Consider the following 288,358-nt stretch of genomic DNA (forward strand, 5'->3'; position numbering starts at 1 on the left):
TGGCAGCTGGGCTTTGCAGAAAGTCCAAGAATTGCTGCTTGCATATTTGTAAGACTACTATCAACTTGTTAATATTGCATTATTTAATTTAAAATAGCAAATTAAGCAAAAAAAACTTTTCAAGAGAGAACTTCTCAGATAAAAGGCTTTAGTGGTACCAGAGGCTCAGAAAAGAGAAATCACATTCTGCCTTTTTATTCTATTTTTAAGGAAATACAGAATGATTGCATGGGCTAAAGACAGATGCTGGTAAACATTTCTGCTGGCAGCCCAGACTTGTCATGAAAGCACCAGTTTTGTTTTACCACTTCTGACCAAAGCATATTTTTCTTAAAACGTCTGCATTGAAAAGTTTATTCCAGGTTGAGAAAGGGAAAGAGAAAAGGTCCTTTTAAAAAGAGGTCCTTTCTCTTGTGTGATGTCTGAGGATAGCTACAGATTATTAAGTATTGAGATTATTAAGTATTTTATGTTTTGTGTTACAGAAATTAAAATCCTTTAAGAAGTAAATTCAGGCATTTTGCTGGAAACAAACTTCCTGACCTGCAAGTTAATGCCAGTTCTGCAGGTAGAGTTCTCAGAGTGATAAACATTTCTGGCACACTTACTGAGGCTGATCTGCCATTCACCCAGGGTCCCCTCCGGAGACCGAGAAGCAGACAGCAGCCTTTCCCTAAAGCCCCATGAGGTGAGGTCTATCCTGTATGCAGACAGCCCTAAAAATGAGTCCTAAATTGCCAACATATCTACTAAAACTTCTATTCCCTCCCCTGGACCAGAAGCAAAACTGCCCCTCTTAGCATCCTGGAAAGCTCATCTGTGAGCAGAACATTCAGACTTCTCTTTTAAAGCATAGAGACTTAAAAATACTGCACAAAGAGATGAATACTCAGTAAATGTGCCATAACTTATAAAAGGAGCAGAAATAAGTCCATGTCTCCCATAAATATGGGAGAAAAAGACATTCTGTTTGTCTCATTCAAAAATAACTCTTCAGAAGTTAGAAAACAAACATTAAATATAGAAAATGTATCATATGTAAGATTAACACCTGCAGGTGGTTTTAAGGATGTGGTTACTCTGTTTCTAGCTTCCACGAACTCAGGAGCTGTGTGAATGCAAGGCTCTAAGTCTTGGTGGAAACAAAGGGGCAAATCCCTCCTCTTGAGTCTCAGATGACCAACCCCAGACCCAGTTCTAAGCCTTGTTCTGGCCTTTTCCTACAAGTGAGGCCCAGCCTACGGGGTTTTATGCTCAGGAATGCCGTTACACAACAAATGTTGAAGTATTCATCGCAGCATATTTGGAAATCCCATTTTAAATTTATGCTGGGAGAACATTAGCAGTAAGGTTGCTTGGAAAGCTGGTACCCATTCTCTGCTCTGAGAACACCGTGCCCTACAGATGCAGTCAATTGTGCTGAAGGAGAAGAGACTTGATCAATTACATTTAAAGTTTTTGGGTTGTCAATTATGTTTGAAAGTTTTTAAAGTTGATAGAAGAAAACAATAATATTGTTTCTAGAAAGTGGAATAAGGTCATAATTTGCTTGTGGGTATTCTACAAACAGGAAAGAGGGCACATTTACTTAACAAAAGATTCACCATGAATTAGACACCAAATATAGACAAAAATAAAGTTCATTAACACAGCCATGACTCAGCCCTCATGGTTTCAGCTGTTGCTTTCTCTTTGAAGTGGCATTTTATTAACAAAAATCAATAAGAAGGTATTAGTTGCTTTCTTATTATCTCTATGACCTGTGCAATATCCTCTGCTGAGATAGAGGACCCAGGGTAAGGAAGAAGAACCCCAAATGTAGGCTCCAGAATTTCAGTGCACAAAGGCGAGGCAGGGATGCAAATTAACTAAAAATTATTCTTACACTAAAAAGGCATCTAAAAATAATAGTGGACAAATAGTGTCCTTTAGACAGTGCTCCAGAAGGCGTAACAGGATTCCTAGAGAATTATTGGAACTCTGGATAGATCACTGTGTCTCTTAGATGCTCAATAGAAGCAATTATTAAAGATTATTAATGTTCCAGTTATAATAATTACGTCCTTTCCAAGCAGATCACTCCAACCCCCTTCACTGATATCTCTTTAGGCCTAGCTCTGGAATAAACCAGGTTGTTACTGGGATGAATTTGTGGTGTGGATTGCTTTGGAAAGAGCACTATGAAATAACTGGGGAGATATTTTTATCTGCACACTGCGGGCTTGGGGCTGGCCCAGAATTCCAACTGCTGGACATTATCTTGCACAATTATGGACACAAGATTAGCTCTTGGTGCATTTCTGTGCTCAGGATTTATAGAAGACGTGTTTTCATTAAAAATGGCTGAGTGGTAAGATGGAGACAAAGACAGTGAAGGTGAACAAAAAGACCTGTATATTTATAAAAAGGCTGGGCATAAATATGGTGTTGGTAGAGGGTTTCAGCTGTTTTATGTCTCAGCAACAGTTTAGACAATAACATTCATATCACAGAATGGTGTAGATAATATCTGCAATAAAACCGTGTCTTTTATGTTCACGAGCAGACAAAGCCGGGGAAGCGCATTGATAAATGAAACGGAACCTCTGCATTTCGTTGTGGAGGAGCTCCCTCTAGCTTATAGCATTAACCCCGTGTCTGTAAATCATATTTGCTCAAACTCCTACCTCCATTTTCAGGGTAGAAAAGGCTTCTGATTCTGTATTCTTGGAAGCATTTATGACATTTATAATTCGTCTGAAAAAAAAAAGCCCCAAAAGCTGAGCTGCTAGCTGAACGGCATTAACAACAATGATGACTGTAAATTCCAGAGTTTTTAAAAAAGCAGTATCGAGAAAAAATTCGTGATGTCAGGGGATGCAATTGTCATAAGCACTTTTCTGCCTCTTCCAACTTTATTCTCTTTTATTTTCCCACATAGAAATATACATATATATCTTCACCCACTTGGTTGAGACAACTAGCCATTTTAAAATGGCAGTGAGAAAGCTAGGGACATTTTGCTAGGTAAATTTATTTGTTAAATGAATAAAAGTGCATTAAATAACAAATTAGTCAAAAGAATCCCAATTTATCCAAAAATAGTCTGTTCACCTTTATTTATTGATAAGAACAAATCATAAAAAGTAATTAAGGAGTATCTTAGTCCGATTAAGGTATCACCATCACTTCTTTTGTGCAGAGTAGTTTCTTTTAGTTGCAGATTCCACACATGTTCCTCTCTTTAGGATTCATCTGTTTCTCAAGGCTGAATTAATGGGTGTAAATACTAACTACACCTTAAAAAAAAAGTGTAGTGAATGGTCCATTATAGAAACATTGTTTTGCTGAAATGCTAATTTCTGTAGATTAAGAAGACATTTCTGAAGAACAATATCCAAAATCTGATATGAAGCCTAAATAACTGCTGAAATGATAAGCAGGCAGAGCTACAGGAGAAGAGTTAATTAAAAATCTCCAAGGCAACTTATATTCCTTTGTCACAAAAGAAAGGCTATGCTGCTGATAGGTACCTGGAAACTGAAAAATCACCAGCTGCTGTAGCTAAGCAGAGAGTAGAAAAGGATTTGCTGGTTAGCAAAGTCACATATATTCTGCATTTTAAATGCATTTGGCCACATCGCTTCATAAATATTGCTCCCTGGGTTTTCTATTTAACTTCAAAACTACTTATCCTAAGCTCCTTTACGCACCAAAAAATTAGGTTCACTCATGTTAACATTGCCAACAAAGAACTGGCATATTACAGACTTTGAAGAATCTGATTCAATAAGAATAAATATTAAATTCTTATTGAACACTGAAATAAAATAGATGCTGAACCTACCTTGTTTGGGATTCAAAAGCCTAATGAAAAACAAAGCTGTAATACTCTTTAGGGCTGAAACTGTGTCTGTATTATTATTGCTGCCTCACCACCCCAATAAATTAATATATGAGATTAGTTTTATTTTTTAAAATTAAATATGCTATTTAGATGTGTTAGTGCGCTGAGATTTAGGAACTGAATGCTCTGAAAACTCTTCAATCAGTATGCCAATTTATCTGCTAAACTGCAGCACTGATAAGAGATAAAAGTTTAAAAAATGTTATTTGCTGCAGTTTTACTCTTTATTAGCTAATGGGAAGTAATCCTCCACAGAAACTGCTGTAATTCAAATTACATTTCGATGTATCCTAAACAGATGAGTGAAAAAAGAAAAATACTGCTTTAAAGGGAAGAATATCCCACTTTGTTCCATCATTTCTTGTTGTAAATGTCATAATTAAGAAAACACAAATTAGATTAAAATGTTGCCTGATAAATGCAGTGTAATTTAGGATGAGTTTTACAGGTAGAACTCCATAATCACAGCTTATGAATGATGGAAAATTAAAAGAAATAAGTCTTTTAAAAAACATTTTTTCTGTAGCAGGCAGTGTGGGTGCTCCTGTTTGGAGTTTCAGCATGACAAGGAACTGAGACAAAATTCCTTGATTTACTGTCTTCACGTTATATAAAGAATTCTTGGTCTTGAACGACTCCGTGTCAAAATTGCACATCCAGTTTTGTGGACTTTTTGACTTAGTTACTTTCCTGTTACACGCTGAAATCAGTCTCTGTCATCAAAGTGTGGAGGAGGTTAACAGCGCAAGAGTCTGATGCTCGCCATCCCTCAGAATTTAGGGGAATTTTCTAATTTCAAAGCATTTAGTCCGCATGTGATCTAACAAGATTCTTTTCACCTTCTTGTTTTAAAATGTGTCACACAATTTAAACTTAGAAACAAGTGCAGCTTGCTATGGAGGTCAGTAATCACAATTTCTTTTGAAATGGGTATGATACATCTCATCATCCTAAGTACCAACAGATTTGAGAGTCATGCACAGGAAGAACCGAGAGGCTCTTTTTATTAAACATATGATTAATAAACTTGTGTTCCCTAAATCAGGCTCAATACAGAGTATTTCCAGCAGATTTGTAACTGTTGGCCCCTTTCTTAATGATCTGTATAAAACAGAAATTGCTCTAATGATTTCAAGAATGAAAACTGGTTAATTGAAGGGGTTTTTTTTCATAAAAGATAACTATAATTATACACTGCAATACTTTAAAAGGTCAAAAACAGAATACAGAAGTTCGCACAAAAATGGGTGAAATGACACTGTGTCAGTACTGTAAGGTACAGTGCCTTGCTTACATGAAAATACCTTATTTTTGAATGATCACTGCTCTGAAAATGCTTTGTAGTTGATTAGTCAAAAAAAATTATTTATTTTGTAGCACATGTAGAGAGAGATGTTATACACATGCTCACATCCTGCTTGGGTTTGCTGTGAGCTTAGAGTAATCAACACATCGGAAAATTAGAAGAAAAACATGACAAAAATAGATAAAATGCTGCAGTGGCAATCAGTTGGCTTAGACTGGAACAATTTGGCACAAACATAGTGTGTTTATTTTTTAATCCTTTTCAGTAAACATTTTCAGACGACATAAACCAGTATTTTTTTTATTTAAAGGCTTGCCCTGTAGTTATGCACACAAGTGACTTTATGTACAAAATATAAGACATAATTGTGAAAATCCTTTCAAATTTATATTTTAAAATAAAATTGTTCTTACCCAATTGAATATTATAATTTTATTCTGTGGGTTCCTTGTAAGGATTTCCTGTTATCTTAAAAATTCTGTTAAGACTCAACCTGCAACTTTCTGCTTCTTCTGGACTATTATTTCATCACTAAAACTATGGTGCTCCTGTGACTGAGAAATCTATAGGGAAATTCTCTTTTTCTCTACTTGCTATATTTTCCCTACTTGCTACAATAATTTTGAAGCTTCCAAAATGAATTTCTAAACTGTACATAACCCTGAAATATTTTCCCAGGAGATGACACAAATCAGGGCAAGACAGTACCTCTGAGGAGAGAGAACATGCACACATACATCCCATCAAGTATATTATTCATGCATCCACAGACACAGGAAGCCTCTGTATAAACAAGAGTGTGGAGAAGCAGGGAGATAAAAAATAAAAAAAAACCAAAAGAGACTGCAAGAGCCAGCAGGAAAGGCAGAAAGACAATGCCACTGCTTCCCAGGGCTCCAGGATGGGTCATCACAAGTGTCATTATATATCACCTACTGCACAGAGATAGGGTGCTTTGCAAATGAAGACGACAGCTAACATGAATTTTAAATTAGCTCCACAAATAATTTCCCTTACTCCTGAGTTTTGAGCTGTTTGCCACAGGTAAATATAAATGGCCAGCTCAAGCAGGACCCATGGTGGCTCCTGTTCCTGGGCTGCCTCCCCAGCCCCAGAGAACAGATGCAGGGGGGTCCTGGGAGGGGGGCTGTGCCTTCTCCTGTTTTCATCAATTACATGAAAATCATGAGTGTAGCAGCAATAGTTTTATTTCTTGGGCTTCTCTAACTCCTATGTACATTGGGAGATAAATTGTTTGAACTATTTGTTTCCATTTTTTTAGTTGATAAGTGCTACCAATTTTTATTTAAAACATATTTTTAAATATGTAAGAGCTAGAAAGGTCTATAGCAGATAGTGGATAGCACAAGGGGGAAGGAGACCCACAATGATACAGTGATACTGGGATATTTCACTGACTGATTTCTGGACAGCACTCTATTTGTGTGTGTTTTCCTTTTGTGTTTCATGGTGACTAATAGGGTTCCTTTTTTCTCATTCTAAATTTTCTCTTTGGAATTAGACATTCAGCTTCTGCATTTTAACATTCAACAGCATTTTTCAAGTTGGAGTATTCATAGAAGCATTCTTAAAAAACAGGCATCAAAACTCTATCCCATGCCTTAAATCAGAGACCCTCTTTTCTGCTCACAAATGTTGATGTCTTCTGTAGAAATGCATTTTTATGCCATGTGCAGATATCACATTCAGCAAAACTAGTACTGCCCCAGATTACAAAACTCATATCACTGACAGCTGAGTCTTTGTTCTTGGCTGGGTTCTTGTCCCACTTCATTCTTTGCTCACTGAATTTTCCTCTACCCCAACCAGGTTAAATCCTGCCCCTTCCCATACTCTGCGGCTCACCCCGCAGTCTCTGAAAGCTTTTGGGGCCAGTTTGTCCAGCTGCAGTCTGTCACTTGTTTATCCATGCAGCTCAGGACTGCCTGGGATGGCGCTGGGTGAGCAGAGCGAGCTGCCAATACACCTGGGCCAGCACAGATCAGAAGCACTAGAGAGGGGCTGCCAGGATGAGCAGGGAAAGCAGCCATGCAAGGGTTCTTATTTGCACATGCACTTACATCCCAACCTTAACAGATTGAAGCAGTAATAGGCAGGTTATAGATATCTGAGCAATAAATTTCTTTGCAAACATTTGCCTTAAGGAGAAGAGACTGATTTTTCTTGCATCCTCAGAAACAGGATCTGTTGCTCCACAAAACTGTATTTGAGCTTGTGAGAAAGAGGCTTAGTTTAAAATGGGATTATTAACAGGCAGATCCAACTTTAGAAAAATTGTTGATTTACACAATTACTACAGGATGTAAGAAAAAGTAATGCAGAGTGCACTGACCTGTAGTTGTACTTGGGTTGAAGATCTCAGCAGATGAAGGCCAGCTCCTCAAGGCAGCTAGTGTAAAATAACTTGCCTCAACTGTTCTTGATTAACTCCTATTTGAAGGCACAAAGGCATCTTTTTCCTAGTCAACTAGCAGGCAGTAAAAAAAAAATTGAATAAGCTAATGGAGAAACATGGGGGGGGGGGGGGGGAAGCGTCCTTAGAAGGAGCTCCTCTTATGTGGGGAATGTGAAGTGCATTACTTTTTGTGCATTAATTTTCCAATGTAATTTAGCAAAAGGAAGAGGTAAAAGTTGTCCTCAAACTTAGTGTGGCAACTCTCCCAGAACATCAGCAGGCTGAGCAGGCTGGATCCCTTGGGCTGGTGCTGCCCCACGTGCAGGCAACAGCAGGAAGAGCCAGAGAGCACTGGGAGCACTCACATCCCAGCTGCATCTCAGCCCTGTCTGTAGAGATGCAGCCTCAAAAGCAGAGGTTTGCTGTGACCTCTGAGGGTTATGACAAGCTTAGCAACTGTGATCTGCCTCCCAGCAGTGCGCCCCAGTGCCACTCTGGACGGGCTAACAGGCTGCAGTGCATGAGCAAAGGAATCTCTCTTTTCTTTCCCTAAGTCCATCTGCAACCCTCAGTCTGAGGCTGAGACACAGGTGTGATAACAGTGTCACTGAAAGATTTCTGGGAGCAAGGTAAGGACTGTCATTTCCCGAATGCCACTGCCTTTCAGAAGAGTTTATATATAGCAAGCATAGTATCATCTCTTTGGGGGTTTTTTGTTTTGTTATTGAATTGCACATGAGCTAACAACTGAAATGTAAATTAATTTATGCTGCAAATTTGGCTTTGGAGTATCAGCAAGACAAGGAACTGTACGCAGGCCCCCTACACCTCGAACGTGACAGACAACATTTTGCAAAGGCCAATGTGCTGGCCAGTCTTGTCCTGGGATCCCTGTGCAGTCTGCACCCGTGTCTACAAGCATCTCAATGCGTTTTGACTCCCCACCCCCACTGACATTACACCAGATTTTGGGGTTGTCTTTCCCAGTAACTTGGACCCGGGCGACTGAGGGCAAAAACGGCACAGGGATAGCTTGTGCGACAATTTGTCCTTTGGGAAGAAACAGGGGTGGGTGGAAACAGTGCAGCCTGAGAACGAATTGCTCAGGATCTGATGCTGTCATTCCTGGAGCAATTTCAAGCTCATGTGGTGTGTGTTTGGTGTCCCCAGTGACGATGTACTTACAACAAATTCGGTGCCAAGTACCTTTCTGATCTGGGTTGACAGAGACAAAATGCCAGTCCGTGTCTTTGAGGTGGAGTGATTCTGTCAGCTGCAACCTGTAAGGCTCATTGACAGAAAGAAGACGTGGTTAACATAGGTTCACTTAAACCATAACAAAGGTTATTTTGTTGCATGTTTAACAGTGGACCAGCAGACGTGGTCTTTGAAGCATCTGCTTCACTTACAGAAACAGTAACATTACCGCGAGTTTGGTTTGTTTTGGTTCCCTTATTCCCTTGGCCTGCTCTTTTTGTGTCTGCACACCTGGCAGGCTGGCGCTCCCCTTTCAGTATTTTTGTTGTTGTAGACCCCCTGGGAGTGCTTGTTCTCCTCCCCTGCCATTTCTGAACTCATCAAATTGCTTTTTCAGGGGGCACTGGTTACTCCAATGCCCAAGGCTGTGGCAAAGCAGGCATGGCTTTGTGGGGTCCACCATTGCTGGTCGTCGCTGCTGCCCAGGGTGCTGCTGTGCCGAGGGAATGGGCGCAGGGCTGGCAACGCCGACATGCTGAGGTGGTCTTGGCAGCAGCCTTGGCCTGGTGTCTTCAGCCACACTCATCAGAGGCACTTTCCTGTTACAAAGTAGAAGCATATCTTTTAGTGTAGGGGGAGGTTCTAGAGGGAGACTCAAAATTGCCGCTCGACACTGTTCATTTGCATTTGTAAATGCCATTTCCTCTAAAACCTCTTCTCTTGCATTCTCTTTTTAAACTTGGATTTCAATAGCTCTAGTTAACCTTTCTACAAATTTCAGAAAAGGCTCTGATGGTAGCTGCTTGATCTTACTATAAGGTTCAAATGGACCCTCAGGTTGGAGGGAAAAGAATGCTTTTTCAGCTGCTTCCTTTACTTTCTCGAGTGTTTCTACAGGAATTACGGTAGCTTGGATTGAGGGTGACGACCATTGGCCTTCGCCGGAGAGATGCTCAATGGTAATTGGCATGCCATTAGCACCTTTCGCTGTGTTCGGATCAGCATGCAAGCCTGGGAGAGCCTCTTTTAGCAGTTGTTTCCATGCTAATTCCCATAATTTGAATTCTGTAGAGGTCATGAGACACGAAAAAAGCTGTTTTAAATCATGTGGGACTACTACAGTCCTACTCAGTTCAGAATTTAAAAGGCCACAGAAATATGGACTGCGTGGGCCATACTCTCGGTGAGATTTACAGACCTCTTTAATCAATTGTCATCCAAAAGAGCTCCAGTTAGCAGTTGGGGCTGCTCCTCCTTGTGCTGCAGGCTGATATGAAACAGGAGCGAATGACAGAGTGGGACCCTGTGTTGGGTCTGCTGTTCCCTGCTCCATATCCTTTGAATCGGAAACGTTGGGATAATCGATACAGCAGTGGGGACAAGCAGTGGGCGTACCCCCACCGTGGGAACCTGAGGAGGGGGCGGGGACACAATGGGCACAGTGGGCGGAGACAGGGGGCTGGCAAGGGGCGGAGATACTGTGGGAACAGGGGGCGGGGACACCTGGTGACGTCACCTCGGCAGACGCCCCCTGGGAGGAGTAGAGGGGCGGAGCTGAGGGTACAGCAGGTAAGGGTGGGAGAGGGAAGGTGTCACGAGGAACAGGAGGAGAGGGCGATGGGAAAGGAATTTTGGGATGCTTAAGGGGATCTTGGGAAGAAGAAGATGACCAGGTTTGGGATAGTGCCACATGGCATCCTCCATCTTGTGGACCCCCTAGGCACTGGGGGCCATTTTGGGCATTGCTGCTCTCTGAAAAGCTAACACGTGCTCTGGGTTTCAGCGCAGGGCACACAGGGTTTTGGGAAAGGTTCCACACAGTCTGGCCAGGATGTTGTGGACAACGGAACTGAGGCATTTTAAAGTGCTCAGGGAGTCAACTTCCCAGTGCATGAGCAGGATTTGCTCTCTTTAAAATACCAAGTTTTGGGGTAAGAGGTTTAGGGCTGGAAGGGGGAGAAACAGGGAAAGCAGAGGTACATGGCTTGATATTTGGCTTTTTCTCCAATTCCCCTTGTTTGAGCAAAGCTGTTCGAACTTGTAAACTCCAGAACACAGATTTAGCTGAAGATGTGTTCCCAGACTGTCCCAAGGTTATCAATTCATGCCCTGCTTTATCCCAAAATTGAATATTGTGGACTTCTTCAGGAGAAATTTGTGGGAAGTGTAGAAAAAGCCACCTTATAAACTGTTTCAATTTTCCTTTAGAGAACTTTACATTTCCACAGACTAAAATTCCAACAATATGATAATACACTCCTTTTTGTGCTGTGCTTAACTTCGAGCCCATTTTAGATGTAAAAGGCACAGTACAAACTCCTGCCAACCGAAAACAAAGCTAAATCAGCTACCGATTCCAAAAAAAAACACGGATAAGAAACAATGACGAGCAGACGACAGCCTTTCACAATGCAGCTGCTTTTACGGCTTTCGAAACTGCCGCTGGCAGCAGCAGGGAGTCAGGACCCGCCCCACCACGCTGAGAGCGAGCAGCCCCTCCCCGCCGCGCTGCCCAGCCGGGGCGAGGGGCCGGGAGAGCTCTCCGCTCCTCCGAGCCAGCGCCGCCAGTTCCAAGAGCAGCAAAGCAGTGCCACCGTGAGCTAAAGCCTAGAACGCAATCGCTCCCGCTCCACAGGGCTGCGCAGCTTAATGTGCAAGAGCGAAAAAGAACAGAACTCATGGCAGAGACTGTTAGTGGAGCTTCTACCTCCCCTAAGGAGCAGAAACACTCACCAAAATCGAAGCTGTTGCTAGATGGTCTGGCAGGATAAGTCTCTTCACCCCACGGGCAGGAGGGGCTCCCCTATTCTCTTCTGGAAAATTTGCTCACCAGAAAGGAGCAGCACTTTCCAGAGATGCAGAGCAGTCCGTGAGACTTCTTGTGGGTTCAGTCCCAAAGTCTCTGCTGAGAGCAATGCAGTCAAAGCTCTTCCAGTGGATGCTCAGCTGCCTTAAAGCTTTTCCGAGGCTCTGAGATGACTTCTTGGGGCTGCAGATTCGATCAGCCTCTCGTTGGGCGCCAAATATAGGAACATGATCCCAATATTAGTAGGTGGAACATGCCTGGACTCTTCTGGCCCTTGCTGCTTGACCAGAGGCAGCAGCTGTGGTGTTCATACAGCTTTACTTTTCCTTAGGGAAATAATCACCATTCAGCTGCTTTTAGAGAAATACGTGGGATTTGGTGAGGTGCTTTAATGTTCAGCCATCAGGATGCAAAGCAGGGGGTGCCCCCTCCCACACCCCAGGCACACCTGACTCCCTGGCCCTGCTCAGGGGAAGCAGCCATGGTGCCCACATGGTGCCCAGCGTGTGGCTGGGCTCCACCTCTGCTGTGCCCACCACCAATCTAACCTAACTGATCAGGGCACTTCTCCATTAAAAATATCCTGAAGTATGAAGTTCAAAATAACTGTGTTGTTATTGGAAATAACAGGATGTTTATTAATGAGTGAATGATGATACTAATAAATTTTGATATATATAATCATTAAATAATTTGCCAGCACATTCTAAATGAAATTTCCTAAAAAATGCAATGAACTGAGCTGGAAAGAGTAGAAAGTGTATTGAATCTCTCTTTCCCTTGCAGTTCTGCTTAAGCAGAGTGATGAATCAGAAAAAGACACAATTTAAAGACCCTCATGGCCTGGTCTGTGCCTTACATGCCATAAAGGACTGTTGGCCAGCACTGGAAGGTGTTGCAGCTTTTCAGAAGGATGAGAATTCATTGATACAACCTTAAAGTCATACCTCAATCCTAATTTCTGAAGAATAAAGTCAAGAAGAACCAGTATAAATTCAGAGGCACTTTAGTGTGACTGAAGCCAAGAGAAACTGATGTGTGATTTAAAGAGCTCATAAAAGCAGACAACTGGCTTTAGAGTCTATGGAAAGCAATAAAGCAGTTAAAAATTCTCCCAGTTGCAATGCCTATAGATTTCCTTATCTTAAATTCTTTGGCTAAGCCCCTGGAGCAAATTGCAGGGGACGTGATGGGAGTTTTGTCTTTCAGCCTGGGGCTCCGGGGCAGCTCCCAGCCCCTCTTCCTGACCCCCTCGGCACACAGTGGCTCCCCTATAGGGGAGCTTGTCTTGGCGGCAGTGTCTAGACATTCCCAGCTACTATCCTTCCTGACAGTCTCATGCCAGTGGTAATTTAAAAATTGTTTGGGATAGGCTGTGCCTCATAGACACAGGGAGCCAGTAATAACCCCCAGTTCAGTGACCCTGGTCGGATCATCAAACAGACGGAACAGGCAGGCGCAGTTCAGCGTTGGGTCAGGAATCATGACCTCCCCTGACCTTTTTTGTAGATTTAAAATTGTTTTGAGAAAGAGAAGAATAAAAAAAGATACAACTCCAGGCAATTCTGGAAAGCAGTCCAGCTTCCTGTACTGTACACATGCATATAAGTAACATGTTTAAACAGATGCAGCTCTGGCAGGCCTGAAAAATTAGGATTTAGGTACTTTGTGCATTTTTTTTCTAATAGAGTGCACATTGCTTCTATTTACTTTGAAATCTTTGAAGTTAAAAGAAACTGTATGAAAATATTATCTTCACTACATTTACTAGCAAAGGCAAAAAAGAAAAGCAGGTAAATTTATTTTTAGAAAATTACAAATAAATAAGCAAAAAAAAAAAATCACTCTATGTGGGATTTTTCAGATGTGTTACAGAAAATTGTCTGGTGTATCAGCATTGTGTACCAGATGAAAAATATTAACACTGAGATTACTAGACAAATTACCTTGTAAGAGTTATATGCATACAAACATAGGCTGGTTGGTTTTCAAAGGTTTCCTTTGTGTGCATAGTATTTGCAGTCACAACCAATAAAACAAAATATACTGGCACTCTCTTTGTGGTTTTGGTTTTGGAATTGCATAATGGTGACTAATATTTTCTCAAAACCTACTTTATAGTGTTTACTTAGCAGAATTTTCATGCACTGTACCTGGAAATTATGAAATGTACTTTGTGTGCTTCCAAAGGGTTGTGAAGGCTTAGGAAGAGGTTTACCAGTTTATGGAAAGAGAGCAGAAACTATTTCTCCTCTCTAGGCTTTCCTATGGGATGGTACAGATCAGAAACACGTCAGCCAGAAGAGGGAAGGGAAGAGTAAAGTTACGGGAGCTCTCAAAGAAACATAAAAATATCAAGTGGGAAAATGAACTGCAAGCCCCAAAATGGCATAGGATTTTACAGGGGCAAACTCAGTTTAACAACACCAAGGACATCAATGTTTTTGCTGTTTTACAAAAGAAAAACATGTAAATTTCTGTTACATCAGTCACTGGAGAAAAGCAAATGGGAGAAGAAGGTGATTCCAGTAACTTGCCTTTTCTAGCACACTATCTGCCATGGGCCTGACTCTGCTCAGTCTTCATGATGCAGAGCTCACTCAGCAAAAACCTTTGCTATCACTTTTTAGTCAGTAATGGCAATTTAAAACAGTAGTTGTATGGTTTCTCTCCACCCTGTTTAAAGTATCCCAGCTCCAGCCTTACCCTTTGGTACCAGAGTATGTGCTCATTAGGATGTGCAATGACAGTAAACCAACCCAAGCTCACAACTCACATTGACTGAACATAGCAAAAAGTTCTGGTTCCCAGGGACTCCTGGAAGCTGCAAATTATTAAAGATTACCTGAAATTATTGTTCTCTATGCACCCAAAGATAAAGTCATGCTATTTCAGAAAAGCAGCACAGGAACAGCGCACCCCAGAATGGGCTACAAAGGGGCTTTCCTGTCTTGAGACCTGAAGATACTGTCATGCTGAAATAGGAGTAAGAGGAGAAGGCAACAGAATTCTAAAGGCTAAAGTGATCATGGAATTGTGTCAGGGGACTTACACGGGGCCCGTGTCAAGCTGCAGCCCATGGGATAGCCAGCACTTTTCCATAAAAGGTACAGAAATCTGAAAACCATCAGTAAAAGAGGAACATTAGTTTTGAGTGAGATACCTCCAAATATGAGGCCGCAGCACCACGCACTCAACAGGGTTTGCAGGGGAGTGGGAAGTACCTACGGCTGCACACAGAGAAACATCATCCAGAGCAAGAGGAGCAGCAGTGCTGGGGCAGGGGCTGGCTGGGGACACAGCCCAGCACAGGACACACCAGCCCCACACACCCCCAGACATCTCTCCCTGTCTCTCTGGGTTTACATCTCTTGTGTTATGCTGGAAGTTTTCCCCTGTGGCTGCATCAGTACCTGATTGAAATACAGATGCTGTTAGTCTTTAGAGCACCCAAACAATAAGAGTTATGACGGCTCTGGAATCTACAGTGCTACTGGTGCTAATAATTAGTTACTGTAATTTAAATAAGATATTAGTAGAGTAAATAATTAAATCTGCATGAAAAAATCCATCAGGAGACCAAGCAACAAAAAGAAAATCGCTTCTAAAACTTAACATCAAATTGATTCAATTTTAAGGCCTGAATTTCTGCTTCCCATGGGGGCTGGTATGGGACAGTGAGGGTAGAGCCAGCTAGATGCTATTGTGTTTCTATGACAACAGGGGGGTTTCAAGTAGCCTCTGCCATTCCCTATGATTGTTAAAATCACTACACAGTGTATAAAGTGGCCAAGAGAAGCAACAGCCAATAAATGCAGAAAATCCTTAAATCAAAGAGACACAGAAATAAGAGATGGAAACAACCTGTTAGGCCATCTTGTTCATTCCCTGAGGCCCTAAGCAGTATTATTAACAGTCTCAAGAACCTTGAAAACCTCTAAAAATTCCATCCAAGACACATGTAAAAACTTACTGAAAGAGAGAGCAATATTTCAGGACGATATAAAAAATCTTTCTAATCTGCTTTCAGTAGGTGTGTACACACTGTACTGAGCATGCTGAGATATCGGGTTCTCCAGCATTTGAGAAATGGGATGCAGGGGAGAGGTTTCATGGCATTATTCACCATAACACAAGTACTTTTGCCAAAGATAAAACATCCTATAAAAACATCCTGACAGCTATATCCCTCCACATTCTCCCCTCCTTGCCACGGAACAGATTTCTGTACCCTAAAAACAGAAGAATTATTTTGAAGAACCTGCCTATCCATTTCAGATGGTGGTTCCAGGTGTCCCATTGTTAAGCTGCAGAATAAACTTAAAAGAGAAAGAAGATATTTTAGATAAGCAATTTTGTGACAGGTGTAGCCCCCATCCTTTTCTTTTGCAGTGAGAGTGAAGAGAGGGATTAGACTGAGTCAAAATTGGTGAGACTCTTGTCAGGACAACAGAAAGAATGCCCACACATACCAAAGCATCCTGGGTGTCAGACTCTGCAAAAGCACACATATTCCACTCTAAAAAAAAAAAAAAATTAAAATAAAAATTCATATGTATTATTCAGATGATACAAGACTGGAGAAATGTACCTAGTCTTGTTCTCAGTATTGCAAAGCACTTTAAGACATGCTGGTGGAAGCCAGTACCCTCCCACCCAGAGTGTTTTATGCCTACCATCCCAAATAATTGCTCTTACACAAAACTGTGCTGCTCCAGAGTAATTCACTAAAGCAAAAAGCATTAATATAGGTTTGCTTAGGTTAAAGGAAGATGTATCTTTTCCATAGGGATTATATGTTGTCTTCAGGCAGAGCTATGCCTACAGGTATGATTTCAGCAGCAGCACAGACATATCCTGAAGGAATATAGAAATATCTGGGAATACAGACATATCCAAAGGACTGCTACCTTCACCTTGGCATTGGATTATTGCTGTGCTACGTAACACAGTGACCCAGGCAACTGCAGTTTGTCTATAGCTACATATCTGCTGTTAAGGGGCATATGTCACCAAAAGTTTGAGAAGAGGCTAAATATTGGGAAGATGAAGCAAGGGCAGGACTGTACCTCCTTCCCATGCTTACCTGTCAATCCCAGCCTGTCCTGAACTGCTAGAGCTCAGTGACAACCCAGAGCAGTACCAGGCTCATGACATTTTCCAGTGGTCTACACCTCTCCAATCTTGCCTCAGATACATCCCTTTCTTTCCTAGCCTGACAAAGGCTAGCAAGGAAAAAGCAACTCATCTCTGGAGCAGGAGCTGCCAAGAGAGTTCTTCTGTAGCTGCTGATCCAAGCTATTTTAATCTGTCAGCAATTAGGTGAGGAGGAGGAGTAATGCTCAGCAGCTGACACAGAAGTGCTGGTATCTTTGCACATGCTTTATTTTCTTGCAACCATCTATTGATAACACTTGGGCTCTCAAGAAAAGAAGACATCTTGTCTCATATTTTTATATCCATGTTTTATCCCATCTGCTGTTCTTTCCAAGTGTGAGACCCAGATTATGTTAATATTCAGGACAATTTCCTCTTTTGATAAAGATATGTGGACTTTGAAGCTAGCATGGCCTGGGATCCCATTACCAGGCTAGTTGCATTCCCAGTGGAAATGGGTCTCATTTTGTTTACAGATAAAAAATAAAAAAGTGGTATCATCTCTTATCCCAAGGGCATTGTTTACATTAATTTATCAACTGCTTCCAAGGAGCAACAGAGTTCAAGAGCATTACAAAACAGTGAGAACCCATCCTGGATGGAGTTACTGAAAGAATTACAGCTGACACTAAGAACTCCTTGAAATGTCTTAAGGGGAACTGCAGACAATGGGCTGTATTATTTAGCAGAATAAAGGTGATACAGGGGATGCTTGAGACTAAGAAGGCAGTGTCAGTGAGTCTACCACAAGCATCAGCTCTGGTTATACTAGCAGGAATCCCAAACCAAGGAAAGGAGATGTTAAAGTCAAAGAAAGCCATTCTGCTGAAACCTCAGCAATTTTTTATTCTTTCTTCTCCAACATGTAGCCACATACTAGACTGACAGACATACTGTTTGCTTACTGTTTTATCAATACCTTCCTTCTAATCATTAGTCCAAAAGATGAAAAAGCATTTGAGTTAATAAATAAAATCACAACACATTTCTGGTATTTCACAGGCAGAAAATGAGAATATTTGCTGGACATTTTTCTCTAGAGTCCTTAAAACTAGCTAAAGACACCAAGCGTAGGATGCAAAAGGTAAATGAAAATGTTTAGTTCAGGTTCTGATGTTGATTTACTATTGGGATACTTCACAACTCTCCCATTCCAAGCAGAGGTGGTGAAATTCCTTTCCAAGACAGATTCAATATTTTCTTGACAAGTATCAAGTGGAGGCAGCACTCTGTTATCAATAGTGCTGAATGAATCTCCTGTCTGTAATTAGCTAATAAAGCATAAGAGTCTTATGCTCTGTTAGTGGGAGAGCTTTATTGCATTGTGGGTAGCAACAGTAGGCAGAGTTTTCCCATTTCACACATACTTGTAGCTCTTGGCTTGATATTTCTGCACTTGGCCAGTTTGTGGAGCACTATATGAAATTTAGTCAGATGAGTTTTTTTACTGCCACTGTATCAGGGTAGTTCTCAGCCTCTTGAGAAAATCTACAGAGAGCAATAAAACCAGATTGTCCAACCAAGCTCAGTAATTGGGTCAAAGCACTATTAGGGGGTTCAAAATAATTTTCCACTCAATGCTTTTTATGAGTAGTTGCTCTCTGCACCAAAGGGCAGCGTGTGCCTCCCTGCACCTTTCTGAGGCTGGAGAGTGCAGGCCCTTCCCCAGGAGCTGCTCAAGTCCTTGTTTCCTGCACAGCCCCACTACCCTGTGCTGGTCCTGCTTTGGGAGAACCCAGGGGTTTTCAGAAAAGTGAGAAGATATTTTACTCCCCCTTCTTATTGACACAATTATTTGACTGGGCCATCCTGCTGAGATCAATCTCTCCGTTACTGGGATGGGGTATCTATTCAATGCTTAGTTTCGTGGAACAGAGCTGGGCTGACTGCTCAGATCTGTGCCGCTGTTGTGGTGCTGGCTACCCCCTGCCATACCCACAGAAATCCTTCCAGATTCAGAGCACACGTTCTGGCATGCCATCTGATCCAAATTAAAGCTGGTCTGCACTGGGTTCCTAGCTCAGCACTGAATTCCAGCTGCGGTAAGCCACTAACGCTGTTACACCTAGTCTCTAACTTGAATGCATTTTACATTTCAATATATTATGTCTGAACGTTAAAAATGTCCACAAGAGGTGGACTTTTCCTGTTTCATCACCTGCAGTGCAGTCAGCCTACAGAAAGTCAAGGTTTTATGCAAATTGTCTTCTCTGCTGTCTAGCTGAGAAAGCAGAATCCCAGCCAGAGGGCTGAGTGCCACAGACATGGGACTTGTCTGCCACCAGGGACAGAGCCATCCAGTGATGCTGCTGAGGTCCACTGGGCCGTGTCCTGGGTTGGGGTCCACCTCCAACCCACCAGGATGTAGTTGTTCATAAGTCAAAGACAGCAGCTTACGGAGGCTTTTTGAATTGTGAAAAAGTTGAAAACACTGAGGAAACACCTGGCTTGGCTGATTTACAGGTGCGAACTGATTGCCAATGTGGCTTTAGAAGCAGATTCCACACGCCAGTAGATGCACTTGGTCTGACAGCTTCATGTTAGATTTTAATAACCTAATAACGTGGGTGCTGCTCCACAGGAAGCTCCAGACACCAAGTCTAGGTAAGACAAAGTTACACTGACACACAGGTGTTAAACTCCCAGGTGAATCTGTGGGCAGTGTGTCAGCCTTCTCCAGTGCTTCCCTCTCCCTGCTGCCCAGAGCACACAGCCTGTGGTGCACATTGGCTCCTGTAAGAATAGCTTCACAAGAAGCCTGCAATGCCAGATGAAATTAGGATGGAAAGACAATCTGTACGTGGACAGCTTTTCATTCAGGTCAAAAAAATATTAATGAGAAAGGAAGTTTGAAAACAAGGTCAAGAGGGACAAGAGAAACATATGCTCATCTTAACAGAAGCCAAGACCAACTTCAGCTTACAAATTCAGAACTTATCTTGGATTAGAATTGGTTTTAGCATAGGAAAACAATGAACTTAAGAGAACACAAACTGGCTGTTAATTGCACCACGCTTATTTTCAATTTTCCTTTCAGTTGTCCCCTGTGCCCTCAGTTAGTAGAAACCTGGTATTCTAGGCAAGGAAAATATCTGTTGAGTTGAATTTCTCCCCATCCACAGTGAGGAACTCTGGCTCCAGTTAGATCTGAAGCTGAACAGCTAAGAGTAATACTGACAGCAAATTCAGAGCCCTAATGTCCCCAGAACACTTCTTGTCTCACCTAGCATCAGGGTGGATTCACAGTGAACCTCCTGCAAGAAAAGGTGTATTAGGTATTCCAGGAAACCCTGAGATAGATGGAACAAGTGGCACACAGGAACATGACATTTAGTTTTTGTAAGTTCATAGTGGCTTGTTAAAATATCCCTGTAGACTTAGAAGTCAGATAGCATAAGGAGTGAATGTATTTTTGAGAAAATGTGATTTAAGTTAGAAATGTGGCAGGTGGCAAGAAGTAGCAAAGGCCAACTGCTTGCAAGGGGTGGGGACAAAGTGTGACAGCATGACTGGCAGTAAAGGGACCTCTTTAGCTATAGCCTGTCCTGGAGTATCTGAACAAGGTGGGCAGAACAGGAAAAGCCCAGGGATGGCAGCCGACATCAGCAAAGAGCCCAGATCATCCAGCAAGTCTGTGGCAGTGAGGGAGGCCCAGGGTCAAGACACAAAGTCAATCCACAGCTCAGGGTCAGGTCCAGCACAGGTAACTAGTGCCAGAGACATGCTTTCATCTGCATCTGCAAATTTCCTAGCACAAGATACTTTCCAAATTAGTTACATTAATTTTAAGAAACTAAAAAAGGGTAGGAAAGTCACCCCCAAAATGAACAGGTTTATTTCAAAAAATTAAACACAGCATAAATAAATAAATAATAAAGAATAAACAAAACATATGGTGACCATCCTGCACTCAGTCTTCATCCCCCTCCCCAGTCAGGGTGGAGGTCAGGAGAATGGCTGGCATAAACTGCATGTAAAATGCTGAGGGGCTGGCCAGATCTTGCAAATCTTGGAGGGATGAGTACAATGAATGATGACATCGCAGAGAGAATCCTTCTTCCCACTTCTCCTCACCTGTGCCCTGTGGGTACCAGCTTTTCCAGAGCTGGAGGGAGATAAAATGGCTCTCTTGCAGCACGAGGACCTCACATAGTGCTGTAGTTCAGTGCAGTGCTAAGCCCGCTGGGCACACGGCTGACCAGCCCCAGACAAACCCTTCTCAGCCTCCGGACTACCCTGACACAGACCATCTGCAGCATCACTTGTGCAAAAACAGGAGGAGCAAGTACTCCCTCCCTGTGCAGCCCCCTGACAGAGCCCAGGCAAAGCTCCTGGATCTGCTGACTGAAGAGGTGTGAGGTCAAGCACAGGAGCTGCCCATCCAGCCAGATACCTTCTCCAATAACCTGCTCAGTGGAGAAAGCACCCAGGTCCAATGCCAGCTCATTTGAGTTTGCAGGTGATTTGATCTGTATTTCAAAAAGAAATTACAGCTGTTTTGTTCCTTCACTCCAGCTGAATGCTGCAGATGTGCAGTACTTTATGCTCAGCAGATGTGCAGAAGGGAAAATAATTTTCCATGACAGCAAGGCCAGAAGAACTACAGAAACTCTCTCCTCCCAAGCAGCTCACCATTAGGACTGAACAGTCTCAGAAGAGGAGAGCCAGCATGGTGGGTAATTCACTGAGAGGGGGCGTACATGGCAGTGGCAGCAGCAGCTGCTGCTTCTGCTTGTCCCGAGCCGAGACTCACACTGTTGATGCACATTTTACAAGAGCAATATTAGGGGTAGAGAGAGTGATATAAGGTAAGAAACAAGGGGGTTAGGACAAGGGTTTTTTTTCTGTAATTGTAAGTAAGCAACTTATAAAAATAATAGCAATTTTGAATGTTTCAAGAGATTAAATCAAAGCCATAAAATTTAAATAATGAAAATGGAGTTGTTTAAATTTTACTATAAAAGCTATAATGAAATTGCTGCAATGGGTAGCTTTTGTGGAATGTCTGCAAATTATTTGCATTGATCTGCTAATAATAGGATATGGAATGCTTTTCATCACCAGAGAAACTATAGTTATTAGTCAGCCTTAAGGTTGTTGGTTCAGTTCATTATTCTCAATTATGCTAATGGAAAAGCTGGTGTGGAGAAATGAGGCTGTTGATTTTCCTCCAGTTGCTGGAACCCAGGAGCACTAGGTACCTCCCCAGGTCTTTGCTCTTACCAGCTGGTTTTGTTCAGCTGGTCAGAATGTCCTGGACCCATGAACAGGAAATATGGATGTTTGTTTTTTAAAAAAAGTAAAATATGTTCTAAAGCTAGGCAACCACAATCACCCTTAGCAGGACCCCCACCTCACCTGCTGTTCTTATAAGCTATACTGTGGAGCTTATCTAGGAAACAGCTGAAATGAAAATATCTAAGTCAGGGAACATTTGTTTTCCTAAAATCTTCCCTGTTTGCAGGCAAAATTCTTTCAGTGGAATAAGATGTTCACATGCTGTTGTGGAGCCAGGAATAAATGAGCACTCAGGCAGGTAGTCAGCAGCTCCGAACTTCCTTCACTGTTGGTCACTAGGAAAGGTTCAGGATGTGGCTCCTTTGCCTTGTGCCATGAGCTAAGGACACAGCAAACAGTGACAGGTGACTATACATGGCATACAAAAAGACATCACCTTGAATTCTGTGAGTCACTTGCAACTAGACAGATTATGTCATGAGCTGGATTCGCTCTACTGAATAATAGCCATGTCCTTTCACCACTGGGCAAGGGGCAGACAACAACATAATTAAAAATAGTCAATAAAAAATACAGGCAAATAAGTAATTTTATAGTGTTGCATTTCTATCAGCAGGTTACAAGGCAAGGCACTTCAGGATTTAAAACAGGTCAGAAAAAATGACAAAACCCAAAATAATGCAGAGAGAAATACATAAGCTTAGGCAGTGATGCAGAAAGAAGCATGCTGTGGTGTGTAAAGTGTCTCTCTTTGTATCAGAGATACCTCTGGGCCCCTACAAGTGGCACAAACTGCAGTGAGAATGGTTAGGGGTGAGATGGCACCCATGGGACAAAGGCTGCAGTGAAGGTAGATAACAGACCCAACTGAACTGGAAGAAACTGCTCTCCTCTACCAAGTGTTTCAATTGCCAAAATCTCTTTTGAGATTGAAAGAGCATTTGTGTGTGTGTGTGTGTGTGTATACACACATATATACACTTAATGTATTCCCACATTAGAACTTAATCTTCCGCTGCAGTTTCCTTCTTAGAGCTGTTCCTATTTGCATAACTAAAATGAGGACAGTACAGTCTTTTGTGCGTTTTTTTTTTTTTTTTTTTTTACTCAAGACAGGGGCACCACCTAACGGCCATCGGATCCCCGGCGTTTCTTCCCTGCAGCTGGCAAGTCCTCCCAGCTGAAACTACAGCTAGCAGAGAAGAAATCCAACTGTCCAGCTGAGTTACCAATTACTGCTCCTGAAAACTGGCAGGACTGATCAGGGCACCTTGCATTCCACATATGTGCACACCCACACGCTCTCAGCCTGCATGCACAACTGATCTTCAGAAAGAAAATAAAGCCTCCCTGAGTGGCGAGACCCTGATGGCACCTGGCGCAAAGCAGGGATGGCTCTGACTCTAAGGGCTGGGCTGGCACAGCAGCTCCAGAGCAGTAATCCCGAGGTCCGATAGCTCTCCATCCTAAACACTTTCAGCCCTTTTCTTTTGTGGTTGGGCACCTGAAACACCCTTCAGCGGCATGCACTCTTCCCTTCAGCTTTAGATGAACCACTGGTTTATAGCATGCTCATGGGAAATTCAGAGATTACTCATTTTCTATGGACATTGGCAAGGCACAATTCAATTCTTGCAGGTTTGCCAGCTTGCTATACACACCTAGACAGGAAAGTTTGTCCCAATTTAAAGTGCCTTTTAGGAACTACAGAGAAACTTATGCAACTAACCTAACAATTACATCAGTAAAATCACATGACAAAAAGGGCACCATGAAAGACTTTGGGACACCCTTTGGGACTTGGGAAGGAACATGCTTTCTGAATAATTTCTCACAATAACTCATAAAAACTTTTAAAAAGTAATACTCCTTCTCCTTATGCTAATAGGGCAAGTCTAACTCCAGGCAAACTTTGAATTTGGGAAATGTCACCTGTTAAGCTGGGGGGAATTCTTCACCTGTACCAAAATGCTTCTTACGCAATGGTCTTTTGCCATCCATGTGCCTAGACATGCTTCAGCTTATCAACTTTGCATAGTCATCATTCTCCAATTAACTTGAGTTGTGGACAGCTTCTATCAGGATCACTAACTCCTGCATGACCCTCTCTGAAAGTTTGGTCATTTTCTAAAAATTTCAGTGGCTTTCTAAAAAGCAATCCCCCCCATCAATCTCACTTATTTAGCATGATATGCTAAGGAAGCACTTTCATTTTAACATAGTCTGAAATTCATAACAAAACTTTTCATTTTATTTTTCTTATAAATATGACAAATACTATTTAATCTCTGAGTATTACATAAAAAGAGGTGGGAAGTTTCTGTGGCTTCCTTCTTTGTTTTCAGAGATCTACTTGTCAACCAAAAGTAAAAAAAAATGCCACAATTATTCCAGCAAGCAAGGGCTTCTGGAGTATGGAGCTAGTGCCAGAGATACTGCCACTAAGCGTGTCCAAGCTGCTTGCTTTGTCACAAAACCTCCTTAATAGCCAGATGAAGATAATTACCACCCAAGCTGATGAAAGTACAGTGTATCTCTTCTACCTTTTGAAAATTGCCTGGCTTTGTTTGTTAGATTTGGCAAACAGAGACCTAACCTGATTTTAGCCTTAATAAAGTAACGGTGTGGGCAACTTCCTATCTTTTTGGAAAAGGATATGAGGAATCTTGACTGATATGACCTTCACTATAGTGCTTTTTTAATAGCTTTATATCACAAAATCAGTTTGGACATAATTAATTGTTTTCACTGCCAACAGGATGTAAAATCTGCATGTGTCGTACATGCACCACAGCAGCAGGCAATGCTCTGCACTGCTGCAGGAATCAGCTCAGGTTAGGTCACAGCAGGTCAGTAAATAATCTGTAAAGCACTGAATAATTCAAAGGGTAATTTGGTGGTCAATGAATGTCAGACCCTTGTAATTCCATAAATCATCTCTGCAAATAATCAATAACTTCCATTAAACAATGAATTTTACAGTTTCTTCATTGCCTGTCAGTCCCACATGAGTATGAATTTGAGGCAGGTAATTGTATATGCTCCAATAATTTTGATGATTTGCATAATAAGAAAGCCAAGCTGAGTATATTCACTCACATTGGGGAAAATATGCAACAGTGTCCTACCCAAAGATAATACAGATGGTAGGACACCATCTCATGAACACAGAGGCTCCCAGACTTTGAGATTGCTGTAGCCAGGTTCATTTGTAACACTTTGTTCGACATAAGCTTCGTTTTTATTTCCCGATTTGCTTTGAAAAAAAAGGAGAACCTTAAAATCATGAACTGCCCGACTTCTATGGACTATACAATGGGTTCTGTCAGCTACTTAAGAGAACTGAATCCGAATTTTAAAAGTATTTCCATCTAAATGTACTAACCTTATTTTGACTTCCTATGAAGATTTTTCTGAGCATATCTAATAATATGTAACAGTATCTTTTAACTAATCTTCCCTATATTGGTCCTTTAACCTTTTGAAGTGATCATGTTCTTTTTCTGTGCTTTATTCCAAGTAAATTTGTTTCCAACAAGTAACTGCAAGGCCAGGGATATTGACGTACAGACAAGGAATGGGCAAACCATGAAAAGAAAAGCTTAGTGACATCATTTCCACCTAAAGCAGAATGAGGGCGTCAGCCTCAGTGTCCCCGGTGGCCCAGAACAAAGCACAGGTCCTTTCAGTCCCAGAGTCAACAGCTCTGCTGGGCAGTTGCACCTGGGTAAGGCAGACCTAACATGCCTGAAGTAGAGTTCCCCCACCCCAGAAACACTGGCTGTCTCCCTGAGCAGCACAAAGTAAATTCATGGGCAATAATGATCCTTTTTTCTGAGGCTTGTTAATAGACTCCACAAAGCATGGCAGACAGTTATGGGTTCTTTTTTGTGGCGCTGATTTTATGTTCCCATTGCTATTATAAAACATTGAAATCTAGAGGAAACTAATATATTCATTTATTTAACCTAGAAAACTGATGAGCAGATTACCCAAGGTTACTGTACCTGCTTCAAAGATTAAACATCATTTAGAAGTCAAAGGGCAAGTATTTATCGGCTGCAATGTATTTAATTCAGAGCCTTGAGCAGGATTAAATTTCTCATGGGTATTTGTGCTAATTTCAAAGGCTAGACTGACAGACAGTGTCTGAAAACAAAATTAAAGAGGGATGGATTTAAATAGAATGTTTTTCTTTCCAGAATCCAAAGTGGCCTTATTTTTCAGTTGCTGGACTGCAAAATACTTCCACGTCCTTGGAGGATCAAGGGCTATCAAAACAGACAAAAGGAAGATCTGTGATTTAGTGGCATCACAGTTCACATGGTTTATATTTCTACTAAGCTCCCGGTGCTGTTTCACAGACCATGTGGCTTGGGATTGCTTTCAGACACAAAACTATGCACGGAAGTACAGATTTAGATACAACCTAAGATACATCCACAGATATTTGGTGCTTCTGAACAATCTGTATTGAATCAAACCTGCTTATATTAAAGTATTAAATACATGTTGTCTTTAGAAATTTTCAAAGGCATCTTTGGGAAGTTGTTATGTAGAAAATGTAAGTAATTGCTTTAGACCAAAAGGACACTATGCCATCTGAACAAACAGAGCCTGCAGAGTATCTTTTAGAGTGAAGGACTATTTCACTTGTAATTACTACAGCAGCAGCATTGGATCTTATTACTCTAGCACATGCTGTCAACAAAACATATTTTTCAGTTCGTTCTTGATTAAAATAACCATTTTTGCATTTATTCAGTTATCACAATTCACTCTGAGGAAAAAAAAAAAAGAGAGAACAGTCTGAGATAACTCAGGGAGCAGGAGAAAGTGGAGAGTATCTCTTGAATCCTGAGAAAGTGCTGAATTTTTTACCTGAGAGGATCCCTAGGGTGAGCTGGAATTCTCAGCAGCTGCGTCATGTAAAAGTTGCTGTGCCATGTTGCAGGTTCACCCTGGCAGCAACTCAGCCCACACAGACATTCACTCACACCTCTCCCCCAGTGTGGGATGGGGAACATAAGAGAATTGAGAGGGCAAAAGTAAGAAGACTTGTGAGTTGAGATAGAGACACTTTAACAGTAAAGCAAAAGCTTTGTGTGCAAGCAAAGCAAAAGAAGAAATTAATTCAAGACTCCTACGGGGAGGCAGGTGTTCAGCCATCACCAGGATGGGAGGGCTCCGGCGCATGCGACAAGGGCTCGGGAAGACGAGAACCACCACCCCCACATCCTCTCCTTCCTCTCTCTTCCCCAAGTTTCCGTTGCTGTGCATGATGTGCCATGCTGTGGGATACCCATCACTGGCCAGCTGGGGTCAGCTGTCCTGGCTGTGTCCTCTCCCCACCTCTGGTGACCCCAGCCCCTTGTCGCTGGGTTGGAATAAACTGTGCTCACCAATAACTGCAGACTGCTTGGTCACACACTCAGATCACTGCACCATACCAGCTACTTGGAAGAAAAGTAAGGTTATCCCAGTCAAAACCAGTAAAATGAAGTACCTATGAAATTTGTTGGCCAACCAAATGCAGTCATAGTGAATTCTAGGAGAAAAAAAGCATTTGTAAGAGAAAAGAAAAAGCATTTTGAAATTAACTAACCTCCTTCTTGAGAACCTGCAGCGAACAAGAAGATCCAGCTTTCAGCCTTGCAATGGGCATCTGAGAGGGAAGCATTAAAAAATCTTTGGCTGGATTTGAAGATTTCTTCTAGGGAACTATAATCAGAGCTGTGGGCGCTGATTGTAAATCAATGACCAGTGAAAGGATTTGGCTTGGAACATGAACTGTAGCAACTTATTAATTCTGTAAGCCCCTGAGCCAGTGTCATGACTACTATGAGCACTCGAGGGTTTCCATTCTGTTAGGAGTCAGGCTCACCCAGCTCTATTTGCAGTGTCACTTGCCAGAAAAGGCAGAGCTCATGGATGTGTGCATCACTGGCACAGGTATCCTGCCCAATGCACTCTTTCAGGTCATGCCACTTCCACAAGTTCATTGCACAACCTCTGACCTGATCCACTGCCAAAATCCTGGTCAGAGGGAGCTTTTTCATTTTTCCTTACGGTACTCATCACCTACAGAGACAACTCTGCAGGAGTAGGTCACCCAGCATGTATAGCAAACATTGCTCCAGCACTTTGGGCCTTTTCCATGAGTCTTTTGTCTAGACTGTGAGCTCCTTGGAGCCCATACCCTCAGTAGAAGCAGAGGAGACTAGATTCAGACATTGGAGTTACTCTGATTTTAGTTCCATTGCCAAAAAAAAAAAAATTGCTTTGGTGCTTTTCAGTCCCTTGCAAATTTCAGAATTCCCAAATCTGGGAGACAAACAGTTTAAAAGGCAGAAAACATTTAGTTTTGCACAAGAGCTGCTAAAAGTGAGTGATTTGTCAAAACCAAAGAGCAGATCTGTGCTGATGCTGATTCCTCCTTCTGAGCAGCTCTGCTTATAGCTGCAGAATTTAACATGCCTTGTAGGATGCCCGACCGCCCTAATCACATTTGAACTCTACCAGCACCCTCCTTGATCTGCCTTCTGCCCTCTGCAGGGCACTGCTGGCTGTCACAAGGCTTTGTCATGCATAGCCACACACCTGCAACCTGCACAAAGACAAAGCAACAGCAAATGGAATTCTCAGTGCAAAACAAGAAGTAGGACTCTTGGAGAAATAGGCAATTGCAGGGTTGCTTTACAGTACCTGCAGCGTCCCTGTTCCTCGTTCCCTGGCCATGGTGTCAGCCACCCAAGAGAATCCTCTGCTGTGCTCCATACTAGCACCTCTGAAATGATGTGTCTGGAGAGCTGCATGCTGGTTCAGATCACTCCAAAGCCCCCTTAGTGGTTAGTGCTGTGGGACATTAGTTCTGGATGACTAATTATTTGGTTTAAAAACAGGTCTTTTGTTTCTTGGACTATAAAGACAACATGACCACTTTCTGTACTTTTGACCCCCGGGAAAGAAAAGCCACAGATAATAGAATTAAACCCTCATTTCACTTGAGATAATATTTGTATTAGCTCCCTTAGTAAAATGTCATGTACACTGCCAAGTCTGCAGGTTATCACTTCCATAGCTGGAGTGTTTGGAGACAGGGCTTGGAAATAGGGGCTATTTGGGGGAAAGCTCTGAGAATTATAAGACCTGTAACTGTAGAACCTTTTTCCTACTCGGTCTGACATTTCCTTCAGGACTTGAGCTCAGACAAAATAACAGTTAGGATATTTTTTATTGGCCCAACACTGAAACATTATATAAGGTTTCAAGGCCACACCGATGATTTTTACCCTTTTTTTTAAGGCTCTCTGTAGACTTTGCAGGGAAAAGAATCAACACATTCAACTGTGATTTCAATTGTGCTCATCTTTCAAGGGATTATTTTAAAATTTTAAGCATGAAGGAAGAGTACAAGTTCTTCCCATCAGAACTCAGAGCTTTTTCCTTATAATTCTGAAATCAAAGCAAAAATAATAAAGCTTCTGGGCCAAATATTAGTTTGAGACATTTCATTCCATTCCAGGGAAGAAATGACCACTCCCTCCCTTTTCCTGCTGCAGTCATGTTATGTTTGGATGCCCAAACAGTTTCAGGTAAGATTAGATTTTTCCATACCATGGGAGCTAATTCTTCCACTGCCTTCTCCTTTCCCCAGTATGTTATCTTTTTTGCTTTGTAAATGGCAGTACACATTCTGAAAAAGAAACCATTGGTAAAGAGGCAATTTCAACCTCTGACACAAGCAGCATGCTGAGCAAGTTGGGTGATCAGGTAACACAGAGGTTTTTAGATTGGCTTGTAATGAGGAAATGAAGATTTCCTCATTACGGGTTGAAGATCTTAAGATCTTGAGAAAGTACAAGCCCATTCATTAAATATGCCTGTATCATCAGCACTTCTTTGCTGCAGAACACCACTCCAACCTTTCCCATGGAGGAATCTAAACTATCAGTTCTCTACACTTTTCAGGGTGCACACGTTCATTCAGTCAATATACCACAGTGCAATATTTTCCTTAATTCACAGCTCCCAATTGTTTTTCCTTTCATTTTATTTCCATGCTGGAGTTGTAGAGGTAAAGGACAGGCCTGGTGTGTCTTCACACACAAAGCTGGTTTTTGCGGGCAGGGTAGGGAGAACTGCTGAAGCTAGTAGAAGGAAAACAAGAGAGAAAGAAAATATTTTCTCTGCTTTGTGCTGTATGCTTTGGTGTCTGGTTCCAGAATAGTCAGTCGACAGTGACAATTTGATTCCCCATACGATGCCACAAGTGAGACCTGACACAGTGTGCAGGTGGTGTTTAACCAGGGCATATGCATATACTGACCTCTTTCATTCTGCGTCCCCTTCACAAGTCAGTGTCTGCTGTGAGCTGCTCTAGAATGTCTGTTTGAAGCACTTGTCCAAAACCACTGAGAAAGCTGACCCTTAAATAAGCTCTAGGAATGGAATGGACAAGGGTGTGAGGGAGAAAATCTGCAGAAGACAACTAAAGCAACCTATATTGCGATGACCTTTTTGCACAATTCTGGCATTGGAACAACATGAAAAATATTGGAAATAAACAGATCCTGAAGTAATTCCTCTTAGGTCCTCTTTATGCTCCTGACAATGGCCAGTCCAGCAATACCAGCCAAACAGAATCATGACCTGGCACAGCGGAGCTGGGCCTTGTCACTCATGGTCACAACCTGAAGCACACCCCAAACGTGAACTACTCTGCAATCACCTCCACAGGAGACAGACACTCGTCAGTCAGGACAGGAACAGCCCCAGCTGTCAGGCAGTGAGAGCTGGAGCCTTTACTCATCACTGCTCCAGAATGCCTGTGCTTCCAAGGGTCCTGTGGACTGTGTCCCCAAAATATTTTTTCCATTGATTTGATGCACATATGTGTGTGTATGAGTACAGGTGAACAGACACACACATAAATTTGTCTGGTGTTATCTCAGGAATTTGGATAGATGTTTACCAGAATAATAGGCTGTGTACCACTTCAAACCTGGCACACAGCCCACCTCTGCACCCCAAAAGCAGGCGCTAGATAGAGGAGTCTATGGTCTGCAAGGACAACTATACAATAACACCAATTTTAAGGACATAAGACTTCTGTGGCTACTTTGTATACAGTGTGCTATAATAACAAATACAACATTAAAGGAAAAGCATAAGGATCCTTTGAACAGAAGTCTTCAAAATAAGTTAAAAAACCCTATAAAACTTTCCACAATAGTTTAAACAGATTATTTTTAAAATAACACTATTATTAAAGCCTTTAAAATTCCATATGAGAAGGATTATTCAGCCAAAATCCCAGAGAGCACTTGTAGATAATTTCTAGTTGTCTTACTGTTCAAGCAGAGTTTTCCCCAAGAATTTCCACTACTCATCCTCTGTTTCCAAAAGAAAAATGTATGAATGATTGGTCTTCAGGGTTTTTTGTATTCCAAATACTTAATATTGAGCAATACACAGGATCCAGAAAAAAAGAAATCTTTCACGTATCCTTTTTCAGCTTTAAAAATGCTGCAGAGGATACAAACACTATTTCTTCTCTTTAGCAGGTCACTTATAATAGACAAGCTGCTTGTGATGCATTCCATGCTGGGACCAGCTATAAGCCATGCATCTGCTGAATTTAGGAATAAAGAGCTGGTCCATAAAATGTGGAATCAGAGGAGTGGCCTCAGGGGCATAATGGTGCATTACTGCTGTGAGATCAGAGTGTTTCACTGAAAGATATATATTGTTACAGGAAAAGGGGTTCCATGGTTTTTGATTCTGTCATTATTTATTGTTGCCATTGCTCATTTTCTGCGATGCTGGATCACATGGCAGGGAGAACTGCAGAGTGCTCTGCAGCTTGCACTAGAGCTCACGTTATTTGCCATGACAAAGGAATTTTTTCTTATTAGAATAAGTTGTGTGCAAGCACTTTAAAGCTACTGTTCACCTAAGCACTAAAAACATTAAGTCTAGGAATAGCAAGACTCCTTTACTTCCTAAGAAGGTCAGAGATAGGCATTACTCCTTACTAGCTTGATGAAGACAATCAGGATGAAGAGAGAAGAAGGATAAGGAGGACCATGACTGATCTTCCAAAACAGACAACCTCATTTAACATTACTCTCAGACACAGTTCCAGCTCTCAGCACTTTTTGATATCAACAAAGGGCAAATATCCGTTCTGCTTTGCTCAGACCTTAATTAATAGAAGTCCCCAGGCCCTGGGAGGAGCTTCTTACCAGCCGGCCAGTATCAGACTTAATTATTTACTAGATACACCTGGCTACTGTGACATTTATAAAGCAAAAGCCAGTGACTAAATGTGGATACATTTTCTAGCCTTTTCCTTCTGTATGTTGTTCTCAACAGTGTAACTCATAAGTGTATTGCTCCTTAGGTTTGCTGGATTAAAAAAATACTAATTTAAAGTTGCTTGAGTTAATTATTAATTGAACTAGGCTCATTAGTCATTTAAGTCCAGGAAGAGAAATGTGTCTCTTTAGAATCAGGTGTCTGTATACATTCCTACAGCTGGATGTGCAGATTTCTGAATGCTATTTGGTAGTTCCCAGGCTCTTGGAACTGCTGTGGTACCTGCCTGCTCTGAGGCTGCTCTGATAGGCTGTTCCTGCTTAATAACTTCATAGATACAAGTAGCCTTGTCCAAAAAGACCGAGCAGGGCTGAGTGACAAGCAGGGATGGGTTCCACGTGTTGGGAGCTGTCACTTTCACTAGGTAAATCAATACCATGTTTCCCTTGTTATCTTATGGGAGGACAGAGTATGTTAGCATGGGACTCTGCCTCGGCTCCTGCCATACTGCAGCTTCATAAACCTCTGCCCTGCAGTGCTGTCTGTCACCTGTTGGAAAGGCTGTGGCTGGCTTGAAGATGCTCATCTAGAACTTGCTTGGGTATTTTTTTTCTGGATAAAATGCAGACAGTGGCTGCATGCACACTGGAGAGTCAAGGGTGGACCTTACTGCTGGTAAGTGGTCCCTGTGGGTTCCAGTTGGCTGATGACTGATAAGACCAATCTCACCTGAAGCTGATATCACTAGAAGCACCATGAACTTTGCTCGACCTCTGCTATTTTTTGGCTTCTCAGAACGTCCACTGATGGGTCAAGGTGGGATTTCTGAGTATGAATTCATAGTTTGTGCCACTGCCCAGAGATAATTTTGGGAGTTACAAACTATGCCAGAAAAAAACCGACAGGAAATATACAGAATAGGATTACTAGATAATAGCTAAATCTAAGACACTGGTTTCTTTAGTCCTTTTTCAAGCACCAGCTGAATACTCTCAATTTAAATGTTTCTATCAGGGGAGACCCTGCCACTCCTACCCTGTATCCCAAGTCCTTAGAAGAGAGAGGTGTTAGTACAATTTCTTCTCAAACTTTTACATAGATTCAGTTGCATTCATTTATGTTTCCTAAACCCTAGCAAAGCTAGGGTCACTGCAGAAAAAGGTGCCTGACCAGGATGGTGTCTCTGGAGGCACTGAGCCTGCAAATCGGGCAGCAGTGGCAGTACTGTCACCTGCTGTCATCACTGCACACCTGCACTACTGCCCCACAGGTGGGCACGGGGTGTAGCCCTTCACCCTCTCCAGGCACTGAGTGCTGCCAGGAGCAACAGCAGACAGGCAGGTGGATCTGCAGCCTGTGTGAAATGCCCAGTACCGTGCATATGGGATGCTTCTGCGCTACACATCTGGTTTGTAAAGATGATGCATTGATTGTAGAAAGCCTTGCCACTGTCACACAAGGTGTTTTTTATTTATTCTGAGCAGTTCTTGGCATCTACAAATGGAGTTTCTACGTAAGATGTCAAAATGAACTTCATCTCTTAATCCCAGATCAAGGAAGGGCGTCCAGAAGATTAATCTAGGAATTTTCTCTGTAGGGCTGCTCCTGGAGAGCTCCAAAACAGACCCAGAGACCCTAGTTTGCTCTGATTGTTTAGGTCTCACATTTTTATTTTGGGCCAGGCTGTTGGGAACAAGTGTTTAAAACATCTTGAATGTGGCCTGTACTGACCCTTTCCATCCCCTGTCCGTCTGCCTCTGTAGAAGGGGGACTCAGCATCATCCTCCCACTGAGGACAGAGATTTCAGACTGAAAATTATTGTTAGAGACTGTGTGAAGGTTAGAGGCTAAATGGGAATTTGTTTTTTATAAAAGAGTTTCTCCTGCACTACTTGTCAAATGCTGACCTCAGGGTCCTATGTTTCCCACATTAGACTGATGATCTCATATATTCTGATAAATGTGGTATCTATTCTGCTAGATATGGCATATTCATATTTCTTTTGAGTTGCATTTACCTTACATTCCTGCTGGAGAAACAACAGCTGAGATTTTTGTACTGCACTGGAATTTGTTGTGTGTTTTTTGGTAAAAGTTTGTGAACCTCATTTGAAGGTATTGGGGTTTTCCCCAAAACAAATACGGATGCCTGAATATACTGCAAGATATTTCACTGTGGCCATGCATTAATATTCTGACAAGGTAACAGGTTGGTCAATGCCTTTAATACAAATGCCATATGAGAGGAGGTAAAACTTAAAAATGGCATATATATGCTTGATATTAAGCCAGAACCTCAGCAAACTGGTCAGAAAATGTAAGTACAGCAGGATGTAATTCAGAGAAGAGGTCTGTACAGCTGCAGACTCACCCATGGGCACATATCAGATCAGCCAGCCCTAATCCACTCCAAAAATCAGTGCTGAAATGGCCAAGTCCCTTCTGGACTTAGAACAAAGAAATTAATTGCAGAAAGAGTACTACATCCATTTTGCAAGGATGAGTACTAGGCTATGGGTATTTATACCTTTTTGTAAAAAACTTTCTTGAGATGGTTATTCTCCTGAACAGCCAAAGCAGCCATCCTTCAGACAATGGAATTTGAAACTCCAGAAACAGTTCAGGATCAATCCCCTGTTCATATACAACCTTTATTTATTTTAAAGCTGGGTTTGGGGGGAATTGGTTTTGATTTGGGTTTGGGTTTTGTTGGTATTTTTTGTTTTGTTGTTTTTTTTTTTTTTAACTTGAATTTTACAGCACTACAAGGAAAAAAAACCTCACTATTGATCCTTTAAGGTTAAGAACTCGGTGCACTTAAATTATTCTAACCCAGAAAGTTTGAAATTTATAGTCCCTCTTGAACCTTTCTGCCTCACCAGCTTCCTTGGGAGGACCCTACTACAGGCTGCACGCCAACTGCAGTAAAATTTAAAGAGGTGAGAGAGAAACTTCCCAGAAAATATAAACATTTCATGGAAATGAAATAAGTCTTCTCTTATAGGAACTCACCTCAGCAAGCTTTAGATAAATGAAAAGGTATTCAGAATTTTAAGTGGATGAAAAGTGTGGTGGTTTAGATACATTTGTTTATGAGCAATGCAGAAGTGCAGATTGTCCTGGGAGGGTCTGGGGGCCATCAGCCCCCCTGTCCCGGGGTCAGTGGCGGCCGGGGTGGGAGTTGGTTTGTCCTTCCCTCCAGGCCCACGGCAGCCCCGCTCCCCTCTGCTCCCCAGGGACATCCCCTGCCCCCAGTCCAGCCCACGACATCCACACACCCTGAGCAGGAGGGAAACATGCCTGAGTTCAGAGATGGGAAACTTGGAAAAACAGCAGCAAGCAAGGCACGGGAATGCATTCTGCTCTCGTGCTCGAGATCTCTGCTGACACAACACAGAAGGAAGGGTCACATGGCTGTGGGGAGAAATAAAGTGTGAGCACTAGGAGGGCTGTAAATTCCTCAGCTCCACTTGCTGGGCACTGGCTCCAGAGGCTTACTCCTCCTGCAGCCTTCTGTGACCCACATTTCCTCAGAAATCTCAACACATCTGTGGAGGGTCTCAGAAGCTGCTGGGAAAATGACATGATTTTCCCAGCAAGAGTGGATTTTTCAGAGGGAAACTTTTTTGGCTGGGCAGATGTTGGAAAATTCAGATCCAGCGGTGGTTTGGAAACACCAAGGGACTGATGCCCACACAGTGCTGCTCTCTGCGAAGGTCCTTGTCATGACCTCAGGAGAGGCCTGCCAGGCAGACCTAATGTGGCTTTTCTTGCCATTCCTCTCACAAGGCCATGCACTGAACCAACAGCGACTTCAGCAGAGACCACGGGTGAACACTGCAGAGACACAAGCTCACGCTGATCCTATGTTAACGATGGAAAATAAAAACATGGAAAACATCACAAAGCCTGGCATTTCCACATGCTCTCACTGATTGGAATGGTTCTGAGGTCAGGATTTCCTTTCCCAGTTCTTTCTCCAGAAATGTGTAAACTTAATTCATTTAGAAACATAAGCCCATGCAGTATTTGTCCATAAGAAATATTTCTGTATTTGGCTCAAATTTTTCTAATGACTTCTTATTTTTTCTGTTTACATAGCAGTCAACCCCAGACAAACCCTTGCTAAGCAATTGAAAGCTGGCTTCATATTAACTGACATTACCAAGGGTTTTCATAAAATTCTTTTTAAATTAGTTTTAAGAGATAATAAGAAGCCAGCTTGAAGAAAGTTGTCAAAACATATATATGGTAAGGGGACAATGTCAGCCTTCTGCATGATAATTTGGGAAATGACCCTAGGGAGATTCATCACAGGCCAGAAATCTGCATTTTAGCCTTTTAGCCAAAAGCTCTATCTTTCTAGTCAGCTATTGGCATTTTGACAGGGCATGGAGCGGAATTTCTTTAGAAGTGGAGTTGGGGATACTGCAAGAAAATTCAGTAGTTTAGTGGCAAAAGTTTTCACACCAATGTCTTTGAAATGGTAGCACTGGTGTTGTATGTCTGCTCTTTCAGAAAAGTTTTATTGTCCAAAATTTATTTTAGATATTTTATGTGTGAAGATGAAACTCAAGCAAGGACGTCATTCTTTAGCCAGAAGGGGACAGGGTATGGACAGAGGAGTTTGCAATGCCCCCATGTCCTCTCTGTCCTTCTTACTTTAAAATGTAAGTCCTCATTGAAGTCAGAGTTTGGGGCCCTCACCCTGCCCTGCGTGCGAGCCTTGCTGGGCTCGCTGCTCCTGGTCGTGTAGCTGCAGTGTCCTGGAGGCGTGCTTGGAGGAGGCAGAAGGATGGCAGCAATTGCAGTTTCACTCTTCTCTGTGACATATTACATCCAGAAGAGAAAATATTGCCTTGTAGGGAGCATAAATCAGGGGCTGCTTTCAGCTTTTAAAGTGACGTAAAGTTTGTATGAATATAATTATAGCCTCTGATGCAAATAAAACAAGATGTGACAGATAAGGAAGGCTGCCACATCTAAGCTAATGTTATAAAACTTCAGTAAGTGACTAGCAGTTGGCAAGATGTTCAAAGAAGGTATTACTCTCCCTGACACTGATATGGTGTCTAAGATATCTCTTTTTAAAGCTTTTAGTTGAATTTTATATGCTTTTAAAAAAGTGATTAGTTAAGATTGCCTTGAGCTCCATCCTTTAAGCCAAATTTATTGATTCCAAAGTACCAAATAATATTCTTTGGTCATCGAAAACAAAAGTATGCTCTCTGTGTGTTTGTTTCTTGGCAGTGATGTTGCATTTTCATATGGCAAACATATATTCTATTTTCCAAATTCAGACTAATTGAGGTTATTACCCAATGTCTCTCTGAAGCCAGTCTTACCTTATCTGTCTGAAAGACTGTATCACTCCACATATGCCACAGACTAACACATACACACAGACATATGTGTTCATACCCAGCAGCAATGAAGAGTTCAGCTCCTCCACACCCAAACAGCTCCCTACAGGGACTCTAAGACAAGAGCAGCTGTCCTGATTTGCATTTACTTTTGTATTTTTTAACAGATTGCTTTCCGTATGTGTGTAGCAAAGGAGTGTTTAAATACTTAGGCAATGCTCTCTATAAGGTGTGCAGGTTTCATAAGTAGATGTAATAACACACACATGCTCACACACACACACACACACATATATATATATATATATATATATACATATACATATATATGTTCCAGGTAAAGGTTGGACCAGGTACAGAATATCTGGAGGACTGTCCTGTTAGGAATTTGCAAGATTTAGGGATTCTCTATAAGAAGTTACACAACTCTTCCCCATTTGACTGCTCAGATACTCACCAAGTAATCAATCACCATAACTCCTCACAAAGATAACATTCTGAGCAAGAGTAAATTACAGAGATGAAATCTTTAAGGGAGTATTTAAACAAACTATAATTACAAAAGTTCACTCTCTATGACACTTTCAACTCCTTATCACAAAGTCTTCTACAATTTGTTACCTTAACTACAAGTTGCCAAATTTCTCTGATCTGACCTCTAAAATGATCAGAAATAAGAATGCCTGAAACAGATTCTATGTTTTTCAAAGCCAAACACTATAAGGGTCATAATAATGACTGCCATAGTGGGATGCATCATTGTCATAGAGGTTTGCACCAATGCCTTCCATTGCTTTTACTTCAATACATATTAATTTTGTTGGCACACTTTTCCCCCCTGCAAATAGAGCCTGGTGCTGACTATACTGGTCTTCAGTATTTTCTCTGTGCCCCTCTGTGACAGCCTCTTTTTGGTGGCAGGTGACATTTACATCTCAGGTTTATCTCATGTGAATCTATCTTGGAAAGGTTACTTGTAAGCACAGCTACTCCTGGCCAAGCAATGCCCTCCGCAAGCTCAGAGCAACACAGAACAAAGAACCAGGTTTTGCTCCCTGTGTAGGGGCATTTTTAACTTTCATTCTGGGATAAGCATTCTGTGGTGAGCTAATTCCACAAGGAAGCCTTCCTTCTGTCACCAGTATGCAGCAATTCCTGCAGATCTAAAGCAGTTCTTTCCATACAGCGTCTGGCACATATTTCAGTGTCAGTTCTACTCTAGAAAATCTCTCTGACCTGTGAGAATGAGATCTCAGATCTACACAGGACAAGGAGGACTCAGTGGCCCACAAAGATGCTGGGATGAGTCACCCCAGAAGGGAATGAGAGTCTGGTACCACTCAGTGTAAATGTCAGCTTTTGTGCTGTCAGAGAAGAAGAGGATAGCTATAAATCTCCGATAAGAAAAAACTAGAACCTTAGACCCAAAGAGTCAGCAGGCAGCCACAGGTTTGAGGTTTCTGGTGGTCCATTGCCTTTACCAGTGTTAAACCCAAAGCCAAACCCAGAGGACAGGTGTCTTGCCTTAGGCTGCAGAGCAGAGTGGATGTAAAAAAGGACAGGGACACAAATAGCTTGCACAGGCTAACAGGCTGCTCTAAATCTCAGGTGTAACAGGAGCTGCATTGTTAACTATTTGTCTTCCTTAGGTCATTGCAGCAAAGGCAAGGGGAACACTACCATATGAAAAATAGAGTACATGACGTAAGAGCTGGTCATATTAGGCCCTGTTGTTCAGCTTTATCTCTCACTATTGCAGGCCATTTACTCTTCACCTTCAGCGGTTTTGAGAGCCTTCAAATCACAGCTGCATTCTCTCTGAGCAATATGACTTTCACCAAGGCATTTGCTGTTTTGAGTGTAATAGAGGTTTGCAAAATGCCCTGTTTTCAACCGCACTGAATGAGACTCCTGAGTAACCTAACGTTGGCCAGTGCCAAAGAGCAGGTAACCTTCCTCACTGCCAGCTCAACATCACTCTCCCTGACTCAGCACCAACTCCACTCTGAGACGTTCTCACAGCTCTCCTGAAGGATTTAGAGTCAGAGTGACAATGGCAGCCGATCCCAGCTTTGGGCAAAGTAAAACAAGGAGATCCAACAGCCATAGCACAGCAGCTGGCAGCAATTCGCCCCATTGATGCTGCCATGGCAGAAGCTCTGGGCCAGTGCTGGGAGGGCAGTGCAGCAGCTGGGGTTCACACTATTCAGTGAACAGTTAATACAATCAATTACTTTCTAAGAATGTCTAATGAATCACTGGGCCATTAACCTGAACAGTCACAATGTACATTCCCAACATCAGTTTTGCTTGAATAATCCCCAAGGGAATAATTAGAAGTGCATCACTTGGAAGAATGCATTGTATGTAATGCATTACTGGATCCTAATAAATACAGTGACTCCTCAGCATACTGTCAGGGATTTAGACAGAAGTCAGTAGATGGAGGAAGAAGAGGTCAAGAGAGAGAGCATGATGTGAATAATGCCTTGTTATGAGTTTAGAGAATTTGTGTATCTCTTTTTTTGGCATCAAGATTAAAGATACGAAGCAGAGAAGGAAGGAAGTTACATAAATGGTCATATTCATTCTTGACATGTGATTTAATTTATTTAATTAATTATTTATAATTAATTTATTTAATGTAGACCCTGGTGTCTGCATAACCCAAACTTCAGTTACAATACTTAAGTTCCTTCCTAGCTGCAGTTAATTCCATCCTTAAAGTAACCTAAGCAAAGCTAGAGCTAGCTGACTAATTCACATAGGAGATACTCCAGGAAGAAATTATGCATGAGAAATGCATAATTTGCATGAGAGACAAATTACTCTGCCTCTGTCCAGGACAGGACCTGAACACTACCTCAAAAGCGTTCAATACACCTTTGTGCCATGCCACAAAGCACAGAACTTTCATCCTCTATGCAATGTTTTAAAAATCATCTAGCCCCCCCACACCTTCAATTACTACAGAAATTACAATTAGGTGTTTGGGGAGTACATGGCATGCAAGGAAAACATGACCAGCTTCTGCAGGTATGGATAGATATGCTCTTTCCCAAAGGACACTAGCCATGAACAACACAGACATGACCTATAGACAGAGCAGGATTGTGTCTTTGTCTGCTACATTTTCCCACCCTCATAAGTTACTATTGGTATTAATATTTGTTTAGTTCAATATTAAGGCCCAAGCTGAGCACTGCAACAGCCTGTGTCCCTACACAATAAGAGCTGGTAGGCACAGTAGGATAGAGCTATGACCCTAGGAGTAGGTTATTGCAAAATTAAGCTAAGCTAGCTTCTCAAAACATCCCTTGGGTAGAAAAGCTCCCTTTACACACCTAAGACTATGAGAGGACATAAATAATTAATTGTCCTGTATCTTTCTTACTGAAGAAAAGATTTCAGGTAATGCAAGTGTAAAAACACAGATATATATCCACCATCCACATTTTTTTCCTCATAAGGAGGAAGAGTATATTAAGTGACCTTCCTCTCCAATAGGATAAGAAATCTAATGCCAGCTTAGGAAACTTAAAGTTATTAGTAGTTACATAATGCTGGCAACTTATTTTACACCAGACATCTATGAAAAAAAAGTCATAAAAATGCAATTAAATGTCTGAACTGTTGCTATTTTGGAAATTAAAGCAACACACGCTGTCCTTGCTACAGCTTATATTACTTACTTATGACTTCTGCAGTTATTTTCACCAGTTTAACCATGCTTCTTTTCCATAAATGTCTGCTGTAAATAGGTCCTTTGGGAACCTTGAAAATAACAAGATCTGTAATAAAAAAATTAATAACACTGAGAGAAAACTCAGGTTGGAAAGGCATTTTTAGAGCATATTAAAGGGTCTATTTAAAAAAAAAATACTTGCAGAGAAATACCAAATACCCCAGTGCACTGTAGCAGGTAGATCTGAACTGTCACTGCTGAGAAGTAAAAGAAGGGGCACCAAGCTTTCAAGAGATTCAACTTTATGGCTGCTGGAAATACTACTAGGCTCTCCAAAGTAGCATTAAAGAATAAAATACCATTGCGAGTGAACAATATCAACAGTCATGTTTACATTATTTCTACATATCAATTCTTCTTGTGCATGAAAAGTTCTAAGGCAGCACTCCCCAATTCAATTCACAAAGAAGAAGGTAGAATATAGATTCATTTACAGTTATGAATATTCCAATTGGGAAGTATAAGCTAAGGGAGAAAAGATAATTATATCAACACATCACAGAGTATTGCTAACAAGTAGCATGCTGAATCCTGAGCTTCTATGGTTTCATAAGATAAGAGTTTGGTGTTTCTTGTTGCACAAAATTTGTCACACCTTTGTATAATTGGGACATTGGTGTTGTATATAGTAAGGCTACAAAGAGTTCTAAAGACTAGGCAGAAGAGCCTTTCCTGTCCTCAGCTGCATTTGCTCTTACATTATGAGCAAGGATAAATGTGAGTGTGATTTTCTGTGGACTTTTTTTATTTCTCATTATTACATTCTCTCTTTTTCATCTCTTCTCTCAACAAAACCAAGTTATTTACAGTAAAATTGAACACTCTTTGTTGCCTGCCTATGGACTCACTGATATTTTCATTGTATCATTTTAAGAATGAGAGAGTAGCCCATGAGCTTAGATTTCAGTAATGTAATTCTAACAATTTGTAGTAAGTTTGTCCAATTTTTATGAACTACTTTTCTTTGACTAAAGGTTGCAGTTTGTCTGCAGAATTTGCTCTCCCAAACTGTTTCTTCTCCTTGCTAAAATATGTTTTCACTCCTCTCTAAGACTGAGGGCACCCAAACATCCTACATCCACAGTGTCTGCACTTCCATAGATTTTACTTTGCAGTGACTCCACATGTGAATGCCAGCAACTCCTGGTGAGCATTCCAAGAGTGCAACCCCAGTTTGAACACCACTAGCCTTTGCTGTGCTTTTACATCTCTTTCCTTCACTGTAAGCCTTCTGTCACCACCAGCACCAATGCCAAAGGCACCTTATCACCAAAGTAATCTTTTCTCAAAACGTATGTCAGTAGAGTACTTCAAAGCTACACTTACTGTAAAAGTCATGCTTGATCCCAGATATACTACTAAGCTACATTTATTTTAAAATTCATACTTGATCCTAGATAATGTCTCGTAGTATATTCACATGTGTTTGTTCCAAATTGTCTTTTTAGATCAGTTGCTCTGTCGTGTTTTCTCCGGCAATCTGACAACATCCACTGACCAGCAGGAACACAGCAATAAGTCATTAGCGGTTTTATGAATTGTAGCTAAGAGCCATCAGTTCAGCTAAGAAGTAAATAGCCTTTACCAGCCTCATAAAGTCACCTGTAGCATATGCTCTGCCCAGTGCAAATAGCTGAGGGAAACATCACAGTTCCAAGCCATTGTCACAGCACAGGGCTGGGGTACCAGCTGGTGATGACTGCAATGTGACAGCTAGCATGTACCTATGACAGCAGCTACCCTGAGTGTTGAACAAATGCTGGAGGACACAACAGGGCCATTTCAGTAGAATGCTAGGGATCAGCAATAAATTGTAACATGACCACTCTTCAGTCTTATGATAAGGCAGGCTAGCTAGAATTGTGTTCTGCTAAACATACCTTTCTTCACTGTGACACCAGCAATGAGCCTCCAAAGGTAAACTACACAGGGCAGTTGCCTCACAACAGGCAACAGTGACCCGACTCCATGTTCTGTGAAAAAGCAAGGAGAGTTACAGATCCGATTCTTGAACTGTCCCCATCCACCATCCTTAAGCAAGATTTAATAAGGACACTTTTTTTTCAAGCTTACTGGATGATTCATTCCTGTAAAAACATTTCCAATTCAGTAACAGTCTGTACAGAAAAAAAGTTCTGTTGTATGGCTAAAACAATAGCCAGACAGTAAAACATTTTTCTAGCTACACTGTGGCAGAAGTCCTATTGTACTACTAGATAGGACTATAGAGTCCTATCTCTGTAGTTTTACCCTAGGTGAAAGGCTTGTTAAAGGGACTACATGACTGCCTTTTCTACCACAGTCCTGTCCATTGCCTGTGCATTCTGCACTGAGATCTGAGGGTACAGGTCCTCCCAGTGCTTTGGGATTGTACTAGGCTGGTTCTTTATCACCACTTCTTTTTGAATATACCTACTGTCAGTGCTGACAAATATGTAAGTCTGCCTTCAAACAATAACTGGAAATATTACTGGGATTAGCTTGCATGTCAGTGTCACTATCCAGTCACTTAACAATCACTCAAAGAAATGATATAAAATATCACTTTTTTACAAAGATGAATAATAGAGTGTTTGTCAGTCACTTCTAGGCTGACTAAGCCCCTTTGACTTGCTGAAACTAGAGTCTTTTTTTTTTCTAAACCTCACGAGAAAATGTTGACAAAACAGGCAATTTTCTGTAATTTCTCTGCAAGCTTCTGTCAGCACAAGAGGCAGCCAGAGCCTGCTCATTTCAGATAACACCACAGGGTAACCTTTGACATCCACCCCCTCGCTGCCATCAGAGGCTCCTCTAAGTGCAACAGTTGTGTCTTTCAGGTTGCAGGATGCAGACCCACAATTTGGGCTCTTGTTCATTGAAGGCAGCCTTTGTTTCCCAGCTGACTAAGAAGCTCTTATAAAAGGGATAAGAAATGTAGTTAATAGCTTGAGAGTGGCCTAATCATCGGCTGCTATTACCCCTCCAATATTAGGGAGGATGACAGACCTATCAATAACAGAGCCCCAGGTGAGGTACAGCAGCTGATAAGGTGAACTTTGGCTTGATCTTTGCTCTGCAGAGCACAGCACTTATTTGAAAGAGAAGCCAGAACCTATTTTTTTTTCTTCATATTGTGCTAAAATCATTCAGCTGAGCAGCTTCTGTTATGTTTTTCTGTCTTAAACCACAGTGATTTGACCAATGTAACTTATAAGCAGAGATGAAAACTGAAGAACTCCCCTCTCAGATCATGGAAGCTAGAGAGATGCACTTGGGTGATGTGTCCACTCATGTGAAAGTAAAAGGAGGCAAAATGAGAAAGCAGGTCTCCACATACTCTTCGTCTTTACACACGTGTGGTGCAGCCTCGTGCGTGCACAGATTTGCACGTGCCCACGTCGTACGCATACCGGTTTCCAAGCGGTTTAGCTTTCCTTGAGTAAACAACATGCAAAAGCTAAACATGCAGAAAATACATTATAACATCATTTTATGGTCACAGCAAGTTAAAGCACAGGCAGAAACTACACACTAGAGCAACTGGATACACTCTTGCTTGGAAACAAGACTACCAAGTTACTTTTAGTACCACATAGTCTCAGGAGTTACCAGCACTTCCCTAAGAGAGGAGGGACTGGGAGGTATGGGAGAAGAAAGATGAAGATCCAAAGTTGATGAGAGGACTAGGAAGACAGGGCAGAGAGTGGATATGATATTTCACTGACCTCTCCATCAGTTGCATTCTCTGCTTTAAGTCTGGAAAGGAAATGAGAACAGGCCCTTGTCACCACAGGCTTAGCTCCATCACTCTGGAAATGTGAATCCTTCCACTGCCTGCATTGTGCTGGGTCTGGGGCTGTAAGCAACTGGTGCTCGAGCAGCTAGTACTGGGACTAACTCACCTTCCATCATGACATTTAGAGAAAATGCAAACCACAGAGTCCTCAGCAGGCAGCTGCAGACTCCCACTATGTTGCACTGAATGGAGGTTAGTATTTAGAAGAGATCACAGCTAAGCAGACTTTCTTCATTGTCAAACTATGTTTAGTTTGGTGGGTTTTTAAAAATCTGTTTAATCCTTTTCTTTTGAAATAAGGGAACTTTTAATATAGCCAAAGTGGATACTGCTTTTAAACAGATCCAGTTTTTCGAGAATGTTTTTTTTTATCAAGTATTTAACCAGAGTTTTGTTACTAATGCTGGACTTACAGTAGCTAAAGCCAATATAATACTTTCCTGAAGTATTGCTCAGAACTACTTAAGCTAATATTTCCAAAGCCAGAATTCTTTAAAAAGCTATGGGCACACTCTCAAATGGCTCAGAGCCATGTACTTCAGAGTCTGACACTGAAGTGGTTTTTTTTCCTAGGCAAGTTCATAAACTATTGTGGCAAATCTTGCATCGCCTTCTCTGACAGCAGCCTTCTTCTGAGCATAGTCCTGGCACTCTGAAAAGCATTAGAAGTTACAATCCCAACACTTATGAGAGAATGCAGTGAGCAGATTAGGATCTAAACCCAAGGAAACATTAGCCCAGAAGAAATAATCTCTGTGAATTCTAGCAGCATGCAGAGGTGAAGGAACCTCCCTGGCTATGCTCGGGGGCCTTCCATGATCTCCTGGCTCAGAGGATTAGGCAGCTCCTTGCACAGAGATTACTTGACCCTGCAAACACTAACGTGGTCTGGGAGCACAGAGGGGAGCCGCTTTGGTCTGAATGTCACTGTGGTTCTGGAGGTTCAGCCTGGTCACAGCCAGGGCCTGGGGCAGGCAGCACCACGTCCACAACACCTGTGGCCCCCTTTTGGCAGAGCTGGCTCCCACCATGGGGCAATGGCCACCACTCTGCTCCACCCTGGGCTGAGACCCTGGTGGGCCAGGCTGGCTCTGCCCACCTGCCTGCAGCAGGATGGCCTCGTCCCTTGAGAGCCTCAGTGGGCCAGCAGCCACGCCATGGCCATGGGCTGGCAGGACAGCAACAAGGCCTAGACACAGGTTCTGGTTCTCTAGAACGAGCGAGAACCTGGCCAATCTGGCTGTGCTTTTTACATGCACTTCCACCAGCATGCAGCTGGGTAGCTGCCATATCTTGTCAAGACCAGGATATGCACTTGGAACATCTTTCTTTGCCTGCTAAACTCTCTCTGTTCTCTGTGTGTCAGGGTCGATGTCTCCATTGTGCCATAGCAATGCAATGCCATTGGTTACATTAACCATCCTCCGCCGAGAAATGACAATCCAGCATATCTCCAAATTAGCCTTTTTATTGAAATCAATAAAGGAGAAATCACATGGCACTAAACTATTTGGTGGGAGCTTTGTTACAAACTCATTACTGGAAAAACCTTTTAAGAGACCTTTAACCACAACCATTGATTCCATCACAGCAAGGGTGATCTATGGAGTTAATCAGCTGAGTCACAGCAGAAAGCCCTGGCTGTGTGCTGTCCTGCCTGAGACTCAGCCACATGTCGACAAAAACTCTTTATGTGCAGTAGAGTTGTAGCCTCACAAAAGCAAGACTGACACCACCACCAATCCCCAAACAGACTGATTTTAAAGGCAGTAGTTCACATTCCAGAAAAAAAAACCAAAACAAAAAACTAAAATTATGCAATTTCAGTGTCAAACTGGCTGGCAACCCTCACTTTGGCCTCTGAAACAATTTAGTCTTGGGGGATGACCTGCTTTCCCCAGCACCAGGCCTGGGGCTGCTGCAGGTTTTGGACCCACACACCCTTTGCTAGGGTGCCCAGCTGGCTCCTTGGCCCTGCCCATTAGTTCATTCACACAGCCATACAGAACCTGCCCTGCATGAGCAGATCACAGCATACCCTCAAGTCTGAGCAGTTCTCCAGAGATATGCTTTTAGGAATAGAGCAGATGTTTAAGAGGATCCACTCACAGAGTCAATTTTTGCAGGGCTGACCCTTTCTGACCCTTTTTGACCTTATACCAGTGACATGCTCAAAGTTGTAGCCCTTCATTTTTGGATAACTCTCATACCTGTACATGTGAGGAAAGGTTAACATGGCTTCTTTTCCTCAGTAACTACACATTCAAGCTCCATTTGAGTTCCTTTTTCATTGAGGTTGCTGAAAGAATAGACAGGACCAGTACATACACAGAGCCCTATGTCTTGTTCCTGGCCTTGTGACAGATTTTTGACAGTAAAACACTTTGAATCAGATTGCTTCACAAGAAAGAATGAATTGAATTTTTGCAGGTATCCAGTATCTAAGAGCTTTAAAGAGCCAGCTTCTGATAACAAATGATTCCTGCAGGAGTCTGGTTTCAGTTTATTCCAAAATAGGTGTCTACTTGCAGTCATTGGCATCAAGCTGCTTCTTGAAATTACCAGGATCTAGCCTATGATGCCAAATAATTTTTTACCCTTTTTTTGTCCAAGATGCTTCCAGAAAGATATCTCCTCATAAGTGCCTGTGCAGTTAAAAAAAACAAAACAGGACCAAAAGAAATTCAGATGGAATGCAAACACATTGTGTAAAGAAATATCTGAGAATAAGGCACTTTTTTTGAGACACATGGCACAAATTTTTCTTTTTACCTCTCAGAAAACCTCTATAAGAACCACCACAATTTAGCACTAAATTTTGAAGTGCTTCCAGCTACATCTGCACTTTCCATGCAGTGCCTCGAGCAGGGTGGGATAGAACAGCCCACATGCCCAGCACTTCAACGTGCCTGTCCCACGGGACTGCTCAGTGCTGGCTCTGCTACCTGCCTTAAACAGGCTCTGTCCATCACTAGTGATGGGCAGGGCAACCTTGTACGGCCAAAGCACCCACCTCGACTTCAGAGACCCATCTTCCCCCTAGCTGCTCTATTAAAGCTGAGCTAAAATGTTTTTCTGCTTTATAGATTTTTCTCAATGAATTTTCCCATACAGGCACTAACTTCTTTTTACAGAATTTTGTGATGATACTCAAATTCATCCTAAGGAGTGTTTATTCTGTTTACTCAAATGAAGCCAGACTGTTTCCCCTGGGAGCTTTCTGCAGGTTTCTCCCTGGGATGAAATTAACTATTTTTACATGAAAACATAATTAATTTAAAGTTCAATGGCCTTTACAAACAAAATTTGGATTAAAAGATCAGTAAAGATTTTCAACACTCAAGATAGGAACAAGTTTATGACTCACAGGCAGGTCTTATTATGACTGAGGGGCTTTTCATGTTCTGGTAAAAGAAAATCCTGCTTCCAGGCTGTTCCATACCTTATTGTGACTGAGATGCCACAGTCTTCTGGTAGCAACAGAAACAGTCCCTTACTCATATGTCTTGAGATGAGAAGATGATTTTTTTTTCTCAGCCATCTGTGTGCAATACTGCTTCTTCTGTAATTTTTCTCCTTTCATATCCCCTTGCATTCAAAACTTTCAGTAAGATTATTATTTCTTCTTGACTGTCTGTTCTGGAATGTTATTAATTTAACAGTTTGATTCTGAACATCTTCGGTTCCCAGTGATCAAAGTTTCAAGGAGTTGGGTCAAAGCTGCATCAGAACTTTTAACTGTGAAGTGCTTTGGGACCCTCCAGAATAAGAGCAGATGGACCGTGCTTGGTAGTATCAGATCCTGCGTGTCCTTGCCACATGTAAAACTACTAAACTTATTATAGAAACTACGTTTTCTTCCTACTTTTTTCTTGAATTGTTAAACTGACCCTGTTGCTCAACATCAGTATTTGGCAAATAGGAGGTCAAATAATTTTTCAAGAGTTTCATTTCACCCCTGAAAGTATGTGACAAAAAACTAGGCATATATTGATCCAATATTCTCTCAGATATCTGGGAAATTTGGGAGAGACACAGTGGATCCCAAGACTGGAAACACAGCCAACAGAAGCATACTGTGAATCTTGTTGAGAAGCTCCTAAACTACACATTTTACTTAAAAATTACATCCCAATTTTCAGGTTCAAGGACAGTGGCTTCTCTGGAGACAGTGTGGGCATGTCACGCTTTGATCCCTCAGTAAGTTCAGAGGAAAGGCGATAAAAGGCAAGGAAAGCACTTTATTCAATAGCCAAGTCCACCCTATTCTCTTTGTATTTCAGAGTCTTCTCCGCCCCATTTCAAAGTGGAAGAAAGGAGATACTGCTTTAAAGTGCGCAGACTCTGATTTAATACTGGAACAGACTCATGCACCTATCATGAGAGATATATAAATGCAAAGCTTACAATAGTGCACACAGTGCACTGTAATGCAGTCTGTGTTCAGATATAAATATAATAGATTTTTTTTTAAATACAAATAAGGAGAAACATACAGATACTCTGTATTCCAAAATTCTAAATTTTGGTCATTGCTTGTTTTTTTATGATCGAGCCAATATCCAGCAAAATTAGATTTAGTGTCCTTGCTTCTTATGAAATTACACAGAGGCTGCTGCTTTATTCCTCTCCAGGACAGTAAAAAGCAATAAAATTCTTGCAGATTTTGACAGCAGGCAATTCAATAAAAGGCTATGTATATTTTATAAGTACAATAAAAACAAGTCTATAGCTGGATCATAAATGGAGGTTTGTTTCGTTGGTTTGTTTTCTGCACGCATCAATGTTGGGGTCTATTTTCAACACAGGATGGTCTTCACAGCACACAGCTGTCCCTTTTTGGGGAGAAGCAGAATGAAATTTATATTTTTATAATGTATTATTTAAGCTTTGCTCAAGGGACTTTGCAATGTGTCTCTGTTTAAAATTTAAAGGTGTTTGGAACTGAATACTTTTCTGTTCTTGATGAGTGCTATAAAATTTTACAATTCTTTTTGTTACATTTTAAAGTGTATCTGTCTTATCATTGTGGCATTCCCTTTTTTATGAGCAAACAATAAATATTTGATACACACATCATTATTTCCTAGGCTTCCATTAATGCTCACTGGTTTTTTAATTCTTCAATAATATAATGGGGAGATCAATAGATTGTTGTATTTCTGAGCAGTAGTGCTACAATGCATTTAGAGACAGTGTCTGTCTGTTGAAATATAAAATTTTATACAAATGTAAAACCAAAACTAACAACATACAAATGACCCCCCCTACATAATCACAGATGTATCAGTTTTTTCTTCTCACTTAGAGAAAGAAATTTTAAAACTCTGAAGAAGCTGATTAAAGAAAAAATACCCTTCCTATTTGTCTCTGAGACAAGTTCTCCAGCACTGAAAATCAGCAAAGGGTTTATCTGAGCAGGGTCTGTGGCATCGAGCCTCAAGTCTTCTGGAGCAGGAAACTTTCCTGTATAACTACACAGAATCCACAAGTACTGGTTTGCCCTTCTGAGTAGTTTGGTAGTTAAAGTCTGACTCATACGGCAAATTATAACCAGTGTCATTTTACTAGATGTACCAAGAATACAAACTTTCAGAATACATGAACATTATAGGACAGACCTAAAGACAGTTTTTTCACCCTCAGTGTGAAGCTAAAGAGCTGTTATCCTCATAAAATTGTAGAATCTTATCATGCAAGAATTATAGAGACCTTTTGTTAACAAAGACAAGGTGATGAAGACTATCTCCATCTCAAAATCCAAACAAGTATGCTTTGGAGAGACACCTGTGTCAGCCTATCAAATCTCAAGAAAAAAAATCCCTTTTAGTTCACTTATTAGAACACTGTATTTCTTGCTATAACAGAAAAGCTATGAAACCCACTGCCTTAAAAATAAATTATTTAAATTAATCACATCAGGGAATACAGAGGAGTTAAAAAACATGCTGTAATAAGAAAAGCATTCAAGGGAGAAAAAATAGTCTCTAAGCTTAGCTGAATGATCATTCATGAATTTGACCCAAACTTCCATAACCTCAGGAAAAAGTAAAGCATACAAACATTAGTTACTTAATGCTGTTTTCATTTGCTTCCTTTGTAAAACATAAATTTTGATTTAACAAACTAGCCTTGACTCTGCAGCCCTGCTCCTGCAGCCAGTGTTATCACATGAAGACTGCAGAACTGATCACATGAAGGAAATCCAAAGTGTTTTTCATGCCACACTCATGTTTAGTGCTTTGGTTAGCTGTGTGCTATTTCATCTCTCAAAACTTCCTTGCCCTACTGCTTATCATTCTTATGTAGTGGTTTATTTGGTCATGTACTCTCATAATGCCTGTAAGAGACAACTACATAATTGTGTTATGTTAAACATCATCCTTCTCTTTTCTCATTTCTGTATTACAGTTTTTATTAGACTTCCAGTCCTATTAATGTAGGAAAGATATGTACTTAATATGTGAATGCGCACTACCAGAGTTGAAAATACAGGCAGACACCAAATTCTGTTCAGATATAGTACTTGCTAAAGTGGGGATGACGTCTGTCTAGGAGAACTCCTTCAGCTTCCATGAAACAGCTTGCTCTCCCTCCTACCCCAGGGGTTTAGCACGTTCTCTTGCTCCAGTTCAGCCACAGGAAACCTCTATGGCTTTCACTCAAGTGAGATTTTCAGGGGCACGAGCTGAGAGCTGGGACGGCTCTGCCCCACAGAGCCTTGTGCTCCGGTTCTGAGAGCTCTGCCGAGGCTGCTGCCGCTGCCAGGGTGTGCGCGGGGCTCTGCCCAGGTGTGCGCGGAGCCGGCGCGCACAGAGCCAGCTCGGGCTGCATCGGCGGCTGCCAACCGACCGGGAAGGCCGATCCAGATGAAGTCTGTGTGATGCATTTAAAAACTGAGATATTGTCGTCCGTTTTCTTTAAAAAATATTAAAGATGAAGCATAATTAATACTAATTTTTTATCAGTTTATTTGGGACATTTTCCCGCAGAAAGGGGCGGATTTCGGGTCCGGCAGGCAGGGCCGGCCCTCTGTGGGGAGCGGCGCCCTCTGCGGGCCGCAGCGGGGCGGGACCGAGCCCGAGCGGTGCAAGGGTTCCGACACGGGTGTGTTGGCTCCGTGCCCGTTGGAACGGCTTGGCGGTGGGACAAATCCCGTGCCCCAGCACACCAGGGATCTGTGCGGAACACGCGGGCCGCGCCAGCGCCCGGCGAGGACGGCGGGCTTCATTTGTACTGTCTGTGGTCCCCTTCTAGCAGTGCTCACAGCAGCGCTGAGAGTATTGCCCTGGGGAGCAGCTGCGGCGCAAAGGGACAAGACAGGACAGGACGGGACAGCACAGCTCGGCCCAGGGGGTTTTGGGGTGCGAACCGTTCCTACTGAGCGCTCCGGTCAAAACCATCCACTCCCAAACGGAGCCAGCAGGGGGCACCGCCACCGCCCCGGGTAAGAGCTCCCGCGGGTGGGGAGCGGAAGAGCTTGGCGAGCGTCACGTGACCGGGACGCGGAAGTGCCTGCAGGAAGGGGGGCAGCTGCTTCCGGTGCGGGCCGGAGAGGGCGCGGGCAGGGCCGGGCCGGGGCCACACCGACAGCGTCCCGCTATGAGAGAGACGCCGCGACCCGCAGGTGAGACGCTGCCGCTCGTGGACCCCGGGCGGCCGTGCTGCCGTGCTGCCGCTGGCCCCGGTCCGCGAGTCCGCGCTGGAGCGGGGCGGCGCGCGAGGCCTTCCCACGCCCCGCGGCCGCAGGTCCCGCGCTCTGTAGGGCCGGGTCGGTGTCCCCGGTGCGACCGGGACCGGGGTCCGCTCCGGCCGGAGCCTATTGGCGGGTCCGCGCGGCCGCGGGAGGCGCTGTGGCCTGTCTGGTCCCGCGGCCGGAGCGGCTCCCGGCCGGGCCCCGCCGGTGCGGCCGCGGCAGCATCGCGGGGGCGCTGGGAGGGTGAGAGATCAAGGTCTGCGGGCCTGCGCGTGGAGAGGGCAAGGAGCTCCCTGCTAGCACTTGTTAGGAGTAATGGTATCCTAAAGCAAAGTAAATGTGACTTGTATGTTCTACTCAATGCTCCAACCTGGAGATTGCTTTTTAAATTATTGTTAATTGAAGTAGGAAGACTTTGTTCTGTACGAGTTTGGAGTAAAACTGCAAAACAAAACAGATTGTAGAAGGAGGGAGTGAAACTCCTTTCAAAAACCGGTTTGCTTGACTTGTATGGCTTTGCTAATGGAAAATATGTCGCTTACATTTTGTCTGCATGACAACTTAAAATACAAAAAAGTTTGCTATCATCTGGAAGTGTTTTTGTGGTGACATGCTGACTCCCTGCTGAAAGATGGCAGTTTAGATTATCAGTAGTTGTGTATGAATTCTGCAGGCATCTGTTTTTAAACTTCAGTTGAACATCTTCTGAAGGCTTATTTTTTGTAGGCAGATATTGAAAAATAGAATCTTAAATCTGAGAATATTCTGAAGGGGTGTAAGGAACTGCATCTGTATAAGAAAATCTGATTGTTTCAAAAAATGGATGTAAAATACACAAGGTATAAGATAACTTGCAATACTTGAATAATTATGTCAAATTGTTTTAAGCAAAGTGGTAAGAAAAATTAACAATTGAACTGGCAGGTGCAGTATTCCATTGCTCAGTGGAAAAGTATTGGTAGCTGATTCAGTTCTGAAGAGGGTTGGTGCTTTGAGGAAAAGAACCTGAGGAGCACTGAAGACAGTAAATTTAAAGGTGGTCTTCTGCAATTATGTGGGTGGCAACTTCATGGACCTTGACCACTGAAACCACCTCCTGCTCCATGGCTCAGGAATCCCATAGCACTCAATTTACACATTATCAGATAGAAAAATTGCACAAGTTTAACTTACTCAAGCAGTTAATGTTGGTTTTTCATAGTGGCATTTAAACTTCTGCCATTTCAAATTACAATAACATGCAAATTTATCTCAAATTCAATTTAAAATTTCAAGTATGCATTTGAAAAAGTTGTATTACTGCTAAAAGGGCTGTTAATCTTTTTGTAAGACATCTGGATTATGTGAGAATACAGATGTGAAAATCTGGGAGCTCTTAGCTGGGATTCTGTCATGTAATTATTATGTTGTTACAAATACACAAGGAACAAGCAGGAAAAGTTCTGTGTGGCAAAGGTATCAATTTCTTGATTGACCTTTTAAATTCTGTATGATTTCTCTAAAAGGAACATTATAATCCTAGCCCTAACCCAAATATCTCAATAAGCTTGGAATTAAAAACTGTACAAGCTGTTGCTGTTCCACCTTTCAGTTAGTGAAACAATAGGGAAATACGTGAGAAGGGTCATAAACCTTACTCTTAGTCAGGTTCTGCCTGTGCTTCCAGTGTCATCCTGTGAGTTGATACAGTTGCTTTTGAAAAATTAATCTTAAGTGAAATATTTCATGAGTAAAATCAGTGTTTGTTGGTGGACAAATGAGATGATTTTGTTGGCATTTGAAATATAAAATCTTTCATATGCTGGTACAAACTGTGGGACATCCTGGAGTTAGAACTCTGCTGTATAATTCCATGAAATAACAGCTTCATTAGCCTAAACTCATGTTTGAAATGCTTAGTCTATCCCAATTGGATAGTTGGCTGTTTGTAGCTCCTGCTGTAGGAGTCCTCTTGAGGTGAGTCCTCTTGAAGAGAAGAAACACAACAAAATATTCTGGCATAGCAATTTATGGCCTTAGTACAGCTTTCAGAAGAGAGAAGTGAGATGACTTGAGAGAATACAACAGTGGCAAAAGGTTGAGTTCCATGTGAGTCTGTTAAGAAAAAAGAAAAAAAAGTAGAAGAAAATGGAAAGGTCAGTACTTGACCAAGCAGAATTTCTAATTTTATTTCTTATTTTTATTTTATATTTTCTTCTTACAGCACAACACTAAATTTGTAATGAAATGGAGTCTGGGTCAAGCTCCTTTCTAGTGGAATTTCCAGATTTTTCTAGCACCATTTTGCAGAAGTTAAATCAACAGCGCCAGCAAGGACAATTATGTGATGTGTCCATTGTGGTTCAGGGCCATCTCTTCAGAGCCCATAAAGCTGTTCTTGCAGCTAGTTCACCTTATTTCTGTGATCAGGTTCTCCTGAAAAACAGCAGACGAATAGTCCTGCCTGATGTGATGAATCCCAGAGTATTTGAAAACATTCTTCTGTCTACCTACACAGGCCGGCTGGTAATGCCTGCGCCAGAAATTGTTAGTTATCTGACAGCAGCAAGTTTCCTTCAGATGTGGCACGTAGTGGATAAGTGCACGGAAGTGCTTGAGGGAAACCCAACAGTTCTGTGTCAGAAGATGAATCATGGCAGTGACCATCAGTCCCCAAGCAGTAGTAGCTACAATGGCCTTGTTGAAACCTTTGAACTTGGCTCTGGAGGACAGACAGAATTCCACAAAGTGCAGGAACTAAGAGACGGCGAAAACGAAGAAGAGAGCTCTAAAGATGAACTGCCGTGTCAGCTGACAGAACACGAGTACCTTCCCAGTAATTCTTCAACAGAACATGATAGACTTAGCACTGGAATGACCAGTCAGGATGGGGAAGAGGGAACTAGCGATAGTGCAGAGTACCAGTATAGCAGGCCAATGTATAGCAAACCCAGTATCATGTCTCACAAGCGATGGATCCATGTGAAACCAGAAAGGTTTGAACAAGACTGTGAAGGCGTTGATAACCCTTATGATGAACACCAAGTTTCTGAATCCATGAATACCATCCAGGCAGATCACTCAATCCAGTCTTCAGGTGTTGAAGATTTTCACATAGGTGACAAAAAGATGGAAGCAGAATTTGATGAACAGGCAGATGAAAGTAATTATGATGAACAAGTTGACTTCTATGGCTCGTCTATGGAAGAATTTTCCAGTGAAAGGGCAGATGGAAATTTAAGTGCTCACAGACAGGATCTTATGATGGCAGCAGGCTATGGTGAAAGCATTGATATGGCTGCTGGGATTAAAGAAGAAACGTCTCTCACTGGATTCTCCCATGCCGATAAGCTCTATCCTTGTCAGTGTGGAAAAAGCTTTACACACAAAAGTCAGAGAGATCGGCATATGAGTATGCACCTTGGTCTTCGACCTTATGGATGTGGTGTCTGTGGTAAGAAATTCAAAATGAAACACCATCTTGTAGGCCATATGAAAATTCATACAGGCATAAAACCGTATGAGTGTAACATCTGTGGGAAAAGATTTATGTGGCGGGACAGTTTTCATCGGCATGTGACCTCTTGTACCAAGTCCTATCAGGCTTCGAAAGCTGAGCAGAGTACTACTGAGATGAACTAAGACATTAATGCTTACGTTTGTTTAGTAAAGTAAGAAAAATAAACTAATTATGCAAATAATGTCTGGTACTTGCTATTGTATGTTCTCAAAACAAAAGTTTTAATAAGTGTGCTGGTATAAACAGATCAAATGTATTTTGCTTCCTGCAATATTACTTCAGGTGTTTATTGTGGGAAGTGTATGTGGTTAATCTGAAATGTGCCTGCAAAATAAGGTCTGAGATTGATTGTAATCACAGCAGTATTTAGAAGCCATCTTGTATTTCCAAGTCCTCTAAATTCACAGTAAAACTCAGCTCTAAATTGACAAAAATCCTGGAAATACTTAGATGAACGAGAAATTCAGGTAGTACTCCTTAATGGAAAAGAAAACTAAGATGACCAAACTGGCTTATACGATTCACATTTAAATGAAGAAAAAATAAAGAGAATTCCACCTCAAGCTGAAGCATCATTAGGTAGTGTGCATCATTCAGTAGCCTTTGTTGTATTGCTTTATGAAAGGCAGTGGTAAAGGTGGTTTAGATTTCAGTTATACATCTTCTTTTTTTTAAATTTATCTTCAGTAAAATAAATGTCTAATTTTGTGCTGATTTCTGTTTAGCATCTGTAATGCACTTACAGTTTTCACTATATAGACTTAATATATACTGAAGTATTCTTTCTATTTGCTCTTCTAGGGTCTAATGCTGTACTTGACTTCATTAGATTTTAATTACTATGTTGTGAGAGCTTCTAGAAGTGTGTGTAATAAGTATGTCTTATTAAAAAATAAGACACCAACTAAAGTAAAATGTAACATTTGGAACTTAGTCAAAATAAGCAAATATTTAAAGTGTAAATTTCTGTTCAAATTTTTGTGGCTTACTACAGTAGCAAGTACCAAACTCTGGATTCATGAACTGACTTGTTATCGGTACAAAAACTTCTGTGAGAACTTTTATCTAGTTTTAGAAACCTGCTTTAGGAAAATTACAGTCATTGATAGGTATTTATACTTTTAATTCTTTACTATTTGAATAGTATATAATACTGATTCTTGGTACTGAACTACTGTGACTGATGATCACAAGCAGAGTTGTTTGCTTCCTCAAAGTTGCTTGTGGAAAAAAGTAGGAAGTATGTGATTTGGATCTTCTAATGGTACTGCAGAACATGGTACCATGCTTATGTCTGAAGCTGGTATTTTTGCTGGGAGTGGCACTTGTTCTATGTTAAGATAAGGATCTGTGTGTGAGGCTTTCATTCATGGAGATAGATGGAAGAATGTGTATAGTTCTAAGGGATGCTGCCAGCTCTGCAGATTGAGTAAAGGCATCAGTTGTAAAAGGTGACAACAGGATTTTGGGGTTGAAAGCCTAATGCAGTCCAATGCAAAAGCAATTGCTTCTTAGTAAGCAAAAGCTTCTTTGTAGCTTACTGAAATATGACAAGGAAAGAACATACATAGAATACAATAGGAAGAGGTGATAACCAAGTACAGTGCTGTCCACATGGGGAAAAAGTTAACCAGCATTAAAGACCTAAGCCTGTCTGACCCCAATTTCTGTATTGGGCACTGCTGTGTGCAGGATAATGTACTGAACAGATGACCCTGTATGGTGAAGCAAAACCACACCAAGATTATTACACTTCAGATTCTTTTTTGAACTCCCAGTTACAAATTGTCTTAAGATACAACTGAACTGTATCCTGAAAGTGAATGTCTGCTGCAAGCTGAGGGTTTTCCACTCAGTGAGCTGTAATTACTGTAATTTCTTTACTGGCATTCTACTTAAAAACTTTTTTTTAAGAGGCTCTTAATTAATAATCTTCTAATGATTCAAATATTTTTTCATATGGAATTTTGTTGAAACAGATGTTCCCAAGTACAATGAACCCATTGCTGGCAATGGGCATGACTAATCAGCACCACAGAGTTCCTGTTCTTAGCACTTAATTGAACTCTACAAATACCATGGTGGCCATGTTTAACCTTTGTGATCAAGGTACTGAAACAGGGATTTTGCTCACTAACACTGTAACCTGCTTAATGTATAGCACTTTGTATTTAAACAAAACAAAACCAAAAAAAAAAAGGAAAAAAAAAAAAAAAAAGAAAACCACAAAAAAGAACCCCAAAAAACAAATAAAAAACCCCCCAAAACAAAAGCAACTAAAAAACCAAACCATAATACTTAATAAGTATGTTTTTTAAACTTAGAGATTATATTCCCTCTATGGTTTGTTTACACACTGCTAACACTGTCCTTTTTAATACTAAAAATACTATAATGCTTGCCTGTTTACATGAGGGTAGAGGAGAGGGTTCTCGCACTCGGTGGCCCTGTTTTTCCATTCTCCAAGGCCTTACCACATACATGGTGTCATTTCTGCAAGTACCATCATCACATTTGAAGGAAGGCATTAGAATCATAGAATGGTTTGGGTTGGAAGGAGACTTTGAAGGTCACCGACTTCCAACCCTCCTGCCATAGGCATGGACACCTTCAACTAGGCCAGGTTGCTCAGAGCCCCATCCAACCTGGCCTTGAACATGTCCAGCGTGTTTATTCTCATACTCATTTCAAGAATGATCTTGTATATTACATTGGTTCTCAGCCCCTTTCCAATTGTCACTTTAATTTTGCATTAAAAGGTTAAGGGTACCTCTTCCCGTTTAACCATAAAGAAGGCTGGACGGAAACACCAGTCTGAAAACTGTGGTCAAAAAAAACAAAAATGTTGAACACAGACCATACTACAGAGCTGCCAGCAAAACTGTTTCTTTTACCAGCTTGGAATGACTTTTATATGGGATATTTCAAGGTTTAATGTTACTTCTATTTGCAGTTAGATTACTTTGAAATAAAGCTTTAAAATTAAATGTACTGCGAGCGACACTTTAAAGATTTTATAACAGGTTCAGTAGATCATATTATAGAACCATGTCCTTTTTTAATGACTTAGCATGAATAGTAGCTTTTTAGTATTTGCCTCTTGCTGTTTTACCCCATATTATGGCATTGTCTTGAAAGTCCAGCAAATGTTGCTCCACAGATTTTTGTAGCACTTGGCTTTCTGCTGTTGATTTACATGAAACCAGTTGATTGCAGGAAAATACTGATCTGAGTGTCCTGAGATCAGGTTGAGAGGATTGATGATTCAAGGACAGCTTGAGATACATGTCTAAAATCCTTACTTTTGCATGTCACACGTGAAACAGTTGTCTTGTGGTGTTTTTCTTGAACTCGGTTTATTGCCCTTTGTCCAACTTCTAATCACCAATTCAGGTACTGGGTGGGGGGGAGGTGGGAATCACTTAAATCATCTTTCTCAGGCTTAGCTTAAGTCCTTAGGTCTAACACCTCTTCTCCCTGCCTTTGTATTCTCAGTTTCCCTTGCTTTCACCAAGAGTTGTATTCAGTTCCTGCCATTTCCTTTAGTAAGGTGACACGTCACAGAGGAGGTTGGGGTCATATGCACACTTCCTTGTCTGATGCTTTGCATTTCTTAGTGGGGGTCCTCTGGTGCTTTGGCCTGGTCCGTGTCACTATTCATGGTGACACTGGGCCACAGTCCCTTCAGAGATGTGTCTGTTCCAGCTTGGTTCTTCTGTGGAACTCAGTTATTTCAGAGGTGTACCTGCTCTGGCAGGGCTTAGCTGTAGGCCAAAGTCATCTTAGAAGTGAGTCTCCTCAGGCAGGGAGTGTGTCCTTCTGTGAGTGTGTCTATACATGTTCTCAGTGACTTCTTCAGGTGTTTTCCCAAGAGCAGCTCTTCAGTTTCTCTACCTGTACCCAGGAGTATCTTCTCCATGTGTCTCCCTGCACTTCTTGCTAGCAGCTGCCACTCTTCCTTAAGTATATTTAAGCAGAATCATTATGTGCACCTCTGGTTGAGATTTTGGCTTGCATCCATTTTTTGTGCACACTGAACTTCTTTTGATTAGTGCGGGGCCGCCTGCAAAACGCTAGCCATGTGTCACCCCTGCAGTCCCTGCCACTGGTGGCCAGTGCAGTTGAACATAGCAAGCCAAGATATACAGATGCAGCTTCTGTCAAGCTTCTGATCTTTGCTAATGGAGTGGTCTTGTTCAAGGTATGGAAAATTATTTCTTATTTGTGGGGAGGAGGGAAGCAATCCATATATATATATATATATATATATATAATATGACTGCATATGTATATGATGAATTTCATTAATCTTTCCATATGCCTCATTACCTTTGATGATGTGGCTGTTGGCTGTAGTAAAGTGAGTGTCTTCTGAAAACCAGAAATATTGTATACCCAGGTGGCTTTCAGACTTTCCTGCTGCTTCAAAGCCATTGTCCTGGCAGTGGTAAGAAGACTTAATGATACTACAGCTAAGTTCCTTTTCATTCCATTTTGTAACTATGATGTTAATTACCATGGAATCTGTGTAACTGCCATTCTGAAAAATTCAACTGTTAGCAGGGTTAAAATCTGCTTAGGTGCATATTGAACCCTTTTGAGAGAGAAAGTTCCTATTTCACACACCAGTGTTGGTTTGCAGAGTGCTTTTTTGTTGTTTCATTTTTTAAACTTTCCTTGTTAGTTTTATGGGTGAGGAGATAGACCCTAGAAGATATTGTCAGTACAGTTTTTGGTCATAGCTTTTTTCATCTGAGGTGTGTCTAAGCTTGAGAAACTCTCCCGTATCATAAGCAAGGCAGATGATCAAAGGCTGATGTGTTGAGTGTTCCAGTATTATTGATCGTGAAAGAATGGAGGCATATCAGGGTTTGTAATCTCAATACTTTTGCCTGGGTGCCGGCAAGATGACTGTCTCTGAATTATGAGAGCCTACAGCAGTACATTCCGTGTTTTGCTATAACAGAATTAGGACCTTTCTCAAAGCAACAAAGGAAAGTTAGGGGGTTTTTTGTCTTTTAAATGCTTCATTGGGTAGCTTGGCTTCTTTAGCTATTAGCTGTAAACTGTCAGTGGCCTAGGGGAAGATGCTGGAAAAGAAGATGGTATATTTTTAATGTGATTAAATTGCAAGTTCTGATTTTTGCTTGAAGCCTGTGTCTGTCGATTGCTGCTCCTTTTTTTTATTCATGGGATTCCATATTTCTTTCGGAAATGTAACTGTTTATGCAAGTCAAGTGAATCTTCCTTAATGAGCTCTAAGTTTTTATTCTAAACAAGTCATTTATAATAGTAAATTTGCATATCTTGATATTTTGTGAGATGTTATGCCTGTATTGCAGAGGTTGGATAGTTTTGTCTATAAATATTGCTGTCCTAATTGTACAGCATGGATTTAATTTAATTTTACTGTTCAATATTTTCTTCTTATAGAAGAGTCCCATGCCCCTTTTTTTCTATAACATGTTTTAATAAATGTTATCTGTCAACTTTGTAAATGTTTTCTTAAGCTTGAATGAAAGGAATGCATGTCTAGTACTAGTATTTAATATTTCACTTTGCCAAAATAAGTGCTCAAAATACAAATTCCAAAAGTTGTTGATATATAACTTTATTAAATATATTAAAAAGTGTATCTAGTAATGTGTCTTCTTGAAATAATGATAACATGTCAGCCTAGTCTAAGAAAACATTAAACTAAGACCTAATTTTTATGACACAGTAAGTTTGATGAATTTGTGGAATTAGACCCATTTGTTTGCTGCTTTAGGTAATTGGCTTCCATGCTAGTTCAAATTTGTCAAACAGGTTTTGCTGTAACTGTTTTTTTACAGAATGGTGATCTCTGAAGTTACAATAGAGAATGTACATGCTGATAGGAAAATTCCAGAACACTCACTTCATAGTAGCAGCAACCACATGTCCGAAAGGCCTCTTGGTACAGTTGAAGTAGGTACAGATAACACAGATTTTTTTTTTCTTGTCTAAGTATGAAGGAAATTTCATGCTGTGAAAAGTACTAAAGATTAAGTTCCCCTTACCTTCCTGTGAGGCTTCTTTCTCTCCTTGACTAAATTTAGGTACTTATACTGAACACTTGATTTTGTTCAGCCTCCATCTGCTCAGTCCTTGCGGAACTGTCCCAGCCGCTGCTTACTACATAAGCAAAAAATGAGCTCGCTCTCATTGAAAGCATGTTCAGTCAATACCCGGAGAAGTCAATATTTATGTAACACACTCAGTCTTCAGCAAATTCAAATGGAATATGGTACAAGAAAATTAATTTTCTATTTTGGTTACACTTACTGAACACGGAATAATGAGCCCAATGTTTTCTGCCCGTTCAGAATTAGTTGTTTGAGTGCTTTTTCTCTGAGTGAACAAATACAGTTTGTGTTTGTGTCCTTTAACTCTGTTATTTGTGTCCTGGCCAGGATGCTTCCCAGACCACTGCTTTATTTGATCAGCATTCCATGCCTAATGTATGAAGATTCTGTTCTGTGTCTTAAAGGGAGAGAAAGACATACCTCCAGAAGACAGAATGTGGTGTCTGGTTAGACCGGGTGGATATCGCAGCAGGACCTACTGGCACCAGTCACTCTGACTGTTTTCAAGTAGTACATGATAACCAGTACATGAGCTGTCTGGTTCATAAACTGAATCGTTGCACTACCTGACCTACAAGCAAATGCAGGATAAGACAAAAAAAAGTTAGCACATGCTTGCTGAAGTGATTTCTGTGAGTTACAAGGCCAGTATAACACAGGTGAACGTCTTAATTCTTTGCTCAATAAAGGTGTCAGTTAACAGCTGGAGTGGGGGATGTCCTCCCCCAAAAGCTCCCTCGCTGTATCTGCGATTGCCCATCGGGGTATGGCTCTGGGTTCTCGTCTGGAGCCGCACACCGTGAGAGTTCTCGGAAGAGCTCTGCCCACGTAGGCCCGGCTCCAGCCAATGCTCAAAGCCTTCTGCCTTCGTGAGGAGTCGCGCTGCGAGGGCGGCTCCGCCCTACTCCGGCGGGGGGGCGCGCCCGGGCTCCGCGCCGAGAGCGGGGCGGGTTCCCGAGCGGCCCGGGGGCACCGCCCGCTGCCGGGGCGTCGCCAGGAAGCGGAACGGCCGCCAGCGGAATCAGTTCCGGGTGCGAGTGGCTGTGGGAGCGGGCGGGAAGCGGCGCTGGGAGCGGGCCGGGCCGGCCGGGTTCCGCCATGTGAGAGCTCCAGACAGCCCCAGGTGAGCGGCGCGCGAGGGGCGCTCGGCCCCGGGGCGGCGCGGCGCTCCCCATGGGACAGGCCGTGCTCGGGAGGGGTCCCGGCGCCTGACAGGCCCCGCGGGGGCGGCGACCGCGGCCCGGCGGGCCGTGGCTCGGTTCGGCTGCCTGGAGCGGAGGCAGCGGCTTCGTCGAGGCGGCCTTCGCCCGGCCGTGCCTCGGTAGGAGCTGTCGCGTAACCCGAGTCGGTGGTTCTGGTGCAGCTTTGGCGTGCGGGGAGGGAGGGCGGACGCGCCCGTGTCGGGGTCTGCTGTTAACCCGAGCGGGGCGTAAAATCCCCGGCACGGCGGACTGGAGAGGAACGAACTTGGCCCCGTTCGGGGAGGTGTTCATTGCCAGGAGCTGGGGGACTTTTCAGCTGCTGCTGTTCCATCAGAGAAGGTGGAAGTTCTAGTGAAACCCCAATCTCCGTAATGCAAAGGTCTTTCTAAATCCCGGCAGGCGTGCACAGCTTGTAGAGTTGGAATTGGCTTAGAGTGAATCAGAGTTGAGAGTTAATTTGGAACAAGCCAGAACAGTCTCAGAAACATTAAAGTGGGTAAGCCTGGTTTCCAAGGGAAAACAAAGTGCGATAGGATTAGCTGCACTGCAGTTGTTACGTGTTGCAGAATACTCAACATCTGGATCAGAATGTGCTTGTGTTTCATTGCCTGTCCAGGGACAGCTCCAAACAGTTCCACCTGTCCCGAGTAGTGTGCTGGGAAAATACCACGAAAATGCGTTCTTTGCAGCTTGTAAAGCTACTGCAAAAAATGTTGCTGATATCTAGAGAACATAGTCATTGCATTACTTAAAAGAAACATCGGAGCCAAAAAGTCAACAATTTGATGAAGAATGGCTACTGTTAAAAAAACAAACAAACAAAACCCTGCCAAAAACAAAAAAGAAAGTGGACAGATTAAAATGCACAATAGTGATGAAGTATTATCTTGGTAGTAAATAAAATTGTAATATCAGGACGTTCAAGAGCTCTCTTCCCACTTTGTGAAAGTTTCAGCTGTGTATATATCCTCACTTTCAAAATACAGGCTGGAGTGCTTTTATAATGGAAGTGGCATCTCAAAGTTGTCAGGTATTTGGAAAATGTGGCTATTTAGCATTACATAATGGGGATAGTGTGAAATTTGTGCACAAAATAAAAGCTTTGATCATTACTTTTAAGATCTTGTTGATTTGAAGTGTATGTATCATCAACATGCCCCTTTGTTTTGTTTATCTGGCAGAATACATTTGTTGATACTGGAATCATAGACACATAGAATAGTTTTATTTAGAAGGCACCTTTTGATCTTGGCTTATCTCCAGTTTGCCTCCTGGTAACTTTTTTGCATTCAGAAATAGATGTGTGCCTGCAACTACTTTTGTGGCAATTTGATTTCTAGAGTCAAGATTTAGAGATTATTTCTATTGAGGTTTCTAATTCTTACATGAAACTATTTTTATGCATTGATAGGTGTTTCGTTTTTTTCTTTTCAATCACTTCCACACAGGCAAGCAGTTCGAGGAAGACAGTTAAGAGAATGAGGGATGAAAGTGTCACTTGGACTTCATATCTGCTTTCTGTGGATATTTGCTCAAATAAGAGGGTCCTTTTTTTTTATAAAATCCTAAATATGCAGTTCCAACAATATCTGCTGCACCATGCTGACCACTGAGAATGAGTTTGCAGCGTTGCTTGGTACTGGCATGTGTGTATGTATACATGTCCACGTGTGTACATACATCTAAATAAATTGATTTTATTTTGATGCTGAAATCATCCACTCTTTAAAGTGATTTTCTGTACACGTGTTGTGAATCTTGGTGAGGTAAAAATAAATACTTTAAAATTTTTGTTAGACAAATGTCTGAATTAATAAAGCTTTACTGAACTGAGTGTCAAGGGTTACTCCCTTGACTGCTTTGCTCCCCAGGCAGTTAGTGAGGTTGTGTCCCACAGCACTGCCAGAGACCTCACCTGCCAGGCAGGAGCTTTGCTTATGGTTTCATTGCAGGTGTTCAGTACTTTGGGTAGAACATGGCCTGTCTGGCTGCAGAGAAGGAATAATGACTCTCACTGGACGTTCTGTTATCTACAGATGCAAGAATGTAAGAGCTAAGTTTTCTAGTAACTACAGTTCAGCCTGTATTAACTGGCTTGTGTTTCTGAGGAAGTGGGCATTTCCTGCATTTTTAGGAGGTAAAGTAATAAAGTTTTAAATTGTTGTGTAGTTGTCACCTAACAGATTTTGTATTGTAGTCCAAACCAGACACGAAGCAGACTGACTTTCAAGGCTGTTTTCCAATTAATAATATGCCTTATGCACCTTTTGTGTGTGCTTTCCTACAGATAATTTGGGCAAACTGCTTCTATCTTCTTTAATTCCAATGGGCATTTTGGAGGAAGTGATGAATTAATGCAAAAACCAATTCTACATATTTGAATAGTGCTGCTTGTATTATTAGAAATTTGTTGTACTTCAGTTGTTGGGAGATTATGTGGGTTTGTTACCCTCGTTTAGTTTTGGAGTTTTTTATTGGCTGCAAAATTAAACGTTTTAGAAGTTTTTTATCAGTGAGGTAGCTTACCCTGCTTTGGGGATGGAGTTTCAGTACAGCAGCAATGCTGTGTGGCGTGTTATTTAAGGCCATCCAAGAGCACTATATGTTGACTTTTAAGGGATAATTAGTATTTCACTGTTATGAGAAGTATAAACTGGTAGAATGTTCTATGATCAGTCGCTCCCCTATTTTCAAAGGTTATTTCAAGAGTGTCTTGGAGACCCCCCCTAGCCTTGACATACTTGATGGCAGTTTTCCTGTGATACAGCTAGCGTTAATTAGTGTGGCTTTTGTAAATCTGAAGAGTGATGCAAAGGCATCACTGAAAAGAGTAAGACTGATGAAGACTTTTGCCCAAAAGCTTCCATGATCATAGCTGATAAGGTAACATTCCTAGGTTAAAATTCTCTTGAATGATATTTGCAGTGATGTCCTGAGTTCTCACACAGATGGTGCAAATACTAGGTCCTACACAATGCAAGGGAGGAGTGCACTGATTTATACAAATACCTGCTTATTTTCTTGCCCTCTCTCTGTATTCTGAGCAGTTATGTATGGAGGGAATATCACAGAATCATTTAAATTGAAAAGACGTCCAAGATCATCGAGTCCGGTCTTTAACTGATCACCGCATTGTCAACCAGACCAGAGCACTGAGTGCCACATCCAGTCATTTCTTTAACACTTCCAGGGATGGTGACTCCACCACCTCCCTGGGCAGCCTGTTCCAATGCTTAACAACCCTTTCAGTGAAGAAATTCTTCCCAATTTCCAACCTGAATCTCCCTTCCTGCAGGTTGAGGCTGTTTCCTCTTGTCCTGCTGCTTGTTGCTGGGTAGAGGCATTTTTGGCATCATAGAGTACTTTGTTTTGGTTTTGTCTTAACTTTCATTATGACCCTCCTGGCTTTTCTATGCATTTCTGTTCTCAGATGTGCTACAACAGTAATGGTTTGTAATGTGGGTTTTTTTCCCAAGGATTCGTTGTTGCTGATTTAAGAAAATGCAAGGGATCTTTTCTCACACCTTAGTGTGAGTTAAAATGAGTATAATTTGTGTCATTCACCTGTCTGTGGGAACGGTGAATCATACTTCAGTGAGTGAAGGAAATTAAACAGGTGCAGACTTAGAAGCAGAAACTAATACTATGTTGGCAGACACACAGCTTCGTGTTATAGTTATATGATGCTTCTCCGCTGCTACTGTATGATGTCAGTAAAATTAAATACCTAATGTGGTTTGTCAACATCTATTCTTGTTTTTTAAATTAAATAAGCGTTTTCATAGAACATAATTTTTAAAGGAAATTTCTTTTGAAATCTAATAAGAAATTTTATCCCTCTCATGTTCAGAGGTACTTCAATGAACACTTTTCTTTGAAGACATAGGCCAGCAATCCACTACTACTAAAGCCATTTTGTGGGCTATATTTGCTGTATAAAACCCTGATGAATAAATGTAGTGCAGATGCAAAGAGAATTTATATGATTCTTTGGGGTGTGACTGCATCATCTGCTACAAAATAGACATGAGGCTCAACAGAGAGCCCTTCTAGGACTTAGTGAACCTGGTGTGCATTTTTGGCCTGTGCCTTCAGCCAGTTTCTTGGATACATAATAGCTATGAAAACCTTAAACACTTTGACCTACTTTTGAGGAAAGGTTAAGAGAGGACCTAATTGTAGACAGGTCCAGACTCAAATTTTGCAGGGCTATGCCCTAACTTTACACTAACTCCCAGGCAGGGATGAAAGCTAAAGCAAGATGAAATGCATTACTTTTTAACAATGAGTGTACCTGGCACTGCTGTGACTTTACAAAATCACAGAGTATTCTCAGTTGAAGGGACCCAAAAGGATAATTGAATCCAGCTCAAGTTGTCTTAGTTCTCACTACCCCCAAATGCTCAAGTTTATATATTGCAAATAAAACTGTCATAATTCTGAGCTATTGTTCTATATGACTGTACTGAGCCTAAATAACACAGGTTCCCTCTGCACCTGCTGAGATACTGTGGAAGGTACCGAATGGGACTTCTGACTGAGCATGATTTCTTTTTCTTCTTCACCTGTGCTAATTCTGTAAGGAATGTTATGTGTATAAGTTTCATTATGACTGTCTGGTTAACTGCAGAGATTTTTTTTTCTTCAGAGCATACAGTGGGTGTGTCCAAAGTTCTTTTGTGTTTTAAAGTACCTTCTTGCTTCAGTTTAATGCTGTATGCCTGACCCCAAAAGAGAAGAGGTTAGGGAGATGTTTCACCTTGAAGGAAGCTGTTAAAAAGCTTGGGGGGGTTCTCATTAGCCTTTTCAAACTGTAGTGATCTTCCCAGATTCTTTCAGAAATGTTTCAGCCATAAATACTATTGTCTTGAAAGTGCTACTGCTCTGCCAGCACTGATGAATAATTGAGTATTGTTATGGTACAGTACCCTGCTGAACATTATTTTGGTTAATGTTACTAGAATTTTATCATGGAACTGCTAAGTTGATCCTATACAGAAATAAAATAAAACCTTCTTGTGTATGGGAATATAATCTATGGATTACTTTTATTTTCTAGATAGTGACATTAGGGACTTTTGTAAATAAATAAGATCATTTTTCTTCTGGCTCTTATTCACCAATAAAACATGGCAAGTGATGCCTGCTTCTCTGATGTGTGATGCCCAGATTTCCCCCCCAGGTCTTGCTTTCCCAAATTGATATGAGGAAGTTGGGATGCTCTGGTACTAACCCTGCCAAAATTACTGCAGCCTCAATGCTGTCCCTGCTAGGGGGAGGGAGGCCTGCTCCAGAATGGGGTTTCCATTGGTAACTGGTCACTTCTCCTCTAGCTGGAGATTTAAGGTTGTGGCTGAAATTGGAAGAAGGGTTCCCTTCTGTCCACTGCTGCTGTATTTCAAAAGTCTTGTCCTTTAACCCCAGCTTTCCACAGATGATTTCAAGGTTACAGGAAGCATGTATCTGCAAAGGAAGGAACTAAGGTGGAAAAGTACTCGAAAGAGTATGCTGGAGCTTGCTCTCTTTGTTTTTTAAGAGCAGCTGGGTATAGAATCTTGTTGTGCACTGCCTTTTGACAGTGTGTACTTGACCTGTTTGCTTGCTCTCAAAGCTACACTGTATGTTCCCTTGATCCCTCTTGCAGGGCTTTTACTGCTTTTCTGCTACACTGATGAACAGACTTACAGACTTTGACTCCATCATCCTCTCCACTCATGGCCAGAATGTGCTGTTTACTCCTAGCATCTTAAGCAAAATAAGCTTCTTTGTTTCCCAAAAGAAAGATGAAACAACTCTGAGAACAAGGATGTAGAGTTACTTCCAGATACATATATGCATATGGAGATAATAGGGTGTTCTAATAGTCATGATAGGCAAGGATCACAGTGGATTCCCATCTCCTTGGTGTCTTTCTGGTTCTCATGCTTTCTCTGGTATGTGTTTGCAGTCCATTTTCAATGCGTGGCCGCATCCCAGGGACCCTGAATTCATCTAGAGATTCTATGATGAAAAGAACATAATTTCTTTTCCCTCTATCATAAGCCATAAAATGTCCATCTTCTCTCTTCTCAGGTGCCTATCCTTAATTCATTCCTTCTGTCTGAACCAGTGCTAGTGGTGACAATTTATGTTTTAGTATTTTCTCCAGGAGTAAGTTATTCTCCATTTTGCTGGGTAAGAGCCCTTAGGGAAGTATGGGACAAGGAGGAACTCCACTGTCTATTTGTGACAAACCTTCTGTACATCCTAGACTAGAATGCCAAATTATTGCTGCTGGAGGCTGGTCTTTTGGTCTCTACAGAGTTCCTGACTCAGGTAATTTGTCTATTCGTGTCACTTCTACTCAACACAAACTCTTCCTCAATTTGTCAGAGAAGCTTAATCAGGAATGGCTGATGTTGCATCTGTGCATAGCTAATAAGCCCCACAAATTAAAGGTTCCATATGTTGGGTTTCTAAGAAGCTTGTGCTGCCCTGTCAGGCACAAGTGAAGGTGACAGATTGTGATGGTGCATTCCCTCCTCCCTGGTGATTCCTTAAGTGACCTTAAAACACTCATTCGTAACACAGACATGTATCCAACTGCTGAAACTCCTGTCTTCCGTGTGGGACTGGGATAGTTATTCTCTGCACAACAGGCAGGGCTGCTCAGAAAAGCAAAGTTAATCTTGCCATGTAACTACACCACAGCTGGGATAGGTTATGTGTTGTGCTGTTTGATTTTTTACTTACATCAGCGCAAAACTCTGAATTGTTTTGTAGCTTTGCTTGCTGAATAAAAGAACTGTCCTGCCAAAGCCACCTCTGAAGAGATTGCTATAGTCATATCACTTCTGGTAGCCATCTTGCAGTCCTTATTTCCCACCTCAGATGTAAGAACCTAGAAAATGTCTTTTTTCTCACTTATACATCTCAGCCAAAAAACTCAAATGAAGTCCCATTTACCCATTTTAATGGGTAATGACACTGGTAAGTTAGAGAACATATTTAGCAAGTCTGATAACTTGATTTTGAATGTTCTGTGAGAGTTTTTGCCAGTTTTCTAAGTCAAACATAATGTCAAGACAGGAAGCTGGCTTTCTTGTGTCTGCTGAAAAGAAGTTCTGTTTTTGAAGGTTGTGAATGTTAGTTTTATGTGAGGGTTAGCTGATAGAGCTCCAGTGCTTCCTTTTAGGATTTTAATCTTATTTCTTGTCAATTTTCTTTTTAGAAACCTGAATTTTCATAATTTGATTTAAATTGTTCCTGTGTCCCATTACAGCATGTAACATAATAGAAAAAAAAATCTGCTAGTATATTGTGATACATTGGATATGCTTCCTGCATCTGAAGTCAATGGATGATGTTGAGATCTGTTTGTTCAATTGGAAAAGCAGGTATGGTGGCAATATTATGTCTTTAGACTTCTGCATTAATAAGAACTAGAATAGCAATAAAAGTCTGAGCGTTCTTGGGCGCTTGATTAGTGTCCAGTCTTGGAAATGTAGGGTAATGTTGCAGATCAACATTCTCAGGCTGATAGTGTGTGGGTATGCTTTTTACAATAGTAATCTGTGAAAAGTACTTTTCTTTAGCTTTTGTTTGGAGCCCTATACATCTCTTTAAGGCCTCTTTGAATGTCATTTTCCTCTGTTTAAGTACCCATGGCTTTTAAGTTAGGTTAAAATTTGAATGTCAAATTATTCTAGCTTGGAGATGACTGCTGTGTCAGATGAGCTTCAAAGTTCACACCATGGTTTGAAAAAAAAAAAACAAACTAAAATTACAAGAGAAATTTTTTTTGAAAAATTTGAAGTCCATGGGTGGCTCAAACATTTTTCTTTCAAATCTTTCAGATTAAGACTGTACTTTTTTATTATATGGAGTATTTATGCTAAATGTTTTGTTGTAATGCACCTTTAACAGATCAGTGGGGTGATGTGACTTAAACACTTGCAAGCATTTATTTTTGAAATGGAAAACTCCATATTCATTCTCTGTTTTAAATCTTCTCATTTTTCTTTCAGATTACTCTTTACATCTGTAGAAATGGACAGCAGCAGTTTCATTCAGTTTGATGTGCCGGAGTACAGCAACACTGTTCTGAGCCAGTTAAACGAACTCCGCTTGCAAGGGAAACTCTGTGACATAATCGTGCACATCCAGGGTCAGCCGTTCCGTGCCCATAAAGCTGTCTTAGCCGCCAGTTCTCCGTATTTCCGCGACCATTCAGCATTAAGCACCATGAGTGGCCTATCCATATCAGTTATTAAAAACCCCAATGTTTTTGAACAGTTGCTTTCTTTTTGTTACACTGGAAGGATGTCCTTGCAACTGAAGGACGTTGTCAGTTTTCTGACTGCAGCTAGCTTCCTACAGATGCAGTGTGTCATTGACAAGTGCACACAGATACTGGAGAGTATTCATTCAAAGATCAGTGTTGGTGATGTTGATTCTGTTACTGTTGGTGCCGAAGAAAATTCAGAGAATCGTAATGGCGTTAAAGACAGCAGCTACTTTGCCAACCCTATTGAGATATCTCCTCCCTATTGCTCTCAGGTGCGACAGTCAACAGCAGGCAGCGACCTTCGGATGGAAACTACTCCAGGCAAAACTCTTCGTAGTCGTCTGCAAGAAGAAGGGCATTCAGACAGAGGGAGCAGCGGTAGTATCTCTGAATATGAGGTTCAGATTGAAGGTGATCATGACCAAGGAGACCTGATAGTAAGGGAAAGTCAGATTGCAGAGGTGAAAGTTAAAATGGAAAAGTCTGACAGACCAAGCTGCTCTGATAGCTCTTCCCTTGGTGATGATGGATATCACACTGAAATGGTGGATGGAGAGCAGGTGGTCGCAGTAAACGTTGGTTCCTATGGGTCTGTCTTACAACATGTTTATTCATTTACTCATGCCTCATCACAGGCAACAGGTGTGTCAGAAACCTTTGGAAGCATGAGCAATACAAGTCCTTCAAGGTCAATGCTGAGCTGTTTCAGAGGAGGTCGTGCACGCCAAAAACGAGCACCTACAGGTCACTTGCATAGCGATGTCCAGGGCTTGGTGCAAGGGGCTGACAGTGAATCCATGGTGAGTAATCCAGGATATGAAAATAGTCCACGGGAAAGAAATGCAAGAGGTCATTGGTATCCATACAATGAGAGGCTAATTTGTATTTACTGTGGCAAGTCTTTCAACCAGAAAGGGAGCCTTGACCGACACATGCGATTGCACATGGGAATAACTCCTTTTGTGTGCAAGTTTTGTGGAAAGAAATATACCCGTAAGGACCAACTTGAGTATCATATTCGTGGTCACACAGATGACAAACCCTTTCGCTGTGAGATCTGTGGAAAATGTTTTCCTTTCCAGGGTACACTAAACCAGCACTTGCGAAAAAATCACCCGGGGCTTACAGAAGTGAGAAACAGGGTTGAGTCTCCAGACAGAACAGAAGCGTTTGTGGAACAGAAAGTAGATAACGATGCTTCAGCTTCTGAAGCCATGGATTCTAGTATGGAAATTCATGCAATGTCTAACACATCTGATTAAAATCTTATATCTAAGTGAAACACAGACAAGCACATTACTTATGTATTTTTAAAGTATTTTTATTCTTTTAGTAATCTTCAGTACAAGTGTAACAGCCTTTTCATTTTCCTGACCTTCTGGAAATCAGTTAGAAATGGTTTCTGGAGAAGACTTCAGAAGTATTCTTTGTTTTTGAAGGAGGCTGATTTGTTTGGGGTTTGTTTTTTTGTATTTGAAGACACTCAAAATATAAAGACAGTGTACTGGGGAAAGGCTAGGAAGAGTCTGGTGAAGTGTCCCTGCTGATTGATCTGGTGAGACGCAAATGCCAGTGGAGAAAGATATTAGAATAACATTGGCAGCTCTGCTGAATGTTCAAAGAAGCTGTAATTTCCTTTATTTCTTAAATCCTGTTGCTGGTAATGAGTTACACAGCAGTTGGGAGAGAGAATATTACAGCTTTGATTCCTCTCCTGTCACAATGAAATCTGTTCACTCTTACTAACTGGTTTTGGTAGTGAGACTGTTTATATATATAAATTTGCTTTATATATATAAAATGCTTTCACTTTCCCTTTTCTGTGTCAAGGCTAATACCATATGCCACTCTATCAACCGTTAGGACTCCTCTCTGCTTAGGGTTTAGAACTTCGGACTTTGGGAGGATGGTTTTGGTTTTAAACAAATGTTGTTTGGTTTTCATTTTATTAAACTATTACTTTGTGTGCAAAAGTGAGCAAAGTGAATTACCTTGTTTTAATAGCTTTGCTTTATAACATATGTAAACCAAATGCCATAAATCTATTAACTATGGTTAAATTGTTGAAAGGTTTTGTTAGTTGTCTAGAATGCAAGCTGGACAACCTGTGGTGCTGACCTTTTTATATATATAGAGATAGATATATCTATATATATATAGATATACACATATATATATATCTATATATTAAAAAAAAATATTAGCAAACCTAAAAGTAGCATTGTGGTCTAAAATGGGTTTTTACTGGCCTCAGAATCTACCTTCATTTTGTACTGTAGAACCGTACCAGGTAATTAAACTTAACTTCATCACTCTTCATGGTTGGTTAAAACATGAGAGAGATGTAGTTTAAATCACAGTATTTCCGAGCAGTATTTTAATAGGTCTCTTCACAGAGAGCTGCTTTCAGGTGCACGTTGGCTTCCTACTTAAATTTCCGGGTGATATGCCAGCACTTGGAATTTGTACTTTTTTTGTATAGAAAAACAAATACTTTATGGGAATTTTGAGCAATATGTTATTTCATGTGTGAGTATCACAGAGTTGCTATGGCTTCTCTGTTTTTTCAGTGGTTTTTTTCTCTATAAAGAAGCTACCAACAACTTTAAAAACACTCTAAATCTTTTTTGTTTCACCAAATACGTGTTTTTAATATGGTGCTAACTTCATTATTTAGGTCAGTATAATATATAACATGTGAAACATAATGGTCAAGGGAAAAAAATCCCCAAAAGCAGACAAACAAAAGCTCCCCTACACAAACCAACTTCCCTAAGATCCCAACTAAACAGAAAAAAAAAAAGGAAAAAAAAAGAGGAAAAAAAAAAAAAAAGAAAAAAACCCAATACCACAAAAAACCAATGGCTTAAAAGACCTCAAAAGCACGGGCTGGCAAACACTACTGTTTAACATTCTACCTGATGAACAGAATTAATTATTAAACTAATCACATCCTTCTTTAGAATGCAGGTTTTATATTATTGGGTCTTATGTTGTTTAGCTGATACTGAAAATCCATTTGTGAACGTGCTGTTACTCCCAAAAATTAGAAAATAAAAGTGCATTTCTAAATTATTGGAAAGAAAAAGGTAGGTTTGCTATCTTGTAAAACTTTTTGGCCTCTGTGAAGCTGGGACATAATTGTGCAGCGGCTTTATTAAATACACTAGTTCTTCATATTGTGCCACACTGCAATAAGAATTAATCTCTCAAACATGGATTTACAGTATAACCTCCAACTGCTCCATTGGAGTAGTTTCAGTCAAATTAAGTACATCATTTGCCTCTTTGTCCTAAAACTGCCTAAATAAAGAGGCAGGGGGTGGGGAGATGCTTCTCTCCTTGAAGCAACAACAGAAATTTTGTTTCCAGTGAGGGAAGGGATAGTCTGTGTCTAAAGGCAGGTAGTCTGTATGTTTACTCACCTAAAAACATGGTGTTTCTGATACAGTTTTTTCCTTGAGTGTTTGTTTTAAGTAATTAAATGCAAAAAGTGTGTTTTGGTAAATTAAGTTTGAGACATGCAAAATCCAAGAAATGTATAGTTATTCTTAACCCTTTATCTTGAACCTGTGCTGTGGTGCCTTTGGTGTGAATTTTTCCCTGGAAGGATGACTTGAGGATAGCAGGATATGGGTACAAATTTATATTTCTTGAATTTCTGTGTCACAATCTTAGCATTATTTAAATCTAGTTCTTTGTATTTGTAAATGTATTAAAATGGTTTGAGTTTACCAAAGAGTGACTTATCCAAAATTGTCTCAGACAAAAGCAAACAAGAAAACAACATCATGTTGATTGTACAGGTTCAGGTTCATTGTACCAGACTGTTAAGGGGCAGGAGATGATCCGTGTTTCTACAAGCCGTGGTCCAGCAGTGTGCCAGTCCCTGCGCGCGGGCAGCGCTCTTGCCTCCAAGCCATAGTCCAGCCCTGCGGTGCAGCAGCGCGCCCGGCTCTGCCAACGCCGCCGGCACCCCTGGCAGCAGCACTGCCACTGTGCCTTGTCACGCAGCGGGGTGCCCGGATAACGCTGGCGCAGACACCGGGCACGGCCACTGAGCACGAGGCCCTTACGTGAGCAAAGGGTGCCAACACTGTGCCGTGTCTCGTGTCTGTGCGGTTCTTAGCACAGGGCTGTTACACATTTCATTTACAATAAATGCAGAAGTCAATAGAATATGTGAAGAAATATTTGACAGCAAAATAAGTAATGAAATTATACAGGCTGGTTCATAATTGAGTCTCTTCTTAATCTACCTTTTTAATTCTAGACAAATGTGAAAACAGTGACAGTGTCCTTTCCTCTAGATGCTTAACCTATTCTGACAAACTGTGAAAATAAAGGATTTTATACCTTTACTAATGTTTCTTGTTTAAAACTATTATTTTAGTTTTCTTTATCAGTTATCTCCCATATTACTTTTTTTAAACTTGTAAATATGTTTAGAAAATAGCTTTGTAAATACTTACAAGTGTATTAAAAGTTCAGTTTGGTCACTAAGGCCTCAAGATTGGCTCTGCTTTTTGAGTGTGAAATCTTTCTGTAGCATAAAGGATACTGTCAGTTCACTGTCAGCAGGGTAGACTGTAGGCCTAAATTGAGAGTTTTAATGCAGTCTTCCCCAGCATAAATTCATGTTTTATGCTGAAGCCTTTGGTTTACTTCGGACAAAACAATGAGGCCTCATAATGTTTAGGCTGAATTATGGGAAGAACAACAGGAATAAAATCAAGGGCTGGGAAAATACTGAATAAGCTTTACCTTTAAATATATATATATATTATTTTAATTTTTGTATTAGTTTACTGTGATTCTTTTATTGTCATTTTTCTAAACAGGTTTTACATGAAACCATTGAAAGGGACTCAAATATGCAACACCTAATCTATTTTCCAAGGGAATTTTACCCTTGAATGGTGCTTTTTGACTGGTCAGGGTTATTTATTAAATTTTATATTTGAAAGTATTTGGGGAATTATGTAAATTCTTTATATGAATCTCTTTATTTCATGAATTGTAAATTTCATAATACTCAGTGATCAAATTGGAAGTTTAGTAAAGTCATTCAAAATGTTCAAACTTTTTAATCCGTGTGCATTTTACATATGTTTTATCAAGTGCCAGAATACTTGTATTTAATATTGTAGATTTAATACTACTTGCACATCCCTGTGGCAGCATTAACTTAAGTTATGCAAGTTTACATTAAAAAAAAACAAAACCGAAACAAATAAGTAAGCCTGGGACATGTGTTCCTGTATTTCTTCAGGGGATGTGAAGCCACGTATCACTGACTGAGCAGGTTTGCTTCCTGCTCCTGTAGCTCACTCCTGCTATGGCAGATGCAGAACTGCTGAATCCCCTTCCCACAGGCCGGGGATTCAGCCTTTGAACTCAGCCTGAGAAGCTCTGGTTGTAGATCTGGTTAGAGGTAGAGCTCTTGCACGATTTTAACAGTGTTTGTTTCTGACTGAAAATTTGTATTTTAAAATAAATTTTATTTGTATGGTTATTTTTCAAGATAAATAATTGAACAGTTTGAATGACTTGACTTGGTGTCATTATCTTGCAATATAAACCGGGAACCTCACACCTCCGCACTTCATCGCCACGTGAAGTAAATGAAGCTAGCTAAGCTGATGCTGTAAGAATTAGTAACTTGCCATTAAGGATTATTTTACAGCATGACCTTTAAAATATTTATTCAGATGATATTTTACTCTTGTATTCACTTTGTTTTTAGATTTGTGACATGAATATTTCTGTGCTGCTTTATTTTGTTCTGATTAATTTGTTTCTTGCTTGTAAATTGCCTTTTTTATGGTATAAAGTCAATCGGAATTGCTGTTTGTAAATTAAAATGCTTCTAGAGCAAATCTGTGGTCTCAGTGTCTACATTTAGGTATTTAATTACTGGGAGTTTGCATTTTAGATGCTATTACTGAACTGTTACAAGAAGCATTTTAATACTGATCTACCGACTAGAAATCAAGTCATTAGAAACAACTACTCTTTCTCTGTTTTGCCAGCATGAATTGCTTCGTTCTGAACAGATGATCATTTGGCTGTGTACTCCAAAACCTCATCCAACTTTCAGAGCAAAACAAAAAATCCAGCCAGGTGGTGGCAATCCATCCATGCCATTCCAAGGCTGGTCTGTTGAGGAGGGACACCCTGCTTCGTTCCTTCAGCAGCATTTACGTTTTATGTTCTGCTGCCGACATCAGTAGGGGTGATGCTGCTCCCAGCAAGTGTAGGTACACTCCTGCTCACCCTCGACGTTGAATTTAACAGGAGCATCCCCCCTACAGTGCAGCTGTAGGCCATGGTTATCTTGCCTGGCAGTGGGATTTGGCGGGACTGGAGCTGCATGGGTTAGTCCCTGAGTCCCTGTTGGTGTCAGAGTATTCCAGCAATACCTCCCTTCAAATCCCCTTCTTATAAAGGTCTGAAACTTCAAGTAATGCAGAATGGGGTAAACAAGACCTGACTCTTAGGCGTGGGATAAACATACTCTTGCACTGGTATCCAGGCCACTGAGATGATCAGGTGTCTGGAGCATCTCTGCTATGGAGCCAGACTGGGAGAGCTGGGGCTGCTCATCTGGGGAAGAGAAGGGTCTGGGGAGACCTCAGAGCCCCTTCCAGCATCTAAAGGGGCTCCAGGAGAGCTGGAGAGGGACTTTTAGCAAGGGTCTGGAGTGCTTCCCACTGCCAGAGGGCAGGCTTTGATGGGATATTGGGAAGGAATTGTTCCCTGGGAGGGTGGCGAGGCCCTGGCACAGGGTGCCCAGAGCAGCTGGGGCAGCCCCATCCCTGTAGTGACCAAGGCCAGGTTGGACCAGGCTTGGAGCAACCTGCTCCAGTGGAAGGTGTCTCTGCCCATGGCAGGGACGTGGAATGAGATAAGCTTTTAAATCCCTTCCCTAAATCATTCTGATTCTGTGAGTGTTCTGAAATAGCTGAATTTCTCTCATCGTAGCTGGCACATCTGAATTCAGCATCAAGGGAAAAGCAGACCCAGAGATTGGATACTTGTTTAAAAAGTGCTACAAAATACCACTTTCAGCAGAAGACAAAGATTTTGTGAAAAAGTTTTGTTAAGGTGGCTACAGGAAAAACTTGGTTTAGGTTAAAAAGAACCAGTTTTGTTCACCTGATCTTTGTGTACATGCAGACGCAGGCCCCATTGCTTAACTTTTCATAATGCAGTCTTCTTGAAAACAGGTTGAGGGAAAGGTAGAATAGCCAATGAATATGGCATACGGAATTTATACTCTTCCAGCAATAATCATGCAGAGAAAATGAAGCCAAATCCCGTGGATGTTACATTTCGTGAGCTATATGAAATAGCATAGTACATTTGTATTGTGCATGGGTTTAGGAAAAATTTAAATTGAATATTATGTCAAAAGTCAGTTGAATTATAGACAGAAACATTTCATTAAAATTTAGGGAAATTATATGGCTGATGCCATTGTCTAAAGTAACATTCCTTGTCTGTGCATTCTTTTCCACCAGAGGGTGCTGGCTTATTTTTAAAAATATATTATGTAGGGGTCATTTAAGGCACTGTACATAGCAGAAACCTAAAATAGGAACAAAAAAAGAAGTTTCGAGTCCTCATTATGACCCCTTCAAGAGGAGCCGGTGCTGGGTGATTCCGTTGTTAGCAGAGCGGTGTTTATACCCAGGATTTCAGAGGCTGTCCTGCTGTGCTGCATGAGACCTACCTGGGCAGTGGACACCACCATTTTACAGTACTTTAAGTGTCAGTTTGGTGACTGTCAGAATCTCATAATCATTTGGATAAGAAGTTAACTGGTTTTCAGATAGTTTTTTTCCAAATTCCTGTAAAAATACTAGTAACTAATGTATATTTTCCAAAGACTGTAGCACATGGATTGCTGTTTTAATGTTCTGGCACAGTGATATAGGACAGAGAAGAAAATATTTTGCCAGACAATTCTGTACTTTTGCTCTAGTGGGAACTGATGCTATACATATTAGAGGAAAGTGTGTTGCTTGGCAGTACACCAATAGGATAAACTCAAATAAGAATTAAATGTTTGGAGATTCATATGAAATTAATTTTCTTTAGCCTTTCTGAGGGGCAGGGAAGTGTAGGGAGAACACCTTCTGTGTAGTGCCTTTGGCTTTGATATAGTTATTGGTGTTGTGAGCATCAGGACTCATAACAGATCTCAAATCTATGTTTAAAGTTATTTTTACAATTTATTCTCAATTTGAATTTTTCTGCTTTGAAAAGCGCACTCATATACATTTAGTTGTGATGTCTGAAGATGTTTAAACTGCTCTGAGTTTGATAGGTAATGAAAACCTTTGGTAACCAGGAAATTGGAAAGACACCTTATAAATGTATTCGGGGCATCATGCAGTATCTCAAAGCTTCCTCTGCATACCCTCACTAGGCTTTTGTTCTCTAACACGCAAACCTGCAGGCCAGTCCGATGGGCTGAGTGGAATCCTGCATGTACCTACCAGTCCACAGAGTCAATGTTTGCCTGTAGCGATGCCTACACACACTGCGCCTGAGCATAGCTTTTATAGAAGCTGTAAGTCAGAGAAAGGTGCACCATCCTTTTGCCTCTTTGCTTCAAGTACCACTCTCAATTACCAAGAAGCCCACAAAGCTCTATTTGATTGCCTTGGAAGAACACACAAGGTCACTGACCCGCAGCATCATCACCCGGACCTGAACCTGACCCCGGTTTTAGTTCGGAGGTTACGAAAGGTTCGTCGGGACCTTTCGGGAAGGGAGAGGCACAGCCCATGCTGCGGCGAGGGGAGGCGAACGACTCTTCTCCGGGAGCGACCAGACGCGCTGCTCGGGGCCGGGCCGCGACCGGGAGGGACGCTCGGGCTGTTCGGAAGCCCTGCCCGCACCCCCGGGTTCGCCCCCTGCCCGGACCCACGGGTTCGCCCCCTGCCCGGACCCCCGGGCTCGCCCCCTGCCCGGACCCCCGGGTTCGCCCCCTGCCCGGACCCCCGGGTTCGCCCCCTGCCCGCACCCCCGGGCTCGCCCCGCGCCCGCACCCCCGGGTTCGCCCCTCATCCGGACCCCCGGGTTCGCCCCCTGCCCGGACCCCCGGGTTCGCCCCCTGCCCGCACCCCCGGGCTCGCCCCGCGCCCGCACCCCCGGGTTCGCCCCTCATCCGGACCCCCGGGTTCGCCCCGCGCCCGCACCCCCGGGTTCGCCCCCTGCCCGCACCCCCGGGTTCGCCCCTCATCCTGACCCCCGGGTTCGCCCCCTGCCCGCACCCCCGGGTTCGCCCCCTGCCCGGACCCCCGGGTTCGCCCCTCATCCTGACCCCCGGGTTCGCCCCCTGCCCGCACCCCCGGGTTCGCCCCTCATCCTGACCCCCGGGCTCCCGCCGCTCTCACGGAGCCACCTGCGCAGCGGCGCTGAGACCGCCAGGGGGCGCGGGCGGGGCGGGCGCGGCCAAGGACGGCGCCGCAGCACCTGCGCTCGCGCGCTCCCGCCCCGCCCGGGCCCATTGGTGCGCGCTCCCGCGCGGGGAGCCGGTTGGCTGGCGCGCGCGTCAGTCCGCGCGCCCCCGCCCCGCCCCGCGGTCCCCAGCCGGGCCGGGCCTCGTCCCCGGCGGCGCTGAGGGTGCCTCCCTCTCACCGAGAGAGCTCGTGGGCGTTGCTGGGGGCATCAAGTCCCGAACAGGTGAGCTGCGGACAAGCTCCGTGTGCCCGGAAGAAAAGGTGGGACAGGCCGCCACAGCCCCTCGTCCCTCTGCCTTCTGCCGGCCCCGCTCCGGGCGTGTGTTGCGGACGGAGCTCTGCGGCGACAGGCCCAGACGGGCGCTCGCCCTCCGGAGGCGCCGCTAGCGGGAGGCTGGCGGCTCCCGGCTCCGCGGGGGCGGCGCGGGGCGCTGCCGCATCGCCGCCCGCCGTGGCGGGTCCGGGCCCCTCCTGCGCGGGGCGCGGCAGGTGCGCGGGAGGCGGGCTGGGCGCTGGCGGGGCCGGGCGGCGCTTCCCCGCTCTGCGAGCGCCCGACCAGCCCCTCGGCCTCGCTCGGAAAGGGGCCCGGGCCCCTCCCCGCCGGGCGCCGTCGCTCCGGCGCGGGGCCGGCGGTGCCCACGGCCCTGCCCGCCGGCGGGGCTCCGGGGCTGGCCCGGTGCGGTGAGGCGGGGCGGGCACGTGCAGTCGGTGCTGCGCGGCGCCAATCCGGGCGGACAGCGGCAGCAGCCTTGGTACGGATGTGGGGTCTGGGGGAACAGATGGAAACCACCTAGGGTCGGCTACGTCCTCCTGTGTCTTTAGGAATAAATTTGAAAACTGTTTGCATATCATGTGGATAAAACCGTGCGGATCTTGTTCAGAGCCTTTACTGCGATCTGTTTTCAATTCACTTCAGATAGTTTTTGGTCTAGCTTCTGCAGGCTTATGTCAGCCTGGGGCCTTGGCAAGTCGTGGATGGAGGAATGGATGTTGAAATTTTTGGTTGTAGAAGTACATCATGCCTTTTGTCTGTGGCTTGTTGATCTGAACCCAACTAAATGGAGCATATGTATTCTTGTCACACTAATTATTGAAAAAATTGAAATGCATTGATGTCTCTGAAATACAAAAGAATATCCCTTGCCTCAGAAACCTTATCTATGAATGTTGCAATTTGTCTTTTATGTCTAGCTTTGATAGTCAGATATTTTTTCACTTGTTGAATATTCATGCCAATTACAAGGTTTGCCCTTTACTAAAATGCCATGTGATGCAGGGCAGACAACAGGCATCATGTCTGTAATTTCATTGAAATACTTAAATGGTTGCTAACCCATTTTTAACTTGTCATTTTGATTATTCTGTGAACTAGGATCATTTGCTCATGCAAGGAGTGCCTACTGGATGAGTCTTGGGTGTGTCAAAAGAATACTGCTTTTCTAGCAAAAGATAGTTTGCTTTGATGCCAGTAGGAATTGTGTATAGTTATAGTCTAGAAGGGAGACTTTTTTAAGGGGGAGGTTCTCTAGTGATAGAACGAAAATAAAAACTAGTAGAGGCACAGTAGCACCAATTGACCTGCAGTGATTTTTACCTTTATCAAAGCAACATGGGCTTTAATGAGATTTTCATATCAGTCTATATAAAAGAAGCTGTCTTTGAGATTATTTTCTTCTCATTTGATGTGTAATTTTATTAAACATTAGGTTTTATAAAAGTTGGTATAAGGCAAACGAGGAGAAAAGGGAAGGGCTATGCCTAAAGTAAATATCACCAAAATGAGTTACCTAAGCAGTATTTTTCTTAGGTTTGTAGCTGATCATGTTTGTTGGAAGAGCTATGGCTTTATTTGCTGATACAGAGATAAAAGAATTACTGTATTTGGATTTGTGTCCATTTTGCTTTGTTTAATTAAGCCTTGAAGAAAATGGTGTGAGGATGAGTAGCATTTACAATTCATAAAGCACCTTGAAAGAAGTGAGTGAAACCAATAAATAATGTGTGTTGGCTTGGACCTTGTGTTGATTGACAGAGTGAGGGGGAGTTACAAGCACATATTTGGAGTATATTTAGCTATGAAACTTATAATACCTTGCTCTTCTCTCTGTGCTGTATATGTAGTTCTTTTAAGTTTGGGAATTTGTCAAATAGCAATTAAACTAGAATGGGGAACTAACAATGAAAGTTGTGAGGGAGATGTAAGAATAAAAATACCAGAGCACATGTTTCAGGTGAGGAGTGCACAGTTTGAGAATAATTGAGTTGTAAAATAAATGTAACCGTAATCCTGTTTCCTGGTATTTACAGGAATGTTATGCTTTTAAACAAGAGATAAAACTGCTGAAAAACCAGAGCTAGACCCAGCAACGAACTAATGGAGGTGTGCAGCAAAATGGGTTGAGAGCACAGCTGCCTTATTCCACTGTAAGTATGCAATTGTATTTAGTTACAGGTATTTCATATTTTCACCTATATTTGATAACCAGAGATTACAGAAGTGTCTGTCAGTTCTCTTCTGTTCAGAGAACTTGAGTTGTAGTAGTATTTTACTATAATTTGCAGATATATGTTTCTTTTCCTGTAACTGAAGATTTTTTCCTTTCATGAAGATTCCCTTAAAGTAAAACTTCCTAAACATATATCTTGGTCTTCTAAGATATTCAAGTTTGCAGACTTGCTTGAAGGGTAATGACTTTTGAAGGAGAACTTCTGCTGGAGAGAGCACTGCAGTTCTGTCTTGATATGGAACGTTGATGTAAAGATTTCCAGACACAGATAAAATTCCGGTCTATGCAAAGTTCTCCAAATGGTTTCTAATAATTAGAAACCCATACTGTATTTCTTGTCTTAATTTGTTTAGGTAACCAGATGGAGATCTACTATCTTTACTTAGCAGAATTCACTTTATTGTACTTTTTCAGCTTATACAAGTAATTTTGATCATACTATTACTTTACTTCCTGATGCAGTAAGTAATGGTGCAGACAGAAGAAATGGAGAGAAGAAAACATTTAAAAGTAAATTTGTAAATATAATAAATGTTCATTAGAGTGAGCTCAGTAATCAGTGGATATAGTGAAGATGTGGGGCATAATCAGAAGAATAGCATTGGACATTCAAGCCAGCATTGTCAGCTTCCTACTCTTTCATGGTTTTAGCAACTGAGGATTGTGTGAGATTTGAAATAATTTTTGACAGCCTTTTGCTATGAAATTTTGCATACAGCTTTTAAACTAGGAAACTGAGACATTGCATTCATTATAATTTTGAAAAATAAGACAACCTTCTTTTTATTCCACTTGTAGAATGTTAGCTTACCTTTTTGGTGTAGTGACTGCCACGTATGTCTTTGTATCCAGGTTGCCCTATGACAGTTAATTTGAAAAGCTGGAATTTTAATTGTTGTAGGGCAGCTTAGTGACAACAAAGGGACCAATGGCAGTCTAGTGTAACATGTGACAAATCAAATAAAGCATGTCATAAATGCATGACCTGCGCATTAGGTGTTGTTTTTAATGTACTGTTAGGTATAATTCAGATCAGTTGTGTATTAAGATAACCCAAGAGTTCAGGCCTTGGATTCTGAAGTTGTTTCTTGAACTCATCACAGCAGCTGCTTCTCTGCTCACAGTCAAACTCGTTTGAGTACATGCACTGGAGGGGTGGAAGTAGGAGAGTTGAGAGAGTTTTAGAAAGGGAAATCAACTTTGAATATGCTTTTTCCAGAATTAGACTTGATCCATTGGCAGCTATTGGGAAATGATGCAAGATTCAGGTTTTTTTAGCCTGTTTACTCAGGGACGATGCATGTTATTGAGGAATAGTTATTTACTTGAGTGATCTCAGTTTATGGTCAGCTGAATTAATCCACAGCCCCATTTTATTTCTGTTACATTTTCATTATTCATCATTAAATACGGTAAGAAGTTTCTCAGAAAAGGATGTGCATGAAACTGCTAAATTGTTCATAGTGTATTTTATCTATAGGGGGTACTGTTGCCTAAAACATAGTGAAATATATTAGGGTCTTCCTGGTGAAATGGATACTGAAAATACACAAGTGTTTGCTTTGGAAGATCTTTAAAAAGCTATCACATTTCTATGACTAATCTTCTGTAGCCTAATTGCTTTGTTCTTAATAAACCGTTAGTAGGCAATTATTTAAATCCAGGCTTTCAAATACTCTAGAATTTCTCATGTTGTCCAAGTGTCCACCAAGATTTATTGTTTAATTACTTCAAAAGGACCTTTTGAAGTTAAGGTATTTTTCATATAAAGCATTATGGTTACTTCTGTTGGTTCTAACAAGTTTATCAGTGCCCAGGTAGGGCCCTAGTGCACTTTGATTGCTCCCACTGAACCAGTTGTCCAGCTAATTTAAGCTTAAGAAAGAATATTTATCTTTTGATAGAATGCTGAAGTATATTTTCTTAAAAGCATGTTGCAGCTCTCAGTTCACGATTCAGTGTTATTAGGAAAACCATAATCAACTAATGAAAGCAGTAAGTAAATGGTTATTGAAATCAAGGAAGCCAGTTACTTGGGGAGTGTGGAATGGCTGAATTAGGGCTGGTAAGAAGCATATGTAGCTCAGTATTTTTCCCTTCAGTGAAAAAAATCAATAAGAACAGTGGTCATCAGTGGTTGCTGACATGGTAATCTTTGTATTTGCTGAAAGCAATGTGAACAGTTAGTAACTTCCTCAGATTGCTCTGCTAGCATTCAGAAATTAGAGCACTTTAGTGGACTTTGTTGTGAATAAAGTCCAAAAATCAGTGAACTTTGTTGGCCAGAAGTAGTTTTCTGTGCTTAAGTGTCTCTGACTTTCTTGTGAGTTTGGTACCTAGTACTGAGACTGAACTTATGGGCACTTTGACTGCATTACATGCATGTTACTAACAGCAATATAAAATTTGCATTTTGCTTTCAAAGAATGTTGCTTCTGTGGCATAGATAACAAGATTTGACAAATGCTGGTAAAATAATGGCTCTAAGGTTTGCTTCTGTGCTTGGTTTTGATGGTGGTATTTTTGGGTTTTTTTTCCAGTTGTTTTTGCACTGTCTTCAGTTTTGCTTCAGAGAGTACTCCATATCTAAATGGGTTTGTCAAATTGGCAAAGAAGAATAGACAAACTCTGGTGTCTGTTGCATCCTGATTTATCCACTTTGCTTCTGACAGCCTATGAAGGAGATCTACTGCAGTGTGCCTGTGAACCTTCCGTGCAAACAGATAAGGTGTTTCCTTAGTTTTGATTCTTAGCATTGTTTGTGTAATGCATCATTTCAATGATTAACCTGAGCAAGTTGAAAGAAATTATGAATCAAAAGCTGTGAAAAGAAGTTGTATGTAATTTAAGTGACTTCTTACATTTTATTGCCAACATTTTGGGCCTTTGATAATTTCTGGGATTTGAGAAATTTCTTTTTAATCTTGTTGGTGTGAAATATGGCAAGTACAGGGGAATATTATTTTTAATATCTTTATGTTGTTTGACAGCCTCTTCATACCATGGGCATGGTATCAGCTCCTGTGTTACTTTGTGTGTAGAGAGATGCTTTCTGCAGGTGGGGAAACACTTGAAATGATCCAGTGGACTTGACTAAAAAGGATAATTGCTTCCTATGACTTTCATGAAGGTAGCAAAACAAGTGGGTGTGTAGAGAAGCATTTTTTCATAGATGTGAATCTTGAAGAAATCTTTGCACATATGAAAAAGCAGTGCATTTTAAATGCTTGTGTTATATTTGGACCATTTTGGGGGGAGGGGGTAAGGCAAGGGGAATCTATTTTGATCATGTCTAGAATGAAAGTTTCTAGCCTTGCAAGATTTGTGTATGTGCTGAATGTTGAAAGGCAAAAGTATATTAGTGCTTTTGGGTTTAGGTTTTAAAGCATTTTTGTCTCAGTTTGATATAATGAACATTGAAACTTGTGTAAAACTTGGGCATGATACAAGTTCACATATGGGATTTTTCTTTCCCCTTTCACATCGTTGTTGATTCCTCATGCCCTGGAGAACCTTTCAGAAAGGCAGAGATGGAGGCCACAAGAATATTTTTGTGGCCTTAATGTAAAATGCCACATGTTAAAGAAATTACATCTACAGAATTACTTTCCACTTCATGGTTGTAAGGACTGTTAAGAAGAGCAACTCCAGACCTAGAAATACTTAGCAGCCTGTTAGTGCTCCAAGTGAGTTAACCTTATCAGGAGAAAATATAAAGGAAATTGACTGTTGCCTTGTTTAGCAGAGAAGATCTTGGCATTATTTGAAGCAAAATTAGTGACTTGTTTCATGCAAGATCCTGGGGAGAATTGTTTGTCGTTGTAGGAATGGGAAGTGAAGACTTCATCTTTCAAAAGAGAGTAAAATAAGAGGATATTTTTATTCCTAACTGTTTTGTTTTTTCAGGATTTTTCTGTTGTTGCGATCAGTGGTGTGGGAGGGAACGTGAGGACGCAGAGGGAGATGTGGCAGTTTCCCTTGCTGCACATATGAGCAACTACAGCTTTTGATGAAAGAGCCCATTTACAGGAGTCAGTGGCAGTGCCTGCCATGGCTCATCCGTGTGTGCTGTGGGGAATGACGAGACAACCATGCTGTTTGCTCAGTTAAAGAGAATCAGAGCTTCAGCTGACTTGCTAGTTCTGTAAGCACTTTGTGGTAGCCTGCAGTTTCTGAGGCTTTGTCCTGCCTGGGAGGGACTTTTATATAAAACTTAATTCAACATGAATGACAAATAATACACTTTTTTCCCCCTGCTTTTCAGGAGTTGAGCAGAGGTAAGGGTAAGGACTTGGCATGGCTTTAGCAATATTCAGTTGTACTCCTTCGCTGGCGGTACCTGGAAAAGAAAAGAGCATCTATCTCCTAAGATAAATCTTGTTTCCTAAGTCCTTTGCTCTGAGTAGGAAAATGAAATATCTTGTATTGCTGGGTTATTTTCTGTGTGCATTTTGGGTTTTTTAATAAGTCTGATTTATTCCACAAATAATTTGCTTTGCAGGAATTTCTGTTTTCAACCAGTGCTGGCTGAGCTGAAACTTCCTGCACCGTGTGGAGAGCATGTATAAAAGGAATGACTTCATGGCCAGTGTGATGGTCACCTCTGCCACTCCAGAGGTACAGTTCGTTGGGTTTTATTAGCTCCTGTATCAAAATAGAAATTTTGGCTTGTTTCAGCTTTCACAGAAGCCCTTCCCACTGCTAGTCACATACTACACCATTTGTAAGAAAAAGAACTAACATGGCAAGAGAGTAATTATAGAGCACTCCATGGTTTTTGGTGTTCACAGCCATGCTTTTTTTATTGTTGTTGTTAATGATTACTCATTTTGTTTCATTTTAAATGGCACTTTTGACCTGTTACTCTGTAACTTAGAGTAGCCATGTATTATTGGTGAGTTCAGAGCAATGTACTATACCATCAAAATGGAGTCAGTCATTTTGAGATTGAATTAATCATTCTGCAGATAAGCCTACTATTTTTTCTTTTTAGGGTAGTAGCAGCTCAGATTCCCTGGAAGGGCGAAGTTCAGATTATGCCAATAAAAGCTATGATGCAGTTGTATTTGATGTGTTGAAAGTAACTCCTGAGGAGTTTGCTGTAAGTATAAATGTTATTTTTGCATTTAAGCTTATATAATACTCAGGGTTGCAGAGTACTAAAAAATATATGAAATATTTTTTCTTAAAAAACCCCCAGCTTTTAAATAAACCTCCAGTGTTTTTGAAAACAAATTTCTGACTTTATCAACTTCAATAAAATAATCCTGTCTTGGGATTTAATCATGTAGTACTGACCTGACACAGCATATTTGTTTTACTTTGCATTTTTTTAAGTCTTTAAGAGACCCTAGCATAGGCTAGTTCTGGTTAGTAAGAAATATGTGTATGGTTTGTAGTTACTGAAGGGCAGATAGAAATACGTCATTGTTAGCTCTTCATATTACACAATGTAAAATTCTGTCTTCATTTCAGAGCCAGATAACATTGATGGATATGCCAGTATTTAAAGCTATACAGCCTGAGGTAGGTTTTCTTGAACCATCTTTGGAAATCAGTGCCTGAAGAAATGTGACGATTCAAGAATGCTTTTGTTGTTCAAAAATGCTCACTTTCTTGCACTGCACTAATGTTTTTCTAGGTATATTCCCTATTGGTACTGTGAATCTGTAATCCAACATGAGTTACTTTGGTTTGTCATCTGTTGCCAAAGGGGATAACTGTGCTTTTCTGGAAGTCTTCTTGTCTTGCTTTGAGTGGAGTGTTTCTTCAGGATAAGTTTATCAAGTGCAAAAATTTTCTATTCTCCCTTCTGCTGCTGTTTTTCAATTCATATCTGATTTCAGACTTTTGACTCCTGCCTCTGGCCATAATCTCAATTTTAGACTGCATCAACTGCTTTATAAGCTTCTTAATTTTAAGATTCAGAATAATAAATGCTGGGATTAAATTAGCGCAAACCCTTAAAAGTTAGTCTTTTAAGATTTTAACCTTTTTAGAAAGACACATAAGGGAACCTGAGGCCTGTTGAGGAAAAGCAGTCAAAGTTAACAAAGACGTTTGAAAATCAGTAGTAAGAACTTGAGAAATGAAGAATAAAAGTAGTTGTCAGAATATGACAAATTTGGGTAAAATATGATAAATTTATTTACTGCAAAAGGTACGAGAATCACGTGACTCCTGCTTCAGGAGTTTTGACTATAAGACCATGTATCCATTGTGGCTTGTTGTCTTGTTCTAAGGTTGGAATATCATGGTTTTATGATGGGCAGCCCGTGCTCCCCCATAATGTCAGCAGAGCTGAATTTCTGACATCAGCAGGGGCAGTCAAGTTTAGAAGGTTTTTAGTGGAAGGTCCAGCCACCTAATTAGGTCACTAACAAAACAAGTCATCGTTTATTGCAGTAGTTCAGAGGGATTAGCAGACTGCTATTTTGAGAAAATATAGGAAGGAAATAAAAAATTTGTCTATCTGTTGTCTGTCCTTCCTGTCAGATAATTCCTTTTTTTCCCCCAAGAACACCAAGAGAGTTTTATAGCTGAAAACACTTTCATGTTTCTGAAATTGCGTGTGTGCTCCAGGCTGTTGGGGAGAATTTTCTTTCCTGTGGGGAAGAAAATGGCTAACAAATAATGCAATAAGAAATTAACAATGCCTATAGAAAAATCTGCTAGCAAAAAATTTTCTATATGTACAAATTGATACATAGATGCTTTTCTATGAGGAAGTTTTGTTTCGACAAATATCAGGACAAAACAGGGTTTTTTTTATTCTAACTACCTTTGCCAAAAGCAGAGGTAGTGTCATACTCTGAGGAGATGAACGAACTAAAAAACAAAATGCAAAACTATAGATGTTCATTTTTAAAGCAAATTTTGAATTTACTTTAGTTGCTATGAAACATGTGCTATAGAATTTTATAGCAAAAAATATCCCAAAACAATTGATTTGCTTTTCTTCTTTTCCTTTGTAATTGCTTCATTTTGCCTTTTGGAAATGAAATTCCCTAAAGTGCTACTCTGGCAAGCAGATGTAACTCACTGAGGAGTGATCAGAAGGAAAACTATTGTATCTCCAGCTTCTGCTAGAATATAGATCTTTGGATATGTAGCAGTTACCATGAACTATTGGTTGTTAATTGTGCTTTCTGATTTTCATTTTATTGGAATCATCAATATAGTTTGTTTGCCAAAAAGAAACAACTGCTTCTATCCTGAAATTCTGCCAACTGTAGGACTACATTTTAAAGCCAGAAATAGTCTGTGTATTTGTCATGAAACTCTCCCTTGCTATTAGTTAAGTTATTAGACTAAGAAAGTTAACATTTTCTAGTTGAAATTTAAGGTTTTATTATTTTAACATGACCTTGTGCATGGATGGAAATACCTAAGATTTTAGAGTTTTGGTTTCCAAGTCTTATCTCAAACACACAAACATCCTTTAAGTGTGCTATTTGCTGAGGTTTTTTCCTGTTCTTCAACAGCTATTACTAAGAAACACATCTGCATTTTACTTTGCAGAGTTTAGAAAGAGGATGTCTAGTTAATAATTCTTTGTTCTCCAGCAGAAATAATTATGCTTACATTTTAGATTTCTATGTGACTTCATTTAGATTTTTTTTCAAGTCCTGAAATTGCAATCTCCACAAATTTCAGGGTTTTGCACACTTGATGGGAGTGTTTCCTGTGACTGTGCTCACTGAGGAAACTGCCAGCATCCCTCCATACAGAAAAAAAAAAAGACAAAGTGTAATTCTCAAACACACAGGGGCATTTTGAATCACTCTCTCTTATCAACCTTCCTATTCAGTCTGAATTTAAACCTAGTCAAATGATTTTGCCATACACAGGATTTTCCCTCTTGCAATCACTTAATATCCTTAGGTTACTGATCTCTTCCACTGTTCTACCAAAGGTAAGTTTTGCTGTCCCTTGTAGAATATCTGAGGTTTTTTTCCACATAAATATATGATTTCTAGTATCATAAGACCAGACATGGACTTTTCATGTGGAGAATCTGTGTCCTGACAGATGCAAATTGGCATTTTTATCTGCCAAGTTTTAAGTGCTGGAGATGGGGATTCAAAATGTGTTTGGAGCTGGAAATGCTTTTCCTGCTGCTCACACAGGCATGTACAGATCTCTAGAGTGTGTTCCATTTATCAGCATTACAAAGTGCTTTTCAGAGGCAGAATTCTCTCTTTGGCTGACTCTGCCTTTTCATATGAAGGTGTCTAAAATTAGTAGTGTACATTTGCGAAGTTGAACAACATTTTGATTGAAATTGAGACTTGTGGTTCTAAAAAACAGAAGAGTGATTTAGAATTAGTGTTAAGGAGAACTCATTTCTGTTTTTTAAGGCAATTTTTAAATGTGTTTCCTAGGAACTAGCCAGCTGTGGATGGAATAAGAAAGAAAAACACACCCTTGCTCCAAATATTGTTGCCTTTACTAGGAGATTTAACCAGGTATATAATTTGATTACTGTGATGAACAGGTACTGTTTGACAGTTGTCTTTGAGTGTAAAGTTAAACGGAACTACTCATGTGAATTAAAACCTGTTTTTCCAAATGAGGATTAAGATTTTTAAATTACAACTCCTGTTTTCAATTGCTTTGTCCACATTTTCATGTTGTTCCTCTAGACCACTTGTTCCTAATTATTAGTTCCTGATTTGTTTTGCTGTGGTGCAACAGAAGCAATATTTTTTCTTTTTTTCTGGGTCTCACTTGCGCATTCAGTTATCTTGGTGTTGTCTCACTTCTCTACCTCTTATGCTGGTAATGCTTCAGGGCAATTGCAATGATACAGATGAGAATTCATGGGATCAGAAATCTTTTCTTTCCTTACCCTGTTTTTTTCCTGGAGTATTGTGAGAGTTTGCAAATATTTCATCTAATAGACTAATAAAGTCCATTTTTTTGGTAACAAATTAAAGTTGTATGTGTTTACTTTTATAGGTCAGTTTTTGGGTTGTACGAGAAATATTAACAGCACAGACCTTAAAAATAAGGGCAGAAATACTGAGCCACTTCGTGAAAATAGCTAAAGTAAGTGCAGATTTCTTACACTCTCATTCAAAACCTTAACTCCTTCGTGTTTGTTTCTGCACTACTCCTGTGAGCCCTTGTTGGACTGCAGAGGGTAACAATTCTGTTTTAGCACATCTGTTATGTTGTACTACATGATTAAGATAAAGGAAAAGAATGAGAACTGTTCTTTTCTACTTGGTTAGATGAACCTACCCAGTTCGGTGTGACTCATCTTGTACCTTTACCTACCAAGTTTAAAAGGGGTTTGAGTTGTTGGTGGCTAATTGTGCGTTGACAACATCAAATGTGGTTGTAAATGTTTCTGGTTTTTGTCTCCCACCATTTTAAAACTTAACTTTTTGAAAAGAAATTCCTTGCTTCTAAAATAGCTGTTGTGAGACTTGTATTCCTGCTTGCAATATGTAGTTGCTGGTAAAAAGCACTGCTTTTAAAGCTCTGTTATTTTATTGAGTTTGAGCAGTGCATTTTACACATAACTTTAAAACAAACAAATTTTAAAATATTTATCACTTTCACGACCTGCAGTCATTCTGTTTTATGTGACCCTGAGTGACACAGCACTTGGATCAAAGTCCCAAGTGCGAATTTTGTATGTGTGAAATTGCATATGCGTGTAGGTAATTAAAATAATATTTTCTGTGTAGTACAAAACAAATTTTCTATTGTGCATATTTCCAATCAATTTACTTAGCAGTTTTGTACTTTTAGAAGAAAATTTATCTGAGTAAGTTACTGGAACAAAACAATAGTCCAAGTAATAGGAGAATGTTCGATTTGGAGGTCCTCGGTTGTTCTTAGAAATAAGAGTGGTGGTGTTTGGGGTTTTTTTTAGCCTGCATGAGGGGGAACACTGCCCTCTTTCCTTCTCTTGCTTTTTTACTTTTCCTGCTTTTCCCTCCATAAAGTCCAGATCTTCCTTAAATGCTTCTGAGCAGTGAGTTAATGGATCAGTCAAGGATGAATCCAGCCTCTTATTAAGCTTCACAAAGAAGCTATGTGACACAGTTCTCATTTTTCTATTTTACATTTTTATGCTTGTTGTAGCAAGCATTATCATCTTGACAGTTTTATTCCAAAGTATTGTCTGCCTGAGATCAGTGTGTTTTGAGTAATTGTCAACACACGGAGTAAATTCAAAATACATTGAAGTGAGGTAAATTTTTCCTATACAACAGATTACAAAGGTAAAAGTTGTGTTAATTCTGAGAGGGTTGTCAGCATCTTCCTGTAATGTTTTTGCTTGATTAAATATTTGATTTCTAAAATTACATTACTCTTTTCAAGAACAATGCATCAAATACTTTTTTCCTATTTTCTGTTCCTGAAGGAATAGCCTTAGAAAATAACAAACTGAAATCAAGTACTGTTTGTGTTCTCGAAACTGAAATGCCTATTATATTGATGGGTATACTTGTAAAATTAGCAACTCTTAAAGTGGTCTTAAGAATCTTGCACATGACATCATTGGGATAATATTTTGTCTGCAGTCATAGATGAAAACTTTGTATTTTATTAATGAAAAAATAATGATTTATTAATGCAACTTTTATATTAATTAATCCTGCTTCCCTTTCCAGTGTGCTAAAAGCTATTATTCCCTTTCTTCAGAAGCTTCTAGAACTGAACAATCTTCATTCTCTTATGTCTGTGGTGTCAGCACTGCAGAGTGCACCTATCTTCAGGCTCACCAAAACTTGGGCTGTAAGTGTTGCCTTGACCCTTGTCCCTTCTGTCCTGTTCGAATTCTGCGGTTCTTTGGAATTTGTCATATTGTAAACTCTAGAGGAATACGCTTTTATGTTCTTGTTTTTGTGGTACTGTAGCAGAAGCAGTGGTCTGTTACATGTTTTGTGAAAAACAGAGTTTTGGCTGCATCTATTTTCCTGTAAATTTCCTATTTCCCTGTGTGTTCTAGAAGCCACTGGTTGTATGCTCAAGAAAACTTCTGTTGCTACACTCTTGTACAGAACGTGTATCAGTGTCCCCTTATCCAAAACATAGCCTATCATTTAATACATTACCTAAAAGGAAGGAAAAAGGCATGTTACAAATATACAAGCATTAATGTTGTGATTATTGTGTGATGCATTTCAGTTTTTATTTATGTTAGAAATTAAAAGCATTGATAATTCTATTTTCAGAAATTCCATCTCTGGAAGGTAGAATTTCTTAGCCATACTTGGAGTAAATTTAAATATTTCTTTAAAGAGGAATACACAACTATAGGTCATTTCTACTCCATGTAATGTTTAACTATACAAAGGTTTGGGTAATTCTCATCCATTCCACACACCATGGATCACATTGACTGTTCAGACCTTATAAGTCTTATAGTTCAGAGCTTAAGTCTTGGATAGGTTTATCAAGCTTTTAAAATGCTTGCAGCTATTTTATGATTTAATTGCTCAGAATGAGGTTATAATCTAATAAAAAAGTAAATGCCTGATGTTTTGAGCAGCTCGATGAAGCTGGAAATGGATAGGGAGAATTGCTCATGTGTGAAATGAAGTATGTGACTAATTTGACTTAGACCTAAAGAGGTGCCAGGCTCTTTGTTGGCACAGTAGTTCAAAAATACAATACATTGCAGTGGCAGGGCCTCAAGCAATTCTCAGTGGTGCTAAAAAGAAAACAGCAAAATTATTTTGATATATTCATTTCTATCCTTTCTATGTTATTTTTTATTAACTAGACTTAAAAGCTAGGCAGTACAAGAACTGGAATTTTCCAGAGGAAAAGGTGTATGAAAGAATGTGCTATGGAGCAGCTGTCTCTTGTCAGAAAGGACACATGCAAGAAGCCAGTGTACAGTGCCATAATTCTCCACTCACTCCTAACTCAACTGGCTTTTAAGACCATCTTAAAAATATTGCTGGGGTTTCTTAAAACAGCAGAAACAGAAAATGTGTTCTTATAGCTATGTTTCTTATAAACATAGAAAATGTGTTCTTATGTTTACTTTTCAGCCCCCTGTGACTAGGATTTTTGCATTCCTAAATGTTTTTTCTAGATTTCTGTCATAAGTCTAATAAATAGAAAACATGGATTTAATACCACAATAATTTACTTTGCGTATGCTTTTTTTCTGAAAAGTTTTGTCATACTTTTAATAAGGTACTGTTGAAATGGCACAGTTTGCATTTATTTAGAGGATTTTCCATTGCTCTTTGTACTCTTAAGTTTAGAGGATTTCTAGCATCTCTGCTAAGTTATGAGAATGTTGGTGACTGTATTATAGCATACTTTTTCCTCTAAAAATGTATTATTGCTGAGGTTATTCAAAACTTACTTAGCGATATGAGAATCACTGACAAATTAGTCAGAAATAGTGGTCATGTTTTTTCATAGCTTAAGACCTACAATAAATGGCCTTTTTTAAAAACAGGTAGCATGTTTTCAAACATTGTGCTGCTTTGGATGATGATGATAAATTTAATCTTAACTAGACTATGTTCTCCTTTACTCTGGGCAATTCAACAAGTTACTGACTGTTGGTTTTGTGTGGATTTGTCTTTGAAAATTTTGTGATCTCCATTTTCTCTGTAGCTTTTGAATCGGAAAGACAAGACCACCTTTGAGAAGTTAGACTATTTACTGTCTAAGGAAGATAATTATAAAAGGACACGAGAGTACATCAGAAGCTTAAAAATGGTTCCTACAATTCCATATTTAGGTGAGTGTGAACAATTACCTTATTTATCTGTCGCTCATTGACAGGCGAGTGCTAATGTACCGTGTTGTGCACCTGAAGAACCCTGTATGTAGAAGAATGGTTCAATACATTTCATATTTGGAAAAGTTAAGTCAGGTTGAGATTTTTGGGCTATACATATGTTTACATACTTTTGGAAGGAGTTTTTCTCTCAGGTGCTGAATAGATATACATGTAATTCAATGTGAAAATGTATTAAAAGGGAGACCTGCAATTAAAATGCTGTCCAGCCTTGATATTGTCTCCTTTTCTTCTGTGACATGCACAGAGTAGCCATTTGATGAATTGGTTTTTTGGTCGGTATTTCACCTAGAAATATTTCTGCATAAAGGTTATTGTTATGAAAGTCGTCCAATATAATGAGCTATTTTCTGGCTTTATTAGTGATTTCATCAGATGCTAAACTGCAGCTAAAAAGAATAAATGTTTTTAAATTGGTGACCCTGGGTAACAAGAGATCAAAAATTCTGCTTAGCCTTCCTGTGCCAGAGTTGCTGTGTTGCTAACCCCTAATGCCTCAGTAGATTTACCTTCTGTGAACATTTGCACTCTTGCTTTAAGCACACATAAACTTGCATACACAATACACAGCTGGCAGGATTTCTTCAACTCTGTCCAGTACCACATTCTTTTGCTTGAATTGAACAAGGTAATTTTTACCTTCACTAGATAAACCCTACCTTGTTCCTTACACAGCTTGAGACTACTCCTGACATTATGGACTTCAGTCATTATCTGTTGCCCTCACAGTAAATCTTCAATTACCTCTCTTCCAAAAGGAAGAGTCCTTGGATTACTTGATCATGTCTTGTACAGATGCCACTTGGCATCCTTGACAACTTGCCTGGGCAGCGTTTCAGTCCTGTATCCTTTTTTTAGGGGAAGAGGGTGCACATGAAGTGTACTGCCTGCAAAATTTAAGATAGAAATGCAGGTTATATTTTATACAGTTAATTCAGGAAGCTTTCTGTGCTCTACTTAATATTTTCTGACATTCAGCTACCTCAAAGCTTAGTAGCAATCACAGAGTAGCAAGCATGAACTGTTTGTAATGCTAAGTTTATGCCTTTATTGGCGCTGGTTTGCTCTTCTTGTTTTGTATGGAAAGTCAGGATTCTTTGTTTTCCCCTTGTATGTAACACTGTCTGTAGATTTTCATCTTCTGTTTTACTGTCCTAGCAGTTTGTCTTCCATAATTCCTATCAGTCTGCCCTTCTCTTTGCTTCTCTAGTTAATGAATATCATTAGCAGATTTTTGTTTCTGTTAATTCCCATTTTCATATCACTTATGAATAGGTCCAGCAGCATGAGTCCTAGTACAGCTTGCTGTGGGAAACAATCAGCACTACTTATCTAAAATATTTCTTATTTAATAAAATTGACCACCACTCCTAATGGCCGTACTTTTAAAGCTGTATTGAAAGCTTGGTATCAGTTACTGAAACTGCTTTGTAAATAATTTCAGATTTGAATGAATATTTAGCTTATCGAAAGAGAATATTCAATTGAGACTCGTTTCAGTGAATAAATGTCTTCTCAAGGAAAGACAGCATTACTTACAGAACAGCTTCTTTATTTTGTGTAAATGAACAAGTAGACCAATAGATGATTTTAGGAGTAACTACTGAATATAAAACAACTGAATTGAGAATGATCAGGTGTGAGGATTTGCGGAGTTCTTGGGGATCCTGTTTTGTGCTGTAGAGCCTCTTGTCTCACTGCAAGAAATGTACTTGGTTGTGAGAGAAAGGTTCTTATTTCATCTGTGGAAGCCTGAGATTGCTTGATATGAGGTAGAGGATGTACTGGGAAATTAAAATTGCCACTGAAGTTTTCCAGTTACTCTGGTTTATAGAATTAGCTCACAGCCTTGTGTAAGAAATGTTTTAATACTACCCAGTTATTACTAAATCACTCCAAGCCACTTTTATACAAGATCTAAAATATTTCTGAAATGAACATGTGTGTTACAAGCCTAATAAAAGACTTGGGTAATGAAAGGAAAAAAATTGCATGTTTCCTTCCTAATCCAACTTGAATCTTAAATTCCTGCTGGTCTTTAGCCAGTCTCCTTGAGACTTTGAATTCTCCTGCATATGTTGTATCTTGTTTCATACATGACACCCTCTCCCTGCTGATGGCAAAGACTAGGCACTATTGCTCTTCTTGTAAAGTAAGGCTTTCCCTGCATTCTGAGAGGTGCAGTTGGACATTTTGTGTAACCAGATGAAGACAGGAGACAGCTACTGTTACGTTTCCAACCTCAGGCTATAATATGAGAGACTAGTATTTACTATGTTTAAAAGTACCTGTTAAACATCCAACAGTTGTTTTGTTTTCAGACAGGTCTTTCAATTTTTAAAAGGGAGAAAGAAAGAAAAAAACAAATCATGAGATTGGCAGGGCTGTGATGTGGACTGTTGGAAGTGTTTAGCCACAGTGTGATTTAAGAAAAAATAGCACTCACATTGTTTTGAAAATTCATGGCTGTAATTACAGTGTTTTCTTGTCTTCACTGCTGGTGGTCTTTTAGATTGTCTCTGTATGTCACAGAACAAGCAAAGTTGGGTATGATCTTATAATCTATAGATTTGTTGCACTGTTTGCTTCTTTTCCACTTGGAATATAACAGTGGGGGTAATTATGAAAACTTTGAATGATAATCGAACAGTTTCAGGAAAGAATTCTTTGGAACTTTGTATACAAAAGAATAACTAGTTGTCTTCTCAGGTTACATCAATCTTGTGATAGCCTTTTGTCTAAATGCTATAGGTGGAGCCCCATTGTTTCATTCCTGATATATAGGTAATGTATTAGTTTGACAGCATCTTCTGTACACTTCTGAAAAAGGTAGAGATATTTCAAAAATTCAGAAAAGCAACGTCAGTTTCCTATGGCACTGCTTGAAATGGAGGTTTACAGGAGAATTGCAGCTGCTAGTGATCCTCTCCATAGGGCTGCAATTCTCTCTTGCACAAAGTCACCTAATGTGCTTTTGCTAATGATAGGAAAGTGTATGGTATGGGATTTTTAGACTGCAGGGTTGCCAAAGATGTACATTTGCGGAGCAATGAAGTAGTGTAATTGAAACCTTTGGAAATAATTAGGGAAATGGGAAAAACTAAGGCCTTTCACAGTTTGTAGTAATGTCATCTACTGCAGTAGGTGGACCTAGTGCAAACTGAGTTCTGTTGTGTGGTTTTTTTTTTTTAAATAAGCATAGTGAAATCTGTGGCTCTGCCAATGTACTTGCCAATAACTTCACAGTATAAGTTCCAAATCCCTAATGTTTAATTGCTTTTGATATGCCAGGTTCTGTGTTTAAAATTATTTTATGCAAATATGCAAATTTTATGCAAAAAAATTAGTAAGTTCTGTTCTCACATGTGGTATCTCCAGGTAATCATGGACCGACTTCTGTGCATTATCTTTTTTAATTACATGGATGAGTATCTAGGTAAATGACTCACCTTTTAGGTAAAAGGTTAAGAACTATTATTATTTTAACAAAAGACTGTCAGCTTGAACATGGGTTTAAAGCCTATTTTGAGTGTATACTATGAAGATGTATTTCCAGCCATATCTCCAGCTACAGAAGACCAACTGTAATGGCTTTTCTAGGGAATGCCTCATCTTGAGATCTGCACAGTGGATACCTGAACTTCTCTGGGTTTTTTCCTCAATCCAAGCATGAAGTAGCCTTAATGCTACTAATTGTAAGAGTACTGCAGCCAGACTTTAGGGCCAGTAGGTGCATTTAATATTTCTAATCTAAAATACAAATCTTTTCCAGAACTGAATAGATAACCCCATGGAAGATAAAGCTTGAATACTGTTTGGGAAATGTGGGTGTTTCATATAACCCTCAAAAAGTTGCTCCTCCTTGGGCTGTGTGGAAATTCTGTATTTTTTTCAGCTGAAAATTGTTTTGCTTTTTTATGTTGCAATATTTCAACACTTCACACACATCAACAGTGGTTGCATATCAGAGTTTGTTTGAAACAGAGGCAGACTATTGTGTAGTAATGTGAACTACAACAAGATGAACTCTCAACATGTTAAAATAACATTTGGTACTTTATTAAGGGTTACAATATTACAGGGGTAATCTAATATATTAAAAACCCTACTTTCAGTTATATACAGCACATGCTACGTCACACATCATACTGTGGTAAAGATGTGATGAGGTAATAAGGGAAAAGTATGCAAACACACACAACCACTCAGTGTCATACAGGCTGACCAAAAAATATGTTGAACTTCTAGAGGCTTTCACTCTGCCTCTTTTATGCATTCTTTAACTTGTATTTTTTGTAGTAGTTTGTTTGTAATGGGTGTGTTGACAATCTGTTATAGAAACCTATCTCAGAAGAATATTAGAATTACTCCAGTCTGTATTTCATAAGTATGACTGACCTCTAAATATGAGTAAATCTGTTTAATAATTTGACAGTAATAATTGTGAAATATGTTTAAAATAACTTTTTTGCTATGGATAAGTTCTCTATATAATTTTTTATCTAAAGGCTAAGGTTATTAAATAGCTTATAAATTGGTATCCATCATTTGCCTGCAAAGTTGGATAGACCCTTTAATTTATATCCAGCCATTTCTGAATATAGAGGCTACACAGCAGGTAATCACTGAAGTCGGGTACAAAATACCGTAACAGTTGTGTAGTATAACATGTTGGCTATAGAGCACAGAATACCTATTATAAATCTGGATTAATTTCCATATGCAAGTAGCTTCATTTTGGTAAGAAATAATTAATGTTTTTAATCTAAAATATTTGAGTTAATGGTGAACTTTCATAGGAGCAGATTATTTAAATGCACATAGTGAAGGGAAAAGACCGGATTTATCAGGACAATAATGGTTGGAGTATCTGCTCTCAAAACAGAATTATATAGTTCTAAATTTATTCATGGTAGTTAACAAAGATTACATAATCATCACACTAATGTACATATACCAGCTACATAGTTCAAAGGATATGATTCCTGTGTCAAATGATTGCTTATAATAATAATAATAAAACTCTTACTGTACAGTTTGTAGTATTTCCTGTATTTGAGAATATTTATACATAACATACAAAAATACTTAAATGTGGTGGCAATATTTTTATCTTCCAAACTTAATTTACAGGGAATAAAAACCAGGAAGTTTATCTACAGTTTTCATGTAAACTGCAAGTTCTAATAGGACCAAGAGGTGTTCTGAATGTTATTACAGTTCCTTTTCTTCAGCTCTTTTTCTGGGCATGATTCTTGAAAATATAATATACAAGCCCTCATACCTTATCAATAAATGTACAGTATCTTACATTCCTCATTTCTGAAAAGATAATTTCAGGTGATAAAATCATAGCTTTATGTGATTTTTAGAAGCAAACCAAGAGAAGAGTTATTTCAGTGAAATGTGTTAGGGTTAGGTCTTATCATCATAACAACTTTCTTTAGTGAATATGATCCTCCCCGGAATTCAGCCCAGTAAACACCATCCTGATATCGACTGCGGTAGTGTCCTCCACGATACCAGACTCCATTGAGATTTGAGTGAGCACATGCATTGTACCACCATCCTCCCTTCTGGTAATGAGCACAGTTACCTGCAAAAGAAAGCTCCAGTTCAGGCTGAGAAGTAAATGAAAAATCTTCAAGCAAGCAAAGTAGCAAACTTCACTGGATGGTTGGCTGGTTGATCTGGGCTTTTTTTAGTATGTTTAACATGTAGATATCCTGTGGTACAAAGTGAACTTAGGCTTCTTCAGGACCCAGCAAAGTAGTTAGGTTCTACAGATAGAATCCTTTTTGTTACTTTCTCTTGCCTGAAAATCAGCGGGTGTTACTGTGTCAAATAACCATTCATAGTGTATTTTACAGACCCTTGTCTAGTGTAAAAACTTTTAATTTTGGTGTTAGTATATATAATGGTTGACACATCAGTTTGTACTTCATAAGGTACTAATTGACAAATCCCTTTGTAAGTGCAATTTTTTTTTTTTTTTGGTATGTATGACCATAAGTATGTTTCCTTTTTCAAAAGAGATAAAAGGGGGTCGGGGGGGACAGGGATGTAAATGCAAAAATGGCAAGGCAGCTGAGAGGGACCTCCTACCTGTATATACATCGTGGTCCCGGTCTAGCGTGGTGAACTGTTTGCCATTGTGCCACGTGAAAGAATCTCCCGCGTTGCCGTTGTAGCGTCCCAGTCTCAGCTTGTAGTACTCACTCTCTGGCTCCAGTCTGAAGCTGGCATACTCAGCAAATACTTTCCGACCTGACCAGTCTTCCATTGTTATGAGCAGTTTGTAGTTGCCTTGATTTGTTAACCAATAGATGTTTTCTAATCCGAGCCAATATTCTCCATCTATATTACCAAATCCTTGCTGTAAAGGAAGCAAGAGAAGCATGTTAATGTCCTGCATCTGTGTTAGTGGTAAATCTGAGTGTATTCTTAAGTAGAAAACTGCAGTAAACTTATTTTATAGAGACTTCTCTTCTGAAGGGTAAACACACAAGTTCTTTTTCAAGTAGGCTCTTGGCCAGACTCTAAAACCACCCTTTTAAAGTAACTTTATCAGTAAGTTCTAGAGGGTGGAAAACATTAATTGGCTCTCTTGTCCTAACCTTGTACGTTTCCCAGTTCCTGAAAAAGTTGACAGAGCCATCCAGCCGTCTCTGAATGACAGTCCAGCCACCAGGGTCATGCCGTTGGTCACACCAGACCTGCATAAGCTGGTTTGTGTTTTCTGGTTTTACAAGATAGATGGAGCTTGTGTCATGGCCGTCTTCTAATGCTTGTAGACAGTCTCTCCAGGGCCCTGTGTCAAAACAGAAAGGCTCTGCATCAAGCTGCCACTGAGCATTTCTTTAAAGCAGGGCAGTATTTGACTTGGTAGCTTTTTGTACTAGTTTGATTTCACTGAATAGCATATTTGTTTTTCCTCTTATTAGAGGACGAGTATTCACCAAGTGTTCTCAAACAGATCCATTTATTGTAACATTATTTCTGGAACATTTCATAATGCGTTACTGGTAAAGGTAGATTTTGAAAAAAAAAAAAAAAATTTAAGGCAGCTGCACTGGTACTTTTACCATCAAATATATATCCAAAGAAACTAGATAGGAATACTGCATAGATAAGTAAGAATTTCCTTTAGAAAACAAAACAGTAAGTTTGACCTTGATTCTGTCTTTGAGAAATTCAGCTTTTTTGATCCCCAAAAATGTCACTGGCACAGGCATTAACTGTGGAAGCAACAACATAAATTCAGGCTGTAGGTCTTACTGCTGCCACCTTAATAAATTACAAGATAACATAGAAATTAAGTTTTTTTTTTTTTCTTTTTAACATAGGGTGCTTGTGAGAGAAACTTTTATATAAATGACAGGACTCAATATACTTTGAATTCACAGAAATTGCAGTTAACATAGTCTTGTTTTCAGTTCAAGAGAGTCTATAAAGAGCTTATGCTTTTTGAAAGTATCTTATATTCCTGTTTTTTCAATAAATTTTCTCCAGTGGTATAATAGATTCTGTTTTAATGAATCTGAGATATTCAGAAATGTCACCTGCCTTGATTCCTTAGCAGAAGGGTGAAGTCAACAAGAATCATCAGGATTAGATATTAGAGCCCCTGGATTGATTCTACCTGCCCACTGAAGGAGTAAGGCTTGTCAGATCTTCTGACTAGGAGCCTTACTGAAGCATATACTGCTATCAAGAGTAATTTCTGTTTTAAATTATTTCAGTCCTATGGTTTTTCATATTCATTGTCCAACACTACTAATGGTACTCAGCAAATGCTTTAGAAATAAATTAGTTTTATAGAAATAATCTCAGTGTTTTGAAGATTAAAACACTGAGGTTTTGGTATTTTTAACTATTTTAATCAGCAAGTCAGTGTACAAAGAGGCAATCCAAGTCTTTGTTCTGTGGATGCTGTGTTCTTGTTGCCTCAGTCATAATCAGAGACTGTACCTGGAGCTGTGCTTGTAAGCCCCTTCTCCGTTTCTTTTGGTGCTAACTGTTTAGATTTCTTGCAGTTAAGATATAGATGCCATGCTCTTGTCACACCATTGCATGGCTCATTATGAGAGGTGGGGAAAAAAATGTTAAACCAGAGCAGTTTAAATTATTAGTGCTCATTATTTTATCACAATGTGTAGTGGCACTGACTAAAAATAAAAAAGTAAGTAATTATTGAAGAACTTCTAAAATAGTCAAACAGCTTTGACCTTGTCTTTGTAACAAAATATACAGCAGTACGCAATGTAGTATTTACACTGTTCTAATCTTGCAGTTTCTTTTATGGCACATGGCAGCAGTGCTCTACTCCATATGAATCTTTTCTCTGAAAGTGATTTAAGATGAACTATTAGAAGCACGTCAAAGTAGAATTTGCTGCTACTTTTTCGTGACAAGTGCTTTTTTTGTCAGGTAGGAACCTTTTCAACATTTTAGCTAGGGTATTTTCCCATGAAAAAGTGAGAGCACCCTGAATTTTAAGGTAGGTAGTTTTGATAAAATTGTCTTTAGGGAGTTGTAGAATCACAGAAAGGCTTGGGTTGGAAGGGATCTTAAAGTTTGGTTCATTCCACCTCCTTTCCACAGGCATGGACATCTTCCACTAGACCAGGTTGCTCCAAGCCCCATCCAGCCTGGTCTTTGACACTTTCAGGAATGAGGCATCTACCAAAAAAAACCAACAAAAAAACCACAACCAGAAAACAGTGTGAACAAAGTTAATAGTGAAGCTGCTGAATCTAGTAAGACTGTAATAAGTCTGTGATAGAGAGAATACTGGTCGACTACTTTTTGAGAAAGGGAGACTTTCAACAGATTAATAGAAGACATTTACTATTTTTCTTGTATTTCACTCCTGTTTTCATTGCACAGGTTGGCTGTGATCAGGTGCAGGCTTTGCTGCACTACTTTTGGCAATTCTGTGAAAATACTGCTTTGTAGCAAAATGTTTTAGAGACTTAGAGACTCAAGAGACTCAGTGCTTACTTGCTCGAGTTTCTTTCATTGTGAGTATTTCCATGGAGAAACAATACAGGGGTTGTTTGGTTTTGAACGTGTGGCAGTTGCATTATTGGGTAGTCGCAGAAGTTTGTGACGTCCTCGATGTCCTTTGGAATATTTTGCAAATAGCCATGAAATATATTGAGTGCAGTTCCCCTGCATTACTCTGTTTCGGTTAGCTCTGAGTTCAGAGATCTGTGACTCTCTATCTTTCAATAGGGGCTGTATAATATCCTGTTACTATTCCACCACTTACTTCCTTTTGCTCCTGTCTACAGCACAAGTGTCCCATATAAAGTACAGAGCAGATACTTACTCCTTTTTTAATTACACAAGCACATTATCAGATGCTAGATCAAAAAAATTGTAATAATTTCATATGTTTACACAGTGTCAAACTCCTTCAGATGTCATGAATTGTAGCAGTTCAGTCTTGAGCAAAGGTAAATAAGATTTAGATTACTTGAATTGTAAGATTTTTCTGGAAGTCCTTTATCTTATACATGTAGTATAAATGATGGGTTTGTCTTAGCAAAGTAACATGAGAAAAATATGTGGGGCTAGAGTGTCTTAGACATTCACAGGGGTTTTTTTGCTTTCTTTCTGTGTTTCTACTACAGCATGTATGTAAAATTCACTAGCTAAATAAATTCTGACTGCATTTTTGATATTACGAGAAAAATGTTGCCCACTGCATATTAGCATAAAATAATGTAAATGTATCAATAATATTACTTACCAGATGGTTTATCAGTTGAAGTTGGAATACTAGTAACTGCAGGCATGGTTGGTAAGGTAGGTGGCAGAACCTTTAAGTTCTGATCGCTTTGAATCTCATTAGTAGATATCTGGTTATTAATGCGATTGTAAGTAGGAGGCTGGTACACTTTAATTGGTGGTTGTGGAGTTTGTGGCAGTGGCTTTATGGATGGCATTCTTTGACAATGTTCTTCCAGCTGGGCAATTATTATTGTCTGATTATTGGCGATTGACATCAAATGTTGATACTTGTGCTCTAAGTCTTTGTATTTGTTTGCAAGCTGCAACATGTCTGCAGTTTGGTTCAAAATCTTATTTTCAAGTTGAGAAAGTTCTAAGGCGTTATCACGTTTTCGGATAATTTCATGTAATAGCTGCATGTAGAGTTGTGTGACACGAGAATTCATATTTCTGCTCTCTTTTCTTAACAGTTTGACTTCATTAACAATTCCACCATCCACCTCTACCAGTTGCTGGAGAGTTTCTATTTGTCTCTTTTGTTTAAGAAGTTCATTGTTAAGTAACTGTAATTCTTGTTTATTTACCCTGTTTTCAAGCAGAATTTCAGGCTCCTTAGAATTAACACAAATGGCACCTGTCACTCTCTGCTGAGGTACAATAAAGGTGTAAGTGCATTTGTCCTGTGTGTCACTGGAACGCTTATATCTATTCATATAAATGAATTCTTGAGCTTTTTCCTTGTCATTGCCTTCAAATTCCTGTGTTTCACTTGTAGTAACTCCCGCAACAGTTACTAGTATTAAACAGATGAATCTTGTTGGCATCATGATCCTCTAGTTCCGGTCAAATATTCTTCTGCAAAGAATTTAGTAAAATCTGTTTTAAAATAAATTTAACAGTAATGAGTAGGAAATAAGTGTGAATTTACAAATTATCATCTCTTCTAAAACTTACAAAATAGTACATAATAACCATTTGTACAAATGAGGTCCAGCATCAACTTGTGTTGGTTAAAGGGGACATCATGAGGAGTAGTTGTATCTTTCTATGGTCAGAATTGTAGTTACTAGTTGCTAGTTCATCTAAAGCCTGCCAAGAACGATAAGAAAGTAAGCAATAAATACAAGGATTTTAAGATTCCTTTCTTCCAGGCAAGTACCACAAAAGTTTCCAAGATTGGAGTTTTCATTTAAATATTAATTACACTTTCCATTTTTTTACAGTTACAAATACAACCTTTAAATGTAAACATAATGTAAGTTAATATATGTATTAATGCTGCTAAAAGTTCTAAAAATATCAAACTGTTAATTTGCAGTATTTTAGAACTGCATATACATTGCAAGACATACAGCTTAGGTGAGATGCAACAATTTTACTTTATTCAGCAGTACTGAATCTCCATTGCTTAAAAAAAAAGGAAAAACTTATTTTACATTGGTCCTTAATAACTGGAAGTTAAAAACTCTACTACTCAGATATAATAGGCAGTAAAATCTGTTATTTTTCTAGACTAGTGGAGTTTACAACTGAAGCATTTACTGTGACTCTCACTGGAGACACTGTCTCTAAACTCAGCCTAGTCATCTCACTTCAGAGTCCCTTCTTGAAAGGGGAAAACTAGCTGCATATGTGCATGGTGGACAGTGGCAATGCGTGGCGATTGGAATCCGCTGGTAGTGTCTACTGGCATACTGCAACAGTTGCCCTTTGGTGAAATTGCCCTAACTTAGTTCTCCATGCAGATTCATATTCAGGGTGGACAGCTGAGGCCCTCACAACCTCTCAAAAAATAAATCAATACCAGAACTTTGTGGGCAACAGTAGACTTGGAAATATGGGCTTAGCATTGTCACTGATGCCAGAAATACTCTGCCACAAACCACTCTCTTATCAGCTACTTGATCAGCACTTTGATGTCATGTATTTCTAAAACCTTTTCATTGTTGATTTTTAATCCTCATGTGTATATGCAACCTAGTTTTCTTAAATAAAACGAATGAAAAATGCAGTATTGGAGTTTTTTCAGTGTATAAAGTCAGATACTTTTTAACCAAGGTAGTGTTGCCGTAGGGTTATTTCTTTGCTTCTAAAATATTTCTCATGGAATAATCATTGAGTATTTAAGTATCTATCACCTTACTGTTTACTCATCTTTGCTACATTAGTTTTTTAAAATTGCATTAAATGGTGATAGTAACAGCTGTGAGAAACTGGAGTGAGTCCAGCTGAGTACACCCAGCATGGCTAGCTGGAGGCTGGCAGACATGATGAATGAATAGTAGCAGAAAGCGGGAGGTTTGTGTAGCCTCCAGGTGAGAAGGTAAAGAAAGACACATGTTCAGCTACTTAAAGGGTGTTTGTAAAGAAGATAAATTCCTTTTGGAAGTGCACAGTGAAAGTATATGGCGGATACAAATTACCTCAGGAAAAAACTGGGTTTTGTTTGAACTTCATTGTGAGGGTGACTGAGGATTGAAGCAGTCACCCAAACAGGTGGTAGAATCTCCATTCCTAGAAATATATGAAGTTTTGATTTAGGTAAGGCTATGAGCAGTCTGATCTAATGCTGAAACTAGACTTGCTCTGTAAGATGAAGATAAGGTCCCACCCAATCTAAACTGTTTTATGATTCTAGGCAGCTGTGGACTTTTAAGAGGTTTTTTTTTTTTAAAAATGTCAAGTTAATGCTGGATATGCATCCTTTATTATTCATACTGAGAAAAGATATGGTTGTCATTTGTATTTTTCTGTTTTTGTGAAATAAACAATAGATGTTTCTGCAAAAGATTCAAACAAAGTGACTAGAACTTAATCCTTCTTAAAATTTTTGGTTATATACTTTTGCCCCAGTTTCTTATTTGGAATAAACTCATTTTAATTTTGCAAGTAGAAAGGAGTTGTGCTGTACAGAACTTTTCAAAGTCTTGAAAACACGTCAGATGAAAATCTGGAGTTTGACATGGTTTCTGCAAGTAAAGCAATGCTATTTGGAGTCTTGGAAAATAGGGAACATAAATTCACCCCAGACAGCTTTAACTTGTATAATCAGCATTTGCACAGCAGGTCACACTTGGAAAACCTGGCAGTTTTTGAGGCCTCATGTTCCTGCACAGATGACTGGTTTTGCAAATGTTTCTTGCATATAGGTGTAAAATAGTTTTATTTTGCTGTTGGAATTCTAATATCGTCCCCCCCCCCAAACCTGTACTTATTGTGACTACTGAAAAAAAGCTCTTTTTTCCTCAGAGTTCACTTCTGTCTGTTACAGCATCTCATATCAGCATCTCTCTGCTTTGAGTATGGCTTTGGGGTGCCCATACTTTTCTGAGCTGAAGAAAGAGCAACATGTAACAGATTTTTCTCCTGATCTTTTTAAGAACTGTGTAAGAAAGTAATGGGCCAGAGTTCATCAGCCTCATTATAACATATCATCTTAATGATCATCTAGTCCCACTGCCTGACCATGTGAGCGACCCCTCTCTAGGAAGCCTATTCTAGGGTTTGACCAGTGGTTGCAGATGGCAGGCCACCAGTGAATGACATCAGCATAATTAGACTGTCCTGAAATGTCATGATCTTTCCTGCATGTCACCTTTTCTAAGATGTTCTTCTTATAAGGAAAATCAGTGGAAGGAAAGTGACATTGGTTTGAGAATGCCCCAGTACAAACAGAAACAAGAATCATACTGTCATCTGCTGTCCTCCTTCCTGCAGTCTGTATATGATAATTTTGTAAGTCTCTCACTGTTTGTACTTGTTTGGTTAAAAAAAATGTGTTTAGCATGAGGCCTTTTTGTTGCATATTGGGAAGGACTACATGAATAAATGGCATTCCTTCCTTTCTGCAGTTGGATTAAAATGAAGTTCACACATGGTCATTTGAGCAACTCTCAATGATTAATCTTTCAGGGACAAAAAAGCTTTCTGGAATGGAGAAAGTAGGGAGGGAAGCCAGAGAAACCATTTTAAGGAAGGATTTAAGGCTTTTTTAATACCTTCCTCTTTGAGTAGCAGAACATCAGATTCTTAGGACATTGCAATTCCTTCCCAGGTGAGAGAAAGATGATATCTGACGTCTAGGACATTAACTTCCAGTTTTCTCCTGTGCCCTGTAATTGCTGATACTCCTTGTACTTGACTGCTGCCATTGCTTGCTGATCATGCAGTTCTTCCTGTTTCTCTGGCTCCTTTCCCCTTGCCCTCTGCCAGTAGCTCTTCTGGAGGGGACTGAGTGGAAACTATATCACTAGGGCCATATTTGTTCCCAGCGCAAAATTCCACTTGGACAGCTGTAGACTTTTCAATCTAAAAGCACGCTTGCAGGTTGGAGGGAAATTTTCATAATTACTGGAGATACAGCATTGTTTGTCTCTTATCCTCATGCATACTGACAAAACTTCAACACACAAGCATACAGGTGAATGAAGCACACTTTAAAAGTAATTATTTTGGTTAAACATCAAGTTGAAGTAATTTCATTATTTTATTTCTAGATTCTGTTCAAGTGCATACTCATAAAAGCACTTTTCATAGCAATTGAGTTGGGGCAAACTTGCCCTAGTGCAGATGTACCTCAGTTTTTTGTATATCTACCCTACTTGGCAGTATATTTCACTTTTTATTGAGGTCAAATACTTTGTTTTATCTCCTGTGTTTGTCTTTTACCAGTATAACTGCATTTGTATGAAAATGTTTGGCAGCATTGTTGTGTGGCATATAATTGTAGCAGCTTTATACTCCTAGCCAGCACAAGCGCTTTAGTTAAAATTTTGGCTTGTATACCCGATGTTTGCCTCTATATGTATATAACTGGAAGTAGGTGGTTTGCTTATTCATTGTTTACCCGAGTAAGGATATTTCCATGATCTGGTGACAAAAGAGGAAATAAATTTTCTGAAAAGGATATTGGATGTTTCAGCACTTGATTGCTTTTTCTGTCCTTTCGGGAGAAAATGATAATAAAACCTTATTTTGGCTTTGCTTTGAAACATTTTTCTGTCCTGTATTCTGTCTTGTTTATATGCAGCTTTTCATTAGTCAGAATGTGTTGCCTTTTTTTTTTTTTACAAATATCTTGACATTTATGCACTTCAACAGGATTTTAGTATTTTACAATATTAAATTGTACAAATGTTCATAACATATTGTTTAATCGCTATTGTGATCCTAAAATTATAAAGGTAAAAACATTTCTACATGAAAAAATTACCATTTGGTAAATGTTAATTTCTATTTTCAAACAGCTTGCCTTAAGAGGGAGCAGTAAAAGTATCAACATCAGCACAATGGTCTTTTTGGGTTTCAGCTACTTATAATTTGCATAATATTGGATAATCCAACCTGTATATCCTTTTTCATTATTTGTTGGTTTTGATGCCATGGCTAGGAGGATGTCATTCTTACTAAGGAGACAGGCTAGCTGTCTCAGGTTTTATGAAATATTTTGCCTGTGTGATTCTGTGTACAAGTGATCTGTCTCCATGAGATGAAAAAAATGACTTAAAATAATAATCACAGAATCATTAAGCTTATCTGAAAATGCTGCCAGTAGCTTTTCAATGCTATGGCTGGTTTTTTTGAATGAAATTTGTTCATAAAAGAGACACTTGCCATATTACTCTGGAAAGAAATGTGTATATGAATGCCTGAGTGTATAGTGTCAACACTCTCTCATCTCGATCTCAAGTGGTTTTGCAATGCTGAGTCTTTCAGCCATTGAGAGATTGGCATTTTGTGTCTAGGAGTTTATTCTATGTCCTTTTTATATCTTTGCTTTTCAGTGTCCTGCAAAAAGTAAGAGCAGGAAGACTACTGGATGGTGGCTGAGCACTGACCTTTATTATGTGTTGCTTAACATTACAAGCCCATTTAAGAAGGAAAGGTTTTGATACTTAAGACATTACCTGTACTATAGCATTTTGGAAAGGTACAAAAGCAAAATAATGATCTGTATGAATCATGTGTGGAATACCTTAACTAAGACAAATATGAAAAATAATTACCTGGATGTCATACCAGAATAGAAGTTTTGTATCTTAAATTGCATCATTATGGCTTATTTCTACAGATAAGGAACATAGGAGATCCCAGTAGGTAAAAGTAATAGAATTGCTTCTTGCTGCTGCTCTTGTATTTCTATGTATAGTAAACAACATAAATTTATTATTTATTATTTATTTATATTATTTATTATTTATTATATATTATTTATTATTTAAATTATGTTTCTATGTATAGTAAACAACAAAGCCAGAGAAACATAGGTGTGACATGGTGATGCATTGATCCATGGACAGGCAGCTTTCGAACATGTGATACATGGCACTCTCGCTGTCCTTGGAGACTGCTTTACAGAGAAGGCAGTTTTCTGTGCTAAACCTCAGACGTTATAACAAGAGCATTTCTGGGGACTTGAGTAGCTATTTGGATTGCAGTATAGTTGAGTTTGCTGCAGAGATAAAAAACACTACCTGTTTCGTTTGTAGAAGTGATAGTGAGAACCTGGTATATGAAGAACACAGCAGCAAACTTTAACAAGTTAGAAAAGATTTTTAGTGGCTTGTATGCTGCAGCTGTGGAACTAAGGATGCATTAATCATTTACTGGGCTATGATAATTATTGTAAACAAGGTGATGCAGTAGGTTTCCTACATGACTTACTCTTACGCGGAATGCTCAGAAACTAAACTAACGCTGGATTCTCCATTTAAGTCATTGCATCTTAGGGATAACAACTGTTGCTTTTACAATAATCACTGTCACTCAGCCTCCCTAAAAAGGCTCCCAGAGTATTACATACCTTAGAAGTTAATTTCAGGATTGTGGGGTTAATGTCTTTTAGTATTTCTCTCTATTTTCTGTGTAGGGTTGTTTTTTTTTTTTGTGGTGTGGGTTGGGGCTTTTTTGTAATAGGTGACTTCCATTTAATTAAAGAGTGGATAGGCAAGGTCCAACACTCACCATTTATTTCCATCTCTACATATTGCTCTGGCTGAGGAAGGGTTTACAGTCTAGAGGTTGGATTGTTTAAGAGTTCATGTAGGTCCATCGTGCCAGAACTGAATGCACTGTAATTACTGTCACACATCAAAGCCTTTTAGAATACCCAGATAGGTGAAAAACACATACATAAAAAGGATAACATACACACACACTTTTGCATAACACTCATATTTTCTGAAATGGCTGCTTTGACTATGAAGAAAAAAATGATACCATACATACAAATGAGCTCATTCAGCTATGCTAGCTAAACCACTGTTAATCACTGTTTTTTGTGTTGTTCATATTTAATGAAACAAGGTCAGGAGTCCTTTTGATGGGCTGTCTTTTCCTCTGTACCTCTGATATGCCATCTTCTGTGCAGAATCCTCAGGCACTGAGGCATATAAAGGAGGCATGTTCACAAAAGGCATAGTGTTAACTAAGACAGCATTTATTCTCTAGAAGATAAACTGCTGTATTTTATTGTGAATTCATACAGAATTTGATAGCTGTGCATTCTAAAGAAGAAACATGAATAGCTAGCAACATATCTTCACTGTTTAATACTTTTGTCTTTGATAATGAAAGGTATTTTTATATTAGTGCAGTTTTACATTTTTATTGCATTATAAAAGCAAATGAAGCAAGGGTGTTGAAAATGTAAAATCCTGCTATGAAAAGATCAGAAGGCTTGGTTTTGCATTTTTTTAAAACAAATCTTAGGTTTTTGCTGCTACAGAATCCTTTGATAGCCAATGTTTGTGGACTTACAGTTAGCTGGCATGTTCCAGGCACCAAGCCAGTAATATGATCTGGATTTCACAACACCATTGTGATAAGACAGACAAGCATGAATTTTTTGAATCTGCTTGCTTTCCTACTCCCTGTCCCTTGTCTTAGAGGTCATGCTCTGTTTTTTACTCCTTTACACGTTTTCTCCCATGGAATTATGTTAAATTATCCTGTCAATTTTTACCTCTCAAAGGTAATCTTAAAACGTAATGTGAAATTTGCTCTTTTCTAAGAGGAGGGACGTCCACTGCTGCAGGGTTTCTTTTAGGATAAGCTCACATCTTAGCTTTTCGATGAAAAGTATTGCTGTGAAAAATCTAGTGATTTTTGTTTGTTTTGTTTTTGTTTTTTGTTTTGTTAAAGGAAACAGCAATTCACGCTGAAAATACAGCACAGTTATATGTAGACCACATTTTTCCATGTATTGGAAAAACCTTTAAAGTTGGGCTCTAAGTTTTAAAGTAAATACATAGGAAAGGGCTGACACATAGTAGCATGCAGTGCTAGTTATGAAAACATGATACTGAACTGAATTGAAAAATTTAACTCCAAACTTAGGGGGAGAATCACTTTTGCAGTTTTACCACTAGTTACTTCCAGTGTAAAAAGTGCCACACTGGCATTAACCAATTAATTCCTTTAAGACACTTGTGTTAGAATGCATTCTCTTGTCAGATTTTCTGCCCACTTAAAACTGAAATTTTAGTTCAAGCACCAGTTCAGTTTTCTTAAAAGGTAATACTTTTTGATGATTAAGCAGCACATCAGAACGAAAGTGTCTTCATGAGGTCTTGGAAAACTTTTGTTTTGAAATACTATCAGTTGCTGCAAGAAACTGCAGAAGTTTATGTATCTATTGTTGCCATGTAACTTTCTTCAAGTTTTGGCAAAAACTTTAGTTACAAGAAGTACAAATATTCTTCTTGATTACCAAGAATTTTAGTTGTTTTTGGATTGTTCTTTGTGCTTTACTAAAGTTCTGTCATAGATGTGGAATGTAATTACTGAAAGAAAGCACTGCTTTTGTTGTTGCTTCCCTTAACAGTGGCCTCACCTTATTTTCACTTAATCCAATCACTACCAGAAAGTGCTCATACTGTGTGTGCTCATATGTGTGCATGCACATTGTCCGTAACAGTCTTTAAAGAGATTCATATTTTAATAAATGTGACTCATTTTACCCATGAAAAATAGCAGTTAGACCATGTAATACTTTGATGCCTACATGAATGTACTCATAAATTCTAGTTTCTTTTTTAAGTTTTTGTGAAATACTTCAAATATTTCCTTTATAGACTGTTCAAGTATCAGAAAGTTTTGTATCTCCCTAATCAGACATGAGTGTAAAAAAGACTGAATGGAGGTTTCAAAATCTTTAAGACAGATAGTCCTTCAGAAAATAGTATGTCCTAGAAAAATTCTTGGATGGCAAGTTTAAGGAAGTGTGAAGATCAAAGTTACGCGCAAAAATACGATTTAAAAAAAAAAAAAATCGTACTCTTGAAAATAATACCAAGGCTTTCACTGCCTGGCACATAATGTCTCAGCTATATTTACAAATTTTATTTTAATATGTGACGGATTTTTGTTTAGGCTCGGGGGTACTTTTTTGTTCTTTTGAAGTCAAAAAGCAGGCTTGCTGCTTGATCTTAGGGAGCAGTCCTACTCTGATAGGCTTGCATGGGCTCCCTCCGAGCAGCGGGAGCTCCGAGCCGCGCGTACGGAACTCGCCGCACCCGTCCGGCAGCCCCCGGCAGTGCCCGTCCTTACCGCGGCTGCTCGGCGTCCTCGCTGCGCTCCTCGGCCGCTCCCGTCAGCAGCTGCCGCCGCGGCCCGACCGCGGTGACATCGCCTCGGCGACCCGCAGTCCGCGTGCGCCGTGCTGCGACCAGCCGGGACGTACTGGGGATTCTTTTCCTCTTCTGCAATTCTTTTTTCCTCTTCTGCGTTTTTCTTGCTCAAGACCGCTCTGGGCTGCGTCCCGCGTCCGAAGCGGTACGTTCCCGCGGGGCGCTCGGCGCTCCCGGCCGTCCCTTCAGGCAGCCAGGAGCTGCCTCATTTGAACCCCTGCTCTTTGTGGCAGGCTTATCCTGGCCGGGAAAGGGGGAGAGAAGGCAAAGCAGCGGCGAGCTGCCGGGCGCTGGTTGGACGGGCGAGCTGCCTCCGCCCCCGGGCAGTGGGGCTGCCGGGAGGAGCTTCGTGCTTCGGCCACCCCGGCTGAGCCCTCCCCGCCCGGGGTGCGGGACCGGCCGCGGGGGAAGCCGAGTTTCAGCCGCGAAACAAGGCTAATGCCGGGGTTAAGGGCAAACTGGGGAGGCCGCGAGGAGGAACGCGGGTCCGCTTTGTTAGATCAAGGGCAGTGAGGGTGGGTAATTGCACGGGACTCGGCCCCAAAATGTCGGGGGCCGGGGGGGCACTTCCTGCCTTCGGATCTCGTCACAGCGTGCTCAGGGATGCGGGGATGGATGCTCATCCCAGGCGCTCGGCGGGCGCCGGCGGAGCCAGCAGACTAGCTCTGTGTAGCGCTGAGGGGCTCCTTTCTTAGTGCTTCCTAGCTCATCTTTGTCAGGCAACAGCTCGAAAGCAGAAATAATGGACAATAAATTTGTCCAAATTCAAGCAAGCTCTTAAAACATTCTAATGCAGATTGCAAATTCATTATTTGGCTGAACCTCCGTGCATTTTGAATGATTCTTCATACTTGTCCTGGTAATCTAAAGCCTGTTTCTCATTTGAGTGATGGGAATTCCTGCAATTTTCCTAAAACCTCTAAAAAGTTGCCATTATGAAACTCTGCGTGTAGAACGTTTTTGGTTGTTAGCTATTAGCTCTGGGTTTAAAAAAGATTTGTCAAATGAATGAATGAATTTAAAATCTGCCTTTATAACTTGTTGGGAATCCTGCAAAGAAATTAGCAAATTAAAAGTGAAACTTTACAACATAAAAATGGCGCTTTTTTATTACAGTTTAGGAAACCAAATGGTTGTTTCAGTCACTGTATATCATTGACATCATAAGAAAGCTGTATTGTACTAATGGGCTGTATTGTAATAATGGGCTTGTTTGCAATTTGTCAGTCAGTTTTGAAGATATTTGGGTTTTGTAGAATTGGAGGAAACCAATATGAGGGCACTTGAGTTAACCAGAGGACAAATAAAGAGGTTTAAAGATACTGTATTAAAACCAGTTCTGTTCAAGTTAAAACCTGAACAAGCAGTTGTTTTTATAATGACAGATTATTTCCATCATAAAAGTGAATGCCAGAAAAAACCTCACGTCTAACTATATTACACTATCAATTCAATATGCCTTAGGCTTTCTAAGTTTTTTGTACCTTCCCTCTATGGCCTGTGATTCCTTCAATTTACTATTGTTATGTTAATTATTTTCTATTTTAACTCAGAAGCTTATTCCTTTCTATTCTAAAGAGAGAGGACCACTGACTGGAGTGGCCATTTCAGTGCTAGTTAGGAGCATAGTCTGGACACTTGGGATTAAAGCAGTCCAAAGCTTTTCCAATTTTATACTGTCCCGGTTTTATACTGAAAAAGCTGGCTTAATAGAATCAGAAAGTGATAATTCTGTTAATTTTTGACTGATTTAGCAATATTCCCATGAAACTTCCTTTCAACGTGAGTATGATTCACACTCCTTCCTTGCCAAGGTGCTTTTTCAGCCTAGGAGAGCACTGCTCAAGGGAGGGAAGTGGCAGCAGGAAGAGCACAGGGAGTGGGTTGCCATGAGCGTTTGTCAGGATGTTAGAGTGGTTGTTTCCTGTCGTTGTTTCCTGATCAGTTTCTCCAGTTCCTAAGTGCTTGTAGAGCTAGATAGGTGATTCTCTAGGTAGATTACTACTTGGGTGGAGTATTTAGTTTTCATTTTAAAATGAACAGTTTTAGATTCTTTGCTTTTATAGGAAAATGCAGGTTTCTAACTTGAAGTTATACCCCACAGCACCAAGGTTCTTGAAAAAAACTATTTCCTGAGGATGAGGTTGTTGATTTAGGCCCATATTTATAAAGTATCCATAACCACTTTTAAGCTCTTTAACGTATAGTTTAGGTCCATTGATTTTAGGGCACTTAAATAAATGCAGTTAAATGCCTAAAATTTTTACTCAGTGAAGGAGCCTAGAGACTTCTCTTGTGGTGTATTTTTTAGTCATTAAGCATTCTCTTACAGGTAATTATGTTATAAATAAAATATTTGAAAAATCAAAATTAGCCAAACTCTGTTTCTGTGACTGTCCTCTTTGCTGAACAAGAAGCATATTTTTACACAGATCAGCCTTTTGATTAAGTACTGACTGCTTTTTTGTCTCTTAAAAGCTGTCTAAATAACCCATAAGCTTTTGTGTATGGGTTGTTCTAAATAGCATATGACAAAGCTTATTTCTTCAACCTGTTGCAGTTTTGTCTACAGGGAAAAAGAGAAGTTGTGCCGACTTGATAGATGACAGGGAGCTTTTATTTGGATATGCCAGGTGTTTGTAGCATAACCGAATTGTTTGGATAACAATAGGTGTTTGCTCCTTGGGAAGGACTGAAGAGAAAAAACAGGATTTGCCTTTGTGTGGGCATTCTGCTTGGACCAAATGGGCATACCTTTTCCTTGGATTTTACAATTACCATTGTAATGCTGGGAAGTCCAGTTCACTGTTTTTTTTAAGAGGCTTTACGCTGAATGATGTGATTTGCAAAAGATTTCACAGTTGATTTCTCCTTCATCCTGAGAATCTCAGCAATCAGCTTGTATTAAAGTCTATGATTAGAGAACAAAACACCCTACTAGCAGAAAGGTACTGACATCCAGTTATTTCTGGCTCTGAAGTCTGACAGTTGTCTTCAGTAGGGTAATGCAGTTGGCAAGGAGTGGTTTGAAAGACTTGGCTTTGAGAATGAGTGAAAATACTATAGAACATATGGCCATAGAAATTAACTTTGAGTCAGTGATCAGAAATTCAAGGTAAGCAGAAAGAGATAAGAATGTGCCAATCTTAAAAAGGTAAACCTTGAGAAATTAAACAGATTTTTTTTCCAGACAGGGTGCAGTTAAATTGCCAGATTCATTTGCCACAAGATCTTTCAAGCTCAAAAGTTAAAAAAGGAAAAGTGGTTTTGTAGGAATAGCAGGAAAAAGAAAAAATGGATGGATCCAGAGAAAAAACATTGTAAAGAAAAATTACCACCCAGACTTAAACCCGAAAGTGTTTATGTAAGATCTGTCTCAGGAAGTTTCTAACCACCACTTGCTGCTGACAGGAAGCAACATCTGGAAAACAGCTATTGTACCTTTGCCTTTTTCCTATAGTCTTTTTTTAAGTATTTTCTGCTTTCTGACATTGGATAGCATGCATTTAAAAATGTTAAAATGCATCACTCTTAAAGCATTTAATCTTCTGTAATGTATTTTTCCTGATTCATGGGAAATGTATTAGGAAATAGCTGGGCTTTGGGGGAAATTGAAAAAAAAAAAGACAGTATTCTGGAGAAAATCTGATTTGTTTAGGGGGAAAGCTTTGGTAGAAAGGTCCAGACAGCTTCAGAATTTTTTAGCCTGTTTCAGTGGATAACAAAATGATCTGCACCAGTCAGAGATGATTCACGGTACAGCTTCTTGAATGTAACTCCAGTTGAGTTCTTGGTAACATTTTCTTTCACAAACTGGTATTTTAGTTTGAAAGTTCCTTGGGTTTTGCTGCACTTATTGATCTGTTTTTCTATATTAGGCTTCATTGCTGTGGTGACAAATGTGGGATGATTAAGTCCCGGGGTTGAATAGGGTGAGATTACTCAGGAAAGACTATGGAATCAACATCAAATTTTAATTTTGTTAGTTGATGTTGCTGAGACAGAATGAACCAAAATAAGGTGCCCTCTCTAGCTCTACATTTTTATAAGGTAAATTTTGCTTATATCACATGATAAAAGAGATTGCTTGAAGTACTCACTTTATTCACAGTTAAAATTAGGGTCCATTGTCTGCTTGTATGTGCAGAGCCTTCCTGCTGCAGCAAATTAGTCCATATAACTGCTGTACTCCAAACTCCCCTTCAATAATAGATATCCAGGTATAGGCCAGCGCATTTTTCAAGCTTGTCATAGAACAGTAGAGTTGTGGCTTGAAGAGATCCCTGGAGATTATCTGATCTACCTTCTGTGGAAAGCAGGGCCATAAATTAGCTTACCCAGTGTCCACTCAAGCCATATCTTGAGTATTTCCAGCAAGGGAAATTGCTGTCCTCCTCTGGGAAACCTATTTCAATATTTAAGTGTATTTGCAGAGAAGAAATTTGCTTATATGCAGATAGAATGCTCCCCCATCACTTCTTGACCTGTTGCTATCACTCTGGAGAGAGTATTTCCATCTTCCCTGTGACTGCTCTGTGTGTACTGGAAGAGCAGTTAGGTTCCCTTCCTGCCTCTTCACTTCTCTGAGCTGAACAAACCCAATTCCTTTAGCCTTTTTTCATATGGCGAGCTTTCCAATCCTGTAATCACCTTGACGACTGTCCATGGGACCATGTCATAAATGTGTGAAGTCTCTCTTCAGACATTTTATGATGAATACATTTCTGTATGTTACAAATTACATGGTGTTGCCTTAGCAAAGGTTTGTCTTCAGACTTTTTTAGAGTATTCCAATCCTACCAAGGTTAACCAGTATATACATTTGGTTTTGTAGAAAAATTTTCCAGCCCTTAATCCTTGGAAAATATCCAGTCTTCTTGAAACCAGCAATACCACAAAACAGTTGGCTTTTTTGCCTATGAGCTAATCTCCTAACAATGGTGTCTTTGGTTTTATAAACTGCTGACTGTAGTAGTTTGGACTTTCTACCACACAGTTAATTGATAAGTTACTGTCCCTCTGTCCTCTGCTTTGTTTAGTGTGATACAACCACATTACTGTATGTAGGAAAATGCTTTCATAAATATACTTGACTGCAAATTGGAAATATATCCTTGTCTCTTCTGGTCCTCCTGTCACACCAGTGTCATTATTCAATTTGTGAGGAGCAAAAGTGGAAAATAATTACTTTCCACAGATTCTCTTCTGTTATGTGTGCCAGTTACTGCGTGTCTTGCAGACTCTGCTTCCTGTACTGAAGGAATGCTTTATGCCCAGACATCTGTGTTACACAGCAGCATATGTGCATTCAGGGGCTGTGAATATTATTTAGAAGTGTACATGATTGTAAGTAGGGAACTAAACTGTTCATTAAAACATTTAGGGGTTTTTTTACCTCCTTTTACACCATGTGTTTGTTCACAGTAACAATTCAATTTACCAAATAACTGTGATATTTATTATAGTACATGATCAAAATGTTACCTAAGAATAATAAATTGAAGTCCCCAGGCTTGTGTGAAATACTTCTGTATCAGCTAATTATTTTTTGTTGCAAAGTAGGGAATGTCTGACTGACAAAAATATCATACATCAGCTGTTTCCCAGCTTACTTGCATTTGCAGAATTGCACAGACCCTTAACAGACCACTGTGCATGAAAGTATATATCAAATATTGGGGTGGTTTAACCACCTAATTTTTTGTTTGTCAGCCCTACTATTTTTCAGTATAGTTTTATAGTCATTATAAAAAAAGTTTAAAAAAATAAAAAGTAAAAAATACGCAGTTGATAATGATGCAAGTTTTCAGTCTTTATCTGCGCAGATGTTTTTTATGATTGGTTTTGCAACAGCGTATATTTGTGAAACAATTTTAGGTGCTTCAAGTTTTGGATTACACCTCGTGCCTGCAAATTGTCATAAACCCCCCAAATTCTGAATTGTTAAGAATAAATGGTGCTGCTCAGGTAAAAGAAATCTGTGGCAGAACAGAAAACTTGAACCCAGGCTTTCTAACTTGGAGGGAAATGCCAAAAACCCCCGATTTCTCTTTGTTTCTGTTACTGCTATTTAAAGTAATACCTGCCCAGCTTTTCTCATTAGTATAAATTTGTACATGTTATTTACTTGACTGAAAGTGTTTTGTCTTTCATAGCATGTTATGTCCGTCTTTCTTAATGAGGAACAAATTGCATACTGTAGTCGTTCATGAGCATTTTAAAGCTTACATGCTCCAGTTCAGGTTCTTCAGAACTGAATGAAGCTGAATAACCACTCATTTTTTGAGGGCTTGGGAGTATTTTTCTGAAGACCTCTTTGTTAGTACCCATCAACTCCAAAGTATGCTTATTTATTATCTGTCTCAGTGCTAGTTTCTCAGAAGCTTTGAGTATTGAATAAAGAAAATAATAGGAGAAGCTTAACTGTAAATCAAGACACAAGTATACAGACTTAGGTTTGCATCCTGCTGAACACTGCAGTTCTCCATAAATATTTTTTCAATAAAATCTAGCCTTGGAAATTGTTGTCTGGTTGGTGGAGGACTCAAAATGTGGCATTGACTGCTACATTTGAAGTTCACTTTTTTGCCATATTAATGTTTTCCTGTCTTTAAACTGTTACTAATATTACTTCTTTGTTTAAACTCTCCAGTAGAAGTTTAAAAGCTTGGTATCACAGGTTTGGTTTTCTTTTGCCAGCTTAAAAATAATTTGTCCCCTTTACACAAAGTGATTTTCATTAATAAATGTAGTCCTGGATTATTTGGCTTTGCTTTCCTTAGCATGTGTTGTTACTTCCATGGGACCATAAACTAATGAACGCTGTTGTCTGCATACAATATCCAGCTGCAAAATTAGTTCTGGTGACAATGGAGAAAAGTGAATATCACTGGAAAAGATACTTGCCTGTGGAAGAAGCTGCCCATGAGCTCACCGTCTGGAAAATATCCCGGTGGCCTCACATCCTAGCTTTTTTCAGTGCACAGTAGCACAAATGTGAGCCAAAGTTTGAAAAGTTAGTGCTGTGTGTTTGCTTTGGCATGGGGCAGCCCTGAGGCTTTCCTTTGAGAAACGGGTCTTGAAGTCTTTTTGCTGAAGGGAATAATTTTGTCATTCCTCTGTGCAAAATGAACTGATTCTTATCTATGCCTACGATTGCATCAAATATATAGAAGAGTTTAAAATATCACTGCCAAGATTAAAAAAAAATCATAAAACTTAATTATCCTTCTTGCTTTAGAGGAAGAGAGGGAGAGGAGCAATATGGGAAAGGGGTGGCTTGGTGTGTAATTACAAAAAATGTGTTCTTTTATATTCTAGCATGTTACATTCAGTTTAATTTTTTTGACATCTGTCAGTTTGAGTTTTTTCTTTCTGCACCCCACTACCTACCAAAAGCCCATTTCCTTACACTTTTATTTGGAATTTGCAGGGCCTAAGCTAACACCTTTCATCCTTTTTGGTGCTTGTATACCTTGTTGGTCCTCATCTGTATGTTGTCCTGGAAAATAGATTCTTTGTCCTGAAAAAATGCTTACAAGCACTGCTGCAGAGTGGAAATGTGTTTATACCTTTAATATCAATGAGAAAAGCTGCAGACTTGCTCAGAATAGCTGGAAAGTGGCCTTGTCCCAGGCTGCCAGAAGGCATGTTGCAGTGGAGAGGCTATGAGCAAATAGGAACTTTACAGTCATAACTCCTACTACATTTTGATGTGCCACTTGACAGGAGAGGACAGTGAAGAGCTGCTGTGTGGAACCTCAGTCTCGGTATGACCTCTAGGCCATTGCAAACCCTTGGGGGCTCAGGATTTGCTCAACACTAAACTGCTACAAATCCACCCTAATATTAGGGAAATTGGAGCTCTTCCCTCATTCTGAGGTGTAAGTTGCCCGGTCTGTGCTGGCCTTATGCAGGTGTTAGGGTCTCTCGAGTGTGTGGGATGATGGCTGAAGCAGTTCCCAGTGTAGTTGAAACCCTTGTTCAGATAAAGTTCAGAAAAGGTGAAAATAATAATTGGGTTTGGTTTTCCCCCTTTTAAAGCTAAGTAATACTGAGATGTGGAAACAAAGCAGGACAAAAGTGCTGTTTATATTTCTCTGGTATGATATGTGAAATTTAGTATGAGATAAAATAAACTGGTATGATTAATAGCTTATCTTCACAAGAGTGAAAAAGGACAAACAAAGAGCAGGTATTGCTGCCCTTGACAAACTTGTACAAAATTGTCTTCTAATCACATAAAGTCATACTTTTTTCCTTTTTGCCTCTCTGCTTTTGTATATATTTTTATAATCTAGGGAAGCAAATCCCAATTACTCCCTCTTCCTTTAAACTCATCCTTTGGCTTGGAGAATTACTGTAGCTGAGAAGTAGAATCACATTGGCATACTTAATCAGTAGGTCTGAAACTACCAACTACTGATATAAATTACAAAAACAGAGGGTTTTTTGTTTTGTTTTAAGAAAAGGAAGCAAATAAAACAATAAGTCAAAACATTCATAACTTTTGATGATACATCATTCTGTCTTTCTAGTGGTAGAAATGTGTAGAGAAAGAAATGAAGATAAGTTGAGAATGGTTTTTAGAAGATACTTTTTGGGAGAAAGCAATAAATACTGCAGGTTACTCTTAAGATAAACCTGTTAAGGTTGTCAGAGTCATATGAACCTCTGGTTTATAAACTGTACTTATATTTATGAGATATATAAAAATATATAAATGTGATTATATATAAAACATATTAACATAATTATATAGCTATATAAATAAATATATAAAAATGAGATAGATTTCTTCAAGAGAGGATTTTTAATATGGGATGAAAATTTTTGAAGGACTGATCTGTGTCATTGCAGAAAGTTAAACTAGACTATAAAACTTGACCTGATTTCTAAGCATCTTTTTTCTTTGTTTTAACTCCAGCATGACTGGAAATTCCCATGGTTTGTATGTTGTTCAGTTGTTAATCCAGCTCTATTCCACTCATTTACAAGGTCTAAATGTCCCTTTTGGTTTTGGTGGGATTATTAAGTTACCTTTGGTCTCTAGGGCACTCTTCTGTTTATCATGTCAGTGGGTCTAATGGGCATATATGGTTCTTTCACAGTCCAAATTCACAGATTGCTGCGCACTTGAGAGACAGTTATGGCCTTATGCTTTCCAGGCAAAGCATTAAACAGTTCATAACAAACTGAATTTGTTCTGGCTTGTTGTCGCCTCTTTGTCTGTCTCTTCAGTTTTCAATAACAGGTCATGTGATTTCTTCATTCATTCATTCATTCATCCCTAAGCAGTGTAAGGCTTTTTCAGAATGCATGAATGAATAAGGTAAAAACCTAAAGAAATTAGGTATTGCAACCTGGCTAATGCTGGACCTAACACAGTGTGATCCAACGAGCAATGTACCGGTCAAGATGGTAGAGATCTGAGGAAACAGATACGTGGTGAGCTCAGCTTGAGTGAGAAAAAGTCTTGCAAAGGATTTCCATAAAGTATTCCTAAGTCTCAGGGCAGAAAAATTAATGGAGCTCTTTTCCTACTGGTGGCAGACAAAGGAGGTATTGCAGTGGTCTCTGGTCATGGGAGCCAGCAGCACTGTGTCCCCCCGCTGTCAGCACCACTGCCTGGGGCAGCTCGCATTCTTTTTTAGTGTCCTTTTGATGGTCCTGCAAATTGCTCATAGGAGGCAGTAGCCTAAGTGCAAAAAAGCTTTTCTTTTTAAGGGGTGTCATAGAACTCAAGCAGTAATTATGGAAATTTTCAAAATGCAAATCCCAAGATCTCCTTTGTTTAATGTGCCCAGAGCACAGCAGGGGTAAACAGCTTCTGGCTGCTGTATTCATTAAAAATTATGCAACTGTTTCTGTTTGAAACACTAGATCAATTGGTTGATTGATTTGTTTGTTTCAGGAATTTATCTCTTGGATTTAATCTACATAGATTCTGCATATCCTGCTTCAGACAGCATAATGGAGAATGAACAAAGATCCAATCAAATGAACAATATTCTCCGAATAATAGCTGATCTGCAAGTATCCTGCAACTATGGTTGGTAAATGTTGTTATGCCTATCAAGCCTTAACTAAAATTTCTTTAGTGCGAAATTGTGGAAGCAGATTCTGAGGAACACAAGAGGCTAATGTTGGTAGAGTCGAACACTAGTAAGTGGTGTAGCTTCCACTTCTGTGTAGCTTCAGTCTTACCAGCAAATTGGGCAGTTAAGCATGTATTTGAAATTGTAAGAGCTATAACAGAGGTTGTGTAGAGTTTACTGTTACATGAGGGGTACAAATGATATGCTTTCAAGTACAGCTGTTGCCTTTGGCTTATATACTGTTTCCACCAGAGGCAGAGAGAATTATCTTAATATCTTCCCTTTACTTTGCAGTGGATACGATGTCTAGAGTGTGGAATGTGTTAATTTGGTTATCATTTTGTTGTTAGCATCCTGGTGATATATTTACAAAATGAAATACAAATATTTCACTCTACACTTGAGTTGTTCAATATGCTAAGCTTTTGCACGTATGTTGCTCCTGGATGAAGTCAGGAAAAGGAGGGGTTGTTTCTTTTTGTCAACAGAATTTTACTCTAAAAATAATTTCTGCAGTTCTAGCCTGCTAGTGAAGCTGTATATCAATAAATGTGCTGGTTTTGGTGTCTTAGTGAATACTCAGTGTACTCTTGGTGACTTAGCACGACTTTTCATTGGTTAAACTTGAAAGAAGCTGAAAAGCCTTGAGTGCAGCTAAACAATAAAATTCAGAAAATTTAAAGCTGAAGTTTTGGAGAGCTTAAAGAAAAAGGATTGTTAGTTTGTGAAAAAACAAGGTGAGATGTTTACTCTGTATGCTTCAGTATCCAGCCCTTTTTTGTCAACTTCCATATTTCAAGGTATTTAAAGGTAGGTACTAGGCATAATTACGTATGATTCTGAACAACTAGATCACTCAGGTACCATTTTCTTATTGTGAGTTTCATATTGTCTCTGAAAAATTTGGATGACAAAGAAACATCCTTATTTCATTGACCCTTTCCTTTTTACAATTTTGGTAGCTTGCTGCAGTGCTTTGCATTAACTTTGAGTCCTTTGTTAAAATTAAGATGAAAATTAAAATACGGCCTTGAAACAATATTCTGGGATAATGGATGCCTTTAAAACAGTTACCTTTACAAGACCGCAAAACTTTAGTTATGTTCTACAAGGCATGTACCTGTCCATCCACCGTGTGTCAAGAGGTTTTTCTGTCATTCTGAACTTAGTGTCTTTCATTCTTGATATTCAGCATTGTAATTATTAATTACTTATTTAACAACTTTTAAGTCTCCTCAGTTCTTGGACATATGAGAAGCCCTAATACCTATGGCTAGAGGCTTTGATTTTCCCCAGAACAATGAAGAAAAAATTCAAGCAGTTTTGCAGCAGATAATTTTTTTCCACCAGTGAGATAACATCTAATGAAATCCACCGGCTTTCATGATGATGAAATGTATCTGTATTTTCTTTAACAACTGAGAGCATCACTTTTACTCAGTAAAGTCTTTAACACCTTTTTAGGGTCAAAGTAGTATTTCTGCCCAATTTACTTTTTAGGGAGGTTCAAATTCTGTTTCCATGAAGGTATCATAAGAACCAGAAAAAAAATCACCTGAAAAAATTATAATTCTGGATTACATAAATGTTAATGGTTTTTGTTTGTTTGTTTGAACATCCCACAGATTATCTCACAACACTTCCCCATGTGCAAAAGTATTTGAAGTCTGTCCGTTACATTGAAGAACTTCAGAAGTTTGTAGAAGATGACAATTACAAGTAAGTACTGTTCTTTTCTTCAGGCATTGAGAAATGTAACAGAAAGATTACTTAGTCATTAGTTTTATTAAGAGCTGAGCAAAAAGCCCTTGGCTGAAGATGTTTTAAGGTGTTTCTGCTGAGTAAAATCCAGAATTACTGTCTTTCTTTATGACTATAAGCAAATTTACCAAGTGAAATGTACTAATACAAAGTAACAGTTTAGAGTAGATGAAAATCTAGTCTTTATTCTATTACATGATGATTGTGTGCTGGGCATTTTGTTCAGTAACACTAAAGTTATCTCCAAGATGTCCAGCATTGACTCTGTAGTATTATGAATAATACATTGAGAACATCTACCAATGTCAAGTTACTGTTTTTAATAAGTTAATACTTATGATTTGGAGGTTTAAGTTCTGGGGGTTTAAGCATATTAAAACAATGTTTACAAAAGACCCAGAGAAGAGTTAACCCACACAGAGGTTTGAAGCAGATGCCAGAGAGCTCATTGGTCAATATGTGAATGTACTCTAGTTAGAAGTGATAATCCCTGGCCAGTAATTCTGAGAGAGCTAGAAAGTTAAGTCATAGGCTAAGGAGCTGAGGTTTTAAGTAGCTCAACCAAGCTAGATCCAATGCTATACAATTAGCTGTTGACAAATAGAGTAACTATTTAGGTAAGCAGAATTTGAAGTATTCAAAGCAAACATATGTTCAGTCATACAATGCTAGTATAAAGTATTTTAGCATATGTTTTAGAGAGCAGGGTGGTAATGAACTTCCTTAAAACCAGTCTTGTTACCAGTTTTGTTAAATACTTCAGTTAAGAATTTTGTCTCAGAATTTATGTGTACTTAGACCATATGCTAATAAAACTGTGATGGAAGGGCTCATTGAAATAGAACGTGGTTTGGATATCGCAAAGAAAGAATCCGATGACTAAAATGATAGTGCCACAAACCCTGGAATGATATATAATTATTCTAACACTAATTTATAGGTGTTGATCAGTAGATAGCTGTCACAAGTGAGATACAGCTATGAAAGGACTAATTCATCCCTACTGCCTATCAAATATAGTGTTTCTATGAAAAAATAGAGTGTTTATACTGCTTCAGAAGAGGCTGGTGAGAGCTTACATGGAGCATTGTATGCAGTTCTGGCCATCCATGCTTGAGGGTTTAAGTCAATGATGGTCCAAAGGAATGTGTAAACTCCTTTACTCAGTCTCGTGACATTGTATATGTTTCACTCACAGACACATTGCGCAAGAGATGCACACTGACCATGATCAGTGCACAGAGCCTTTGAAAAGGTCAAGAGGTCCAAGACTTTTATTAAGGGTAGTCTGAGATTTAAACCTCAGTGTTGAAATTTAACAAATGGTCTTTATTTACTAATTTTGCACACGCTTCTGTGCTTCGTTAAAGTTGTGAAGACAGAGAAAAATTAAACTAAGCAGTCATTGGTAAAGGTGAAGAACTGTAGTTGGTAGAGGCTTTACAACCCCTGGATTGGATTAAAGAAACTGTTCATATTGTTAAATTTGATTTTTAGATGGAGTTTCCTGATGATGCATCAATGTTAACACCATGTATACAACATCTTTCATGAACTGTGCTATTTCAGAAAAAATGAATTAAACAAGTGTTTTCCATAAACATATGACACCATCATATAATATTTGTAAAAACTAGAAGTAATTCCATTTTAAATTTGAATATCAATGTAACTTTAATAGCAACCTTGCTAATAATGCTTGAAGGCATTTGATATATCTTAAAGATCATTTAATCCTTCATTTTTAAATTTTGGTTATTTGTGAGATTAATTCAATCAAGTGTAGTGGTTTTCGCTCCAGGCTTCACCGTGGCAAGGAAAAACTGGAGTAAAGTCACAAAAGGTATTAAAAAGAGGGAAAGATTTGATTCTTACCACAGGAAAGTTGCTACAGCTTATATACATTGGAGAACTTTGATCTTTCTCTACCATGTTTGTTTCATCAGAATAAAACTAATTAGTTAATATAACTAATTAATAAAATTAATTTAATTAATTCATCAAAACACATCACATCTACCTTAAAGAAAGCTCTCATTCCTCTTCCATTTTACACTAGGTAAGAAGTTTTTGGATTTTTTTTAAGTATTTGATTTCACATTTTCCTCTCAGTCAGTTTCCCTTTAGTTTCATAGCATTTTCTGGTCCCATGCCAGGAGAAACTGTAAGCTTTAAAAATGCAGAGAGTACTAAGTTTTTAGAGTGGGTAGGAACCTCTTCTGTCTTTTTCTTTGCAGTGACTGCTCTTTTTGAGCCAGGGACAGCACTAATGCTCTCTGCAGAGAAGTGTGTGTCACCTTTGGCATGAAGAACAGAACTATCTCAGTACCAGGCTGTCAGGAAGAGACGCTTAGATAGTTGTCCTAAAACATATTGGCAGAATCCCAACATGCGTTTTGCCAAATGAAAACCTCAATTACACTGGCAAGGAAAATATGGCAGCCACTTTATATAAACAAAGCTTTTCTCTACAATTTTTTTGTGCCAGTCCAATTGCTTCCTTTAGGTTTGTGCTTGTCAGCAAGTAGGAATGCTCCAAAAAACCCCTGACAATGATGTCATATCCTAAAAATAACAGATCTTTCTTGGTCAGCCCATATACTGTTTTCTGCAGAAGCTGCTCAGTTTTAGCAGTATGTAGCATTGTGGTGCAATGCCACATCCTCTCCTAACCAGACATACCTTGCAGCCATTCCTATAAATTTTTTGCTGACCTTTTGGCATTGTTAGGTCAGGCCTTGAATTCTCACAGTTGTTTCTTGAGTGAAACCAGTTTGAAGACTGGGACAGGACCATCAGGCTGCTACCTATGCCTATAATTTGGTTCTTCAGAGCATATTAGGCAATAGACTAATAAGATGACTTACAGAAAAATCAGTTCAAATTTAGGTTCAGATAAGGCAAGATGCTTAAGACAAGAAGCTGTGGGAAACATTCAAGAGAAATTGATTGGCAATTAAAAGGCTATACTGACTCCTAGCAATGCTGGTGCTATAGAAGTCCTAGCTGTACCGTGTTAGTTCCAGTCCAGTGGGAGCAGGTATTAAATGCCAGTCTTAGTACTTAAAGCAAGTGGTAGTACTGAAATTAGTACTTGCAGCAGTGAACCCTCGTTGCAGTTCATCTTCAGTAAGCCTCCCAGGCAGCTGCATTCCCTGGATCTTTTCCACCAAGAGTTGTGGTAAAAGGTGGGGTGGAAGAAAACCTTCATTGTTAGTCTGAGATTCATAGTGATCCAGTGGCCATATGGTTCAGTAGCTGTAGTTGTGGCTTGACTGCCTCTACCACAGGACACAAAAATAGAATCATAGAAGCATGGAATCACTAAGGTTGGAAAAGACCTCCAAGATCATCAAGTTCAACCTTTGACCGATCACCACCTTGTCAACTAGACTAGGTAAACTGAGTGCCACATCCGGTTGTTTCTTGAACAGCTCCAGGGATGATGATTTTACTACCGCGCTGGTCAGCCCTTTCCCAATGCCTGACAACCCCCTATGTGACAAAACTCTCCCTGATGTCCAACCTGAACCTCCCCTGGCACAGGTTGAGACTATTCCCTCTAGGCCTGTTGCTGGTTGCTCCCCAGCTGGCTATACCCTCCAGTCAGAAAATTGCAGAGAAGGTCCCCCGTGTACCTCTTTTTGTCCAGGCTAAGCTCCACCAGCTCCATGAGCTGTTCCTCATATGCCTTATCTTTTGGGTCCTTTCCCAGCTTTGTTGCCCTTCTGTGGTCATGCTCCAGTACCTCAATGTCTTTCCTGCAGTAAGACTCCCGGAGCTGAATCCAGGATTCAAGTTTTGGCCTCGCCAGTACAGAGGGACAATCACTTCCCCAGTCCTGCTGACCCCAGTACTTTTGGTACAGGCCAGGATGCCACTGGCCTTCTTGCCCACCTGGGCATATGCGAGCTTATGCTCGGCTGTTGTTGACCAGCACCCCTAGGTCTCTTTCTCCTGGACCACTCTCCAGCCACTCTTTCCCGTCCTGTAGCAATGCATGGCGTTGTTATAACTGAATTGCAGGAACCAGGACTTTGTCTTGTTGAACCTCATATCACTGATCTCAGCCCATGAATCCAGGCCTGTCCAGATCCTTCTGCAGAGAATTCCTACACTCCAGCACATCAACACTCCCACCCAGCTTACTGAGCTTACCAAGAGTGGACTCAATCTTCTTGTCCAGATCATCAACAATGATATTAAATAGGACTGTGCACAAAACTGAGCCATGGGGAACCCCCATTAGGGACTGGCCCCAACTGGATGTGGCACCTTTCCCTACCGCTCTCTGGGTCCAAGTCATCCAACTAGGTGTTTCTCAGTGAAGAATGCACCTGTCCAAGCCATGGGCTGCAGCCTCTGCAGCAGCAGGAGAATATTGGGGGATACTTGGGGACAGTATCCTTCCAGCAGAAGCTCCCAGCAACCTACTGTTGCTTGACCTACTGTCATAGGACCTACTGCTAGACAGGCAGCCCAGAATGTTCCAGATATGCCAGACCCATCTTGTTTGGTATGCAAATAACGGTCAGAAATGCCCTAAAGGACAACTTTGAGGACTGGACTGCTTTGATGCAACTAATATCATCTTTGTTTCAGCAAAGATTAATAAGATGGAGCAGCTAAACTTCTGTGAAAGACTATTCTTTGTCTTAATTTACTTTCTTGATACAAGAAAAATTGAGTAACAGTGGCTGTACTGTCCTAGCAATAGTTCCATCCTGTACTGGAGAGCATACTTCCATGAGAAAGGACTGTGTTCAAGACTGACTCCCTATTTTATTTTCTGCATTATGTTAGGTTCCTCTTTTCCTGCTTGCTAGGAAGGTTACTCTAAAATGAGCTGTATGGCCCAGTAGCAGAGTGTTATTTAAAACTAGGTTGAAATAGAGGTCCATCCATCTTACTTTCCAGAGCATACCTGCCCTAACATGTTCCAGAAAATATTTTGAGTATCAGGCTTAAAAAAACCAGAAATTGTTCAGTGATCTTTCTACAATCCAAGAACAAAGCCTTCACATACTCTTCTGCACCTGTTCCTGTAGAAGCTTTGTCTTAATTTCCGATGGTAGATTGGTATTTGTTAATTCAGCAAATCTCTATGCTGATTTTTTTCCTAGAGATTTTACTTTCAATTTTTGTTTGACCTTAGATTATTAATACTAACTCCTCGGTTTTGAAGTTTCAGCTTTTGTGGGCAGTTTCTGAGGCTGATATCTAGGATTTATCCTCGTGTGTCTCTTAGCTGAACTCTTGCAGTATAATTTTGGAATGTTGAAATTTCATATGTCAGCAATTAGACCATGCACTAAAACTAGGCTTCCTAACCATGGTAAAACAAAGATTTGTTTTTTTGAAAAGGATTTCTGAAACAAACAAAAAAAAATCCTAATACTACTGTGATATTGGATGAATATCACAGAATAGTGACTTCTGAGATGAATTTCTGATGTTACACAGGGGCCAACATGAAACAGAGTGTCTTTATGCCTTATGAGTGGTTTATTAGGCATGCTGGAACCAGGGTAGTTTTTTATTTAAAGTAATACTAGTGATTGACATTGAACATTCAGCTGTGAGAATGTCATTAGGTGTGTGAGGATATGGATGATGCATGTTGGTGGTAAGCACATCAGATCTCAAAGTATGCACTGATCTATTGAAAATAACACACTAAGCCTCTCAGGGGCCACACCAGATTCTGGCTCCAGGGTCCTCTTTGGGAAACACTGAGCATGTGTGTGCATGTGTGGAACTTGTGCTGCTCCATGGAAAATGGAGTGTCAGAGGAATTGCAAAATTGAATTTAGGTGGTGGCAAACAAGCCAGGACTGATGGAAACTGTACTGACTGTCAGTATCTCTTCTTGGAAATAAAGAATGTTTTTGATTGCTTCCAGCCTTCTGGAGGAGAGGGGGAATAAAGGAGAAGGTGACTCAGGAATGACATCTCGTTGTCAGAATATATTCCCTTTTCTCAACAATTTCTTTTAAATATAACATGTCAGCATGAGTATTTTCTATTTACCAAAATACATTTAGGCTTGCATTTATTTGTTCTTCTTTTAATACATCTGTATTTTCATAAGTTGAAAACAGATAAATTGCATTCTAGTTTTTCTGGAAACATTGCAGAATTCTGGCATCATGGAAGTCGATGTCCAAACTGTCAGAGACTTAGAAAGGGCTAAGATTCAGAGTGCAGTTTAACATAACCAAACAGATAACCAACATTATCTAGCTTCCCATATTCTGGGGAGATGACCAGCGGAGAGTGATGTAATCTTACTTGATAGCACTGAAGAGTCATTTGTTGCTCTGTTGGTGAATTCCTAAGTGCAGCACAAAACACACATGCTTTCTAAATGGTGTAATCATAGCATAGCTCTTCCTAAAACCTTGTTAAAAACATAAAGGTGTTAGGTTTTTCTTCCTGCTGTTAAGTTCCTCTTTTCTTCCTCACAAGAATAATTTTAGGCAGAAAGAGAGAGAAATAATATAGTGCAAGTAGTTGCATGGAAGTTGATCTCACTTTTGTCACTAAAGAAAGTGTAAGAATGCACTTGCCTTAAATCTTCATTAAGGACTTCATTAAGTTCTTTTGTCTTTTTTCCATACTGAAAGAAATTCCCATGTGATCAACATTTGAATCTTGCACTGACTTGTATTGTTGTAACTTTCTAGGAGAGTTATGTTACTGATTCCTGGTCACAGAAATCAAGTGGACAGAAAGAAAAGTAGTCTGGAAAGGAATGATTCATTACCTACTTGAAATACATTACTTTGGGTAGTTAAAAGAACCTAGTACTGTCAGAAGAATAGAAATTCGAAAACATGGAAAGGACTTGTAGCTTTGTTACCTGACTTCACACTAAAACGTACTTGACAATGTTGGAATATTGTAGAGAAGGAACTGAAAGGTATTCCCAATAAAGAGTAGTAAGGAAAGTGATGGCTGAGCCATACATGATATTTTGAAATGCTGTCATAGGTTTCTCCCTCCACCCCTTTGCATGTTTTTAATGAAGTCAGAAAGCCTTTCCTTGAGGTGCACAGCAAGGTGCTGAAGCTTTCCAGCTCTTGTGTGTGTTCACTGCTGGGCAATGACAGCAGCTATTTTCTTTGGATTTATGCCTAGTCCATTAAAGTTTACTTAACATTGTAGTCCTTCATACCTTTTTGTCAGACTGGTACAGAGCAAAGGACCCATGAATGTCTAGTTAAGACTGCCTAAACTTGAGAAATGGCAGAAATGATGTGCATTGGGAGATTTGTTGGAATGCTGAGAGCACAAGAGTGAGTACATAATAAAACACATGGAGTGAGGCAGCGTGGCATATAATACTTTCTCCTAATCACTTTCTTTTACTATAAAGTGTTGGTCACTTTGCTCTATTAAGCTTCTTTTCTGTAATTCACAGTAACAAAATAGATATTTCTGTGTGCACATTTCAACATGGTAACAGTAAATTTGCTTTCATGTTTAGAGGGAATAAAATGTTAGGTTTGTATATAAATTACTAACTTTTTGAGGGTTTTTTTTTTCCCAAGGCAAAAGACTGGATGAACTTATGTTTTTGAACTGAGAGGGAGGATTAAATAATGAATTCCCCCTCTGCTTTCATAGACTTTCCTCAGTTTCTTTCTTGGTTCTTACAGGTAGTGATTTACTTAAAAAAAATTGTTGTGTTCCATCACAGAATAAATAACTACACTTCCAAGACAGTAAAATGCTAGTTAGCACTGCCGAAATAATTACTTCTTCAATTTCTTTCAACTTTTATTGAGATTTTTTTTTTGTTAATTTCTCTAAAAACTTGTTTTTCCAGATTATCTTTAAGAATTGAGCCAGGTAACAGCTCTCCTCGACTGGTTTCCTCCAAAGAAGATCTTGCAGGTATAAAACATCATTTGAAAATTTGAGTAAGGAAATAATTTTAATTACAGAAATCTTCTAGTGAAGTATATAGGAAAACCCGAAGGTTCATCAGTAGCATGAGTCAACAGGAAAGATTGCTGACTTGTATGAAAGCAGTTCCAGTTCAAGGGATGTCACAGAGTGTTTGCCAGTGTTGGAACAGGTGTCAGAATATGGGATTTTTTTACAAATGCTTGCGTTTTCATCATTATTTAATAAGTCAAGAAAAAAGAGCCCTCTTGGAATACCAAAAAAAAACCAGTGCAGTGAATAACACAGGAAATTCTTCCTTCAGGTTTCTGTGTGATCACATACATTTGAGACAATTTCATTGTGGACAGCAGGAGGACAAAAGATTTGTAGCAACAATAGCTTCTAGAAACATCTGGAAAACTGGAGTACTATCCATAAGTTGACAAAAGCTAATCTGCTGTTTATTGCTGTGACCAGACTAAACAAACATCAGGCTATGTGAAATGTACTTCCTGCTATATGACCTATTAACTCAAAAGCTGTTCTGTTTTAATCTCTTGAACCTGAATGGCCAATTTTCTGTCTCATTATGTAAAACCATGTGTGAATGTAGAAACCCCAAGGAGTCCAGACCACAGCTGACATGCATTTATTTAATTTAATTGGCATTCAAAATCTTTTCTTCTCACCAATGAAAGACAAAGTAAATGAGAGTAAGAAAAAGGAAGACGCTAAATATAAAATGAAGAAAAGGCCCATGTGTTTTTCCTCTGCCTCCCAGCTCTTCATGTTGGCTCCTGTCAAATGACCAGTTGTTTATAGGAAACCTCTTGTTTGTCCTAGTATTGTGATTGCTATTCCCAGAGTCAGATAAACATTTGGCCTGGTCTTCAGTTTCTTTAGGAAGGTGCTTTTCTTTTCCCTGCTTAATGCTCAGTATTATTAATTGCTGCATAAAGGAATAGTTCACAGGATATTTTGTCTTTTTTATTAGATGAGTTCAAAAGTAGCTCATAATGAGCACTTTCTTCATACAGAAATGCATTTGGAAGTTAACTTCCCCACAGGAGCCATCGCAGTGTTGTTCTCGGGATCTGTGTCTGGAAAGGTGTTGATAAGTTACCAGGCTTCTGCTAAGCAGTGCCCGCTGCATCAAGGCTATCTCTCCAAACCCAACACCCTGCCAAAAAGGCCAGTGGGCTGGGGATGGGCAAGAGGCTGGGAGAGTACATAGCCAGGACAGCTGATTTAAGCTGCCCAAAGAGATATTCTATACCATATGACACACTCATCAATAAAAGCTAAGAGAAAGGGGGAACGAGGCATTTATTATTAAGATGTTTATCTTCCTAAGCACGTGCTACAATGCTTGGGTTAGGCCGTGGCTTCTTATTGCCCGCTGATGGGAAGTAGATGATAAATTTTTCTTGTGATTTCTTTTTCTTCTGCACACAGTGCTTTTTAAAATTAATTTGCCTTTATCTCAGCCCTCAAAGGTTTTGTATCTTATTTTCTTCACCTTGTCCTGTGAAGGCTGGGCAGTACTGACAGCCCATGAAAGTCAACCCACCACATGCCACATTTTCTTTTGCTTTTGTGAGGATTTGATTTTTCATACTAGAGACTTGAAACAAAGTCATTGCCTCTCATTTGATTACGTCTTTCTTACATTTATAAAGCAGACAAATAAACTCTTTTTGTTCTCTGACTTTTACTTTGTAGTACTCATGTCTGCATGCTCAAGTCTTGAACTTTGATGTTAACACTTCATTTGTATGATTATGGAATATAATTTCAGTCCTAGCAGCATGGCATGTGATCATCACCGGTACTCTGTAAGTCTTAATCAAGGGCTGAGACCTTATTAGAACTCTAATGGAAGGCAATTAAAAATACAGTTCCAAAGTTGGAAGCAAGAATTTTGAACTTGTCTGATCTAGGTAAGGAATACAGCATGATACTGCAGTGAGCTCAGCTGGAGTCCACAAAAATTGATTGGGACAATGTTCAGCAGTACCTACTTCATTGAATACGGGATCCTATAGTATCTGGTAGTATTAGGAGAGGGTGAATTTTCCCTTCTGAATCTGCAGTGCCCTTAAGTGCTCTCTAAGGTTGTTTTACTCAGAGTGAGAATTAATGTGATGACTAGAAACCAAGTGCTGAGTCATTCCTATTGCTCCATTCTTCTGTTAGTATTTCCTTCGAAAGCTTGACCCTTTTGTGGACTACTGTATTTATTTCTTGCTCAGCTAGAGAGTTCTCACTTACTGCCAGTTAGACAATGAATGCCATCGGCATTTTGTAATACCCACAGGAATTTTTCAGTGAGCTGCACCTGTGTGACTGGAAAAATGCTACTAAATGGGATCGAGTACATTTTACTGAAAATATATTTTTCTGAAAGGAGAAGGTTTATTAAGTAAGTTAGCATAAATTCAAATTGAAATCTAAGTAACCATGAAGGCATCAATTTATTGTTTATTTCACAACATTAATAAATAGGAGTATTGCCATATATTAGTTTTGAGTAATTCTGAACAAAAATACTCAAATATTAGTAATGAGATATTTGAACATGGAGAATTAAAAGTAGCACATTTACAGATATTGCTGTCAATTTTATTTGGATTCAAATTATACCTTGAAATTAATTCCACTTTGGACATTGTATGTCAGAAGTAAGTCCTTTGCAGGTGGTAAGCTACAATGATGATAGATGATGTCAAAGTACTTTGGGCAGTAGTTTAATGTTCCAGTTAATAGCTTAAGGCATGGGAGTTTGATAATAGTGATTTAAAGTTAAAGGTTCTTAGCCCATAAGGCTAGTCATCAGTTCAGTTGTCTCGATAGTACAAAGGTTAATACATTACTAATAGCAATAGGCCTAGTTGAGTTTTGCCTGTGACATGCTGCCTCCTTAGAGATCAGCATGTGTTTCCAGAGACAGAAAAAAAGTTCAATATCATTGGTAATAATTCCAAAGCCTATAATGGGATTAAGTGCAGGGAATAGTGTCATCTTTGTGTTCTAAAATATAATTGTATGTGTTGATGATGGAAATTGATTTTACTTGCCAGCACTGCAAATTTATCTTCCACCCAGTTTTCTCTCTTTCAAAAAAATATTAACAGTTTACTGTAGCCAGAGACATTGTGGGTTTCTTTTTTTCAGTTAAGTCCTGCAGCATTTCTATTTGCAAAGTGCTGGAGAAAACCATGTGTCCATTTTCCACTTCTTTTGCCAACTAGTTTTCCAGTAAATTCAAACAGGAGGCAGGCATCTGATTAAAGTGACTGTCTCACAACAAGCTATGTTTTGTATATTAGTGGCTAAAAGGGCCTCATTTAATTACCAAATGCATATATAATTGTGAATAGTGCTTTCACAGGAAGATTTAATGTCTTCCATAATGCTGCAGATTCTTGTCCCTCACAAGTATCATTTAAGAAAGAGCTTTAAGCAGTTAAGTTGAATGCTTTTGGGAACCGTGTGATTCACACAACTTCCTTGGCAGCAGCTTAAGTCTGTTCATTCTGCCTTGCTGTGGTTTGAGAGAGAGAGAGAGAATGCATCTGGAGAGCTTATAGTATGCTAACTGTTCACAATTTCTAGTTGAATTAGCTGTAAAAGACATCTCTGTTCCTGCAGTGTTAGCTGAAAGGTGCTTGTCGTTTATGGTATGGCTGTTAGGTTGTTTTGGAAGGTATAACTCAGTAGAATTTCCCAGAACAAAGGAAAAGATTTAATGCAATATATGGTAAATGTAAGCCTTCTAAGCAACTGAAGTTCCTCAGAATCTGCACACCCAAGTGTAGCTCGGTAGAGAAATGTTCTGTTATGCATACTCTTTCTCATCATGTTATTTGGAAAAGTTCAGGGTGCAGTGCTAAGCAGAACATACAAAGTGGTTCACTCATTCTCTGAAATATAGCATATTTACTCTGTCTTGAAAAACAATATAAAAAGTTCAAATAATGGTAAAATAATTACCATATCCAGAAAATTGTATCTAATACTAAGTGACTCAAAGACTGGTCATAACAATTCTGTGATTTTTAATGAACCCCTTCATTAAAATTAACACCTAGCATTAAATGTTAGCAACAGCCAGGCCTCTGCTGTGGGTAGCCCTTATTTTGGGGCATTTGTTATCATTTGTTATGCAGTAGTCAGGGATGGACCCTCACCCCCCCGCCTTTTTTTTTTTTTTTCCTTTTTGTTTTTTCCCTCAAGTAGGTCTTGGTGTAATTCTTGAGGGGAAAATAATTAGACCAGAGGTTTTCTGTTACCATCATACCAGGAATGTGGAATAATTAATCTGAAACAGGTATAATCTCTTCTTTGTTACTCAGGTAAAATTCAGTCCATATTGCCAAGTCCATTCAGCTTTGAGAGCTAGCTCATAACAAACTTTTAGAGTATATATTTTAATTAATTAGAAGAGGTCAATTATTGGATGTAGAGTATGTGATATATAGGAGTTGAAAATCTAGAAACAGAAGGAAGAAAGACTGAGGATGTTTGCATATTTGTAACCCTCTGAACTAACTATACTACATTAGTGATATCTCTACAGCAGTTACAGCATTTTATAATAAAAAACCCCCCACACCATCATTTTCCATGTAAGCACTGAGTTTGACATTTAGTTTTGCCATTTGTTTTACTGGTTGCTTTGGCAACTAATAAATAGTTTGTGTTAAGTGCTTTAGCAGCTAGTCATTCTGTGGAAATGAGGATTGTCTAATCCTTGTGCAAGTTCTTGGTCATTGCTTCATGTGCACCATGTCTGCTTTTCTTACACAGGACTTAGGGTGGAAATGGGAGAACTAAGTTTTCTTCACATAAATTTACAGATTGTGCAGAAAACTTTACTCTTTGGTTTACATTCTCTTCCTCTGTGATACTTTCCTGAGAAACTTTTACAACTCACTGGAGTATTTTTGAAACAAATCAATACCAGACAAATCAGTGGATTCACATGTTATCAACTACTAAATCCAGCTGGAATTAGTGTACTGTGGGTTTTTTCTTAACATACCAAAGCTTCACAAAAATTGTAGAAGAATATTCTGTCAAAACAAATATGAATTTTCCATGGAGGGAATGATTTGGCTCAGTTTTTAACTTCCTCGCTTTCTATTACTTTCTGTGCCTCCTTACCAAACAAGTCTAATGTCCGAGTTCATTGATGCTTATTTTAACTACCAAGCTATTATCCTGAGGAATGTTACAAATACAGACCAGCCAGAGGACAAAGGGCTTTTCTGCCTTGTTCTTTGGAGGTTTAGTTGGTTTTGGTCTTTTGGTTTTAACTCTTCTTTTCACAGCAGTCACCTGAAATAGTTTCTGTAAAAAGTTGGGGTTGTTTGGTTTTTTTTTTTGATTGATTGGTTAATGCATTTGGTTGAACCCAAACTTTAGTTTCCCTGCAGCTATGCTCCCACAATGGCTATGTCTTCATTGCCAATCTTGATGTCACCCAAGCCCATATACTGCCTTGTAGATCCAACTGCAAAAACTTCAGTGTTTTTGCTGAAGTGTAAGTCTGGGGTTTGCACATTCCACTGGTAACAGAATATGTAATACAAATGCTGACAATTAGTGATTCCATAAAAGTGTCACTTAAAATTAAAAATACCACTTCTATACAGGAAGCATTTGAAGGAAATACACTCAAGTGTGCTTACTGTGCAGTCAGAAGTATGTGTGTGTGTGAGTGTGTGTGTGACAGCTTTTGGGGAGCTTGGAGGAGCAGGGGGAAGTTCAGTCAAGAACTCAGATTCTTGTTTTTAGTTTGCTCTTGTCTGAGAAGCAGCCATAACAACATTACATGTTGTATGCATTAGTAGTCTTGTTGAATTGTAAAGCAATACTCTGAAAATTAAAACTGCTCTTTTACAATAGCCACCATTCTAGGTGTATTTTTTTCCTGTCATTCTTGATTCTGTGCACAAAATTAATCTAAAGTTATTGATTGTGTATTTTGTAAGTAGGTATTTCTCTTTGCAAGTTTAATTATCACATACTGATTAAAATGGAAACAGAGCAGTAAAAATTTACAGTGGATATTTAACTAGAGAGTCTGTAGATTGGAATGTCTTTATTTTTTAGAAACAGAGCTAGTAAGTTTTACTTCTTAACTGCTCAGCAAAAAATAGTGAATAGTTGAGACTGTTATACTTTCCTGAAAAATCACTCAGTTCTTCATCATATAATATGCAACTCATTTTCAGTTTTTAGTTTGCATATCTAGTACTGGTTTATTGATAGCTTTTTAGTGGAGAAAAATTGTGAACTGTAACTCCCTCACCCTACTGCTTTTTTTAAAAGCTCTGGAGACTGTAAATGTTCACATGTTTTACTGAAGGATTGCAAAAGTAACATTCATTTATAACATTTGAAGGATTATTCATGGAAAAATTATGCAAAGGAAAAAACAGTGAGATCCTTTGGGATACGTGTAAACTTTTCCAAATGTTCTTGCCACAGATCTCTGAACAGCATTTGACTTGCTCTGATGAAGTTGTCTCACGTTCCCTAATGCAAACACATTTTTAATAACATTTTAATATTTTTATACATCATTCTTGTGCATGTCAGCATAATCTTGAAAATGATGCTGAGAAATAATGAAAACCAAACTAACCCTTGTTCATGCCAGCTGACTGGAAAATCCTGCTAAGAGTGCTTTGTCTCCATGAAAGGCAAAATAACAGAGTAGCAATCATGGTAACAGTATGCACTAGGAGTGGAGCCAGAAGAGTAAAGACAAGAGTTAGCAGTAGCAGATGACTTCACTTACTGGAAAAAAGGGGCAAAATAACTCAATCCCAAATGAATTTGAGTATTGGAATTTTGTTATCAGCAGTATCAGGCATAACTTCCCCAGCTAATTGCTCAGCAGTCTGGTATGTCCATAAATATCCCTTGGTCTGTGCAGTTGTCATCAGTATCTCACTGCTTACCCACTTTGGCATCCTTCTTGACATGGGCTCTCTTTGTCTCTTACTCCTTTACAGAAATGAGGTCATCTGCTCTGTGCCCCATAACTCGTGCTGACACTCACTACACCCCAGATTTCTTGCCGAACTAAGTGTAGCCAGCTGAAGAGAACTCTATAAACTTCACCATTCTTCTTCATAGGCATTTGGCAGCAGAGCAGATACAAAGACTATGTAAAGATGTTTCAGTTCAGATTCTTATTACCGTAGCACAGGGTTAACAGAGCTAAACTGTATGGATTTCCTTCTATTGCCTTGGAGAAAAGGAGGACGCAGAACTACGTTGAAAATGGTCAGTCCAGCCATAATAATACCAGCACAGATGATATTTCTGTTTTCATCTGGTCCCACAAAGCATTCTGTTTTCTGCCATCAGGATCTTCACTGAAGACACCTAACTGGAATTTGAATAAGTCACAGAATCACAGCATAGCTGGAAGAGACCCAGTGGGTCATCTAGTCCCAGCTCCCTGTTCAAGTAGGGTCATCCTACAGCACATGGCCCAGCACTGTGTCAGATGGCTCTGGAATACCTCCAATGAAGGAAGCTCCACAAGCTCTCTCTAGGCAGTGTGCTCCAGTGGTCTGTCAATCTGGGTCCATTTCCTTCTTTGACAGGACTGATGCAAGCAATTGTGATTGCCATATGTCATAGCGAGGAAGCCAAGCTGGACTGTTGTCTGAAGTTCTAAGACTCTTACACCTATTTCCGCAAACTTTGTCACCCTTGACATGTCACACCTTAAGCCTGGCAATATTTTTTGTGAACTGAAATTTTAGTCCCTAAAATTATTTTTATATTATTCATAATATTCCCTAGTATTTTATTATAATCTGAGATGTGGAGTCCTTTTAGACCTGCTACATAATTTGTTTCAGGGGGAGTGTGGCAGTTTATCAAACTTTTTCTGTTTAAAGCTGTCCAGGTAATAAAAGCTCTTACTTAAATCAAGCAATCATCATCTTTATAATGATTAATCTTTAGATAGTTTCATGTTGCAATCATATTAGAGTAAATTTCAGTCCATGCTCCCTAAAGAGAGGGAGAAAAAAAGGGAGTGTAGAGTGAAAAGTCTCAAACTATTATTTCTTGCTGGATAATATCTCTTACTCTTTGTAGGTTTTGATAGTAACATTTGAACCTACCTGGAGTCAAATCCAGCCAGCTTTGATTTTGTAATAACTTGATTGTGTCAGCACTGGGCTTGTTATTGTGCTGTTCTTTCTGATAAAGTAATTTTGAAGGAGTCGCATGCTTTTGTTTTGTTGCATATCAGTGCTTTGGAACAAAATTAGTTAAACTGCTTTCAGGTCTCTGATTCTCCACTGTGAGAAACTTAACCTTTACACTATTATGTGTTACAAAATTTAACAGTTATTTCTACATGTGGCGCAATGTCTGTGTGAAGAAGCACTGCACTGTACTGATAATCCTCTAGGGCTGTGCTTTAAGATTGCTACTATTTCACAGGCTGTGGTTTCAGCAACTTGTTAAAAAAAATACTTCAGTAGCATTCAGTGAACTTAAAAGAACTTAATGTCATCGACTTGAAAAAAACTTAATGTAAATCAAGATTGAGAGCTGGCATCAGAAACTCCTTTTTTGGGAACCTAGTCCATCAGAAGAACTGGAGGTTTTCAAACTAAAGAACTTGTAATCATTTCTGAAACTTCTGAAGGCATTTGTTTTGTCTCTGCATAAATTTTAATTTGTCATGAAAATCCATGGTAAAAGACTTTAGTGAAATGTATAGTCTTGCTACTAATGCAGCAGATAAGATTTTTCAGACCTAATGGTGAATTATGAATCCATACAGTTTTTACATTAAACTAGGCAACATAATTGCATTCATAATCATACTTTTTCTTGTCCTAATTTGTGCTTCATCTCCATGGCAGAAATGGAAGATGAAGGGCTTTGGTTTTAGGGAAGAAGCTTCCAGTGTTGTGTTACAGCCCAAATGCATCAAAATTTTAGTTGTATGTGCAGCAAGAATATTGTACTGGGCCCTCTCCAACATCCCAGATGTGCGTCTTTAGGTGAATCTCTGGATGAAGTAATGACTGAAAGTCATTTTTTAAAACTGCACATGGCCATTAGGTATAAGACCTTCTCTGAAGCTGCATATGCCAGTGACTGATGCTATGACTGTTGTGTTTCACAAATTTACAGTTGTGTGATGGTAGCAAAGATGGGCAGGCAAAAATGCTGTCCCGATGAACTATATGAATGAGGCAGAAAGCATGCTTAAGAACTGCTTTATCTTTGTTCTCCTACTAAATTGATGGTCTGATGAATAATACTACTGAAGGTTCCTCTAACAAACTTGTCCCTCCTCTCTGTATTGCTAAAAGAAGTTGTGTCTTTTTTGCTTGTCTTGGGGCTCCCTTCATTAGTAATTAAGCAGCATAATGAACTGTTTGCTCAAATGTGCAGAATATTGTGGATTAAATCTTTCCCCTAACTGCTAGGGAAAACCCTTTGCAATTTTTCCTAGTTACAGTCCAGTTCACAGTGAAATTCCAGAGTCTGGGCTATGGTGAAATAAAAAGACAAATAATTTGGAATTAATTTATTTGTTTCCTACAACTTGACATAAGTCTATATTGCAGAGTGAGCATGGGCAGGAAAGCATCTTGTGTTTATTTGGGGTTTTTTTTGCCTCTTACTGGGACAAACTCATTACTGGTTCTCCTATTTCTTCTTGTGTCTCATGAATCCTCAGTTCAAGACAGAAGAAGATGATACCTTCCTTCAGGGTGCTTCAGGGTAGAGAGAGCAGCCTGTATAACAAATAGAAACAGAATGTCTCAAGTGAGGAGAGACTTCTAAGGATCATTGAGTCCAACTTCCTGCTCCTTGCAGGGCTCCGTAAAACTAAATTATATCACTAAGAGTGTTGTGATATAACCAGACTCACCTTGTACTCTGACAGTCTTGGTGCCATGACCACTTCCCTGGGAAGTTTTGTCTCTCAGAACCATTTCTGCTAAAAGTTCATGTTCATCCTGTTGTCAAACTGTGCTGTGGAATGTTGGTGTTTTGGATTGGTTTTGAGGTTTGTTTTTTTTTCTGTTTCAGTTTATTACTTATTTGATGCCAGACACTTTTGTAAAGATTCTGATGATGATTGTACATGGCTTTTCACATCACAAAGTTTCTTCTTGTGTCAACCTCCTAATGAGTGGTTTTGGTAAGAGTCCAGAAGCTGACTAAGCTGAGGTTGCTTGAACCTCCAAGAAGGGATTTTTGTAATGTAGAGGAAAGTCTGTCTGCTCCAGTACCTGGACTGTCCCAAGGAGAAAGATATGGGGCAGATGGCGACTTTGATGACCACTGTTCCCACTTTCATCACAAGCACCAATGCCATAACTAAGCGTTTAAAAGTAAAATCTCAGCTGTTTGCTGTGAAGGCAAGAAGAGCCTGGCATTTACTGAGGATGAATACAGTTTTCCACTGTATTGCAAAGGTCACTGCCTGCCTTTTGTGAACAGCATCGAGGAGCTGGAACAAAACCATGTTTTCTGTGAGGCCTCATAAAATCTGTAAATTGAGAGGAAGAATGATCACAGTGAGACATCTCTAGAGCTCATAGATGTTTGAGAAGTAATGCATCTGTCCATCCATTAGGTATATGAAGAGCCCTTGGTTTTTCTTACATGCTCAAGCTGTGAGTCAGTATGAGCAGATTGTTTACAGTTTATTCACAACATGAAGTTGTGAACAAAATTCAAAACACATGTGAACGTTCCTGTTCACACCTGAAGTACAAACCGACTTTATGGCTCTGCATATTACACTTTGGCACATCCAGCTGTTGTAAGGAAGCCGAGAGTTTTTGTGGTTCATTGTTAAAAGTATGAGAAAAACTATTTTTAAAATTACTCCAGGGAGTTCAAGATTATGGAGATGAACTTTTAACAAAAATGGATGGTGTCACCCTAATGGGCAAGAAACAGTGCTTCAGAAATGGTGCCATTTGGTTATCTGTAAAAATGAATTTTAATCAGTTCCTAAACACGCCATTGAAATTTCTGGGATTTGCATCAGTCCGGTGTTAAATAATCTCTGTCTTTTAGGTCCATCTGACATGTCAGCAGTTATGAAATTCAGCAGGAGACCCACATGCCCTGATGCCTCAGTTGCAGCAAGTCTACCTACACCTCCTGTACCAAGGCACCGGAAGAGTCACAGCCTAGGAAACAAGTGTGTAATCCCAGCTGTCTCATGCTCAGGCAGTTAGTTACATGTGTCACAAAAATTTAAGATAGTAGCAGAGAACATGCTACTATTTGTCCTTTCCATTTCTTGTATTGCAAAAGTGTTTCAGGCTCTAGTACGTATTCCCCAGGTTTTCTCTTGACACTTTTGTTATTTTTGCTGACTCTATTCTCTGCTAGCGCCAGGCACTGGCAATACTTGAAAGCTGCTTATCCACTTTGGTCTGTGGATTCCTGGTGTGTCTCCTTTTTCTAGGTTTCTGCTTTTGGTGCCACCAAGGATGTTCACATTTTGTACGGAGAAGTCAAAACATTTACAACTTCCCAGCTACAGAAATTTAATAATTGTTACTGACAAAGAGAAGTAAAATATGAAACGCATTTTGATAGTAAAGGAGCATATGTACAGTACATGGTAGCGTATAATTGCCTGCTCCTTAATAGCTGATGAGGCAGAGGCTTAGTGGAAATATTGTGAGCCAAGGCTTGCTGGTAGATGACATAAGAGGGGTTTCGCATTTTTCTCTTCTTCCATGTTCCAGTATGATGTGTCAGCTGAGCGTCGTGGAGAGCAAAAGCGCCACCTTCCCGACGGAGCGGCCACGGCACCTGCTGGACGACAGTGTCCTGGAGTGTCACAGTCCCGCGCGTGGCCACACGCCCAGCACACGCCTTGCCAACGGCCTCTCCGTAGGTATGTCTGGGGAGTGACACCCTGCTCCTGTCCCCAGGGCGCTGCAGACTCACAGGTATCTGAAAGCAGAAAATTAGGAAGATCATTAGTTCCCTTGCAAAGACTGATTGTTTTCATGGATGGAAGTAGATCAGAACTGCTACCTGGTCAATGTAACATCAGTTTTCCTTGATTAACCACTGATGCTTTTGGTAAAAGTGGCATGAAAGAAGATTGGTTTTGTAGATGCTCGGTGTGTGACACAAAGTGTTTGTCAGCTTTTACCGGGGGGGGGAAGTGGATATGTATTTTAAAAGCTACCTTTACGCAAATAAAGCTTTAATTTTAACTATATGTTTTAGAAGATAGGGGATTTGTTTGGTAGTACTCTCTAAGACTTATAAAGAAACGTAAAATGAACACATTATGGTATTATAATTAATAAAGAAATTATTATAATATCAAAAAAGTGATCAAGAATCTGTGTTCTAAGCAAGAGAAAGCTACCTTTTAAGAGATTCAGGCAATTTCTAGAATAAGAAGTTGACTGTGAAAGATAGCACATTACTTGACCAAGAGTTGGACACTGAGATGATCTTTTTCACTTCTGAAAATACAGGAACAGCTCAGTGTGTTAAAACTGAGCATTAGAAGATCAGTCCTGGGCAAATTAAAACTGTGAGCTAAATAGCTGTGCCAGAAAAGGAGGGAAAATTGGGTGATGGGCTTGAAGGAGAGATAGGAACTTTAGTTATGAATACCATCATATATGTATATATTTTAATAATTCCTAGCAGCAGCAAACAGCTGACATATCCTCTATTAGAGGTGTGTTTGCTTCTTGAAAATAAACCGTGATACCATATCTAATAACTTCAATTGACTTATGGATATTGTGCTAGAAATATTGTCTTACAAAGGAGCTGGATTTTATGTACCTGAAGTTCTCAGGTTCTGAAGTAGAAGCATGATGAAAATAAAAGTAATGGTATTAAAACACAGCAATAACATGAGTTAAGAGTGAGATACTATAAATGGAGAGGCTCATGTAAGCCTCTTCCAACTAAAGATTTTACCATGAACTCTAAACACTTCTTCAAAACATTATTTGAGTAAGCGGTGTCCACAGTACTATACAAAAGAGTATTCTGGTGATCCACATACATTGGCTTTGTATTTTCCCATGGGTGGTTTTCTTACTCCTTCTCTGTACTACTCTCTTTCTAGATAGCAGTGAAAGCTCAGAATTTAGTGAGGAGCTGCCGTCAGGGCTTGAAAGGTGAGTTAGTCTTCATGTACACTCACTGAGCACTCTACAGACTTAGCTAAGAAATTCACAAATGATCCCTAACATAGGTAAGCCCTAAATCAATAGTTATTTTTATCAAATTATTGATTAGTTAGGAAAAAATGGCAAACATTTTGAAATAAAGCACTGTAAAGTTATTGGACCTGAAAAGATTAGGGGCTATCTCTGTCATATTTACCAAACCCTAAAGAATACTGCTCATCAGATATTTGCATTCACAAACAGGGGTCGTTTATATGCCACGCTGGGGCCTAACTGGAGGGTACCACTCAGGAATTCTCCTCGGAGTCGAAGCTGTGTCTACAGGTACAGTTCCGGGTCTGCCTCTTTCATTGTATGGTGCTAAAATTCAATTTGGGTCTTTACGCTTTCCTAGTGTAATGTCTTTTGGGTCCAAATATCCTTATTTGACCATGACAATTTACGAAGTCTCCCCCTCCTGCTTGTAAGAACTCCTGTTAATGGTAAAGCAGGGTTATGGCCCATTCAGATGAAATTCAGTTTAGCTGTTGATTTAACTAATGTTGTCTGGCTTCCATTTTGCAGAAAACTAGGCTTTACTTAGAGTTTTATGAAACCTTTGTGGAAGCAGGTTTGTCATGAAGGCCATCTTTGACTCCCATTACAAGTGATGATGTTAGAAGGATACCTTCCCACAATCTATTTCCTGATTTACCAGACAGCTACCCGTAATATCTGTCTGTGTCTGTGTGGTGTGTTGATTTTGTTCAGTAAAAGGGTATGACCTTGGACCTCAAGTAAGAGAGGGAACATCCACAAGCCATATATAGCAGGTGCTCACAATGTTGCTAGTCACGAAGAAGTGGACTTTCTAGAAGCAGGCAATCCATTTACAGATCTAAGAGAGGTGACTCTAAAAATTTTATATCGTTTGAGGGATAAAAATCATTCCTTGCATGTATACCTGACCTGAACTTGATAAATTCTGTGCTGCTGGCAAATGAAGACATATGTTCGAACAGTTAAGAAAATAGGGCCCTGAATCAGTATTCTGCAAATACTGTGATTTAGTTGCAGTTTAAATCCAGTCAGATTTTACTTTGTTTAAATTAGTTTGTTTCAGCCATTGTAGAAGTTATCAATATAATGTATAAATTACAGCTGCCTTACTAAATTATATTGCTTACTTATCATCTTTATTCTGCTCAAATACATAGAGGAATGCTTTGTCTCTCCAGCCCAACGGGCGCATGCAGCTGCACAGCAGGTGGTCCCACAGGAGTCATTACCATGGAAGGGCCTTTAAGAAGAAAAACACTGCTCAAAGAAGGCAAGAAACCTACTGTAAGTAATTCTAATTATAGTTATTCCTATGGTCCTAATTCATTAGTGGCTGGTTTAATTTTCAGAATTATGTTAAGCCTGCAGCTTGATACCACACAAAATAATGGTTTTATCAATTGTAATTCTCTGATCAAAATTATAACCAGGTTGTAACAAGTTTGTAACCTTTGTGTGTCATTTGATATGCAGCAGTTTGCGAGTCACGTTTCTAGCTGTGACAGCAGAGCAGGAGTGAAGCAATTGTGTAACTAGCAAGCAGTGTTGTGAGGGCAGAAATAAATCTTGTGGCACTGCCAGGTGACCCAGAGCATCCTGATACTTTCCAGCTAAATAAGCCTGACAAAGGTAGATATTGCAAGATGGACAATGTCTGCATTACATTTCTGTGACAGGAAGTAGATTAATATCTATTAATGAGCTTGTAGATTACAGAACTTGCAGTGGCACTCATAAGAGACTGAAGAGGGAGCTCTTCAGTACGGAATTTTCAAGGCAGGGTAAAAATTCAATTGAATATATTTCTACAATATATTTTGGTGCTTTTGAGATATTGCATTAAAATGGAAAGGCTGCAGGGCAGCCCCCATAGCGCCAAAGTCATGGCAATTCATAGTTAACCTGAATTCAAGAGTTTCACATGGTTCTAGTCCTATGTATCTGATAATTTATTTGCTTTCTGAAGGGTTGATTGATGTATTTCACATGCAACCCAGTTCAGTTCAGAGTGAAAAGATCTGAAGAATTCAATTGCAGGGTCAACTCAATAATTTTTTTTAATCAATAGTCGAAGATCTGTACAGTAGAAGGCTGCACACTATTCTTCTCTAAACAATCATTACTGATATTTTCATGAGATACCCAGCAAAGAAGGCTTGTATTCACAGCCAGCCATCAAGTTTTAGGTAGCTGAGCTGATTTACACCAGGAGACACTCTTTATCTCCATTCCTTGCTTCTAAAATTAACTTTGGTAGCACTTGGACTTGCATGTGAATAAATTTTTGAAATGTCAGAGATATGCAGAGTTTTTCCTAATTTTTTTCCTTTTTCATTCAGCTCTCCTCATGGACTAGATACTGGGTCATGCTTTCAGGATCAACTCTTCTGTACTTCGGAGCAAAAGCTTTAAGAGGCACTGAAAGGAAACATGTAAGCTTTACATTTATTCTAAAACCAAAGATTGAATACTCATAAGTAGATCTGGAAGGGCATCCAAAGTGTACTTTCTGTTCCAGGCTAAGCCATATTTCTGCACAACTTCTACAGTCAAAAGTTAATCTCTGCTACAGTCTCAGCTATGACCGATTTGTCTGTCTTTTCCAGTATAAATCTACACCTGGGAAAAAAGTCTCCATTGCAGGCTGGATGGTGGCACTGCCTGATGACCCAGAGCATCCTGATATTTTCCAGCTAAATAACCCTGACAAAGGTAGATATTGCAAGATGGACAATGTCTGCATTACATTTCTGTGACAGGAAGTAGATTAATATCTATTAATGAGCTTGTAGATTACAGAACTTGCAGTGGCACTCATAAAAGACTGAAGAGGGAGATCAATACAGAATTTTCCAGGGAAGGTACAAATTAAATGGAACGTATTTCTACAATATGCTGTGGTGCTCCTGTGCTGCCTGCAGAGATTCATTTCTTTTGACAGTTACTGTAAATTTCACAGAAATTCCTCAGCTAATGTGAGATTGCAGCCCGTCCGTGTATCTCCATACATTGATCTACAAGTCTCTGAATAGCTTCCTTAAAATCAGTCGATATCAAATCTTGACTTACACTGAGGCCAATTAAAATATCAAACCATTTACCAAAATAAGTCTGCTAAGTAATTATTACTTTTTAATAATTTATTTTGCAGTGCCATAACTCATTTCCCTTGATTAAACTTCAAAAGATAAGAAAAATCCTGGAGTTATTTTGCACTTTGAGTGGCTGCTTACAGGTTCTTGAGGCTTTCTTCAGTTTCCATGTTTTCAGCTTTGGTGCTGGATATGGAGTCCCATCTACTCTATGAAGTGCATCATCTGGGAGTTAACTAAAATGCACAAAATATTTGATTGCAGGAAACAATTTGCAGTAGGACATTGAAGAAAACTAAGTTTACAGAAGCCTTGAGAAGAAAGCCAGGATGATGCACAGTCCCCAGTTGTGGTATAACCAGAAACATTTATTAAAAGTGTATATAGCTTTATAATATTTTCAGTATCAGATTAGAATATCACGTGCCTGGATAGCCAATACGGTAACTGTTCACGCGTCTGTTAACCAATAATATAAGGGATTGCATTCCTAGTATTCACGTCAGCCTTTTTCCTTTAAATCAAGTGCTTGTATAACAATTTTTTTCTGACAACTACTGTTACATTTTAGAAACTTTGTTACATCTCTCCTGCCTTGACTGAATAGTTCTTGTTCTTCTTAACCAATTGGGCTTTGTTCTCTTATTTCTAAGCGTTCTTTGTTTTCTTGCCGCACACCGACCTACATGGTCTTTTCTGTGGCTGTAATTCAGCCTTTCTGCCTGTGAGGCCACATATGTTCTCATACTTGCTTCACCCAAGAATTGCTGGGTAACATGGCTCACATGGGTTCTGTTACATTAACAGCATCATGTTTGAGCATTTGAGGTGCCAATTAATTTAAGAGTTTAATTCCGGACTTTGGCTTCTGCACAGAAATCAGAGTCCTTTGAAACTGTATGTCTGTCTGTAAATTCTGAGTCTTTAATTTTCTTATTGTTGTAGGCAATGTTTACAAGTTTCAGACTGGTTCAAGGTTTCATGCAATATTATGGCATAAACATCTGGATGACGCGTGCAAAAGCAACAAGCCTCAGGTAAGGTATTTCTACCCACTTTTTCCTATTTTCCAGAAAATCCTTACTAGAAAAGCTCTTTCAATCTGTGTGCACACACATTCCTGTGGGGACAGACATAATTCCTCATTCTGTACGCTGATCCATTTTTTTCAGCGGGAGAAAGACAGATTATTTAAAATTAGAGAATTCCCATCAAATCAGGTTTTGTGCAGGTCTAGCTATTGGTTTGGTTACCCTAGGAGCATATAACCTCTACTCTCAGTTGCTTCAAGCAAGATAACCTCATCTCTTCTTTAGAAGGGACTGTCTCATGGAAAATGAAAGCAACCATACTAGGATGGACTCAATGATCTTAGAGATCTTTCCCAAATGTAATGATTCTATGAGTAATTTACAATCTCTTCTAGGTACCTGCTAATCTAATGTCATTCGAATAATTTCCTCTCCTACCTGGTGCGACTTCAAGTGCCAAACTGAAGAAACAGGTTATTGTTCTCTAAGGAGGAAGAAGAGAATGGTTTTCCTGACATGAGCCAGCCACAGATATTTCAGCACTTTCCTATGTAACTTGAAAGTGATTCTGACACAGCTTTTAAAAGCAGAAAGTGAATGTTATCCCTAGGACCAGATAAAGTCTCATGCACTGAGTGAAAGCAGACGAGTTAGACGGACAGAAGATTAATCCTCACTCCTGCAGGATTCTAGAGCCCTCAACTATTTGTGGTCAGAGACTGCATGAACTGATATTTGGCCGCAAACTGAGCATTATATCTTCTGCCTGTTCTTTTTCAAATGGTTCTTTTTATTGTTAAGCTGCTTTGTGTGACTGAAGAATATTTGGCCCATGTTGGGTTTCAGTTCTTTCTAATGCACAGAATGATTGACAGTGTTAACTTGCTCCAAAGTGTCAATTAGAATAGAAAATTGTGGAACAACATTTTTATAACCTAAGTGCACTGAGTTGCTTGGCAATGTGGCTGCCTCAAATTTTCTATCAAATCTCTGGACAATATGCTGTTCATATTTGAGCTATTTGGGAAAAATGTATTTTGGCATAGGACAGTTGCACTTCTTTTTCATTCAGTTATTTTGCTCAGGAATACACTGGTAATAGATTTAAGGCTGTTTAAATTTATGTTGTGCTGAAGTTTGTCTTTCATTCTTTTACCAATGGCATAGTTGCTCATAAATTTGGTGTTTTGGTTCAGTATGAACATTGTTCATTTCAAATCCCTTAGCATAGGGAAGCAGGTAATCAGGTGTTTTATATCACATGGTCCTGGCTCCTCAGAATGACTCCATATCATTGTTTCTGTTCTGTCCTTCTGTGGACAACTTGGCTCCATTCAGTTCCAGTATGTGTTGTGACTTCAGGACATTAGTACTGGCAGATAGTACTGCTATTATAAAATCGTGGTGGCAGTGAAAGACTGTCCAACAGTGGAGCAAGTACAAAGAAGTCTCCACATCAATATCCAGAGAATAAATGAGCAACAAAAGAAGTGTAACTGGACCTTTTCCTCCGAAGGAGCGCTCTCTGTGCTGTCTTCCTGCTGTACCCTGGCACTCCTGCAGTCAGAATCAGTTTCTGTTCATATGTTAAATTCATCACTTTTTCTTTTTGAAACTCTTTTGCCATATAGCATCATTATTCCGACTTCATCAATCACCAGAAAACCTCTTCTGACTTTCCTAAGATTGCGTAGAGGAGAAATTGGCAAGTCAGCCTCTAACTTACAAACCAGGAACACCATGAAAGTCAGTTTAAGTGAACAGAACCTCTACTAGAACAAGCTCCCTGGCATTAGCAGTATGTATTCTGTGGACTTCCGTGATTTTCTACATTTTAATTTTGAAACTTCTCTAACAACAAGGAGAAAAAGCCAACTGTTTTTTAAATGAAGGTCAAAAGTAAATTTATTGTTCTTTTAAGAGTTGGTGTTACAATCCCGAAAGCCTAATACATACCAGGTTTTCAAGAAAAACAGTTCCTGGTAACAAATGCATTTAGATCCTGGGACATGGGAAAGTGTATGTAAAGTTGACAAAATTTATTTGATAACTGAGGAACTCTATGAAAAGAGTGGTAATTAAAAATATATTTGTATTGTTTTTCTCTTTCTTTGCTAACTTAAGACAACTTTGAACTAGGAAATACATGGTTATCTGCAAGGGCAGAGCATCGAACGCCATTAGAGATGGTATAGAAGCTTTTGAATGTGGTAACATCCTGTCAGCAGTAAATTACTTCAGACTGTTAGGCTATGATATAGTCTGAATTATTCTACACCTGCGGATTTTTGTGATTAGTCATCAGTGAGATTTACCATCTCTTCCGCATAGCACAATTGTGAAATTGCTGCAGAGTATTGAGAAATTCAGTGAAAGAATAATGACGGCAGTGAAAGAATACTAGTAAAACATCTTACACCAATTTTGAATTAGTCTTTAAGTATTAAACAGTTCCTAGCTGCTGATAAGAGGTGTTATGATGCCATTTGGTACCATTTGCTATAGCCAGGTACTGCTATGGATAATTGAAAGCTGCTATTGAAATACAACAGGTTGCCACTGATTGCCACCTATCACCACTGATTGTTACAGCATTTCCACAAAAAAGATCACAAACCATACAAGTTCTCCTCCATCAAAAAGAACAACAACCACAATAGTTATGTAAAAGTAAGCATTATAACATAATTGCCATTTTCAGAATTGTGAAGATATAATAACTATAGGTAATATTATTAGTTTATTTAATGTATTAATTTATTTAATTGATTTTTCTTTTTTATTATTTAATTATTCATTATTTATTTATTTAATTAATTTTAATGTAATTCAGTGCCAAAATGCATGTTTTTCCAAATAGCACTAAAATGAGGCAAAGAAACCAGTTTTCAAAGTGAGACTGACTTGTCACACTATAATGTGAATCAATTTCAACATTTTGGTTTGTTTTGTGTGGAAGCTGTTGCACTATTTTTGGCTGTATTTTCCAGCAGTCCACTGCATGCCATTTGTGTAAAGGATTCTTTCTAAAATTCTTGTGAACTGTCTCACCTGTAAGAACTCTGGTGTTGGAATCTAGGTTTTTGGCAAAGTATTTTGTTACCTCAGTCTTGTATCAAGTTGCTGCATTTTTCAGTTTGTTACATTGATAATAATGATTGTTTTGCTAATTAAATACTTTAATGTAAAAAAAGTTTGTTTACTACAACAGTAATAGCATTTGGTTGTAAGTTTAAAAATGTGCAGGGTATGTATGCTGTTGACAATAAAATATTCTGAAAAAGAATAGGAGAGGTACAGAAGGAATGTTTTAGCTCAAAGGCAGCATGCATGTTTTATTTGTGAATGAATGGTAATATAATTGAACAGACTTTATAGAGCACAGAGTCCAGCCATTTAGTAGTATAAATACAACAGAATCAACATTTCTAGGATAAAATTGAAAAAGCCTCCAATTTGCAGCTTTTTCAAGTGAGATTTTGAAAGTCCAAAGAAGTAGAGACAAATTTAAATTTCTTTGCACTTCACATTTAACTCAGCAGGTTTGCAGATGACACCAGAGTGATGCAGTGGCCACACAAGCTTGATGAGAGGCTCGGGCTGACATAATTCTAACGAAAAGATCAAGAGAAACTCTGCTGAGAAGGACTTGGGGGTGCTGGTGTATGAGAGGCTGGACGTGTCCTGGCCATGTGTGCTGGCGGCTCAGAAGCCAGCCATGTCCTGGGCTGCATCAAAAGCAGTGTGGGCAGCAGGGGACAGAGGTGATTCTGCCCCTTGTGAGACCCCACATGGAGTGATTCATCCAGCTCTCAAGTTCGTGGTATAGGAAAGACGTGAACCTGTTGCAGTGGGTCCAGAGAAGAGCTACAAGAACAATCAGAGAGCTGGAGCACCTCAGCTATGAGGAAAGGCTGAGACAGATGGAATTGTTTAGCCCAGAGAAGAAGATGCGCCAAGGAGATGTTATTGCCACCCCTCAGTACTTGAAGGGGACTTACAGGAAAGATGGGGACAGATTTTTTAAGTGAGGCCTATAGTGATAGGAGAACGGATTATAGTTTAAAACTAAAAGAAGGTTGATTCAGACTAGATATAGGGAAGAAATTTTTTGCATTGAGGGTAATGCATTTGATTTGTGAACTGGATCAATGTATCTAGGAAAGACACTTTCAAATTGGAAAAAAATATTTGGTCCACACAGGGAGGTTGAGGCCTCAGTCTACTATTTTCTACAGCTATTTGCACATGGTTGGGAAGCGCCTAATAGCACTGTTTACATGTCTTTGCAGGAAACTGGTATGACATACCTCTTACCAAGGATACATCCCTTTGGAGATACACAGCTTTGGCTCTGAAAGAGAACTGTATTGGGTATGCTACAATTTTAAATGTAATAATTACATTTAAAGCATTTCATTGTAATAAGCATTTTACTCTGTGTTCTCCCCAGAAATAAAGACACTCTATGTGGGACATCTCTATGACTGGAACAAAGGTCCGTAACTTACAGCCTTTGGCACTAGAAAAGAAAATCCCACCACAGAATTCCTATGAATGCCAACTTTGTATTTTATTGTAGAAATGATTCAGCTATCATGTCTGTCTCTAAAAGTAGACAGGACTCCAGGACTACTGGATTTTTATCATTGTGTAATTATCAATTTCCCTGTACTTTTTTGAAATTGACTTGCATTTTGAAAATATAATGGCTAGTTTGTGTTTCTCCATTTTACACAAGTTAATTTGACAGTTAGGCATCGGGGTCGAATCCGGAGACCTCCTCGAGAACAGTGCACCACTGCTGATGTCCTTCTTTTGCACGTGTGCCGTCTATGCCGTTCATTTCCAGGACGTGGTGTGTGGGAGCGTTGCCCCCGGCGCACAGCATGTGGACCTGGGTAATCAGCGCTCCGGAGCCGTTGGCGTCCGGATCTGCGGCGGGATGGGCGGGTTCTGCTTCCCAAAATGCGCCGCAGCTGACGCGCATTAGCGTCCCGGGACCGCCGGGCTGCCCCATTCGCGGTCTCACATGGGACCTCCGTCACCGATGCCTCGGGGAACCTGGGAAAGTGGCGGGAGAGGCCAGAGGCGTGGCGGGCAAGGCCGCGGCCCGCCCCGGGGGTCCCTCCGTCCGAGGCCAATTCCTCGTCCCTCGCCCGAACGAGACCTCTGGAGCCGCGCTCCGGTGGGGCCGCTCGCCGACCGTCGGTGCCGGGGCCGTGCACAGCAGGCCGCGCAGAGGCACCACCACGGTTCGAAGCGACGAGCAGCCGCCCCAAGCGCGAACGGCCCCACCTGGACCACGCCGGGCGGGGGCTCTACCTAAAGAACGGCCGGGGCGGGGGGTCGCGGGGTCTCCACGGCCATAGCCGCCGCCGCCTTCCCGGGAAGGAGGTGAGGGGACGGAGCGCTCCCGCCAGCCCCGGGCCGTAGAGGCGTGTTGCGGTTGCTGCTGCCGGTACCGCAGAGGGAGCCAGGTATGAGACGCGAGGGTTCCAGTAGCGCCGACCCGGCTCCGCACGGCTCTCGCGGCGGTGCTCGCACGGGACTCCAGCGGCGGCGGGCGGCGGGGCTCTGCGCACCCCCGCGCGGGAAAGGGCGGCTCCTGCGGAACGGGAAGCCGGGCGCGCCGCCGGCTGTGCGCGGCTGTGGTAAACCCGCCGGCACCGAAGTGGAGGTCAGGCAGCGGCACCTGCTCGGGGTCCTGTGACTGGCAGCACTCGCGGGAGAGGCGCGACAGATTCGGGATTTTATTTCCACTCAAGAAATAGGAGGATGGTGATCAGCTGTAGCATTATTTTTCAGTAGTGGGGTTAACCGCTTAAGGGTAAGTTAAAGGTACCTATTAATTGTCCAAACCAGGTTTTCTGAGTCTCTGTCTAAATTCCTACTAAGGGTGGAGGTTAACTTTAGATTTGAAGAACGCAAAATTCCTCCAAAGCATAGTTCCAGTGTGTGTTGTGAGTTAATCCGGGCAGGCAGCTCAAGCCTCACCCTTCCTCTTGCACTGGGATGGGGGTAGAATCAGAAGGGCAAACGTGGCAAATCCTATGGGTTTTCCCTGAGATAAAGACAGTTTAAAAGGTAAAGCAAAGCAGCATGAAAAACAGAATGTGTAGTCTATCCATTATGTCCCCTTAGCAGGCATGTTTCTAGCCATCTCCAAGGAAACAGGACTTCGTCAGGTTTAGCAGTGACTTGGGAGGCCATATGCTGTCATGTTGCGCATTTCCCCCTTTTTCTTTCTTCCCCCAGCTTAAATGGTTGAGCATAGCATCATATGGTGTGGAATAGGACTTTGGTTGGTTTGGTTCAGAAGTCCCAGCTGTGTTCGAAGCAAACTTTTTGTGCCATCCATCTCCTGGCACAGAAGCAACAGGAGAAACAGAGATTGTCTTGACTCTGCGTGAGTACTGTTCAATGATAGCTAAACATCAGTGTGTTTGAAGCACTTTCTTTGGTCACGAAACACAGCACCCTGCTAGCTACTAGGAAGAAAATTAACTCAGTCCCAGCTAAAAAAGTACAGTGTGAAAGAAAAAATATGAAATAACAGTTGTTTAAATGTCATGCAGTTTTTGTTTTGCCCAATTTGTTTGATTTTCAAAGGACACAAAGTTTAAATATTTACAATAGGAGGAGTTTGGCTTAGGGATGTACAGCAGATTATGATGGAGAAGTTTCTGAGTGTATACAGGGAAGGGTGGGGTTTGTCAGTTCTAATGGCACAAAATAAGTACAACAACTGTATATTGTTGTACAACAACTGTATGACTAAATACAAAGGCTTACTGTCTTTGTATTTAGAATAGAAATAGACACTTTTAATTTTGTTAGAGTAGTATTGTATTAGTGGAAAAATACTGCCTTCAGTTTAATCCTTCAAACAATATGCTTTGGACTTTGGATCTTATAAAAGAGGAAGGACACCTGGTGTGTCAAAGAACCTTCCTGAAAAAAGTAAGCTCTCAAAAGAGTAACAACAGGCAATTGAGATAAAGATGGTAAGTTATTGTTCATATGTGTTAATATTGACACTGTGTTAATAACATAGTGATCTGAGGTTTTGCCTTTGACAAAAACCATAAACTAAAGGATAGAGAATAATATTTTTCAAAAATGGTAAGTTTTGTAAGGCTGTTTTTCTAGTGAGGGGTTTTAGTTAGACCCTGGATAAACAAGGATTAGGTTGTTTATTGTTCTTACATTGCTGAAGCTAATACTTCATATTAGCAACTCAAACTCTGCAGTCACCTCTTGTTACTTGCCCTCTATCCTTACCCTAGATTGGGAGATAAAGTAATAAAATGAGAGAGTTATGAAAAACTTAATACTATGTATTCATTGTCAAGATACTGAAATGAGCAGCATAAATAGTTGTCAGCTGCCCGCATGTGAACAAAACAAATTACAAAGGAAGGCCACAATGCATAGAGGATGTGAGGGAGATTAATTATTACTCAGGAATGACTCTTGGACTAAATTAGCAATTGGTACCAGCTTTTAGTAAGGACAGTGCTAGTTGTGGAGGGTTTTAGAAAGATGTTGGAAAAGAAGGTCTGAAAATAGAAGTTGGACAGAAAAGGTAAAAGCAACATCCAATTTGAAGGCAATACAAAAAAATGTAATTTCAAAATTCTAAAAAGATAAGCTATTGGAAGAACCTGTAATGGGAGATTAATAAATGTGTTTGTGAACATAGTGGTACAGTGTGGCTAAAGCATGATTGATTCCTTGGTTTAGGACAGGGAAAAAAAGATTATTTAAGTATATGAAAGTTTGTAAGTGTACTCTTGATCCCGTACAAGGTTTTAGAGTAAATTTTAGCAGGACTGTGACCAATGAAGTAAGGAGAAACATGGTTAATTTGAGCAGCTCAATCTAGTGAAAGTTGTCTCACCTACAGCAAGGGGATTGGGACTAGATATTTTAAAGTCTTGTCCAACCCAAGCCATTCCATGATTCTAACCATGACAAGAGCTCTTTATTATGACCTTGCTGCAGAAGAAAACATTGTGTAACTGCACTTGCCTGACTGACTGGGCAGATATGTCAATTGTAGGCTGATGACAAGCTCAGATGTATCAGTGCAATATGTTGCATCTCCAAAAACTGAAATCCTAGCACACATTAAGAAAGAAAATTTCCAACAACGATGAGGGCTTGTTAACTTGCCACATACAAATGGATAAGGTACAGACATTTCTGGTCTCTTGTACTAGAGAGTAATGGAAACTGGGCCAGCTGCAGAGAAACACTTGGTGAAGGAACTCTGTTTCTTATGACATGGTTTTACCTTTCATTCAACTCTTTTGTTGAATGAAAAGGTAATGAACATGAAGATGAGGAAGTGATATTACTGAAGTCTGTCAGGGTGGTGGGGAGGAAGAAAGTCTGTTTACAGTTAAGTGGAATACTGCAAAGTAGCCATTGATACCATTAGCTAAATTTAGTATTAAAGCAAATCTGCATCATTTGTGGCATGCTTACTTGCATATTAATTGGAATTAAAAAATACAAAATCGAAATGAATTGTTACTATATAAGAAGAGCATTTAAATATGCTGAAAGCATACCTTTAAAATTTGCCATTTTACGCTTTCTGTAGTGAGGAACTATAAATGTAGTGTTCTTAATTATACTGACAATGTATTTTATGACTACATATTTGTGCTGTTTATTTCAGGAGAGCAAAATTAATGAGTTGTGTTGTGGAAACCATAAATTTCACTCATCAAATTGTACATATTTCTTTTCTTTAAGATTCAGTGTTCTGATGTGTCTTTGACCTCTTGATTTTGCTCTTTTTCTTAGCTTCTAGAACTCACTGTTGTTTTAGCACTCTCTCACAGTTCCTAACCAGAATTTGTATCCACATGTTCTAACTAGGCCTTATAGCATGTCATGAAAAAAATGTTTGTTCAAGAAATGCAGATATATATATATAGTGTATTTTTCTAGTTCTTTTTAAGTATGTGTGTGAACTGGGTTTATATCAACATGCAAGATTAATTTTCAGAAGAAAATTTAAGTAGCCTTAAAAAAATCCATGAAAAATGTTTGATTTTCTTCAGCAACTCCATACTCACTTGTAATTTAAATTAAGTTCTTGCAACACAACTGTGTACTTTGCTCAAGAGAAGGAAAACTTGTTTTTCTGGTAGGTGTGGCTGCTGTTAGTGACATTAAAAGAGCAACAGCTATGTGAAATAAAATGTGCCAGGAAGTATCTTAGGTATTGAACCAGTTTTTCTCCTCACAGTATTGTTCTGTATTGAACAATTATTGCAATTTACCTTAAAAGTATTTATCTGTTTAAAATAAACAATTATTTTAGCAAAAAATGAATGGAGGACTGAACAGAGCCTCACTCTGCTATCTACTTTAAAAGGTACTTTTTCCTTTCTGGTGCTTGCTGTTCAAAATGCAATTGAAAATATATTTTTTTTTCTTGTTAGTTATTTATTGCTAGAAAAAGTAGAAGAAAGAACAGGTAATAAATTTATTTTGTTATTTGCTGTTGACATGTTTTGATATTTCTTTAATTAAAAAATTTATTTCTTTAATTAAAAAAGATTTATTCTGTAAGATAGATCAATATTTTAAGTCATAAATAGATAAAACCAAGGGGAAGAATGTTAAATGTGACCTTCTCTTTGTAAGAATGCTAAATATAACATTCTTGGAATAAGAATACTTGGGGGAAACCTGTACTTTAGAACATATCATAAAAAGACTTAAAAAGCTTGAGTTATTTTCAGTCGCAAATCTCCAGCTGGAAGTCGTATGGCAATAGCAGATTCTTACTATGTATTCGCTGTTCTGCTCTCATTTTAAGAACTCATGGGGATACTATCTCCATTTCAGAGATAGATGAGTCAGTGCTTTCTGCTGCTTCTTTTCTGCTTTGTGCCTAGTGATGCAGTGAGATTTTTGGTGCCCCTATGACTGTTCTCTTCTGAAAAGCAATTTCTTGGTAGCTAGCAAAGTCTGCTGTAAATCACATCAGCCTTCGCATATGGGACATTTTCAGGGGTGTGTTGTGACTGTGGTTCTCCCTAGTTCACTTTTTCATGAAATAGCAATTGTGAAAATACAGGTACATTATTTTAAGGGCACAGGCAATTATTTTTCGCCTGCTAGAAACATTTTCGTCGTCTTCTGCAATAGCATCAGTTCATTCCATCACGGCATTTTACTCCACACTTCCTGCTGGCAGTTGGTGAAACTCTCTTCTACCAATGCAGTTTTCTGATCTGACATGAATTTAATTAATCTGGGACACTTTTTTTCCCAAGAATCTCTGTGGTACAAGCAGGCCTTTGAGGAGACTTGCTGTCACTTTTCTATTTATGGATCATATCTGAATATCTAAAGGTGAATTTGCAGAGAACACTTTCATCTAGGCTCCACTTGCAGAAATTAGTGCTTGAGAGTGCCATAAACTCCCATTCAGTCATTAACACTTGCTAGCACAAATGCTGCTAAAGACTTTGGTTATCCAGTCACTCAGGACTGCCTACCCTTACCTGCAACAGCAAGAGTTTTAAGCCCTAACCCCCAAATCATGCCAGGAGCTAAGACAACATTGATCCATTGTGAAGAGGCCCAGATGTCTAGTAAGCATTAATATGAGATGACCTTTCCTGCAACTCCTGCCTCTTACAGGGTTACGTAGGGTAGTGGCAAACTGAGTTTTATACCTGCATTGATTTCACCTGCCTTTGCTGGATTGTATGAACTGACTTTCCTCTGTGGTGATCGACAAGTTAGGGAATTCATAAATTAGTGATTAAATCTGGACCATCATGTGTAATCCCCAATTAGCATATTTATTATGAACTTGATTAATTCTATATACATTTAATTTATCTGCCTCTAGCTTGTCTGTGAGAAGTCTGGTTGAGTTTGGTTTTTTAAAACATAATTTACATACACACTGCATCAGTGGAAAAAAAAGTTTTGCTTTGCTTTAAGAATTACTGCCTAGTTATTAAATTGGATATTCTAAAATTTGGATTCTTGAAAAAAAAATACTCCTTGTATTGCCATATGTAGACCTCTGTTATATTCTTCTACAGAACCCTCCATGTAGAGAAACTGCTCCACACATCTGACAAATAGAGGCATTCAGAGTGTCATATATCATACATATCATTAAATGCACGTTCTGTGACTAGATTTACATAAAAGCACAGTAGCTGGGTCTCTGAATAAGTCAGTGCACCATAATAGAGACTTACCCTCATCTTGTTTGTGAAATTCTTGAGCAATGATTGTGAGTCAGTATTATCTCATACTGCCTTTTCTTTTCTGCAGATAAGGCAGCATAAATTACAAGGACAAAGAAATTTGCATGGACATCTAGATCCATTCAAAATGTTGTGTGCTGGGAAAAAATCTTACTTTGCTGCTGCTGTGTGCATTATGACTGTAACTTCAATGCTTGCAGTTTCTTATCTGAAGTTACAGAGACTTTCTCATCAGCCAAAAGTAATTCAAGAAGGTAGAAGATGTAGAGGGAAGATTGCCATTAGCACAATAACACCATTAGAAGGTAACAAAACTTTTATTATATCCCCATACTTTGATGACAGAGAAAGCAAAGTCACTCGTGTGATTGGGATTGTTCACCATGAAGATGTAAAACAACTGTACTGCTGGTTCTGCTGTCAGGTCAATGGAAAGATATATGTATCAAAAGCAAAAATTGATGTTCACTCAGATAGATTTGGATTCCCTTACGGTGCAACAGATATAGTTTGTTTGGAACCTAAAAATTGTGATCCAACACATGTATCAATTCATCAGTCTCCATATGGAAATATTGACCAGCTGCCAAGGTTTGAAATTAAAAATCGCAAGCCTGAGACCTTTTCTGTTGACTTCACTGTGTGCATTTCTGCCATGTTTGGAAACTACAACAATGTCTTGCAGTTTATACAGAGTATGGAAATGTATAAGATTCTTGGAGTACAGAAAGTGGTGATCTATAAGAACAACTGCAGCCATCTGATGGAGAAAGTCTTGAAGTTTTATATAGAAGAAGGAACTGTTGAGGTAATTCCCTGGCCAATAAACTCACACCTCAGGGTTTCTTATTCATGGCGCTTCTTGCAAGATGGGACACACATTGGCTACTACGGACAAATCACAGCTCTAAATGACTGTATATACCGTAACATGGAAAGGAGCAAGTTTGTGGTCCTTAATGATGCTGATGAAATAATTCTTCCCCTTAAACACCCAGACTGGAAAACAATGATGAACAGTCTTCAGAAGCAAAACCCAGGGGCTAGTGTTTTCCTCTTTGAGAACCATATCTTCCCAGAAACCATATCTTCTCACACATTCAACATTTCATCTTGGAATACTGTGCCAGGTGTTAACATATTACAGCATGTATACAAAGAACCTGTCAGGAATAATAAGGTAGAGAATCCCAGGAAAATGATAGTTGATCCACGAAAGGTGATTCAGACTTCAGTCCATTCTGTCCTACGTGCTTTTGGGAAGAGTGTGTATGTTCCTGTGGATGTTGCCCTCATTTATCACTGTCGGAAAGGCCTTCAGGGAAACCTTCCCAGAGAATCTCTCATCAGGGATACAACACTGTGGAAATATAACTCATCATTAATCATGAATGTTAACAAGGTTCTATCTCAAACCATGCTGCAAACTCAAAATTGAGACCTCAGTTATAAGGAGTGAAAGTGGAGGGCTACCTGTATTGTGGGAAGACAGAGGATATAATTTAAAAATCACATTACATTGATTTTCACATGGAGTCTACATTTTTCTGCAATTATTTAGGGAATATATAGCAAAGCCATGAATCACTTAATGATAACAAGGGTGAATGCAGATTGCAGCATCTCTTCTGGGAAATGTACAATTTGTTTTCAGTTAATAATAAAAATCAGTATTTGTCAACTGATTCAAATAATGCAAAATAGTTTTCAACCTATGTACAAAAAGTACAAATACAATCATTAGTATTAAAGGTAGCATTGCTTAATTCTTGCAGTTTGTATGTCACTGGGTACTAAATTTGTATGCATCAGTTTGAATAAAAGGTAGACAAGTAATTGAGTACAATCTTCCTTTCAGTTGTAAAAAAATTACCCCTTATATTCTTGGAAATAGTGTATATTAAAGATGTGATGGATTGTAACACTAAACACAGCCATTGGAGTTTTGCTGATAAAAAATGTCTTGTTCAACTGGGCTTTGGAGACATGTAAGTTGGCGAAGAGTCATTGCACCTGTTCCTGAATTACTAAAGTGGTAAATGCTGAGTTGTGTTGGAAAGCTTTGATAGAGGCAAGGGAGAGAGATTCATCTTAACGAAAAAGATACTTTTGTGAACCAAAAAGAACCTATTTCAAGGAGGAAAAAAATAGATGGCCAAACAACTTTTTTGAAATGTCATATTTTGTTGGGGTTTTTGAAGCCTCGTAGGAAAATATTTTGTGAAATTAAACACAAGTTGGATTTTAGTCCTTTATGTGATGAGTAAGTTGAATTACATTGCTTCCTTGGTAGGTGTAAGGGTACAGAAGTGGCATTTTTTCTTAACTCTATCTGGAAATAGTGCTAAGTAGTGACTTGCTGAAGGGCCAGATGGAAACCAAAGCAAACAGAAAAACCATTTGCTCATTTTTGTTTCACAGTTTCAGTTTCTGTTTGATAAGACCCCAGAACTACATGCATTGCATATGTTGTCTCAATATACTAGAACCTTCCTACTGAAGGCACATCTGAAGGCAGCGATAGCCTGACACTGGTGTCTGACACACAGAAGTGTGTGTGAGAGCAAGTATGCTTTTTAAAATTTTTACATTAGTGTCATGCTTTCATTCCTTTATCTACTTGGTAGTGGCACATACCTGTGCCCTTAAAGAGCTCTGTCATTAGGGGAATAGTATCATTAGCAATGTCCAAAGGGAACTTCTACTTCGATTCACAGTGACTGCAGCATCTCACAGTCTGTATCAACAAACTTGCAGCTGTATTGGGATCTGAGATGTCTGCTCCTGTCAGTCACACAACCTGTATGGCAACAGGTCCATTAAGAATTTCAGACTCGTCATTTAGAAGGGGCATCTGAAAGTCCAACTCCCTGCTTACAGCATGGTGTGCTCAGGGCTTTGTTTGGGAAGGCTGGGCAACCTGTTTCAGTCTTAAACTAAACTCACTGTGGAGAATTCCTCTCGTCAGAAGAACCATTGACCACTGTCTTGCTGCAAGATGCCAAAAGGAGTCTGACACTGTTTTCTTTATAGCTTACTAGTTAGCTGGAGACAGTAGCAGTGCGTCTGCATCCCGTGCCCACCACACCTTCCCATCTGGAGGGCTCAGCTTGGGTCTGTTTCTCAGCCGTCTTGTGCTCCACCTCTCTGTGGACTCTATATAATCAAGGTCACTAAAAGAAGTAATTAACCAAGATTTCCTGATTTGCTGATTTGGAAACAATGACATTTCTGGCACACCTCTATTTAATCTTTCAAACTTAATGCAGTGCTGTATAGGTGGTTCCTTTAGAAGCACACATCATAATGATACTGTTATGTTACTCCCACATTAGGAATGAGGAGAACTGGGTTTCAAGACAAGTTACTGAATTTAAGTTATTGAAAACATTCTTTTTCACAGAAGTTTTCTTCACTTAGGAGTGAGACAACAAAAGCTCACTTTTGTGAGCTCATCATTTATGCCCCACACAATGCAGTTTGAATTGAGAGTTGTGAATTTGGCTTCCAGTTGATAAAGTCCTTGAGTACAGACAACATTTCTCAAAGTAAATTGATGTGACTAAAGGTGGAAAAACTGAGTGCTTAAGAGTCTGGCCTTGTATTTAAGAGACTGCTCCACTGTGACTTGAAGCTACTCCTACCGCATCCTCAAGTACTGATTCTTGCATATGAAAACTCCCCTTCATTGGTGTAACTCACATCACATACATTTGGAAATCGTGGCCTTCATTCAGTATTAAGTACGAAGTCAGGTCTCCTTGTATAGTGGGAAGAAAAAAATCACACTAGTAATGCTAGACAGTTTTGTCCTCTGAAGGGCATGAGCAGGAGGTTCATGAAAACCCACGTTTTCAAGTTGTGTAAAAAAAATGACATTAAGGCAGGAGGGAGGGAGGGAGGTAGATCAACCTAAAGCATTTCTAAAGCATGGTATGTAGATGCAGCTTTAAAGTACATGTCAAATAGCACAAAAATATGTGGACAAATATTTGTTAAAGGACTCGTTTGATTCTTCTGTTTCAAAGGCTAAGTATTTAAAGCTATCATATGGAAAAACATTTTGAAGAGAAAGATTCTGGAGAGAGAGAGGGTTTGCTGTTTTCTCATTTTTGTTAAGCAGCCATGCACTGCAACCAGTATTTGCTATTAGATGTACAAAAGCCTATGGTTCTAAGACAGTAGCTTCACCTTCTGTTTCAATAAAAAAAAAAAGGTCAGAAGTCGGGTCAAGCACAACTTGATTTCAGACTTGGTAGCAGATTTGAATGGTTTAAACATTACAAGCTATACTTCAGAGCCCAAACAGGTATATTTAAACATGAATATAGACAAAATTTTGTGGTGAATACTGTTAGCATGCTGCATTGCATTATTTCCAAAACAACCCATTCCCAAATGCCCAAATAAAAGTAAATGATTGTGCATTGCATGATGATACCATTGGATGTGCAACTTTGGTTCATGCAAAGTCTCATTTTATGGACACACTGCTGATAGGCCATAAATTCCTGAAGATTCTGTATGTGTGAGCTTTTCAGCCATGTTCTTTCCATAAGACCAAATGGATACTATGGTCTGGCATACTGGTGGCAAAAACCAAGCCTGTATCATTTTGGCCATTTAGTCCGTTTAACCAAGACATTTCACCGGCCAAGAAGCTTGAACCTCTCTTTGACTTTCTATATTCTGGTAAAGGCCAGCGGCTTATCAGTTTTTCTGTCCTCAAGTCCATTATGTACAGGTATCTGTTGTCAAACAGTAGAGCAAATATCTCTCCAAAGCCCAGCAAGGATACATTTGAGAAGTCTGGAGGTTTGATAACCCTAAAAGACAAGAAAACAGTGTTAGAATCTCCCTTACAATGTTATCACGAGGTTGAATTACTAAAGCGAATCCTGTATGTCTACAGAAAATGTGTCTAAATTCATCATTCTGAAGTAATTTAAAAAGAACTGGATGCAAATCTTTCAAATTAAGCAACTGAACACTTTAGCTCCAGTCAGGCCTGTGGTTTCACTTCTGACTTTATATATTCAGGACAGACCCATCTGAGCATAAGTGAAGGCTAAGGTTTGAAAGGGATTATTCTGCAGAGCACAAGGAAAAAAAGAGCCATTTCTACATACAAATGAAAGAGCAAATGTACTTGTGTTTTACAGTAAATTTCCATATGGATTTCATGCCTCAATATCTTTACAACTAAGAGGTAAAAGCTGTTATTATTCTTTTGAATAATTTTGAATTCACCCCTCTAAAAGGCAGAAGTAAAAGATAGACATGCCTTCTTGTGATAAGCAGGTTAGATAAATCATCCAAGACTAGTCCTTAGAATGCTGTTTTACTGATGTTTTATGTTAAATTAACCATGGGGAGAAATAAAAGTATTTTTTAGTTCCCCAACACCTTGATGATGGCTTCCCTTAATAAATAAAACTTGGAATAGAAACTGAAGAGTTGAGTCTTCCACAACTGCCTCCATGTTTGATCATAGCATTACATAAAGCAAAGAACTGAGGCACAAAAATGTGTGGGGATGAAAATCTGCTCTCAGCAATAAGAGACCATCTTTCTGTTTTGAAAGATGGGAGAGTAAACTAAGAAGTGAAATTACTCAGTTATTCTTACTCATAAGAAGCACTTCTGGAGATCTTTCAAATATCCACAATTATTCAGGGTATTTAAATTAGGGAGTCTTCTAGCAGTTCTAAAATGCATTTTTTTCTTTAGTAAGTTGGCATCTTTGATGCCACCATTCCCAACTCATACAACTTGATTCTTTATGTGGAAATGGAATGCCATCATGTTCAGTCCCTCACTGCAGTCTGATAGATTTCACTGTCATTCCACAACATTAGAAGGAGTGATAGATCAGTGCTGCTATAACCAAAAAGAGTCTTTTTAATTTCTTGTCCCATCAAAGGACCCCCAGAAATTTCTGCTTGGTTCTCTGTATAGCAGTCTCCATGGTAACATTAGCTCTGCATCACCACACTTCCACATTCAGAACTACAGCACTGCAGTCTGGTTTAAGTCTATACTGAAACACTTCAGCTTACGGAATGAAAATATGGAAGAGATGAGCATGTGGCCAGAAACCAGAACAGCAATGAAACGATTCATACTATTAGATGACAAAATTAGAATTAAACTGCTCGATATGTGTAAAGCAAGATGTTTACAGGATTTTAAGGATTCAAGTTTCTTTTAGTCCACATTTAAGGTAAGTTATTAAAACTGGTAAACTACTTATTTAATTAATGAAGATTGAATCCTAAACTGAATGGTTTACCTGAGAATATCATAGCTGGCAAAGTCCCACTGGTATAATCCTAGTGCTGAACTGCACACTATGTATTTACCATCAAAGTGCAGCCTAGGCTGTAGGGAGATGCTGCGGTCTTCAGAAACAGACAATGTTCTTAAGCATTTGCAGTTTATTTCCCTTCCAATAGGCCAAATCTACAATTAGAACACAGTTAAAGACCATAAAAAATTCACATTATAAACTGATACATAAATAGAGCAAGCCCCACAGTCTCTTTTTAAGCATCCGGTAAATGTGTGCATGAGTTTTTTCCAGAAATATTTATCTTTTTCAGGTAGAAACATCAATTCTTCAAGTGACTTGTCTTACAGTGCAGCACATGTTGTTTCTAGCCTAAGAAATTCCCAGTGAAAATAGGTACTTTAAAGAATGGAAAAAAAAAAAAAAATCAACCATCCAATTGGGACAGAAATGTAACTGTTTCAGTTATGAAGCACTTCTATAACCACAAACTTGCAGCACTCTCCAACCCCAAAGTCCCTAACAGTAACAGTATTTGCATTTACCTGCCTCACTGTCATGACCTGGAAGCGCCAATTCTTTGCATTACCATTGCTGTAGAGCTATCATTTAAAACTAAATACTAAGGCAAGCATTGAAAAATTAGCTTCCAAAGAGTTTCATGTTCTGCACGCAGCCTCTAAAGCAGGAAATGTGGGGAAAAACTAAATCCTTCTATTGTTTGTAAACTTCAGCAAATTACTCAAGCTTTTTGCTTCCCAATGTACCAAAATAATATATGTATGATATATGGTACATACCTTGATTTCATACTTATCTGCACTTAGGAGAATATAATCCCCAGGACTATGCATAAGAGATTTGACTTTGCATTTCTGCAAAACGACCTGTAATTGAAGGATGGCAATGATTTATGTTGATGCTGTTAAATAAATAAATTTTCATTTGCATTTTTCATTTCACTGACCACCTGCATAGTGTACCCATGAATAAAGGCAGTACAAATACTTTTTAGCAACTGAAGGAAAACTACAGTTTACACTCTTTTGTTCCTACTAGTGACAATTTACTGTACTAATAAGCAAACATACATACTTTATCTGTACAGCCACACTCCTCATCTTTCAAGTTCTGAAATAACCAGAGGAAAAATATTGTTTCATGATCAGATTTTTGTTATCAAGATCATTAGATTTTTACATAACTTTTAAAGCCATCTTTTTTCAGAACCAGTTTTTATTCAGTCTTTGAATCAAAACACTGCTTCCTAGTATTAGCCCAGCTACTTTGGAATTGAAATATCTTCAATGGTCTGAAAGGTTTAATTACAGCTTAAATATTTTTTCTGTTGAAATGTTATTTTGTAGTATTTCCAGATGTTCTTCAGATTCTAAACCTACCTGCAGGATTAGGACTAGGAAATAAAAATTTAGAACATGTTACAAATTTAGTGCAAATAAGTGTGTGAGATTAATTATGAATCAATATTCCCACCTTAGTGACCCATTCCGTGTGTCCAGTAAGGGTATTCAGGCACGTTCCTGTTGATAAGGCCCACACTTTCACAGTGAAGTCTGCAGAGCCACTGACCAGAATATCAAGTTCATCATTGTAATCCACACTAAAAACTTCAAGCAAAGAGAGAACTAAATAAGGAATACCAGTCTCTATGCATGCATTTTTCTGTGAGACATTAGTAGCATCTGTATGAATTTAGCAGCTTCTAAATTCATATGCTACTACATCCTTAATTGTTCTTGAACTGTATAAATGAATTGTTGCTCTGGATGCCTAAGTTTACATTGTGAAATTACTGGGGTTTTCTGCCCAAATTAAGAGCATGTATATCAGTGGTTCCTTTATGGCTGGATTGTGGCAAAGTGTAATTTAAGCTAGTTCATATTTCCAGAGCTTTAGTAAGATAATTCCACAGGATTAGTATATTTTATAAATACAAGGGAAAAAAACTACAGCTGAACTGAGGGTACTTCTAAGTACACGACAAAGAATTGAATTATGAGGGCAATGCAAATACGTATTCCCAGCTCCTATTTTGCTCTTTGCTTTAAGCTCATGTCCAATGTGGGAATAGAAAAAATGGCCATGGCCATGTATGCCCTGCCACCTAAGATTTGCACCTCTTTGAGACTTGAAGCTACTGAATAACCGTGGCATTTATTGTTACTTCCATGCAATTGCAAAATGCTACATGGCTAAGCTTTGGCATATTCAAGGACAAGTGTATATGTGTTCCAGTCACTTTCCCTGCCAAGGGGAACTCAGGGGACTCAGATGACAGAGAACAGAGGCTGAACAAACCGATAAAGCTAGTGTGCAAAAAGCTAAATTTAATTATATTTTGTTTGATGATGATGTTCATTACTTCACTGGTGAAATTACAATTTTAAAATTTCAACATACCTGCACCAGTATGTCCTCTGAAATGCTGTGTCTTTGCCCCAGAGCTCCATTCCCAACAGGCTACTGTGTTATCGAAAGATCCTGTTACAAGCTTTTGTTCATCAAACTTCACTGCAGCACAAGTGTGTGTCTGGATACCATATATGCACTGACCTGTGCTTACATCCCACAGTTTTGCAGACAAGTCATCTGATCCTAGAATATAAAAAACAGGATAAATGCAAGATTGGTAGATTCTGGCACTACGTCTGACTGATAGTGTCTACGGAAACAGATGAATGGAAATTTCATGTGACACATCACTCAGGTTTTACAGAGCCACTGACTATACTGCAAGCTTTAGTTTCTTTCAGGAAGGAAAGGGTTCCAGCAAACTTTGAAATATAGATGAATACCAGGCCTCATATCTTGCCACTTTCTTTTCTCTACCTGAAGCTCCTCTTTTTTCAGCTGCTAGCTTTGGAGAGCAAAATAAATCTCTGGACTCCTTATATCTGCTTCTTCCCCTGGAGGTTTCAGTACAAAAGTTGTCAGAAAGTTTTGACAATGCTGTTTTCTGTGTATAACATTCACTACTGAGTAGGTAAGTGAAAGACTGGCTAGAATCTAGTCGTTGGCTTCTAGTAAGCATCCTACTGTGCCAACAAATGACCGACTGAAGGGAGTATTCCCAACTTAGTGTATAACATTATCATTCCAAATTACTGGAAAATCCTTGGAATATGCTCTGACAGCGATTCATTGTAACTCTGTTATTATTCTTTCTAAGGCTTCATATATGTTCTGTCTGTAACTTAAGTTCAAACTGAAATATTGCAGTCTCTACTCTTCAGGGAGAAAGCTGAAATTATGTGCAAGTCAGACTAGTAGCAAGGTTAAATCTAGTTTTACAGCACTTCATAAAGCACTTACGTTAGGAACTGAAAGTGCTTACAGCCTTGTTTCAAAGAAGATATGACTTTTTCTTCCATGTTCTGGGAGACTGAAGTTCTCTCACAGCCCAAAGTCCTTTTAATTGAAAGCTATCTCTAAGAGGATAGCTAACATATCTGTACTTCCCAAATGGGCTTACTCATAGTAACAGCATGATCAAAATCACAGAGCAATCTGGATTGGAAGGGCCCTTAAAAGTCATTTAGTTCCACTGTGCCATTGGCAGGGACAATGATACCTACTGTTACTATTTCTTTATCCAAAAAAGACATCGGTCTCCTTGTGTTCTTAGTAAAGTGACTCATGAGTTTATTAGTACACCAGGTGTTTCAAAAATTGAAAAAATAAGTAATTTTGAATTATCATCTGTATTCACACTATGAAAATAATTTGTCTGGTAAAAGAAAAGCAAATTGTCAATAATCTTATGAGGGGGAAGAGAAAACAAAGAATTTTAAGACTCCCAAGTTGTCTGTCCTTCCTACCTGTACACAGAAGTCCATCTTTATAGTAAAGTGCATATACTCTGGCACTGTGTCCAATTAAAGAGGATGTCTCAAAGGCTTCGTGGTCCTTCAGCTGCTTCATCCTTAAAATAGCTTTTAGGTAAACCTTCTTCCAATGTAGAGGATCCTGAACAGAGTCATCTATCTGCCAACCCAAATTCTTACACGCAGTCTGCCACACCTCTGTACAGGCACTTATAACCTTGTTCCACTGCTTAGAGACGAGGCAACATGTGAGTAAGGTCTGCGGATCAAGCCATTTTAACAGATAAAAACTAAGTTCCAATGGAAGAAGTTTGAGGAAGTCCCTCTTGAGTAGAATCTCTAGATTATTGGAGAGGTGCCTGAGCTGGACTGCTCCACTCAAGCTAATCAGGTGATCCAGAGTTTCATTTTTCTGCAAGTCCGTCAGAGAAAGAAATGCAATAGAAATGTTATCAAGCCATGCTTCAAAGTCCTTTTTCTCCATAAGGTTATGGAAAAATTTACCTGTGATACATCAAAATACTGTATTAGTTCCGTTCAGAAAATAAGGCATGAATCACATCTTTATTACTGGTACAAAAGTATTCCAAATGGCATGTTAACACACAGATTGAAGAGACCAAATGCATTTTAAAATATTCTTTAGGTTAGGGCTAAGCATTTGCATGCACCCTGAACTATCATTTGTCCCACAGCAGACTTACTAGTAAATTGCATGTAGCTAAATTTAAAAATTAAATTAAAAATTAATAATTTTAAAAATTAATTTAATTATGAATGTTAACATATTTCTTGTTTTAGATTAACACTTTCAAATTCTGAGTCCAATAAGGTAGGGGTTAGTTTAAGTTTTACACCTATTACAGCAAATAAACACTGTCTTTGAGTTTACTCATGGATTATTCTGATAAAAGGAAAAAAACAAAACGCATAAGCAGAGTGATAAGCTAGTTACTAACATAATGTACTCATACCTTCCTCCTGAACTATCTTAATAAAAAGCAGATAACTAGTTAGTTTTCAAAAAAGTATACAGAGATGTCTGACAAATTGTGTTGGACGATACGTTAGTCTTTCTAATTTTTCTATTCGGCTCACATAAAGGCCTGAGCTTGTGCTGGTCTAGCATCAGTTTTGACGTGTCTGCACCACTTTGACCTAAACACAGTTTAAAAATCCTGTTGTTGTATTTCTTTTCCTATTTCCTCAGTTTATTTCCACTGAGACTTAACTGTGAAATTGAATACCACCCCCTGAACGCACTTATACTATCCTGTGACATCTCAAGTTCCTTCAGCGACCTGGGACCATTGATTAAGAAGATAAACATCAGGTAAACAGTTAAAAAATAATATACATTTATTTCCTCTGGAAGGTCTAATTCATTAGATAACTGTCTGAATTTCACAGCACTCCCAAACTAAAAGAACTGAACTGTCTGAATTTCACAGCACTCCCAAACTAAAAGAACTGAGGTATCTGAGTGGGACTCAATAGCTTGTTTATTTCTATACAAACATTTTACCATCATAGAATAAGATCTTAGCGCACACCTCTTAACAGGGCATAGGAGTACAGAAAATTACAGTCATCACTATAAAAGGCTGCACATGGCATGCAATTGTTGGTAAAACACACAAGAAGGTTCTGGATGTCAAATGCACAGAAGCAGCTGCTCCTATTAAATCACAAGTTCATTACAGTAACTTTTACTGCAGACAGCACTTACCAGCTTTCCTCAACACATATGGCAGTGAATACGGTTGCTGTTGAAACAGGCATGTGTTCTCTTTAAACAAAGTAAAAAATTCTAATAGGCCGGCTACGAATAAAAACTCCGTGAGCCCAAGGCGCTTGTTGTATTCAATACGTGAAGATATTACTGAAATGAAGGGCTGCTGTGAGGCCACTGAAACCAGTGCTCGAGCCAGGTGTTTCCAGGTGTTACGCAGCCAGCCCTATCCGCTCCCCCCGCCCGCTCCCAATATACCTCCACATGCAAAAAGCACGGCGAGGACTGCAGACTCAGCGTCGCTCACCTCAGGTAGCAGCCCGGTGCGGGGTGTCCGTCGGCGGGCAGTCGCCACGGCTTGCGCGGACTCCCGGAGTCCAGCACGGCCGGGTGCTTCCCTGCGGCCATCGCTCCCACGGCAGGACCGGCTCTCAGCACTTCCGCAGCCCGCGCCACAATCTGCAGGCACCCACGGCAGAAGGGTCACCCTCAAGAGGAGACCAGGTCCTCACGACCGCCCGACGCTGAAGGGAGGGGAGGGCTGGGCCAAGCCCGCGCTGGGCGAACCGCCGGCACCGGAGAAAAGGCGCTCCCTGACCCGTCGCTCTCACGAACAGGCGGCTTCCGGCGCATCCCAACGTCATCGTTCCCCGCCGCCGCGCCCAGCCGCTTCCACCCGGCCCGCTCCTGCGCTCCGGCGCGCTCGTAGCGGCGGCCCGGCGAGGGGCGACCGGCGGCCCGGCGAGGGGCGACCGGCGGCCCGGCGAGGGGCGACCGGCGGCCCGGCGAGGGGCGACCGGCGGCCCGGCGAGGGGCGACCGGCGGCCCGGCGAGGGGCGACCGGCGGCCCGGCGAGGGGCGACCGGCGGCCCGGCGAGGGGCGACCGGCGGCCCGGCGAGGGGCGACCGGCGGCCCGGCGAGGGGCGACCGGCGGCCCGGCGAGGGGCGACCGGCGGCCCGGCGAGGGGCGACCGGGGACGGACGCGTCGACGCTTCCCCACAGGCGAGACATGGCTGTTGAGGAATCTGGCTGCCTGCTGGGTTCCTCCGCTTCCGACTCGTACCCGAGGTTTTGGCAAGTTCTGTTTGTTAAGAATATTCCTGTAATTATTATGATGAAAAATGCACAAGTGTTTATCATACTGACTTACAGTCACGTATTCTCTCTCTTTCGGGCAGAGGTACGGTGCACCAAACCATGCACAAATCTAACGTGAAAACTGCATCCCCCTTACATGATTAATTTGGACATAATTTGCTTTTTCCTACTTAACTTGCATTTATTCTCTTCACTTTTTAATTGCAGGTTTTGCCTTTGCCTGGGTCCAGCTCCATGGTTGCTGATATCTGAAATCATCCTACTTAAAGCGAGAGGCATATCGAGTGCTGCTTGTGTGTTAACGAACTGGGTTATGGCCTTCTTAGGAACCCAAAGAATTTCGGGATTTTTTAGTAAGCATTTCATAGTAAGCAAATTACACTTATTTCTTCAGTTCCTGTGTTCTTTTAACCTGGTGTACTGACTGCAATGGCCATGTGAGAATATTAATTGCATTGGGGCCGGTATCTTTTTTTTTTCCTAAGAGGTAAAATAAAATCTAATTTTATAAATAAATAAAATTTCCTTGCTTAACTCTACCTTTTCCTTAGGCTGCATGTTACAGTGAAGAAGTGCACAACATAGCTTAGCTAACATTAGTTTCAGACTACAGTACTTGATGTTTGTGTGGCTGTTATTTCTGTTAATTCTGACCACAGAATTAAGTCTTAATCCCAAATGAAGTCTTGGCTTTCATGGAGTTAAGGCTTTTTTGTTATTGTTGTCAAGGTGGCTAGGAATACATTTAAATCACAAAAAGGGTTGTAGCTCTTAAGAGAATGTCTTTGCTACTTTGGGAAAGATGATTTTTCAAAAGGAATTGCAAGGTCTTGGAGACAGTAAGAATACACACTTAGCCAGAAAGGGAGAAAAACTATTTTGTAGTGTAAAGATCCCCAACTGAAGCAGGTCTCCAAAAGTCTAAAAGATGGCTGAAAACATAAACCAAACCTAGATTATGGCTTTTATCAAAGACAGGTAAAGCTTAAGACACAAACAGCAATCTCATAGGTATGATACAGCACTTCAGCGAACTCAAATGGGAAAAGCAGTGCTCTGTGCTACATCCTGTCTTTTTGGTTTCTCGTCTTTTTACTTAGCAAATTTGAAAGTCATTAGTCCTGCGTGTGTGAAACAGGTGAAAGAAACAGGTGGGATCAAATTTATTGTTTATTACAGATGAAGAAATAAATAATGTTTCTTCTTCACAAAGGTGATGAATAGCACTTAAAACACTTTCAGATGTGATAGGACTGTCTCTATTTGGATGTCGTATCTAAAATACAAACCATACATGCTACCATATGACATTAAAAAAATGGTAATACATCAGCATTTAAGACCAGTGGTAAAGAGTCTTTGATCACAAATGTAGCAACAGTCTTAACAGTATGCCATTATTAAATTACAAAGCAGTCTGCTACCATTCAAAGACATTTAAACTGACATTCTAGATTGATAACGCTCTGCATAAATCTTTACATAACATTTTCCATTTAACCAGGTAAATATGCAGAAAATTACCTCAATTTTCTCTTCAGGTCAGATGCTAGTACCACAATTTCCAGTAGCAAAGAGGAGTCAGTCAGTTACAGGTCAGCAACAAAGTGAAGCAGCTAAGCAGTATACAGGCTGGTGAAGTTGCTGTGCTCAAGTAATAAGAGTAAAAATACTTTCTAACCTGCATGCAAGTACGGATGTTTGCTGCATAATCTCTTGAGCCTTCCCATATTGTTAATATTAGGTTTCCAGGGTATAATTTAGTCCTTCACAAAAACAGATTAAGCCTATCAGAGAAAACAGTGCTTTAACAGAATAAGCAAGCACTGTGCATATGAACCATGACATCAAATTGTTAAGAATGAAAATAGCATGATACCCATTTTCACACACAGACGGCAACATAAAATTATTCTGAAATACCTTATCACTTGCTGATGGAATTTTCTCTTCCCCTGCCTTTTATGATCCTGTTACTTTAAATTCCTATATATATAACTCAGGATTTTTAATCCCTGAAAATTTACAGTAGAAATTACAAATACATATACCTATATATGTATATATACTGAAAACCAAATCCAAATGAAAAGGGTTATATATTTCAAATGCAGACTAAGCCAACAGCTCTGGAAAAGCCACTGCATCTGCAAGGAGAGTTACAGACCCACACCTTTGGAAAAACATGTTCAAGCTAGCCATTACTGGTCAAATATACTTAGAACAGCAGAAAATATATGTCAGGAGTAGCAACCTTAACCATATGTAACTAGTTAGGCAATAACGTTACCCATTCCCTGCCCTCTTAAGTACTGTTTAAGTATTTATTCAGTTGACTATCAAGTACTAAAAAAATTCAATCTGAATCTATCAAATACAAATACATGCACATTTATAGAAATAATCACATGAAGGCAGAGAACAAACCTGCTGTTCATTCCAGATGCATACTTGCATGTATGTTATGAATTGAAAAACAATGGCAAACCAACCAAAAAACCCCAAACAAAAGAACAACAAAAACTAAACCAGAAAAAAACCAAAAAAACAAACGAAAACCAAACAAACAAAAAAAACCCCCCAACCCAGCCAACCAAACCCCCCCTCCAAAACCTGAAAAAAAAATCCCATCCAACAAAGCAACAAAAAAACAGCCCACACCACCAGCCTCCAGAAACCACACAAACCAAAACAAAGAAGAATCCCTGCCGCACCCCCAAACTAGTAAAGGACTATAACTAGAACAGGCCTTACTTTGCAAACCAGGAAACCGAATGTATGCGTGCATTCACTGAACCTAGAGCAGTTCTCTTGCTACCATGCATAGCCATAGCCCTTTCAAATTTCATGTGGGTTTTTGTTTCGTATTAGAAGGAAGTGTTTTGTTACTTTCAAACACTTATGAAATACTTATGTGTGCTGCATTGCCACTAGAATAAGGAACTGGACAAAAATGACTCTTTGTACTGGTTTCTAAAGCTCAATCTGGGCTTTAGGGACCTTACTAACAGCTCATCAAAGACTTAAGGGCTCCATATTGTGTGTGTGTATGTGTGAATTAACTTAGCTCATGTGTCTGGGGATTCTTAAGTCCTAGTCACACTTCAAAGTTATGGTGATGGTCTATATGCATGCTGCAATTGAAATGCAGGACAAAGATGACAAGTAGCCCAAAATCTTGCATATCCATTTTGAACAGATTTTTGAATGGTGGTGCACAGGTGTGTGTACTGGACTAGGTGATAACACAGTGGTCCTTTCTACCCTCAACTATTTTGTGATTCCATGCATCATTAACCATGCTGGTGAGAACACACAAGTACATTCTAAATTAACTACCTGTACAATCTAATGCTTGCACCAATGTAAACGACATTCCTATAATTTAGTCAGACTAAGGCACAGGGATGAGGTGGTGACCAACACCATTTAGCCAGGAGTTAAGAGCCCCGCTGCTGCCTACAAATCCAGCACATTGGGATAGAAAATATTTCTTGCAGAAACGTAGCCAAGGGTCCAGAATGGGCCTAAACTTAGCCTGATAGCAAGTGTTCAATCTGGTAACAATTCTTCCTTCATGGAAACAATTCCTTCCTTCCATCCATCTTTAGCAACATTTTTCAGTTTTCCTATCAGAACAAGACCCATCTTACATAGTAGAGTCAAAGATTATCTTTTCTCCTAACCATGAGATGGTCAGCCAGCATCAAGAATGCAGCCTACAGGCAGCTTTAACACCCATTGTGAAAGGAGAAAGGGTTATGTTTACAGTGGACATGGCTACAATTTATGCCCAAGACTACTTTTTAAGTTTTAGAGAGTATATGCATGCACAGGCTGGAAAAACAGGGCAAACAACATGGCTCCAACACTAGAGTGAATGACACTATAGCCATCCCAGCAGCCTTTCATCTTACGCCAGTCTTAAGAAGGAGAGGTTCTGCAAGTGTGTAAGAACTTTGCCCTTTATAAATGATGCACAAGAGCTTTGGTATCAATCCCACCAACTGCCTCTAGATTTTAATTAGCAGTCTAAATAGTAAGGATGATGTTTTGATAGAAACAATGGCTAGAAGCTAGTTCTCTTCACATGAAGAGACACAGAAATCATAGTTGTCTGTTCAGACTACTAAAAACCTCAAAGAAGCCACATCCTTGTACAAGGTTGTGTACACCAGCAATTTCACATGATTGTGTCGGTAATTGTTTTTTTTGATACAATAAATGTGATAAAGATCTTCACTGAATTTGTTCCTGTGCCTTGTGTCAAATAAAATCGGAATATTATTTCTATGTTCTCTGCCTTCTACCTACGTTCTGGGTTGCTCTCCTACCATAAGTAGGTAGTAAACTACATATACATGGCTCTAAAGCCTCAGCTACCAACTCTAGGTGTCATCTAACCCAAACAAAATGTTGTTTCACTCTCTGCTTCTTTTGCCACATCAGATGTTATCCCTCTATGACACTCTTAAGTACAAAAGCAAAAACTTAACAAGGCACTTACTGGATACATTAAGAATGAAGACATTAATTTTTTTTTCCCCAGGATTCAGCTCCTTCCTGTACTACATGAGCAATGATCTGTTAAGGTCTGGTAGTTCCTAGTGTGACTTGCTTAGCAGCTTGTACCAGACCCATTAAGTCAAGCTATAGCATAAAAGCAGGTAGGAGGTGGGCAGGGATGCAGTTGCTGCTGGGCTTCCCTCTTCAAATGATAGCAATATCCTGTTCCAGGTGTGTACCATGAAGCCAGTATGATCTAGTTTTGTGCTTCAGTAATCCAGTATCTGTACTCCTTACAGTTCATTTGCTAGATGTCATCAATGCTGTCATTACAGGCAAACCTTCAAAGGGTCGTTTTCTCTCTCTCTCACACACACACACACACTCCCACCCCCCCAACACTCTCTTAATTAATGGTAATACTTTACAGCCACTACTGCACTTCTGGTTCAAGAAAATAACTCTTGCTTTATAGCCCTTTCTTCTATAATCATGTTTAGGATATAATGCAAATACTGTATCTATATGCATTCTGACTACCCTCATAGCCAGTAGTCAAGCCTGCTGTCATGCTCTTCTCATTCTTCTTATTCTCCCTAGTGCTCAATCTCTAAGGCTATACCCAAGGATGTGTTTGCTCAGGTTCTTCAAAACAAGTTTAAAAATCTCCATATATTGCTTCAACTGCTATCAAACAATGGTTAATCATTTTAAATCATGCTGTGATGGCACAGGTGAACATCTGGAGTATATTTAAAATCCAGCATCCTAACAGGGTAAAGCAAAGTTTCCAGTTAAAATTTTAACTAAAGCCCCAGTTTTGAAACACACTGGTACAGTCTTCAAAAATAGCCACAAACCAGAAATCAAATACAACATTGAGAGAGCTGTTCTTGGAAAAAGCTGGTTCTTTTCCTTTTTAAAAATATGTAAGTGGCAGCAGTGACCCCAAAAGTGGATTCAGAAGTGTTTACAACTTGCAGGAAAATAAGTACCGCGTGGTACTTTCAGATTTTCTTTAAACCTTAACTGTCCAAATAAATAAGGATAGGGTAAAGTAACACAATCTCTGGAAACAACATTCTAAAAGAATAATTACAAGTTTTTGCAAATACTTCAATCTGGTACTTCCTTTTAGATGGTTATTGAAGGTCACCCCACAAATCTATGAGTGCAAAACCCACTAAAGTAATAAGAGCCTTCATCTCCAAGACTAATTATTATTGGAAATATTGCTTCTTCTGTTGATTAGCCACCCCAGTTGAGAGTAAGAAATTACACTTCCAAGTAAGACCTTGCAGATTTTCTTAAGTGAAGCAATTCAACCATATTATATAATTAACTGAGAAAAAAATCACTTTGCAATCACCAGTTTTACATTCAGACAGATGGCAGCAAAAGGCACGCATCTCCAGATGATCATGCTTGAACAACAGTGAAATCATGACATATGGGTGATATTATGAAATAAAAATCAAGGATACAGAAGTATTTCTATATTCAGAACAAGAAACGCTCGCTAATAAAGCTAAAAACATCATCTATAGAAAGGCTTTCATGAAAAAAAACCCCAAACCAAACAAAATCCTTGCAAAGGTGTTCTAGAGGAAAGGGTTTAAAAAAATTAAAAATCAAACTTTAAATACAAACCCCTTTAATACAGTAAGAGACAAGATCACTGTTTCATCACAGAAGACTACCTTATTAGCTCTGAAAATCCAGTCTGCATCCAGCTAGAAAATTACAACTATCTGAAATAATTACTTACACTGTTGGTGCAAGCACAGACAACAGCTAAAGATGATGTCTGCATAAGAATCTTTTTGTAGTCAAAGACAATTTGGGTTGGCTCTTCTGCCTGTAATGGAAAAATCTGCAGATGCACTACAATAAGAGTTTTCCAGTAGATGGACTGAAGTTTTTGTTTCTACATTTTTTGTTTGTTCGTGGGTTTTTTAGTTGGTTTTTTTTTTTTTTTTGGTTTCCAATTTTCGAGAAATATTCTGCAAGTCTGTGTCCTATAGAGAGGTTCTCTGCTCAGGGATTTTTTATGCCAAAAGAGTTTTCAAGTTTCTCTAAACAATGAGCCAAGGAAACACCATCTTCATATCTCACCTGATTCTTCAGTGAACATACCACAGATGCATCAATTTAGGGACTGACTCCAGTGTTTGAAATGACCTTGCCTGCAAGCCTTTTTTTTGTTGTTGTTTTGTTTTGTTTTTCAAAGACTGAAAAAGCAAAAGTAGTGATCTCTGTTATAAAATTCCTCTTCCAACATGACATACACTGTTGTAAAACAACTCATGATAGTAATAACAGCAATTAACTTTGCTGCATGTCGTTTAGGTAAGTCAAATTATAAGAAGCTTAGAACAAGTAATACTTTTTGTTTACTTCAGTTTCAGCCTAAATCTCCCATTGATTACCTACTGTTAGAATGCCATGAAAAGTAATGCTTCATCAACTGAGAGAACATACCTATGTCAAAGATATAAGCATTGCCAAATCAGGCTGTGCTAACCAGAACATGGATTCCATAAGGATTTATCACCAGTACTTCCAGCCACATTTTACTACCAGAAGCAGTGGTTGTGACATTGCCATAGAGCTTACAGAGGAGGAAGAAAGGTTTTAGAAGTGTCTTCATTTTAAGTCAATGATGTCTTCATCAAATAGAGAAATCAGCTGAAATGGATAGCTAGATGGTGAGTTCTCCTCCCTGTTTGCTGAAGTATCAGGATCTGAACTAGTGGAAAGATGACGTCTTTCAGAATAGCCTTCAAATGAGCTTGAGATTATCCTGCAAAGAGGAAGACAAAAGTTACTAAAAAAAATACAGAGGTCAGGGCAGGAAGGAACAATGGCTACTTCTAGATCCAATCTAGTTATCCTGAAGACAGACACAGACCATTACAACTAAGTTTCCTCCTGTTTTACTCTACTAAAAATAATCAAAAGGCAGTATTAATGAAGCCCCTCACCCCAATAATTTCCAAGTAGGGAAATATAGCAAACATAATTTTTCACTGCAAGAGATTTTTTCTTTTGTTACTGTCAGTCTCCTGTATCTTGCCAGTATTCTGTATTCTGCCAGTACTCTAGGCAAACATAGGTTATGGAAACAATGAAAACAAGAGAATGGCACTGGGGGTGTCCTGGTTCAGGGCAAATTTGGGAGAGTGCCAAACAGACAAATGCTGCAGTACTTTTTCACAAAATGTATTCTGAAAATAGCAACACAAGAGCATACAAAGAAAACAAGAGAGTCTGCACAGTGCAGCTGCAGTAGTCCAGATTTTTCTAACAGGTTCAGCTGCAGCAGGTCCCACAAAATGCCATTTAGTCTTGTCTTGCATTATTATCATTAGTATTATCATTAACACGTCTTCAGCAAAAAGTGTAACTGCTTCAGTACTTATGGTATTCAGATACTCTAACAAACACATTAGCACGAAATGCACATGGATATACAAAGGTTTCAGTCAGCCTCATGCCAACTGAGATAAGCATGAGCAATCAATTCTGAAAATATTTACAGCCTAACTTAGGCTCTTTTCTAAAGTATATTTACCTGTCACTACTAGTTGATCTTACAGCTCCCTGCTTAGGGTCCGACTGTCTTCGAGAAACCTTTTTCAGCTTCTGTGAACTTTCTGTCTTGGGTATAGGCTCATCCAAGAGACCTCAATAAAGGAATAAAAGACTTTATACTTTCAACATAAAACAAAGCACTCATGAAAAAGTTAAGGTATCTGTTGCTGGTTTCCATTACTAACGATTTCTACCTAACTTAGAATATGGCCTTCTTATACACGATCAGACAATGGCTATACTAGTTGCAAATAATACTTCCTCACAGTTTCCTTTTTTTTATTTTAATAATTTATGAATACTACCTGCATGTTACAAACCTACCTGTGATGGTGCAAAGATTAGAAAGTATGCGTTTGGCAACTGATATGTAACACTGAGGAATGAGGAGAGTTTACCCAGCAATTCTTTACGTGTTCTGCTTGCAATTTCTTTAATTTCCATACGAGATAACGGTAGTGAGTGCAAAACTGGAAGAGAGGTAATGCCACTCGACGGTGTAGTAGTGATGACCTTGGGAGCCAAAGGTGACTTCAGAGGTCGTTCAATGCTTCGCCCAACCAGATTGCTCAGAGGTATTTTGTACAGGTTTTTGCATGGAACTTCAGCTGAAACACAGAAAGAAAAAGGAATATCACACTTGCAACACAGAAAGAAAAAAGAACATTACACTTGCACAACAGAATCAGTTCTTAATAATTCCAAATGAAAAGTTATAGAGACAAGCTATACTTGTTGAGCTGAGCACTGAAGTGACAAAAATCTTCTTGCTCTAGAGATCTTTCAATACAAATAAGCTAGAAGAAGGAAGACATACAAGCAATTTGACTTAGAGAGAAGAAGAAGATTGACTCCTGGCAACACGATGACTCAGGAGCGGAACCAGGAAGTGAATTTATATGACCTGTGGTTGGTACTCTGACTATTACACTGCACTCTGTGCAGTATTTCCCGTATGTTTTAAAGTACTCCAAACACATTGGAGCCTGGATCCTAAGTGATTTAAATTATGACTCCTCCTCTTAGGTAACACAAAATACCACGTTTTCTTAATTCCTAGAAGAAAAACAAAGTCCCAAACTTATCAAATAAAAAATTTGTGATTACCTTCTTTTCCTATCTGCTAACAGTAAAGCAGCAGATTTAAGGAAGTGTACACACATCTTGCATTATTTAGCTGATGTTCCCTTGTTTCTCCTTTATTGTTACACTATAGACTGACCGCTCATGCATCGCGTTACACTAGATCGTCTGTGCAAAACTTTTCAAGGCTTCTTTTGTTTTGCAAAAGAGCTTCAGCCATTCAGTGGTTATTCTGCTTTTCTTTAACAAAAGGAATCGCGTATGTGAAATGTCAAGCTTTCTCATAATTTTATGCCCCTTTTTGCATTATAACTTGTGATCACATTGTGAAAGAGTCATCGAGATATTGAGGTTTAATTCTTCCCTTCCTACAGAATTTATTTCTTCAGAACAGTGCTACCATGCATTCAGAAAGGATACTACAGTGCAAAAGCTCAGCCAAGTGCTTTATATGTGTGGAAAATAGAAAATCTCTTATCCTCCACACTTTCAGGTAGGAACTCACATTTTTTTACCATCTTTACTTAAGACCAGCCGCACCAAGATTTGATAACTGTTGGAATGATTAGAGATCACATTACCTTCTAAAGAAGGAAGAGGTAATTCTGGCTTTTCATAAGCTGTCGGTGTTTGAGGAGAACTCTTTGAACTCATTTCCTTAGAGCTGCTGTCAGATGATCCACTCACTGCAGCAGTAGCTTTAAAATAAATATCCGACTGAAATGACAAATAACCCGTCATTAGAACAGTGAGACTTTCTTAATCATATTCTGATTCTCTTTGTCCTTGATATAAACTAGGAGCAGACAGATGAGCAATTATTGCAGATAAAGTAAGCATGTATTTCGGTTTTGTTTGTTACGTTTTTAGCGGCAAAAACTTTTTATGTTAATTAGATCCTAACACATCACAGAAATAGTCAAACATGATTTTTCTGTCTTACCCTTGATGCTACAAGTTGAAGCTCAGGCACAACTGCTGTGTGGACTAAGTTCCCATTCACCACTAATCGGATCTCAATGGAATCAGTAGTGAAGGCAAGAACATAAGGGAAAGCACAGACTGCAATGAAATAGAAGTTATTTGGCAAGGAAAAATCATTAAAGCAAAAGTTTCTTGGATGCTCCACAAAAACTGTTCTTGACCTCTTCCTTGACCAAGTTCCTTTCTTATGAAAAGTGTTGTCTAACATAATGAAGAAAATTTCACTCTTCATGCCTGGCAGAATATAGAGGGAATGGAAAATGAGAAACACAAAAAAGAAAGGGGAAAAAAGTTCAACAAAGGACAAACTTGCTACCAAGGCTCCACTTTTCAAAATTATCAGAAACTTTAGTCAAGTGGCATCATGAATGTAACATGCTTATTCCCAGAACACTGGAATTCCACCAGGGCCAAGTGCAGGCAAAAACAGTAGCAAAAAATCATCTACTAAAAAGAGAAATTTTCTTACCAACAGCATAAGGAACTTGATTCCAGCTGAAGTGGAAGTCATAAGCTGATGGCTGGACAAGTGGAGAATGTCCACTGAAAGGATATACCTTTCTGTACTGACAAACATCTGCAGCAAAATAGAAAAAAGGGGTATCCATCACTTTACACTGTAAGCAACCACCACCCATTTTATAGGGAGATTTTGCAGAAGGCTGGACATTATGCACACAACCAAACATTCATGTAAAAATCCCTCTATAGCCAAACAGCTAAGCAAAAGTTGCTTTCTCTGTGAACACACTGGAAAGACCAAAATAAAAGACCTATGTTTTAATAAGTTGTCGTATTTCACAAGGTATTACTGTTTCAACAGTTACCAGGTCCCTAATTTGTCCAAAGATACAGAAACAGGCAAGAAAGAATTCTGCAGACACTGCTTTCTGAAGTTATCTCTCTGCCCTTCAAGTAGCCATATGTTAATGTAATTTACATTCTTTGAAGACTGTTAAGCACATGGGTTATTACAGACACCAAGATTTCATTAATCATATAACTTGCACATGTATAAAACAGCTAGTACGACTAAAATACTTGCATTTGTAATTTCTCCAATATGCATTTAAGTTCCAAAGAACGTATTTTGACAAACTTTCAATGAAACACTAAAATTTATTTTCAGATACAGACCTAGACTCCAATGAAAGAAGATCTACACATGTAGATTGAGCTATTACCACTTCTGGCCTTCCCTAAACACTTACAGTTATAGCACAACAGTAGACCAGCTTCACCATCTTCATATACATCAATAGCCGCAACAAAATTAACCTGCAAGGATAATGGAAAAGATTAACAAACAGGCAGAGGATACTGTGGTTATTACAACTGGGTTGTGACTAACAAGCAATACAATCAGTTGGGGAAGTGCACAACTACAGGTAAAAGGGGAAAAAAAAGAGAAATAAATAAATAAATTTATAAAAATAGCTTCTTTTGTGATGTAATTTTCAGGATGTTCTCAAGATGAAAATTAGTTTCCTTTGTATTTGGTTCTGTACAGTACCGAACATTCATAACCATACCACACTGTAAAGCAATAAAAACATAACTTATTTAGCAATATAAATTTTGGGAAATAGGATGATTTCAGAAAGCTGTGAATCAACATGGTACGTTAAAGATAACAATTCTTTTCAAAAAGTGATCTTCAAATGCACATCATGACTAGCAAAAAGATCATATACAATTCAGAACCACTAACATTTTACAGAGGTCAACAGGGATGTACCTAAGGATTACCGAACAGTCTGAATTTACATATTGAAAAGCAACATTGGTTAAACCAAAGTATTTTTTACACAGATTAGGCTACATAAATTCTCTTAATTAAACTTTGGTTTTGTCTTTTACATTTAGATTAAAACTAAACCAAAACAGCCACAAAAAGTAGGATATCTGTTCAGGAAATGAGATCTTATTAGCGAAATGCATAAGGTTACATTAGACAAATGCTTCCCAAACCATGTATACTGCTTGGACAGGGAGAAGGCTGAGAGACTGATTCCATGAACAGCAGTTCTTTGACTTTCCTTCATTTAGGATTCCTGTGCAGGTCAAGAACTGTTAAGAAAACCTGAAAGTTTACACATCCATACCAAATGCATTTTGACCCGTCTTTTGTAGTGACTGAAAGCCATTGCTGCTCTGTTGTCCAGAGAAATAAGCAGGCAACCCATTTCAACATCATAAAAATCACTAGCTCAGCTCATATTAATTGTCTGTTTTATTTGTCTTCCTAAAGGAAATAAGGATTCTGGTGTGGAAAAGAAATGGGAGTGGTGGATGGTGGATGGTGATGTACTTCTCCATCCCCATTCTTTACTTCTAGTTCCTCCTCATCCAGATTAAGATTGATTCCCAGTGCTGTGGAGAAGTTTATTCTTGATCAGCCATGCCAGGGGCACCTCTTCATCACCAGATCCAAATAAAAATAGAGACGATTTAAAAAGAAAACAACTTATCAAGAACCATTCAAATGAATAAAGTAGTCCCTTATCTCATTAACAACAACAGATTACCTGTGCAAAATCTTCCTTTTTTTAAACAAAGACATGACCTAAATCCTCTCCCTATGTCCTAGACAGATAGATATTCAGTTATTAGTTGACTGGGCAGCAGTTTCTTAAATAGAATGATAAACAATATGTAAACATTTTAGCTACATGCAAATAGGCAAATCTGAACAAGATACTGGTGGTCAACCACTGAAGTTATTTTGAAGCAACTTTTTAAACAATAAAGTACTGATACCACAAAAATAAAGCAAAAAGCTAACTACTGGCTAAGAAAGAAGGAAAAATTAACTCTTGACAACAACAACATTTCAACAACACAGGCTTTTTCCCAATGTCATACCTTATAACTACCTCTCTTGGGAATTATCATCATGTATCCCAAAAGGAATAAATACCTCAGAGTGTCCTAAAGCCAAAAGTAGCACATATGAGCTCCTTACCCTCAGCATGCACTGAGTCTGCAACAAATTATGCTCAGTGAGGGTCTGCAAAAAAACTTTCAACTGATGAAAACTTACCCTGTTTGTTTCAACATGATGCAATCTATAGGACTCCCCTGTACTCTCATTGATTAAATCAAACTGATGCCGATACGCTACACAGATCATATTGTCACTGTCTCCCGTAGGTCCATCCACCAACGTCATAACCACTGGAGGGTCAGAAAGGCATATCTCCTATAACGTAAACAATAGAATCACACTCTTTTTCAAGTTCCTACTGTGGGTGCTGCAGGTACTCCATGATTTTAAAGGGATGCTTTCTAAGCGCAGAAGCATAACAAAGAACAAGCAGAAACAATTCTTGAAAAAATCTCCAAGTTTTATTTAGCATATATACGACTGGTTTCCACCATATGGCTTCTCACTTTTATTTGTCTGTAGATTCAGGAAGATGATCAGGCATATACTCTGCCTTCCTTGAACCCCCTACACTAGCTGAGTGCTGCTCAGTGTGTTAAGATAATTAGTAACTGGATTACACATACCCGGATGTACTGGAACTCCTCTACTGGAGATTCAGGAGACGACAGCAGAGAGGTGCTGATTGAAGTGTCGTCCGAATTATATTTCTTTGTGACGAGAAGCAGTTTGTTCCGAATAGCTGCAACAATCCTCAGCTCACTCCCGTGGTGAGTATTAATGGCATACAAATGGCAGCCTGAGGAAATAATGTTCTAGACTCTAAGTGGTTGGGATAGGGTCTGATTGTTTTGTATTTGTATGATGATTAGTACAACAGGGCTCTGTTGGATGACTCGGCAACACAGAATTAAAAACTCCTCCATAGGATTACATCAACTTCAGGGAAAAGACAAAAGCCTATCACCCTTTTGAAATCTACTTTTAATCCGAAGTACATGGATTATCACTATACTGCACCTTCCAGCTTTTCAAAGCAGCTTACTTATGAAGACCAGGAAACATTGATTTCTACAAAAATAATGGGCAACACCCAGACTAATCTAAGCACTACTGTTTAATAGGGGATCTGCCAGCGTGCCAGTCCAGCTTAAAGTGGGCTTTACTTCAGTATAACATCCCCACAAAATTCTTCTCGTATCTCCCAACCCTGAAATCTTATTTTTCCCTAAAGCTTTTCATCATTAGCAATTTCCAAGTAACACGGTTTTTTTACATCATTCAAAAATGTCATGCTGGACTGTACTAGAGTAATTTTCAAATATAAGCTTAGCAAAGTTTGAATTGACTCATCCAGAGAAAAAACCTAAAAGTGAACATCTACACCTGCCTAAAAAGAGCTAACAAGCCCCTGGCAGCTACCGGCATCAAAACACAGTGGATGTTTTTAATACAGGATAAGGAAAACAATATCACCTTTTGTTCTCTCCAGTTTATTTTCTCTGCAGTCATATTTGCTTCTTATGATTTTTTTAGTCTCTATATCTTTTTGGACAGCACTGAGTCTGAAGACAAGGATACGAGAGTCTTTCCCTGCCGTATGGAGAGAACCAGGAAAAAAGTTAGAAAAAGAACACGGTAGTTTGAAATTAATACTTCCAATGAGAAGCAGCACCTAACAAACAGAGCAAAAGTAAACAAGGCATAATACCTCTCTGGGGACAGAAGACCTACAAACTCTCTAGGATTTACAATTGTAGTAATCAACCCCTTCAGCAGAGTAGCCAAGTTTCCCATTAGGTGGTGCTGCACCAAAAAATGATCTGAGAGGTTCCAAAGAGTGAAATGCACAATATTTTGCAAATACATAAAATCTTGCAAAATAACTAAAATACAATAGATATAAACTACAGGGAAAGAGTAAAAGGGTTAACTTCAAGAGCTGGAACCATCCAGGTGAGCAACTGCTAACTGGATCCTCAACAGAGTTTGAACCCTTCAGGATACAGAAGGGTTTTCTCCAGAAATTTCACAAACTGAGTTTTGATATAACTACACTTGCCAGATCCTCAGAAACGTCACCCATTCTCCAGGTGTCTTGAGAGAACTGCAAATGGCTCTCACGTAGTTTGAGCTAGTTCTTTAAGATCTCAGGGTGAATTTCACCAGATGCAACCAAATTGGGCAACTCCCAGTGAGACAGAAGGAACCATGTTTTACCCAAAGCTTGGGTAAGCAGAGCTTCAGCAAATACTGAGGAAACGGACAGAACAGGGTAAAAAAATAATAAACCAACCATATCTGTAATGCTTTCCGAGTTACACATAAAGATCCTGATCTTGCTTTGTGTATGTTCCCTTCATGAAATTCAACCACAGACTACTCTTTTATTGGTAAAAACTACCTCACTAAAAAAAGTGCACATTTAAGCCTTCTGAATGAGACAAAATGTCATCCAGCAATACCCGGAGTCAGGCAAGAATCCAAGAACAGGGACCTCTCCTACCTTTGTCTGTTCGGGCAATCAAAAGATCCAGAGCTTCCAACACATTCATCTGCTTTATTTGGAGAGTTTTATCAAATACTTGCACTGACGGTTGACCATCTAAAAGAGAAACACATATGTATTGAAAACCCTACTAAAACTTACTAGATGCTGGTTTTGAACCATTTCTTTCTTCTAATTGAAGTCTTGGGTTCTTTTCCTTACAAAAATGAAGAGAAAAAAACCCAAAAAGAATGGCACAAAGCACCTACACGTGCCACAGCATCATAGCCAATACTTCCTCACAGGACAGTTTTATTATCGTCATGAATCAGATAAAGCGACTGAAATCTAAAAGTGACATTCCTTTGGCAAGTTTGAGAATTATGACCAAGCACTAACTTCATTCCCTCAGTTCCGCTGACCTTATGTAGCACACAGAGGATTATAAGGGATCAGAGTAGCAATATCAATGCTAAGGGAAGAAGTAGGATATCATTGTCACATAAGCCCTTGGCTTCATGCTCGCTATTATCAAGGGCTAAGAAAACCAGACAAGCCATTTAGACACCTCTTGAACCTGGATGCGACCTCCTACAGCTTTTCAGATGGTCAAGAAAACAACATCTGAAATAAGAACACATTCAGAAATCTGCATTAACACTAGCTCGCCAATATGGCTTGATTCAACTGCAGAATGAATTTTTGCAACTAGGTTACATAAATGGAATAGATTTACTCGGAATAGTAACTATCCCCCTACATAAAGACTTACTAACACCTGAACAGAGTTTATGAACACATATTTTCAAGAAAATGGTCAGATACATAAAAATTGACACAAAAACACTAGATCATTTACTAACCATCTATTAACAAGATGCCAGCATCTGTAGAAACCAGCAAGGACTGGCCCCAAGAATCTGCACAGACAACCTCATGAGGAAAATTACTGCAGAAAGACTGAGATTCCCAAGGCTATGAAGTAACATAAGGGATACATATTAAGTACACTAAAAAATACAGATCATACAGACACAGAATGTGATGGACAATGGCAATAACATGTAAATGCTTTTGGCAGGATACATTTCCAAACAGTATATTGCTGGAATTAGAAATATCAAAACTGAAATCATTTCTGGCAGAGGACTTCCTGCATCAATTCTGGTTTGGAGACTAGTAAGACACAGACCTGAAACGCTAGAATTAAAACACGTGCAGCTGAAACTCAGCGCAACCATCACGCAATAATTTTTTTCATTTAAAAATCCCAAACCTATATATTTAAAATGTATGTACCACTACACATATGCAGTTTGCTTATATTTTATGGTTCAGTTTGTGATGTTTAGTGACTAGCATATGGTACAGTTTCTGCCTTTCTGCCAAATTGTTCTTCCATCCCGTGTTCTCTGTACTTACCTCCCAGAGCCTGCCCCTCCTCTCCCAATTTATATATTAGTTGAATCTCTGAAATTCTAGAAGCACTTCTGAAGCTTCTGTATATAAAATACATGCAGAAGAGTGCAGCTGGCATATTTCACTCCCTAATGACTTCAAACAAAAATCCAAACGAAATAAAAGGAAATGAAAACACAACTGAATCTTATTTCAAAAGTGCTGAAATTAAAATAAAAGATGATTGCATATGGAAGATATGGCCTTCATTGAATTTTCTCAGATGTAAAAATGTCTGCACTTGCTTTAACTTTTGGGAAGTGCTTCTGCCCCCAGGCTCATCCTTTATTAATCTAATAGTGACTGCAGAATCAGTTTGACACTGTACCGTTCCTCTTTCCTGCTGCAGCATTTAATTACAGAAGTAAATAAATATATACCATACTACATAACGTTTAACGTTCCACAACTTCTCTGACAGTTTCACTCACCTCCTTTTTACAAAAGCTTGTGGTTGCCAAGTTAGCTGTGGTATCCCCTTTCACAGTGGTTTTCAATTTCAATGCCTAATACAAACAGATGTTTTATTTAAACTGAGTTTTTGTCAGCAATACCCAAACTAAAGACTATATTAAAAGGACAATTTAGGACTAGAAAGTAATTCCAGTTTGGAATTCCTATGCCATTTTAAGTAATGAAAAAAGAAGCAGAATTCTGTATCCTCAACGATGTCAAATGGTCCTTAGGTATCTTAGCCAAAACATACCTTGGCTGTTTCTTGGTTAGGGTTTTTTTTTTGTTTCTTTTTCTTTACTTGCTTTCTAAATAGCAACCCAGAAAAGAAGAGTCAAACGTAGTAACAGAGAAAAACCTGCACCTCAAACTACAGAATCTAACCATATACACAGTTTACTTTATTATTAAAGTAGCCAGATAGAGGATCCTCTTGTCAATTATACAAACTCACCTTTGATTTGCAAAACTTCCTAACACTAAGGCTAACTATATATATGTCTGTCTACATATATTGCCAGGCATCCCCCTAAGGTACGATTTTTACAACCTTCATTTAACTCATGTACGATATAAATATTTCTACGTGTATACCTCAGGCGTTACAGATAAATACTTCTATTTGTGTTTTATTTTAATGTAACTTATAATAATGCAATACTACAAAACTATTTATGGTCACAGAAAACTGCATTAAATCCCGACATAACTGCAAGGTAATAAAAGTTTAACAAAAGGAGTGACACATTCTTTGTAAACCTAGCCGCATACCTTCTACAGTGATCCTACCTGACCAAGCCGAACAAACTCTGCTTGTCGAGCTTCCTCTTTTTTCCGTGTTGATTTTGGGGACTCTGGTAACACATCACTGAAGGATCTTCTATTAAGCACATTCTAAAATAGAAAATGTTTCTTTCTAACTGCACAGCTTCTCAGGGAAGAGAAACTGCAACTCTTCCAATCCTTCAGCGCTTTACCTTATACAGTTTGTCATAGTTTACCACTGTCATGTTCTGTACGATCATACTACATGAATATGTGACATGAATATATGAAAAAGAAAAGTTTAAGCAGATCTATATAGATAAAAGAAATAAACACTGGTCAAAAAAATAGCAACTTGTTAGTTTTAGAAGTACTGAACTTATTTTTAGTTAATTAAGAATCACCTTAAGTCTTTATCATCCAAAATAAAGTTACCTCATAGCTACTCAGGGATAAGAATCATCTAAATTTACACATAACAGAACAAATGCAGATTTTATGGTGATGAGACTAATGCCTGTATTTATAGTATCTAAATTCCCTATTCCCTCGCCGCAGGTAAGCTTACACCAAGTACGACATTTTTATGCTTCCCCTCACACCTGGTGAAGAGTCCTGTCCAGAAAGGACTGTCTGTCAGCTTTCATAGAACTGTAAAGTAAGTTATACAACAATCAGTATTTAGCTTAGTCATATGCAATTCAGTGCTCATTAGGATTACAGTCCTTTAAAGTGACAGAACATTCAAGCCACTAGTTAGAACAGGACAGCACATATGAAGGATGCAGAAACTTCTGACTTACATTTCCCTTGTGTAGGTCAGGCATCATGTCTTGGTATAAAGAGCGGATCAGCATGTCTAGAGTGCGCTGACGTTTCTGAGAAAATGTTGGTGTTTCCAAGGTGGCTTTTTCACCATTTATTACTAAATGATTATGGGAAAAAGAGACATTATGTAAATGAACTTCAACAATATCCACCAACTCTAGTTTGCCTCTGTATCAAAACACCTGCTGTGCCCCTATTAATTTAAAATTGCCTTCTTTTTGCCTTTTTAAAGAATAACTCTCCCTTCAGTTAAAGGAGAAAAACTTGTAATAGAAGAATTCCACAAGGCATCAGAATAAATACCTAACTAATAACAAAATTGAAGACAAACTACCGGTCAACTTAAGTACTAAACAATTTAAATACTCAAAATGAGCCATCAAGCTCCTGTCAGGTTTATTTGTAATCAACATGGTCAATTTTGAAAGTTTCCTTTCTTGCTGATTTAGAAGGGCAAATACAGGTCAATGAAAATTGGAACGGAATGATTACAGAATTAAAAGTGCTGCACAGGCGTCCTTCAGCACCTTTAAGAATACATTCGGAAGAGATGCTATTTTCAGGTTTTCAGAGCTACTAAATTAACGCCTTCTATTACTAAATAATGAACAGTATTATAAATCCTTTCATATCTCCCAAGCCCTTTACAAAAATGCAAAGCTAAATACGGCTGCAAGTTCTGCAAATGTGAAAGTCAGCCTCTGTCTAGTAGCCTGAGAATTTTTTTTTTAATCTAACTGTAACAGTTTGATGGAACTGACGTCCCAACTATGCTACAGATATGAAAAAAAAAATTGGATACAGATCAGCAGAATACACGAGAAAATGCATATACATTTTAAGCATCACAAATTTTAATTTGTTTGCACAATTATTTAAGAGTGTTTCCAGCAAAAGAAAAACTGACTTACATTTCACCAACACAAAATCCCTGAACTCCTGGTGATTTGTAAACACAGGTGGGGATGGAAGGGGAGGCCCAAAGAGAGGAACGCTTTCTTCTGAAAATATTTTCAGCCTATTGAAAGTACAAATCTTTATCTATATTGAAAGTCACATTCAAACCTTACCTTTTTTATACACACTATTCAGAACCAAAGGAAAAAAAAAAAGGAAACTTATCTGGGTGTCTTACATACAAATTTCAAAGGGCATAACCAAAAAAAGATTCACTTGGAATTACTCAGCAGAGCAAAGTTATGTTTCTTTTACACAAACTAACACAGGGACATAGAATTAGAACAGAACTTCGCAGTTCTACTCACGCAGCAATAGTTTTAGTGGCACTAGCAAAATACAGCCCTGTTCAAAAACACTGTAAATGAACAGGTCTTCACGTACAAAATACGTTCTCCTTACAGATTTCCACTTTCCCTATGCATTCACCAAACGCATGAAATATTTGCTGCTTCCAAAGTAACAACGGCTTACAACATATGAATCTGTAGCTTGGGAACAGCAAATTCATTTACACTGAGGAAGACAGAGTCAGAATAACTTCCGTGACAGCTGGACCTGCCGAGTTATTTTGATCCATAAGGAATCCAGCATAGCAATATTGAATAGCAGATACAAACCCAAGCCTATTTGTTGACCAGGGCATAGCTTCTTTAAGATAAGTAATCATTCTTGGCTATTTCAAGTGATAGTTTGCCAGCAATTGGCATGCGTAGATGACACGAGTCACAGCAAGTTCAGTGGCAAAATTATAGATTCAACCTGTATCTGCTATTTTAGAAACCAGACAGAATCTACCTTCTCCAAAAGCCACCAGTGACTGACTGATATTGAGTCTAATGGATCACAATGCCTTCATACAGTCTTTTTTCTTGAAAGCTTAGGAACAGCATACAGTATGAAACGCAGTACTACATTTGCATGAATATTGATCATCTTAATATTTGTTACACATATTTGAGACACAGTTTCATGGATGCCCTCTGTCTATTTAATTATGTCCAGGTAAAAAAAGCAATAATTTATAACTACAAAAGGTGTGAAATGCTCCTTAACTACATCAGAATGAATTGTAACAGGGAAAGCCGTAACAGAACTGACTAAAAAAATTGACTACTTGAGTGACATAAAATATAAGGGCATTCTAAGCAGAAATTCAGCATCAGACCTCAGAGTGGTATTGCATTTGAAACAGGGAAAATTTGCCTCAAAAGCCTAGAGCATCCCCTATCCCTTTTTACTGAAATTTTGACCACTTGGAAGACTGTCTTCACACACACACAAAAGTAAGAGAAGGAACGAGTTCTATTCAGGCCTACAATCAAATGACGGAAGGAAACGTAATGGGGGCAAGCTGAAATACAATGTTTTAAGGTTGTCATACAGGAAAAAATACTACGCGATATGTACTACAGCAAGATGCGTCAAGACTGGCAGAATGAAGCAATTAAGATGGACCGATCTAGTAAAAGCTGCCAACTTCTCTCTAATGCAAGAGAGAAATTTATCTTACGTACTGCAACTCATTTCCTTCCCCACATAAACAGCAATATAAAAAGCATTTTACCATGGCTAACCCATCTACAGACTATCAGTTTACAATCGGGACAACAATCACTTCTTAAATGAGGAATGTATGCCCAGGGTTTCTGTCTCAAAGCAAGAAAAAGAAAGAAGTGACTGCATTTTCACTTCGGAATCATGAACATGTTCTGAACATCAATTTAAACAAATTTGCAAGAGGAAGCTGACAAGATCATGTAGCAAAATAAAACTATTCCTTGCTTAACTGCATTACAGACACGACCCCAAAGAAACCTTAGCTGTAAATAAGAGGCAGGGGAAAAAAACTCCCACACACAAACTGAAGTATCATTCTTGTCTGGAGTTCGATTTAATGAAATGCTGAAGAAACACAGCAATATGTAAAATTCTGGCAGGTTTTAAGTACATGACATTCAACTACACAAGTACTCTATTAAAATGCCCAAAAATGAATTAGCTTGCTCAGCTACAGCTAAACTGCAATTTGTAAGGACTTGTAGTCCGTGGCTATCGCAGCATCACGTGCATTAAATAACTGTCACCATCCATGTAGTTTACTATGTCATTGATCTCACCAGGTATGAAAGTTCCAGGCATATCTTGCATCATATTTTATATTTCATCTAAAAACCAGTTTTGGGTTTCCCCCTTAGGTAATGCCTGTTGCAGAATTTAACGTTTCTGATGTTAAGAAACCTGCTACTTATAGCCAGTTTAGTGACATCTGCATGCAGGTCCATATTGCTCTTCAGTTTCTAAAGCACATTTGGCTTCCTGGCGTACAGACAGGTGGATCTGTCTGTATGCCAGAAAGTTCTTCCATTGCCAAAATGTTTTCCCATTTTCTCTAAACCATCAGTTAATTCGTTGTGAAATTATTTGTTACAATCAGCACCTACCTGTAACTATCATTCTGCTTATTATATCTCACTAAAGCAAAAATATCTGCCATACAGTTAAGGAAGTTAAACCAGTTCTAATAAAGCTCGCATGTATTTTAATAAACTTTTCGTGCAGTACATTGCAGATTTAATAAAGGTACAATATATTAATCAAGTCAATGTAAATATATAAACAATTCTAGACAATATAGATTTCACTGTTTATAAAAGGGGTCCTATATGAAAATGTTATTGCTTGATCAACAGTTTTAAAAACCAAGCTACTACCACAGACACAGCATAAGACATACTATAGAAGTTTGTCTTACTTGTATTTGATATATTTGTGATTAAAAATACTTTTAGTTGATAAAGCAGTACTGATACTGAACTTTGCTTATACCAAAGCTGCCACTGAAGAAAATATTCCAATGAAACAATTTAGCCAACAGAACTATAGGAAAAATGAGACAATGATTTAAAGTGCAAGTTATACTAAGGCTGATGCTCTATTGTAGAGTTACATTGATGTGGTAAACAATTCGTCTTAGTATTTAGGTTCCTTTGATATGTAAAGATTTTCATTATTTTTTCAAACTTTGTTCATTTTCATTCACCCCTAGCAAGTGGGTTCTAGGAACATTTAATCTGCCTGACAACTAGGTGTGGAAGTCTAAAGCTTTAAAACTCAGCAACAGAGTATAGACAGACATTAGAGTTTTCTTCTTCTAATTCATTTTTCCTCATTCCATTCTATCTAGTCTAACACATGCCAGATTGGGGTCTATAGATTACTACTATTGTGACCCCATGGTAATTCCAAGATATTGGCCGCTGGATTCCGCAATCATATAGTCTTCAAAATGTTTTCAACCAGAAGTCAGGAAAACATAGGTTGTTAAAAAACTGGAGAATATATGGTAAATAGTCTGAAAAATTTGACGAATACTGATCTAAAATACAAATTTCAAATAAACAGCATCTAAACATTGAAAGGCAATATTGAGTAAAATGCCAAAATAATTTACAAAACCAAGATAAATGAATTTATAAATTTGTATTTTTTGAAAAGGTATAAAATTAGATTTGTGAAAGGATACAAATAAATGCTTTCAATAAAAGGATTTAAAACTCACATTCTTGCTTTTACCTTATCCTCTAAGGGATTTAACAAACACTGTTAGATGCTGCAGACTTGGAAACTCCTAGTTAAGAAGCTGAAGGTCAAGAAGGCAAGAATGCAACTGTAAAATAATTTTCACTTCCATAAACAGCATAGAGGGAGGAATTCAGGGTAGAATTAAAAGTAATATTGATCTTTAAAAAAAGAAAAATCATTAGAAAATGTCAGGAAAAAGATACGTGTAAAATGAGAGCGAATCATGGATGGCTTGAATGCTGGAGAAGACTCTTCACCTTCCTGAAATATGATAGTGACAATGTCATTTCCAATATGTCGCTTCCTTTCTACCTGGAAAAAAAAAGGAAAACAAAAAAGGAAAAAAAGAAAGAAGAGGCAGAAAAAAAGAGATAGACAGTGACTTACAAGACATATGTAAGTATCTTAGCAATTCTATGACAGAACAATAGAACAATATTCCTAAACTGTAAACAGAAAAATTACAGTCAATATGACTGAGGACAGTATAAAACCATTACTTAACTATAAGCAAGTAAACCTAGCGATGACATGGTGCACACAACGAGGCAGGTTCTAGAAGAATTGATATTGCATATGTTTAGATAAGCACTCATAGTTTCCATAATTAATATTAATGAATTGGGCACGGAAACTCTAGCATTCCAAAAAAAGCAAATCTACCGCTTGAAATAAAAGGACAAAAAACTCTGGTGCTGAAGTATTCTTTTGAAAAAAATATTCTGATTGGCCTCCATTTTCTTCTGCGATCTTGTCATCAGTCCAAGCAAAAAGCATGAGAAAACTGCCATATGTCAGAATGCATAGTAAGAATAAATGTAAGAATGCATAATAAATAATAAATCGAGTAATTTGTAAGTAATTTAGGTAAATCATTATGGATGTATGATGTATAATAAACACATGTGCCTATAAAGTATTTTTTTCATCATAAATACAAAGAAAGGCCTGAGCAATGAATGACAGCACATTTGAACAAGAACCCACCTAGTTAATCCACGGCAGTGTGAGCACTTCTTAGGTTACCAACCTGAACGTGCTCACCAGGGGAATTTCTTTCAAGCGACACTAATTGCTACTCAAGCAGGAACTATGGGATACACATGTGAATATTCCTACAATTCACACACAAGGCTAAGTTCCAGTTTTCCTAAAGTCTTTGAGGTAATAATTACAGCAGTGAAGCTCTTCAAGTCATCTGAACACCACACTTAATCACTTCTCTGTGAAGCAACTTAGATCTTCTTCACAAGTATCTTTTGTACCTTAATGGAGATGATAGGATGCATTATTTCTAATAAACAGAATGAAATTTTCAGCATCGGGTAGGATATTGAGGAAAAGAAGTGCAAAAGTCTCAAGGCTTGCATCTCTCAACTATTAACAGACAAGAAGTCCTTTATTTCTTACCAAGTTTTGGAGTTTGTGATTTAACAAATAAAGAGGGAAATAAAGAGAGAACCATGTACCTGCTGCTTGTTCTCTCTAGAATATGGTAGCATGGTTGAAACATGGAACATAATTTCATGCCCTTGAAAAACTGTATAGATGGAACAGGTTCCTGTTGTATCATCTGCAAGGGAAGGCAACATTTTAAGGAGGAGTATCTCCTGAAAGTTTTCTGAAAATCAAAAGATATTTCAAGTCTTTCTACCGAAAGACTCTAATCTTCTTCAGTTACCCTTCTTTGTCCGATCCACTTTAGAAAATGTCCCCACCACATGTTTCATGTGAGTCCAAACCAAGTTTGCAACTGATCTGCATATTCACACTTAAAACCTATTACACCTTTCACCTACCCTCCTGAAATCACATGGGTCTTCAAGCCACAATGTCCTTCTACCATGAGGCAAGTAACATGTCAGGTTATCATTCATCTCATTCCAACTTAAAATGAAACCGTTCACCTTGGTAATAGCTGTCATAACTGCATTCCATACCAGTGACTTAAGCTAACCTGACTCGTTCCTGGTGAACGAGTTCTACTTCTGGTGAAGCAGAGCATTTAATACACAAACGAGGAAGCCTGTTTGGGGATTTTTTCATAACCACGATATATACAATATGCACTACACGCAATAAGAAGAAACATTTAGAATGCAGCTCCACCCCCTTTCATTGCTTCAGATGAGTTCTTACTTTTAGTGTCCAGTCCTCCTCTGTAGCCTGACCAGCCTTTCAAAGTAATTGTGTCACCCAAGAGATGCAAAAATCGTTGAAAGCTTTCACTTCCAGTTTCTACATGTGGGAGGGAGAAATGTTACAAAAAAAGCGCACCCATAGTAATAGAACATATCTCAAAAATGACCAAAATGAGGAAATGGGTCCTGCTTCCAGGACACAAAGTTTCAGCTGAGTTAGTTTCCTTTCAGGTCTTCCAAGCCTACTGCCTTTCCAGAAAGAGCACCTCAAATAGGCATCATCACATAAAATTAAACAGTGACCTCTTTTGCTAGCACCAATGCTGTTCAAGCGCATAGGAGAATGCGATCATGCTGTAAAAGAGTGAAAGAACTACAAGCAGTGAGTTAATGAGTTGCCTCCTTCAAATACCTCTTTTTTTTAAATGTTCATGTCACACGGTCTATTTCTAGGAGAGATTTCACTCTCTTTCAAGCTGTAACAATAGGCTTCCTACTGCCACTTCTTACAGACATAGAAGACCCTATGCTACAATTTTTCACCCAACACATGAAACCAAACTAAACGACTGTTCATATAACCATTGCCTCCCGCCCTGCTTCCCGCTGTAAGCACGATCTTGCCTTTTTTTTTTTTATTCAGATGAACAAAACAATTAGGGAGAAGGTGAAAAACTCACCATTACTGAACATTTCATCATCTGTAAGCTGACCATCCTTAGCATAAAGGACTCCAAATTTAAAATTCACCGATCCCTGGGAAATAAAACCAAATATTATATGGTAAACAGTCAAACAGAAGACATAAAAATTTGTTTCCTCTAAGGACTTTGATGTATGTATGTATCTTTGTATACATCCTACACATTAGAACATACACTTTATACCATCTCCTAACACAAAATAATTTACCTTTAAACTTTGATAGTATAGCATAAAATTATTAACTTAAATTGGTGATCTATTATGATTAAGTTGGTGCTTAAAGTTATTTTTGCTGTCATGTTCAAAAAAACGTTAATTTTTTTTTACTGTAACGAGCAATTGATTTCAAAGTCATCATAAGCCCATCAAAATACAAAGCTGTATTCACTGGATGGGTCTGTGAGCTAGAAGTAGTTAGGCTTATACTTACCTCTTGCTCTTCCAGAACCAATAAATCCTGTAAACAAAAACAGTATCTTTAGCCCACTTGTATTAAAGATTCTACAAGGATGATGGTTTTATTTGTGTTTAGAAGTTTGGATTTGAAATGGCCAGTTCAATGGATAAAGACAGTTTAAGTAGTATTACAACATTATTATTATTATTATTATTATTGTTATTATTATCATCATCATCATCTGCTACTGGAAGAGACAAACGAGTAGTATCTATACTTAATTACTTCTATTTCCAGAAAATGACAAAGATAAAGAACCAAACAAAAAAAAGTCACTTCCTACCTTTTGTATCTCAGGATGAAAAATTTCTCTTGGGCTCTTCTCAAATTTATCAAGACTCATAGCACTGAAATGCAAAGGAACGCGTGCTTTAGAGGAGGGCAAGTGCACATTCCAACCCCGAACCACCAACCGATTGCAGTTACAGCGCTTACAAAATGAATCGTTCCCAGAGCCTCTGGGAAATGGAACGGTTGGTGCAACTGCCATTTCTTCCCCAAAATACTAACTTCCAACACTTCCTAAACTTAGTTTGCATTTTAAAAACAGAAATTAGGGAGACTCAGGGTGGAGATCAGGTTGAAATTGATTTCCTTCTAAAGCACAGGGCTCTGTTCCATCACCCTTCACTTTGGCTCCACACAGAATCACGGGGAGCATTTTAGGAGGGCTCAAGAACCAATTCTATTTCTCCCTTTTTCTAGTTCTCTCTCTTCTTAAATAATTCAAGGCAAGTCAAATGAAAAATGAGAAGTTCAGCATCAAATTCACACTTTTTCACTTTGGTCAAGAACAGGCTTTAAAACCACCTATTGCTGCCTCTTCAATGATTAAGACTTGCAAAACTATTTTTACACGTTTTATAGATTAATCCTAAAAACCACAGGACCGCAAGCTCTGAATTACAGGAAAAGGTACACAAGCAAATATCTAAACTGATCGCTTATTTGTAAATACATACCTTAATATAGATTTCACTGATAATGTTTTTGTGGGACTGTAAGGGAGACATATTTTCTGAGTACCCTGTAAACAAGAAAAGCTAGGATATATTACAGGACATACCCACTTTTTCTGCATATTCAAATAGGATTATTAATAAAAACAATTAAGTTAAGAAAGAAGGAAGAAAACCAAGGTAATTTTACTCAGCTATATTTACTGCTGATTTAGAAAAAAAAAAAGTCATCGGTGCTGCAAAGAAAAAAAAAGTGAACCATAAATGTCTACAGTAGAATTTTAAAACAATTGCTTGGATACAAGAATCTCATGGAACATTAAGTAGAAAAAAAGTGAAACCAGTATCAGACCTGCCTATTTTCTTACCATTGTACAAGAAAATCGTAAAAGCAGTATAAAGTCAGCGCCTAAAACTGATCATAGGATGTAACCAAGAACAATTTAGGCATCATTTCTTAAAAAAAACAGTTGTTGGAAGAATTAGAAAATATCTGACACTACAGATTTCTGTCAAAAAGTTTAGTATAATGTTTAGCGTTATCTACTATGGTAGAATGATAGGTTCTTGTTATACAAAATAAAAATATGTAATAAATACTGGAATTCTGAAGAAAGAGGAAAAAGCATATGATAAACATATCCAAAACAAACAAAAGGCAGAACCGCAGTAAAGTATTTGTTTCTTACTGTTTTTCTCCAAAGTATTGAATGGTATTGAGGAATGCGCTGATTATTTTGCTCAGACAGTACAACAGACAGAAAGAAAGGGTTCTTCTCTGCATCTGTACCTACATAATTCTGATGAACTGTTGGAAGAAAAACAAGCAGCACCATCAGTCATAAGGAAGACATACCCACCCACTCGTGCAGAATCACAGAGACACCAGATTGTCTGCAGAAATAACCACGTACTTATATACAGCTGTGTGAAAAAAAACACCCAAAGAGACCGGTACAGTTTTCAAAGCCATGAAGGATTTCAAAACATCCCTTTTTGGTAGCGGGGGTTTCACTCCTTACAGACACCCATGCTCTGTTTTCAGGTTAAAAACACATGAAACAAGGACTTGTTTCATGTACAGGAGAGAAAATGTTTTAATACTAAATTAACACCATACCTTTTTTCATACTGAAATAGTAACAGTTCAAAACTACAGAAACAGCAACAGCATTTTTGCAAATTACATTTTCATTGGTCCAAATTCCAATCCATCTGCAAAAAAATATTTACCTTTCCCTAAAAAATACTTCAAGTACCATCTTGTATGATACTCTGGGTTTTCCAAATGCACATCCGTTCTGTGCCACGTACTCGGAGCATAGTCCGTATTCTGAAATCGAATTGAGAGACTGTTACATTAAATACCAAGTAAAAAAAAAGAGGACAAAATATAGGCAAAAGCAAATAAAGAGTGAAATTTTAGCTGTACGCTGCTACTTAAAAAGCAAGGATTTTTGCGAAGTCAGTTGGTGTGTAGCTGAAATAAAAATTTCTACCTCTCATTTACCCTTTTTATTAATTTCTCTGTAAGTAGGAAAGTCTTGTCCTACTGTACCACTCTTAAGGGTAATGGCAGAATGTGAAAAGGAGGTCTTTCAGTGTGGACTTTGAAGACAAACATTTTTAAAACTTAAATAAATTAATGCCTTCAGCTTTCATTTTCTCAGTTCTTCCCAAATTAATCCCCAAAGAAGTCTCCTTGCTTGACCAAAGCATGCTTCGGAAGTTCTTCAGTGCTGTTTCTCATAAATTAAGGTAAATTCCCAAGCGTCCCTCAAGCACTTTCCCACTATGACTTAACATGCAAAGAAAAAGCCATTCTCCACGTTCATTGACCATGTGGCCGTCCACTACCCACTCTACGAATCTTCCCATGATATGAGCTAATCAGCTTTTGAACTTCACAAAACTGAGCTAAATAGACAGAGGACCAAACACAACCCTCCAAAGAATCAATGCAGAATAGTTAGACTGCTTTCAACTCTGCAGCCAGTGCTGACAAGAAGCAGATGATCAGTAACATTTCGTTGTTGCTATTAGTTCAATACACACTTTACCAAAGCCTTACAAGTATCTCTAGAATTTGAGGTCTTCTTTCTTCCAATATTAAGATGGTATTTGATGAAAGTTTTGCAAAGGAAGATAAAACATGAAGGTAAGTGGAAACCTAATTGTCACGGGAGTAGTTGCAGGGACACACTGTGAGTTTAGCAGCAAGAAAGATGAAGGGAATTACTCTCCAAGGCTCCACTCAACCTCTTTCTCTCTTATTTAAAGATAAGCACAGCTGCCAAAAGACAGCTAAGGGTCAAAAAAATGAAGCTAAACCTCATCAAGCCAAGGAGCAAACTTTAAAGCACAGAGGTCAGCTTGAACATCATAGTACCAACAGGACAGGATAGATATAGAGATGTACTAGAGACTGGGAAGCGTCAATCAGAGATATTTTTCTCTAACACGATCGAGTGAGCAAAAATGTTACCACAACAAAATGCGAGAATTTTTCAAAGTCCTCTTCCTTAGAAAATGACTGCAAATGCATCTTTTGTAAGTGAATAATAACTGAAGCTGAATCATTTTCTTCAGCATTCTGTGAGTATTTTTGGGCACTTACCTCACCAGAGGAGCCATTTTCCACACGGAACCGTCCAGCTCTTTGAATGGCTCCGTCAGCATCACTAGATATAAGCTATAAGAGAGTTTAACATAGAGGTTTTATTTCAAAAAATAGCCATACGATCAGCAATCAAAACTTACTACCATTTCTTATTGTTCAGGCATCAGGACTCCCCAGAGAGAAGGGATCAGTCTAGCTATTACCAATTTGACTAAAGACTTTGAATGACCCGGTAAGAACTCTGAGACAAATCGAATGCTTCATGAAGCAAGAAAAGTTAAGTTTGAAACATTTAGAATTTTGAAAGGGTAACAAGAACCTTCAAACATCTGTACTCCAAAAATGATACACTTTCATAAAATGCTAGCAAAATTTTTAAGAAAAACATCCAAGAAACGAAACCATTCATGTGAACTTACTGTGAATTAATAATTATAAATAACTTTTATCTTCCAGCAAAAGACTTTAAGTACTAGGAATGAAAGAGCCTCTTATCAGAAAACCAATTACTTGCATTTTTGGATTAAAACACGCATCTTTTATGTATAACATACAATATGGAAAGAAGAGAAAGGAACCCGGTGTTCCCACAATACAACTTCCAGCAACTAGGCCACCATTTTACACCCAATTTACACACACATTAGTTAATATACTAACTTGAAAATTACAACTATATCTTGTAGAAAACTTGTGACTTCATCCCATAGTAACAGAGCTGGAGATAATTTTCTTAACTCCTCCCCACTTCTGTTATCCTACAGTAAATTTATGTAATTTCATTATGACCTTGTAATCAGAATGACACTGCTGACATATTTTCACAATGCAGAAGAAATTGATATATGAGAAAAACGTAGTGCCAACCTAATCTCCGAATTTCAAGTAAATGCACAATAGCTGACAGATTCTAGGGAACCATTTTCAAAATCCTAACTCTGACTAGGTCATTCGGTTTTCAGCCCTCTCCCACTACTATGAGTCACGTACATATAAAATTACATACACGTGTATGTACACGCATAAGCATGTACACAGTTTATAGCTTACATAATTGTTAGTACTTCATTAAATACTACCCTAATATTTTGCCATCTTCAGTTTCTAAGAGGAAAAAAGGCTCAATTTCCATCTGGAAGTAAACACAGTATTTATATAAAGCTTCCTTTTCTGTTACAATGAAAAATTAATTAATAAGGTAGTAAAAAGATGCCCCATCACAGGTCTGATATATATCTATTCAGAAGCCACTTTATATCAGCTTATAACTTTCAAGTCTAGCTGAGAATGCACATTTTCCAAACTAGATCCCATTCTTTTACTTGGAAAAGAAAAGGATTAGAGCTCTGCGTTATAAGCTGATAAACTGAAGGACAGGCTACGTATACTTACAAGCTCCACAGATCCATAATGCTTTCTGCTAAACTCTCCGCGTCTGCAACCCAGATCTTCAGATACGGAGCTGGAATAGAAACGCTTCATCTGTGTACACAAGTCAACTAGTCTTACATTTCCTGCAATGCTATACCCTGCCATTAAAAAAAATATAATTTCTGCTGAACAGGGTTCACAGAACATAAACTCATTGCTGCAGGGAACACTTCTTACAGCATGCACAATCCCTAGCAGCCATCGCAGTCTGGCTTTCACATTACACCCAAAGCAAATGTCCACGTCCTGACTGGAAGCAAAAGCTAGGATTAAATTAAATACTAAGGCATGATGCAATCAGAGTTCCAAAGCAGGTGGTGGCTCATAACCACGTTCGAAAAGTAAACTTAAAGCCTCAAAGAGGTCAACTGCACTGTACAACTCAGTAAGACCACATTTAGTAGGTTGCTACTGATTTTTTCAGTCTTTTTTCAGCCCACACACAATGAGAAAAGAAACCAGTACTTAAGAGCATGAGGAAACAACAGCATTTCAGAGGTTTCCCTCCACCACCTTGAAAAGATAGCAAACAAAAATAATCCTGGAACGCGAAGTGCAAAATCCGCCCGCAGTACCAACCTCGTACCATGATATCGCATTACTCACCACCTCTTCACAAACTACGTTCCACTAATTTGAAGACAGACTGCCTTGCCACAAACCACACCCTCATATCAAAAGCATTTTTCTGACGGCACTCTCAATAATTCATAAAACACGAGTATATCTGCACTAATGATTAAAACAAGACTGCTTAAATATCAATATTGTCATTTGTGTCCCAATTCAAACCACCTAAAACATACCTAAACTTCAAACACACTAGCAGTCCTTTTAAAAACCAGAAATATACCCAAGAGCAAATCTCTGCCTCTTCTCAACTTAACTACTTTATATCACACCTCACCTGCTTCATATCTTATAATTAAAGCAGACTCTCACATCAACATAAATGCTACAGACACAACCTCGTTAAAATTAGGCTTCAATTTAGGCACAGGTAAGATTCACGTTATCATGCAATTTGCCTAAGCGCACATGCTCCCTAAGGAATCCTCGCGCCTGCATCCCTCTTTGGCTCTCCATTCTCGCATACCACCAAGATTCGTACTCGACTCTCTAACGGATCACATCTGCTAATTTAAAAAATACACTGTGATTAAAATCAACTGTTCATATTAATTTTCTTCCTTGAATTACATCCTTCCATAGTCCTGATCTCTATAAGAAAAACGGCTGCTCCAGTTATGACACTTTCAGAGTAGTTTTCATCTTATTAAGATGAACTGCCAGCACTGAGGAGGTTAGTTCATCAGTGCTTTGCTTTACGTGGGCTTAATAATTTAAAATTTACTTACATTGCAAAGTATTTAAATACAGATGCACCTTTATTCATGTGAATATAACTAACCAGCTTACATCTACACAGTATATTCCACCTCCCTTTCCCATTTTTCTGGAAACATAGGTGCAGTTGTCTAAATGAACAGCAACAATGAAGAGGAGAGAGGACTAGCTTCTTCCCGTTTCAACAGAAGCTCCTACAAAACAGTCCTGAAAGTTGAACAACGAAGCAAAATTAAACGCATTTGCTAATCTAAACATAAGCGTTTTCTGGATCCTAGTGCCAAATCACAAGTTTTGTCTTTCAGAAGCTCGACACTGGAAAGCGTTTTACTTGGGGGTCGGGAGGGTAGGGGCAGAAGGGGGTGAGTTTGCAGACTGCACCTGTGCGATCAGCACAGAAGGATACAGCCTGCATGCTTCTTGGGCTCGCCATTCTCCTTGCCATCTATGTGTTTACTAGTCATTACCGGTCCATCTGTTTTCATTTAAGAAAGTCACAAGCACTAACGCAGTCAGCAGCCGTGTCATTCCAGCGATATCGCAGCGCTATGTGCTCGCAACGCTGAACACGCTGAGAAGCCGACTCCGAAGACGCTCGTCCGCCTCCGCCTGCAGCAGCGGCAGCAGCCCGAGGGAGACGGCTGCAGCTCGGGGGCTCCTGCGCCTCCGCCAGCCCGAGGGCAGCCACCCCACAGTGACCGCGGGAGCCCGCGCGGCCCCTGCAGCTCCCGGCCCCCGGCAGCAAAGCACCGCCTCGCCCTCCGCCATCGGCTGTCGGCAGGACGCCCCGCCCCGCCCCGCCCGAGCTGAGCCCCCGCCACCGGTACCGCTGAGTGAGGCCGAGGAACCGGGTGGACGCCCCTTCCGCGCTGCTCAGATCCATGCGGGCGGCCAGACGGAGGCTTCGCTCCTCCAGCGTCGCTGCCACAGCTCCGTCCCGCGCGGGAGAGGCGCCGGGAGCTCCCCGCGCACATCCCGCTCTCCCGGCGCACGGCCCCGCGCGTCCACCTCGGCCCGCCAACCACTCATATGCCGCGTCCGCCGTTGCGTCAGACGCTGCGCCGTCAGCAGGGCCTGCCGGGAGTTGTAGTCTCGGGCTGACAGCCACCGCTCAGTCCTCCGCCACCGGGAGCTGCGGTCCCGCCAGGGGATCAAACGGCTCCTTCGCTCCTGGGCGGGAAAGGACCTTAGGCAGCACCGCCCCTCCCGAATGCCCTTTCTTTTTCATTCCAACTCTTTTTTCTGTTTTTCACCCCCTTTTTCACTCTCACCCTTTTCCTTTTTCACTTTCTCTTTAACTCTCTTTTTTTCTCTAACCTTTTCTTTCTTTCTTCCTTTCTTTTGCTACTTGTATTTCTAACTTTGTTTTCCTTTCTAGCCTTAGACTAAAAAAGCAGCAGTAGAAACTTTCATGCTACCTGGGACTAAAAAAAAAACCCCAAACTATAATGATTTAAAGAAAACTATTTACTCCCTGGGAGCCTAAAATTATCTACTGCTGCACCAGACATACAGCTTTTATTCCTTTTAATATATACTTTATAGGGCCCCAATTACTGCTCCAGCTGTCAGTAATGAATAGCAATATCCATTAACCACATCATCAGTACTCCCATCTACATTACCAGTCAAATAATGACACAACTAAGAGGTAATTGCATCATGATTATGTAATTACATAAACCAGCAATCCATCACCACAGCTACCAGTTACCATCAAGCCCACCCCTCACAAAAACCTCACCGCCACTGCGTTGTTGTTTTGGGTTTCCTGTAACAATAAATCAACATGTAATGAAAATAGAAAAAGGTTATCATCTTGTGTTAGTATGTGTTTTGTGTTGCATTGCTCTCTATTGCTCTGTATTGCAGGGTGAGCACAGGGTGAACTCTCTCCTCCTTGCTGTGACACCTGGGCTGGGAGGGATGACACAGCGACCTCGGCCAGCCCATGCTGCCTGTGCCATCACCTGGCACTGACGTGTTTGATGAAAATCCTTTTGCTGGGATTTTTGTCCTGAGAAGCCTCAGAACAGAAATGGAACCAATAAGGATCTGCTGGCTGTGAAGTGTGGGCTGGAGGTGGTTTAGCAACAGGGGCATCTTGGATTGGTCTCGGGTGCATTGTTTCTACTTGATGACCAATCATGGTCCAGCGGTGTCGGGGCTGTGAGCAGTCCCAGGTTTTTATTATTCATTCCTTTCCAGCTTTCTGATGTCTCCTTGCTCTTTTAGTGTAGTTCTAATATCTCATTTTCTTTTAATATAATAGAGATCATAAAATAATATTTCAGCCTTCTGAAAGGGGGAGTCAAGATTCTCATCTCCTCCCTTGTCCTGAAGGACCCTCAAACACCACCACAATCAGCGGCCGAGCGGGTTTGTGCGAGCCTCTCAGTAACCCTCGGCCGGTCCCAAGTTGGCAGACACCGGGGGACAGCCCCGACACGGCCAACAGCGGGGAGACACTGTCTGTGCCCCGAGGGTGCTGAGGGCACCTGGGCTGGGGGGAGACACTCTCTGTGTGTGCCCCGAGGGTGCTGAGGGCACCTGGGCTGGGAGGAGACACTCTCTGTGCCCTGAGGGCACCTGGGCTGGCCGGGAGACACTCTCTGTGCCCCGAGGGTACTGAGGGCACCTGGCCTGGTTGCCTTTGCAGCACAAGAGACACCAGAGACAGCGGTAGAAGATAAAGGGCTGACTCTTAGCAGGGGTTAATCCAAGGTTTTATTAGGACCCCCAAAGGAGCTCCTGCACCTCAGGGGGCCTCGTGCCGAGAGCCCAGGGGAGATGTGCCAAGGTTACATTTTAAGGGAGGTGGAAACCGACAGTAGATAACACCCTACCAACCATTAAGTGACCCTAAGGGATGGATGCTGGGGGATAGACATATAGGACAGCGTATGGGGCAAGGCTTGGGGGGCTGACCCCTGGCCTCTGGCTGATCACTCGAGGACTTCGACCGAAACTTCTGCATGGGGGGGATGGGAGGCTGAGTGATTGACAGAGAGCCAGGGTGGGGGTTTGGGGATGATCTCATCCCGGGAGAGGGATAACACAGGTAAAGGGAGGGGGGTACAGTTTGGGATAAACCATTTGGGAAAAATTACTTCAAAGTATTACAAAGTATAAAAATGCACTACAGCAGGTTTGGGCAGCACCAAATAAAATGTAATAAAATGCTTTAAAAATAGAAAAATAAAAAAAAATAAAATAACAAAATTAATTAAAAATAAATAATAAAAAAAACCAAACTGTAAAGTGCTGTAAAGTGCTGTACAAGTTCCATAAAATGTAGTGCCGTAATGCAAGACCCTCAAACACCACCACAATCACCAGCTTAAATTGGTCTGGGCAGCGCCAAATAAAATAAAATAAAAAGCTTTAAAAATAGAAAAATAAAAAAAAAAATTAAATAAAAAACAAAATTAAAAAAATAAATGCTTTAAAAATAGAAAAATTAGAAATAAAAAATAAAAAGAAAATTAAAAAAATAAAATGCTTTAAAAAGAGAAAAATTAAAAATAAAAATTAAATAAAAAATAAAATTTAAAAAATGCTTTAAAAATAGAAAAATTTAAAAAAATTAAATAAATAAAATAAATGCTTTAAAAATAGAAAAATTAAAAATAAAAATTTAATACAAAACAAAATTTAAAAAATATAATAAATGCTTTAAAAATAGAAAAATTAAATATAAAAATTAAATTAAAAATTAATAAAATTAAAAGGTTTAAAAATAGAAAAATTAAAAATAGAAATAAAAAATTAAATTAAAAAATAAAAAAAAGGTTTCAAAATATAAAAATAAAAATTAAATAAAAAATAAAATTAAACAATAAAAAAGCTTTGAAAATAGAAAAATTAAAAATAAAAATTAAATAAAAAATAAAATTAAAAAAATAAATGCTTTAAAAATAAAAAAATTAAGAATAAAAATAAATAAAAAATAAAATTTAAAAATTCAAAAACTTTGAAAATAAAAAATTTAAAAAATAAAAATTAAATAAAAAACAAAATGAAAAAATAAATGCTTTAAAAATAGAAAAAATAAATATAAAAATTAGAAAAAAAATTAAAAAATAAATGCTTTAATAATACAAAAATTAAAAATAGAAAAAAAAAATAAAAAACGAAATTAAAAAAATAAATGCTTTAAAAATAGAAAACTTAAAAATAAACATTCAATAAAAAACAAAATTAAAAAATATAATAAATGCTTTAAAAATAATAAAATTAAATATAAAAATGAAATAAAAAATTATTAAAATAAAAAGCTTTTAAAATAGAAAAATTAAAAATAAAAACGAATTTAAAAAATTTTAAAAAGGCTTTAAAAATAGAAAAATTAAAAATTAAATAAAAAAAATTTACAAATCAAATAAATGCTTTTAAAATAGAAAAATAAACAATCAATAAAAAACAAAATTATAAAATATAATAAATGCTTTAAAAATAAAAAAATGAAATATAAAAATTAAATAAAAATTAAAAAATAAAAAGCTTTAAAAATAGAAAAATTAAAAATAAAAATAAAAATAAATTTAAAAAATTTTTTAAAAAGAGAAAAATTTAAAAAATTAAAAATAAAATTTTGAAAATAAAAACCTTTAATAATAGAAAAATTAAAAATAAATATAAATTTAAAAAAAATAAATGCTTTAAAAATAAAAAAATTAATAAAAAAATTTAAAAAATAAAAAGGTTTAAAAATAAAAATAAATAAAAAATAAAATTAAAAAAATACAAAGCCTTAAAAATAGAAAAATAAAAATTAAATAAAAAACAAAATTAAAAAAATAAATGCTTTAAAAAAAGAAAAATTAAATTTAAAAAATAAATTTAAAAATATTTTAAAAATAAAATAAAAAGCTTTAAAAATAGGAAAATTAAAAATAAAAACAAATAAAAAATTTAAAAAATAAAATAAAAAGCTTTAAAAATAGAAAAATTAAAAAAACCCCAAAATTAATAAAATAAAATTAATTAAAAATACATGAAAAACAAAATAAAAACTCTAAAGTGCTGTAAAGTGCCGTAAAATTTCCATAAAACGTCGCAAAACTGCCGTAAAGCGCCACTGTCGCAAAAGGTGCCGTAAAGCGCGACTGTCGTAAACGGGGCAGTAAAGCGCGACTGTCGTAAAAGGGGCCGTAAAGCGCGACTGTCGTAAAAGGTACCGTAAAGCGCGACTGTCGCAAAAGGTGCCGTAAAGCGCGATTGTCGCAAAACTGTCGTAAAAGGTGCCGTAAAGTGCGACTGTCGCAAAACCGTCGTAAAAGGTGCCGTAAAGCGCGACTGTCGCAAAAGGTGCCGTAAAGCGCGACTGTCGCAAAAGTGTCGTAAAAGGTGCCGTAAAGCGCGACTGTCGCAAAAGGTGCCGTAAAGCGCGACTGTCGCAAAAGTGTCGTAAAAGGTGCCGTAAAGCGCGACTGTCGCAAAAGGTGCCGTAAAGCGCGACTGTCGCAAAACTGTCGTAAAAGGTGCCGTAAAGCGCGACTGTCGCAAAAGGTGCCGTAAAGCGCGACTGTCGCAAAAGTGTCGTAAAAGGTGCCGTAAAGCGCGACTGTCGCAAAAGGTGCCGTAAAGCGCGACTGTCGCAAAAGTGTCGTAAAAGGTGCCGTAAAGCGCGACTGTCGCAAAAGGTGCCGTAAAGCGCGACTGTCGCAAAACTGTCGTAAAAGGTGCCGTAAAGCGCGACTGTCGCAAAAGGTGCCGTAAAGCGCGACTGTCGCAAAAGTGTCGTAAAAGGTGCCGTAAAGCGCGACTGTCGCAAAAGGTGCCGTAAAGCGCGACTGTCGCAAAACTGTCGTAAAAGGTGCCGTAAAGCGCGACTGTCGCAAAAGGTGCCGTAAAGCGCGACTGTCGCAAAACTGTCGTAAAAGGGGCCGTAAAGCGCGACTGTCGCAAAAGGTGCCGTAAAGCGCGACTGTCGCAAAACTGTCGTAAAAGGTGCCGTAAAGCGCGACTGTCGCAAAAGGTGCCGTAAAGCGCGACTGTCGTAAAACTGTCGTAAAAGGTGTCGTAAAGCGCGACTGTCGCAAAAGGTGCCGTAAAGCGCGACTGTCGCAAAAGTGTCGTAAAAGGTGCCGTAAAGCGCGACTGTCGCAAAAGTGACGTAAAGGCGACTGTCGCAAAACTGTCGTAAAAGGTGCCGTAAAGCGCGACTGCCGTAAAAGGTGCGTTTTTTCGACAGCCGTGCTTTACGACACTACCTTTTATGGAACTTTTACAGTACTTTACAGCACTTTACGGATTTTATTTTGTTTTTAAATTATTTTTAATTAATTCTATTTTTTAAATTTAATTTTGATGTAATATTTTTTAATTTTCCGATTTTTAAAGCTTTTTTTAATCTTTTTTTTAGTTTTAATTTTTCTATTTTAAAGCATTTATTTTATTTTTAAATTTTCCTTTTTATTTAATTTTTAGTTTTAATTTTTATATTTCTAAAGCATATTTTAAATTTTTTTATTTTTATTTTTTCCTAATTTTTACTTTTGAGTTTTTGATTTTTAAAGCTTTTTTAAATTATTTTTTATTTAATTTTATTTTTGATTTATCTATTTTTAAAGCTTTTTATTTTATTTTAATTTTTTTTTAATAAAATTTTTTTGTTTTATTTTTTAAAAGCATTTATTTTTTTAAATTTATTTTTTATTTTTTAGTTTTCATTTTTATTTATAAACTATTTATTTTATATTTTAAATTTTATTTTTTATTTCATATTTATTTTTGCTTTATCTATTTTTAAAGCATATATTTGATGTTTTTGTTTTTAAAGCATTTATTTTAGTTTTTACTTTTTATTTAATTTTTATTTTTGATTTTTCTATTTTTAAAGCTTTTTATTTTATTTTTTAATTTTATTTTTTATTTAATTTTTTGTTTTAATTTTTTTATTTTTAAAGCATTTATTTTATTTTTTTAATTTTATTTTTTATTTCATTTTTATTTTTTGCTTTTTCTATTTTTAAAGCTTTTTTTATTTTTTAATTTTATTTTTATTTAATTTTTTATTTAAGTTTTTTTATTTTTAAATCATTTATTTTTTTAATTTTATTTTTTATTTCATTTTTATTTTTTGCTTTTTCTACTTTTAATGCTTTTTAAAAAAAAATTTATTATTTATTTAATTTTTAGTTTTTATTTTTTTATTTTTAAAGCTTTTTTTATTTTTTATTTAATTTTTATTTTTGATCTTTCTATTTTTAAAGCTTTTTAAAATTTTTTTATTTAATTTTTTTTTCATTTTTAGTTTTCATTTTTAATTTTTGAACTATTTATTTTATTTTTCAAACATTATATTTTATTTCATTTTTATTTTTTGCTTTTTCTATTTTTAAAGCATTTATTTTATTTTTTTACTTTTATTTTTTTATTTAATTTTTAGTTTTGATTTTTTTATTTTTAAAGCATTTTTTAATGTTTTTTTAATTGAATTTTTATTTTTGATCTTTCTATTTTTAAAGCTTTTTAATTTTTTTTAATTTTCAGTTTTAATTTTTTTAAATTTTAAACATTTATTTTATTTTTTAATTTTATTTTTTATTTCATTTTTAGTTTTAATTTTTTATTTTTGAACTATTTATTTTATTTTTATTTTTTTATTTCATTTTTATTTTTTGCTTTTTCCATTTTTAAAGCATTTATTTTATTTTTTGATTTTCTTTTTTATTTCATTTTTAGTTTTGATTTTTTTATTTTTAAAGCATTTTTTTATTATTTTTTATTTAATTTTTATTTTTGATCTTTCTATTTTTAAAGCTTTTTTTAATTTTTTATTCAATTTTTTTAAATTTTTCTATTTTTAAAGCTTTTTTTTATTTTTTAATTTTATTTTTTATTTCATTTTAATTTTTTGCTTTTTCTATTTTTAAAGCATTTATTTTATTTTTTTAATTTTCCTTTTTATTTAATTTTTAGTTTTGATTTTTTATTTTTAAAACATTTTTTTATTTTTTATTTTTTATTTAATTTTTATTTTTGATCTTTCTATTTTTAAACCTTTTTTTATTTTTTATTTAATTTTTAGTTTTAATTTTTTTATTTTTAAACATTTATTTTATTTAATTTTATTTTTTAATTTTATTTTTTATTTATTTTTAGTTTTGATTTATTTTTAAAGCATTTATTTTTTTAATTTTATTTTTTATTTAATTTTTTAGTTTTGATTTTTTATTTTTAAAGCATTTCTTTTATTTTTTTAATTTCATTTTTATTTCATTTTTAGTTTTAATTTTTCTATTTTTAAAACATTTCTTTTATTTTTTTTAATTTTTTTTTTAATTTTTAGTTTTAATTTTTCTGTTTTTAAAGCTTTTTATTTTTTTAATTTTATTTTTTTTTATTTTCCCATTTTTAAAGCATTTATTTTATTTTTTATTTAATTTTTTATTTAATTTTTAGTTTTAATTTTTCTATTTTTAAAGATTTTAATTTTATTTTATTTGCTGCTGCCCAGACCAACTCAAGCTGGAGATTGTGGTGGTGTTTGAGGGTCTTGCAGTTACCCCGATTAATAGGTAGAGATGATGTTTGGAGGCCACAGTGTTACAGGTAGGGGTTAAACTGTTTTTTAGGGTCTTTCAGGTGATTTTTCAGGGATTTTTAGGGATATTTTAGGGGTTTTTTTGCAGGAGTTTTTTAGGAATTCTCTGGAAATGTTTAGGATACCTTTAGGGCTTTTTCAGGGCTTTAAAAATAATTTTTAGGGTGTTTTAATGACTGTCTTACCGGGGTGCCCCAGCCGCCCAAGGCACCCCGTGCTGGCGCTGCGGCGCTCCAGCCCAGCCTCCCGTCAGTGCCGCCTGTGGTCGCTTCCCCTCTCCTGCCGCCGCCACTGCATGGCGGGCCGAGCCGCGCCTTCCCCACCACACCCTCCCGCTTCAGAGCTGCTGGATGGCGCGGCTCCGCCGCCTCCTGCAACCACGGGCATCCCGGCGTTTTCTTCCACGGCCGCAACCGCGGCCCCGTTCCCGTAGCTCCGCCTCCTCCCGCACGCCCCGTCCAGCCCGGCGCCATGGTGACTGCCCGCGCCGCCGTAGTGACGGAACCCACACATGCGCAGTTGCTACAACCCCAGCACCAGCGATATCACTCCGCGCCGACTCATCGAACCACAGCGCTGCTTCCGGGATCAGCCGCACGCATGCGCAGTTCTATCTCCACGGCCCCGCCGCCACCCCCCACTGCGTTTGCCGCAGCTTTGATACAGCCCGGTCCCGGTTCCGAGCCGCTGCGTGCCGCTGTCCAGCCACAGCCGGCATCCCTGTGCCCTGTCACGCCACTTCTGCCGCCACTGCGTCTATACACGGCACCACAGCAGGCGAAAACTGCAGCGCCTTGCACGTATCCTTCCGCGTCTCTCCTTCTGCCGGGCACCGAGAGATCCCTCTGCAGCGCGTAACCCTGAGCAACCGATACCTGGTGTGCCTCCGCGTTTTCGCCTTCCACACTCCTAGCCCCCAGTGGGACTACTTTGTGTCACGATTCGTCTGCACAGCCACATCCATGCACACAAACCGTGCGACGAGGAGGAGGAGGAGGAGGTTGGAATATGACAGCTGCTTTAATAAATACAGGACAGACAGAGAATTATTTTGCCCCTGCAAATGCCAGCTCTTTGATCCCAACACAAAAGAATTTTGAAAAAGAACTGTTCCCAAATAGCTCCAGAGTCCCCTCAGTGTTTGGGACAGATTTCTCGACCCACAAATAGACAGTAAACCCTGACAATTTGCCAGCATTAATGCCAAAATTAGAAAACTCACAAAAATCTTTTGATAATTTTCACCTAACAGACTGGTGTGAAAAACATCAATCACTTGCTTTTCAAATTTTTGAAAGTTTAATAGTAATAAAATGGTTATAAAAATAGTAATACAATTAGAGTAATAATAATTTGGACAATTTGAATTAGGACAATATGAGACAACAAAAACAAAGAGTTACGGACGTCCGGGTACCTTTTTCTGGGCAGCACGAGCCTGAAAAAGGACCCCTGTTAACAAAGGATTAACCCTTAAAAGCAATAGCCTGTTGCATAGTCATACACTTCGTACATGGTGCATAAATTCCATTCAAACACAGGATTCTGTCTGCTCATCATCCACTTCTTCCTTCTAATCCTAACAGCGCCTTGGAGGCAGGAAGAAGTTTGTTTCTTCTGATAAGAGGGCAATATATATAAATTCTTTTTCTCTGAAAGATCCAGGTGTCCTGTGGCCGCTATCTTGCTGCAAGTCCTTTCTTTAAAAAAAGTATCTTACATAGCATCGTTTCTATTTTAACAGTTTTTATAACCTAAAACTATATTTAACACACTACTTAAGAGAATTAATACAGCATTCCTTTCTAACACAACACATATAATATTCATTTTAATATTTCAAAAAAGCCAATCATAAAATACCTGCATTTGTCACAATCCCCACTCTTATTCTTTGTAAATCCTTTGGCTTGAGCAATATTTCTTATCTACTTGCATCTTCTGGACTATGCGGGCAAAATAAAACAGGGGATTACACAAGGAAGAAATATAAAAATAGTTGCAACACATAAAATGAAAGATCTTAATTTCTTCTAATACATTACCCTACCAGCTAGGTATTAACATTGTTTTCTAATTTTTGGACCGGTACCTCGGTTATTATATGCATATATATTTTTTCTTCTTTGATTTCTTTTGCTTTTTCTAGAATGACTTTTCTGTGCTCATCAATTTTCAACAATTTGATATATTAAACTTTCCAAAAAACACCCCCTTCTTTGGCCAATAAATAGTGTAAAGCCAACCTATTCTGATACCCTACAGTTTTTGTTTGGCTTAGCTGACTTGATATTAACTCCAATGCCTGGGCAGCTCCATTTGCTATCATTTCCATAACTGCTTGGAGTCTTGTAATACGACTCAATAGATAATTTGGGGTCAATACAGAGTTAAGTTGCTGTGCTGGTTTTACCTTTTCGTTTATTATTTGTTTTTTTACCAAATCTCAAACCGTCAAGATTAAATGTAAAACAAATCCCTCTCTCTCCTTTTGGACATTCAATTCCAAATCTATTACCACTTTTTCCTAAGTTTCTTGTAATCCAATAATTTACTCCATTTTGCCTACAGGTTCTTAATTTGGATGGGTTATAACAGTGGCTGTTGACATAGGTGTGTGTAATTAAAGAGGAACTTTGGTTTCTTTCCACGTGATGCTTTCTGCAGCATTTGTGACACGATCTTGCTGGTATCCCGAAAGGGAAAAGAGAACAAATGAGTGCCAGAAACAGGAATAACAGAGGTCCAGTATGCCTTATACTCCCACCTCCCAGGCCTGTGAGGTTGCAACCCACGGCAGGTGTATTTGATCTTCTCGGTGGCAAAAAACAGAGGCCAATCTGGTCGTGCCCTCTATTTCCTTGTCACTTTCTCTTAAATAATTTCCAGGCAAATTGGTTTGGACACCCTTTAACTGTGGTCTCTTACCGTTCTTCAGGTATCTCTCATTCACCAGGCACTAGTAATTCCCATCCACAAAACTAAGTTATTACTTTAACACTTTTTGCAATAAGAGCATAAATGTTGTGAACTACAATACTAATTATTCTCACAATTCAAGCATTTACTTATAACCCAGCTAGCATGTCCAGTCTTGGAATGAATCAAATAAAGTTTACTGATGGAAATGGTAATTCCCCTTCTCCCCTGTACAATTCTCAGGCTACGGTCAGAACACAAAAACAGTCTTGATCCTTCTATCTGGAGTATTCCTCCCCTAAGGAGATGTTTTATTCAGGCAAGACCAGAATAAAACCAGGCAGTGTTTGAAATCAGTGGTACAAGCGTTGTCTTAATTCTTAATTCTGTGTTGTTCTTTGTACATTTCTTGGATCATTTGCCTTTTTTGAAACTATTACCACTCAGTCCCCTTTGAGAAAACGCCAAGGGAAGAGCCCTTTTGCCAAGGGGCAGCATCTGAGCAGGCCAGGCAGCATGTGGGGTTCCAGGAGAGGGCTTTCAACTTTCCCCTTTTACTGTGCCAGTCCCTCCCCAGAGCCCCCAGACCCTCCACAGCACTCCCAGAAAGGAGAAGGGTTATTAGGAGAAAAAGGGTTTAGAAAAAAGGGAAAATGCTTCCTTTTCCTTTATTTTTTGTGTTCAAACTGGGAGGGACTCTGCTTCCCCTGCAATTTTAGTGGTCTCAGTTGAAAGAATCCCTGCCTTTTCTATGCTGTTCGGGGTGTTAATTGACAGGGAGTCCTCATTTTCGATTATTCCCCAGTTTAAATAGAAGGGGAAAATCTTGACAATGTTTCTTATGGGTTTGAATTAAGGGTAGCCGCCCCCTTTTTATTGTCCTGAGGCCTAAATTGAGGGAGAAGCCCAGCTGTCCCTCCATCTTAAGAGTAGAACTGAGGGAAAAATCCCTCTTTTTTCATCCCTGGAGAGATTTAAAGAGAGAAGAAAACCCTTCTTTTCCCAATAATTAAGGAGAGTAAATTAAAGGGCAGAAGCTATTTATTTGCTATTGTATTAGTTTCAGTAGAGGTAACTGCCCCATTTCCTCTGTTTAAGGGGTTCACTGGAAGGAAGCTCTGCTTTTTTCAGCATTTTAAGGGTTTAAAAATACATTTCAGGGCCCTTCTTTCTGTGCCATAGGACCAAGTATCTCAGAGCAGGGTAAGCCTGGCATGCACTTAACCCTTACACTGCCTGGGAAGCTTTTATTTTTCTTATTTTTACTTATAATGTAGATAGGCCTAATTAGAGGTCCCATGGAGACTTAGATGATTCACATCAGAAGCATTCTTTTCCACCCAGCTTAGTCACACATGAAGTACTACTTAATAGCCACTAAGGAATAATTATGTAAGTTCACAGCAAATTAGCCAGTTTATCTAGTTATGCTGCCTAAACAGAAAATTTTACTTCTTACCAGTTTCCTGCCCATTTACTCCAAGTTGTTGCTGCAAAAAAGAAAGTGCTGTTATTTTTCAGAAGAGTTTTTCTCTATAACAAGCCCTTTTCTCCCCTTGAACTTGAGTCAGAGGAGCCAAACAGCTGCAACTGCTCTGAGGGCTTTCATACCAGGTGGGATTCGCTCCCTCCCTTTTCCTGGGTGCCATGGGAACGAGAGGCAGGCACCATCAGGGGTATATTAACCCCAGCCTTGGCTCAGGGCCTTCATTCCCCCTCTGAGAGGTGCTGGGATCAGAGCTCTCCTCTCATTTCACTCTCATTTCAGGTAAGAGGCTCTTTCAGCTTATCTCAGCTTGTTTTCAGCAGGTGTTTCTGGGCATCTAAAGCAACAGAGGCTTTGAAGATACTGTGAAGAAAACAGCATAGAATACAGGGAGTATTTAAGTTCACAATTTTGGGTTTTGTGTTTAGGGGTGGTAAAGTGCATTTGTAATTTCCTGTTTTGTTCTTATTTTGTTTTGTATTTTTTTTAGGAGGAGCGCAGCTTCCAGAGGCTCCAGGTTGTGTCAACTACAACACTTTTTTCAGCAGTTTCATTGTGTCACAAGAGGGATCTGCCCAGTGTCCAAGATTATCTTTGAGATTGAGGCTTCAGGTGAGTTGAGGATTGTGACTAGGAGAGGGAGGCTGAGTGGGTATCTGGTTAGGAGTTATTGTTGGGGGGGTGGTTTTGAAGGCAGCAGGGTGAGAAAGGGTGTTTATTTGAGCCCCCCACCCCAGGCCTTTTAGAAGCCGAGCAGAGGCATTCACACGTCTTGCAGCACACAAGGTCATCCACTGCACTCACAGGAATGCCATTTAACTTTGCCTTTCTCTTACCCAGGTGCCACTCATAATAACGGGAGCAGAGGCATTCACACGTCTTGCAGCACACAAGGTCATCCACTGCACTCACAGGAATGCCATTTAACTTTGCCTTTCTCTTACCCAGGTGCCACTCATAAAAACGGCCACAGCCTTGGAATCAGGATGAAGCTGGAGTCTGAAGGAGCCAGGCACACTCAGGAGAGGGCAAGTAGCTGACTCGCTGGGATTTGGCCCACATAACTCTGTACTCATACTTTGGTTTTGGTTTTCTTTATTGTAGCTGACCGAGAGGCTAACAGGCGATCACGGGGCCCTCTGAGGCAGACTCATTTCAGGTGCAACGTGGATCCTCATCACCGATCATCCAAAAGATAAGTCAGGGCCACGGCCTGGAGATGGGACAATGGGAGAGCAGCGGGTTGGGAGTTCCTGGGACAGATTTAAAAAATAGCAGTGGGAAAAGCAATCTCCTCCAAGGGGCCTCTTAGGACAGCTAAAGGGAGAGGCTCTAATTTTGATGGCAGCTTTCAGGCGGGCAGCGCAGAACAGTTCCGGTCGACGTCGTGTTGTCCAGTGTACCGTGTTACCTAGCCTGTCTTTGGGGTCCCTTTTGCCTTTTCCCCTCGAGACCCTCACCACAAGCATAACGTGTCGTGTTTGTCGTCCCCCTGTTTGTCACGTTCCGTGTCACGGGTGTCCGCACATATTTGTGCCGGAGCTGCTCTGCCCTGCCCTGCCGCATAGCCTGCTGCAACAGGACAAGTCCCGGGGACTTGCAGTTTGTGGGGTGTTGCCAGACTCTAGATGATATTCCTAGATAGACAGAAGATGTTTGGAGGTGTGAAGTTATGCTACAGCCCTTTGACTTTTGTCCTCGCTTTCTTTCAGATGCAGAAGGATAAAATCTATCCACCCATCCCGGGTGAGGAGGTTCCCCCGAGCAGGTCAGGCACCGTTTGTCTCTGCAGGGAGAGTGTAAAGTGTGACTCTGTTACAGCACTGTTCTTTTTCTTTTTAGGAAGTAAAGCTGGATATCAGCAGTCAAGATGAGGTGGGCAAGGTGAGCATTGAGTAGGGTACAGAAGCAGTTGTTATTGCTCCAGTCTCACTTTCCAGTGCAACTCTAAGCATCCGTTCCTGTTTCTGCACTTTAGGCAATCCACTCGGAGTACGCCGAGCCCCAGTCACCGACCGGCCGACGCACCGGGCGCGCCGCTCTCCCGAGCCCTGCGGAAGAATCACGGGACTCAGCGATGGAGCTGAGCGTTCTTAGGAGCACGGTGAGTAGCAGACTTGTGGGGTTTTGGCCGAGGGGCTGCCAAGATCGGGCACTGATGTTTGGTTTTCTTTAATACAGCTGTCTGAGAGACACCAGCCCGGTGCCAGCAGGACCTTCCCAGCTGGCGAGGTGGCCTTTCTTCGCACCCGAGACCGGCATCCCCAGCTGCGCGAGAGATAAGTAGAGGGCCATGACCCACAGAGGGGGTGAAAGCAGGGGGCTGGTTTGGGAATTAGTGGGAGGGGTTTTTGAGTCCCCTTTGCAGATGGGGGGTGTCCATGAAGCGGCCCCTTAGGCCCCATAAAAGCAAAGCCTGACTTTGGATCACAGTGCTGAGGTGCGCAGGGCAGAGCAGTCCCGGTGTGTATCGTGTCACTTGTCTTTTGTGTATTATGTGTTGTTTGGATATGTCATGTCCTTTACCTTAGGCCTTGGAGGGGCCTGTCAGAAACCCTGGCATCATTGTTAGCATCTGTGATCTCTGCATTCCTCGGCCTGGCACCCAGGCCATGGAACTTTGGACTCAGGAGCTCAGACAGGCATCAGACTCTCTTGTCTCTTTAGAAGCATCCGGTCAGCTGTCTCTTCAGGTCTTGTTCTGAGCTGTATGGACAGCTCTGCCCCGCCAGGATCCATTATGGCGGACTAGGACTTGTGAGAAGGTGAGGGCAGGTAGAGGCTTCTGGCCGTAGGATTCTCGGGCATCCATCTTTGCAGTTTTTGGAATAAATCATTCGGTTAGCATCTTCTTCCTCCAGGTTTCTCTGAGCCTCATCAGCTCGCCATCCATCTTACCTCAGTCATCTAATTTTCTGTCCTTGTGCTCCTTGCAGTCATCCTTCTTGCCCAGAGATTTCTGTCCGTGTTGTGTCCCCGTTGTCTGTCACGTCCTTTCTGTCCTGTGTCACGGGTGTGTGCACACATTTGTGCCGGAGCTGCTCTGCCCTGCCGCATAGCCTGGTGTAATAGGACAAGCCCTGGGGAGTTGAAATTTGTAATGTGGGGTGCAGTTGGACTCTAGATGCCATTCCTAGATTGACCTAAGGTGTTTGCAGGTTTTGAGTTATCCTGCAGGTGTTTGACATATGTTCTAACTCTCTTTCAGGTGCAGATGCATTGCATCCATGGCAGAGCCCCCCATCCTGGGTGAGGGCGTTCCCACAAGCAGGTCAGTCACCATTTGTCTCTGCAGGGGGAGTGTCAAGGGTGAGCCTGTTACAGCTCTGTTTTTTGTCTTTCTTTTTAGGAAGTAAATCTGGATACCAGCAGTCAAGTTCAGGAGAGCAAGGTGATCAGTAGCAGTTTTTGTTGCTGAGCTCTCAATTCCTGGGGCAAGTCTAAGCTTCCATTCTCTTTTTTGTGCTTTAGGCAATCCACTTGGAGCCTGCCAAGCCCCCGTCACCAGCTGGCCGATGCACCGGGTTCCCTGCACGTGCGAGCCCTGTGGACGCGTTACAGGATCTGGTGATGAAACCCTGAACTCTTCTATATGAAGGCGTCACCAGGGTAGCCTTGGGCACCTGCCAAGGAGTTGCGGTGAGTAGGGGAAGCAGGGAGGAGGAGCGAGGGTCCGCTCAGGTTTCAGCAATGCCAAATCACCTTGTCTCCTTTAGCCCAGGCTTACCCCGTGACAATGGCATCAGCCTCGGAGCGCGGCCGAAGGGTGCGGCCCCAGGAGCCGGGCATTCTTAGCAGAACGGTGAGTGGCAGAATTGTTGGGTTTTGGCCAGTGTGCTGCAGAGATCATGCATTGATATTTGGATTTCTTTCACGTAGCTGACTAAGAAACAACAGGGAGTTGTTGAACAACAGTGCCAGCAGGAACTTCCCAGATGTTGAGGCTTCCTTCTTTTGCACCTGACACGGACCTGGATCCCCAGATGTCCCAGAGATAAGTAGAGGGCTACAACCCACAGAGGGGATGAAAGAAGGGCGCAGGGTAGGGACCCACCGGGAGGGGTTTTTGAGTCTCCTTTGGACATGGGGGTGTCCATGAAGCGGCCCCTTAGGCCCCATAAAAGCAAAGCCTGACTTTGGATCACAGTGCTGAGGTGCGCAGGGCAGAGCAGTCCCGGTGTGTAGCGTGTCACTTGTCTTTTGTGTATTATGTGTGTTTGGACATGTCATGTCCTTTACCTTAGGTCTTGGAGGGGCCTGTCAGAAACCCTGGCATCATTGTTAGCATCTGATCTCTGCATTCCTCATCCTGGCACCCAGGCCATAGAACTTTCGCCTCAGGAGCTCAGACAGGCATCAGTCTCTCTTGTCTCTTTAGAAGCATCCGGTCAGATTTCTCTTCAGGTCTTGTTCTGAGCTGTATGGGCAGCTCTGCCCCGCCAGGATCCATTATGGCGGACTAGGACATGTGAGAAGGTGAGGGCAGGTAGAGGCTTCTGGCCGTAGGATTCTCGGGCATCCATCTTTGCAGCTCTTGGACTAAATCATTCAGTTTAGCATCTTCTTCCTCCAGGTTTCTCTGAGCCTCGTCAGCTCGCCATCCATCTTATCTCAGTCATCTAATTTTCTGTCCTTGTGCTCCTTGCAGTCATCCTTCTTGCCCAGAGATTTCTGTCCGTGTTGTGTCTCTGTTGTCTGTCACGTCCTGTCTGTCCCGTGTCACGGGTGTGTGCACACATTTGTGCCGGAGCTGCTCTGCCCTGCCGCATAGCCTGGTGTAATAGGACAAGTCCCGGGAAGTTGAAATTTGTAATGTGGGGTGTAGTTGGACTCTAGATGCCATTCCTAGATTGACCTAAGGTGTTTGCAGGTTTTGAGTTATCCTGCAGGTGTTTGACATATGTTCTGACTTTCTTTCAGGTGCAGATGCATTGCACCCGTGGCAGAGCCCCCCATCCTGGGTGACGGGGTTCCCACAAGCAGGTCAGTCACCATTTGTTTCTGCAGGGGGAGTGTCAAGTGTGGCCCTGTTACAGCTTTTTTATTTTGTCTTTATTTTTAGGAAGTAAATCTGGATCCCAGCAGTCAAGTTCAGGAGAGCAAGGTGATCAGTAGCATTTCTTGTTGCTGAGCTCTCAATTCCTGGGGCATGTCTCAGTCTCCATTCTCGTTTTTGTGCCTTAGGCCATCCGCTCAGAGCACGCCAAGCTCCCATCCCCAGCGGCCGATGCACCGGGTTTGCCGCTCTCGCCAGCGCTGAGTTCCGGGTCAGGAACCGCCGAGGAGCGGCGGTGACTCGGGGAAGTAGGGAGGAGGAGCGAGGGTCCCCTCAGGTTTCAGCCATGCCAAATCACCTCATCTCCTCTTAGCCCAGGCACCCCCTGTGACGACGACCTCGGTCTCCGAGCGTGCCCGACGCGTGCGACCTGAGCAGCCGAGCATTCTTAGGAGAATGGTGAGTAGCAGACTTGTGGGGTTTTGGCCGAGGGGCTGCCAAGATCGGGCACTGATGTTTGGTTTTCTTTAATACAGCTGTCTGAGAGACACCAGCCCGGTGCCAGCAGGACCTTCCCGGCTGACGAGGTGGCCTTTCTTTGCAGCCGAGACCGGCATCCCCAGCTGCGCGAGAGATAAGTAGAGGGCCACGACCCACAGAGGGGGTGAAAGCAGGGTGCTGGTTTGGGTATTACTGGGAGGGGTTTTTGAGTCCCCTTTGCAGATGGGGCTGTCCCTGAAGCGGCCCCTTAGGCCCCATAAAAGCAAAGCCTGACTTTGGATCACAGTGCTGAGGTGCGCAGGGCAGAGCAGTCCCGGTGTGTAGCGTGTCACTTGTCTTTTGTGTATTATGTGTTGTTTGGATATGTCATGTCCTTTACCTTAGGTCTTGGAGGGGCCTGTCAGAAACCCTCGCATCATTGTTAGCATCTGTGATCTCTGCATTCCTCGGCCTGGCACCCAGGCCATGGAACTTTGGACTCAGGAGCTCAGACAGGCATCAGACTCTCTTGTCTCTTTAGAAGCATCCGGTCGGATGTCTTTTCAGGTCTTGTTCTGAGCTGTATGGACAGCTCTGCCCCGCCAGGATCCATTATGGCAGACAAGGACTTGAAAGAACGTGAGGGCAGGTAGAGGCTTCTGGCCGTAGGATTCTCGGGCATCCATCTTTGCAGTTTTTGGAATAAGTCATTCGGTTAGCATCTTCTTCCTCCAGGTTTCTCTGAGCCTCATCAGCTCACCATCGGTCTCCCCTCGGTCATCTCCTTTTGCATTCTCTCAGTCCTCACAGCCATTTTCCTTGCCAGGCGATTTCTGTCCGTGTTGTGTCCCCGTTGTCTGTCACGTCCTGTCTGTCCTGTGTCACGGGTGTCTGCACACATTTGTGCCAGAGCTGCTCTGCCCTGCTGCATAGCCCGGGGACTTGAAGTTTGTAATGTGGGGTGTAGTTGGACTCTAGGTGGGATTTGTAGATGGACACAAGATATCTGGAGCTCTTAAGTTATCTTGCAACAGCTTGACTCTTGTCCTGACATTTTTTTCAGATTCAGATGGATTAAATGTGTGCCAGAGGGCCCCATCCCGGGTGAGTGGTTTCCCCCGAGCAGGTGAGGCACCATTTGTCTCTGCAGCAGAAGTGTATGTGGTGACTCTGTTACAGCTCTTTTCTTTGTCTTTCTTTTTAGGAAGTAAATCTGGATACCAGCAGTCAAGGTGAGCAGTGGAGAGAAGTAGCTGTTATTGCTCAGGTCTCAGTTTCTGGTGCTGCTCTAAGCTTCCGTTCTCTTTTTTGTGCTTTAGGCAATCCACTCGGAGCCTGCCAAGCCCCCGTCACCAGCCGGCTGATGCACCCGGTTCCCTGCACATGCGAGCCCTGTGGATGCATTACAGGACCTGGTGATGAAGCCCTGAACTCTTCTATTTAAAGGTGCCATCCAGGTGGCCTTCAGCAGCTGCCAAGGAGTTGCGGTGAGTCGGGGAAGAAGGGAGGAGGAGCGAGGGTCCCCTCAGGTTTCAGCCATGCCAAATCACCTCATCTCCTCTTAGCCCAGGCACCCCCTGTGACGACGGCCTCGGTCTCCGAGCGTGCCCGACGCGTGCGGCCCGAGCAGCCGAGCATTCTTAGGAGAACGGTGAGTAGCAGACTTGTGGGGTTTTGGCCGAGGGGCTGCCAAGATCGGGCACTGATGTTTGGTTTTCTTTAATACAGCTGTCTGAGAGACACCAGCCCGGTGCCAGCAGGACCTTCCCGGCTGACGAGGTGGCCTTTCTTTGCAGCCGAGACCGGCATCCCCAGCTGCGCGAGAGATAAGTAGAGGGCCACGACCCACAGAGGGGGTGAAAGCAGGGTGCTGGTTTGGGTATTACTGGGAGGGGTTTTTGAGTCCCCTTTGCAGATGGGGCTGTCCCTGAAGCGGCCCCTTAGGCCCCATAAAAGCAAAGCCTGACTTTGGATCACAGTGCTGAGGTGCGCAGGGCAGAGCAGTCCCGGTGTGTAGCGTGTCACTTGTCTTTTGTGTATTATGTGTTGTTTGGATATGTCATGTCCTTTACCTTAGGTCTTGGAGGGGCCTGTCAGAAACCCTCGCATCATTGTTAGCATCTGTGATCTCTGCATTCCTCGGCCTGGCACCCAGGCCATGGAACTTTGGACTCAGGAGCTCAGACAGGCATCAGACTCTCTTGTCTCTTTAGAAGCATCCGGTCGGATGTCTTTTCAGGTCTTGTTCTGAGCTGTATGGACAGCTCTGCCCCGCCAGGATCCATTATGGCAGACAAGGACTTGAAAGAACGTGAGGGCAGGTAGAGGCTTCTGGCCGTAGGATTCTCGGGCATCCATCTTTGCAGTTTTTGGAATAAGTCATTCGGTTAGCATCTTCTTCCTCCAGGTTTCTCTGAGCCTCATCAGCTCACCATCGGTCTCCCCTCGGTCATCTCCTTTTGCATTCTCTCAGTCCTCACAGCCATTTTCCTTGCCAGGCGATTTCTGTCCGTGTTGTGTCCCCGTTGTCTGTCACGTCCTGTCTGTCCTGTGTCACGGGTGTCTGCACACATTTGTGCCGGAGCTGCTCTGCCCTGCTGCATAGCCCGGGGACTTGAAGTTTGTAATGTGGGGTGTAGTTGGACTCTAGGTGGGATTTGTAGATGGACACAAGATATCTGGAGCTCTTAAGTTATCTTGCAACAGCTTGACTCTTGTCCTGACATTTTTTTCAGATTCAGATGGATTAAATGTGTGCCAGAGGGCCCCATCCCGGGTGAGTGGTTTCCCCCGAGCAGGTGAGGCACCATTTGTCTCTGCAGCAGAAGTGTATGTGGTGACTCTGTTACAGCTCTTTTCTTTGTCTTTCTTTTTAGGAAGTAAATCTGGATACCAGCAGTCAAGGTGAGCAGTGGAGAGAAGTAGCTGTTATTGCTCAGGTCTCAGTTTCTGGTGCTGCTCTAAGCTTCCGTTCTCTTTTTTGTGCTTTAGGCAATCCACTCGGAGCCTGCCAAGCCCCCGTCACCAGCCGGCTGATGCACCCGGTTCCCTGCACATGCGAGCCCTGTGGATGCATTACAGGACCTGGTGATGAAGCCCTGAACTCTACTATTTAAAGGTGCCATCCAGGTGGCCTTCAGCAGCTGCCAAGGAGTTGCGGTGAGTCGGGGAAGAAGGGAGGAGGAGCGAGGGTCCCCTCAGGTTTCAGCCATGCCAAATCACCTCATCTCCTCTTAGCCCAGGCACCCCCTGTGACGACGGCCTCGGTCTCCGAGCGTGCCCGACGCGTGCGGCCCGAGCAGCCGAGCATTCTTAGGAGAACGGTGAGTAGCAGACTTGTGGGGTTTTGGCCGAGGGGCTGCCAAGATCGGGCACTGATGTTTGGTTTTCTTTAATACAGCTGTCTGAGAGACACCAGCCCGGTGCCAGCAGGACCTTCCCGGCTGATGAGGTGGCCTTTCTTTGCAGCCGAGACCGGCATCCCCAGCTGCGCGAGAGATAAGTAGAGGGCCACGACCCACAGAGGGGGTGAAAGCAGGGTGCTGGTTTGGGTATTACTGGGAGGGGTTTTTGAGTCCCCTTTGCAGATGGGGCTGTCCCTGAAGCGGCCCCTTAGGCCCCATAAAAGCAAAGCCTGACTTTGGATCACAGTGCTGAGGTGCGCAGGGCAGAGCAGTCCCGGTGTGTAGCGTGTCACTTGTCTTTTGTGTATTATGTGTTGTTTGGATATGTCATGTCCTTTACCTTAGGTCTTGGAGGGGCCTGTCAGAAACCCTCGCATCATTGTTAGCATCTGTGATCTCTGCATTCCTCGGCCTGGCACCCAGGCCATGGAACTTTGGACTCAGGAGCTCAGACAGGCATCAGACTCTCTTGTCTCTTTAGAAGCATCCGGTCGGATGTCTTTTCAGGTCTTGTTCTGAGCTGTATGGACAGCTGTTCCCCGCCAGGATCCATTATGGCAGACAAGGACTTGAAAGAACGTGAGGGCAGGTAGAGGCTTCTGGCCGTAGGGTTCTCGGGCATCCATCTTTGCAGTTTTTGGAATAAATCATTCGGTTAGCATCTTCTTCCTCCAGGTTTCTCTGAGCCTCATCAGCTCACCATCGGTCTCCCCTCGGTCATCTCCTTTTGCATTCTCTCAGTCCTCACAGCCATTTTCCTTGCCAGGCGATTTCTGTCCGTGTTGTGTCCCCGTTGTCTGTCACGTCCTGTCTGTCCTGTGTCACGGGTGTCTGCACACATTTGTGCCGGAGCTGCTCTGCCCTGCTGCATAGCCCGGGGACTTGAAGTTTGTAATGTGGGGTGTAGTTGGACTCTAGGTGGGATTTGTAGATGGACACAAGATATCTGGAGCTCTTAAGTTATCTTGCAACAGCTTGACTCTTGTCCTGACATTTTTTTCAGATTCAGATGGATTAAATGTGTGCCAGAGGGCCCCATCCCGGGTGAGTGGTTTCCCCCGAGCAGGTGAGGCACCATTTGTCTCTGCAGCAGAAGTGTATGTGGTGACTCTGTTACAGCTCTTTTCTTTGTCTTTCTTTTTAGGAAGTAAATCTGGATACCAGCAGTCAAGGTGAGCAGTGGAGAGAAGTAGCTGTTATTGCTCAGGTCTCAGTTTCTGGTGCTGCTCTAAGCTTCCGTTCTCTTTTTTGTGCTTTAGGCAATCCACTCGGAGCCTGCCGAGCCCCCGTCACCAGCCGGCTGATGCACCCGGTTCCCTGCACGTGCGAGCCCTGTGGATGCATTACAGGACCTGGTGATGAAGCCCTGAACTCTTCTATTTAAAGGTGCCATCCAGGTGGCCTTCAGCAGCTGCCAAGGAGTTGCGGTGAGTCGGGGAAGAAGGGAGGAGGAGCGAGGGTCCCCTCAGGTTTCAGCCATGCCAAATCACCTCATCTCCTCTTAGCCCAGGCACCCCCTGTGACGACGGCCTCGGTCTCCGAGCATGCCCGACGCGTGCGGCCCGAGCAGCCGAGCATTCTTAGGAGAACGGTGAGTAGCAGACTTGTGGGGTTTTGGCCGAGGGGCTGCCAAGATCGGGCACTGATGTTTGGTTTTCTTTAATACAGCTGTCTGAGAGACACCAGCCCGGTGCCAGCAGGACCTTCCCGGCTGATGAGGTGGCCTTTCTTTGCAGCCGAGACCGGCATCCCCAGCTGCGCGAGAGATAAGTAGAGGGCCACGACCCACAGAGGGGGTGAAAGCAGGGTGCTGGTTTGGGTATTACTGGGAGGGGTTTTTGAGTCCCCTTTGCAGATGGGGCTGTCCCTGAAGCGGCCCCTTAGGCCCCATAAAAGCAAAGCCTGACTTTGGATCACAGTGCTGAGGTGCGCAGGGCAGAGCAGTCCCGGTGTGTATCGTGTCACTTGTCTTTTGTGTATTATGTGTTGTTTGGATATGTCATGTCCTTTACCTTAGGTCTTGGAGGGGCCTGTCAGAAACCCTGGCATCATTGTTAGCATCTGTGATCTCTGCATTCCTCGGCCTGGCACCCAGGCCATGGAACTTTGGACTCAGGAGCTCAGACAGGCATCAGACTCTCTTGTCTCTTTAGAAGCATCCGGTCGGATGTCTTTTCAGGTCTTGTTCTGAGCTGTATGGACAGCTGTTCCCCGCCAGGATCCATTATGGCAGACAAGGACTTGAAAGAACGTGAGGGCAGGTAGAGGCTTCTGGCCGTAGGGTTCTCGGGCATCCATCTTTGCAGTTTTTGGAATAAATCATTCGGTTAGCATCTTCTTCCTCCAGGTTTCTCTGAGCCTCATCAGCTCACCATCGGTCTCCCCTCGGTCATCTCCTTTTGCATTCTCTCAGTCCTCACAGCCATTTTCCTTGCCAGGCGATTTCTGTCTGTGTTGTGTCCCCGTTGTCTGTCACGTCCTGTCTGTCCTGTGTCACGGGTGTCTGCACACATTTGTGCCGGAGCTGCTCTGCCCTGCTGCATAGCCCGGGGACTTGAAGTTTGTAATGTGGGGTGTAGTTGGACTCTAGGTGGGATTTGTAGATGGACACAAGATATCTGGAGCTCTTAAGTTATCTTGCAACAGCTTGACTCTTGTCCTGACATTTTTTTCAGATTCAGATGGATTAAATGTGTGCCAGAGGGCCCCATCCCGGGTGAGTGGTTTCCCCCGAGCAGGTGAGGCACCATTTGTCTCTGCAGCAGAAGTGTATGTGGTGACTCTGTTACAGCTCTTTTCTTTGTCTTTCTTTTTAGGAAGTAAATCTGGATACCAGCAGTCAAGGTGAGCAGTGGAGAGAAGTAGCTGTTATTGCTCAGGTCTCAGTTTCTGGTGCTGCTCTAAGCTTCCGTTCTCTTTTTTGTGCTTTAGGCAATCCACTCGGAGCCTGCCAAGCCCCCGTCACCAGCCGGCCGATGCACCCGGTTCCCTGCACGTGCGAGCCCTGTGGATGCATTACAGGACCTGGTGATGAAGCCCTGAACTCTTCTATTTAAAGGTGCCATCCAGGTGGCCTTCAGCAGCTGCCAAGGAGTTGCGGTGAGTCGGGGAAGAAGGGAAGGAGGAGCGAGGGTCCCCTCAGGTTTCAGCCATGCCAAATCACCACATCTCCTCTTAGCCCAGACATCCCCTGTGACGACGGCCTCGGTCTCCGAGTGTGCCCGAAGCGTGCGGCCCTAGCGGCTGAGCGTTCTTAGGAGAAGGGTGAGTAGCAGACTTGTGGGGTTTTGGCCGAGGGGCTGCCAAGATCGGGCACTGATGTTTGGTTTTCTTTAATACAGCTGTCGAAGAGACACCAGCCCGGTGCCAGCAGGACCTTCCCGGCTGACGAGGTGGCCTTTCTTCGCACCCGAGACCGGCATCCCCAGCTGCGTGAGAGATAAGTAGAGGGCCACGACCCACAGAGGGGATGAAAGCGGGGGGCTGGTTTGGGAATTACTGGGAGGGGTTTTTGAGTCCCCTTTGGAGATGGGGGGGTGTCCCTGAAGCGGCCCCTTAGGCCCCATAAAAGCAAAGCCTGACTTTGGATCACAGTGCTGAGGTGCGCAGGGCAGAGCAGTCCCGGTGTGTATCGTGTCACTTGTCTTTTGTGTATTATGTGTTGTTTGGATATGTCATGTCCTTTACCTTAGGTCTTGGAGGGGCCTGTCAGAAACCCTCGCATCATTGTTAGCATCTGTGATCTCTGCATTCCTCGGCCTGGCACCCAGACCATGGAACTTTGGACTCAGGAGCTCAGACAGGCATCAGACTCTCTTGTCGCTTTAGAAGCATCCGGTCGGATGTCTCTTCAGGTCTTGTTCTGAGCTGTATGGGCAGCTCTGCCCCGCCAGGATCCATTATGGCGGACTAGGACATGTGAGAAGGTGAGGGCAGGTAGAGGCTTCTGGCCGTAGGATTCTCGGGCATCCATCTTTGCAGCTCTTGGACTAAATCATTCAGTTTAGCATCTTCTTCCTCCAGGTTTCTCTGAGCCTCGTCAGCTCGCCATCCATCTTATCTCAGTCATCTAATTTTCTGTCCTTGTGCTCCTTGCAGTCATCCTTCTTGCCCAGAGATTTCTGTCCGTGTTGTGTCTCTGTTGTCTGTCACGTCCTGTCTGTCCCGTGTCACGGGTGTGTGCACACATTTGTGCCGGAGCTGCTCTGCCCTGCCGCATAGCCTGGTGTAATAGGACAAGTCCCGGGAAGTTGAAATTAGTAATGTGGTGTGTAGTTGGACTCTAGATGCCATTCCTAGATTGACCTAAGGTGTTTGCAGGTTTTGAGTTATCCTGCAGGTGTTTGACATATGTTCTGACTTTCTTTCAGGTGCAGATGCATTGCACCCGTGGCAGAGCCCCCCATCCTGGGTGACGGGGTTCCCACAAGCAGGTCAGTCACCATTTGTTTCTGCAGGGGGAGTGTCAAGTGTGGCCCTGTTACAGCTTTTTTATTTTGTCTTTATTTTTAGGAAGTAAATCTGGATCCCAGCAGTCAAGTTCAGGAGAGCAAGGTGATCAGTAGCATTTCTTGTTGCTGAGCTCTCAATTCCTGGGGCATGTCTCAGTCTCCATTCTCGTTTTTGTGCCTTAGGCCATCCGCTCGGAGCACGCCAAGCTCCCATCCCCAGCGGCCGATGCACCGGGTTTGCCGCTCTCGCCAGCGCTGAGTTCCGGGTCAGGAACCGCCGAGGAGCGGCGGTGACTCGGGGACATAGGGAGGAGGAGCGAGGGTCCCCTCAGGTTTCAGCCATGCCAAATCACCTCATCTCCTCTTAGCCCAGGCACCCCCTGTGACAACGGCCTCGGTCTCCGAGCATGCCCGACGCGTGCGACCTGAGCAGCCCAGCATTCTTAGGAGAACGGTGAGTAGCAGACTTGTGGGGTTTTGGCCGAGGGGCTGCCAAGATCGGGCACTGATGTTTGGTTTTCTTTAATACAGCTGTCTGAGAGACACCAGCCCGGTGCCAGCAGGACCTTCCCGGCTGATGAGGTGGCCTTTCTTTGCAGCCGAGACCGGCATCCCCAGCTGCGCGAGAGATAAGTAGAGGGCCACGACCCACAGAGGGGGTGAAAGCAGGGTGCTGGTTTGGGTATTACTGGGAGGGGTTTTTGAGTCCCCTTTGCAGATGGGGCTGTCCCTGAAGCGGCCCCTTAGGCCCCATAAAAGCAAAGCCTGACTTTGGATCACAGTGCTGAGGTGCGCAGGGCAGAGCAGTCCCGGTGTGTAGCGTGTCACTTGTCTTTTGTGTATTATGTGTTGTTTGGATATGTCATGTCCTTTACCTTAGGTCTTGGAGGGGCCTGTCAGAAACCCTCGCATCATTGTTAGCATCTGTGATCTCTGCATTCCTCGGCCTGGCACCCAGGAACTTTGGACTCAGGAGCTCAGACAGGCATCAGACTCTCTTGTCTCTTTAGAAGCATCCGGTCAGCTGTCTTTTCAGGTCTTGTTCTGAGCTGTATGGACAGCTCTGCCCCGCCAGGATCCATTATGGCAGACAAGGACTTGAAAGAACGTGAGGGCAGGTAGAGGCTTCTGGCCGTAGGATTCTCGGGCATCCATCTTTACAGTTTTTGGAATAAATCATTTGGTTAGCATCTTCTTCCTCCAGGTTTCTCTGAGCCTCATCAGCTCACCATCGGTCTCCCCTCGGTCATCTCCTTTTGCATTCTCTCAGTCCTCACAGCCATTTTCCTTGCCAGGCGATTTCTGTCCGTGTTGTGTCCCCGTTGTCTGTCACGTCCTGTCTGTCCTGTGTCACGGGTGTCTGCACACATTTGTGCCGGAGCTGCTCTGCCCTGCTGCATAGCCCGGGGACTTGAAGTTTGTAATGTGGGGTGTAGTTGGACTCTAGGTGGGATTTGTAGATGGACACAAGATATCTGGAGCTCTTAAGTTATCTTGCAACAGCTTGACTCTTGTCCTGACATTTTTTTCAGATTCAGATGGATTAAATGTGTGCCAGAGGGCCCCATCCCGGGTGAGTGGTTTCCCCCGAGCAGGTGAGGCACCATTTGTCTCTGCAGCAGAAGTGTATGTGGTGACTCTGTTACAGCTCTTTTCTTTGTCTTTCTTTTTAGGAAGTAAATCTGGATACCAGCAGTCAAGGTGAGCAGTGGAGAGAAGTAGCTGTTATTGCTCAGGTCTCAGTTTCTGGTGCTGCTCTAAGCTTCCGTTCTCTTTTTTGTGCTTTAGGCAATCCACTCGGAGCCTGCCAAGCCCCCGTCACCAGCCGGCCGATGCACCGGGTTCCCTGCACGTGCGAGCCCTGTGGACGCGTTACAGGACCTGGTGATGAAGCCCTGAACTCTTCTATTTAAAGGTGCCATCCAGGTGGCCTTCAGCAGCTGCCAAGGAGTTGCGGTGAGTCGGGGAAGAAGGGAGGAGGAGCGAGGGTCCCCTCAGGTTTCAGCCATGCCAAATCACCACATCTCCTCTTAGCCCAGACATCCCCTGTGACGACGGCCTCGGTCTCCGAGTGTGCCCGAAGCGTGCGGCCCTAGCGGCTGAGCGTTCTTAGGAGAAGGGTGAGTAGCAGACTTGTGGGGTTTTGGCCGAGGGGCTGCCAAGATCGGGCACTGATGTTTGGTTTTCTTTAATACAGCTGTCGAAGAGACACCAGCCCGGTGCCAGCAGGACCTTCCCGGCTGACGAGGTGGCCTTTCTTCGCACCCGAGACCGGCATCCCCAGCTGCGTGAGAGATAAGTAGAGGGCCACGACCCACAGAGGGGATGAAAGCGGGGGGCTGGTTTGGGAATTACTGGGAGGGGTTTTTGAGTCCCCTTTGGAGATGGGGGGGTGTCCCTGAAGCGGCCCCTTAGGCCCCATAAAAGCAAAGCCTGACTTTGGATCACAGTGCTGAGGTGCGCAGGGCAGAGCAGTCCCGGTGTGTATCGTGTCACTTGTCTTTTGTGTATTATGTGTTGTTTGGATATGTCATGTCCTTTACCTTAGGTCTTGGAGGGGCCTGTCAGAAACCCTCGCATCATTGTTAGCATCTGTGATCTCTGCATTCCTCGGCCTGGCACCCAGACCATGGAACTTTGGACTCAGGAGCTCAGACAGGCATCAGACTCTCTTGTCTCTTTAGAAGCATCCGGTCGGATGTCTCTTCAGGTCTTGTTCTGAGCTGTATGGACAGCTCTGCCCCGCCAGGATCCATTATGGCGGACTAGGACATGTGAGAAGGTGAGGGCAGGTAGAGGCTTCTGGCCGTAGGATTCTCGGGCATCCATCTTTGCAGCTCTTGGACTAAATCATTCAGTTTAGCATCTTCTTCCTCCAGGTTTCTCTGAGCCTCGTCAGCTCGCCATCCATCTTATCTCAGTCATCTAATTTTCTGTCCTTGTGCTCCTTGCAGTCATCCTTCTTGCCCAGAGATTTCTGTCCGTGTTGTGTCTCTGTTGTCTGTCACGTCCTGTCTGTCCCGTGTCACGGGTGTGTGCACACATTTGTGCCGGAGCTGCTCTGCCCTGCCGCATAGCCTGGTGTAATAGGACAAGTCCCGGGAAGTTGAAATTTGTAATGTGGGGTGTAGTTGGACTCTAGATGCCATTCCTAGATTGACCTAAGGTGTTTGCAGGTTTTGAGTTATCCTGCAGGTGTTTGACATATGTTCTGACTTTCTTTCAGGTGCAGATGCATTGCACCCGTGGCAGAGCCCCCCATCCTGGGTGACGGGGTTCCCACAAGCAGGTCAGTCACCATTTGTTTCTGCAGGGGGAGTGTCAAGTGTGGCCCTGTTACAGCTTTTTTATTTTGTCTTTATTTTTAGGAAGTAAATCTGGATCCCAGCAGTCAAGTTCAGGAGAGCAAGGTGATCAGTAGCATTTCTTGTTGCTGAGCTCTCAATTCCTGGGGCATGTCTCAGTCTCCATTCTCGTTTTTGTGCCTTAGGCCATCCGCTCGGAGCACGCCAAGCTCCCATCCCCAGCGGCCGATGCACCGGGTTTGCCGCTCTCGCCAGCGCTGAGTTCCGGGTCAGGAACCGCCGAGGAGCGGCGGTGACTCGGGGACATAGGGAGGAGGAGCGAGGGTCCCCTCAGGTTTCAGCCATGCCAAATCACCTCATCTCCTCTTAGCCCAGGCACCCCCTGTGACAACGGCCTCGGTCTCCGAGCATGCCCGACGCGTGCGACCTGAGCAGCCGAGCATTCTTAGGAGAACGGTGAGTAGCAGACTTGTGGGGTTTTGGCCGAGGGGCTGCCAAGATCGGGCACTGATGTTTGGTTTTCTTTAATACAGCTGTCTGAGAGACACCAGCCCGGTGCCAGCAGGACCTTCCCGGCTGATGAGGTGGCCTTTCTTTGCAGCCGAGACCGGCATCCCCAGCTGCGCGAGAGATAAGTAGAGGGCCACGACCCACAGAGGGGGTGAAAGCAGGGTGCTGGTTTGGGTATTACTGGGAGGGGTTTTTGAGTCCCCTTTGCAGATGGGGCTGTCCCTGAAGCGGCCCCTTAGGCCCCATAAAAGCAAAGCCTGACTTTGGATCACAGTGCTGAGGTGCGCAGGGCAGAGCAGTCCCGGTGTGTATCGTGTCACTTGTCTTTTGTGTATTATGTGTTGTTTGGATATGTCATGTCCTTTACCTTAGGTCTTGGAGGGGCCTGTCAGAAACCCTCGCATCATTGTTAGCATCTGTGATCTCTGCATTCCTCGGCCTGGCACCCAGGCCATGGAACTTTGGACTCAGGAGCTCAGACAGGCATCAGACTCTCTTGTCTCTTTAGAAGCATCCGGTCAGCTGTCTTTTCAGGTCTTGTTCTGAGCTGTATGGACAGCTCTGCCCCGCCAGGATCCATTATGGCAGACAAGGACTTGAAAGAACGTGAGGGCAGGTAGAGGCTTCTGGCCGTAGGATTCTCGGGCATCCATCTTTACAGTTTTTGGAATAAATCATTCGGTTAGCATCTTCTTCCTCCAGGTTTCTCTGAGCCTCATCAGCTCACCATCGGTCTCCCCTCGGTCATCTCCTTTTGCATTCTCTCAGTCCTCACAGCCATTTTCCTTGCCAGGCGATTTCTGTCCGTGTTGTGTCCCCGTTGTCTGTCACGTCCTGTCTGTCCTGTGTCACGGGTGTCTGCACACATTTGTGCCGGAGCTGCTCTGCCCTGCTGCATAGCCCGGGGACTTGAAGTTTGTAATGTGGGGTGTAGTTGGACTCTAGGTGGGATTTGTAGATGGACACAAGATATCTGGAGCTCTTAAGTTATCTTGCAACAGCTTGACTCTTGTCCTGACATTTTTTTCAGATTCAGATGGATTAAATGTGTGCCAGAGGGCCCCATCCCGGGTGAGTGGTTTCCCCCGAGCAGGTGAGGCACCATTTGTCTCTGCAGCAGAAGTGTATGTGGTGACTCTGTTACAGCTCTTTTCTTTGTCTTTCTTTTTAGGAAGTAAATCTGGATACCAGCAGTCAAGGTGAGCAGTGGAGAGAAGTAGCTGTTATTGCTCAGGTCTCAGTTTCTGGTGCTGCTCTAAGCTTCCGTTCTCTTTTTTGTGCTTTAGGCAATCCACTCGGAGCCTGCCAAGCCCCCGTCACCAGCCGGCCGATGCACCGGGTTCCCTGCACGTGCGAGCCCTGTGGACGCGTTACAGGACCTGGTGATGAAGCCCTGAACTCTTCTATTTAAAGGTGCCATCCAGGTGGCCTTCAGCAGCTGCCAAGGAGTTGCGGTGAGTCGGGGAAGAAGGGAGGAGGAGCGAGGGTCCCCTCAGGTTTCAGCCATGCCAAATCACCACATCTCCTCTTAGCCCAGACATCCCCTGTGACGACGGCCTCGGTCTCCGAGTGTGCCCGAAGCGTGCGGCCCTAGCGGCTGAGCGTTCTTAGGAGAAGGGTGAGTAGCAGACTTGTGGGGTTTTGGCCGAGGGGCTGCCAAGATCGGGCACTGATGTTTGGTTTTCTTTAATACAGCTGTCGAAGAGACACCAGCCCGGTGCCAGCAGGACCTTCCCGGCTGACGAGGTGGCCTTTCTTCGCACCCGAGACCGGCATCCCCAGCTGCGTGAGAGATAAGTAGAGGGCCACGACCCACAGAGGGGATGAAAGCGGGGGGCTGGTTTGGGAATTACTGGGAGGAGTTTTTGAGTCCCCTTTGGAGATGGGGGGGTGTCCCTGAAGCGGCCCCTTAGGCCCCATAAAAGCAAAGCCTGACTTTGGATCACAGTGCTGAGGTGCGCAGGGCAGAGCAGTCCCGGTGTGTATCGTGTCACTTGTCTTTTGTGTATTATGTGTTGTTTGGATATGTCATGTCCTTTACCTTAGGTCTTGGAGGGACCTGTCAGAAACCCTGGCATCATTGTTAGCATCTGCGATCTCTGCATTCCTCGGCCTGGCACCCAGGCCATGGAACTTTGGACTCAGGAGCTCAGACAGGCATCAGTCTCTCTTGTCTCTTTAGAAGCATCCGGTCGGATGTCTTTTCAGGTCTTGATCTGAGCTGTATGGACAGCTCTGCCCCGCCAGGATCCATTATGGCGGACTAGGACTTGAAAGAATGTGAGGGCAGGTAGAGGCTTCTGGCCGTAGGATTCTCGGGCATCCATCTTTGCAGTTTTTGGAATAAATCATTCGGTTAGCATCTTCTTCCTCCAGGTTTCTCTGAGTCTCATCAGCTCACCATCGGTCTCCCCTCGGTCATCTCCTTTTGCATTCTCTCAGTCCTCGCAGCCATTTTCCTTGCCAGGAGATTTCTGTCCGTGTTGTGTCCCCGTTGTCTGTCACGTCCTGTCTGTCCTGTGTCACGGGTGTCTGCACACACATTTGTGCCGGAGCTGCTCTGCCCTGCCGCATAGCCTGGTGCAATAGGAGAAGTCCCGGGGACTTGAAGTTTGTAATGTGGGGTGTAGTTGGACACAAGATATCTGGAGCTATTAAGTTACCCTGCAACAGTTTGACTTTTGTCCTCGCTTTCTTTCAGATGCAGAAGGATAAAATCCAGGGCAGAGCCCCCCATCCCGGGTGTGGGGATTGCCCTTAGCATGTGAGTCCATGTTTGTTTCTGCAGAGGAAGCATAAATGGTGGCCGTTACAGCATTGTTCGTTGTCTCTCTTTTTAGGAGGTCAAGGCCGAGAGCAGCAGTCAAGGCCGAGTGGGCAAGGTGAGCATTGAATAGCGTACAGAAGCAGTTGTTATTGCTGAGGTCTCAGTTTTGGTGCAGCTCTAAGCATCTCCTCTTGTTTTTTTATTTTAGGTGGTCCACTTGCCATCTCTCCTGGCCGAGCACGCCTATGCCAGGTGTGTGCAGCTTAAGGTATCGGTGTGGCATCCTTGTCAGATTAGGGAGGTTGTGTTTTCACAGTATCTCAGCATGCTTTTCCGATTTGTTTCTTTGCAGGTGCTGTCGCTGCCCTAGGCACGCCAAGGAACAGAGGAGGGCAGGCGAGTCGGCGTTTAGGCAGGCTGACTCCTAGGTGAGCGTTACACAGCAGCATGCTAAGCGTGTCCCTTTTCTCTTTGCAGGTGTCTTCCGGCCACCCTCCGGAGCCAAATCAAGATTTGAGGTGAGCCGGGGCAGTGGTGCAGAGGAGTCCCGGGGATTACTGTTTTTGAGGGCAATAGTCAGGTTTTCTGTTTTGCCTTAGGTACCCTGAGGAGGCTCGTAGCCCAAGCTTGGAAACGGCAGCACCGAAGCACACACGGAGAGCATCTCAACGTCCACGTCTGACTGAGGATGGATTTTGTCCTCTCATCTTCCAAAAGCTAAGTGTCGGGGCCAGTGGTTGGGAGAAGGGGAATAGCCTTTAGTATCACAGGAGGCAATCAGATGCCAGCTTAGGGGACAGGTCTGTAGCGGGGTGGGCTCTCTGGAAGTAAAGGGAGAGGGTTTCCCCTCAGCCTCGCCAGAGCCTTTGCCGGGCAGGACAGTTCCGACCCATCTCCACATTCTCGGGAACTTTGCGTCGTCCGCCTCCCTCGACTCGACGTCGTCACGGATCTTTCCCCCGAGGAGCTTGCCTTCACGTCCGGAGCTACGGCCACGGTCACCCGGCAGTCCGCTTCCTTCTCTAGGCTCGCCGCCCCTCTCGAGCATCCTCTTAACTGCTTCGGCACTAACTTCTTTTGACGAGTTACATTTCATCATCACGTGCTCTCGTCCTAGGGCTTCCTTTCCTTTGGCATCATCAGCCTCTGGCTCACCTTGCACTAGGAATCTCGGGTCCCTACGGGGACAGTGCCAGGCAGTTGTCACTCGTCTCTGTGTTATGTCGTCCGTGTCCGTGTTATGTCGTCCGTGTCCATCGTCTTACGTGTCACAGGCCTTTGTTACGTCTCAACGCTTTATCGGCACTATTCCGTGCCACGTAGGCCATATTCTACTCACGTTCCTTTCCGGATATCCCTTATTCCGTCATCTTTACATTTTTACTCTTTGAGACAGGAATGTCTCAAAGGGACAAGATGTTCTCATCCATCTTCCTTTTCACTACCAGCTTTGGTAGTGCCTTTTTTTCCACGCCATTCTCTTGGACTTCCCGAGGGAGCGTCTTACACCCTCCTCACGTGACTGCAGGAGTTCCATAGGTTCCATCTTCTCAAAGGGTACAGGGCTCAAGAATTAATCTTCCAGAGAGCTATCTCAAGTCCTGGCTTATACTGTATGTACTTACATTGTTTGTACCTATGCTGGTTTATACTGTATGTACTTATACTGTATGTACTTACATTGCGTTTACCTATGTTGGCTTACACTGTATGTACTTACATTGTGTGTACCTATGCTGGCTTATATTGTATGGACTTACACTCCATGCACACTTGCACTGTATGCGTCTGCTTTTATTGTGTGTACTCATGTTGTACCACTTATGGTCGGAGCTGCCCTGCCCTGGCATGTAGTCACAGTTAGGTAGCAGAGTTATAAAAACTTTACTGTTCATCTGTCTTTAGTGGGGTTTAGGGTAGAAAATTTATCGGTCAGAGCGGGGACAAGTCCTAGCTGTCAGCCACTCGTTGACCGCTTCCTGTCGTCTCACAGGTCCCTGAGGCTACTGATTTCCCCAGAATCTACCATTTGATGTTGAGGAGCGGCAGCCAGAAGAAGCGTGGAAGCACGTTCTTCAGCATCTCGAGTAAGAGCCACAGGGAACGTTTAAATGGGAGGAGTGCGTGAGCGTGTGTGAGAGCACGTGTCTGTCTGTCGGCGTCTGCTCATCTCTGCGTGTGTGAGCGCATGCTGTGACTGGATTTAACCTTGTGTGTGTGACTTTTGCTTTTCAGGTTTTTCAACTCATTTGTAAATTTAGAGTAAAAAATCCCCAGCCGGGTTTAGCCCCCCCACCCCCCCCGGCTGTTTTTTTTTTCTTTTTTTTTTTCCCCCCGGCTGGGTTTTTTTCCCGGGTCCCGGTCGGTCTGCGAGGCGACGTTCATCGCCAAAGTTTGGGCACAGACCCTCCAGGGACCGGGTATTTCTTCAGGCAGGAGGAATTTTTGGAGGCTCCAGGGAACCACGTTCCCGAGGACCAATGATTGCTGGGGTGTAATTTAGCAGTTGTGATCAGAGGGATGGTGAGTTTGTGTGTCATTTGAAGGGGGTGTTAATGGTAGATGAGTGCTGTATTTTGTGTGCTTTTGTTGTTTTGGGTGTCCTGTAACAATAAATCCACAAGTAATGAAAATAGAAAAAGGTTATAATCTTGTGTTAATGTGTGTGTTGTGTTGTATTGCTCTGTATTGCAGTGTGAGCACAGGGTGAACTCTCTCCTCCTTGCTGTGACACCTGGGCTGGCAGGGATGACACAGTGACCTCTGCCAGCTGATGCTGCCTGTGCCATCACCTGGCACTGACGTGTTTGATGAAAATCCTTTTGCTGGGTTTTTTCTCCTGAGAAGCCTCAGAACAGAAATGGAACCAATAAGGATCAGCTGGCTGTGGAGTGTGGGCTGGAGATGGTTTAGCAACAGGGGCATCTTGGATTGGTCTCGGGTGCATTGTTTCTACTTGATGACCAATCATGGTCCAGCGGTGTCGGGGCTGTGAGCAGTCCCAGGTTTTTATTATTCATTCCTTTCCAGCTTTCTGATGTCTCCTTGCTCTTTTAGTGTAGTTCTAATATCTCATTTTCTTTTAATATAATAGAGATCATAAAATAATATTTCAGCCTTCTGAAAGGGGGAGTCAAGATTCTCATCTCCTCCCTTGTCCTGGGGACCCTCAAACACCACCACAATCAGCGGCCAAGCGGGTTTGTGCGAGCCTCTCAGTAACCCTCGGCCGGTCCCAAGTTGGCAGACACCGGGGGGGCAGCCCCGACACGGCCAACAGCGGGGAGACACTGTCTGTGCCCCGAGGGTGCTGAGGGCACCTGGGCTGGGGGCAGACACTCTCTGTGTGTGCCCCGAGGGTGCTGAGGGCACCTGGGCTGGGGGCAGACACTCTCTGTGTGTGCCCCGAGGGTACTGAGGGCACCTGGGCTGGGGGAAGACACTCTCTGTGTGTGCCCCGAGGGTGCTGAGGGCACCTGGCCTGGTCGCCTTTGCAGCACAAGAGACACCAGAGACAGCGGTAGATGATAAAGGGCTGACTCTTAGCAGGGGTTAATCCAAGGTTTTATTAGGACCCCCAAAGGAGCTCCTGCACCTCAGGGGGCCTCGTGCCGAGAGCCCAGGGGAGATGTGCCAAGGTTACATTTTAAGGGAGGTGGAAACCGAAAGTAGATAACATCCTACCAACCATTAAGTGACCCTAAGGGATGGATGCTGGGGGATAGACATATAGGACAGCGTATGGGGCAAGGCTTGGGGGGCTGACCCCTGGCCTCTGGCTAATCACTGGACAACTTGGATTGAAACTTCTGCATGGGGGGGATGGGAGGCTGAGTGATTGACAGAGAGCCAGGGTGGGGGTTTGGGGATGATCTCATCCCGGGAGAGGGATAACACAGGTAAAGGGAGGGGGGTACAGTTTGGGATAAACCATTTGGGAAAAATTACTTCAAAGTATTACAAAGTATAAAAATGCACTACAGCAGGTTTGGGCAGCACCAAATAAAATGTAATAAAATGCTTTAAAAATAGAAAAATAAAAAAAAATAAATAAAATAACAAAATTAATTAAAAATAAATAATAAAAAAACCCAAACTGTAAAGTGCTGTAAAGTGCTGTACAAGTTCCATAAAATGTAGTGCCGTAATGCAAGACCCTCAAACACCACCACAATCACCAGCTTAAATTGGTCTGGGCAGCGCCAAATAAAATAAAATAAAAAGCTTTAAAAATGGAAAAATAAAAAAAAAAAATTAAATAAAAAACAAAATTAAAAAAATAAATGCTTTAAAAATAGAAAAATTAGAAATAAAAAATAAAAAGAAAATTAAAAAAATAAAATGCTTTAAAAAGAGAAAAATTAAAAATAAAAATTAAATAAAAAATAAAATTTAAAAAATGCTTTAAAAATAGAAAAATTAAAAATAACAATTAAATAAAAATAAAATAAAATAAATGCTTTAAAAATAGAAAAATTAAAAATAAAAATTTAATACAAAACAAAATTTAAAAAATATAATAAATGCTTTAAAAATAGAAAAATTAAATATAAAAATTAAATTAAAAATTAATAAAATTAAAAGGTTTAAAAATAGAAAAATTAAAAATAGAAATAAAAAATTAAATTAAAAAATTAAAAAAAGGTTTCAAAATATAAGAATAAAAATTAAATAACAAATAAAATTAAAAAAATAAATGCTTTAAAAATAAAAAAATAAGAATAAAAATAAATAAAAAATAAAATTTAAAAATTCAAAAACTTTGAAAATAAAAAATTTAAAAAATAAAAATTAAATAAAAAACAAAATGAAAAAATAAATGCTTTAAAAATAGAAAAAATAAATATAAAAATTAGAAAAAAACAAAATTAAAAAATAAATGCTTTAATAATACAAAAATTAAAAATAGAAAAAAATAAAAAACGAAATTTAAAAAATAAATGCTTTAAAAATAGAAAACTTAAAAATAAACATTCAATAAAAAACAAAATTAAAAAATATAATAAATGCTTTAAAAATAATAAAATTAAATAAAAAATTAAATAAAAAATTAATAAAATAAAAAGCTTTAAAATAGAAAAATTAAAAATAAAAACGAATTTAAAAAATTTTAAAAAGGCTTTAAAAATAGAAAAATTAAAAATTAAATAAAAAAAATTTACAAATCAAATAAATGCTTTTAAAATAGAAAAATAAACAATCAATAAAAAACAAAATTATAAAATATAATAAATGCTTTAAAAATAAAAAATGAAATATAAAAATTAAATAAAAATTAAAAAATAAAAAGCTTTAAAAATAGAAAAATTAAAAATAAAAATAAAAATAAATTTAAAAAATTTTTTAAAAAGAGAAAAATTTAAAAAATTAAAAATAAAATTTTAAAAATAAAAACCTTTAATAATAGAAAAATTAAAAATAAATATAAATTTTTTAACGAAAAATAAATGCTTTAAAAATAAAAAAATTAATAAAAAAATGAAAAAAAAAGGTTTTAAAATAAAAATAAATAAAAAATAAAATTAAAAAAATACAAAGCCTTAAAAATAGAAAAATAAAAATTAAATAAAAAACAAAATTAAAAAAATAAATGCTTTAAAAAAAGAAAAATTAAATTTAAAAATTAAATTTAAAAATATTTTAAAAATAAATTAAAAAGCTTTAAAAATAGGAAAATTAAAAATAAAAACAAATAAAAAAATTTAAAAAATAAAACAAAAAGCTTTAAAAATAGAAAAATTAAAAAAACCCCAAAATTAATAAAATAAAATTAATTAAAAATACATGAAAAACAAAATAAAAACTCTAAAGTGCTGTAAAGTGCCGTAAAATTTCCATAAAACGTCGCAAAACTGCCGTAAAGCGCGACTGTCGTAAAACTGTCGTAAAAGGTGCCGTAAAGTGCGACTGTCGTAAAACTGTCGTAAAAGGTGCCGTAAAGCGCGACTGTCGCAAAAAGTGCCGTAAAGCGCGACTGTCGTAAAAGGTGCCGTAAAGCGCGACTGTCGCAAAAGTTGCCGTAAAGCGCGACTGTCGTAAAACTGTCGTAAAAGGTGCCGTAAAGCGCGACTGTCGCAAAAGGTGCCGTAAAGCGCGACTGTCGCAAAACTGTCGTAAAAGGTGCCGTAAAGAGCGACTGTCGCAAAAGTGTCGTAAAGGGGGCCGTAAAGCGCGACTGTCGCAAAACTGTCGTAAAAGGTGCCGTAAAGCGCGACTGTCGCAAAAGGTGTCGTAAAGCGCGACTGTCGCAAAAGTGTCGTAAAAAGGGGTCGTAAAGCGCGACTGTCGCAAAAGGTGCCGTAAAGCGCGACTGCCGTAAAACTGTCGTAAAAGGTGCCGTAAAGCGCGACTGCCGTAAAAGGTGCTTTTTTTCGACAGCCGTGCTTTACGACACTACCTTTTATGGAACTTTTACAGTACTTTACAGCACTTTACGGATTTTATTTTGTTTTTAAATTATTTTTAATTAATTCTATTTTTTAAATTTAATTTTGATGTAATATTTTTTAATTTTCCGATTTTTAAAGCTTTTTTTAATCTTTTTTTTAGTTTTAATTTTTCTATTTTAAAGCATTTATTTTATTTTTAAATTTTCCTTTTTATTTAATTTTTAGTTTTAATTTTTATATTTCTAAAGCATATTTTAAATTTTTTTATTTTTATTTTTTTCCTAATTTTTACTTTTGAGTTTTTGATTTTTAAAGCTTTTTTAAATTATTTTTTATTTGATTTTATTTTTGATTTATCTATTTTTAAAGCTTTTTATTTTATTTTAATTTTTTTTAATTTAATTTTTTTGTTTTATTTTTTTAAAGCATTTATTTTTTTTAATTTATTTTTTATTTTTTAGTTTTCATTTTTTATTTATAAACTATTTATTTTATATTTTAAATTTTATTTTTTATTTCATATTTATTTTTGCTTTATCTATTTTTAAAACATTTATTTGATTTTTTTGTTTTTAAAGCATTTATTTTATTTTTTAATTTTTATTTAATTTTTATTTTTGATTTTTCTATTTTTAATGCTTTTTATTTTATTTTTTAATTTTATTTTTTATTTAATTTTTTGTTTTAATTTTTTTATTTTTAGATCATTTAGTTTTTAATTTTATTTTTTATTTCATTTTTATTTTTTGCTTTTTCTATTTTTAATGCTTTTTAAAAAAAATTTATTATTTATTTAATTTTTAGTTTTTATTTTTTTATTTTTAAAGCTTTTTTTATTTTTTATTTAATTTTTATTTTTGATCTTTCTATTTTTAAAGCTTTTTAAAATTTTTTTATTTAATTTTTTTTCATTTTTAGTTTTAATTTTTAATTTTTGAACTATTTATTTTATTTTAATTTTTTTTATTTCATTTTTATTTTTTGCTTTTTCCATTTTTAAAGCATTTATTTTATTTTTTAATTTTCTTTTTTATTTAATTTTTAGTTTGGATTTTTTTATTTTTAAAGCATTTTTTTATTATTTTTTATTTAATTTTTATTTTTGATCTTTCTATTTTTAAAGCTTTTTAATTTTTTTTAATTTTCAGTTTTAATTTTTTTAAATTTTAAACATTTATTTTATTTTGTAATTTTATTTTTATTTCATTTTTAGTTTTAGTTTTTTATTTTTGAACTATTTATTTTATTTTAATTTTTTTTATTTCATTTTTATTTTTTCCTTTTCCATTTTTAAAGCATTTATTTTATTTTTTAATTTTCTTTTTTATTTAATTTTTAGTTTGGATTTTTTTATTTTTAAAGCATTTTTTAATTATTTTTTATTTAATTTTTATTTTTGATCTTTCTATTTTTAAAGCTTTTTTTAATTTTTTATTCAATTTTTTTAAATTTTTCTATTTTTAAAGCTTTTTTTTATTTTTTAATTTTATTTTTTATTTCATTTTAATTTTTTGCTTTTCCTATTTTTAAAGCATTTATTTTATTTTTTTAATTTTCCTTTTTATTTAATTTTTAGTTTTGATTTTTTTATTTTTAAAGCATTTTTTTATTATTTTTTATTTAATTTTTATTTTTGATCTTTCTATTTTTAAACCTTTTTTTATTTTTTATTTAATTTTTAGTTTTAATTTTTTATTTTTAAACATTTATTTTATTTAATTTTATTTTTTTATTTTATTTTTTATTTATTTTTAGTTTTGATTTATTTTTAAAGCATTTATTTTTTTAATTTTATTTTTTATTTAATTTTTTAGTTTTGATTTTTTTATTTTTAAAGCATTTCTTTTATTTTTTAAATTTCATTTTTATTTCATTTTTAGTTTTAATTTTTCTATTTTTAAAGCATTTCTTTTATTTTTAAAATTTTTTTTAATTTTTAGTTTTAATTTTTCTGTTTTTAAAGCTTTTTATTTTTTTAATTTTCTTTTTTTTTATTTTCCCATTTTTAAAGCATTTATTTTATTTTTTTATTTTATTTTTTATTTAATTTTTAGTTTTAATTTTTCTATTTTTAAAGCTTTTAATTTTATTTTATTTGCTGCTGCCCAGACCAACTCAAGCTGGAGATTGTGGTGGTGTTTGAGGGTCTTGCAGTTACCCCGATTAATAGGTAGAGATGATGTTTGGAGGCCACAGTGTTACAGGTAGGGGTTAAACTGTTTTTTAGGGTCTTTCAGGTGATTTTTCAGGGATTTTTAGGGATATTTTAGGGGTTTTTTTGCAGGAGTTTTTTAGGAATTCTCTGGAAATGTTTAGGATACCTTTAGGGCTTTTTCAGGGCTTTAAAAATAATTTTTAGGGTGTTTTAATGACTGTCTTACCGGGGCGCCCCAGCCGCCCAAGGCACCCCGCGCTGGCGCTGCGGCGCTCCAGCCCAGCCTCCCGTCAGTGCCGCCCGTGGTCGCTTCCCCTCTCCTGCCGCCGCCGCTGCATGGCGGGCCGAGCCGCGCCTTCCCCACCACAGCCTCCTGCTTCAGAGCTGCTGGATGGCGCGGCTCCGCCGCCTCCTGCAACCACAGACGTCCCGGTGTTCCCTTCCACGGCTGCAGCCGCAGCCCCGTTCCCGTTCCTGCAGCTCCGCCTCCTCCCGCAACCCCCGGCCCGCCCGCTGCCATGGTGACTGCCCGCGCCGCCCTAGTGACGGAACCCACGCATGCGCAGTTGCTACAACCCCAGCACCAGCGATATCACTCCGCGCCAACTCATCGAACCACAGCGCTGCTTCCGGGATCAGCCGCACGCATGCGCAGTTCTATCTCCACGGCCCCGCCGCCACCTCCCGCTGCGTTTGCCGCAGCTTTGGTACAGCCCGGTCCCGGTTCCGAGTCGCTGCGTGCCGCTGTCCAGCCACAGCCGGCATCCCTGTGCCCTGTCACGCCACTTCTGCCGCCACTGCGTCTATACACGGCACCACAGCAGGCGAAAACTGCAGCGCCTTGCACGTATCCTTCTGCGTCTCTCCTTCTGCCGGGCACCGAGAGATCCCTCTGCAGCGCGTAATCCTGAGCAACCGATACCTGGTGTGCCTCCGCGTTTTCGCCTTCCACACTCCTAGCCCCCAGTGGGACTACTTTGTGTCACGATTCGTCTGCACAGCCACATCCATGCACACAAACCGTGCGACGAGGAGGAGGAGGAGGAGGTTGGAATATGACAGCTGCTTTAATAAATACAGGACAGACAGAGAATTATTTTGCCCCTGCAAATGCCAGCTCTTTGATCCCAACACAAAAGAATTTTGAAAAAGAACTGTTCCCAAATAGCTCCAGAGTCCCCTCAGTGTTTGGGACAGATTTCTCAACCCACAAATAGACAGTAAACCCTGACAATTTGCCAGCATTAATGCCAAAATTAGAAAACTCACAAAAATCTTTTGATAATTTTCACCTAACAGACTGGTGTGAAAAACATCAATCACTTGCTTTTCAAATTTTTGAAAGTTTAATAGTAATAAAATGGTTATAAAAATAGTAATACAATTAGAGTAATAATAATTTGGACAATTTGAATTAGGACAATATGAGACAACAAAAACAAAGAGTTACGGACGCCCGGGTACCTTTTTCTGGGCAGCACGAGCCTGAAAAAGGACCCCTGTTAACAAAGGATTAACCCTTAAAAGCAATAGCCTGTTGCAGAGTCATACACTTCGTACATGGTGCATAAATTCCATTCAAACACAGGATTCTGTCTGCTCATCATCCACTTCTTCCTTCTAATCCTAACAGCGCCTTGGAGGCAGGAAGAAGTTTGTTTCTTCTGATAAGAGGGCAATATATATAAATTCTTTTTCTCTGAAAGATCCAGGTGTCCTGTGGCCGCTATCTTGCTGCAAGTCCTTTCTTTAAAAAAAGTATCTTACATAGCATCGTTTCTATTTTAACAGTTTTTATAACCTAAAACTATATTTAACACACTACTTAAGAGAATTAATACAGCATTCTTTTCTAACACAACACATATAATATTCATTTTAATATTTCAAAAAAGCCAATCATAAAATACCTGCATTTGCCACAATCCCCACTCTTATTCTTTGTAAATCCTTTGGCTTGAGCAATATTTCTTATCTACTTGCATCTTCTGGACTATGCGGGCAAAATAAAACAGGGGATTACACAAGGAAGAAATATAAAAATAGTTGCAACACATAAAATGAAAGATCTTAATTTCTTCTAATACATTACCCTACCAGCTAGGTATTAACATTGTTTTCTAATTTTTGGACTGGTACCTCGGTTATTATATGCATATATATTTTTTTCTTCTTTGATTTCTTTTGCTTTTTCTAGAATGACTTTTCTGTGCTCATCAATTTTCAACAATTTGATATATTAAACTTTCCAAAAAACACCCCCTTCTTTGGCCAATAAATAGTGTAAAGCCAACCTATTCTGATACCCTACAGTTTTTGTTTGGCTTAGCTGACTTGATATTAACTCCAATGCCTGGGCAGCTCCATTTGCTAGCATTTCCATAACTGCTTGGAGTCTTGTAATACGACTCAATAGATAATTTGGGGTCAATACAGAGTTAAGTTGCTGTGCTGGTTTTACCTTTTCGTTTATTATTTGTTTTTTTACCAAATCTCAAACCGTCAAGATTAAATGTAAAACAAATCCCTCTCTCTCCTTTTGGACATTCAATTCCAAATCTATTACCACTTTTTCCTAAGTTTCTTGTAATCCAATAATTTACTCCATTTTGCCTACAGGTTCTTAATTTGGATGGGTTATAACAGTGGCTGTTGACATAGGTGTGTGTAATTAAAGAGGAACTTTGGTTTCTTTCCACGTGATGCTTTCTGCAGCATTTGTGACACGATCTTGCTGGTATCCCGAAAGGGAAAAGAGAACAAATGAGTGCCAGAAACAGGAATAACAGAGGTCCAGTATGCCTTATACTCCCACCTCCCAGGCCTGTGAGGTTGCAACCCACGGCAGGTGTATTTGATCTTCTCGGTGGCAAAAAACAGAGGCCAATCTGGTCGTGCCCTCTATTTCCTTGTCACTTTCTCTTAAATAATTTCCAGGCAAATTGGTTTGGACACCCTTTAACTGTGGTCTCTTACCGTTCTTCAGGTATCTCTCATTCACCAGGCACTAGTAATTCCCATCCACAAAACTAAGTTATTACTTTAACACTTTTTGCAATAAGAGCATAAATGTTGTGAACTACAATACTAATTATTCTCACAATTCAAGCATTTACTTATAACCCAGCTAGCATGTCCAGTCTTGGAATGAATCAAATAAAGTTTACTGATGGAAATGGTAATTCCCCTTCTCCCCTGTACAATTCTCAGGCTACGGTCAGAACACAAAAACAGTCTTGATCCTTCTATCTGGAGTATTCCTCCCCTAAGGAGATGTTTTATTCAGGCAAGACCAGAATAAAACCAGGCAGTGTTTGAAATCAGTGGTACAAGCGTTGTCTTAATTCTTAATTCTGTGTTGTTCTTTGTACATTTCTTGGATCATTTGCCTTTTTTGAAACTATTACCACTCAGTCCCCTTTGAGAAAACGCCAAGGGAAGAGCCCTTTTGCCAAGGGGCAGCATCTGAGCAGGCCAGGCAGCATGTGGGGTTCCAGGAGAGGGCTTTCAACTTTCCCCTTTTACTGTGCCAGTCCCTCCCCAGAGCCCCCAGACCCTCCACAGCACTCCCAGAAAGGAGAAGGGTTATTAGGAGAAAAAGGGTTTAGAAAAAAGGGAAAATGCTTCCTTTTCCTTTATTTTTTGTGTTCAAACTGGGAGGGACTCTGCTTCCCCTGCAATTTTAGTGGTCTCAGTTGAAAGAATCCCTGCCTTTTCTATGCTGTTCGGGGTGTTAATTGACAGGGAGTCCTCATTTTCGATTATTCCCCAGTTTAAATAGAAGGGGAAAATCTTGACAATGTTTCTTATGGGTTTGAATTAAGGGTAGCCGCCCCCTTTTTATTGTCCTGAGGCCTAAATTGAGGGAGAAGCCCAGCTGTCCCTCCATCTTAAGAGTAGAACTGAGGGAAAAATCCCTCTTTTTTCATCCCTGGAGAGATTTAAAGAGAGAAGAAAACCCTTCTTTTCCCAATAATTAAGGAGAGTAAATTAAAGGGCAGAAGCTATTTATTTGCTATTGTATTAGTTTCAGTAGAGGTAACTGCCCCATTTCCTCTGTTTAAGGGGTTCACTGGAAGGAAGCTCTGCTTTTTTCAGCATTTTAAGGGTTTAAAAATACATTTCAGGGCCCTTCTTTCTGTGCCATAGGACCAAGTATCTCAGAGCAGGGTAAGCCTGGCATGCACTTAACCCTTACACTGCCTGGGAAGCTTTTATTTATCTTATTTTTACTTATAATGTAGATAGGCCTAATTAGAGGTCCCATGGAGACTTAGATGATTCACATCAGAAGCATTCTTTTCCACCCAGCTTAGTCACACATGAAGTACTACTTAATAGCCACTAAGGAATAATTATGTAAGTTCACAGTAAATTAGCCAGTTTATCTAGTTATGCTGCCTAAACAGAAAGTTTTATTTCTTACCAGTTTCCTGCCCATTTACTCCAAGTTGTTGCTGCAAAAAAGAAAGTGCTGTTATTTTTCAGAAGAGTTTTTCTCTATAACAAGCCCTTTTCTCCCTTTGAACTTGAGTCAGTGGAGCCAAACAGCTGCAACTGCTCTGAGGGCTTTCATACCGGGTGGGATTCGCTCCCTCCCTTTTCCTGGGTGCCATGGGAACGAGAGGCGGGCACCATCAGGGGTATATTAACCCCAGCCTTGGCTCAGGGCCTTCATTCCCCCTCTGGGAGGTGCTGGGATCAGAGCTCTCCTCTCATTTCACTCTCATTTCAGGTAAGAGGCTCTTTCAGCTTATCTCAGCTTGTTTTCAGCAGGTGTTTCTGGGCATCTAAAGCAACAGAGGCTTTGAAGATACTGTGAAGAAAACAGCATAGAATACAGGGCGTATTTAAGTTCACAGTTTTGGGTTTTGTGTTTAGGGGTGGTAAAGTGCATTTGTAATTTCCTGTTTTGTTCTTATTTTGTTTTGTATTTTTTTTAGGAGGAGCGCAGCTTCCAGAGGCTCTAGGTTGTGTCAACTACAACACTTTTTTCAGCAGTTTCATTGTGTCACAAGAGGGATCTGCCCAGTGTCCAAGATTATCTTTGAGATTGAGGCTTCAGGTGAGTTGAGGATTGTGACTAGGAGAGGGAGGCTGAGTGGGTATCTGGTTAGGAGTTATTGTTGGGGGGGTGGTTTTGAAGGCAGCAGGGTGAGAAAGGGTGTTTATTTGAGCCCCCCACCCCAGGCCTTTTAGAAGCCGAGCAGAGGCATTCACACGTCTTGCAGCACACAAGGTCATCCACTGCACTCACAGGAATGCCATTTAACTTTGCCTTTCTCTTACCCAGGTGCCACTCATAATAACGGGAGCAGAGGCATTCACACGTCTTGCAGCACACAAGGTCATCCACTGCACTCACAGGAATGCCATTTAACTTTGCCTTTCTCTTACCCAGGTGCCACTCATAATAACGGCCACAGCCTTGGAATCAGGATGAAGCTGGAGTCTGAAGGAGCCAGGCACACTCAGGAGAGGGCAAGTAGCTGACTCGCTGGGATTTGGCCCACATAAATCTGTGCTCATACTTTGGTTTTGGTTTTCTTTATTGTAGCTGACCGAGAGGCTAACAGGCCATCACGGGGCCCTCTGAGGCAGACTCATTTCAGGTGCCATGTGGATCCACATCACCGATCATCCAAAAGATAAGTCAGGGCCACGGCCTGGAGATGGGACAATGGGAGAGCAGCGGGTTGGGAGTTCCTGGGACAGATTTAAAAATTAGCAGAGGGAAAAGCAATCTCCTCCAAGGGGCCTCTTAGGACAGCTGAAGGGAGCGGCTCTACTTTTGATGGCAGCTTTCAGGCGGGCAGCGCAGAACAGTTCCGGTCGACGTCGTGTTGTCCAGTGTACCGTGTTACCTAGCGTGTCTTTGGGGTCCCTTTTGCCTTTTCCCCTCGAGACCCTCACCACAAGCATGATGTGTTGTGTTTGTCGTCCCCCTGTTTGTCACGTTCCGTGTCACAGGTGTCCGCACATATTTGTGCCGGAGCCGCTCTGCCCTGCCCTGCCGCATAGCCTGCTGCAACAGGACAAGTCCCGGGGACTTGCAGTTTGTGGGGTGTTGCCAGACTCTAGATGATATTCCTAGATAGACAGAAGATGTTTGGAGCTGTGAAGTCATCCTGCAGCCCTTTGACTTTTGTCCTCACTTTCTTTCAGATGCAGAAGGATAAAATCCAGGGCAAAATCCATCCACCCATCCCGGGTGAGGAGGTTCCCCCGAGCAGGTCAGGCACCGTTTGTCTCTGAAGGGGGAGTGTAAAGTATGACTCTGTTATAGCACTGTTATTTTTCTTTTTAGGAAGTAAAGCTGGATATCAGCAGTCAAGATGAGGTGGGCAAGGTGAGTATTGAGTAGCGTCCAGAAGCAGTTGTTATTGCTCCAGTCTCACTTTCCAGTGCAACTCTAAGCATCTGTTCCTGTTTCTGCGTTTTAGGTAATCCACTCGGAGTACGCCGAGCCCCAGTCACCAACCGGCCGATGCACCGGGTGTGCCGCTCTCTCGAGCCCTGCGGAAGAATCACGGGACTCGTTGATGAAGCTGAATGTTCTTAGGAGCACGGTGAGTAGCAGACTTGTGGGGTTTTGGCCCATGGGCTGCCAAGATCGGGCACTGATGTTTGGTTTTCTTTAATACAGCTGTCTGAGAGACACCAGCCCGGTGCCAGCAGGACCTTCCCGGCTGACGAGGTGGCCTTTCTTCGCACCCGAGACCGGCATCCCCAGCTGTGCGAGAGATAAGTAGAGGGCCACGACCCACAGAGGGGATGAAAGAGGGTGCTGGTTTGGGAATTACTGGGAGGGGTTTTTGTTTCCCCTTTGGAGGTGGGGGTGTCCATGAAGCGGCCCCTTAGGCCCCATAAAAGCAAAGCCTGGCTTTGGATCACAGTGCTGAGGTGCGCAGGGCAGAGCAGTCCCGGTGTGTATCGTGTCACTTGTCTTTTGTGCATTATGTGTTGTTTGCATATGTCATGTCTTTTGCCTGAGCCCTTGGAGGGGCCTGTCAGAAACCCTGGCATCATTGTTAGCATCTGTGCTCTCTGCATTCCTCATCCTGGCAGCCAGGCCATAGAACTTTTGACTTGGGATCTCAGACAGGCATCAGACTCTCTTGTCTCTTTAGAAGCATCCGGTCAGCTGTCTCTTCAGGTCTTGTTCTGAGCTGTATGGACAGCTCTGTCCCGCCAGGATCCATTATGGCGGACTAGGACTTGAAAGGATGTGAGGGCAGGTAGTGGCTTCTGGCTGTAGGATTCTCAGGCATCCATCTTTGCAGTTCTTGGAATAAATCATTCAGTTAGCATCTTCTTCCTCCAGGTTTCTCTGAGCCTCGTCAGCTCACCATCGGTCTCCCCTCGGTCATCTCCTTTTGCATTCTCTCAGTCCTCGCAGCCATTTTCCTTGCCAGGAGATTTCTGTCTGTGTTGTGTCCCCGTTGTCTGTCACGTCTTGTCTGTCCCGTGTCACGGGTGTCTGCACACACATTTGTGCCGGAGCTGCTCTGCCCTGCCGCATAGCCTGGTGCAATAGGAGAAGTCCCGGGGACTTGAAGTTTGTAATGTGGGGTGTAGTTGGACTCTAGGTGGGATTTGTAGATGGACACAGGATATCTGGAGCTCTTAAGTTATCCAGCAACAGTTTGACTCTTGTCCTAACTTTTTTTTCAGATTCAGATGGATTAAATGTGTGCCAGAGGGCCCCATCCCGGGTGAGGGGTTTCCCCCAAGCAGGTGAGGCACCATTTGTCTCTGCAGCAGGAGTGTATGTGGTGACTCTGTTACAGCTCTTTTCTTTGTCTTTCTTTTTAGGAAGTAAATCTGGATACCAGCAGTCAAGGTGAGCAGTGGAGAGAAGTAGCTGTTATTGCTCCAGTCTCAGTTTCTGGTGCAGCTCTAAGCTTCCATTCTCTTTTTTGTGGTTTAGGCAATCCACTTGGAGCCTGCCAAGCCCCCGTCACCAGCCGGCCGATGCACCGGGTTCCCTGCACGTGCGAGCCCTGCGGATGCGTTACAGGACCTGGTGATGAAGCCCAGAACTTTTCTATTTAAAGGTGCCATCCGGGTGGCCTTGGGCACCTGCCAAGGAGTTGCGGTGAGTAGGGGAAGCAGGGAGGAGGAGCGAGGGTCCGCTCAGGTTTCAGCAATGCCACATGACCTCGTCTCCTTTTAACCCAGGCTTACCCCGTGACAATGGCATCAGCCTCGGAGCGTGGCCGAAGGGTGCGGCCCCAGGAGCCGGGCATTCTTAGCAGAATGGTGAGTGGCAGAATTGTTGGGTTTTGGCCAGTGTGCTGCAGAGATCGGGCACTGATATTTGGATTTCTTTCACGTAGCTGACTGAGAAACAGCAGGGAGTTGTTGAACAACAGTGCCAGCAGGAACTTCCCAGATGTTGAGGCTTCCTTCTGTTGCACCTGACACGGACCTGCATCCCCAGATGTCTGAGAGATAAGTAGAGGGCTACAACCCACAGAGGGGATGAAAGAAGGGCGCAGGGTAGGGACCCACCGGGAGGGATTTTTGAGTCTCCTTTGGACATGGGGGTGTCCATGAAGTGCACACCCTTAGGCCCCATAAAAGCAAAGCCTGACTTTTGATCACAGTGCTGAGGTGAGCAGGGCAGAGCAGTCCCGGTGTGTATCGTGTCACTTGTCTTTTGTGTATTATGTGTGTTTGGATATGTCATGTCCTTTACCTTAGGTCTTGGAGGGGCCTGTCAGAAACCCTGGCATCATTGTTAGCATCTGTGATCTCTGCATTCCTTGGCCTGGCACCAATGCCATAGAACTTTCACCTCAGGAGCTCAGACAGGCATCAGACTCTCTTGTCTCTTTAGAAGCATCCGGTCAGATGTCTTTTCAGGTCTTGTTCTGAGCTGTATGGACAGCTATGTCCCGCCAGGATCCATTATGGCGGACTAGGACTTGAAAGAACGTGAGGGCAGGTAGAGGCTTCTGGCCGTAGGATTCTCAGGCATCCATCTTTGCAGTTCTTGGAATAAATCATTCAGTTAGCATCTTGTTCCTCCAGGTTTCTCTGAGCCTCATCAGCTCACCATCGGTCTCCCCTCGGTCATCTCCTTTTGCATTCTCTCAGTCCTCGCAGCCATTTTCCTTGCGAGGAGCTTTCTGTCCGTGTTGTGTCCCCGTTGTCTGTCGCGTCCTGTCTGTCCCGTGTCACGGGTGTGCGCACACACATTTGTGCCGGAGCTGCTCTGCCCTGCCGCATAGCCTGGTGCAATAGGAGAAGTCCCGGGGACTTGAAGTTTGTAATGTGGGGTGTAGTTGGACACAAGATATCTGGAGCTATTAAGTTACCCTGCAACAGTTTGACTTTTGTCCTGACTTTCTTTCAGATGCAGAAGGATAAAATCCAGGGCAGAGCCCCCCATCCCGGGTGTGGGGATTGCCCTTAGCATGTGAGTCCATGTTTGTTTCTGCAGAGGAAGCATAAATGGTGGCCGTTACAGCATTGTTCGTTGTCTCTCTTTTTAGGAGGTCAAGGCCGAGAGCAGCAGTCAAGGCCGAGTGGGCAAGGTGAGCATTGAATAGCGTACAGAAGCAGTTGTTATTGCTGAGGTCTCAGTTTTGGTGCAGCTCTAAGCATCTCCTCTTGTTTTTTTATTTTAGGTGGTCCACTTGCCATCTCTCCTGGCCGAGCACGCCTATGCCAGGTGTGTGCAGCTTAAGGTATCGGTGTGGCATCCTTGTCAGATTAGGGAGGTTGTGTTTTCACAGTATCTCAGCATGCTTTTCCGATTTGTTTCTTTGCAGGTGCTGTCGCTGCCCTAGGCACGCCCTGGATCAGAGGAGGGCAGGTGAGTCAGCGTTTAGGCAGGCTGACTCCTAGGTGAGCGTTACACAGCAGCATGCTAAGCGTGTCCCTTTTCTCTTTGCAGGTATCTTCCGGGCACCCTCCGGAGCCAAATCGAGATTTGAGGTGGGCCAGGGCAGTGGTGCGGAGGAGTCCCGGGGATTACTGTTTTTGAGGGCAATAGTCAGGTTTTCTGTTTTGCCTTCGGTACCCTGAGGAGGCTCGTAGCCCAAGCTTGGAAACGGCAGCACCGAAGCACACACGGAGAGCATCTCAACGTCCACGTCTGACTGAGGATGGATTTTGTCCTCTCATCTTCCAAAAGCTAAGTGTCGGGGCCAGTGGCTGGGAGAAGGGGAATAGCCTTTACTATCACAGGAGGCAATCAGATGTCAGCTTAGCGGAGAGGTCTGTAGCGGGGCAGGCTCTCTGGAAGTAAAGGGAGAGGGTTTCCCCTCAGCCTCGCCAGAGCCTTTGCCGGGCAGGACAGTTCCGACCCATCTCCACATTCTCGGGAACTTTGCGTCGTCCGCCTCCCTCGACTCGACGTCGTCACGGATCTTTCCCCCGAGGAGCTTGCCTTCACGTCCGGAGCTACGGCCACGGTCACCCGGCAGTCGGCTTCCTTCTCTAGGCTCGCCGCCCCTCTCGAGCATCCTCTTAACTGCTTCAGCACTAACTTCTTTTGACGAGTTACATTTCATCATCACGTGCTCTCGTCATAGGGCTTCCTTTCCTTTGGCATCATCAGCCTCTGGCTCACCTTGCACTAGGAATCTCGGGTCCCTACGGGGACAGTGCCAGGCAGTTGTCACTCGTCTCTGTGTTATGTCGTCCGTGTCCGTGTTATGTCGTCCGTGTCCATCGTCTTACGTGTCACAGGCCTTTGTTACGTCTCAACGCTTTATCGGCACTATTCCGCGCCACGTAGGCCATATTCTACTCACGTTCCTTTCCGGATATCCCTTATTCCGGCATCTTTACATTTTTACTCTTTGAGACAGGAATGTCTCAAAGGGACAAGATGTTCTCATCCATCTTCCTTTTCACTACCAGCTTTGGTAGTGCCTTTTTTTCCACGCCATTCTCTTGGACTTCCCGAGGGAGCGTCTTACACCCTCCTCACGTGACTGCAGGAGTTCCATAGGTTCCATCTTCTCAAAGGGTACAGGGCTCAAGAATTAATCTTCCAGAGAGCTATCTCAAGTCCTGGCTTATACTGTATGTACTTACATTGTTTGTACCTATGCTGGTTTATACTGTATGTACTTATACTGTATGTACTTACATTGCGTTTACCTATGTTGGCTTACACTGTATGTACTTACATTGTGTGTACCTATGCTGGCTTATATTGTATGGACTTACACTCCATGCACACTTGCACTGTATGCGTCTGCTTTTATTGTGTGTACTCATGTTGTACCACTTATGGTCGGAGCTGCCCTGCCCTGGCATGTAGTCACAGTTAGGTAGCAGAGTTATAAAAACTTTACTGTTCATCTGTCTTTAGTGGGGTTTAGGGTAGAAAATTTATCGGTCAGAGCGGGGACAAGTCCTAGCTGTCAGCCACTCGTTGACCGCTTCCTGTCGTCTCACAGGTCCCTGAGGCTACTGATTTCCCCAGAATCTACCATTTGACGTTGAGGAGCGGCAGCCAGAAGAAGCGTGGAAGCACGTTCTTCAGCGTCTCGAGTAAGAGCCGCAGGGAACGTTTAAATGGGAGGAGTGCGTGAGCGTGTGTGAGAGCACGTGTCTGTCTGTCGGCGTCTGCTCATCTCTGCGTGTGTGAGCGCATGCTGTGACTGGATTTAACCTTGTGTGTGTGACTTGCTTTTCAGGTTTTTCAACTCATTTGTAAATTTAGAGTAAAAAATCCCCAGCCGGGTTTAGCCCCCCCACCCCCCCCGGCTGTTTTTTTTTCTTTTTTTTTTTCCCCCCGGCTGGGTTTTTTTTCCCGGGTCCCGGTCGGTCTGCGAGGCGACGTTCATCGCCAAAGTTTGGGCACAGACCCTCCAGGGACCGGGTATTTCTTCAGGCAGGAGGAATTTTTGGAGGCTCCAGGGAACCACGTTCCCGAGGACCAATGATTGCTGGGGTGTAATTTAGCAGTTGTGATCAGAGGGATGGTGAGTTTGTGTGTCATTTGAAGGGGGTGTTAATGGTAGATGAGTGCTGTATTTTGTGTGCTTTTGTTGTTTTGGGTGTCCTGTAACAATAAATCCACAAGTAATGAAAATAGAAAAAGGTTATAATCTTGTGTTAATGTGTGTGTTGTGTTGTATTGCTCTGTATTGCAGTGTGAGCACAGGGTGAACTCTCTCCTCCTTGCTGTGACACCCGGGCTGGCAGGGATGACACAGTGACCTCTGCCAGCTGATGCTGCCTGTGCCATCACCTGGCACTGATGTGTTTGATGAAAATCCTTTTGCTGGGTTTTTTCTCCTGAGAAGCCTCAGAACCTATTGGTTCCATTCCCAGAAATGGAACCAATAAGAATCAGCTGGCTGTGGAGTGTGGGCTGGAGATGGTTTAGCAACAGGGGCATCTTGGATTGGTCTCGGGTGCATTGTTTCTACTTGATGACCAATCATGGTCCAGCGGTGTCGGGGCTGTGAGCAGTCCCAGGTTTTTATTATTCATTCCTTTCCAGCTTTCTGATGTCTCCTTGCTCTTTTAGTGTAGTTCTAATATCTCATTTTCTTTTAATATAATAGAGATCATAAAATAATATTTCAGCCTTCTGAAAGGGGGAGTCAAGATTCTCATCTCCTCCCTTGTCCTGGGGACCCTCAAACACCACCACAATCAGCGGCCAAGCGGGTTTGTGCGAGCCTCTCAGTAACCCTCGGCCGGTCCTGAGTCGGCAGCCCCGGCACGGCCGAGAGCGGGGAGACACTCTCTGTGCCCCGAGGGTACTGAGGGCACCTGGGCTGGGGGGAGACACTCTCTGTGTGTGCCCCGAGGGTGCTGAGGGCACCTGGGCTGGGGGCAGACACTCTCTGTGTGTGCCCCGAGGGTACTGAGGGCACCTGGGCTGGGGGAAGACACTCTCTGTGTGAGAAACCCTGGTACTGAGGCCACCTGGCCTGGTCGCCTTTGCAGCACAAGAGACACCAGAGACAGCGGTAGAAGATAAAGGGCTGACTCTTAGCAGGGGTTAATCCAAGGTTTTATTAGGACCCCCAAAGGAGCTCCTGCACCTCAGGGGGCCTCGTGCCGAGAGCCCAGGGAGATGTGCCAAGGTTACATTTTAAGGGAGGTGGAAACCGAAAGTAGATAACATCCTACCAACCATTAAGTGACCCTAAGGGATGGATGCTGGGGGATAGACATATAGGACAGCATATGGGGCAAGGCTTGGGGGGCTGGCCCCTAGCCTCTGGCTGATCACTCGAGGACTTGGACTGAAACTTCTGCATGGGGGGGATGGGAGGCTGAGTGATTGACAGAGAGCCAGGGTGGGGGTTTGTGGATGATCTCATCCCGGGAGAGGGATAACACAGGTAAAGGGAGGGGGATACAGTTTGGGATAAACCATTTGGGAAAAATTACTTCAAAGTATTACAAAGTATAAAAATGCACTACAGCAGGTTTGGGCAGCACCAAATAAAATGTAATAAAATGCTTTAAAAATAGAAAAATAAAAAAAATAAATAAAATAACAAAATTAATTAAAAATAAATAATAAAAAAAACCAAACTGTAAAGTGCTGTAAAGTGCTGTACAAGTTCCATAAAATGTAGTGCCGTAATGCAAGACCCTCAAACACCACTACAATCACCAGCTTAAATTGGTCTGGGCAGCGCCAAATAAAATAAAATAAAAAGCTTTAAAAATGGAAAAATTAAAAAAAAAAATTAAATAAAAAACAAAATTAAAAAAATAAATGCTTTAAAAATAGAAAAATTAGAAATAAAAAATAAAAAGAAAATTAAAAAAATAAAATGCTTTAAAAAGAGAAAAATTAAAAATAAAAATTAAATAAAAAATAAAATTTAAAAAATGCTTTAAAAATAGAAAAATTAAAAAAAATTAAATAAATTAAATAAATGCTTTAAAAATAGAAAAATTAAAAAAAATTAATACAAAACAAAATTTAAAAAATATAATAAATGCTTTAAAAATAGAAAAATTAAATATAGAAATTAAATTAAAAATTAATAAAATTAAAAGGTTTAAAAATAGAAAAATTAAAAATAGAAATAAAAAATTAAATTAAAAAATAAAAAAAGTTTCAAAATATAAAATTAAAAATAAAAATTAAATAAAAAATAAAATTAAACAATAAAAAAGCTTTGAAAATAGAAAAATTAAAAATAAAAATTAAATAAAAAATAAAATTAAAAAAATAAATGCTTTAAAAATAAAAAAATTAAGAATTAAAATAAATAAAAAATAAAATTTAAAAATTCAAAAAATTTGAAAATAAAAAATTTAAAAAATAAAAATTAAATAAAAAACAAAATTAAAACATAAATGCTTTAAAAATAAAAAAATATAAAAATTAGAAAAAAACAAAATTAAAAAATAAATGCTTTAATAATACAAAAATTAAAAATAGAAAAATAAATAAAAAAAATTAAAAAAATAAATGCTTTAGAAATAGAAAACTTAAAAATAAAAAAATTAAGAATAAAAATAAATAAAAAATAAAATTTAAAAATTCAAAAACTTTGAAAATAGAAAATTTAAAAAATAAAAATTAAATAAAAAACAAAATTAAAAAATAAATGCTTTAATAGTACAAAAATTGAAAATAGAAAAATAAAAAACAAAATTAAAAAAATAAATGCTTTAAAAATAGAAAACTTAAAAATAAAAAAATTAAAAATAAAATTAAAAAAATAAAAAGCTTTAAAAATAGAAAAATTAAAAATAAACATTCAATAAAAAACAAGATTAAAAATATAATAACTGCTTTAAAAATAATAAAATTAAATATAAAAATGAAATAAAAAATTAATAAAATAAAAAGCTTTTAAAATAGAAAAATTAAAAATAAAAACGAATTTAAAAAATTTTAAAAAGGCTTTAAAAATAGAAAAATTAAAAATTAAATAAAAAAATTTACAAATCAAATAAATGCTTTTAAAATAGAAAAATAAACAATCAATAAAAAACAAAATTATAAAATATAATAAATGCTTTAAAAATAAACAAATGAAATATAAAAATTAAATAAAAATTAAAAAATAAAAAGCTTTAAAAATAGAAAAATTAAAAATAAAAATAAAAAAATTTTTAAAAATTAGTTTAAAAAGAGAAAAATTTAAAAAATTAAAAATAAAATTTAAAAAATAAATACCTTTAATAATAGAAAAATTAAAAATAAATATAAATATTTAAAAAATAAAATAAATGCTTTAAAAATAAAAAAATAATAAAAAAAATTTTAAAAAATAAAAAGGTTTAAAAATAAAAATAAATAAAAAATAAAATTAAAAAAATACAAAGCCTTAAAAATAGAAAAATAAAAATTAAATAAAAAACAAAATTAAAAAAATAAATGCTTTAAAAAAAGAAAAATTAAATTTAAAAATTAAATTTAAAAATATTTTAAAAATAAAATAAAAAGCTTTAAAAATAGGAAAATTAAAAATAAAAACAAATAAAAAAATTTAAAAAAACAAATAAAAAGCTTTAAAAATAGAAAAATTTTAAAAACCCCACAATTAATAAAATAAAATTAATTAAAAATACATGAAAAACAAAATAAAAACTCTAAAGTGCTGTAAAGTGCCGTAAAATTTCCATAAAACGTCGTAAAAGGTGCCGGAAAGCGCGACTGACGTAAAACTGTCGTAAAAGGTGCCGGAAAGCGCGACTGTCGTAAAAGGTGTCGTAAAGCGCGACTGTCGTAAAACTGTCGTAAAAGGTGCCGTAAAGCGCGACTGTCGTAAAAGTGCCGAAAAGCGCGACTGTCGCAGAACTGTCGTAAAAGGTGCCGTAAAGCGCGACTGTCGTAAAACTGTCGCAAAGCGCGACTGTCGTAAACGGTGCGTTTTTTCGACAGTCGCGCTTTACGACACGGCCTTTTATGGAACTTTTTGCAGTACTTTACAGCACTTTACGGATTTTATTTTGTTTTTTATTATTTTTAATTAATTCTATTTTTTAAATTTAATTTTTATTTATTTTTTTTAATTTTCTGATTTTTAAAGCTTTTTTATCTTTTTTTTAGTTTTAATTTTTCTATTTTAAAGCATTTATTTTATTTTTAAATTTTCCTTTTTCTTTAATTTTTAGTTTTATTTTTTATATTTCTAAAGCATATTTTAAATTTTTTTTTCTTAATTTTTACTTTTGAGTTTTTGATTTTTAAAGCTTTTTTTATTGTTTTTATTTAATTTTATTTTTGATTTATCTATTTTTAAAGCTTTTTATTTTATTTTAAATTTATTTTTTATTTAATTTTTTTGTTTTATTTTTTTTAAAGCATTTTTTTTTTAAATTTATTTTTTTATTTTTTAGTTTTCATTTTTTATTTATAAACTATTTATTTTATATTTTAAATTTTATTTTTTATTTCATATTTATTTTTGCTTTATCTATTTTTAAAGCATTTATTTTATTTTTTTAGTTTTTATTTAATTTTTAGTTTTGATTTTTTTATTTTTAAAGCATTTATTTTATTTTTTACTTTTTATTTAATTTTTATTTTTGATTTTTCTATTTTTAAAGCTTTTTATTTTATTTTTTAATTTTATTTTTTAATTAATTTTTTGTTTTAATGTTTTGTATTTTTAAAGCATTTATTTTATTTTTTAAATTTTATTTTTTATTTCATTTTTATTTTTTGCTTTTTCTATTTTTAAAGCTTTTTTATTTTTTAATTTTATTTTTATTTAATTTTTTGTTTTAATTTTTTTATTTTTAAATCATTTATTTTATTTTTTTAATTTTATTTTTTATTTCATTTTTATTTTTTGCTTTTTCGATTTTTAATGCTTTTTAAAAAAATTTATTATTTATTTAATTTTTAGTTTTTATTTTTTTATTTTTAAAGCTTTTTTTTAATTTTTTATTTAATTTTTATTTTTGATCTTTCTATTTTTAAAGCTTTTTAAAATTTTTTTATTTAATTTTTTATCTTTGAACTATTTATTTTATTTTTCAAATATTATATTTTATTTCATTTTTATTTTTGCTTTTTCTATTTTTAAAGCATTTATTTTATTTTTTTACTTTTATTTTTTATTTAATTTTTAGTTTTGATTTTTTAATTTTTAAAGCATTTTTTAATGTTGTTTTAATTTAATTTTTATTTTTGATCTTCCTATTTTTAAAGCTTTTTAAATTTTTTTTAATTTTCAGTTTTAATTTTTTTTATTTTTAAACATTTATTTTATTTTTTAATTTTATTTTTTATTTCATTTTTAGTTTTAATTTTTTATTTTTGAACTATTTATTCTATTTTCATTTTTTATTTCATTTTTATTTTTTGCTTTTTCTATTTTTAAAGCACTTATTTTATTTTTTAATTTTCTTTTTTATTTAATTTTTAGTTTTGATTTTTTTATTTTTAATGCATTTTTAAAATTATTTTTTATTTAATTTTTATTTTTGATCTTTCTATTTTTAAAGCTTTTTTTTATTTTTATTTAATTTTTAGTTTTAATTTTTTTTATTTTTAAACATTTATTTTATTTAATTTTATTTTTTAATTTTATTTTTTATTTATTTTTAGTTTTGATTTATTTTTAAAGCATTTATTTTTTTAATTTTATTTTTTATTTAATTTTTTAGTTTTGATTTTTTTATTTTTAAAGCATTTCTTTTATTTTTTAAATTTCATTTTTATTTCATTTTTAGTTTTAATTTTTCTATTTTTAAAGCATTTCTTTTATTTTTAAAATTTTTTTTAATTTTTAGTTTTAATTTTTCTGTTTTTAAAGCTTTTTATTTTTTTAATTTTCTTTTTTTTTATTTTCCCATTTTTAAAGCATTTATTTTATTTTTTTATTTTATTTTTTATTTCATTTTTATTTTTAATTTCTCTATTTATAAAGCTTTTTATTTTATTTTATTTGGTGCTGCCCAGACCAACTCAAGCTGGTGATTGTGGTGGTGTTTGAGGGTCTTGCAGTTACCCCGATTAATAGGTAGAGATGATGTTTGGAGGCCACAGTGTTACAGGTAGGGGTTAAACTGTTTTTTAGGGTCTTTCAGGTGATTTTTCAGGGATTTTTAGGGATATTTTAGGGGTTTTTTTGCAGGAGTTTTTTAGGAATTCTCTGGAAATGTTTAGGATACCTTTAGGGCTTTTTCAGGGCTTTAAAAATAATTTTTAGGGTGTTTTAATGACTGTCTTACCGGGGCGCCCCAGCCGCCCAAGGCACCCCGCGCTGGCGCTGCAGCGCTCCAGCCCAGCCTCCCGTCAGTGCCGCCCGTGGTCGCTTCCCCTCTCCTGCCGCCGCCGCTGCATGGCGGGCCGAGCCGCGCCTTCCCCACCACACCCTCCTGCTTCAGAGCTGCTGGATGGCGCGGCTCCGCCGCCTCCTGCAACCACGGACGTCCCGGCGTTCCCTTCCACGGCCGCAGCCGCAGCCCCGTTCCTGTTCCCGCAGCTCCGCCGCCTCCCGCACGCCCCGGCCCGCCCGGCGCCATGATGACTGCCCGCGCCGCCGTAGTGATGGAACCCACACATGCGCAGTTGCTACAACCCCCGCACCAGCGATATCACTCCGCGCCGACTCATCGAACCACAGCGCTGCTTCTGGGATCAGCCGCACGCATGCGCAGTTCTATCTCCACGGCCCTGCCGCCACCCCCCACTGCGTTTGCCGCAGCTTTGATACAGCCCGGTCCCGGTTCCGAGCCGCTGCGTGCCGCTGTCCAGCCACAGCCGGCATTCCTGTGCCCTGTCACGCCACTTCTGCCGCCACTGCGTCTATACACGGCACCACAGCAGGCGAAAACTGCAGCGCCTTGCGTGTATCGTTCCGCGTCTCTCCCTCTGCCGGGCACCGAGAGATCCCTCTGCAGCGCGTAACCCTGAGCAACCGATACCTGGTGTGCCTCCGCGTTTTCGCCTTCCACACTCCTAGCCCCCAGTGGGACTACTTTGTGTCACGATTCGTCTGCACAGCCACATCCATGCACACAAACCGTGCGACGAGGAGGAGGAGGAGGAGGTTGGAATATGACAGCTGCTTTAATAAATACAGGACAGACAGAGAATTATTTTGCCCCTGCAAATGCCAGCTCTTTGATCCCAACACAAAAGAATTTTGAAAAAGAACTGTTCCCAAATAGCTCCAGAGTCCCCTCAGTGTTTGGGACAGATTTCTCGACCCACAAATAGACAGTAAACCCTGACAATTTGCCAGCATTAATGCCAAAATTAGAAAACTCACAAAAATCTTTTGATAATTTTCACCTAACAGACTGGTGTGAAAAACATCAATCACTTGCTTTTCAAATTTTTGAAAGTTTAATAGTAATAAAATGGTTATAAAAATAGTAATACAATTAGAGTAATAATAATTTGGACAATTTGAATTAGGACAATATGAGACAACAAAAACAAAGAGTTACGGACGCCCGGGTACCTTTTTCTGGGCAGCACGAGCCTGAAAAAGGACCCCTGTTAACAAAGGATTAACCCTTAAAAGCAATAGCCTGTTGCAGAGTCATACACTTCGTACATGGTGCATAAATTCCATTCAAACACAGGATTCTGTCTGCTCATCATCCACTTCTTCCTTCTAATCCTAACAGCGCCTTGGAGGCAGGAAGAAGTTTGTTTCTTCTGATAAGAGGGCAATATATATAAATTCTTTTTCTCTGAAAGATCCAGGTGTCCTGTGGCCGCTATCTTGCTGCAAGTCCTTTCTTTAAAAAAAGTATCTTACATAGCATCGTTTCTATTTTAACAGTTTTTATAACCTAAAACTATATTTAACACACTACTTAAGAGAATTAATACAGCATTCTTTTCTAACACAACACATATAATATTCATTTTAATATTTCAAAAAAGCCAATCATAAAATACCTGCATTTGCCACAATCCCCACTCTTATTCTTTGTAAATCCTTTGGCTTGAGCAATATTTCTTATCTACTTGCATCTTCTGGACTATGCGGGCAAAATAAAACAGGGGATTACACAAGGAAGAAATATAAAAATAGTTGCAACACATAAAATGAAAGATCTTAATTTCTTCTAATACATTACCCTACCAGCTAGGTATTAACATTGTTTTCTAATTTTTGGACTGGTACCTCGGTTATTATATGCATATGTATTTTTTTCTTCTTTGATTTCTTTTGCTTTTTCTAGAATGACTTTTCTGTGCTCATCAATTTTCAACAATTTGATATATTAAACTTTCCAAAAAACACCCCCTTCTTTGGCCAATAAATAGTGTAAAGCCAACCTATTCTGATACCCTACAGTTTTTGTTTGGCTTAGCTGACTTGATATTAACTCCAATGCCTGGGCAGCTCCATTTGCTAGCATTTCCATAACTGCTTGGAGTCTTGTAATACGACTCAATAGATAATTTGGGGTCAATACAGAGTTAAGTTGCTGTGCTGGTTTTACCTTTTCGTTTATTATTTGTTTTTTTACCAAATCTCAAACCGTCAAGATTAAATGTAAAACAAATCCCTCTCTCTCCTTTTGGACATTCAATTCCAAATCTATTACCACTTTTTCCTAAGTTTCTTGTAATCCAATAATTTATTCCGTTTTGCCTACAGGTTCTTAATTTGGATGGGTTATAACAGTGGCTGTTGACATAGGTGTGTGTAATTAAAGAGGAACTTTGGTTTCTTTCCACGTGATGCTTTCTGCAGCATTTGTGACACAATCTTGCTGGTATCCCGAAAGGGAAAAGAGAACAAATGAGTGCCAGAAACAGGAATAACAGAGGTCCAGTATGCCTTATACTCCCACCTCCCAGGCCTGTGAGGTTGCAACCCACAGCAGGTGTATTTGATCTTCTCGGTGGCAAAAAACAGAGGCCAATCTGGTCGTGCCCTCTATTTCCTTGTCACTTTCTCTTAAATAATTTCCAGGCAAATTGGTTTGGACACCCTTTAACTGTGGTCTCTTACCGTTCTTCAGGTATCTCTCATTCACCAGGCACTAGTAATTCCCATCCACAAAACTAAGTTATTACTTTAACACTTTTTGCAATAAGAGCATAAATGTTGTGAACTACAATACTAATTATTCTCACAATTCAAGCATTTACTTATAACCCAGCTAGCATGTCCAGTCTTGGAATGAATCAAATAAAGTTTACTGATGGAAATGGTAATTCCCCTTCTCCCCTGTACAATTCTCAGGCTATGGTCAGAACACAAAAACAGTCTTGATCCTTCTATCTGGAGTATTCCTCCCCTAAGGAGATGTTTTATTCAGGCAAGACCAGAATAAAACCAGGCAGTGTTTGAAATCAGTGGTACAAGCGTTGTCTTAATTCTTAATTCTGTGTTGTTCTTTGTACATTTCTTGGATCATTTGCCTTTTTTGAAACTATTACCACTCAGTCCCCTTTGAGAAAACGCCAAGGGAAGAGCCCTTTTGCCAAGGGGCAGCATCTGAGCAGGCCAGGCAGCATGTGGGGTTCCAGGAGAGGGCTTTCAACTTTCCCCTTTTACTGTGCCAGTCCCTCCCCAGAGCCCCCAGACCCTCCACAGCACTCCCAGAAAGGAGAAGGGTTATTAGGAGAAAAAGGGTTTAGAAAAAAGGGAAAATGCTTCCTTTTCCTTTATTTTTTGTGTTCAAACTGGGAGGGACTCTGCTTCCCCTGCAATTTTAGTGGTCTCAGTTGAAAGAATCCCTGCCTTTTCTATGCTGTTCGGGGTGTTAATTGACAGGGAGTCCTCATTTTCGATTATTCCCCAGTATAAATAGAAGGGGAAAATCTTGACAATGTTTCTTAGGGGTTTGAATTAAGGGTAGCCGCCCCCTTTTTATTGTCCTGAGGCCTAAATTGAGGGAGAAGCCCAGCTATACCCTCCATAAGAATTTGAACTGAGGGAAAAATCCCTCTTTTTTCATCCCTGGAGAGATTTAAAGAGAGAAGAAAACCCTTCTTTTCCCAATAATTAAGGAGAGTAAATTAAAGGGCAGAAGCTATTTATTTGCTATTGTATTAGTTTCAGTAGAGGTAACTGCCCCATTTCCTCTTTTTAAGGGGTTCACTGGAAGGAAGCTCTGCTTTTTTCAGCATTTTAAGGGTCTAAAAATACATTTCAGGGCCCTTCTTTCTGTGCCATAGGACCAAGTATCTCAGAGCAGGGTAAGCCTGGCATGCACTTAACCCTTACACTGCCTGGGAAGCTTTTATTTTTCTTATTTTTACTTATAATGTAGATAGGCCTAATTAGAGGTCCCAAGGAGACTTAGACGATTCATATCATAAGCATTCTTCTCCACCGGGCTCAGTCACACATGAAGTACTACTTAATAGCCACTAAGGAATAATTATGTAAGGTCACAGCAAATTAGCCAATTTATCTAGTTATGCTGCCTAAACAGAAACTTTTATTTCTTACCAGTTTCCTGCCCATTTACTCCAAGTAGTTGTTGCAAAAAACAAAGCACTGTCATTTTTCAGAAGAGTTTTCTTCTATAACAAGCCCTTTGCTCCCCTTGAATTTGAGTCAGAGGAGCCAAACAGCTGCAACTGCTCTGAGGGCTTTCATACCGGGTGGGATTCGCTCCCTCCCTTTTCCTGGGTGCCATGGGAACGAGAGGCGGGCACCATCAGGGGTATATTAACCCCAGCCTTGGCTCAGGGCCTTCATTCCCCCTCTGGGAGGTGCTGGGATCAGAGCTCTCCTCTCATTTCACTCTCATTTCAGGTAAGAGGCTCTTTCAGCTTATCTCAGCTTGTTTTCAGCAGGTGTTTCTGGGCATCTAAAGCAACAGAGGCTTTGAAGATACTGTGAAGAAAACAGCATAGAATACAGGGCGTATTTAAGTTCACAGTTTTGGGTTTTGTGTTTAGGGGTGGTAAAGTGCATTTGTAATTTCCTGTTTTGTTCTTATTTTGTTTTGTATTTTTTTTAGGAGGAGCGCAGCTTCCAGAGGCTCCAGGTTGTGTCAACTACAATGCTTTTTTCAGCAGATTCATCATGTCACAAGAGGAATCTGGGAATCAGCCCAGTGTCCAAGATGATGTTTGAGATTAAGGCTTCAGGTGAGTTGAGGATTGTGACTAGGAGAGGGAGGCTGAGCAGGTATCCAGTTAGGAGTTATTGTTGGGGGGGTGGTTTTGAAGGCAGCAGGGTGAGAAAGGGTGTTTATTTGAGGCCCCCCCACCCCAAGGCTTTTCAGAAGCATGGCAGAGGCATTCACACGTCTTACAGCACACAAGGTCATCCACTGCACTCACAGGAATGCCATTTAACTTTGCCTTTCTCTTACCCAGGTGTCACTCACAATAACGGCCGCAGCCTTGGAATCAGGATGAAGCTGGAGCCTGAAGGAGCCAGGCACACTCAGGAGAGGGCAAGTAGCTGACTCGCTGGGATTTGGCCCACATAACTCTGTACTCATACTTTGGTTTTGGTTTTCTTTATTGTAGCTGACTGAGAGGCTAACAGGCCATCACGGGGCCCTCTGAGGCAGACTCATTTCAGGTGCAACGTGGATCCTCATCACCGATCATCCAAAAGATAAGTCAGGGCCACGGCCTGGAGATGGGACAATGGGAGAGCAGCGGGTTGGGAGTTCCTGGGACAGATTTAAAAATTAGCAGTGGGAAAAGCAATCTCCTCCAAGGGGCCTCTTAGGACAGCTGAAGGTAGAGGCTCTGATTTTGACGGCAGCTTTCAGGCGGTCAGCGCAGAGCAGTTCCGGTCGACGTCGTGTTGTCCAGTGTACCGTGTTACCTAGCCTGTCTTTGGGGTCCCTTTTGCCTTTTCCCCTCGAGACCCTCACCACAAGCATAACGTGTCGTGTTTGTCGTCCCCCTGTTTGTCACGTTCCGTGTCACGGGTGTCCGCACATATTTGTGCTGGAGCTGCTCTGCCCTGCCCTGCCGCATAGCCTGCTGCAACAGGACAAGTCCCAGGGAGTTGCAGTTTGTGGGGTGTTGCCAGACTCTAGATGATATTCCTAGATAGACAGAAGATGTTTGGAGCTGTGAAGTCATCCTGCAGCCCTTTGACTTTTGTCCTCGCTTTCTTTCAGATGCAGAAGGATAAAATCCAGGGCAAAATCCATCCACCCATCCCGAGTGAGGAGGTTCCCCCGGGCAGGTCAGTCACCGTTTGTCTCTGCAGGGAGAGTGTAAAGTGTGACTCTGTTACAGCACTGTTCTTTTTCTTTTTAGGAAGTAAAGCTGGATATCGGCAGTCAAGATGAGGTGGGCAAGGTGAGCATTGAGTAGGGTACAGAAGCAGTTGTTAATGCTCCAGTCTCACTTTCCAGTGCAACTCTAAGCATCCGTTCCTGTTTCTGCACTTTAGGCAATCCACTCGGAGTACGCCGAGCCCCAGTCACCGACCGGCCGACACGCCGGGCGCGCCGCTCTCCCGAGCCCTGCGGAAGAATCACGGGACTCGGCGATGGAGCTGAGCGTCCTTAGGAGCACGGTGAGTAGCAGACTTGTGGGGTTTTGGCCGAGGGGCTGCCAAGATCAGGCACTGATGTTTGGTTTTCTTTAATACAGCTGTCTGAGAGACACTAGCTCGGTGCCAGCAGGACCTTCCCGGCTGACGAGGTGGCCTTTCTTCGCACCCGAGACCGGCATCCCCAGCTGTGCGAGAGATAAGTAGAGGGCCATGACCCACAGAGGGGATGAAAGCGGGGGGCTGGTTTGGGAATTACTGGGAGGGGTTTTTGAGTCCCCTTTGGAGATGGGGGGTGTCCATGAAGCGGCCCCTTAGGCCCCATAAAAGCAAAGCCTGGCTTTGGATCACAGTGCTGAGGTGCGCAGGGCAGAGCAGTCCCGGTGTTTATCGTGTCACTTGTCTTTTGTGTATTATGTGTGTTTGGATATGTCATGTCCTTTACCTTAGGCCTTGGAGGGGCCTGTCAGAAACCCTGGCATCATTGTTAGCATCTGTGATCTCTGCATTCCTCGTCCTGGCAGCCAGGCCATAGAACTTTTGACTTGGGGTCTCAGACAGGCATCAGACTCTCTTGTCTCTTTAGAAGCATCCGGTCAGCTGTCTTTTCAGGTCTTGTTCTGAGCTGTATGGACAGCTCTGCCTGCCAGGATCCATTATGGTGGACTAGGACTTGTGAGAATGTGAGGGCAGGTAGAGGCTTCTGGCCGTAGGATTCTCGGGCATCCATCTTTGCAGCTCTTGGACTAAATCATTCAGTTTAGCATCTTCTTCCTCCAGGTTTCTCTGAGCCTCGTCAGCTAGCCATCCATCTTACCTCAGTCATCTAATTTTCTGTCCTTGTGCTCCTTGCAGTCATCCTTCTTGCCCAGAGATTTCTGTCCGTGTTGTGTCTCTGTTGTCTGTCACGTCCTGTCTGTCCCGTGTCACGGGTGTCTGCACATATTTGTGCCGGAGCTGCTCTGCCCTGCCGCATAGCCTGGTGTAATAGGACAAGTCCCGGGAAGTTGAAATTTGTAATGTGGGGTGTAGTTGGACTCTAGATGCCATTCCTAGATTGACCTAAGGTGTTTGCAGGTTTTGAGTTATCCTGCAGGTGTTTGACATATGTTCTGACTTTCTTTCAGGTGCAGATGCATTGCACCTGTGGCAGAGCCCCCCATCCTGGGTGAGGGCGTTCCCACAAGCAGGTCAGTCACCATTTGTTTCTGCAGGGGGAGTGTCAAGTGTGGCCCTGTTACAGCTTTTTTTTTTTTTGTCTTTATTTTTAGGAAGTATAGCTGGATCCCAGAAATCAAGTTCAGGAGAGCAAGGTGATCAGTAGCATTTCTTGTTGCTGAGCTCTCAATTCCTGGGGCACGTCTCAGTCTCCATTCTCATTTTTGTGCCTTAGGCCATCCGCTCGGAGCACGCCAAGCTCCCATCCCCAGCAGCCGATGGACCGGGTTTGCCGCTCTCGCCAGCGCTGAATTCTGGGTCAGGAACCGCCGAGGAGCTGCGGTGAGTCGGGGAAGTAGGGAGGAGGAGCGAGGGTCCCCTCAGGTTTCAGCCATGCCAAATCACCTCATCTCCTCTTAGCCCAGGCACCCCCTGTGACGACGGCCTCGGTCTCCGAGCGTGCCCAACGCGTGCGACCCGAGCAGCTGAGCATTCTTAGGAGCACGGTGAGTCGCAGACTTGTGGGGTTTTGGCCCATGGGCTGCCAAGATCGGGCACTGATGTTTGGTTTTCTTTAATACAGCTGTCGAAGAGACACCAGCCCGGTGCCAGCAGGACCTTCCCGGCTGGCGAGGTGGCCTTTCTTTGCAGCCGAGACCGGCATCCCCAGCTGTGCGAGAGATAAGTAGAGGGCAACGACCCAGAGAGGGGATGCAAGCAGGGTGCTGGTTTGGGAATTACTGGGAGGGGTTTTTGAGTCCCCTTTGGAGATGGGGGGGTGTCCCTGAAGCGGCCCCTTAGGCCCCATAAAAGCAAAGCCTGACTTTGGATCACAGTGCTGAGGTGCGCAGGGCAGAGCAGTCCCGGTGTTTATCGTGTCACTTGTCTTTTGTGTATTATGTGTGTTTGGATATGTCATGTCTTTTACCTTAGGTCGTTGTGGGGCCTGTCAGAAACCCTGGCATCATTGTTAGCATCTGTGATCGCTGCATTCCTCGTCCTGGCAGCCAGGCCATAGAACTTTCGCCTCAGGAGCTCAGACAGGCATCAGACTCTCTTGTCTCTTTAGAAGCATCCGGTCGGATGTCTCTTCAGGTCTTGTTCTGAGCTGTATGGACAGCTATGTCCCGCCAGGATCCATTATGGCGGACTAGGACTTGAAAGAACGTGAGGGCAGGTAGAGGCTTCTGGCCGTAGGATTCTCGGGCATCCATCTTTGCAGTTTTTGGAATAAATCATTCAGTTAGCATCTTCTTCCTCCAGGTTTCTCTGAGCCTCATCAGCTCACCATCAGTCTCTCCTCGGTCATCTCCTTTTGCATTCTCTCAGTCCTCGCAGCCATTTTCCTTGCCAGGAGACTTCTGTCCGTGTTGTGTCCCCGTTGTCTGTCACGTCCTGTCTGTCCCGTGTCACGGGTGTCTGCACACACATTTGTGCCGGAGCTGCTCTGCCCTGCCGCATAGCCTGGTGCATTAGGAGAAGTCCCGGGGACTTGAAGTTTGTAATGTGGGGTGTAGTTGGACACAAGATATCTGGAGCTATTAAGTTACCCTGCAACAGTTTGACTTTTGTCCTGACTTTCTTTCAGATGCAGAAGGATAAAATCCAGGGCAGAGCCCCCCATCCCGGGTGTGGGGATTGCCCTTAGCATGTGAGTCCATGTTTGTTTCTGCAGAGGAAGCATAAATGGTGGCCGTTACAGCATTGTTCGTTGTCTCTCTTTTTAGGAGGTCAAGGCCGAGAGCAGCAGTCAAGGCCGAGTGGGCAAGGTGAGCATTGAATAGCGTACAGAAGCAGTTGTTATTGCTGAGGTCTCAGTTTTGGTGCAGCTCTAAGCATCTCCTCTTGTTTTTTTATTTTAGGTGGTCCACTTGCCATCTCTCCTGGCTGAGCACGCCTATGCCAGGTATGTGCAGCTTAAGGTATTGGTGTGGCATCCTTGTCAGATTAGGTTGTGTTTTCACAGTATCTCAGCATGCTTTTCCGATTTGTTTCTTTGCAGGTGCTGTCGCTGCCCTAGGCACGCCCTGGATCAGAGGAGGGCAGGTGAGTCGGAGTTTAGGCAGGCTGACTCATAGGTGAGCGTTACACAGCAGCATGCTAAGCGTGTCCCTTTTCTCTTTGCAGGTATCTTCCGGGCACCCTCCGGAGCCAAATCAAGATTTGAGGTGAGCCGGGGCAGTGGTGCAGAGGAGTCCCGGGGATTACTGTTTTTGAGGGCAATAGTCAGGTTTTCTGTTTTGCCTTAGGTACCCTGAGGAGGCTCGTAGCCCAAGCTTGGAAACGGCAGCACCGAAGCACACACGGAGAGCATCTCAACGTCCACGTCTGACCGAGGATGGATTTTGTCCTCTCATCTTCCAAAAGCTAAGTGTCGGGGCCAGTGGCTGGGAGAAGGGGAATAGCCTTTACTATCACAGGAGGCAATCAGATGTCAGCTTAGGGGACAGGTCTGTAGGGGCGGGGTGGGCTCTCTGGAAGTAAAGGGAGAGGGTTTCCCCTCAGCCTCGCCAGAGCCTTTGCCGGGCAGGGCAGTTCCGACCCATCTCCACATTCTCGGGAACTTTGCGTCGTCCGCCTCCCTCGACTCGATGTCGTCACGGATCTTTCCCCCGAGGAGCTCGCCTTCAGGTCCGGAGCTACGGCCACGGTCACCCGGCAGTCCGCTTCCTTCTCTAGGCTCGCCGCCCCTCTCGAGCATCCTCTTAACTGCTTCGGCACTAACTTCTTTTGACGAGTTACATTTCATCATCACGTGCTCTCGTCCTAGGGCTTCCTTTCCTTTGGCATCATCAGCCTCTGGCTCACCTTGCACTAGGAATCTCGGGTCCCTACGGGGACAGTGCCAGGCAGTTGTCACTCGTCTCTGTGTTATGTCGTCCGTGTCCGTGTTATGTTGTCCGTGTCCATCGTCTTACGTGTCACAGGCCTTTGTTACGTCTCAACGCTTTATCGGCACTATTCCGTGCCACGTAGGCCATATTCTACTCACGTTCCTTTCCGGATATCCCTTATTCCAGCATCTTTACATTTTTACTCTTTGAGACAGGAATGTCTCAAAGGGACAAGATGTTCTCATCCGTCTTCCTTCTCACTACCGGCTTTGGTAGTGCCTTTTTTTCCATGCCATTCTCTTGGACTTCCCGAGGGAGCGTCTTACACCCTCCTCACGTGACTGCAGGAGTTCCATAGGTTCCATCTTCTCAAAGGGTACAGGGCTCAAGAATTAATCTTCCAGAGAGCTATCTCAAGTCCTGGCTTATACTGTATGTACTTACATTGTTTGTACCTATGCTGGTTTATACTGTATGTACTTATACTGTATGTACTTACATTGCGTTTACCTATGTTGGCTTACACTGTATGTACTTACATTGTGTGTACCTATGCTGGCTTATATTGTATGGACTTACACTCCATGCACACTTGCACTGTATGCGTCTGCTTTTATTGTGTGTACGCATGTTGTACCACTTATGGTCGGAGCTGCCCTGCCCTGGCATGTAGTCACAGTTAGGTAGCAGAGTTATAAAAACTTTACTGTTCATCTGTCTTTAGTGGGGTTTAGGGTAGAAAATTTATCGGTCAGAGCGGGGACAAGTCCTAGCTGTCAGCCACTCGTTGACCGCTTCCTGTCGTCTCACAGGTCCCTGAGGCTACTGATTTCCCCAGAATCTACCATTTGATGTCGAGGAGCGGCAGCCAGAAGAAGCGTTGAAGCACGTTCTTCAGCGTCTCGAGTAAGAGCCGCAGGGAACGCTTAAATGGGAGGAGTGCATGAGCGTGTGTGAGAGCACGTGTCTGTCTGTCGGCGTCTGCTCATCTCTGCGTGTGTGAGCGCATGCTGTGACTGGATTTAACCTTGTGTGTGTGACTTGCTTTTCAGGTTTTTCAACTCATTTGTAAATTTAGAGTAAAAAATCCCCAGCCGGGTTTAGCCCCCCCACCCCCCCCGGCTGTTTTTTTTTTCTTTTTTTTTTTCCCCCCGGCTGGGTTTTTTTTCCCGGGTCCCGGTCGGTCTGCGAGGCGACGTTCATCGCCAAAGTTTGGGCACAGACCCTCCAGGGACCGGGTATTTCTTCAGGCAGGAGGAATTTTTGGAGGCTCCAGGGAACCACGTTCCCGAGGACCAATGATTGCTGGGGTGTAATTTAGCAGTTGTGATCAGAGGGATGGTGAGTTTGTGTGTCATTTGAAGGGGGTGTTAATGGTAGATGAGTGCTGTATTTTGTGTGCTTTTGTTGTTTTGGGTGTCCTGTAACAATAAATCCACAAGTAATGAAAATAGAAAAAGGTTATAATCTTGTGTTAATGTGTGTGTTGTGTTGTATTGCTCTGTATTGCAGTGTGAGCACAGGGTGAACTCTCTCCTCCTTGCTGTGACACCTGGGCTGGCAGGGATGACACAGTGACCTCTGCCAGCTGATGCTGCCTGTGCCATCACCTGGCACTGACGTGTTTGATGAAAATCCTTTTGCTGGGTTTTTTCTCCTGAGAAGCCTCAGAACAGAAATGGAACCAATAAGGATCTGCTGGCTGTGGAGTGTGGGCTGGAGATGGTTTAGCAACAGGGGCATCTTGGATTGGTCTCGGGTGCATTGTTTCTACTTGATGACCAATCATGGTCCAGCGGTGTCGGGGCTGTGAGCAGTCCCAGGTTTTTATTATTCATTCCTTTCCAGCTTTCTGATGTCTCCTTGCTCTTTTAGTGTAGTTCTAATATCTCATTTTCTTTTAATATAATAGAGATCATAAAATAATATTTCAGCCTTCTGAAAGGGGGAGTCAAGATTCTCATCTCCTCCCTTGTCCTGGGGACCCTCAAACACCACCACAATCAGCGGCCAAGCGGGTTTGTGCGAGCCTCTCAGTAACCCTCGGCCGGTCCCAAGTTGGCAGACACCGGGGGGGCAGCCCCGACACGGCCAACAGCGGGGAGACACTGTCTGTGCCCCGAGGGTGCTGAGGGCACCTGGGCTGGGGGGAGACGCTCTCTGTGTGTGCCTGAGGGTGCTGAGGGCACCTGGGCTGGGGGCAGACACTCTCTGTGTGTGCCCCGAGGGTACTGAGGGCACCTGGGCTGGGGGAAGACACTCTCTGTGTGTGCCCCGAGGGTGCTGAGGGCACCTGGCCTGGTCGCCTTTGCAGCACAAGAGACACCAGAGACAGCGGTAGAAGATAAAGGGCCGACTCTTAGCAGGGGTTAATGCAAGGTTTTATTAGGAGTCCCATAGGAGCTCCTGCACCTCAGGGGGCTCCTGCTGAGAGCCCCGGGAGATGTGCCAAGGTTACATTTTAAAGAAGGTGGAAACCGAAAGTAGATAACACCCTACCAACCATTAAGTGACCCTAAGGGATGGATGCTGGGGGATAGACATATAGGACAGTGTATGGGGCAAGGCTTGGGGGGCTGACCCCTAGCCTCTGGCTGATCACTCGAGGACTTCGACCGAAACTTCTGCATGGGGGGGATGGGAGGCTGAGTGATTGACAGAGAGCCAGGGTGGGGGTTTGGGGATGATCTCATCCCGGGAGAGGGATAACACAGGTAAAGGGAGGGGGGTACAGTTTGGGATAAACCATTTGGGAAAAATATGAGGATACAAAACAAAATTACTTCAAAGTATTACAAAGTATAAAAATGCACTACAGCAGGTTTGGGCAGCACCAAATAAAATGTAATAAAATGCTTTAAAAATAGAAAAATTAAAAATGAAAATAAATAAAATAACAAAATTAATTAAAAATAAATAATAAAAAAAACCAAACTGTAAAGTGCTGTAAAGTGCCGTACAAGTTCTATAAAATGTAGTGCCATAATGCAAGACCCTCAAACACCACCACAATCACCAGCTTAAATTGGTCTGGGCAGCACCAAATAAAATAAAAGAAAAATCTTTAAAAATAGAAAAATTAAAAATAAAAATTAAATAAAAAAAAAATTGAAAAAATAAATGCTTTAAAAATAGAAAAATTAGTAATAAAAATAAAAATAAAATTAAAAAAATAAAATGCTTTAAAAAGAGAAAAATTGAAAATAAAAATTAAATAAAAAATAAAATAAAATAAATAAAATAAATGCTTTAAAAATAGAAAAATTAAAAATAAAAATTTAATACAAACAAAATTTAAAAAATATAATAAATGCTTTAAAAGTAGAAAAATTAAATATAAAAATTAAATTAAAATTAATAAAATTAAAAGGTTTAAAAATAGAAAAATTAAAAATAGAAATAAAAAATAAAAATAAAAAATAAAAAAAGGTTTTAAAATATAAAATTAAAAATAAAAATTAAATTAAAAATAAAATTAAGCAATAAAAAAGCTTTGAAAATAGAAAAATTAAAAATAAAAATTAAATAAAAAATAAAATTAAAAAATAAATGCTTTAAAAATAAAAAATTAAGACTAAAAATAAATAAAAAATAAAATTTAAAAATTCAAAAACTTTGAAAATAGAAAATAAAAAAAAAATTAAATAAAAAACAAAATTAAAAAATAAATGCTTTAAAAATAGAAAAAATAAATATAAAAATTAAAAAAACCCCAAAATTAAAAAATAAATGCTTTAAAATACAAAAATTAAAAATAGAAAAATAAATAAAAAACGAAATTAAAAAAATAAATGCTTTAAAAATAGAAAACTTAAAAATAAAAAAATTAAAAATAAAATTAAAAAAATTAAAAGCTTTAAAAATAGAAAAATTGAAAACAAAAACAAATAAAAAAAATTTTAAAAAGGTTAAAAAATAGAAAAATTAAAAATTAAATAAAAAAATTTTAAAAATCAAATAAATGCTTTTAAAATAGAAAAATTAAAAAGAAACATTCAATAAAAATCAAAATTAAAAAATATAATAAATGCTTTAAAAATAAAAGAATTAAATATAAAAATAAATAATAAATTAATAAAATAAAAACTTTTCAAATAGAAAAATTAAAAATAAAGACGAATTTAAAAAATTTTAAACAGGCTTTAAAAATTGAAAATATAAAACTTAAATTAAAAAAATAGAAAAATCAAATAAATGCTTTAAAAATAAAAAAATTAAATATAAGAATTAAATAAAAATTAGCAAAATAAAAATCTTTAAAAATAGAAAAATGAAAAATAAAAATTAAAAAAAAATTAAAACAATAGTTTAAAAAGAGAAAAATTAAAAAAATTAAAAATAAAATTAAAAAACCCCTTTAATAATAGAAAATTAAAAATTAAATATAAATATTTAAAAAATAAAATAAGTGCTTTAAAAATCAAAAAAATTAAATAAAAGAAATTTAAAAAATAAAAAGGTTTAAAAATAAAAATAAATAAAAAATAAAATATACAAAGCCTTAAAAATAGAAAAATAAAAATTAAATAAAAAACAAAATTAAAAAAATAAATGCTTTAAAAAACGAAAAATTAAATTTAAAAATTAAATTTAAAAAAATTTTAAAAATTAAAAAAAGCTTTAAAAATAGGAAAATTAAAAATAAAAACAAATAAAAAAATTTAAAAAATAAAATAAAAAGCTTTAAAAATAGAAAAATTTAAAAAACCCCAAAATTAATAAAATAAAATTAATTAAAAATACATGAAAAAAAAAATAAAAACTCTAAAGTGCTGTAAAGTGCCGGAAAATTTCCATAAACGTCGTAAAACTGCCGTAAAGCGCGACTGTCGCAAAAGTGTCGCAAAAGGGGCCGTAAAGCGCGACTGTCGCGAAAGTGTCGTAAAAGGGACCGTAAAGCGCGACTGTCGCAAAAGTGTCGTAAAAGGTGTCGTAAAGCGCGACTGTCGTAAAAGGTGCCGTAAAGCGCGACTGTCGTAAAAATGTCGTAAAAGGTGTCGTAAAGCGCGACTGTCGCAAAAGTGTCGTAAAAGGTGCCGTAAAGAGCGACTGTCGCGAAAGTGTCGTAAAAGGGGCCGTAAAGCGCGACGGTCGTAAAAGGTGCCGTAAAGCGCGACTGTCGTAAAACCGTCGCAAGAGGTGCCGTAAAGCGCGACTGTCGTAAAAGGTGCCGTAAAGCGCGACTGTCGCAAAAGGTGTCGTAAAGGGGGCCGTAAAGCGCGACTGTCGTAAAAGGGGCCGTAAAGCGCGACTGTCGCAAAAGTGTCGTAAAAGGTGTCGTAAAGCGCGACTGTCGTAAAAGGTGCCGTAAAGCGCGACTGTCGAAAAAGTGTCGTAAAAGGGGCAGTAAAGCGCGACTGTCGTAAAATGTCGTAAAAAGTGCCGTAAAGCGCGACTGTCGTAAAAGGTGCGTTTTTTCGACAGTCGCGCTTTACGACACTACCTTTTATGGAACTTTTACGTTACTTTACAGTACTTTTAGGATTTTATTTAGTTTTTAAATTATTTTTAATTAATTCTTTTTTAATTTAATTTTTATTTATTTTTTAAAATTTTCCTATTTTTAAAGCTTTTTTTAATCTTTTTTTTAGTTTTAATTTCCCTATTTTAAAGCATTTATTTTATTTTTTAATTTTCCTTTTTATTTAATTTTTAGTTTAAATTTTTATATTTTTAAAGCATTAAAAAAATTTTTTTATTTTTATTTTTTTCTTAATTTTTAGTTTTGAGTTTTTTATTTTTAAAGCTTTTTTTCTTATTTTTGATTTAATTTTTATTTTTGATTTATCTATTTTTAAAGCTTTTTATTTTATTTTTTAATTTCTTTTATTTAATTTTTGTTTTATTTTTTTAAAGCATTTATTTTTTTAATTATATTTTTTAGTTTTTAGTTTTCATTTTTTATTTATAAACCATTTATTTTATTTTTTAATTTTATTTTTTATTTCATATTTATTTTTGCTTTATCTATTTTTAAAGCATTTATTTTATTTTTTTAGTTTTTTTTTATTTTTAGATTTGATTTTTTTATTTTTAAAACATTTATTTTATTTTTTATTTTTTATTTAATTTTTATTTTTGATTTTTCTATTTTTAAAGCTTTTTATTTTATCTTTTAATTTTATTTTTTATTTAATTTTTTGTTTTAAATTTTTTATTTTTAAAGCATTTATTTTATTTTTTAATTTTATTTTTTATTTCATTTTTATTTTTTGCTTTTTCTATTTTTAAAGCTTTTTTTATTTTTAATTTTATTTTTTATTTAATTTTTTGTTTTAATTTTTTTATTTTTAAAGCATTTATTTTATTTTTTTAATTTTATTTTTATTTCCTTTCTATTTTTTGCTTTTTCTATTTTTAAAGCTTTTTTTATTTTTAATTTTATTTTTTATTTAATTTTTTGTTTTAATTTTTTTTAATCATTTATTTTTTTTAATTTTATTTTTAATTTTATTTTTATTTTTTGCTTTTTCTATTTTTAAAGCTTTTTTCTATTTTTAATTTTATTTTTTATTTAATTTTTTGTTTTAATTTTTTTTTTTTATCATTTATTTTTTTAATTTTATTTTTTATTTTTTTTATTTTTTGCTTTTTCTATTTTTAAAGCTTTACAAAAAAATTTTATTATTTATTTAATTTTTAGTTTTGACTTTTTTATTTTTAAAGCTTTTTGAAATTTTTTAGTTAATTTTTATTTTTGATCTTTCTATTTTTAAAGCTTTTTTAAATTTTTTATTTAATTTTTTATTTCATTTTTAGTTTTAATTTTTTATTTTTATACTATTTATTTTATTTTTTTAATTTTACATTTTCTTTCAATTTATGTTTTGCTTTTTCTATTTTTAAAGCATTTATTTTATTTTTTTAATTTTATTTTTTATTTAATTTTTAGTTTTGATTTTTTTATTTTTAAAGCATTTTTTTAAATTTAATTTTTATTTTTGATCTATTTTTAAAGCTTTTTAAATTTTTTTTTAATTTTTAGTTTTTATTTTTTATTTTTAAACTATTTATTTTATCTTTTTAATTTTATTTTTTATTTAATTTTTAATTTTCGCTTTTTCTATTTTTAAAGCTTTTATTTTATTTTTTTAATTTTCCTTTTTATTTAATTTTTAGCTTTGATTTTTTTATTTTTAAAACATTTTTTTATTTTTTATTTTTTATTTAATTTTTATTTTTGATCTTTCTATTTTTAATTTTTTTTTTATTTTTTATTTAATGTTTAGTTTTAATTTTTGATTTTTAAACATTTATTTTATTTTTCAATTTTATTTTTTATTTCATTTTTAGTTTTAATTTTTTATTTTTAAACTGTTTATTTTATTTTTCAATTTTATTTTTTATTTCATTTTTAGTTTTAATCTTTTATTTTTAAACTATTGATTTTATTTTTTAAATTTTCCTTTTTATTTAATTTTTATTTTTGATTTATTTATTTTTAAAACATTTTTTATTTTTTATTTTTTATTTAATTTTTATTTTTGATCTTTCTATTTTTAAAGCTCTTTTTATTTTTTATTTAATTTTTAGTTTTAATTTTTTTATTTTTAAACTTTTTTTTTTTTTTAATTTTATTTATTTATTTTTAGTTTTGATTTTTCTATTTTTAAAGCATTTCTTTTATTTTTTAATTTTATTTTTATTTAATTTTTTAGTTTTGATTTTTTTATTTTTAAAGCATTTCTTTTATTTTTTTAATTTCATTTTTATTTCATTTTTAGTTTTAATTTTTCTATTTTTAAAGCATTTCTTTTATTTTTTAAAATTTTTTTTAATTTTTAGTTTTAATTTTTCTGTTTTTAAAGCTTTTTATTTTTTAAATTTTCTATTTTTTTTATTTTCCCAGTTTTAAAGCATTTATTTTATTTTTTTTTAATTTTTTATTTAATTTTTATTTTTAATT

General features: G+C 39.9%; 7 protein-coding genes and 2 long non-coding RNA genes across 16 annotated transcripts; 6 read left to right on the forward strand and 3 right to left on the reverse strand.

Annotated features, from left to right (window-relative positions):
* The first annotated feature begins 52,738 nt into the window (after nt 1–52,738).
* ZBTB43 (zinc finger and BTB domain containing 43) lies at nt 52,739–62,040 on the forward strand. Its single transcript, XM_066562907.1, has 2 exons — nt 52,739–52,839; nt 55,112–62,040. The coding sequence occupies exon 2, from the start codon at nt 55,135–55,137 to the stop codon at nt 56,527–56,529; it is 1,395 nt and encodes a 464-aa protein (XP_066419004.1). The 5' UTR covers nt 52,739–52,839; nt 55,112–55,134; the 3' UTR covers nt 56,530–62,040.
* Nucleotides 62,041–63,544: 1,504 nt separating this feature from the next.
* ZBTB34 (zinc finger and BTB domain containing 34) lies at nt 63,545–73,710 on the forward strand. 2 transcript variants are annotated; one of them, XM_066563081.1, is made up of 2 exons: nt 63,545–63,637; nt 71,723–73,710. In XM_066563081.1, the coding sequence occupies exon 2, from the start codon at nt 71,745–71,747 to the stop codon at nt 73,242–73,244; it is 1,500 nt and encodes a 499-aa protein (XP_066419178.1). In that variant the 5' UTR covers nt 63,545–63,637; nt 71,723–71,744; the 3' UTR covers nt 73,245–73,710. The 2 variants fall into 2 exon arrangements, with proteins under 2 accessions (XP_066419178.1, XP_066419177.1); XM_066563080.1 differs by lacking the exon at nt 63,545–63,637 and adding an exon at nt 71,001–71,092.
* Nucleotides 73,711–81,573: 7,863 nt separating this feature from the next.
* RALGPS1 (Ral GEF with PH domain and SH3 binding motif 1) lies at nt 81,574–157,947 on the forward strand. Of its 4 annotated transcripts, none has more exons than XM_066563113.1 (22): nt 81,574–81,678; nt 83,763–83,879; nt 86,503–86,690; nt 88,464–88,579; nt 88,956–89,063; nt 89,438–89,488; nt 92,347–92,430; nt 92,924–93,013; nt 94,625–94,717; nt 96,563–96,689; nt 126,030–126,167; nt 127,839–127,932; nt 135,806–135,873; nt 146,956–147,082; nt 147,639–147,790; nt 148,997–149,048; nt 149,304–149,384; nt 150,278–150,383; nt 151,439–151,531; nt 151,706–151,811; nt 153,137–153,228; nt 153,618–157,947. In XM_066563113.1, the coding sequence occupies exons 4-22, from the start codon at nt 88,523–88,525 to the stop codon at nt 153,645–153,647; spliced, it is 1,749 nt and encodes a 582-aa protein (XP_066419210.1). In that variant the 5' UTR covers nt 81,574–81,678; nt 83,763–83,879; nt 86,503–86,690; nt 88,464–88,522; the 3' UTR covers nt 153,648–157,947. The 4 variants fall into 4 exon arrangements, with proteins under 4 accessions (XP_066419210.1, XP_066419212.1, XP_066419213.1 ...); XM_066563114.1 differs by having other exon boundaries at nt 81,607–81,716; XM_066563115.1 differs by lacking the exons at nt 153,137–153,228; nt 153,618–157,947 and adding an exon at nt 152,456–152,665.
* ANGPTL2 (angiopoietin like 2) lies at nt 100,787–116,343 on the reverse strand. The gene is made up of 5 exons (XM_066563117.1): nt 116,037–116,343; nt 106,507–107,363; nt 103,367–103,560; nt 102,855–103,125; nt 100,787–102,345 (listed from the first exon to the last, which is right to left on the reverse strand). The coding sequence occupies exons 2-5, from the start codon at nt 107,312–107,314 to the stop codon at nt 102,146–102,148; spliced, it is 1,473 nt and encodes a 490-aa protein (XP_066419214.1). The 5' UTR covers nt 107,315–107,363; nt 116,037–116,343; the 3' UTR covers nt 100,787–102,145.
* Nucleotides 157,948–158,687: 740 nt separating the features above from the next.
* On the forward strand, nt 158,688–166,724 carry LOC136564644 (uncharacterized). 3 transcript variants are annotated; one of them, XM_066562814.1, is made up of 3 exons: nt 158,688–158,702; nt 159,481–159,631; nt 164,545–166,724. In XM_066562814.1, exon 3 carries the CDS (start codon nt 164,605–164,607, stop codon nt 165,913–165,915), a length of 1,311 nt encoding a protein of 436 aa, XP_066418911.1. In that variant the 5' UTR covers nt 158,688–158,702; nt 159,481–159,631; nt 164,545–164,604; the 3' UTR covers nt 165,916–166,724. The 3 variants fall into 3 exon arrangements, with proteins under 3 accessions (XP_066418911.1, XP_066418910.1, XP_066418912.1); XM_066562813.1 differs by lacking the exon at nt 158,688–158,702 and adding an exon at nt 158,854–159,052; XM_066562815.1 differs by lacking the exons at nt 158,688–158,702; nt 159,481–159,631 and adding an exon at nt 158,854–159,052.
* FBXW2 (F-box and WD repeat domain containing 2) lies at nt 164,776–176,942 on the reverse strand. Its single transcript, XM_066562812.1, has 7 exons — nt 176,651–176,942; nt 174,606–175,115; nt 173,188–173,382; nt 172,261–172,394; nt 171,567–171,653; nt 170,770–170,939; nt 164,776–169,303 (listed from the first exon to the last, which is right to left on the reverse strand). The coding sequence occupies exons 2-7, from the start codon at nt 175,093–175,095 to the stop codon at nt 169,015–169,017; spliced, it is 1,365 nt and encodes a 454-aa protein (XP_066418909.1). The 5' UTR covers nt 175,096–175,115; nt 176,651–176,942; the 3' UTR covers nt 164,776–169,014.
* A 332-nt stretch (nt 176,943–177,274) lies between these two features.
* LOC136564814 (uncharacterized) lies at nt 177,275–177,977 on the forward strand. Its single transcript, XR_010784758.1, has 2 exons — nt 177,275–177,419; nt 177,651–177,977. It is a non-coding gene; the product is annotated as an uncharacterized lncRNA (long non-coding RNA).
* A 623-nt stretch (nt 177,978–178,600) lies between these two features.
* GARNL3 (GTPase activating Rap/RanGAP domain like 3) lies at nt 178,601–211,676 on the reverse strand. Of its 2 annotated transcripts, XM_066562604.1 has the most exons (29): nt 211,519–211,676; nt 209,306–209,375; nt 207,911–207,985; nt 206,527–206,626; nt 205,983–206,101; nt 205,297–205,361; nt 204,618–204,681; nt 204,308–204,334; nt 203,853–203,928; nt 203,171–203,269; nt 202,501–202,604; nt 201,235–201,343; nt 199,891–199,936; nt 197,401–197,507; nt 196,465–196,586; nt 195,686–195,790; nt 194,875–194,949; nt 193,849–193,960; nt 193,004–193,102; nt 191,974–192,090; nt 191,124–191,296; nt 190,654–190,812; nt 188,822–188,888; nt 188,080–188,187; nt 187,570–187,688; nt 187,208–187,343; nt 185,942–186,151; nt 185,524–185,635; nt 178,601–184,752 (listed from the first exon to the last, which is right to left on the reverse strand). In XM_066562604.1, the coding sequence occupies exons 1-29, from the start codon at nt 211,572–211,574 to the stop codon at nt 184,596–184,598; spliced, it is 2,988 nt and encodes a 995-aa protein (XP_066418701.1). In that variant the 5' UTR covers nt 211,575–211,676; the 3' UTR covers nt 178,601–184,595. The 2 variants fall into 2 exon arrangements, with proteins under 2 accessions (XP_066418701.1, XP_066418700.1); XM_066562603.1 differs by lacking the exon at nt 211,519–211,676 and having other exon boundaries at nt 209,306–209,648.
* Nucleotides 211,677–281,090: 69,414 nt separating this feature from the next.
* On the forward strand, nt 281,091–282,399 carry LOC136564782 (uncharacterized). Its single transcript, XR_010784753.1, has 2 exons — nt 281,091–281,358; nt 281,965–282,399. It is a non-coding gene; the product is annotated as an uncharacterized lncRNA (long non-coding RNA).
* The last annotated feature ends 5,959 nt before the right edge of the window (nt 282,400–288,358 follow it).

The sequence above is a fragment of the Molothrus aeneus genome, chromosome 19 (genome assembly GCF_037042795.1).
Source record: "Molothrus aeneus isolate 106 chromosome 19, BPBGC_Maene_1.0, whole genome shotgun sequence".
Classification (NCBI taxonomy): domain Eukaryota; kingdom Metazoa; phylum Chordata; class Aves; order Passeriformes; family Icteridae; genus Molothrus; species Molothrus aeneus.

Coding starts and splice junctions, on each gene's coding strand:
- FBXW2 (XM_066562812.1), bottom strand. CDS start 175,095: ATGGAGAAAAAGGACTTTGAAGCATGGCTTGATAACATTTCTATTGCA. Junction 172,395..173,187: donor CAGAGGACATACTGGTGCAG/GTATGTTGAAAT, acceptor CTTTGCTTGAAG/TTTTTAGTGTGGATTACAAT. Junction 171,654..172,260: donor ACACGGAATGGGTCACTAAG/GTGGGAATATTG, acceptor CTTCAATTACAG/GTCGTTTTGCAGAAATGCAA.
- LOC136564644 (XM_066562814.1), top strand. CDS start 164,605: ATGTTGTGTGCTGGGAAAAAATCTTACTTTGCTGCTGCTGTGTGCATT.
- ANGPTL2 (XM_066563117.1), bottom strand. CDS start 107,314: ATGATGCCAACAAGATTCATCTGTTTAATACTAGTAACTGTTGCGGGA. Junction 103,561..106,506: donor TTCAACTGATAAACCATCTG/GTAAGTAATATT, acceptor GTTTTGACACAG/GGCCCTGGAGAGACTGTCTA. Junction 103,126..103,366: donor GGAACTGGGAAACGTACAAG/GTTAGGACAAGA, acceptor CTTCCTTTACAG/CAAGGATTTGGTAATATAGA.
- ZBTB43 (XM_066562907.1), top strand. CDS start 55,135: ATGGAGTCTGGGTCAAGCTCCTTTCTAGTGGAATTTCCAGATTTTTCT.
- RALGPS1 (XM_066563113.1), top strand. CDS start 88,523: ATGTATAAAAGGAATGACTTCATGGCCAGTGTGATGGTCACCTCTGCC. Junction 94,718..96,562: donor GGCTCACCAAAACTTGGGCT/GTAAGTGTTGCC, acceptor TTTTCTCTGTAG/CTTTTGAATCGGAAAGACAA. Junction 150,384..151,438: donor AAGAAGGCAAGAAACCTACT/GTAAGTAATTCT, acceptor TTTTTCATTCAG/CTCTCCTCATGGACTAGATA.
- GARNL3 (XM_066562603.1), bottom strand. CDS start 209,491: ATGTTCTGTGAACCCTGTTCAGCAGAAATTATATTTTTTTTAATGGCA. Junction 207,986..209,305: donor ATTATGGATCTGTGGAGCTT/GTAAGTATACGT, acceptor ACTCTCTTATAG/CTTATATCTAGTGATGCTGA. Junction 203,270..203,852: donor TGATGAAATGTTCAGTAATG/GTGAGTTTTTCA, acceptor TCCCACATGTAG/AAACTGGAAGTGAAAGCTTT.
- ZBTB34 (XM_066563080.1), top strand. CDS start 71,052: ATGGATGATGTTGAGATCTGTTTGTTCAATTGGAAAAGCAG. Junction 71,093..71,722: donor TTGTTCAATTGGAAAAGCAG/GTATGGTGGCAA, acceptor TTTTTCTTTCAG/ATTACTCTTTACATCTGTAG.